Source organism: Ceratotherium simum, chromosome 20, assembly GCF_057802395.1.
Source record: "Ceratotherium simum simum isolate JZ-2026a chromosome 20, ASM5780239v1, whole genome shotgun sequence".
Classification (NCBI taxonomy): Eukaryota; Metazoa; Chordata; class Mammalia; order Perissodactyla; family Rhinocerotidae; genus Ceratotherium; species Ceratotherium simum.
Window position 1 is genome coordinate 16385042 of NC_141919.1, and position 288358 is coordinate 16673399.

The window sequence follows — 288358 nt, forward strand, 5'->3', positions numbered from 1 at the left end:
GTATCTTTGCTTTAAAGATGTGTTCTGTACTTTTTTCATCTTCATTATTTTTTTCTGGGGTTCTGCACTGTATCATTTTAGTGTTCAATGTTGTAATAATAAGTAAAGTAATTATTTAGATTCATCAATTAACTTTTGTGATTATGTTTAAAGATTTATTAAAGACATTATAGTATAAGGGCTAATTTGGAGCCAAAATGCTGGGGTTCAAATCCTGGTACCTCCTCTTATTGCCTGTATGATTTCGAGCAGTAAAGTGAACCTCTCTCTGTCTCATCTTCCTCACTGTAAATGGGGGAAAATAGTAGCTATTTCGTTGGTTTGCATAAAAAGATTTAAATGAATTACTATAAGCACCCACGAGAGTGCCTAGCATATAGCAAACACTATTAACTATTATTATTTTCTCTTTTCTTTGTGTTTGGCTCATCTGTCAGTGTTTTGGTAAATGTCTTTGAAAAATTATTTTCTTTATCCGGGAAAGGTACGCAGTTACTATTCTTTTGCAACCTTGCATATTTGATTTGATTTTTTTGCATCTTCACATGGGAACAAGAAATTGGTGGAATGTAGGATTCTTGGATAATAAATTTTTGTTTTTTTCCCTGAAAGCTGATAAATAGCATTTTATTATCTTCTAGCATTTATTGTTGCAAAAGTCAATGCAATTTTTGTCCCTTGAGGGTGAACTGTTTTATCTTCTTGGATTAATTAATCAACTCAATAAATATTTATTGTGCTGATTCTATGTATAGGATACAGTTCTATGCTCTAGTATATGGCAGTGAACTGTACCTTGTGAAGCTGACAACCTAATTGTGTTGGGGGTGGGGAGAAGACAATAACCCAATTACCCAGAGTTAGCTAAACTATAACTGAGGGGACAATTCCCACAAGACTGCCCTCCCTTCTGACACCACTTGCAAGTTTGGGGTATTCCCAAAACTACCCTCAGATTTGATAATTTGCTAGAAGGACTTGTAGAACTTGCTAAAGGCTATTATACTCATGGATGTGGTTTACTACAGGCAAAGGATACAAATTAGAACCAGCCGAAGGAAGAGATGCATGGGGTAGAGTCCTAGAGAGGTCTAAATGCAATCCGGTTGTCCTCTTCCCATGAAATCATGGTGGTATTACCTCCTCCTGACCATGATGTATGACAATAAGCACGAAGTATTGCCAACCGGGGATGCTCACCTGAACTTTGTTGTCCGGGGTTTTTAGTGGGCTCAATCGCATACTGCCTACCTAGTTGTCTTTTAGTGTCTAGCCCCTCCTGGAGGTTGGGCTAATACCTTTAGTCTCCAGTCCCTCTGGAAGTCAGAACTGATACAGCTGGCCCAAAGCCCCCATTGTAAATCACGTTGTTAGACTGTCCAGTGACCAAAGCTTTCAGACAAAGACACTCCCGTTAGGCAGGATATTCCAGGGCCCTGGACATCATATCCCAGTAGCCAAGGGCGAAATCCAGACCTCTCTTTGGGTAAGGTTAATTCTTCACTACATACCAATAAATATACAACAAAATGCAATGAAGAATAATAAAGCAGGGTAAGGAGGATAGAGAGGGAAGTGGAGGTGGTTCCTCTTGTAGATAGGGTGACAGGGGAGGCCTTTCTTGAAGCCCGAAGGAAGAGAGGGAGTCATCCCTGTGGACATTTGGGGAAGAGCATCCCAGCAGAGGGAACTACAAGATCAATGGAACTGAAGTGGCGCACAGTTGGGAAGGAAAGCAAGGAGGTCATTTTAGTTAAAGACGGGTGAACCTGGTGTAGGCGTTGGGGGAGGTGGTGAGTGGGAGGAGAGAAGGTCAAAAGAGGTTGAGATGAGGGGAAGGCAGATCCTATAGGGCGTTGTATATTTTGGATTTTACTCTCCGAGAGATGGGAATCCACTTAGAAGGGTTTGAGCAGAGGAAAGACATGCTGTGACTTGAGTTGTAGAAGGTTTGCTCTGGGTCCTGGATGTTGAATAGTCTTTAGGGAGCAGGAGCAGAAGCAGGGAGCTCACTTAGGAGATTATAGCAATAGGGAAGGGCAGAGGTGATTTGCCTGTGCTGGGATGGTGGCAACACATGGGGAGAAGTGAGTGGATACTGGATAAGCCATATTTTAAAGAAATAGCAATCAGGATCTGCTGATGGGTTAGATGCCCGAAGATTCTTTATTTTAAAATGTAAACATTTACTGCATTTATTTAGGCATGGATCTCCTTTGGTAAATTGCCCAGAGCAGGCTGACTGCTCACAGTCTGAAACATCTTTTTTGATTTATCCTTGATTATTCCTCTTATTTCATTGTTCCGTTTTCTTTCTTCATTTATCGGATCTTTCTAACTTGTTCTTTGTATCCAGTTATTTTTTTGGTCTCAAGAGTGATGCTCAGGGCTAGATAGTCAGGTAGGTGGTCCATTCTAAGTCAGGGTGGACCACAATCTTGCAGTTGGGGGCAGGAGGGAGATGGGCAGAGCAAAATAGGGCCCCAACCTTTTGGTAGATGGACAGTCAGGCCTAGGGATCCTGGCAGCAGGAACAGAGGATCAGGGCTGGCCTAGTGGCTAGGGGAGTTGATGCTCACCTGTCAAAGGTAATGATGGTCCTATGGATGCTCTGTTTTGAGTCAGCAAATAAGGTTTAAGCAGCCTCAGGGTGAAAAGTCTACAGAGATAGAGAAATAGGTGGGAACTAATGTATTCTGGAATTTCCTGTACTGAAAGACAGAGACGAATCATTAAAAAAAGTTATGCTATTTAGATGTCTGAGAGGAAGAAATTGACAATTTTCATTTTTTTTTAAAGATTTTATTTATTTACTTTTTCCCCCCAAAGCCCCAGTAGATAGTTGTATGTCATAGCTGCACATCCTTCTAGTTGCTAGAAATTGACAATTGACAGCACAGATATATATGTAGTTAAATTCTCCTGCTAATTGTTCATCCCTGTTTGTAGTTCTCCCTACCCAATCACCTCCAAGAATCTAACCTGTCAGAAGTTCTTCTGTTTTACAGCTTTTTTCAGAGTCAACGTTTTATTTTATTGATCAGCTCTACTTAATTTTGATTAATTTCTGCTTTTGTCTACATTATTTCTTTCTTTCAATTTTATTTGTGTTTATTTTATTTTAATTTCTTGACCTGAAAACTTAGTTTTGTTTTCTAAGGCATATGTATATATTGCATCCTATAAATAATAGTATTTAAAGCTTAGATTATTTTTATTTCTAAATCATTTGTAATTTAAACTTTGATTTTCTCTTTAATCCAGGAATTACTTAGAAGTTTAGTTTTCAATTTCTAGGGGCTTTCATTATTTTGGTGGTGGTAGGGAATCTTTAATTTGTTGTTTAACTTCTAATTTTTCCATTGTAGTGAGTAATTTCTTCTTTTTGGAATTTATTGAGAGTTTCTTTGTGACTCAATATACAGTCAATTTTTATGAATGTTCCATGTCTTTGAAAATAATGTGCATTTTTTATTGGGTACAGAGTTAAATATTTATCTCTTAGATCAACTTTATTAACTGTGTTATTAAAATCTTCCCTAAATTTTCTTGAAAAAAAATGTATTTGATCTTCTAGGATCTGAGATCTGTGTGATTTTTGTCCACTGTGGTTTTTTTAGTTTCTCCTTGGAACTCTAAGATTTTGCTTTATATATTTCAAAACTACATTGTTAGGCACTTAAAAAAGGGGATGACTATTGAATATTCTGGATGAATTTGTAACTTTAAAAAATACTAAATACTTGCTTGAATTTTATTTTGTCTGGTTACTATTTCTACATCCTTAAAACAACCTCTTTTTGTTAGCATTTATCTAGGGCATCTTTTTTCATTTCTTTATTTTCGACTTTCCTGTGTCAATTTGTTTTAAGGCTCTCTTTGAAAACATTGTATATTTAAATTTTTACAAAAACTTGATTTGTGCCTCTACTTTTAAAAAGGGGAATTAATACATCTGTTATAAATTATTAATATGCATAAACTTATTTTGGAATTATTTAATTATGTTTTCTATATATTATACTTTCTATTCTTTCTTTTCTCTTTTTTCCTCTAGGAAAGCAGTGTGTTCCTCCATGTACTTGAGTCTTTTTTTCTGCCTTATAATAAGAGTTTATAATTTTGTTCATATAGGTTCTGTACTTTTATTGTTAAATTTGTTTGCTAGAACTTTATAGTATGTATTATTGTAGTGAAGAAAATTGTTTTCATTTCATTTCTTACTAATATAGTATTTTAAATGTAGATTTTTGCATATTTAACATCTATGCAGCCATCTAATGAAATTATCTTTTTAATTTGAATAGATTTTTGAAAAGTAGTGTTTTGGATTTTGGATATACAATTATATTGTTTAAAATATAAAAATAATTTTGTTTCTTTTTTTCTAACATTTTCATTGATTATCTAGTTCTATTTATCAGGTATACATAGTTTCCTTCTATTAATATATTAATTAGGGTTTTTAATAGCAGCTATTAATACAACTATCAACTCTTCTCTTTTAATCTATTCTTTTACAACATTTATTTGAACCCAAACTTGTTAGGTGGGAAGCTTAGTTTATAGCTTTTAAGAAGCATTTTTCTTGGCACTTCAGATGCAGGTAAAAAAAGGGTAATATTACTATGTGACATATAATTTATTTTAGTGGTAGAATTTATTTTGATAACTTTACAAATGTCTTTAATCTTGAATCTCTAGTAATATTAAGATCTGAAGGGCTTCCTTCTACTTCTCAGTTATATTCTACTTCATTTTAGGGTGGGAAATTGTATTCCATAGCTGAATTTTGGAACCACTGCTTACAAATATTGACGATTTTCTGTAATACCTGTTTTTCCCATAACGGGCTGTTGTGCTCCTCAAATGAAGAATGTATATGAAAGACACGGTAAGATGTAAAGAACTCTACAATGGTTACTCACTATTATTAGAGTGGATGCTCAATCAGTGTGTGTTAATTTGATTTGATACCTACCTTGGCCACCTTCACCGCTTATATCCTTTTTCAATTATCTATGCCCTTTTCAAAAGGGATATGAGATCCTGTGCCCAGGGACACAGGGGATATGTGGGAATTATTTACTTAGAAATGAATTACAACATACAGCTTCCTTTTAAAGGCAGACGTTAGGGTCTTTTTTTTTTACTGCTGATTCTGACAACACATCTGTGGCATACATGCTTCCCAGTGGTCATTTTGGTCAAACACGAAGCTGAGCAGATGCTTGCTTGAGCCCCAACCACCTGGCAGGCCTTTGTTTTCTTGGCAAAAGTCTACAGACTGGGAAATCCGAGGGACACATTTTATTCCCGCTGAAGGCAGGATTATGAGTTGATGATTTACTGTGAGACCCAAGCTTTACTATAGGCAGCATTCAGATTGGGAAGCTTGGGGATTTGTATCCATTAGGCACAAGGACCAGGAGCCAGGAGGTGAATTATAGACCAAAGCTGTTTCACCAGCTGGTGAAACTTTGCAATTCAATTCCAATGCAGGTAAAGCTGAGCTCATTAACAATCAGGCAAGCTGGCACAGCCCTTGCTAGGATCTTAGCCTACAAGGGCACTGTCTTCCCATGAGGTAAGTGGAGGGTTGGAGAAAATACCCTCTGTTTTCTCCCAGGTTGAGTTCCATGAATCTCTTCCCAAGTAGAGAACTGGAGAGCCTCAGAGGGTTTTCTCCTGCTTCATACTATCAGGTGTGTTCAGGTGTCAGAGCTCCTGGCACTCACGTTGCTCTTTACAGAAAAAAAATTATTAAATATTAGTATTAGTCATAATATAATTTAATAAATAATTTTGTTTTATTTATAAATTATAATAATAATATTATAAATAAATAATATTTATTATTTATAAATATTATTTCATCAGTGCTTAAATTCTAGTGTAAACTTAATATTGGCCAGGGCTTTCCTGTTCTGTGAGATCTAGCTTAAGCACACAATTCCACGCCCCATGGAAGTCTAAACCTCTTCTAAAGATTTCTGTGAATTTCTGGGTATTTAAATTCTCAAAGTCACGTACATCATTTTGTGAGGATTCTGTGACAATTATCTATATTATGCATTGAACAGCAAACAACCTAAAACCATACATTTGCATCCCTGTTCTTTTGGGACATGCTGCCACTGAGTTTCTCATTGATCCTTTGGCCCATCAGTGCTCAAGTTTCATGATCTCGCTGGCTCCTTTCTTGGTATCTTGTCCTTCTCTTTCCTCATGTCCTTCCTTCCTCTTGGAGAGCCTTGGAAACTCTGATTTCTTCCCCTCCAACACTTGTAAGTCCAAAACTACTAAGTCTCATAGCACTGAGGCTTTCTATTTAATAGAAACTGGCTTCCTGAGCAGGTAGTTGTGATTATAAATAACAGATATTTTTTCCTACTACACCAATATAGATAAGTGGCAATCAGCCCCAATGTTTTAAAAAAGATTTACAAGGAAAAACAAATCAACTATTTGATTCAGCTTATGGATGACCAGTTCTGTGAGGGTATAGTCATAGAAATACTGAGCTAAAAATAAGCTTCTCAGGTAGGCAATCCAGAGCCTTCATAACCGGCCTACTGTTGACCTTTCTTCTCTCCACTCATCCTCCATCATTGCTCACCATGCACTCAGTTGTCTAAGGAATCAGGCTGGTAGGAAATGAGTAAAGAATAAAACTAGAGAAAACATGTCCTATCTAAAAGGGGCAGACTTGACTGGGCACTAATCAGGTTTTCCATAAGGGAATGCGGCAACAATGTTGCCATATCTTCTATTTTTTATAAAAGACTCTGGAGATTCCAATTTTATATGGAATTTTCCTAATTAAATGTAAGCCAAACAAAACATGTCTGGGAGTAATATTTGGAATGCAGCTGCCAGTTGCTCCATGTTCTAGACTTCTCTCACTCTCTTTTTGCACACGCTTCTTCCACTACTAGCGATACTCTTTCTTCTGATAAACATCTTTCATCCTTCAGGGCTCAGTTCAAATGGTGCTGTTTCTCTACATTTCCCTATTCTCTTCTACAGCTATTTCCAAATAGATTTAATCACTTCTTGTTCACAGTTCTGAGTCCTCTCACTAAATACCTCTTTCAAAACGTGTCACAGCACTGTTTGCTGGTCTGCCTGCCTTGTTACCCTATGAATAGCTCAAGGGCAGGGACTGTGTTAACCATCTTTTTATCCTTGGGACCAGGTAGAATGCTTAGCACATAGTAAGCACTCAATTAATATTTGTTGAGTGGATAAGGGGAATAGACATGACTCGGGTATCTGAGGTCTGAGCTCAGCTCTCCTTTCCGCTTTACTTCTTAGATTTTTCTTTTATACGTGACCACAATGCCTTGCTTTTTGAAAATTATTATCCCTGACCTTTGGCGACAAGCAGAAAAATAGCTGATACAGTCTATGTGAAAAACTAGTGTAACAAAATTTGCTGGTTGTTTTCAGCAAACGTCTGGGTTCTTTCTTTGAAAAGTCTATTTTTAAAGAGTATTTTACTGCACAATCCATTGAGGGCAACTGGGCAGGCATTTGTTCTTGCCGAGGTGAAGGGGAATGTGTGAGGGAGGTAAAAGCTGGAAGTTGGGCATAGCATCTGGGACTCCTCTCTGGAATGTGAATTAGAAAGAGCAATCTGACTGTTACCTTGAACCTGTTTGGATGAGAGATTTAAGTTCTGCTAAGAAATAAATAAGTATTTCCCATAGAAATGTGCCATTTAACCATCTGAGAGTTGAGTCTCCACAAGTTTAGATAAAACTACTGTTAGGAATTTACTTCCTAATTTCAGGGAGGAATGATGTTTTGGAATGGAAAATTTAGAGAGAGAAAACTTAGACTCTTTCCCTCTTACTAACATAAAATAATTATTTTTAATTAAAAAAGTCAATAAAGATGAGAATTTTCTTTTAGTTGGACAATGTAGAATTAAGATGTGTGCCAAGGTATTATTATTTGGGGGGGATGATTATTTTAATAGCTAATATTTTTATGACTTTTCCTTCCAAGACTAGAAACATCTTGGGGTTCAATGGCTTTAAGCACAAGACAAAAAATAATCAACAGTTTCCATGCCTGTCATGTTTTTATCTTGTCTAGTATGTGCACAGGGAATTTCACTGTGTAATGAACAAGAATTTCCTGACAAATGATGTGGATGTGAGGTTGAGGAGAGGAAGTTTCTGCAGACTGAGGGTCATGAGAGTTACTATTTATTTGGAGAAAGTCTTTCCTGACTTTGTTTTCCCCACTTACCTACTCCCAACCGTCAGTCATCTCATCCCACCTTAAAAATGATGTTTTATCTTTCCAAAGGGGAAAATTCAAGTAGCATTTTCTTGAGCATGCTAGAGAACTGCAGGGCTTTATGTTTGTAATGTGTGATGAGGATGGAAAGTACGGAGGAGGAAGTTGTTAACAAATTCTAGATGACACTAAGTGGTAGCTCAGTATGGATCATAGCTCTGATAAAACTTCCCTGCCATTTGGCGGATGTCTTCTGCTGCCACTTGGAGCTATAAAGAAATTGTCAATTCACTTCTCCATCCTCCTGGTTAAATACTTTTAGCTGGCTGTGAGAAAGTGTCATTAATTCTCTTAGTTCATGTTTGAATACATAATGGGGGCACTTGAGCCCTGAAAAAAGTACATGGAAGGATGAGGGGATGTTTGGGATGGACTAGCCCATACTTGAATCTCAGAATTCCCACTTAACCCACTTACCTCTCAACTTCCTCTTATAGCTTTCTTCAAATGACTTTATCTCCTCCCTCTGCCCGCTACTTTCTGATGCTGCTTTGACCTCTTTCCTTTGCATTAGGAACAAGCTGTGTGATTTGTGGATTGTCAGTTCATAAATACAGATATTCAAGGAATACTTTTATTTTTTTGAAATCAATTTACAGTGTCATTATTTCATTGAATGGGTGGGAAATTACAAAACATCACTGGAATGCACACTGTGTGAGAGGAGGAAACTTGTCTGTTTGTTCATTACTTTCTCTCTAATTTTTGTGAATTATGTGTCCTCAAAAAGATATGTTGGAATCTTAACCACTAGTGCCTCAGAATGCGATCTTCTTTAGAGGTAGGGTCTCTACAGTGATAAAGTTAAAATGAGGTCATTAGGATGGGCCCTAATCCAGTGTGACTGGTGTCCCTATAAAAAGGGGAAATTTGGACACCACATGCACACAAGGAGAACACCATGTGAAGATGAAGGCAGAGATCAAGGTGATGCTTCTTGCCAAGGAATGCTAAAGATTGCCAGAAAACCACCAGAAGCTAGGGGAAAGGCCTGGAACAGATTCTTCCTCACAGCCCTTGGAAGGAACCAACCCTGCCAACACCCTGATTGGATTCTAGGCTTCAGAAATGTGAGGCAATAAATTTCTGTTGTTAAGCCACCCAGTTAGTGGCACTTTATTTACAGCAGCGATAGCAAACTAATATACTAGTGATCGGCACGCTGTCTGGCCATAGTGCTTAATAAATAAGAACTGAATGAATTAATAAACTGATTCACCCTCCCATGGGAGGCCTTTGTGGTGCCTAGAAATTGGGATTAAGTAACTGTGTTCTAGTCATCATAATCACTGCATATTTCTTTGTGATCCAAACCTTGAAGATAGAAAATTCTCTTCTTTGGTGCCCTGTGTGAGACAGAGTAATCTGTGCTGGGGCAGGGACCTCAGAAGTCTGGGACTCAGCTTTTTACCTTGTAAAAATCCTTGAAATACGAAATTATGAAGAGCCTAAGGTGTGAGTTTGAACCCAGAGGAGGGAAAACAGAAATGAAAAAACACAGATGAATATTTCAAAAAATGTCTTTCCACGATGGACAGAAATTGCTCTATTTTTCACACATAAGGTTTGGGAGCAGATATTTTCCCTCTGTGGGTCAATACACACAAATCGATTTGTATTCAGCATGTCTTTTTATTCTGATGCTTTGACATCTGGGGCCTTGCTGACCTGGGAAGACTGAAGATTGCCCTTCCCAGGGATAGCCAGTTCTTAAGGATAGTAAATGACTTACCTGTGAGCACTCCTTTCAAACACAGACCCACCAATCCAGAGGCCAAGCCCCAACCACCTCCTTTACTGGGCTCTTGTGCTCTGCATCACTGTCCCCCCACTCTAATCACCCCAGGGCCAGGTGCCACATGACTAGAGACAGCTCCTAGACCCCAGAGCCTGCTGAAATTATCCAATCCTAAGCCTCCTTACCCTGCCTCATCCATTTTTCCCAACGGTTTCCCGCTCACTCCTTCTGCCTTCTGACTGACCCTCGTGCTTCCCCATTGTGGCCCTGTATGGCATGGCATGGCATGCCCCTCCTCTTGGGAATTGTCAGTAACAAACTGTCTTTTCAATGGTAAACATCTCCTGATCTGTTGGTCTCATCGTACCTGAATAATGGATGATAAATAAATAAATAATAAAATAATAAAATCTACATTTTAAAACCCAAGTGTCTGTAAAAGCCAAGTTCTAAATGCACGTATAACTAACATCATTGATATAGATCCAATTAGGAACCCTGATTGGGCCTCATGTCATTGATCTGTGTTACTGATGAGGTTATGATGAGGTTCTTCAAATGAACAGCGCTTGTCTTTATGAGCAGATTACATGGTGAGAAATGTTTGACTGAGAATTTTTAGTGTATGACAAAGAAGGCTGAGAGTGAGGAGTTAAACATGTATCTATTTTTTATTTAAGGTATCTCTATGACAAAGATAGGTTTGGACACATGCTTGCTCTGCTTAGTCTCAATGAGCAGAACTAGCTATAATCGGGGGTAAAAGATATGAGAAGGAAGATTTTGTCTCACTATTCAGAAATTAGTTAAACAATTAACTTTGTTTAAAAAAACAGGACGGGCTATGACGGGTGATTATGAGTTCAAGAGTAGAGTTAAATAGAGAACAGGTGACCATCTGCAGAACATCCTGTAAATTTTTTTGTAGGTAGTGTAACAGTTGTAGTAGAGTTTATCTTTTATAGTTATTTGTATGATGTGCCTGTCCTCTTGTATATCCATCTTTCTCTGACCTAGACTACAGAATCCATATGGGCAGAGTCTGTATCTGCCATATTTCACTCTTGTATTCTCAGTGAACAGTGCCTGGCATATAGTATCAGAAATAAATATTTATTGGATAAATGTTTGTTGCAGTAACTGATGGGTAATCAAATTAGAGACTTGCTTGGATTCCTTTCACATTTGTGTCAGGACTGCTAAGTGTTTCCCAAACCCATTTCCTTTTCCCTGGGCACACAAGTAGACTACATTTCCCATAACCTTTGCTGTTATGTGGTGCCATAGAATTAATTCTGATTGGTGGAATGTGGTAGGCCTCGCTCATGCAAACCTACTCTGCAATTCTGCATGCTCTCTCTTGCTTCCCTCATCTTCTGGCCACATGCAAAGTATCCAGTGACTAAGATAACATGTAATAAGACATTTGGCCCAGTGTTTTGACTGTTGCACTGGGAACACATGATCACAGCTGTAATGGTTTCCATCTCTTAAAAAGTAGGAACTTCTCTAAAATTTCTTGCTTGTGCAGTGATATAGCTCAAGAGGTAATCAGTTCTCCAGGTTCTCTTCTTTTTGACTGAGACTTTATGATTTGATCAAACTAGACTGGGGGATTTGAGAGGGACATGCCAAGACCAGGCTTATATGTCCAATTTGTTTTACAAATTAGGCTCCCTGGTCTCTATGTTTTTCATTTCTGCCCAGCTGAGTCTTCTGTGAGAACCTGGGAAGAAATGTGTAACCTCTAAGAGCCACTCAGATTCCCTCTCATATTGCTTTTGGTTAAATCTTTAGAGAAAGGAAGAGAAAGAGCATTCTTCTACTGCCCTTTGCCAATTGGCTGCCATTTCCCCTCTCATTGCTTATGGTAAAAAAGCATGTCTGTATCTGGTGCCTCTGCTGGAGGGTGATTTGCTCAAGGGCAAAACCAATAAAATGACAGCAAATAGATAGTTGGGCAGCTCAAATTACAAAAGGAGAATGGACCCCAGTACATGTGGCTGACACATTTATTGAATGCTTACACTATGCCATGCCCTGCTCCAGGAACTTGGGAAATTTAAAGGTCTCTGAGACACAGTTGTCAAGAATGTTACAGTCTCTTAGAATAATATTTATTCAACCAGTTAAGCTTAGCAAGTTGGATTTCAGAAAACAGTGAGAGAAATCTTTTATAGCATGGTGGCCTGGTAATCTGAGATACCCCCTACCAAGATGGCATTAGACGGTTTGCTTCACTTCTGCTTCTTCTCTAATTGGGTCTAGGAGCTGCTGCCACTTAGAGTATGGGGCCAAACCCTGGCTACTCCTTTGATAACTGAAATGCCCCCTGTACACTAGCTTGGTGTAAGTATGGGAACATGTTACCGGTTCTTATTCTCAAAGGAGAGACTCTATGAACGGAACAAAGCTTTGTGCACAAAAAGGGCTTAATTCATAATTTTTGGTAATGTTATCAAAGGTTAATAATTATTATCTTATCTGGTCCAATCTGAATTTTACAGTGGTAAGTTTCATCTTGTGTTTCAGTGCTGCTTAGGTCTATGTTTCCGAAAAAACTTTAGATGATTTTACCATAAAGAGTTCTGTGATCAATTGTTGGTGACAATTGATGTGAGCCCGGGATAGGTTCTGATAATATATTTGCTGTCTCTAACTAGTCACTTGAAGACCTGATTAGAAACCGAGGGACATAAATGGTGCTCTCACAGAAACATCAGTGCAGTTCTCTGTGTCTGTCTCCTGAACAGGGTGACATTTCTGTCCCCTGAACAGGGATCTGGAAGTCTTGGGTAGAGCCGTTGCTTGAAACATACTGCAAGGGTTTCCACTGGTTCCAAAGACTGACGTTGGGAGAAACTTTCCAGAAGACTTTCTAAGGCTCGTCCTGTGGTACGGGCCAATGCTGCTAGTTTTAAAATCTGTTAGATCTTGCTTTAAACTACCATTTGTGGAGCATTTCGGCTCTAGGGACCCCAACCTGCCACAATGTCCAACCACCTGAAAAATTGCCAGCCTCTCTTAGAACTGCCTTTTTCAACATCGTTGTGATTCTGTGATTACCCACAGTTGCTTCCTACTGTAGCTTCAAATAAGACTGAGAGCATTCATATGTTAGTGAACATTGATTGGTGATGCTGTGTTAAGAAAAAAATCAGATGTAGAGACTTGAATTATTATCTAAGAGCTTTCATCAGATGCAAGGATTGTCACATCTATTTCAAACCTGCTGTAACTTATCTCAACAAAGTGTTTGCAGAGGAGTTGCTTATGGCTCTGCTAGCTGGGGCTTCCTTTTATGAAAGTTCTAGAAAGGGAGAGCTATTATCGTTGAAAGATGCTGCTCTCATTTTAATTGCAACATGGTAAGCTATTTGGCTAGAATCAAGTCTGAGTCTTTTCTCAATGAGAATTTCTAACCCAGGCCAAGTCCATGAGGACACAAGAATTTCCAAAAAAACCTACCCATTATTTACTGGAAAAAGGGCAACTCTGTAGGTAATAACCTATTAGATAATGTTTTCAAAGTCAAATCTGTCTTTTTCATCCCATCCTTGTTCCCTGTAGTGGGGGAAAGAAATGATTAGGCAAGACTTTTTTCTTTTTCTTCTTTTAATTTTGTTCAGCATTAAAGGAGGGAACTTCATAAACATTGATTGTCATTTACAGAAAACATTCAGAAATCATGTGTGCATTATCAGGGAATGCTAACAGTATTCAACTAATAATTTACAGGACATAAAATAAGGACAAAAACCTATTACATTCTAAAGTAATATAAAACTCTTTTTTTAATTGTTAGGGATCGCTGTTTTATTCTAGTATATTTATAATAAAAAAACTCAATGCTTACTTCCTAAATGACTCAGGCTGCAGTTTTACTCATGTACACAGAAATTAGGGCTTATATGTTAAACAAGGGGAGAGAGATCAGAAAATTGTAGATTTTCAAACTATGTATGTCACTGGGTTTATTTGTAGTTTGCCTTTTGCGTCTATAGGCCAATAATAATAATACATGGCAATAATGTAATTAAGCTCCAGGAAAATCAATGGTGATTATAGGAGGCATTGTTTTTTTAAAAAAGTATAATTATTATGCTTTTTAGAGTGAATATTTTTATTTTACATACGTTTGGCAATGCAACTTTGGTGTATTGCCAACGATGGTGTGCATGCTAATAAGAGATGCCGACTGCACCCTCACCTGCTGCTCCAAGGTGCAGTGGTGGTTGGTATACAGCCAAGCCCCACCTGGTTTCAATGCTGGAGGACTTAGCATCGCTCTTCACTCTACCTGTGTAGGCTGGAGCTAAGGTAAAAACATTAAATCTCTGAACGCTGGAAGTATACGAAAATCATTTATCTCAATCCTAAAAGCAAGGAAGCATTGTCAGGGATTTAAAAAATATTGGAAAGTCTCATTTAAATCTAAATATCTTTTTTTTATTATAAATTGATCATCATAAAATACTAGCCTTTTAAAGTCATATTTGGGATGCAGGAAAAGCATCAGGTTCATTGGACTTGCTCCTGCCTGTGGTGTTACAGCTCGAGACACCTTGGATTTTCTTTCCTTTAGTCTCTCCCCAACCCTCCCCCAGGTTCTTTACAACATTTATTTGGTGAAGGTCAGTTATGGCTTCAGCGAGTGAGAGGTCTGACCTCAGGTTACTAATAAGAAATAAACATGTACAAAAATATTTTGTTCATCAGAAAGCAGAGTTTGTTTTCCTTAAGCTATTCCACGCAGAAAGGATTTGGACAAAGCCATTTGCTATAAGGAAAGATGACTTAGCCAACATTTTTTTTTTTTTTAATTTTCCCTTTTCATATTGTCTAGTTCAGATAAAATTTGCAGGTCTTAGGCCAATCTTCAATACAAATTCTTTGGAGCAGATTTAATTGACAGCCCTGTCCCTTTCTCAGCTGTGTTACGAAAAGAAGCGTATACTGAACACCAATGACCCGTCAAGATGCTTCAGCTGTTAGAACCAGTTTCTGAGAAGCACATGACACGCAGAAAGGAAGCAAGTACGTATTTGTCCTTTGTTGGTTTTCCCCCTCTAAAAAAATTGTTACAAAGTCTTACGCTTAAACAGAGACATAGAAAAATCAGTGTATTCACTGTCTCCAGTTATTTACAGCAAAAATTACAGAGACAGCATACATCGTATTAGACCTTCCACCAGCATATATTAAAAGTACATTTGAAAAAATATTTTTATTTTTCCTCTACATTTCTACAATACATACTCAGTTTTCTGTGGGTGTAGTTTTCATTCTTGTATGTGTGTTAATCAGATGAAGCAGGCGGTGCTGTGCTTGGATGTGGGCTCTGTAGCTTTTCAGACATACCTAACGTGTGTCTGCGTGTGGTGATGAGGGAGGCATGCAAACGCTCTCCCTCAGCCGCCGCCAGGAGAGTACGGTTTAATATAAGGATCACGCCGCCCAGCTGGGGTGCACGTACCCTGCGCTTGCCTCCACTGAGTTTATTCAATTCCAGTCACCTTGTGCTTTATTTTTGGCCATAAGAACAATCACTGAGCTGCTTTTTCTGATCCACTGGAGGTCGTGCTTACAGTCATTCAGGAGGCAAAGATTTCTATGGCCAATTCACATCGGAGGAATTTCAGCAGCTTACGGAAAAAGTGCACACACAGACCAGCCCCATCTGCTGCATAGGAATTCACGGTCCCGCACTTCAGAACAATGGGGGACTACCTTACCATGACTCTAGAATTAATTCTTCAGATACAACTGAGGGAAAAGAAACACTTGTCACAGATATTGAAGCCACATATTGAAAGAAACACAATGAGACTCAAAAGCATAAAGATTGTGCATTTGACTTTCAGAAAAAAAGTGGCAAGAAATCAAGCCACCTGGCTCTAGGAAGCTAGCAGTTTGGGCAAGACAAATAGAAGGGTCTTTTGTAAGCCATCATCACATCGAATCGTTTGCATCTTTAGACTGTTTGCTATTTTTTCAACTGAATTCTTACTATAGTCTCTAGTAGCGACAGTCAGATATGGAAACCAAATTGACTATCAGAGGGGGAAGATTTCTCCCTTCTCCCCCTTCCACTCGAACACACCCAGAGTTGTGTCTGGACAGACTTGCTCCAGCACAACCGGCCCCTAGATTCAATTTTGCTTTAAGCCAGAGGTTGCAAACTGTGGGCCCTCTTCTGCTCAGAGGTGTATTTGTTTGTTCTGCACTAAGCTCTGAATCAACTGACATCACTTACAACTCGAGAGATTTTATAAGATTCAGAAGTTTTAGCAACACATCAGCTTTAGCTGACTAGCGGATGTCCCTCAGATGGGGCATCTCTTTGCCAGCTTGCCACTGGATTGCTTCACTCACTTGCATCCACTCCCTGGCCCTTTCAGGCTTTTGAATTTTTAACCTCTGCTTTAAGTGAACATGTACCTCTGGTCCTGCGACACCCCACCCCCCTGCAATGGTTGTCAACTCCTGTCTAAAGACTCGCATGGTTTCCCATATTAGGTTGCTGCTTGCACTAGCAGTTGGAAACAGAAAATCAAATACCACTTCGTCTAAAGCAGATGGTGGGCTTTTTCCTCTTCTTTATACAGCGGACTGTGTGCAAAGGTTCACTACACATGAACATTTTAAAGTTATTGCTGTTCTATTGAATGGTGCTTCTGTCAGGGCACAGATGCCTTGCCTGAATTTCCTGCCAATCATAGTAACTTCATTGGAAAAGTTAATAGAGAAAAAAGAGTCAGGAAAAAGTTACTTCTTATAATTTTCAATAGCAGTAGAATTTTTCCTTGCTTCTATAATAAATGGAAACAAAGAACATGAAACAAAACCCATATCATTTGCATCTGATTGACGTTTTTGAAAAAAGCTGGTTAAGTTTTAGGTTATGCTTGGGACACAAGAATTGCTTTTGCATTCAAGCCTGATACACATGGGACTGCAGAGAGTGAGCGTGAGTTGACTATCCATGTGCACGGTGTTCTACAAAGAGTTTAGCTTGACTGTTGTGAAGTTACATGTTCAACAAGGCAGCTGAGATAGGAAGTGTACTGATGTCTCCCTGGATCCTCTTGTTAATATCCAGAGTTCACTATGATTTAGGGTGTCTCAGATTCTGTCAAAGAAGTCTAATTACCAAAGAGACCACTATATTCTCTGTTTTTACCTACTTAGTGGTCCTTTAGTGCAGAGCCCTGAATACAATATTAAAATAAGTGAAATCCAGAAAGCTATGTTTGTAGAGTACATCTCCACCCTCAGCTTTCAGTCTTTGGGGATAAAAGAACCTCAGAAAAAGTGACACAAAGGTGACCGAGTCATGGACAGTAGGGGTATAGGTGGGATATTAAGCCAGATTTGGAATCCCTTATCCTCCTATATTCCCTCCAAAATTTGCCTTTCCTTTTACAGACCGCAAATCCATTGGAGTTTGAATTCATACAGCTTTACCTCCCTTGTCAGGTTCATCTAGTAGTGCCACTTAGATTTCTGTATTTTCCTTGCTCAGCACTTGAACAGGAAGCTTGGGTTTGCTGGGAGATACATAGCCCTATAAACCGGGTAGCTGGATTATTTGGCTCCTAGCAGATTTTAGAAAATGAGACTAAAGTTGTCCTTACTCATGTGCAACTTTTCAGCAAGTCCAAACAGTTCACAACATGAAGTTACAGCTCGTTGGTCTGAAAGCCTTGTCAGAGAGGTTCTTTCAGCGGCATATTTAATTTATGCCATTTACATTTTGTCGTCATTTTCCTGTTTTTTCTCCCTCCTTCTTGATGTACCTTTTTTTTTTTTAATGCAACATCCCTGAGTGGATCCAGTGCAACATCTGCATCAAGCAGTGATTGTCATTTACGAAGCGTGACTTGAAAAGTACAGATCGTGGGTGCTTTCTTCCAGTGCACGCTTTACCATGAATGTGTTGTGAATATCTGTGAGTCTTCATGGGGAGGGGACAAGATTACACGTGATAAAGAAAGTTCTTACCAAAATTTCAAAATACCTCGAGATGTAGTCACAGGAGATGTTCAAAGGGCAGCTTTTAAAGGTGCTTTGTTGCCATTGAAAATATGACTCGGTTCTCTTTTAATGGACAGATTTGGCAGCTCTGGCGACAAATTGGAAATCTCTTTTCTCAATTGAAGTGGGCTGTGTGCTGGTTTTCACTGTTTTGTTCTGTTCAGTTGCTAGCTGTTTCCTGTCCCCTAGCTTCAAAAGGTTCATGCGGTCCCAATGAAATGTTTGCACTAGTGGAAATGACACAAATTCAAATCCAGTACCGCCTGGGGCAAATGTGGGGGACAATCTTTTTCCTACATCACCCATGGGACAAGGGAGGAAAAAATTCTCAGCCACTTCATCAATTGAGCCAATTTAAATCCTCTAAGGTAAATTGGAGGAAACAAATGATTCCCTTTGCAACTGAGCAGGAATTAGAGGCTGACAATGGAAAACACTAGGCCAACAGAACAATGAAAACAAAGTTTGACATAAGTTCAAAGCTCAAAGGGAAACACCAAGTAGACACATTAAGCATCGCCTATCACAAGCCAATCATAAAACATACATTGCATTTGGAAACGGCTTGGTTTAATTGAGTGCCTTCCATTACCCTGTTTTCCTAGCAATCAGTAAAGTAATCTTTCCATTAGAAGGAAATATGACTCTTGGAATTAATTCTTTATACAAAGAGCTAGCAGGAGTGACATTTACACCAAAAAGAATTGAGTCCCTGTAGCAGCATAATAAGCAGTCTACAGCTGTCTTCTTAGACACTGAAGGTAATTTGGTTCAATGTAGTTAAATTAATTGAATATAACAGTAGTTGAGAAAGAGATTCATTATTTTAAAGCCTTTTTGTTTTTCCCCATCGGTTTGGAATGCATCAATCATGAGGTGGGAAAAGCGTCTGTTTTCTAAAAGAAAAGACTAACACTACCGTTTGATCATCAATGAGGAGTTCTGTGGCATCGTGAGGATGGCTCTCAACCATGCGACTTTAGGAGAGCACAAGAGATTAAAAAGAAATCAAAGTTTCCACTGATGGAAACTTTACAAAGCAGGTGTGTGCACGTGCGTGTTTGTGTGTTTGACAAGGAGACAAGGGCAGGTCTTCATGAGTTGGTGGCTGGGCTACACTTACAGGAGATCATAATTTTCATTGTCTTATGCACAAAACTATCCTCTAAGCTTCCTTTTTAAAAATCTCATTTGGGATCAGACAAGACCCAAGGCAGAAGCCCTCCAGAATGCAGAATAAACTCCTTGGAACTGATGCTTTCCTGGTGATCAATTTGATGGGAGAGCAGGTGGGGACATGAGAACTTGTACTAAGAAGTCTAAATTCTCTAATCCTGATTTCACATCTTGCATTCTGTACTTGTAAAAGTTGCTAAAAAAAATAACCTCAGGCTAGATGGATGATGCAATTTCAAATTGCATAGGAAATAGTTTTGGCTTTGGGGTGTATTCATTCCATAGAGTAACTCAAATCTTTTTTTCTAATCTGTCACGTTTTTGCTATATTTTTATAATACAGCATTTTGGAGTTCAAAATAATTAGAGGCCCCAGACTAGAAGGACATATAAAGTTCTGCCTCCCCCTTTATTGCTGCTGTTTCTAACAAACTTATTAAAGAAAAGGAATATAAAGAACTACTTCTTTACTTTGTGTATTCTCTTTCTACCTTTTCTTTGCCAAAAAAAAAAATGGTTAGAGAAAATGTTTACATGAGATGACATTGGGACCCTGGGTTCTGATTTACTCTTTTATTCTAATTTTATTAGAAAAAATTGCTGGTGGTCATAATCTACAGACTGTATTTCTCTGTTGAAGACACAATAAGCACCAAAATCAAGTTTCTTTCACAACTTGAAATCCAAAGAAAAATAGTGTTTTATGTGTCCTGGTGAAAAGTAAGAAATATCTGTTGTTCGGTCAAAAAAGTCCTGAACTCCATAATGTTATCTGTGGCCTAATTCTTAAAACAGGAAAATGGCTTCAAGTACTTATTTTTTCCCCCAATATGTACCACCTTGACAAGGCTTTGATGTCATTGATAGAAATAGAGTTTTTATGTAGAGGCCATGCATTATATTTATTCCTTTGTTGACTTATTTCTGAATTGGTACCATCCTGCCATTGACTCTAGGTGAAAACTCTGGCTGGGAAAAGAAAATCCTGATTGTCTAACATAAAGGTAACATTTAACACAGAAGGTAAATAACATAAGAGAGCCTGACTCAACCTCCTTTGCTAGTAGGTATGGTATTTTAAGCCACAGTGCATGTGCATGAATAAGTAATAGTCATATATAATATTCTCAGATATTATATACTTATTACATACATGCACAGTGCTTTCCAAGACAGCTACAAATTTACACATGCATCAACTATCTAAAAACATAGAAATAGGTAAGCCTATTAAGTGGAATTTTCTTAAATTATATTTGAACAATCAACAGGAAAAGTAATCATGTAAGGTACCGCTCTGTTCTCGTATATATCTACAATAAAATTCTATAAACAGCTGTCTCCCAAACATACCTGAATAAAATTAAAAAAAAAAAAGATAACACCCAGTGTCCTATATTTGTATATTTATGGTCATTTCAAAAACAAACAAACAAATAAAAGAGCCCCACTCAGGTGCATATTTACATTCTTCAAACTGTAGCGGTGAAAAATAATTCTATTAAGTGCAGGACATTCCTAATGTTGCAGTAGTGACATTTTTCTTAAGTCTTCATGAACACATTGCTTTTGTCTTAATGGTGATGCATTCCATGACTATGAGACAGTTCTCTCGTCGCCTTCATTTGCAGACGGTGGCACAGTCAGGATTAAAGAGCTCCTTGTATAACGGAGGAAAGAGTGTATTCACTATGTCTGGATGCGATTGCTTAAATACCTGCAGCTTCTCCCCGTGCAAGTTGCAAACTGCCGTGATGGTTGGTATCTTGGCTATTAACTGCAGAATGGAAAGACAGGGAAGGAAACAAAGGGGGAAGCTCATTAGTGCTCTGTCTTCTGAATCAGTGTCCTTCCTGGCCCCAGATGAAGGGAAATGGCTTTGGAAAAAGATGTTCAGAAAGAAAGAGGGCTCACTTTCAGTTTCTCCGTTAGAACAAAACAAAACAAAATGCACTCCCCACCCCCCCGTGCCATCTTCTAAGGGAAAAAGAAAGAAAGCAGGACGAAGCTTCCTGATTCGTTGTTCTTAAATAAAGTATGCAGGGGAGGTAGTCCAGTTTAACTGTGAGGAGTGGTGCTCTGCAGGCAGGCTGACTGAGCCGGAATCCTGGTTCCAAAATAGCTAAATGGCTGTGTGGCTGTGACATACCTTATGTCTCAGTTTTCTCATTTGTAAAATGGGCTTAGTGATAGTACCTAGTTCATTGGGTTGGTGTGTTTTTGTATAAAAGTGTTAAGAACACCATAGGCATGAAACACAATTGTTAGCTAGTATTATTATTATCTTTCATTTCCCATGTGAATTTTAACAACGTGGATATTAGATTTTTAGTTTTGGAAGTGACAGTATCAGGAAGTTGTAACCTAAACTGTGAGGTGTGATCCACAACTACCTGGACTGCTTTCCTGTCAAGCTCCCTAGCCCGCCTGTACGTCTCTCTGATCCTTTTCCACTGCAATGCCTAAAATGAAACCTGTATTTAATCAAGAGAGAATTTGGGAGGTCACTGGCACTTAGCTTCCTTAGGGAGGTGTTTTAAAAACTAGTGGAAGAATATCCACTTATAATTGCTACGTTTTCGTATATATGTATCATGTGGAATGTAATTTTTGAGTTCAAATACCCAAAAGACAGTGTTTCACAATAATTTAAAATGTCCACAGTTTGCTAAATGCTACATAGGTCTTAGGAGGTGAACAATTCTAACTTTTAACATACATATAATTTAGGAACACTTAGAATCTATCATTTAGTGTCAAAATCAGCTTAAAAACAATTGCCACTGTAATCAAATTACTGTGGGAATAAGCTATGTTCTTGTATAGAGAGTACTTTTATGAAAGATAAGCTTGATAGTTCCTATAGCTGACCAAAGAAACACTTGAAAGAGATGATAAAATAAAATTAAATAAAACCCATCTGATCACCAGTTAGGCTCACCATGCTCCCTGACCTATTCAATAATAAGAATCCATTTCAGCCTTTGAAGTAAAAGAGGAAATAGATAATTAGTTACTTTGTGGCTTTTCAAGATCAGAAATTTCCACTTTCATTAACTTTCCTTTTAACAACTAATAACTCTATAACCATACTATGAACAATCTAAAAATAGCATCAGGATTAGAGTTGTTGACATATTCATTAAAAGATCTAGAACACATAAAGAAGTTTGGGGTTCAGACTTTCCAATTTAACCATTTCCATTGCTATTTGACGATAGGGATAGAAATGAGAAATGTGGAAATCTTTGTCTATAGAATGGATGTTAAATTTTAGAAGAGAATCAAAACTTTCTCTCCAACATTATGAGGTACTCAAACTTGTAGCAGGCACTCCGCTAGACACCAGCATGCACAAAACAGTATGGTTCTTGCTTATAATCCACTTGCGAAGAGAGATGTGAATGAGGTTACCACACAGTCAAAAGCAGACTGAGACACTGTGGTGAGGGCTATGGAGGAACGGTGCTAGGAGAAGTGGTAGATAATAGAACATTCTGATTTCTTCTGGCAGGCCAGGGAAGGCTTCCCTAAGAAAGTGCCATTTCAGCTGAGCTCAGAAGGAAGAGAGAGAGCCAGCTAGATGCTGGGGCAGGGGGTACATAATATGCCCCAGGATGATATGGGAAAATGCTGTGGAGCTTGGGGCACTGGAAGAACAGAGGGAAGTTCACTGTCTCTGGAGCAGTGGGTGAGCATGTTCGAGGGTTAAACTGGAGAGGTGGGCATTGCCAGATTATGCAAGGTCTCATAGTCTACATTAAGGTCTTTGGAAGGGTTTTAAGCAAAAAGAAAGATGATGAGAATCCCATTCTGAAAGATTCTCTTTGGGTCCAGGGTGGAAAACTGTGCCTTTTCTATGTTTTCATAGGTAAAGAGTGTACAAGTGTCCACTTAACTAGAGTCCCTTGGGAAATAATTCAAGCTCTTTTACCAGCTGGTTCATACAGAAGGAGACTACAACAATTTTGGAACACTCCTCGCACGTTACAATTCTCCCTGAAATAGCTATTGAATGCAGAGAGGCTTTGAAAGCTTTCAATAATCATCTGCAGTTGAATTCATGATGTGCGGAGCTCCTGAAACTTCCAGAGGCAACTCTGTAATGACTGTCAATCTTTACTATGCATAGGTATCACTGGGGTGCTTCCTAAAAATGCAGATTACTGGGATTTACCCCTAGGGATTCTGTTTCAGTAAATCTGGGTGGAGCTCAGACTCCATGTTTCAAATAAATATCCCCTGTGGATACTGATGTAGTGGGTCCATGGAATAGACTTTGAGAAACAGTGTTTCAGGGGCTCACATCTTATGAATTTATAACTGGTTTTCAAAATTGAAAAGCAAATTCTGTATTGTATTTGAAATAGTTCTAGGAGCTGAGTGGAAAGTTAGCTCCTTTTCAGGAGTCAGAGAAGGAAGTTATCATATCTAAAGAGGGAAGGTTCCTTTTGGTTAGATCTATTAGTTTGGTGAGGGACAAGCAATGAACTTCCTGAGTTCGCTATGACACACAAATATGAAATAGAGAGGATTAGTCTATAAAAATAAAATAAAATTTTATTGTATTTTATATTTAAATTTTTAAACCCAAGATAAAAATTTGGGTTTTAAAGCCTGACTGCCTGGGTTTGAATCCTGGACCTGCTATGTACAGCCAGGTCATCTTGGGTAAGTCACTTAACCTTTCAGCTTCCTTATCTGTCAGATGGCAATTATAACAATCCCTACCTTTGGAGGGTTAAATGTATCTACACAAACTGTCTATAGCTACGCCTGGCACACAGTGGTGATACACGTGTTAGGTGTCATGCTTCTGTTCCCACAAAATGCTTACTTCAAGGAGAGAAATAGTCGAGGCCATGCTTCTTCAGCCAAATGACATGGAGGGCAAGAACCCAGCTTAGCCCTTAACCAAGCACCGAAAACCAAGTCTCTGTATATCACGTGTTAACGTGTGGGGAAATCAGCCATTTACTTTTATTGGAATGAGAAAGCAACGTCGTATTGATTTTCACTTTCTTGTAGCAACTTTCTTAAAGTAAGTTGCTCATTTAATAAACTGTGATTCATAAAGTAGAAACCTATGTACTACAATTCTTAAAGCATTTTTCTGCTCTTTTAGTGAAGGTGTGGTGTGAAAAATTAATTGTATAAGAGGATGACCCTTCTTTGTTGCTTATTTGCATTGGAAATATTTAACCATGTGTTTGGTTTTGGAAAGTGAATATGGACTCTTGCTTCTTTCCTGCCCTAAACTGGGGTTTAAGAAATGTCTGGTTCAGGACCTAGTTCTTCCCTCTTTTATGGAACTTGGATCCCGTTCCTGCTGCTCATCTGTAGAATGGGCTGAATGGTGACAATTCCTTTTTGTTAAAGAGCACTGGGACCATTTGAGCAAAGAACACCGAGAAAGGCAAAGAGCTTCTGTGCTCTCAGAAAGGGCTGATTTAAAGGCGTCCAATCAGCTGTGGAAATAGATGTGCTGATGGGGGCATCCATCACTCTGGAGGCATGATGGGCCAGGAGGCCACAGAGAGGCAGCGGTAGCACTTGTCAGAACCCAGAAGGGCCTGGTGGAGGAAGCAGCAGGCAGTCACTTATTGCTCGTTTATATCATGTACTGCAGCTGGGGGACCCCCATGTCAAAGCGAGCTCAGAGCAGCCTCAGCAGCAGTTAATGGCTCAACAACTTTTAAAACAGCTGGGGAGGTGATCCAGAAGCACTTGGAGATGGAGGGGGTAGTCAATTTTAAATCATCGTGAAATTTCTTCATGTTTAAATAATCCCCATAGCAGGAGTAGACAGAGGGTCTATAAAAAGGCATTTTCACACTCATCTCTCTCTTAAGACAAGCATTTCTTATAAGAAGGAAGTTTTAGCTTATACCTACAGGGGTCTACAAGAAGAAAAAGCTGCTGTGTGAGAAGAGATAATAATCCCATGCTTCTTTCCAGAGGGTGGTTTTATGAGAAAATCCACAATTTTATAACTAGTACGTTTGATGTTGGAAAAATGGAACACGCAGAGGGTAACGCTAGTGATCTTGTTCGTATGGGCTTCCAGGCCATCAAGATGCCCTCCCACCTAAAGCAGGAAGCCAGTAGTGGTTTGCTCAAAGTGGAAGAAACGTTAAAAGCACTGATAAAAACAGGGCATATCAAGTGAGGCTAAATACATCCATTTCACTTCTCTGCTCACTTTTCTTTTTTGGATTTTTGTTTAGCTAAACCTAGACACTTGGATTAGAAATATAATGTCAGATTTGAGGTATCTGCCAGGTCATAAGCTCTCCCCGCCCTATCCTTATTCCATCCTTGGCTGTGGTTCTTTCTACCCTGGGCATGGCTGACTAAAGTGGAAGTGGACACTTGATTCAGCTGGGGTTGGAATTTGGAATCAGACTGAGAGACAGAAAGTTATTTTCTAAAAGTAGCAGAAACTACAAGGAACCTAAGAAGCTAAGAGCTAGCCATATTTCACCATGTGGACCAGGGAAGCAGAGTCAATTGGTATTCAGAGAGGGAGAAGAATGAAATAGATACCTAAAGAGAGATAAAAATGTGAGGTGGAGAATTCTGAAGGCTTCCCAATTCCTTGTTCCAGTGCCTTCCTGAATGGCGGCTGAATTTTTGACCTTAGACTCCAAGAGATCTCTCTCCATTATTTTATGCTATTTTTTTCTTTTTGCTTAAGCTAGTGTGAGTTGGTTCCTGTTACTTGTAACCAAAGAGTCCTAACTAATACATTGACTTCCAACTTGATGAGTGAGGAGTACATCAAAACCATTCTTCTTATTTATAGACCATTAGTCTGATGGACAACCCCTGGAATTTCTGGGTGTTGGACCTATAATGTATGCCAGCAAACTATAAACAGCTGAAATGTACTGAAATAACCTGATTTCTCACAGAAATTCCACACGAAAACCACTCGAGGGCCAAGGCCATGTGTTATTCACCATTCTCTCCCTTGCAACTGGCACATAGTACATACTCACAATAAATGTAGGTTGAAGCAGAAAACTATCCGAGGAGAAAGCTATGTTTCTTGAGTATGGATTTGGAATTTAAAAACTTGAGTGATCTTTTGAATTGTATTCTATAATTTCGCCTATTCCTGAATTATTTTAAAGCATATGTACCATTGTGAGGAAGCCTGAGTGGGGCTTTTGGGGTGCCTGGTTTTACTGGGCAGTGATTACACAGGTGTGTTAACTTTGTGATCATTCACTGAGTTACACACTTATGATTTAAGAACTTTTCAGCATGTATGTTATACTTAAAAAAGTATAGAAATTTTAAAGTATGAAACAAATTCCTAACCAAATAGAAAGGGGAATGGGGAGGCTCAGACCACAAGGCCACATCATCTTGGTGGGGGCTCCTCTGCTGACCGGACAGACTGCTGTTCAAGATTAAATTGAGCCCAAATCTCTAGTTCCACCTACTAAGAACTCTAATATAACACCTAGTGTCGTGCAAGAATGATAAGCAGGCTTTAGACATCAACATTCATAGTCTATTTCGATCTCATTGAAAAAGCAATGAAAATCAATGTCAATGACCCTTTGCAGTTTTCATTGATCTCTCAATCAACATTTGCTCCATAGACTCTGTCTATGAATCAACGTGGTTATTTTTTTCTAAATCTGTATCATAATAGCACTATTAATGTGTGACTGACCAGGAATGATTTCTTTCAGGTAAAATTTCAATTATTAGCAAGTAAAATAGGGCTGTCTAAGCCTTCCATCTTTTAAGCTTTTAGTTAGTAACTTGGTGCTGTTATAACTGAAAGATAAATTTCCCTCCCTATACTGATGATATAATTTTGCTATTGTTATGCTGGAAACAGCCTTAGGAATTAAGAAGTTAGTGAACCTGTTGGCTTGTACCTCTCCCAGCTCAACCTATCACAGTTCTCCCTGGGAAGGCTGGAATCTTCTAGATCTGAGAGGAAGGTGAACCTCAAAGGAACAGATTTGTCCCCATATGGTACAGCCATTCTTTTTGTCCAGGACATTCTCTTTCCATAGCTAACCTGAGATCTCCATTTTATTCTCATTAACGTGACAAACCTTATACTTCATGGATGAAGGGGTGTGGTGGGACATCTTCATGGGCAGCAAGGACTTAGAAAGACTGACTAGAAAAGAGAGAGCCCAGAGGGGGAGAGAGAATAACTTTCTGGCCAGCCAGGCATCAGAGGGAAGAGGGAGAGAGAGAGGTTCCGAGCTTTGGCAAAATAACTAGACTCCTCCACATCCTATAAGAATTAGAAAGGGTTTATTAGCATAGAACTATGGGTCTAAAAATACCCAGAAGAGTGGTGTGGCCCATGATTCCTGGAAAGGTAGCACCTATAGCACATGGCAAGGCACAAGCATTTGAACACTGTCTTGAGAAGTGAATTAAAGGCATGGTACTCACTGAAGTGTTCTAGTTGTGGTAAAATAAAAAACGACATTCCCTCTAGTCTCTGTATATGCTTTGTGGTCTGAGTTACACGGGAGTTCTCCATGCCTTCTCATTGGATATATGTGTTGTTACGGGGTTTGCTACTTTTAAATTTCTCAGTACAGCTTTGGGCAAGTACATATATCCAGGAGTGTTGCATATATTTGCAGGAGTGCTGGGAAAAATAAATATGCTACCTAACAATATTCCAAGACTTTAATTACCTGGGCACAACAGGAGGGGCTGGACTGAAGAAGACTACATCAGGTGAGTCTCCAGCAATGGCCGTGACCCAAAGGCTCATTTAGGAAAGGGCTGGGAATGTGCACCTGAGAGCAGGATGTGGGCAAGACATGCAGATCCAAGTTTTCCCTTGGCTATGAGGACACGGCCTCAACCTGGCCTAGCTGGATTGGCCCTCTTTTCTTCTTCACTCTCTGCCTCTCTGGTCAGGGCAACAAGAACAGCAGATTTAGTGACCTATAATAATGGAAGTCCACAGGCCAGAGAACAGAATAGTCAACAGTCTCTGCAGTTCAAATATTCACTGCTCTGCCTCCCACCCCTTCTCCTCCCCTGCAGTGGTTACGCTCTTCTCAAATGAGCGGAGAAAGAGCACCACAGCTTCCCAATCTCCATAGCGGTCCTCATCCCGGAAGGAAATGTCTCAAAGTGAGTCATCGCAGCACCCAAAGCAAAGGTGACAGAGACCCTCTTGAAAGCCTGACGGGAATGCAGGCTTTATAAACACTGTGCTCAGCAGCTTTGGGGCTGGAATACCATCCTAAACTAAATTACCATAGTGCACAGAGTACTAATTTAAATCTGCAAGACTTGGCAAAATCTGTCTGTTTCTTCACTTATTGGAATGGTAGAACATGTAAAGAATCCTTAAAACTACCACACTGGACTGAGCATTGGAGGACAAAAGAAGATGTGACAAGGGACCTTTGTTTTTCTCTTTTAGAGTCAAAGAATATTCCTCAAAGGGACCTTAATGACCATCCAGTCCAACCTACTCATTTCCCAGACAAGAAAAGTGAAGCCCAGAGAACAGATGGGCTGCCTCCCCTAGTCATATGGGGCTTAAAAATATATATGTACATTATATATATATACAAAATATACATATATATGCATATATGTGTGTATATATATGTACATATTTTTTTTCCACGAGCTTTAGTGAAAGTGACCAGTGTTATCTCATTTCCTGGCTTCTCAAATCTAGGATCCAGCCAAATCTAACTATTATTCATAGACTTACACTTTCTTACCTCTATATTATTGCCCCCAACACTTGGAATGCTATACTCCACCTCCCCAACCACCCAACTTCCATTTTTTGAAATAGTTTTCATCCGTCAGTGATTAGCTCAAATATACTGTTTCTTGGATAAAAATTTCTCTGCTGACATAAAATTTCTTCTGTCTACAGCAACTACAACAACAGTACCTACATACTGCCTATTATGGACTGTGCAGCTTGCTTATATTTGATCTCAGTCCTCAGAATAACCACATGACGTTGATATTATCTTCAGTCACATATTACAGATGAGGAAACTGAGGCACAGAGAGGTTAAGTCAGTCGTCCAGGGTCATTCAGCTGGGAAGTGGTTCTGACAGTTTATTATAAATATGCCACATATCATCATTATGCTGATGAGGAGAGGAAGCTAGATTCTTTAATAGGATCCCCCCAACCAATAAGTAAATAAACAAACAAATACACAGATTAATTGATAGGAATTGAAACCTTCTAGTTAATGGACACAGAATTCCTGAATTTTCAAACCTTGCTTAGGTTCAAGTGTGGACAAGAGTATATGGCACTGCTACTTGAACTTCAGTCTCAGGAAGTGGGCATGTAGAAAGTGTGTTGGAGACTGTGCACTCAGGACAACGTTCAATGACTGAGTCTGAGCCGTGCACCTCTCACCTGATGTCTGCTACAGCTGTTCAGCGTCAAACTAGTGGGCAGTATAAATAGTCTTTGCCCATTACACAGAAGGTAGATCCACCCCACCTGCTGGAGATTTCACCTGAGCCCCGGGACTCGAATACAACAGTTGGGTATGTACACATTTTTCTAGAGAGAGGTTTCATAATATTTGCCAGATTCCCCAGGGAGGTGTCTATAAATAACAAATTTAGAGGCATTGTGGAGGCAGAAGAGCTCCATGACTATGAAGGCAGAAGGAGCATTTCTGGAAAGATGAGAAGAATCTGGTGGGGTAGAGCAGTTTTTCTTGTATTTAAATAAAATATTTATTCCTTCTGGATGATGTGGGTTTTATGAGAGGGTGTCCCTATACACTGATGATGCCACTGTCCTTAAAGTGTTAAGGCAGTCAGGAATTCGAGAGATTAGCCATCCGCACCCCAGCATTTGACAGTTGATGAATCTGAGACTTAGACAAATGGAGCGACTTATCCGAAGCCACACAATCAGAGCTGGGATAAACGAGAGTCCAGTTCCCACTCTATTTCATGGTCCCTCCACGTTAGTTCAAATAACATCCTATGAAAACGATGACTGTCACAAGGAAGGGTCCACATGAAACCCAATATCCACACATGACCTGTGGAAGCAATGCTTTGTCATCTGGCTCCCGAGAATTTTATATAAGAAATAATCCTCTTCTAATGCTTTCTCTGGTCCCCAGCTTTGCAACATTCTCCCTCTATAAGAAAAGAACTGAATGGATGTTAACTAGACTAATTGTGGTGATCATTTCACAATATATACAAATATTGAATCACTACTTTGTTCACCTGAAACTAATGTTATATGTCAATTATATCTCACCAAAAAAAAAAACAACCCTAAAAAAAAAAAAAAAAGAACCGAATTGTATACTTTTCCCACTAAAGATGGAGAATGGAGAGTTAAGCTGACCTATAGTCATTGGTTTAACTTTTTTCATTGCCCTTAAATAGCTTTCATTCTTCAATTTCTCTGTTTCCTTTCTACCTCAAATACCTCAGCTCACCAGCACCAGGACACCAGGAAGTAGAAAATGGTTTAAGCATGAGAATTTTACTCTCCTAGGGAAGTAATAATCACAATTTCACAGTGTGTTAGAATTTATGCAGTGTATATCTCACTTGAACCTTAAAACATATCTGTACAGGAGCAAGAAATTATAATCCTCATTTTACGATGATGAGACCAGGGTTTTCTGATAAGCAGACAATACTCCCAAGCAGAATAGCAATAACTTTTGTCTAGCTCTGGATTTTATCAAGATCTTAATTTTAGAGTAGTAAATATGGGGACCAAAGTCTTTGGGAGATCCCAAATGCAGGTGCTCCCCCCCCATTAATTAACCAGATGTATTTATGCATATATGCTACAGAGCAATTTCAGAGACAGACGCATATATTGACATTATGGTCTTTTCTGCCCAGTGTTATCTGAAAGCATGGAGAAGTTTTGCTCTCAACTGGGAGAAAACAGGTGCAGAGAGCAGGTGATTTGTCCTTGCTCACATCATAAGTGAAAAGTTACACCAAAGAGAACTATCACTCTACAGTGTGGAAATGTTCTTCCTAGTGATATGTTAATTTGAACAAAATGTTACCATAATGAAGCAGCATACTTAATTCATGGAGGTTTTCTATAGCAGTACTCTGTATGTGCAAAGTAAAATCTGATAGCATCTCCAATAGAGTCTTCCCTCTTTTTTAAAAATAAAGAACTTCGAGAGCAGAGTGGGAGGGCTTTAATAATAAAAATGTAAAGAGTAGGATTCCTATTACCTTTAAGCAAGAATATGCTCCATTTCCTACTTTCTTACCCTCTAAAAATGTTCAATTCTTAAGAAATCAAAGATACTTTAAAATCTAAAATAATTCTGGCCCTCTAAAAAATTCCAGTTCTTAAGAAATCAAAGATACTTTAACATCAAAAATAATGCTGAATATCAATCATTAGAAAATTACTTATTTCTTTCATGAGCATTTTACTTTGGGAAACATCTTTTCTCAGTACTCTTCTTAAAGATCTCTATTCTTAATTAAGCTGAATCAAGAAATTGATGGCATCTTGCATGCATTTTGCCCCTGGGATATTTCACCATTTTGAAAGAACCCGAGGACAAATCTTGCATCAAGAGATGAGTAGAGCTGAAGGGAAATTTAGAAGTAATCAGTCTAATCTTTTACCCTGGGTAGGACTGTCATTTACAATACACCTGAGAGGAAACCAAGCAGTATCTACTAGAATATGACAAATGACAGGGAGCTCACTACTTCATACAGTGGTCTACCCCTCTGTTTAGCAATTCTTATCATTTTATAGTTCTTTCCTATTTTGAATAAACATCTACCTACTCTTAACTTTCACCCGGACCTGACTCCTAAAGGGGCACAAAGTCTCTTCTTTCTTCATATATGAATTTTAAAGGCTCATTTCCTTATTTCTATGCTTCACGCTTTTGTTCTTCAGATGAAACACCCTCAGTTCCTTTGATTTGTCCTCCTATACCTGGGGTTCAGATCTGTCAATATCATCTTTCCCTAAGAAGGTCATTCTCCTTTAAGTCTACTATAATTTACTAGTCTCCCTTTTTAAAATCGGCACCTCAAAATGTATGCAGCCTTTGATAACTTTCAGAAATTGTTGCTGCTGAGAAATGTCCTTGGTTTCACACAACTAGCCGTCTTTGCTCACTGTGCTCTCTTTTGGGGATAGTGGGTCTGTGATCTGAGGACCTACCTTTGCCAAGGTCTCATCATCCAGGTGATTCTTCTGAATCACATGTTGAAGTGCAAAATAAATTTTTTCCTGAAGCTTCTGGACCTTCCTTGGTTCTATCAGCCAGGCTCGGTCTGACAAAGGAAAAGAATGGGTAAGAAGGCGAGGGAACATAAGTTTGTTTTTTTTTAATTAATTAATTAATTAATTTTTGGTGAGGGAGATCGGCCCTGAGCTAACATCCCTTGTCAATCTTCCTCTTTTTTGCTGAGGAAGATTAGCCCTGAGCTAACATCTGTGCCCATCTTCCTCCATATTGAATATGGGATGCCACCAGAGCATGGCTTGATGAGCAACTTGTAAGTCTGTGCCTGGGATTCGAGCCTGCGAACCCCAGGCCAGTGAAGCAGAGCACACGAACTTAACCACTATGCCACCAGGCCGCCCCCAAGGGAACAAAAGTTTTGTTTTCTTTCACTTACAAGATATAACTGCTGAGTTTCAGACCCATTTCAAAGTAGTTCTAAATTGCTTCTGAAGATGTAATTATTTATATAAAACATAAATATTGCATAAGCAATGCCATGATGACAGTAATGCACAATACATCGACAAAGGAAATGAAGATGGCGGTAAGGACACAATGGTTCAAATTAACTCCTTCGTGTTTCTTCTTGTCTGTGACAATTTATATCTCTTACTCTTTTTCTGGATATACGCTGAGATTTTCTTTCAAAGTAGAAGTTAGTGATTTGTGAAGAAAATGAATTATAGCAGTGAAAAAATCTCTTGTACTGGAATATTTTTGGTATTCAGGATACTTCTTCCCCTTTATAAGCCATGTTACAATTTATATAGCATAAACATGAATCAATTTCAAAAATTTAATCTTGAGTCCTCTTACTCTACACTGAATTTTTTTTTTTTCTGGTGAGGAAGATTAGCCCTGAGCTAACACCTGTTGCCAATCCTCCTCTTTTTGCTGAGGAAGATTGGCCCTGGGCTAACATCCATGCCCATCTTCCTCTACTTCCTTTACTTTATATGTGGGATGCCTGCCATGGCATGGCTTGATAAGTAGTTGGTAGGTCCGTGCCTGGGATCCGAACCTGTGAACCCTGGGCCGCCAAAGCGGATTGTGCAAACTTAACCACTATGCCACTAGGCTGGCCCCTCTATATTGAATTTTTAAATGGTGGATAGGATAATCCCTCCTTTCTTTTCTTTTTTCTTTCTTCCCTTGCTCTCTTCATTCCCTCTTTCCCTCCCTCCTTCCTTCCTTTCCTCTTAGAAGCTTTATACACCATGGTGGCAAAATTCAGCCCAGCATCAATGGCTTGGGTTGGAGCTTCAATGAAGAGACACCTAGAGTCTCCAAATGCGGAACAAATACTCATGGAAAAGAACTTGGACATGATCCTTCTGAACACAGTTCAGGTCAGGTGAGAAACTGGAGTCTGTAATCCTAGACAAGGCAAGGACAAGTCTAGCCAACAGTTAAGCAAAACCTTACGTAAGTGAGCACAAAAGCCTTCAGTGACAATTGTCAATCAGAATAAATTAAGTTTCCCTCCCTCTCCCTTCCCTAAACCATCTGGAGCTAAATAGACAGTGGCTATTATGGCAACAACCTGGGGGAAGGGTGGGGGTCTGGCATAAGATGGAGCCTACATAGTCTGGAAATCTCTCTTCCTCTCTTTTTGAATATGGCACTAGGTCAGGTTGGCACACAAGGTATTTGGAGTTGCTGAAGCCTCTGAGTGTGGGTCTGCCACCAGGGCTGGAAGATTCCCCACTAGGTAGAGTAAGCCAAATGTCATGCTTCCAAACTCAGCAGAATTTGATAACTATAGGATGTTCCTTCAGAAAAACGCTCATAATTCAGCTGATTTCTAACTCATAAGGAACAGGCTTGCCTTCCTTCTGGGGCAGTTATCTTCATAGCTTGTTTAGGTTTACCTTTTAAATAGTTGCTGCTAGGAATTTACTGACTTGACACAAATATACCTAAAGAAGACAGTGAATTTTGCAATGCTTCTTGTGAGTAAGCAGGAACCAGAGTGAAGTCACCTCCCTCCTCATAGACCCACAGGCTTAGAACTAGTCTTCCACTGAACTATACTCAATGAGAACAATGAAATGCAATGAGAAAATGGTAGGAGGAAAATTATCTGGCATGTGGTTGCTACCAGAAATAAATATTTCTTGTCACTTCTTCCACTTATCTTGGCACTTCCAGGCCTGGGAAACTCTCTAGAGTTAAAAGAAAAAAAAAAAGCCTAGAAGAACAGCTTGATTTTAGACAGAGCCACTAAAGAAACTGTTAGTAATAACATGTCAAGTGATAACTAATTTCCATTTTTGATAAAGTAGTTAAACAAAAAAACAGAAGCAAATAAAAAAATCTTCATGAAATTTAAACATAAATAAATAAAGCCTAGGGCCGGCCCTGTGGCTTAGCGGTTAAGTGCGCGCGCTCCGCTGCTGGCGGCCCGCGTTCGGATCCCAGGCGCGCACCGACGCACCGCTTCTCCCGCCATGCTGAGGCCGCGTCCCACATACAGCAACTAGAAGGATGTGCAGCTATGACATACAACTATCTACTGGGGCTTTGGGGGGAAAAATAAATAAAATTATAAAAATAAATAAATAAATGAATAAATAAAGCCTAATTGATAAAAAGTGTAGAGGTTGGTATTATCGGTAGATATAGCTAGAATGACATGTCAACGTGTACTGTCACAGATAACATTAATTTCTTCCATCCTCATTGAAAAATATGTTAGGGTATAAGAAGAGATATAACCTCTAGAGATAAATGGGTTATAGAAGGAATGAGTCTTTCGATCATAAAAATTATTGGGAATGCGTCTTTCTTTCAATAGGGAACTGTCAACGACACTGCTACGTCTTGACCCCAAATCTAACCAGACAGACAGCTGAGTGAGTGACTCTGAATTCACATTCTGGTTGAAGAAGGAGCCATGTATTTATTAGGATTCTATACATTTTTAAGCTTGCATATACTTTTAAAAAGAATTTCAATTGCTACAGTTCTATTTGATTTACAAATATCACATCTTACCTTCTTTGAGCACTTTTTGCTATTTTATTGCATTTTAGAGCTAGATGAGGTCTTTATTATTATGAAGTCTAATGCTCTTACTTTATGGATGAGGAAACTAAGGCTCTGAGGGGTCAAGTGTTAAAGGTCACACAGATAAATGGTGACAGACCCCGTGCTAGAACGTCTACCACTACATCAGAGATCCTTCCCTGTCCACCCTTTAGTAGGAGCCATTTTTCCCTTTGCTGTTCTCACTCCTTTTTGTTTCTGTGAGGCAGATTAGCTCTGAGCTAACACCCGTTGCCAATCCTCCTCTTTTTACTAAGGAAGATTGCCCTGGGCTAACATCTGTGCCCGTCTTCCTCTACTGTATACGTGGGACGCCTCCACAGCATGGCTTGATAGGTGGTGCATAGGTCCGCGCCTGGGATACAAACCTGTGAACCCCAGGCCACTGAAGCAGAGTGTGCGAACCCAACCACTACGCCACCAGGCCGGCCCCCTCATTCCTTTTAAAGCTACCAATATTGCTAAAAACAAGAGGCACCAGAGTTTGCCTAAAGTAAAACACCAACATTAATTTGGGTGGAAAAGCTAATGAAAGAGGTATTTAAAGAGGAGAAAGTGTATGTTTTTCTTATTTCAGTCCCTATGCTAGATCTTTCATTCAGGTATATTTCTACTACTATATTTCTACTACTACTTTACTGGACATTTTTTTTTTCTATGTCCTTTGTTCTTAAAATCAAAATAGAACTTAGTTATAGCTCAGCTCACTATCTGTTTTCATTTATCTGTTAAGGAATAATTTGGCTTATCTGAATCTGATGTGACCCTTACCACATGCTCTACTCTTGATTTGGGGGACAAAATTGGTCATTTTAATTAACCGGAGGCTACTTTCCTTTGAATTGTCCAAAATTGTCAAAAGCATGCAAAAGAAAATACAGTTTTAAAGTTTCTCTTGAGCACGTTGGCTTAGGTAGGTGTAATCCATGTTAAAGATAGCGAAACAGGTTAAAAAAATAAAAAAGGCAAAGACCTCAGGCCTCCCTACCTGGAGAGATCAGCACAGCAGATGAGAACAAAGCAATCTCCTCCTCAGTCAGCTGCAAGGAACACAAATTCTTTGCAAAGTCAAATGCTTCATTCACTAGGTCATCAGAACCTATAAAAGAAGGCAAATTAAATGAAAATACTTGAACAGAATGGGGCAAGAGGAAGAAAGGTCCCATAATCAAGAAGTTATTCAAGGACTTGCATACTAGGCACATAGAAAAAATATTTCCAAGTTCCTATCCATAAAAAGTGATTATAGAACGAGAAAATTGGGCAACATCTTGACTAGGTAATGAAAGATAACATTACCAATGAGGGGCAGATGGAAATGGTGTGTGCCCATTGTAATATCCCGCTGGGAATATATAACTCAAATCTAATCTTATAAGTTTGAAATTAGTTCCAACTAAAAAATTTTAAATAAGTGATTGGGGATCCTGTAGCATAGAGATAGTATTCCTAGAAAACCTAAAACATTATGTATAAGAGGCTGAGGGCTGTCGGTCTTAGGGGCACTTGAACCTGGCAATGTAGGGTGTCTAGGGGCCTCAAACTGAGATGTTAAAAACTTCTTATAGAATGGAGATGAGGAAACTTTCAATATGGTAACTTCTCTGGAAACTGGATCAAGGAGCTAGCATTCATATATTTTTCCCTTCTAGTGAATGACTCGCAGTCAGTTGCTCAGCCATTGTGAATTTTGGCAAAGTAACGTTTCATCCCTATGCTGATACTTGGTAAATGTTTATTTTATGAGGTTGGAAATATACCCACGTTGCTTGCCAAGGCTTTTCCTCCTTTCTTGAAAATCTAGCCTTGGAGATGCCATGGGTGTGTATCAAGTGCAGAGGGGAAACATTGCCAGCCCCATCAGTCTTGCTGTTGGCTTCTGTATCAACTAACGGTACAAGAGGTTAAAGGGCAGTGGCCTCCTTTGATATCCGTGGGCAGGAAATGGAACAAATGGCACTAGCAATCGTTAAAACCTTTCCTGGCATCAGCCCATCTTCGCTAATGTTCTTATCCACACTGTGCACTGATGGCTGGATGTGAATGATACACAGCACTTCCAAACAGAGACCGACAATGTCCGTGCCCTTCCACAAGAACGGTCTGGGGATCATTGGCAGGTCAGCACCCACTCTATCTGTGCTCCCAGAACTTCATGAATTAACAGGGAGAAAGTCACTGCTCTGAGTGAGAAACAAGCAAAGGAGCTCCTCTTTTAATTAGGTGTCTTAACTAATGATTATGAATTTACATAAAAAACTTAAGACGTCACTGCTATGGACAACTAGTGGTCTACATAATATACTGTGCGAAGCAGTAAGCTAGAAGGTAACAGAAAAGCTGGTCCTACAAAGAATGACCTATAACACATCTCAGCTCTTTTAGAATCAATCTCCATTGATTTCCGAATGAGGCATGGTCAGTCTCATGGTTCTCTCCTTCCTTTCATATTTGGATGCAGAATTGTAGGATCCAAAGATTTAGATGAAACATTGGAGGCTCACCTAGTCCAACCCTGATCGAATAATGAGATACTAGTTCACATTAAAGAATCAAGGCATTTCATTTACCAATTTCAATCTGAGTGGAGAAATTGATGGTAGCTAATAAAATTGTGTCATCATCAAAGGTAAACTTACCTAAGGCCTTGAACATCTGTATTCCTCCATATTTTCCTTCAAACAGAACAGTGTTGTTTAATGGGTTGAAGGCACGGCACATTCTCACTAAAACCACTTCCAAGCAACCTACGAGTAAAAAATAAAAAAATATTGAATATAATATATTCAATAATAAAGAGGTTATTACTGCATATAGGCCAAGAGACTTTCAGAAACTTTAAAACACACACACAGACACATATAGACACACACATACAGAAATCCTTCAAGATTCCTTCCCAGGTGAAAAATAACTATTTTAGAAATAAAGCTCTAGTAAAGATAAAATATACTTTAAAGGTGGCTAAAATGGAAGGCAGCAATAACATTTTTTTAAAGCATAAATTCCTTTCTATTTCTGTGGCTAATATTAAAGACAGTTTCAACTCTTGAATTCACAAGTGATGATAAGTGGCCCAGAAAGGAGCTTTGTGGCAGGCAAGTCCAGTCTGGTAACTTCTGTAGAAGTTCTGCTATTGGGAACACTTGATCTCTGCCTCAGTGTTTCACATAGTCCATGTATATTTCAGCATATGATGACTTTAAATAGAGACTCCCTCAGTGTGTTTCTTGGAGGCACCATTTATATCTGATGTTCTTTGAAACGAGGGTTTCTTGGTCAAATGAGTTTTGGCAAAATGCTAAATATTATCTCATTCCAGAGAGTTATAATCAATATTTACAGATCAAAGGCTTGGAGAAGTCCTGATGTGAAGGAGCTTGTTCAGCCTTGATGGACCTAGCATTTCTCTGAGCTCACTGTTAGCCCAATGAGGGCAGGAACCCTGTCTGCAGCCATAGGCAATTGTGGTTATTTTATTCACTCTCACACCTCCAGGACCTAGAAAAGGCCCTGGCACATAGTCGGTGCTTAATAAATATTTATTGAATGAATTAGTTTACTACCTTTGTTTTTCCCTCTAAACACTTATTGACATCCTGAGGAACTATAGCTGCACAGTTTCTCTCTATTTTGGAGAAATAGTGTTTGCCCCATAGAGTTGGAAAGTGACAGCCAAAGCCAGAAGCCACAAATTTGGATGAGGGCATCATTTGGGTGATTTGTCTATACCCAGGGTGCCTTTTTTATGCTGCCACTTTATATTTATGACTGTGTGTTATCTCCGTTGTTCTGCTGATTTCTCTTTGCTTTCCCTCATATGTCACCTTACATAGGGTCTTACACCTAGGAGGTGACTTGCAAATATTAATCGAAGCAGTGCTTTTCTGACAAAAGCAGTAATAGGTACCATTTATTGAGTATCTACAATGTGGAAAGCACTTTCCTTGGCCCCTTATAGTCATTGTTTTATTTGCTTCTTGCAATACCATTTCAGATGAGTTTCATTAGCCCTTTTTTATGGATGAGCCCTTTTTTATGCCTCATACAGGAGGCATGAAGAGGTTAAGTACCCCGCCTTTTATACTAGAGTCAACATTTTCACGGTAGGCAGAGATGTTGAAGATTATATGGTCCAGTGGTTCCTAAACGTCAGTCCATGGAGTGGTTACACCTGAGACTTAGAAATACATGAACTGGGTTCGCCTTTTGGAGATTCTGATTCCACAGGCCTTGGATGACGCCTATGACTCAGAACAGTCAGTAAGCTCCTCCGATACTGCTGACGCAATTCCAAGTTTGGAATTCATTATTTGTAGTCCATCTCTTTATTTTACAAACGAGGACACTGCCGTCTAGAGAGGTTAGCTCAAGGTTACATATCAAGTGTGGCAGATTTTATTTTTCAAAGAGAGTCACAAAAATATCTTCCATACCACAAGCTTTTCTAGAACCTTACCACTCTCCCATCAAGAAGGAGAATCCATGTCTCCTACCCTTGAGCCCACGTGGGCCTTCACTGATGCCTCAACTAGTAGAGTGTGGTGGAAGTAACACTATGTAACTTCTGAAGCTAAGTCAGAAAAATGCTCTGCACTTCCGCTTGTTCTTTTGGAATGCTGGCTTGGAAACCTAGCAACTGTGCGTAGAAAGCCCAAGCAGTCTGTGGAAAGGCTCACATGAATAGGTACTGGGGGCCCCAGCCCACAGCCTTGGCTGTACGTAGGCTGTCGACCAGCATAAATTGCCAGCCATGTGAGCGAGCCAATTTGAAAGCGAATCCTCCTGCTCCTAGTCAAGTTGTCTCTGTGAGCACCACATGAGGCAGAGACAAGCGATCCCTGCTGAGCCCTGTAGCTCACATTGTAGCTTTGGGAGCAAAATGAGTGATTATTGTTGTTTGAACTAAGCTTTGGAGGTGTTTTAACCCAGCAATAGAAAACTGACACATCAAGTTAATGTTTGAATCAAGATTTGCATCAACCTGTATCATTTGGGAAAGAAGCAGCAGTGACTCAGAACAACTAGAATTGCATGTGGCCCAAGTTCAAGTGCCAGCTCTGCCATATACTGGCTTTGTTATATGGAACATAGCCCTTCCCTTCTCTGAATCTTCACCTCTTCTTCTATAAAATGGAAATAATACCATCTCACAAGATTAAATGAGATGTCATAGGTAAACATAAACATATATATGTATGTTATTATAGATATAAAAGTATGTTATTAATATTACTATGGCCCAGAACCATGAGTGTTAACATGAACACCATGGTGGTTCTTATTTTCTATTTTCAAATGGGGCCACGATAGACAAATAATTTTTTCTCTGTTTGGGTAATAGCATCTGCAAAGTCAATCACGTGCAGAGTTTCTTGATCTACTTCCTAAGAGAATGTGTGAGTGTCTGAGAGAATGTGTGAGGGAAGGGGGAGGGAAAGATGAGTGCACAGGAGAGCTTCTCCTGGTATATTCTGGCTGCAGGCTATCCCCAGTAAAATGATTGCAAATGACCACAGAGGCAGAGCTCAGCTAGCCTGGATTTTTTCTCCTCCAACAGAAGGCAAGTAGCACGTTTTAGAGCCAGCTCAGCAATTCAGCCACCGAGACACGCTAATTACTTGGTCTGCTTGTCAAGCTGGGTATCTCAACCTCTGCAATTAATAGCTCCACTTTCAATAAGCAAAATCGTATTTGACTTCAAAGGGGAACTGAATGAGTATCAGGGCATTTTTATTACTGAGAGTTCCTTTGGGACTTGCCTGACAATGTGGGTGGTAAAAGTGAGATACGTATCGGAAGGAGGATTTTCTAGAACCAACGCTGAGCTAACGGTTGACCACGTCCTGGTCTAAAATAGGCCCCCCATGAATCTTCTCCTTGTTTACCTGACTTCAGAAGTAGAATTTGATCATTTTGACAGAGCTCCATGAAGCCCGTTATCCGCTTTGCAAACTCTACGACATATTGGATGGCGTGAGTGATCTGGATGGCACACTGCTGCCATAGTGCTTCCCTGGACTTCAAGAAAGAAAACACAGAATGTACATGGAGCAAAGAACAACTTGGAGGGTCGGTGAAATACTCAGGGTTGCCCTACTGCTGCTTACCTCTCACCTGCGGCCCAAGGTGGGAATTTACCCAATTCTTTTAAAAGAGGCAGACAATATTTTCTAAGATATTGTTTTGACCTTTTGAACCTTGATACACCACAATTATCAAAGTACTAAGGCTCAAATAATGGAAACACGACGATAGTATGTAAAGATAGTTATTTATAGTTTCTTTACTCTTTTTCCTCCTTTTTCCAGAACTTACAGAGATTGTTTTTTGGTATAAAAAGAATTTCAAGGGAAAAAGTATCAAATCAAATCACTCTCTTAAGTAGTATAGAATCCCAGAAATGGATTTTGACCCTTGGGTTATTTTCTTTGGAATGGGAAACATAAATCCAAGTGTGTTAATTCTGGTTTTTGTTGACCATAACAACACCTATGCTTTTGTCTCCTTATTTGTATAAAAGTGGTAATATTTAATTGCTCCAGTGGCGAAATCAGTGTATCGTAATCATATATTTAGATACAGACACATTTATATATTTTATCAAAATTCCATTTACTGGTAGATCTTGTAACTGAAGATCTCAATCTCAACGTAAAATAATGTGAATACAGAACAACAACAACAAATTCTTTCTCTCAAAAACTTCTCTAATGGACACAATAATCAAAATAATAATAATAACAATAATTATACGGGATGAGTTGTCCTTTTTCCTTTTGGTCCTTGTTTTAACATGTAGGGCAAGGAAAAATATTCGGTTTTATTGCATGTCTTTGCAGTGTAAGTTTGCGACTATTATTACTGCTGTGATTTCTCAATTGCTTCTGCTCCTTGCCTGGCCCCAAAAAGCCACCATGAGATGTCTTAAATCATCTGATGTAGGCACAGTCACTCTGGTCACTCAAATAGGGCAGTGATTTTCAATTGGAGGTGTTTTGTCTCCCAGGGAACATCTGGCAATATCTGGAGACACTTTGATTGTCATAACTATGTGTGAGGGGAGTGCTACTGGCATCTGGTGGGTGGAGACCAGGGATGCTGCTAAACACCCTACAATGCACAGGACAGTCCCTACAGCAAAGAACTGTCTAGCCCAAAATGTCAATAGTGCTAAGGTTGAGAAAGCCAGAAACAGAGAAATCACAAAAAACTTTCCTGCAGTTTCCCAGAGTACCTTGCTTTGATACGCTTTAATTTCCTCATAGGTATGGGTCTGCCATGCCAGCTGGTGTAGCTCCTCCATGGTGTACTGACATGTCTCCAAATGGGATTTAATGATGTTCTGTGCAATTCGATCTATGAGAAAGAATATCAAGTCAAGAGTTTATGAATAAAATCCCACTCTGCTCAAAGAAACTTTTTTTAATGTGTTTACTATAGCAATGCCTTTTGGAGATACTTCAATTCTATAAGAGTGTCTTTAAAGCTTCTATCTATTTAAAAATATCCAGCGGCCAGCCCGGTGGCGCAGGCAGTTAAGTGTGTGCGCTCCTCTGTGGTGGCCCGGGGTTCGCCGGTTCGGATCCCGGGCGTGCACCAAAGCACCACTTGTCAAGCCATGCTGTGGTGGCATCCCATATAAAGTGGAGGAAGATGGGCATGGATGTTAGCCCAGGGCCAGTCTTCCTCAGCAAAAAGAGGAGGATTGGCAGATGTTAGCTCAGGGCCGATCTTCCTCACAAAAAAAAAAATATCCAGACAAACTCTTTATTGCCTTTTTTCAATTTTCAGTCTTTCAATCAAAATTTACTGCCTTTTGGGACCGCCCTGGTGGCGTAGTGGTTAAGTTCGTGTGCTCCACTTCGGTGGTCTGGGGTTCGCAGGTTTGGATCCCAGGCGTGGACCCAGGCACTGCTTATCAAGCCATGCTGTGGCAGGTGTCCTACATATAAAGTAGAGGAAAATGGGCACAGATGTTAGCTTAGGGCTAATCTTCCTCACCAAAAAAAAAAAAAAATTTACTTGCTTTTCCTTCTCTTTTTGGTCACAAACCTGGGATCTTACAAGTTGTAAAGTGTTGAAATAATTATTTACTTTAAAAATAAATATAAATTACCATATTTCTTGCTTTTTGGCCTAAAAGTCCACTAACAGTCTTGATATTTACTCCAAATACTTTAAAATATTTTGAAAATCACTAGACCCCCATTGTTTATCTCAGAAAGGGAGAATTTAAATACAAATACATTTGCTTATATTTAAGAAAAAGGATGATTAAACAATAATCTAAAATGATAGTTATCTATAGAGGAAAGAGGATAGAGTGAAGAGACGAGGATAGAAGCTAGACTTCTATGATGATATTGTTTTTATAGATTTGACTTTGGGACCATGAAGATATCTTACATAATAAATAATGGGAGAGGGAGTATAGATGAAATAATATTGACTCATGAGGAAATAATTATTGAAATTTGGTCATGGGGCCCATTATATTCTCCTTCTAATTTTTTATATGATGAAATTTTTCTTTAAAAAAGAGAAAATGATTATATTCATAAATAAATAGTCACAAACACAATCAGTCTTTTGGGGCCATTTTTATCCCAAATGAGTTGCATTTGGTATTGTATCTTAAACACTGATCATTTTGGGTTTGGAGGTGTGAAAGTTGAGCAATAGAACCAGACATAAGAGCTCTCCTTAAAAATCTGCTCTGAGTCCCCTGAAGTTGGATAGAGCTGGTAGGAGGTCCCCTACACAATCTCATCTGCTATTTGAACACATGAAGACGGTGACATCTTGGGAAACCAAAGCACACAGGAATTCTGTTTGTGGAGTGTGAGTAGAATGAAGATGACCAAAGTTTTTGCCTGATAACTGTTCTTGGCTCTTACAGAAATGGAATTTTTCTTGTGTTTCAAGTTGTGCCATTTCAAATACAATTTCTGTTCTTTCTAAATAGCCATATTTCGCTTCTCTAGGATAAAGCAGTACTCAGGGAACTTCTTTTTCCCTTGCTAAGCTTCTGGTGTATATGGCATGAAATAAATTGAGTTTTAGTGATGTAGAGAATAAAAAAATGTAAGCTTAAGCTTCTAATAAACTTTCCAAATAAAAAATCTCATATAGCCCATTTCCTGGCACATTGTAAACACTGAGTAAATAGTAGCCACAACTATCATTATTATGACACTCTGTATAGTTTCTTGTCAGGGAAGCAATGTGATGACTCCAATGGAGACAAAACAGAGATATTTAATTTTGGAATTAGTGCTACTGCAGAAAGATATTTCAATATCTACTAGAGTTTTTCAATCAGAACCATAAGGTGATAGATGTAGAAGATGCTACAAGGTGCTAACTTATGATTATAGTTACGCTGTACTGGATTCAGCATTGAGCATTTCTAGACTTCCATTGCTTATCATATTATAAAATCCTTTCTTTAAAAAAACCCTATACTCAAAATGTTACTGAATATCTTCCTATGTTATAAAAAAGGGGAGGAATTACTCTATACAATGTATTAAAATAGATTGGCATGTCATGGTTCATCATTTTTCAATTTCACTTGGGCAGTCTAATTACTTAGAATCTAAAAAAAACATGTCTATTCCTCAGTAGGTACATAATGAAAACATAAGATTTTTATAAGCTCTATAGTTTTCAAGCCTTTATCTTGGTGTAGTTTGTTTTCATCTTCAAAGATATGCTGATTTGTCAGTAATTTACAGGCTCCAGGGTTTATGAGCAAAACCATAATTGCCGCTCAAAATTGCATTATGAAAAACTCTTTTTATCTATTCCTTTATGACATCTCCTGGGAACAGTTGGGCAAGGTTTAAGAATTCTCTGGCTTTCTGCCACAAAAGCTTAGGGTTCTATTGGGTATGAGGGGGAGTGGGCATAATAAACACGTGGGCAGGTTAAGCAAAATTGGAAGTTAAGTCCACATGCGTGCTTTAGGACTCAGCTCAGATATCCACTCCTGGCAAAGACTCCTCTGCTTCTCTCCGTCCTCAGGTAGAAGGGCCGGCTGCCATTACACTTTGATTCTACCTACAACTGAGCCATTATTCCAGTCAAACTCACATTGTGGTTATTTGTGTGGATCTGTCTGTTCCATACCCTTCAAGACTGTGAACTCTTCAAGAACTGGACTGCAGAGCCCAGCATAGTGCCTTCATATATTCATTCAACAAAAATTTTTTAGAAGCTATTATATACCAGGTTAAGGTACAGATGAAAAAAGATACTTTCTTTTTTTAAAACATCTTACAATAATATCATATCATACCATGATGTAATAAGTTCCCTGAGTTATTGTGGGAGCCCAAAGAAGAAAGTGTGTAACTCACTCTGGGAGAGGCAGAAAAATAACCATAGAGAAGATGACTGTCGACCTGGGTCTGAGCAGGAGTTTGTCACATGGAGAAAAGAAAGATGGACCTGATAGAGGGAATATTACAAAGGCACAGATAGAAAACGAGCTATGAGCTAGATAATTTCTGACGTTATATTTTACATCTTTACAATTCTTACCTTTTATAATCAAAATCCCTTTTTCTGAGGAAAAAAGTGAGGTTCAGAAAAAGTAAGTGACTGTAGACTCGCTTTTTACAGAGCTAGCAAATGGTGTTTTCAAATCGAGTCTGTCTTTTCTGGCAAGAAGTCTGTAGTGTTTGCAACATAGAGTGCATGGAAGAGATGGGGAGATATGAGACTAGGGATGGAAATTGTGACTAGAGACAACACAGCTGAGCAAGCCAGGCTAAGGAATATGGATTTTATCCTGTAGGCGACCGGGAGCTAGTGGAAGCCGTGATGCAGGAGAGTGACACGGTCAGTGTTTTGTTTTAGAAAGGTGATCCTGCCCATGGCAAAAAATATGACATGGCATTAAAGAGTACGTGAGATTCATCAGTTGTGAAAATTGTTGTGAAAATTCAGACAAGATACGAGGAGGGTCTGGACTCGGTGAGAATGACAGAGATGGAGTGGAGGGCTAGATTTAAGACAATTCTAAAGGAGAATGCACAGGACGAGCAGTTGTGTGTGTGTGTGCGTGTGTGCGTGTGTGCGCACACATGTGAGAGAGACAGAGAGACAGAGAGAGAGAATACTATATATAGTAGGTGCTCAACCAACGTTGAATTAGTAAAGATAATGAAAATGTCCATCCATCGATCGATCCATCCATCTATCCTTCCATTTTCTGCTTTATTTCACAAAGGATTTTAGAAAGCTTAGATTGACCCTTTGTTTGATAATCTTAAAGCCTAAACATTCACAATGGCTTTGAAGTCAAACATTAAACATGCACAATTATTTTCCATACACTTGTGGTGAGAAAGAAAAGGCAAATCTCTTTTTGACCTAAGACTTCTCAATATCAACGAAGGCTAAGACACAGTAGCAGCAGTTGCCGAAGCAGTCTCTTCTGCTTCCTTCCACGGGTCTGCAGTGCTAAGGTGAGCCACGTGTAAAACCCCACTTGACCTTCTCAAGGCTCAGGTCGATAACCACGCGGTAAAGCTAGACTTGGTCCCATGGGAGCAAGGCCCAAGGGTTCATTCTGTCAATTAGAAAGATGCATGAACATCAGAGGAGATGGTTTGCTTGGACTGAGAGTCTCCAGTCGTGAAAAGGGGAGAAGGATTTAAAAAGAAAGGACAAAGGAGAGATAACGAATACAGCATACAAAGTTCCTGCTGGGAGCCAAAGGAACTTTCAAGAGTCCTTGCCTGGAAAAATAGAACAGGTAACAGTAAACGCAGGCCTCTCCAGGGACCAACCACATGAGAAAGTCCAGACAAAGAGACTGAGGTAAAAGAGCAGAGGATATGGAATCTTTCTGGGCAATCACACACCCTTCATCCGTTTCCCTGACTTAGGTTGCAGCGGCTTCTTGGAGCCCAGTTTTTGTCGGATTCTTTAACTAACTTGGGCTGCAGATGGCACATGCTGAAGCAGTCAGCAAGCTCTGTGCTGGGTTAATGAGTCCAATAGGCATATGGCCCAGATGACTGACTCATGGGAGATGGTAGCACCTTCAGAGGTGATGTTCATGGACTCTACACTCTGCTCTTCCTGACGCCAGATGAGGCTGGGATTTCTTAAGTGGACATGAAAATGCACCTTCATATTCTCATGGTTATAAGTTCAGTCACACAGACGTTTGTCCAATTCACTAAGTACGTGGGCTGCTGTGATAGCTAATAAAATGATGTCAAGGAACGAGAAAAACAATTTTATATGCTCAGTCCAGTCATTGCTTTTCCATCATGATGAGGTAAAATGTAAACATTGATGCCGACAAGGGAAAATGGGTTGTGTAATTATGGCTTAATATTAAGTTCATGATCCTAATATTCTATTTGTTAATTTCATGAACAATAGCTTGCTTGCTCTCACTTGACTGATTAACGGGAAATTCTACTACCATGATATCTATCATTTATATCTCTCTTTTTCTCTCCTTTCTATTTTCTCATATGTACCTATATATAAAACTTTTTTTCATAAAATTTCTGTTTTGTTTTTAGACTTTGACCCTGATACTTTTCTTGAAGGAGGGCTTATCGGAACCCAAGACTTATAACCAATTAATAGAATATGTAACTTCGTGTATTATGTAACTTTCTTTATGAGATAGAAATGACAATGTGTGATTCAAATGAAAGAATAATCCCAGAAATCTTTAAAATAATTGATATACGGATATGTTTATGGCATAGAGTGTGGTGATGGTTTCATGAGTGTATACTTATCTCCAAACTCATTAAGTGGTATATATTAATTATATATAGCTTTTTGTATCAATAAAGAGGTTTAAGTAATAATTGATATAGGCAAATATACTTTATCATTTTTGATAAAAAATATAAAAAATTATTGTTAAATTGTCACACTTCCCTAGAATCCTGAGAAGTAAGCTTAAATCCACTTACAACGTGGGAAATAAGAAGAGAGAAATTAAATTTTTGAAGGGAAAACTGGGATAAAATTGATGGTAATTCTCAATAGTGTATGCAAAAATTATAGAACCCTGGGGCTGGAACTAACCTCCTCCCTCCATTTCCAAATGGACTGTATCTAAATAATCCTAGAAGTTAGTTGGGTTACTTGTCTTTCTCTGAGACTGTAAAGAACTTCCACATCTCCTCCCCCATCCTAATCAATCTTCATTGTGATCTGTTGAATAAGTCAAAGAAGTAGGGAGTCTCTCCTTAAGGCATTTATAGATGATTGAGATGTATATGATATGGTTCCCACAAGTAAATGGAGTTTTAAAGGTCAATCATACCAGACAATGTAAAAAGAATATTTTAAAGTAATGTTTAAAGAAGTATATGAAAAGTAACTTTTCTTGCATATTGATCCACTCAGTAAAGCAAAGTTTAACAAGTCATCCAAATTACTTAATTCTATGTGGAAAAAAGGCTACATCTGCTTATTTCAGTGAGAAATAAGTAAACTGACAAGCAAGGTGACAACTTCTTGTTTATAACTGTAATGTTATAAAATGAGGACCAGCTTGCAGCTACTAAAATAACAAGTGACCTTCTGCAGCTCTGATTTCAACCACTCAGCGGGTTTTTTCCACCAAAGGGGCTTATTTTAGCTTTGACTAGACATTTCAGCAAATGGCGCTCTCCAAAGGCTACAGTGTCTCAGACACGGATTGCAGGGGTGGTTTCATTAGAATCCCACATCCTGGGAGCGAGGAAAGTTGAGAATATCTTTAAACACTGCTGCTTTCAGTGTTATTACCAAAAGCACCCGTGGCCCAACTGTACCAAGGTGTGAGAAAGCAGAGACTCAAAGCTATATATAGCACGAGAGGGGGGTGCATCCGAACTTCCCTCGTCCTCTTCCCCCTCCTTTGTTTTCTCGTGAGAAAAGATGGTTTCTTCTTGACGGACTATACCCCTATTCATTTTACTCCACAAGGAATTTTTTCAAACTGGGAAGTATTATTCCTAAAATACTACATTTCAGCCTCAATCAAAATGATTAATGAATTTTTAATTTATTGCTTGCCTTAAGGATCTAGAGAACCGCTCAACTCTCTGTTTAGTCTATACGACTAGTGTGAAAGTGGAATTCTTAGGGGATTCACTTTGAATTAATGCCGGGATATCCCTACGGACTTGCTCAAGGCAAGTTTTAAGTGCCTGAATTAGGCTCTCAAAATATCAAGATTCCTCAGAATCCATGTGCTGAGGCAGTAACTATAATATATTAGAACAACTGGTTGAAAGGTGAAACATTTAACCAAGTGTGCATTTTGTCTTTTTGACAATAGACCACTAGTTTTATAAGTTTTCTGTCATTAAATAGAACAAATCTACCGGTTAGGGTATAATGTCAGAGAGGACGATGTCAATTTCAAGATCTTTTCTGATTTTTCTAATCTGTATTTAGAGATCATTATTTTTTAGCATAAATAGAATTATGCTATCAGCATAAAACATCAATAACATTTAAGCTTAAAACAGCCATCTATTAGTGTTCCATAGTCTCACTAAGAAAGTAGCATTTAAGTTCCTCAAATTCTTTTCAGAAGGAGTTGGGGGCATAAATAACCTATAACTCAGTTTCACAGTCCAATCACTCATTACTCTCTTACCAACGAATTAGGATAGATTCTGCTCTCCTTTTCATACAAATTCTATTGCCAATTATTATATCAGAGAATGGCATAACTGACTTTTACCACATGTAGACCTGAACCAAAATGTTAAGAGTTTTTAAAAAAAATAGATTAACAAAATATGATTATGTTATTAACTATAAAAAATGATAAAAACGTAAAACACTATTCAATGAAATATTAACATTGAGAAAAACAATGAAAAAAATCAGATTAATACAAGTAGTAATAATATCTGGGCAAAGACTGAATGAACAGATTAATAAAATGGTTAATGTTTTCTCAAATTTCAAGGAGCTCAGGTAAGAGCATTTTGATGGAAGATAAGAAAGCAGCAAGAAAAGCAGAAGGAAAAATGGAAAGAATCTATATAGCGTTTGTGTTTAGGCAGAGCATATCCAAAGGAAAAAACATCACAAGCAGCAAAACAAATGAACTAAGAAGGTGACTTAATAATGAAAAACTTGTTTTGGATCATAAGTGCTTTGTTTTATTGTAATAGCACATGTCTAATTTTTCGGAAATTACAGTTCTCTTTCTTCAAACTAGCTAAGAAAATTGAGAAAGAATCTATTATGAAAACATTACATTTCAAAGCTATAGTAAAAGACCTCCTTCATAGAACAATCACAAAAGATCAACTTACTTCAACGTCCTAGAATTGGTGAGTTCTAAGGGGCTGTCTTGTAAGACGGAGGAAGCTAATATTGACCCCTTCAGACTTTTATTTCATGCCCTTCGGGAAGTCACTTAACATCTTAAAGTCTTAATTTCTTTGGGTTTGATTTTCCATCTACAGAAGGATTTGGCAGCAGTGACATTTTCCAAGGTCTGTGTCAAGCATGGCGACTTGAATCTGAGGGGCTACATGGGAATTTCTTTGTTTTGACTCATGAAGGAGAAGCCTTGCAGAAGTACAGAGGGTAAGAGAACGGCTCACAGTCTTAAAAGCGCTTGAAGAATCTTAGATAGAACAAGCAAAAAACCCCAAAAACAATAAAATTCAGAGCCCATTAAAATCTTTGCCTACTCTCTTTTAAAAACTGCACCTCGACACACCACCCAAAGGACAATTAGCAGGGCACAGATGATGAAAATCTAATTATGCTCAGGGCCATCATCAGGATTGACTTTTACTATTTGGATTTTGTTGACATACGGATCGACCATTAATTTAAACAGAAGCAATCCTTCCCCCACCCTACCCCCGTTATAGAAGTTTAATCAATGTATTTCTGACATTTAGGAAGAACTAATTCAGAGGAAATCTTTGGAGACAATTTTTACATTTCCAAAAATTTAATCTAAATTTTAATTTAGATTAAACATTTAATCTAAACATTTTAATCCAAACATTTAATCTAAACTTAATCTAAATTTCAAACATTTAGTCTAATTTGATTACTACTTAAATAATACATTTAACGGACTAACGTTTTAAAATAAGTGTTTTCTAAATAGTCTAGCACCAAATTGTCCTAGAACAAACCTGTCTGAAAAACAAATAGCAGTTCCACAATAGTCTTCATTTATAAATAGGATTCGGATTTAAATAGTAATTTTTTTCTCTTCAGTATTGAGGGTATATTCTCAAATATATCTTTACATATAGCTTACATCCTAAAATAAAATAAAATAAACAAAAAAAGTCTTTCCAGCTAGGAACATTTCTAACAGGTTTCCCCACATTTGTAAACATCAAAGTAATAAATCCTGTACTGGCTGGGAGAGAGAGCCTGTTAAGTTGGTTGTATACTATGGTAATGAAACTGAAGTGTATTCTTCTCCACCAACCTGGCCATCAGTTGGTATTTCTGTGTTCCATAGCTCATGTGATATTTTAACCCTAACTAGCTCTTCCAAAAATAGGTGCTTAAAAAGGTGGCTAAAGCAGTTCATATTCATCCCAATCAGTGGAAAAGTGATTCAGAGCTCTTTCTGAGAGCTAGTGTCAAAGCTTGCAATGCCTTGAAATGCTATTCAACAGCGGGGGCTGTTTCCGAGGTTATCTTATAAGCATAAACATTCCCTCCTTCGACAAGTCGCAGGCAGAACCTCGTGAAATCTCTTTTCCTCTTCCTTACTGAAGAATATTTCATATCTAGTAAGGCTTTTGAAATTGAGTGTATAAAATGGAATTGGTTTTCCAATAGCTTCTCAATAGCATTTTTTTTTTTTTTGGTTGGTGGATTTTAGAATCTTCTTATGAAGTTTTGAACTCTGTGTCAAAAATTAATCCCAAACTAGTATCTCTAGGGGAAGTCCACTGAGGAAGATCAATTTTGCACAATTTCAACTCAAAATAGAAAATGCAATTTAGAAGATTTACCTAATCTAGTGAATGCTAGCACATTAGGAAAGCTGTATTAACAGAGGTAACACATGTAGTGACTAATATGCATACATGTACTAAAATAGATATGTAGGTTTATAAGTACTTGAATATAAGTACTTGAGCATATATGTGTGTATTACTTTATAATGTAAATCATCTATTTGTTTAGAGCCTTGCTGGTCACAAAGGTTTTTGTATACATGAGGCCATTTACTCCAGTTGTGAGGAATTCCTACACTGAGCATGAAAGGTGAATGATTATAACATATTACTAGGTGATTGTAGACCATCTTTGTGAAGTTATTAAAGGATATCTAGAAAGATATGGATTTGAATGACGCTAGGGAAGAACTGTAGTATCCTTTGTCCCACAATGCTCTAGAATAATTCATGGCCATGGACTGGTTAATACTATAGTTGCGACCACGGTAGAGATCCTAGCAATGTGACAAATTGAGTTAATAAGTCCAGCCCCCACACTATGGGAATTCCTTTTTTGAGACAGAAGACAGGATTCTGGAAATAAGCAGCCCCTTGAGAGATATTTTGTAGGTGGCAAAGAAGAAAGTGGTGTTAAAATTTCAGAGGAGTCAAGCAGGTCCCTCTCAAGTGACCAAGGTGACCTGGGTAGGCCTGGGGCTAAGTCAAGAACATATCTTTATTCTATAGTCCCCCTTTTTCTTTCAAGAGTGGCTCAGGGAGGTGATCAGGTTGGAGTGGGCTGGGGAGGGTGGGTAGATTTGCCCTGAAGCTATATAAGCTTTGATTGTACACGAATTTGGGGTGGTTTGAGATTAGCTGCCACCCTCTCCTTGAGCTGTCCCTGGTTGTCCTTGGCATTCATTTTTTTTTTTTTTAGGAGGATGGATGGAGAGAAGAGGCTGGGGCACAGTTCTGATTTAACAGTGATTCTTTACTGTGTAATCAATGGTATCATTCCACCCCATGGAAAGTCCCAAGTGTGATCCTGCCCCTTGGGAGGATGGTGTGGCTGGCTACTGCCTCGGGAATTGGCCTTCAGCCATCATTCAGGATTGCCTAGTTGCCTCCAAGTCCCCTCCTCTCCACTACCCTATCCTTCTCCTTGGAAAGTGGCTGTAACAAAGGGGATATTTGTGCATATGGCCAAAGCTCCCTCCAGGAGGTAATCCTTCGATGTCACTGAGTCCAATTGCCTTATTTTTAGATGAAGAGACTGAGCTTCAGAAAGCTGAACTAATTTTGAACAAGTTTACATGGCTAGTATGTGGAGTCAGGCTCCCAATTTCAGTGTACTTTCCCTAAACTGCCTGCAAAAGGCCTGTGCTTGGGACGAGGGTGAGAAAGGTGTTAGATCGATGGAAGTTCACTTTGTCTTCCCTCAAGGCAAGAAAGGAAGAACTAAAGAACGAATTTGATGAGCTTGAAAGAGTTTTCTCACTAGTTTATTCTAAATCTTTTATTCATTTTAATGACTTAGTAGGCAGTTGCTCCTAAATCGAATGCCTACCTGTGTTTGATACAGGTGCCATCAGAGGACATGGGAAATACATAGCTAGAGTTAAATTCTAGTCTCTGTACCACTTCTGAATGAGTAGTTAAATATGTGTAAACAGATAAATGTGCATTTATCTATATATACGTTAAACATGCATAGATAGATTTAAGCAGTTATATTTATCTGTGGAAGCATATGTCATTAAAAGGGCTGTCTTAAGACTATAGCACCTGCTTGAAGTTCTTAATAAATAACAATTGAAATGCCACCAACTTTTATAGAATTCCCCAAAATAAAATAGCACTAGTAATATCTTCTATGTTTTTATGTAGACTTGATAGAATAAACTAGTTTGCTACAGGGACTAGATCACTTTTAGACTAATCTCTTTTTGTAATCTCCTCTAACTATTAATAGTAATAGGTGCATTTTTTTAAAAAAGAGGTTTATTTCTTGTGTGTGTGTGTGTGTGTGTGTGTGTGTGTGGAAGATCAGCCCTGAGCTAACATCCGTTGCCAATCCTCCCCATTTTTCGTTGAGGAAGATTGGCCCTGGGCTAACATCCGTGCCCATCTTCCTCTACTTTATATGGCACGTGGCCACAGCATGGCTTGATAAGCGGTGCATCGGGTGCACGCCCGGGATCCGAACCTGCAAACCCTGGCTGCCGAAGTAGAGCATGCGAACTTAACTGCTATGCCACGGGCCGGCCCCCCATGTTTCTATTTTTGATGCTTAAAATTCCAGGCTCCATAAATAGAACACAAAAGGAATATGAAAGTAAATCTCTGTTTACCATCATATAGATCAATGAATTCACATTTCATTGTCTTTATCTGGAGAGGAAATTACTGAATAGAACAGCAAACTCAGATGGTGTGTGTAAAAGGCAATTTATCCCCTTAGCATCATAGCTAATTTGATGGATTTTTTTTCTTTCTGTTTTTAAAAGGATATTGCTTGGCTGTTTGAATTGCCTTGTCTGGTACCTCATAGATACACTGTTAATCATCTTTGAGGTTAAACGAGCTTTCATTAAGTGTCTTAGTCCTGCAGAATCCCCCAACCCATCCGAGGACGACAGTGGAGGAGCAAAAACATGAGCTTCCACTTTCCTTCTCCTCTTGCTTGCCAGGTATCCGTCAGCCAGCTTCCTCTCCCTGCCACCAACCGCTGCAAAATTTTATTTCCAAAGATAAAACACATCCACCGTGCCAGCTTGAAGTAAAACGCCAGCTAAACGCAGTTACTACTGCTGCCTAAATATTAATTTGCAGCTTACTTTGCCCTCCTCTCATTTCATGGCTTTTTTGCCTATGAGATTTTGAGAAACCCAAGGATATAATTCTTGAAATGTTTCATCTTTTTCTGTTTACTTACCCACATTTTGCTTCCTGTTCCCAAAACTATGGGAATAAAGCATTCCAGATAAGAGATGTGGCTCAGGGTAAGCAATACCCCTTATCTCCCTCATCTGCACGAGAGTTTGTGGTACCATCATGCTCAGGACTTATAATATATGGCACTGAACTGCAATTATTTATTTTCATGTCTGGCTCCTAGATGGTGAGGACAGGAGCCATGTTCTGCTTGCCTTGCGTGCCTGGCACATTTCAAAAATATGTTTTTGAAAGAATGCCTGGCAGTCTAGGATAGTAAAATGATCTACGTTAGAATTTAAGCTTCACCACTTTAACTCTGTGCCCTAGGAAAATCACTCACTGTGTCTGACCCGTAATTTCTTCTTCTGCACTAGGGGATGATTTCTTCACTGTCCTCCTGAAGGCATTGGTGTGAGGCTTAAATTGGCTAATATGCATGAAAAGACTTTCTGCATTTTTCTCCGCACATCAAGTATTATTATTAGGGTGCTTAACCTAAGAAGTTTGTGTTTCGTTTGGTGCACTTTTAGAAAGACACGTTTGATTTTTCTGGGGGGATATTCCTGACTCTAATAACATTCATATAACTGACTTTTTAGGATCTGCATGCTGTTGCTAATATAGTTGTTTTATGGATCTTAAACATATGTTTTTATTCAAAATCCAAAACTGTAAGACTGTATTCTACATGGACTAATTAAAAAAATTTTTTTTAAAAAATGTGCTTTTAGGATAACCCAGTCAGAATAATGATCTGGTTGTACACATTTCATTGTTCTCTCAGAAACCAGAGGAAGCAGATCAGGACTTCTAGTAGTCAAGAGGGATGTTACAAAATAATTTAGTGTGATATAGCCCTGAATTCAACCAGCCAGAATGTGGCTATAATCAGATTTTCTATATTGTCTGCACAGAGTTCTTTCTATGACAACTTGCTAAGCAAGTCAAGTCAAAATGTCAGCCTGCATATGCTCTGTAAGCTCGTTTGTAGGATGGACATCCGGGATGAAGCAAACAGCAAACACGTTTTGCTGTGGGAATGCCGATTAGCTTGTGAGTGGCTCCTTTTATTTGATAGGAGGAAATATAGTATAATGGTTAAAAGAGTGTGTTTTGATGCTACTTAGACCTAGGCTCACATGCTTCCTTTGCTTTTTACAAGTTTTGTAACTTCTGAGCCTCGAGTTTTTCACCTGTAAAATGGATAACCAAATATCTATATAACAGGTATAACAGGATTGTTAGGAGAATTAAATATAGGACATTGCTCAGCACCACGTAGGTGCTCAATAAAAGGTCATTATATTACCTGTAGTAATCAGTAATGTTACTAAGTAATAATGAGATTAATAACATTATAATATCAATTATATAATAATAATAATAATGATGATGAGGCTTATGCTTGACAGATGCTGTCCTAAGAATTGACGAATATTAACTCATTTAATCCACACGCACGGGTAGGGACTATTATTGTCTCAGGTTTACAACTGAGACTCAGAGAGGTTAGGTAAATTGCCTGAGGAAAAAGGCACAACTAGGTTTTGATCTCAGACAGTCCAAGCCCAGAACCACAGTTCTTAACCACCATGCTCTCCCCCTGATGCCTTCCTGCCCGATCATACTGTTATGGACTTAGTGTTTTAGTGACATGAGTGGCAGTTGTTTGGATGGTGCAGGAAATAGTGATCACATTATTGTGGCTTGTCATGGGCACCTACATTCGACACCCATAGAAGGAGTCTGTGTCCACTAGATGGCATTGCTGTTTTAACAAAATCTGAACCAAGTCAATATTTAGGTTTAGGAGCCTGCTAAAATTGAGAGCACTAGCAGGACAATCTAACTGCATCCCTAAAAGTCTGATGGAAGAAACCTCCAAAATTTACAGCATCTCTAGAGATCTCTAAAGACTACTGGTATCTTGAAATAATTAAGAAAAATATATGCTAGTTCATTTGGGGTGTCAATGTCTGTGTAGAAAATCTGGATGAATTTTGAGATTATCTAGTCCAAATGCATCAGTGCATACATAAACAGACTGAGCGGCAGAAAGGAAAAGTGACTTGCCTAGGGTTACTCAGACCTGATGGTCTTGGCCATAATTCTCTTTCCTTAATACTTCATACTAACTCTAAATCACAAAGAAACTGTGATTTCTGAATTCTTAGAAGACTTTCCTTTTGGGCATGGGGCAGAAGATTGCCCAACAATTGTGAGTTTTTGTTTCACTAGGTTTTAAACATGTGTTCCAAATCAATAGCAGACTCAGGCACTTAGATATTCAGTAGGATAAATGCAAAAAATGGTGCCTCTTTCTTTTTCTTTTTAACACGTCCTCTTGGAAAGACCGAGTGACTCCACTTAAAAAGACTGTCCCTACTGGTTGACAATGCCGTTTGTAGATATTAAATCCATAGCCAGTAGCAGGGTAATGAATAAGCAAATGGACCACGGAATCAGACTGCCTGGGGGGACCCTGGCTCCATCAAGTAACTAAAGGACCCTGGGAGGGTCATGAGATACCTCTAAGCCTCTGTTTCCCCATCTGTACAATGGGAATAATATTTTTACTTATTTACTTTTATATAACATTTTACTTGAAGATGCTTGTGAAAATGAAATGTGTGTGAAGTGCCTGTGATGTAGTTAGAAAACAAGGTTAAGGGTAGTAATAATAATGAATATTTTTGTTATTATAGCTGATGTTTACTTTTCTATTTCTCTCAGTTGTGAATGTCATTACAGGTGCTTTGTCAACAACGCTTTCCCTCACTGTCACATGCTGAATTGCTAAAAGAGAGAACTAATGTTTAAGGTTGTATAACTGTGTGACATCCCTTCTTCCTCAACCAGATGGTAGAAGTAGCCAAGATGCATATGGCATGTTCTTCATTATGTGTTCACATCAACTTTATTTAAAACACTCGTAGGCTTTAGGCTCCTACTCACAGTGTAGACAGGGAAGATGACTGAGCACATAGTATACAAGTAATAACAGCTAAGAGGTATTGAGTACTTGCTGGTGCCAAACATCACTCTGTTTCACAAGTATTAACTCATTTAATTCTTACAACAACCATGTGATCTACAAACTAATACTTTTCCCTTTTTAAAGATGAGCAATCAAAAAAAAAAAAAAAAAAAAGATGAGTGAACTGGGATTGAGAAACTTGCTCCAGCTCAAATAATAAGCCAAGATTTGAACTCAGCTGGCCTGGTTCTGACTTCTGTGCTCTGCCATCTCTCGGGGCACGATGTGAGGAGGCCTTACAGGTTCCTGAGCTCCACACTGCTTCCCCCTGCCCACTGAATACTGCGATGAAGCCTGATACAGTCACCTTTGGTTAGCTCCTCTAGGCTACTGTTAACATGCAACTCCGTTATTCAGGAGGGCAATGTGTTAAATAAACCTACATCAGTATTTTTAGGGCAATTAGTTAATGAGATTACTGGTTAAACATTTAATAGACTCCTGAGCTTGACAGGGTAAAACAAAGCTGTGAGGGTCAGAAGAGAGCCTGCCTAGGATAGGGCACTCCTGAAGACCACTTCTTAGGAACCAAACGGCATCACAGCAGAGAGAGGATTGGGTTGCTGATGCAATTGTGCCTGTGACTAGCCCTACTCATCGGAGCTTATTTGTTGTTCTTATGTTCTGGAACATTCTAGACTCCACTCTTTTCATCGCCAGTAATTCAGACTCTATTCCTATGTAGAATTCTTGAATTCAGATTTACAAGAGCCTTAGAGGTCTTCTGGTCTACCCCTCTGCTTTCACAAAGAGGGAAACTGAGGTACCATGTGCTTATAGTTTGTCCCCCAGTTATCTTAGATGAAGAGTTCAAGCCCTGTTCATTCAGTTATTACATACTGTTTCCATCTCCCTTAGCTAGTTTGGTTTAAATAACATCACTTTGAGTACTTGCTGACGTTTTCCTGTTTATACCAATAACACTTTTCCTTCAGTGATGAACCCAGATTCAACAGATAGCATCCGTTCTTTATAGATAGCATCTTTCTATCTATAATTTCTTCTTTCTTCCTTTGCTTGAAATAAAATTTTATGGGGCAGGGGCACAATGACTGTCATTAGAACATATCTTAAAATCCGTTAGTTTTTTCACTAGAAGCTTTGAACGCAAGTAATTCAACTTAGACTTAAGAAAACGACCATACTAAATAGGACCAAGGCAACTTCAAAGCAGAATTTCCAAAAATGAGCTGGAAGGAGACTTCCACTTACCGACTTCAGTCATTGTTATCCCTGGTGCTAACTGCCCGTTGTTGAAAGAGCTATAGGTAAACAAGTTGGGTACGGATGTGAGGTCATAGATAGGTTCTTGCTTTATCTGTTTGATTCCAGTCATGTCAAGTCCTGACTGATCAGGGGAAGGCTGGCCGGAATCCACGTTGTAATAACCCTCGGACTTGGGCAGGTCAATGACGTGTCCGTTGGCATAAGTGCCGCTGGCCTCGTTGTTCAGGCTGCTGAGGCCGTTGCTGATGCTGCTGCTATACACCCTGGCAAGAGCTTCCGCCTCCCCGCTCTGCTGCTGCCGCTGCTCCTGCAGCCGCTGCTGATGCTTCTGCACCTCAGCATACAGGCTGTCCCTTTGCTTCTTGGACATCCTTCCGAACTTCACAGCTGGGTTGGAGAGAAAAGCAGAAAATAGCACTTGTGGTTATCATTCTCATTAACCACCTCAGGTCCAAGGGGTCGTGGATGGTGGTCCCAACATCAAATGCACAAGGCAATAGCACCATAGGCCGAGTCCATTCACTTGCCCTCCACACTTGGTGAAAGGTTACGTTCAGGGGTGTCTGTACTGGTTTACACGCATACTGAGAACTAAATCTAAGCTAGGAAGAAATGTAAAAACTTACATATTTCTCATGGCCATGAAATTAGAAGGCATGTTTCCTTGTTCTTTCTTACTTGTCGGAAAGAAAAAAAACCCCACAAAAACCAAAAACTACCAAATACTTGATATTAAAATGTCAACCAACACTCATTATTTGCTTTTCCCTCTAAGCATTAGGATTACTAGATTGTCAGATAGGACCCTATTATTTCACTATTTTCTAAATAGCATGTTGGGTAAGACCAAGGATGTGGGGCAGGGTGGTAAACACACTTTTAAGTAAACCACATTATTTGCTTTCAGTTGGCTTTTGAGACCAAATGAAAAGGATCTTCGGAAAATAGAAATTTGGTGCATCCAATGCCCAGCAAATGAGCTAACAATAACCCCTCCTTTCTCGTTCTACCACCCACAAGTTTTGTGTTGCCCATCTCCTCTGACAAAATCCTCAGCTATTCTGAGGGAAAAAGAAAAAGAGGCCCTGGAAGTGGTCACAGAGTGATATGAAGATGCTTTGATCTGAATGCATTTATTCTTAGCTTACAGAGCTTCACCTCCTGAACTGTTATGGACATTGACATTTTTCCTCACAAGCTGTCAACTCCCAGTTTAAGCTGTGAACATCCTGAGTCAAGGCGCCACCTTGTCTGAATCATCAAGCACTGTGTCGTTCAGCTCATGTTAATGGTGGGGATTATGACAAGCTTGGAGTTTCCTCTCTGAGTTTCTGTTTTCTTTTGTGACAGTGTTCCTATCACCTGTTGGTGTTGGGAGCTCAGAGAATGTAGAAAGAAGAAAGTAGAGGGTAGAAATATGTTCAATTCCTGGATTCAGTCACTAGGGTTGGTGAGAATAACTTCTAAGGATAACTAAACGGTGAAGTGCTTAAGAACTCTCCAGCACAAAGGGCCCACAGAAGAAATTCTTGCTGGGAAAGAGCTACCATTTCACCCTCCAATTTTCCTCTAATATTCATTCTCTTCTTGCAGTGGTTACAGAGCTACCAAATTTTGTCTGAGCATTGGCTGTTCAGAATGGAGACCACATTTCCCAGCCTCCCTCACTGCCAGGTGTCACCATGTGATTAAGTTCTGAATAACAGGAAGTAAATGGAAGTGCTGCATACACTTCCGGGTGTTGAGGCATAATGTTTTCCTCCTTCCTCCTTTCCTAGCTTGCTGGAGGATAAAATATGTGAAGCAGAGCTGAGCCACGTCAGTTATCCCAGACAGGGCCATCTACGATCAGCAGAGCCACAGACTGACCTGTAGCTGATGGCAGATGCATGAATGAGCCCAGTCAAGGGCCCCCATTTAACAATTTTAGGTTCAGAATTCTGCTGTTAACCATAGATCTCATAATCAAAGCTAACAATGTCAAATAAGTATGCTGTCAAGACCTCTGCCTAGGTAACCATCTGAAACTCAATGGTCTATAGTTATGCCTTTTCCAAGAAAGCAACTTATCAGGTTACTGAGCAACTGAAGTATTTTCAAAGAAACGACTTAAAGCTCCACTACACTTTAGAATGATCAGGCTTCATCCTAAACCAAGGACTTCGCTGACAATTACCATTATATTATTTTAGAATGAATTTTGCATTCATTTTAGAAACATGCATGAGCCACTGTTTGTTTTATGCCCCCTCCTATAATAAAAGTGATGACATATTTGGGAAAAAATTACAGTACAGGGCAAAAATAAACCTACTCAGCTTTCCTGACATATAAATAGCTCCTTGTCAGTATTTGTAAATACCTTTGTTGTATTCATAGGCCTATTTTAACAAAGGCTCTATTACTATTATATTTTCGAGTAGTAGCATTCGTCTTCCCACTACCCATTAATCAGAATGGCACATATTTTAAGTGTTTGCCCCTCTCAGACTTGAATTATTCTGTTAATGAGATTCACTTGAGTATAGAGTCAGCCTCTTGTTAAACTGCTAGCTCTCAAAGAAACTAGCACAATTCTGTACACATTGTGAGTGCTTTATAAATATTCAGGGATGGCGGTATTTGCTCATGATGTGCTCTTAACCCTCATTTTGATACCACACTAGCAAAGAACAATTTTATGCAAAAAGTATTGGAAATCTTCTCGTATTTATTTGGATTGAGATTCTGAATGGAATGGAAGTGTTTGGAGTAACTATAAAACAAAGTCATTGCTTCTTCAAGGATGTCTACTTACTACCACGTGACACTTAGACACATGTTTTTGGTTTTAAGAGAAACTAATTGTAGAACTACTCTCTTGGTTTTTCATAGTCATTTTGGAAATTATTTCATTTTACTATCTTTGGTTGTAAAGTTCTCTAAGTTGATATCTCCTTGCTTATCAAGGAAACTGGTGTTAATTTAACTCAAATTTCAAGGATGTGCCTTTTTTTTAGTGCTCTAAACTTTGTAGAAAAAAGTCTACCCAAACCTGTTCATTAATTTTAAAATATTCTCTCTCATCCTTTTTCACTTTTTCTCCAACAGAACTTCCTGTGATGATGGAATGTTCTCTATGCTTTCCAATGTGATAGCCGCAAGTCACTTGTGGCTATTGAGCACTTGAAACACAGCTAGTGTGCCTGAAGGACTGAAGAATGGAATTTTAAATTTTATTTAATTGTAATCAATTTAAATTCAAATTTAAATAGCGACACGTGGATACCATATCGGACAATGAAGTTCTGGGTAAGAAGAAGCCTAATTGTGAAACCTGTCCTTGTAGGGCAGCTTTCATTTTTCCACACAGGCATGTTTTAGGAGGACACATACTTGATCATTGCAAGATATCATGTTTTCTCTTTGTGGCTCAATATCTTTCTGATGCCGAGAGACAGAGTATGCCAATTATCTATATTTCTTTAAAACCTGTTAAGTATTTTTTTCTGTGTTTTTTTGGCCCACACCACCTTGAATTTCACTAGAGGGAGTGTGACCAGAGGCACGTGATTCACATAAAAAGAATAATTATCAGGGGCATTGTCTGTGTCTCTGGCTCTAGGTAGAAGAGAATTCCATGGTTCATTCAACAAACATTTAGGTACCTGCTTTTAACCAGACAGTGAGAATACAGTGGGAACAAGACAGAAATGGCCCCAAGACTCAGGGCTGCTCACAATTTAGTACAACAGTACTGTGGCCAATGTCGGTGGGGAAAGAATTAGTTTCGACAAATGCTTAAAAATGGAGGCACAGCTAGATGAAATTCTTTGTTTGACTTTATTTGCCCTCTTTCATTAACCTAAGAAGTTCAGTTGGGGAGCCAAGGCACCCAATTGGGTTGGGCATGAGGGTGGAGTGCACATGTGTTATATTCTGAGGATACCACTTATGTAGCCCTTCTAAGACTTGGACTTCTGCAATAGCCTTTGCAGTCTTCATCATGGCTCAGAATAGCCCAAATCCTTATCTGGGGAGCTGTGACCAGCCAGTGGTTCTTCTGGGCTTCCTATAGGAGCATGTTCTTTTCCTCAGCATCTCCACATACTAAGCAATTTGTGCACCAGTCAGACTTACACAGTGACCAAATGGTCCCAGTTTGCCTGAGACTTTCTAGTTTTAGCTCTGAAAATCTCATGTCTCAGGAAACCTGTCATTTTTGGGCAAACCTGGACAGCTGGTCACCTTTCAATCTAAGGCTATGTGGCATTCACTTACCTAGTTAACACAGGTTGTTCCATGAGTTACAGTAAAGTCTTTCCTTTCTTCTTATTTCATAGGGAGTACTAATTTTTATGCGTTCTTTCTTTTCCTCTTATGCACTAGCAGCACGTGGTTTTCTTTGCTTCTTATCCCCAATTCCCTTTGTCTAGAATTCTTCCAGCAGCTTAAACAGATGCCAGCAAAGCATCCATTTGAAAGCCTTTAAGTAAGAAATAAGAAAGCAATGCCTTACCATCTCTGGACATTCCTAGGGCAAGACACTTCTGCAGTCGGCAGTGTTGGCAACGGTTTCTGTTGGTTCTGTCAATTAAACAGTTTCTCTGCCTTGGGCAGGAGTAAGAGGCATTGTTCTGCTGGCTCCTCCTAAAGAATCCCTAGAGGGAAAGGAGAAGGGGAGGGAGACACATTTATAAGAAGGGAAACAGAGACCATTAACATAGGTTTGCTATATTTTCTACAGTGAATATAACAGTTTAATTTTTAAAATTCTTTGGGTACTTCTCCTTGGATAGCTTACAGATGTTACTACTGGAGGAAATATGTACTATCTGCAGAGGTGTGAGGGTGTTATTCATTCATTCACTCACGCATTTAATCAATGTTTACTGAGGACATTAGTGAGCTGTGCTGTTCTATGCAAAGAAAAGCAGAAGGAAGTTCCTGCCCTCACAGAGCAGTGGGGAAGGAGATGCAGAGAAGAAGATCACTGCTAAGCCAGATATGACAATGATGGATGGGGACATGGATGACTACAGGCTTATGTCAACCACTGTGGGGTGAGGAACTTGACTGGCAATAGTTCTACTAAGGCCTGTGGGTTCGGCAGGTGCTACTATCTTCCTAGATTCTAAGATGCATGTTTCCCCATTTGAAAATTTTTGAATTTGGCCAGATTGCCTCTGGAAGGTCGTTTTTCAAACCAATGATGTACCTTATAGTCAACCACATCTTTGAATAAAGGAAATATGGTATATAAATTGTTCAATAAAAAATAAGCAATAATTAAAAGCTGAACTAATGCCCTCTGCTTGACCTCAGGTTATAGCAATGTAAGAGGTCTTCATGCAAGGAAGTCTGGGTCCTTCCGGTACAAAATGAACTGCCATGGACCGTACACTACCCTTCTAAATAAATCCACAGCTGAGTTTATTATTTTTTAAATTCTTTGGATACCACTTGCTTTAGTTATCTTACAGAAAACCCTATTGGGGAAAATAAACATTTTCTCCAGAGAAATGAAAGCATCATTCACCCATTCTTTCACCTATTTAATCAGTTTCCCTCATCGCTCTTTACTCTTGAACTGCAATGCAGCAAAAGTGTAAAGTGCCACGAGCAAAGTGATGGTCTCTAATGGATTTACCGAGAGCAATTTTAGGAAAAGATAACCCACAGGATCATCTTTTGGAAGGAGGTAGCCTGGAAACGGTCCAGGACGGTAAGCCCAATGCCTATGTTGCTGTGAGGCCTGGAAGACATCACCCGACTTCTGACCACTGCTTCTGTGTTTCCTCAACTGTCAACTATTGAGCAGGGCTGGGACTAGGGTGTAGATAGTGAGGCAATCACACTGGCCACAAATTTAAGGGTCGTCAAAAGACTGGGCAATCCGGACAAATAATATTTTAACAGAACATATTAAATATCAACATTAATGAAAAAATACTGAAAGTTTAGATAAAGAGAGGATCAAGATTATTGATTCTCCTTTGGTCTTGGGTTCCAATGTGGCTCAGCGTGGCACTGTAAAGGGAGCTTGTCTAACCTTGTGAAGACCCTCAGAAGTGAACGTGTGGCCAAGTATCTCCTCAGAGAGAAAGAGTGCCCATTGGTTTTGCAGTTGTAAACCCAAGGCCATTTAACAACAAGAACTAGTTTTGTCCCCAGAGATCCATGTGTATTATTTATTTAATGGACCAGTGGTGGCAGAATGAGATATCCAGTTGTCCAGTTCGAATGAATTCACGGAGCCGCTTAAAACAGAGATCACATCCAAGCCCCCAGGGATTGAAATGATGTACTCATAGACCATGAAAGCTGTCAGAAAGCATAATCTTAGCCCATTGATCTTGATTAAAGGTGACTTGAAATTTACATTTTAAGAAAGAAGCCTGTGGTTTTCATCTTTGGGTACTCCAGTGCCACTTAGCAAAAGAGTTGACAGAAAAGACTTTAGTGAAATCACAGCTACAGCCCTAATTTAAGGCCAATTTGACATTAATTATGAGGCATTTTTTGCTTATCTGTTGCTCATTACTGCAAATGAGGTTTTTGGCATGAAAAAAGAGATTCTGTTTCAAATTTTGTTGAATGAATGGGAATTTGAATAAGTGCACAAGCTGAATTGATGTTACTTAAAATGGGTTGTTTATGTTGACTTGAAAACAGTATTATGAAAATTCAGAGGTTGATACTGAACATGCTGACATTGACATCTTATTCTGAACAGAATTTCTTGAATTTTCTATTTGGAGAAAAGTGTAGCATATTTACAAATGTGGGTTTTTCCATGAAATAAAATAGTGTGGTGTACAAGGTCATTTTGACTAAAACCTCAGGGTATGCTTCATAATAACAGCATAATTTCTCTGATTGTGGATGCCTCCTTTAAATAGAAAAGATGACAGGAACAGGACTTGTTCCTGGCTATTGACCTGTTGAAATATATTTGTTCAGTAGCTAAATCTTTGGGAAATTACTGTTTAAAATGTTTTACTCCTTAACAGGAACATATCCTCATATTTTGAAATCAGACATTTTCCAAATAGAGCTTGTATAATGAAACACAAAATATCTCCACCTTGACATTGACTTAAAATACATTTTTGGTGGACACTGTGTAAACTAGATCAGAGCTCTTAATATCGCATAATAAACCAACATAGTCGTGGAACTGCTTTCACTAGAGAGGGTTCTGATTCCAAAATTATTAGTATTTACAAAGAAAACTATCTGTCTACCTGCCCAGGGGAAGCAATAACTTACTCCAGGGGGTTAAAAAATTGCTGATTTGTAATTTTGCTTTATTGTTTTTTCTGATGAGTTGAAAAAATTGCATTAGGGTAGATAACATTCAATTCTTAATTGTAGGTCTGCAGAGGAACAGAATGCAAGGCACATCTTATGACATTCAAATATGGATTATCGCTAATCACCTCCGAGGCAGGTCAGCATGTTGATGGGTTAGTACATTAATGTTTTTCTCCCCTCTCTACAACCCTTGCCCACTTTATTCTCATTTGTTTCTTTTTCTTTTGTTTCCTTCAGTTTCAATTCCAGGAATAATACTTTTTGAGACTATTATGAAGACTGCCAATTTTTCACATAGCACCACTATTTGACAGTTACGGTGTGTTTTGTTTCATTTATATTTGAAAGTCCCTTAAGATGAAGGCTGGTTCTTAGAATCCACGATCATGCTATCTATTCTTCAGTTTACTGACCTTAAATTAAGGATGCACTCTGCTTGCATCTTTGATCAAAAATATAATTGTTTTCTCCAATAACTTTGCCAGCATATCACTTTTTCCTCCCAGACTGTAAATGCATTTTATTTGCTCTGGTTACATATTGCCCTTTAAAATTCGTTGTAGAACTGTTTTTATTTCCTCTTGGATATTTAATCTCTTACTCTTTCTTTCCTTTTAAGGATGAAAGTTAAAAACTTACTGTTAAATTTCAAATTCCTCTTATTTCAGATTAGGTCTATGCTAACTGCTCTTCCCTCAGCTTTGAATTTTAAAAGCAACCTGCCCAGAGGAATGAGTTTGCCTTTGGAAGGATTGGTTGATCCGGTTCATCCGGACTGAGAATGAAAAATCAAGTGTTTTCAACTCTCACGCTAACTAGATCAGTGACGTTGGCCAAATGACAAAATCTTGTTTATACCTCAGAAACTCCTTGAAAAATGAGGAGGTTGGGGTGGATGATTTTTAATTAACTTAGAGATTATCTGGTTTACTTCTAACATTCCATGCTTCCCGTTCTATTTTTCTGGAATGTGAGGACAAAGGATGGCCATATGCATATCACAACTGTTACTTTGACTTCTTTCTCAAGCAGATAAATAAATGTAGGCTTGTTAGTTATAATCTTTATTTTAACCTTTAGTTCTTTCATATAGTATAAATGCCCTGGAGTTTACTGGAGACGATACTGTTAAAACCTAGAGAATCAGTATTTATATTTCTGTAAATGTGACTAGCTCAAGCTTTTAAATAAGAATCCATTTTTAAGCAGCTGCTGACCAGTTAGACAAAAACAAAAAGGTGAAAGGTCAAAGAACGAAAATCAGCCCACCCACCCACCAAGCAAGGATCCCTGAGTGTCGGCAGCAGGCACAGAACCCTTGGCAGCCCTTGTTTAAAAAGGCGTCCCCCACGCGGGTGAGGTACGCGGATGCCCGAGGCGAGCACAGATGCTGTCGGCAGCGCTGTGTTAAACCCCGTACCTTGCAACCTTCACACGTGATGACTCCGTAGTGGATCCCGGAGGACTTATCGCCACAAATTTTGCATGGTATCACTTCAATTTGTGCTGAAAGGGGAAAACAGACATTTTGAGCTTACAGGGTTGTCTTCTTCCTTTCACCCTCCTATCTCCCTCCCCACCTCTCCCTGCCGTGACCTTAGAGTTTGAGGACTCTGGGGTGGGGTTGGGGGTCATCCACTGCTATTTGCGTGACCTCCCTAAGCTGCTTCCACAGGAAAAAGCATCCTTCTATCATTGTTTGCTTTGTTTTCCTCAAACTAAAAAATATAACCAAGGACCAGAAGTTTTCTCAACTCTTGCCTTCACTGTGTTCTTTTTAAACTTGACCTTGAAATAGTGACTCAGAAATCTCTTAAACTCGTGGCTTTGGTTTTCTCATTTTGCACTTCAAACATTGAGTTACTGAGAGCTATCAAATTGCCTTATTTCAATAATATTTTAAATAAGTAAATAAAGCAAAACTGGAGGGGGTGGTGGTGGCTTTATACATTATGGGGCGGGATGTTTACTTGTGAAAATGCCAATAAGGATTCAGTCCAATGTTTATTGAACATGATTATCAAATCATCTCTGAACATGCTCTGTATGTCCACTAAAAGAATAAAAGTTGTTGACACAAGATATACTAATGACACCAATAACCTAATTAAGAAAACAAAATTAAAACATGGAAAAATCAGAGAAAAAATGATAAAGTATATGGGGACTAACGAGGAACTGATAGAGTTTCATTGGAGATGAAGACAGTTTGGTTGATTTTGAAGATTGTGTAGGATTTGGTTAAGTCAAAGTGAAGGGCAGAGGGCATTTCTGCAAGTAGAATGGAATGAGGGAGGTCCAGAATGATTGTGGCTTGTGATCATCAAGACAACAACTTGGTTATATTGGAAACTTGGGTCATATGGTTGAATAGAGGGGATGATATCGGATTATGGAGCTCCTGGGAATTAGGCAGAGGAATTTTCATGTGATATCACCATAAGGAATCAAGGAAGTGAACGGGTGAAGAAATGATGAAAGTGGTGGTTTGGGTACCTTAGAAAGGTGAGTCTGGCAGGCTAACTGGAAACAAGCAGAAGACTAACTAAAAGGCTTTTCCTGACTTGGGTGTTAGGAGATGAAAGCATGGATTACATTCGTGGCAGAATAAATGGAGAGGAAGAAGCAAACAGACAGACAGTTCAAAGATAGAAGTGAGAAGATAAATGGCAGGAAGGATACAGAGGTGGAAATTGATAACGAAGAAGGTGACTTCTAGCTTCCTAGCTTTCAGTGTGAGATTAAATAGTAGGTTTGACAAAAGGGGGGACGTTGGTAAGGCAACTACTTTGTGGAATATGGTGGGGCGTGGGATTTCTGTTTTGTGTGTGTGTGATTTGGTGTGATGTCTTGTAGGCAACTGTATATAGAACCTTTTGGAAAGATGATTTTAAGTCATCACCATTGAGGTTATGGGTGAATCCATGAGAAAAACTTTATGTAGAATGTAGTAATTCCTATGTCTCTGATAGTATTCTAAGAGTTGTTAAAATTATACACACTAGGAAGAGCTGCTATTCCCACTCCCAATTTAAAATACTTATGCAAAATATGCTTTAAAATACTTTGTATATCATCTGCCACTTGGATGTTTTTCTATACTTTCTCACCCTCGAATATACAAAACAAATAAGTGCAAGATATAATCCTCTTTGTCTTATTGTTTTACATTTAAAAAAAAGATAACACTCAGCTTTAGGGTAGCCCATTAAATTTTTTGAAATTAAATATTTCACAGGAACTTCAAATCATCTTTATAAGCAAAAAATCTGTGCATGTCCCTATTTTTCATATGAGAAAACTGAGGATTGAAGTTGTTAATGATGCCCTTGAGTTGACTTGGGAGATGGCAATCAGAAATTAGCTAGTTTCCTGATACTTCATTCAGTAACCTCCAGCAAAGATAAAATACAAATACAACTTTGAATTCCTATGTTATTCCAATAGCACCAGCTAAAGAAATAATGATAAAAACATTGGGAGAAGAGACAACTAAAATCAATGAAAATACTTATTACACTATGTATTTCTATTTGCTTCTGTTCTTTTGGCTTTCAGATAACATTAACTGTCCTGTTTCTTTTAGCTTTCAGATTACTTGAACTAGTATTTGTTTTCAAGATTTTGTGATACGGGAAAAATGTAAGATTTGATGTCATTCTATTCTGTCCTGTTCCCTGGGATTCCAGTCCCTAATCTGTTAGTGATTGGGGCCATGGCCAAGATAAAACCTCTGATCATGTTTTCTGGTTTACAAAGTTTAGCTGACAAACTTCATAGATTTGTGAGGATTAAATGAGATATTTTATGTAGAAGTGGCTTGTAAATAGTAAAGAGCTACAAAATGTCACTCTTCATCATCATCATCAACAGCATCATTGTTAACTAATATTTCTCATACTTTTGGACAAAAAAATATGACAAGCCACATTATTATTCCTTTATTAAAAATCTTATTAAAAAAAACCAGATGAATGATACTATAAGTTATTTGCACTGTTTTTTTGTTTTTTTCAGTGATAACCTTTCAAACAGTGGATTGTTTACAATGATTACAAAGTTGACTAAAAATCCCAGGTATCCATTGTACAGTTGTTAGGCTTATATGATATTAAGTCAGAGGCACTCTTTGCATAAATTACTCCCCAGGGAGTAACTTACACGTGGGGAGAATCTGCTTCAATAAGTTCTTAATTATAAAATGATCTGACTCTAAAGGAAATGAAAATAGAGGTAATTTGCCCCCTGGGATGTGAGAAGATGTTTTTGAAAGCCACAAAGGTTATCTTACACAACTTCGGAAATACAAACGGGATAAGGAATGATTCGATAGAACATCTGCATATTTATACATATTTATAATCCTAGCTCAACATGTAATGCTGAAGAACCATAAACATTTTAACAGTATTTTTAAAGAGAAAGAAGTTACTTAAAAGGGTACGTGTGGTGCTGTGTGTAAGACGGGATATCAGTTTGGAAAACCTATGGCCATTTTTACCTATTATGGTAGAATAGATCGGCTGAGGTTTATTATAGGGGAAGATAAATTTAAATAATTTAAAGTGCTAATCCTTTTCCTTTTCTCGCATTTAAAATAAACTGCTTCTGAACTGCAACTTCCTAGTTCATTCTGTCTATTTTATAAAGCACATCTTCAAGGCAGAGTATTTCAGACACTGGTGAGAACAACAGATCACATTATTGCTCCAGTGTTCGCCATGTCTAAATGTTTTGCATCACACCAGCCATAGCCTCCTGTGCAATTGTCTTGCAGCGAATACAGATCTGGAGACATGCTGTTTATCATGGTTTCAAACTGAACATCCGGGGAGGATTTGGTGTGACATTGAAGGCGCCATAAGGAAACTGAGGGGGGAGTTCGCCTTTCGTACTTTTGCTTGAGTCATGGATTAATTCAACAGCAGCATTCTCTGAGAGAAACACAGAGGAGCTGAAATGCCCTGAGAGATGGCTTGAGATACACTCAGTTCTCAGTTTTTCCATTTTTTATATCTTTCTCTCACTTATATTTCTCTATTGGTAATCCTTTGTGGAGACTGTAGTTAAAATTTTACTTACCGATTAAATTTTTTGGTTTATAAAAGCAATCATACATAGTTTTTCTTTTTTGAAATGATATTCTTACGATGTCAAAGAATGTCATGAAATATTTAAAATAATTTGATGTTTTACCTTATATTAGAATAATTTATGAAGTAAAATGAATCGAATATCCCATGATTTGGAAGGCAGGTCCTATTCAACAATTATAGAGTCGTCAAAATTTGTTTCTTCTTTGAAGATGGTAGTTCTCTCCTCCTAGTACCTCCTGCAGGGCTTTCCTTGCTTAGAGCCCCTCACCACAACATCTCACAATGCCGCCATGTGTTCAGTTCTTCCTGCTCATCAAACGGACATATCTTTTGTTCTGCTCCCTCAGAACTTGTTGCTGGTGAAGGCAGGTGTTAAGTTAGGGTAACTAATCCAGGCTAATGAGTTAACTAGAAAATGTATCACTTTGATCCATCAAAATACCTTAACTCTTAAAAGCATCCATCAGGAATGGGAGTAATAATGGATTGTTCAGGAGACATTTTTACTGTGTGTGCTCTTCTGCGCTCAATTCCTAGCATTCCATCTCTTACAACTCACCCGGGCCACTTTTATATTCTGGGCATTTTAAGTCCATTGAGGACAAAGTCCAGGTCATACTTCTTTTTTATATTTTCTATGGAGCCCAAAAGAGGATTTTTATAACTCCTTAAAGCAGTGGTCCTAATTTTGTTTTTCTTTCAAAGGTACAATTAAGAAATTTGACATCCTCCCTTTTATAAAACAAGCTTTACGCAATTCTGATTTTCCAGATTTGGGGTGAAGAGAAGAAATCGGGATCTTGAGATTGGGGTGGATATATATTTTGGAATAGGCCCCCAGGTGATTCTGATATGATATGATAAAGCTCCCATTGAGGATTACATGAATCAATTTATTAACTAGGAGTTCTCTGTGGCATGTAAGCTGCCTGCATAGGAAATAAAATCCAAGGAGAAGGCTAGAATCTGGAAATTCTAGGGAGTGACCAGTAATTCTCCCTGTTCCCAGGCCTTTGGTTTGGAGCTATACTTGCAGCATCTTTTGTTTTCTGCCTTTTTTTTTCCTTAAGGGAAATAAGAAGCATCTACCCAGTCTACAATAATTCCTATTCCTGGACACTGGGTTTGCCTCTCAGTTTCTGTTTCTCAGAATTTTATGGTTCTGCTAAAAGTGGGCAGTGCAGGAAAAACTCTTAATGTCTGAGTGAATCACAATTTGCACATATAACAACTTCCAATAAAGATGACTATTTTGGTTAAAAATCCTTTTGCAGATGGTCTCAGTAGCCCAAGTTGTATCGCATCTACCCAAATTGTATCTCAGCTATCATTTGTGGCAAATCCAAGTTAAAATCCCTGTTTTTACTCGTTTCTTTTCTCACCGGCAGACTGATAAATATCTACCTCTATTAGGTATAAAATCTTCAGAGTCACATAACAACAAACCCAAAGGATGAAACAAGTATTCCTAAGATCTGGTTCCACTGTAACTTTGATTTATCAGAAAATAGCCCCCAAGATAGGATGGGATGGAAATGTGGAAAAGGAGACCCTCAGGAAAAAAGTAAAAGTCTTTGAGCTTTTGCTGTTATATCATGCTATGCGGTGATTCTAAGATTCCTGATGGTGGATCAGGTTTGTGTTCATGTGTATCTCATCAGGGCACACAGCATCTTAATCCCAGCTTTCTGCTTAAATACCAAATATAGCGCATGAAATTCGGTGCACTCTAATTCCTACTAGAATGCCCTCACATATGTCAGCATTCGGAGTCTCCCTTTCTTCTCAAACTCTACCCTGTAATATTTCGTGTGATGGTCTGTGTGAGCATTCTATTCCATTTAGTTGATAGATAACTTCTAAATGACCTAAATATAACATTTATTTTTTATTTTTATTTATTTATTTCTTTTTTGTGAGGAAGATCATCTCTGAGCTAATATCCATGCCAATCCTCCACTTTTTGCTGAGGAAGACTGGCTCTGAGCTAACATCTATTGCCAATCCTCCTTCTTTTTTTCCCTAAAGCCCCGGTAGATAGTTGTATGTCATAGTTGCATATCCTTCTAGTTGCTGTATGTGGGATGCTGCCTCAGCATGGCCGGAGAAGTGGTGTGTTGGTGCGCGCCTGGGATCCGAACCTGGGTTGCCAGTAGCAGAGCACACACACTTAACCACTAAGCCACAGGGCCGGCTCCAACATTTATTTTTATATTATTATAATTCCCTATATATCATTGGAAGCTAGAGTAATAAAAAACTTATCATATGATAATGGCAAAAAATGATTTTTTTCAAAGGCATAATTTGTAGGATTATCATGAAAGCAGTTGATTTATCTTTTACATAGGGACATTTACCCTTGAAGAGTTCCTTGCCTCCTCTAACTCCTCAGAAGACTGAAACAACAGAGAACGATGACAGCAATTGTTATTATCATTAATAGCAATTACCGATAATAAGTTAAATATCTCCCTTGGAAGCAAAGCAAATCACTTTTACAAGTTGTAGTGGTTTTAAACTCATAATTTATGAATTAATTCCCATTAAACACATCTTGTCCTGTCAAAGTTTTAATTATAATGCGATAATGTATGTGTAGGACCTGACAGCATTCAGGTTGAAAGCAGTTAATGTGTTCCATGACCACTCACAGTGCTATCCGTAGACCGGTGACATTGGCATGACATGGGAGAATGTTAGAGAAGCAGACTATCAAGACTTAACCAAAACCAATTGAATCAGAATTTGCTTTTTAACAAGCTCCCAGGACAGCATTCAAGTTTGAGAAGAACTATTCTATAATTGCAGTTGTTGCTACTCTGAGAACTGATGGAATTTTTAATTTCTCTGGCATTAAGGGAAATTAAAAACTTCACAGGATTCTGGAAAAGTAGTTTCTGCTATTGTCTTTTAGTCATTTCTCTTTTGTTCAAAAGGCAGTAGGACAACTGAAGGGTTAATTACCAAAGACTTGGGTCATTAATTGACAAGGCAGAAAAAAGAGAAACCAGTGTGTTTCCAGATACATCTTGCGTTACTGTAATTAACACCCAGTGTACTGGGTTTCTTTTGCAGATTTAACGATTGTCAACTGCGCCAACATCTTCTTCACGTTATAACACTGCGTGGTAGTGTGTCCTCCCTCTGCTGTGGACTCACTCTTGGGGTTGTGGCCGCTAGCTCACTCTTTGGATACCCAGTGTGAAAAAGCCTCTTTTGAGAAGATTAAAAAAAAAATTTCTATTTTAAAAATTGAATTGCACAAAGTTCACTTTTTTGGTGGAAGAAAGAAAGTCAAACAATGTTTGAAACAGAAAGGCACTCATTTCAGCTCTCCATGATAATTCTGGAAATGAAACATTTGGAAAGCTGCCCCGTCTCGTGGAGGCAGATTAGTTAACATGGAGTTCAGTAGTCATGATGGATACTCATCGTATTCCTCTTGTCTATCATAATGCTGTCCTGAGATGTGCTCCTCAAAGTGTGGTCCCTGACTAGCAGCGTTGGCATTACCTGGGTGCTTGATAGAAATACAGATGCTTAGGTCCTACCCTAGACCAACATAATCGGAATCGGCATTGTAACAATATCTGTGATTCATATGCACAGTCAAGTTTGAGAAGTTCTGGAAGAGAGAAAAGGAAGACATTCTACAATTCAACTCTTGGGGTGTCTGCCCCCAAACCCCAACCCTCTGTGAAGAGAACCTTATATAAAAAAAGAAGACATGTACTCCACTTGATAGCTAATTTTTCCAGTTATAAAAAGAAAAAAATGACAATTGTTTTTGCTTTAGTGAAAAAAACTTGTCTCTCTTAGTTCCTTAATTTGTTTCTAAGTCCATTTCTCTAGTCTCCACTTAGCTGAAACCTTCAACAGGAAGCTTGTGTTTATCCAGCACCACCTTCACTGAGGGAGAGCAGATGTGGTGGAACTCCACACACCAGGTCACACAGATGATTCCCAGTGATCGGGCAGAGTTCATTCCCCTGAGAAAAACTCAAAAAGAGCAAAAAAGCCTCTTTTCAGAAGATAAACAAAATATAGCTTTTCTATGTTAAACACTGAATTTCTTTAAGAGAATGAAGAGGCAAGTCACAAACTGAGAGAAAATATTGTAAAACACATATCTGATAAAGGACTTGTATCCAAAATATTCAAAGAGCTCTGAAAATTCAAAAAATGGGCAAAAGATCAGCACAGACACCTCACCAAAGAAGATATGCTGATGACAAATAAGCAAATGAAAAGATGCTTAACATCATATGTCCTTAGGGAATTACAAAATAAAACAACAATGCTATGCCACTACCCACTTATTAGAATGACTAAAATATAAAAAACTGACAATACCAAATGCTGGCAAGGATGCAAAGCAAAAACAATGCTTACACGTTGCTGGTGGAAATGCTAAATGGTACAGCCACTTTGGAAGGCAGTTTGGCAGTTTCTTACAAAGCTAAATGATCTTCCCATATAACCCAGCAATTGTGCTCCTAGGTATTTACCAACTTAGTTGAAAACTTATGTCTACACAAAAACCTGCACATGAATGTTTATGGCAACTTTATTCATAATTGTCCCAAACTGGAAACAAACAAGATATCCCTCAATAGGTGAGTGGATAAACCAACTATGGTACATCCAGACAACGGACTATTATTCAGTGATAAAAAGAAATGAGGCGGCTGGCCTGGTGACGTAGCAGTTAAGTTCACACGCTCTGCTTCGGCGGCCCGTGGTTCATCGGTTCGGATCCTGGACACGGACATACCCACAGCTCATCAAGCCATGCTGAAGTGGTGTCCCACATAGAGCAACTAGACGGATGTACAACTATGACATACAACTGTCTACTGGGGCTTTGGGGAGAAAAAAGGAAAAAAGGAGGAAGATTGGCAACAGACGTAGCTCAGGGCCAATCTTCCTCAAAAAAGAAAAAAAAAAGTGTTTCCATTAAAAAAAAAAATAGAAATGAGCTATCAAGCCATGAAACGACATGGAGGAACCTTATATGCATATTGCTAAGTGAAAGAAGCCAGTCTGAACAGGCTATATACTGTATGATTCCAACTACATGACATTTTGGAAAAGGCAAAACTATAGAGACAGTAAAAAAACCAATGGTGGCCACAGGTTCGGGGGAAGGAGGAGAGGATAAATAGGTGAAACACAGAGAATTGTTAGGGTGGTGAAACTATTCTGGGTGATACTGTAATGATGGATACATGTCTATGCATTTGTCCAAACCCGTAGAATGGTACAACACAAAGAGTGAACCTTAATGTAAACTGTGGACTATAGTTAATAATAATGTATCAGTATTGGTTCATTGATTGTAACAATTATATCACCCTAATGCAAGATATTAATAATAGAGGAAATTGTATGTGTATGGGCGGGTGGATATTGGAACTCTGCTCAATTATTCTGTAAATCTAAAACTGTACTAAACAAATTCTATTAATTATTAAAAATAATTGAATTATACAAAAGTGCTTCTTTTGATGGAGGTAGTGAGGATCATCTGAGACAGCCCAGCAAAGACAAGTAAGGAGTACTTTAAAAACAATCAATTCAGCAAACATTTGTTTGTTTTAGGGCACATATATGCAAAACCAAGTTTTTGTCTTCAAAATGAATGCAATGATTGTACAGCCCCACAGAGGTTTAAATAGCCTGAGTACAGGGCAGACTGAGATGAGTGCTAAATGAACCTGGAAGAGGAAGACATTGATTTCAACTGGGGGAAGCTGGGAAGGTTTGCTGGATGAGGTGGCTTTTGAGCCGGGTCTTAGAAAATGAACAGGGCTTCCAGCAGTAAACATGTAGGGAGAGGGCAAACTTCAAATTGGTAACTAAAGACTGAAAGAGGAAAATCCAATTATAAGAGTAAAATTCTAGATTAAGTATTTAAACTTATTTTGGGGACCTAGTTAATGCAGTTAAATGAAAGTAAATAGGAGCAGAATGCTTTTAGAATTATCAAACAACTATGCTTTTATCTGTACTCACACGTCAGGTTGTATCACATGAAATTGCCACCTTTTGTGCAATAAAATAGTCAACATTGGCGATTTCATATGGTTCAGCCTAGTATTACTATGCACTGTGCTCTAAGATGTGGTTCCTATACCACATTCTTTTCAAGAATACTTGAAAAGACTAATTCACAGGGACATGATTGATAAATATAAAAATAAATCCATTAAATTATAAATTTGAAGGTAGATAATTCAAAGGTTGAAACAGGAACACTAATTAAACACACACACGCACACACCAAGGAAACCCCAACTAACTAACGTTTGGAGTGGAATGCACACAATACTATTTCTCATTCCCTTCATTGATAGAAGTGATAGAGACCATTTCTGAAGTTCTCAGCACTTGTTCAGAGAGTTTGAAAATAAGAAAAACATGTCTCTTTTTGCTTCGTGGCAAAGAAGACTAAATTTCTTGAAGTGTGTTGAAAAAGAGTACCACATAACCATATAGTACCATATAACCATATAGTACCATATTGACATTTTTTTCTTCCTAATGTAATAATAACTTTATTTAACTGGCTCACAATATCCTACGATTTGCTAGGATGGCCAAAAACTAAACAGTACTATTATTTGTCACTCTTTCATATTTACAAACTTCTGTTTTTTAATATGCCCTTAGTCATTGATGCAGCAAATAATTACATAAACTTTAGAACATAGGTGTGATATTTACATCTGTTTGTGTGTGTCAGAGAGAGAAAGAGAGAGAATGAAATGGAAAAAGACAATCACTACCAAAGACTTCCTTTGCCGTCAGAGAGTTGATTTAGGGGAAAAGTTGTACAAATAGGCATTCCAACATGACATTACAGAGTTTTCACTTATGGGAGAACATCTTGGACATATAAAGACAACAGTGACCATTCTATGAGAACTCAGATTTTAAGAACTCATTTTTTGGATTATCTGCAGGAACTCTGATTTTGTTTTTAACATAGATAATGCTACAATAGCAAAATACATTGCAAGTTTCTGCATTGAGAATTACATCGTTATATCATTTATGTTCCAGCAAACTTCAGTTCAGCCTCCATTACTTCAGCATTGAATCTTGAAATGAAAAGAAATTATAGAATTGAAGAGACAATCTTAATTTTTATTGCATCTCTAGAGATAAGAACAAGTTCAGAGGTTGGAGAAAGGCATGTTTGGGTTCAGTTCACCCTTACATAGATAGCCTTTTTCAAAAAGAAGACATGAAGAATTTAAAGGAAGGTGTTCTCACCCACACACATCCCCAGAAAGTATTTTAGGGCTCAAATGATAATTTAGGATATCACTCTAGAAGCTCTCTCTTATAATTTCAGCCTCTACTAAATGTCACAAAGGCCCTATATCAACATAAGCAAAGGCTTAACTGTGCAACCAATGTAGAATTATTAGTGCATAGTTCCCTCCAAGACTGAAGTGCCTGTTCTGCTGATACTGCACACTTTCCCTAAAGAGATTACCAGCATAATCCTAAATATTATAGGACCCGAGCTATCTTATTTTTGAGCTCATCAGATCCAGCATGCTGCACGTAATCCCTAACAGCTTTATTCAGTGTTTATGTAAGCTGGTGAAGGAGTTGTATGAACAACGGTGACCAAGTACTAAGAACAGATACTGTGATTTGCAAATCCCATTTTAACAAGTTTCTTTTGAACTGTTTTTTCCTACAAGCAGAAAATTCATCATCATTGTTTGACCGTTTATAATGACATTTGCATGGGGCTGTTTGTGGTTGTCTCATTTGTTAGTTGTGTTTCTTATACATTAATTTCTGCCAAAGGCATTTTGATGCTACTAGGTGGACTGAATTGGGAGGAAAAAGCGGGTTTTTTTTTTGGTCATTATATCAGAGGTTTGAAATACTTCAAACTAGCAGAGATATTTATTTCGGGGGAAAATAACAGAAGAAAAAGACTGGTGCAAAGCAGAAATTGCTAAGCACAGCCTCAAATATTCTACCATAGTAACTTAAAAAAAAATCTGCGGCTTTAATTCAGGATATTCCTTTTAACTCCACCAAAATTTAAGAGGAAAAAGAAAAATATCTGGTTCTCTTTGCAAAATGTAAAGAGACTTTTGTTCATACAGTTCATTTTAAAAAAAGAGTTGTGTGTGTGCCCTCGAACACATATAAGCTTGTAAAATCAAACACTGTGTTTTGTGCAATTTTACAATAGAAGGAAAATTCATAAATTTTCTTCTTTTTTAACACATATCAGAGGAGAAAGGAACATTTCTGCTCACCTGTGAGCCTCTGCTTAATTGTAGTTCAGACCCAAAGAGGATTAAGTACATAGACGTTAATACGTCCAGTGTTATTAATTTCTAAACAACAATAGCAACAACATCCTAAGTAAATCTGTCAGTAGTAAGGATAAATAGTTGTTTAAAGACTCCATTGATGTCAGAACTGCAATCTGCTGCTAATGGCTTATATCACCAATAAAGTCTTTGCATATGTTTTGAAATCGGCGAATAATTGCATTGAAACAATATCTATCCTTTTGTAAAAATACAAGCACCAGGAAGCTCTAAGCATTGTAGAAAGATGTAATTCTGAGTTCATATAATATTTGAATGAGTTTTAGTTTGATTAGTAACTTTTCTTGAACAATTGAATAATATTTTTGAAAATGAGTAACTTTTTTTGGAACAATTAAGGTTTATATTATTTGAAACAATTATATCAATTTACATTTTAATATCTCCAACTGTTCTTCATTGTTATCTAGTACTAGCAAAAAGATGGCAACAAATCATGTGTCATTTTGCTCTGAAATATTTTTAAGACAAATGCTGGAATCTGCCTATGTTATGAGATAATGTGTGTTTGGGGAACTAAGCACTAATTTACTTGTAAAGAATTTAGGAGAAAAACTCAAACATAATTCACCTCCTTTTTAATAATCATTCAACCAAATAGACTTTTTTAAAAATAGATTTTTTACATATGAAAAAGCGTCTGGTATATTATTTTTATAAACTAAATTTTTAAAAAGTCGGAAAAATGAAATGATCATAACGATAGCAACGCCAATGACTACAGTCAAAGCTACAAAACTGTGACAAGAGTGTTCACACTGTCAACCTCATGTTAGTGTAATGTGGCAGATGACTTACTTGAATTCAGTCTCAAAACTTATGCATTTGGTAATTTACTTCAGGATATGATAATATTTATATATAAATATATTTTCTGGTGTAAAATAAAGCCTGAGTGACTTACATATGTTCTCAACTCAGAAAATATTTTATCGTCCCCACACCTAGCCATCAATTTATTTTGCTGAAAGCTTAGAAATGCTTACTTTCTAGCCTGGAGGAGAGTTCATACAGCTAAGCATCAGAAGAGAGAAGAAAATGTAAAACTCACCAGTGGCATCAGCTTTAGTTTTGAGCTCGTTCTCACACATTTTGAAGTAGCGATTAAAAATCTAACTGAGAAATATTGCGCTTTTCACTAGAGGCCTAATGACTGGCCCTGTGTTACCCCACCACTAGAATCCTAACAGACTGCATTAATGAGATTAAATGAGAGAGGAGTTAAAGGCATCAACCGTTCCATTTCATTAAGTAAGGGTGAAGGGCTGCTCGGGCCAGGAAGGCAGGAGGGAGAATATTGGGGTTTCTTTCTGATACTAGTTATTCACAGAAGAATGCAGCATTTGCTAAATCACAATCAGCAGTTTAAAAACATCATTTCCCCCCCAGAATTGTATAGATACATATAATTTCTGTACTTCAATTCTCCTTTGCTTTCATCCAGTTGGAAGCAGATCCAACAGGCATATGCCATGTAACAAGAGTCATCTCTGTGATTATAAATATTATAAATAAGTATAACAAATTTCCTTCAGAATTAATTTGCTCCAATTATTTTGGACCCTCTAGTGAGGACCAGGGATGAAGGATTGCATAAAGGTATTACCATGTTCCTGTTCTCCCAAATATTGAATCACTATGCACACGAACATTTTGCAGGTGAAGAAAACACGCATAATTTACAGCAGCAGTGGCAACAAAGCCGGGGAACCAGTCTGGAGACTTAATACCAGGTGGGTCACTGGGCCCCAACCCTGAGCTCTTAAGTGACTTCATTCTCTCAGCATGCCTCAGGGCTCCCACTTGTAAAATAAGAATGATGGTGACAAACAGACAGAAATTTCTGATCCTCAACCCTTGTCACTAGGAGGGATAAATATATGAATATGTAAAAATTGCTTTGACTTCCATAAAAAAAGAGCATGATCTTTATGTGAGAGCAAAATGCTCACAAGAGTGTCAGCTTTATTTAACTCTTGCTTAGGGTGGCTAAATTGTTTCAATGATGAATCTTACATCTTTCTTTTCACCCCTCACCTCCCCCTACCACAGCTCTCATTTTCTTTTCACTCATCACTTGTCACAAATGATTTCTTGATCTCCTTTCCTTCTGTTTCTCTCTTCTCTTAAACATCTCCACTTTTTCCTGGCCCACATTGTAGTTGAACTGCTTTTTGGTGGGAAGAAAGGCAAGAGGTGGAAAGGTGGTTAGAGGAGGCTGGGTAAACCCGGTAAATATATCGTCAGCCTGGTAGAGCTGAGTCCACCGGAATAATCTGGAGAACTTAAAAATATTGATTCCCCGGGAATTCTCTCTCACCTCTTATTGATTTGTTTGGTGTGGGACCACGGCATCTGGAACTTTTAAACCTTTCTAATGGGCAGCCAGGACTGAAGACCCCTGGAAAGTTTCTCAGAATCACCAGAGATGTACGTTAAATGCGTAGATTCTTGACCCCCACCAACTACTGAATCAGAGTCTTTTGAGGAGGAGCCTGGGAAGCTATAGTAATAAGCACTGAGGTATTTGCTATGACTAGATAAATTTAGGAAAAACTCGAGGAAAGAACTTAGACTTTGAATTAGAACATTTGGTTTTGGATTCTTGGGTAAATTACTTCACTTTTTCTGTGTCTCAGGTGGCATATCTCTAAAATAAGATCATAACACCCACCCACTAGAGTTGTGTGAAGAGTAAATGTGAGAGTCTTCAGCACAGTGGCTGGTACATATTGGAAATTCAGTAAATATACTTGAAAATGATTCTGCTTGCCTGTATCATGTATCTCTGAGACGCGCATTTTGGCTGCTGACTCTGGTTATCATTTGTTCATTCAGTCAATACATATTAATTAATTAACAATTAATACTATTTGTACTAGGCACTGGGAAATAAATATTATGGAGCTCACAATCTAGTGTGTATTTAAAACCTATGGATTTAATCCTATTTAAATTCTTCCATTGTAATTGTCATTTTTCTGTGTAATACTAGAAATAACATTTTTAGAAGACCTGTTGGTAATGAGGATAAGAAAGAAAGCCACTTAAAAATTTTTCTTTGGTCAGAAAGTAAACAGATTTGGGGGATATCAAATGTTTCACGTGTTATAGTTTAAATGAGGAGACAGAATTGTTCTCTGTGAATTATTTAAAGGTTATTAAATACTGACTTGTGTGAAACAAAATTTAGAGGCACCATTCATAGGACCCTGAGAGCCAGATCTCAGGGTTAGAAACTTACACCTCCTCATGCCTCCTGAGCCTTGAAAACAATCTAGCTCTTGCTCTGGCTAACCAGGAAATGGGTACCGAAGAGCATCAAGATAGACTCAGTGGCATCTTGATGCACAGAGCATGCTCATGCGCATCCCCCTAGAAACAAAGGGCAGAGCTGAAGACAGGAGCACATGCATGAGGGGGGAATCCAGCCTGTATAAGGGGGGTACGATCAGGAAAGAAGGAAGAAATGGTTGGGATTTCTCTAGAGTTATAGTTTTATCACATCACTTTCCTTATCAAAAATTTTTCAGCCCTCCAGGGGCCACAAGATAAACCTAATCTCCTCCTTGGTCTGTCTTTCCACAGCCTGGGTCAGTAATGTTTTCAGGCACTCACCCTGTGATCCAGGGCCAAAGTCATCCATTCACCTTCAAATTCTGCCCCAAATTCCTCACTTCCCTCCCTTTTTCATGCCACTTCTCTCTTCTCTTTGGTTTTCCCAAAAGCTTCTCTCCACTGTACTCCAACTACCCACATTCAACCTATTCTTGAAGACCCAGCTCAACTCCCACCACCTCTGCACAGCATCCCCTGACCACTCCATCCACAATGATTACCCTGGACTCCTGTCTTTACCACTCTTTTGGTCCTGGTGTTCTTCATTAATCCTGTTTACATGCTTACCTTTCACCTTGACTGTAAGCTCCTTAGCTATAAAACCCTCTCTTTGTGTGTCTCCCAATATCTAGCATAGAGAATCAATAAAATGTATGGGGTCCATCAGTGGGTGAGTGTGCACCTGCTGATTGCAGCACTGGGGGACCAAGATAAGTCTCACCGCCTACTCTCATCATTTCCTTTAACTCGTGTTTCACTTTGATAGCTCATCGTTGGGGCATGTTGGCTTATTTGCTTGCTGCTACTTAGTGGAGATGAGAAAAGGTTAAGAAAAAAAGCTCTTACCTCTTTTTGTTTTTTATTTAATTATAGTTGATTCTTAGTGTAGGAACAAGGATGTTGGAACAAAAAACGTCTCTTGATTTTCTGTTTCCCTTAATCTGCTACCTTTCTCTTCACCCTCTTTGTCTGGCATTTAATTGCCACTTTAGACTGCTGTCCCATTGGTTGAGGTCTTTCCTCTGTCCTATTGGTAGACTTCTTTTTCCCTGGTTAGGAGTATTTTCATTAGAGGCGAGAGGAAGTTGATCTCTCCCCCTGGATGGCTCTCCTTTGATCCCACTTCACTGTAGGCAGCAGCTATGATACACTTGTCACACCAACGTGGTACTTAGACTGTCCCTGGTATCATAAGACATTAAGCTAGTGGGACAGAGAAGTTCTAAAACAAGCAAACAAACAAACAACAAACTCCCAAGATTTGGGGAAATGAGAAATGAAGTTTCTTAGACAAAAGAAATGTCATAAAAGAGAGAGAGCTTGATTTTATAGGAACTGTCTCTCTGTAGCACTGTGGTTCTCAAAGTGTGGTTCCCCAGACCAGCAGGGTCAGCAGCATCTTCTGGGAAATTGTTGGAAATGCAAATTCTCGGGCCCTGCCCCAGACCTACTGAATTAGAAACTCTGGATGTGTGTGTGTGTGGTAGGAGGGATGAGGGTGTCCAGAAATCTGTGTTTTCACAAGCTCTCCAGGTGGTTCTGATGCATGCTCTTGTTACAGAGCCACTGGTTTACAAGATGGGTTTTCCAACCAGGAGGAGCTAGAGTTCATTCGCAGCTCTGTCATATTTTGGTTGTGTGGTCTGGACAAGCGATTTAATCTTCTGACTCCTCGGTTTCATCATTTGCAAAATGGCCATAAGAACACTTTGATAGAGGTGTTGAAGAATTTAAAGTGAGATTATTCCTGTAAAGTATTCAGCACAGTCCTAGGCAGAAATAAGCACTCTGTAACTGGGGGCCATTACTATGATATTACTTTAGTGGAGAATAGAAAGTGTTTTATACGGTGAAAATCCCCACTATTTTTCTTTAGGAGTTTCTCAAAACTTGGCTGCACATTAAAATCACTTGGGGGAACTTTTTAAAAATACTTAATTCCTGAGACTTACTGTAGACCAATACAGTGAGAATTTTTCAAAGTGAGAGCAGGCACTTTTATTTTACAGAATATACTAAGATAGTTATGATATACAGCATAATACACTGTTGTTATATATTAACTATAATATTGCCATGAAGAAGAGGTGTAAGATTAAATGCAGGTAAGAATTAATCATCAGTAATGGCAGATGTTGTATTCATTATTTCCATGATTTTGTCCCAATTTGACGGTCAAAAATTACAGAGAAATGCTAAAATGCAGGTTCTAGAGCAGGGTTTCCCCACCTTGCCGTTATTAACATTTTGGGCTGGATAATTCTTTTTTCTGTGGAGCTGTTCTGTGCATTATAAACGTCCTTGTCCTCTATCCACTTGATGTCAGTGTCACCCTCCAGCTGTGACAACCATAAAGGTTTCCAAATATCCCCTGGGGGACGAAATAGCCCTCAATTGACAACTCTAGTTGTTTTAGAGTTTCAGTTTCAGTGTATCCAGAGTTTCTGGATACAAATCCAGACTTTACTATTTAACAGCTATATGATTAGAATAAGGTACCTAATCCCTCTGTGCCTCAGTTTCCACTCCTGTGAAATGGAGGTAATAACAGCATCCACCTCATAGAGCTCTGTTATGCCATTTGAAAAATAAAAGAGAAAATGCATAAATAAAGCACTGAGAACAGTATCTGGAACATGGTAAATTTATGGACTGAAAGTTTATGTCCCCCCAAATTCATATGTTGAGATCCTAACCCCCAATGTGATGGTATTAGGAGGTGGGCCTTTGGGAGGTGATTAGGTCATCAGGGTGGAGCCCCATGAATGGGATTATTGCCCTTTTAAAGGACTCCAGGGAGCTCTCACTCTCTTTCCACCATGTGAGGATACAATGAGAATTCTGCAACCCAGAACCTGACCACGCTGGCACCCTGATCTCAGACTTCCAGCCTCTAGAACTGTGAGAAATAAATTTCTGTTGTTTATAAGTCACTCAGCCAATGGTACTTTGTTAAAGCAACCTGAATGGACTAAGACAGTACATATTCAGTAAATGTCAGCTATCATTTTTGTATATGGCCCTATATATCTATAGACTTATTTTGATTCCAAACCACTGAGAAAACTTTTCTAAAGTATTTATGTAGAAATTGTGTATCGATTCATCAGTTTATCCTCTGAGTAATGAATCAGAATGACTAAATACTCATATACATCTTAGGATCTACAGCTAGTGTAGGAGACAGAGAGAAGGGCAAGGGCATGTCAGGATCAGAACAGGAGTCTGTTTCCACCCTTCTCTAGCTGTGCACTCTTAGGAAGTGACTTAACCTCTCAGAACCTCTGTTTCCTCATTTGTAAGTAGGGAAAATAATTACTATTTCATGTATTTGTTATAAAAATTATATTAGATAATATATGTGAAAGCATATAAGCCAATATCCTGGTATACAGAAGGTACTCAATAAACATTTAATTCCCTTAAAATCATAGTCAATGAAAGCATAGTAGGAAACAAAGTGGGCTTTGTCTTTGTCTTCATGGACGTGGACTTTGAATGGCATCATTTCATCTAAATTGACAAGTAAGGAGTGAAAAGCATTTCTCTAGTCATTATAACATTTTGTTCTGCCAAAATTGCATTTGCAAAATGAGGGTTTCTGCAGGGTAATTAAATCAAATATTTAATTTAATAAAATGTATTTATATATAAAATAAAAAATATTAATTATATATAATATAGATTACATATAAATTGTTACATAAAATAAATTTAATAAATTAAAAAATTTAATTTAATAAAAAAGGGTAGGGAGCCAGCCCGGTGGCATAGTGGTTAATTTCACACGCTCTGCTTTGGCAGCCTGGGGTTTGTGGGTTTGGATCCAAGGCACGAATCTACACACCGCTAATCAAGCCATGCTGCGGCGGCACCCCACATACAAAATAGGGGAAGATTGGCACAGATGTTAGCTCAGTGCCGATATTCCTCACCAAAAGAAAAAAAAGGTAGTAACAGTAAATATATACTTTAATGTAGTCAAAACTACACATTCTCCAGAAGACTAAAGGAATGGGTTAATCTATTGATGGTTTTGTAAATGCATCATTTATGCTATTGCTCAATAGCAAAATTGTAAACGTCCTTGGCCTCTATACACAAGATGCCAGTATCACCCCCTAGTTGTGACATTCAAAAAGTTTTCCGAACATTGTCGAATATCCCCTGGGGAACACTTATCTTGTACAAGCCGTTTAAGAAACTTTAGCAGTGTAATTTGATGCAGTGTAGAGAAGTGATTATTGGGTTAGTCAGTAGCTAAATTATTCTGGAGACTGATCTTGCAAATATCTTAACTTTGGTTCAAATCCATATTATAAAAATCATTTACATTTCCAAGCATTTTCCCTGCAGTGCTCCTCTTATTTTTTGTTCAAGAGAAAGTGATATAGACAACAGGATGAAAAACAAAGAGACTAAAATATTCCTCTTGGATGCCCTTAATAGTAGAAACAAAAATTCAAATGGCAGAAATGTTGAGCCCTGGTTGCTCATTTACTAACACATTCCTAAGCTTCCTTCTAACATATTAGGTTTTAAACTTTAAGAAAATTAATAGGAGCCAGCCCTGATGACCTAGTGGTTCAAGTTCGGTGCTCTCACTGCTTCGGCGGCCTGGGTTCGTTTCCTGGTCACAGAACCACACCACCCGTCTGTCAGTTGCCATGCTGTGGCAGTGGCTCACATAAAAGAACTAGAAGGACTATACAACTAGAATATATAACCATGCACTGGGACTCTGGGGAGGAAAAAAAAAAGAGGAAGATTGGTAACAGATGTCAGCTCAGGGTGAATCTTTCCCTGTAAAAAAAAGGAATGAGCTCCTGTAAATGGAATTTCATCTTAAAAAAAAAAAAAAGAAAATTGACAGGAATAATTTACCAGCATCATGTAAAATAGATTCCTTCCATTTTATGAGTTATTAGATTGATAAAATATGTAAAGTAGATTTTGGGGAGCAAATAATTTTTTATTTGCCTTAAAAATGCTGAATAATTTTTTAAAAGATTTTTTTTTTTAGAGCAGTTTTAAGTTTACAACAAAATTACGAGGAAGATAGAGATTTCTCATATACTGCCTGATCACACACAGGCATAGCCTCTCCCACTATCAACATCACTCACCAGAGTGGTACCTTTTTTTTTCTTTTACCAAGGATGAACCTACATTGACGCATCATAATCATGCAAAGTCTCTAGTTTACATTAGGGTTTACTCTTGGTGTTGTACATTCTACAGGTTTGAACAAACTTATAATGACATATCCATCATTATAATATCATACAGAATATTTTCACTGCCCTAAAAATCCTCTGTGCTCTGTCTATTCATCTCACCCCTTCTGCTTCCCCCAGAAACCACTGATCTTTTTATCATCTCCACTGTTTTGCCTTTAATATTTTTGATATTAAGCAAGTACTACCTAACTCAATAAACATTCAAGCTATTTAAGAGTTGAGATCTGAACATTAGGAAATGGCTGAAAACCATTACTTCTTGAACTTTGACATTTGTTCAGTCAGCAAATTCATGTTTGTTGAGTGCATACAATATGCTAGTAACTGAGTTAAATACCTTCCCTTATGGAACTTCCAGTATGTGAGCTTACTGTGCAGGAAGAGTAAGAGATTTCCCTGGTTCTCATTTAGCATCTGTTTGGTTATGTTCAATGATGGGAAGTTCAGCATTTTCCAAGACAACAAATTTCACTATTGCATTTTCTTGCTGATCAACCAATAATGATTTCCTTTAGCCCACATGTCTGTAGTATGCCCACAAGCCTTGCTGAAATAAAAACACAATGCCTGTGTTGTTCTGTTGGTCTCATCAGTATAGTAAACACTATCAAAAAGCGCTATGGGGTTAGTTTGTCATTATTTAATGTCTAGTGTGCACAAGATGACTGCCAATGATGCTGCTTTACCCTGCTAGTCCTATGACTCTGGTCTGCTGTTGAATATCTATAGTGCATATGTGTATATATGCATACATATGTGTGTGTGTGTGTATATATATACACACACACACACATAGCTATCTCTCTATCTATCTCTCTATCTATGTATATGTAGTAAGAATACTCGTTTATATGTAATTCATCTTTCTTTGCCAGCATTTTAATGTGGGACATTTTACTTATTTCTAATCTTCTGGAAGCTTTTGAGTTTGCCAGGACTCTCAAAGATTATCATTAGAGAAAAAATACACCTGTAATCCCCAATATATCGTTTATCTGGAGACTTGTGCTACTTAAATTTGCAAGCTGCACCCTTGTACCCCCTATTCAGTGGCAAACTTCAGTTCTGACTTAAAGACTCTTGTTCTACTTCCTTCCGGTCTGAAAGTCATTCTCCCTAGTGGAGGAGACACCAGTCTCATACAAACAAACACATAGATATGGGGACCAGATTGGTGGTTACCAAAGGGCAAGGGAGCAGGGGGAGGGCGAAAGGGGTAGAGGGGCACATGTGTACGGTGATGGATGGCAACTAGACTTTTGGTGGTGAACACAGTGTAGCGTATACTGAAGTCGAAATATAATGATGTACATGTACACTTGAAATTTATATAATGTTATAAACTGTGGCCTCAATAAAAAAAATAAATTAAAAAAAGTGTGCTAAGAGATTGATACCATAAGAATGTTTCCCAAGGTATCTTAACTTGGAAGTTGACTTCAGATAAGCTCCTTCATAAGCCTGTATATGATGAAGACTACTATTATCTGGTGCCATGGGAGACAGCAGTAATTTTGCATGTTGCTGAATATGCAACATCACAGGATGAGCTTTGATTGTTTTCCAGGACACATGGCTATAAGCTGCGGCACCTGAGACCTATATTATTATACATTCTTGCATGGACTTCATCCATGCTAGCTCAGAATTTTCTAGCAAAACCATTTCCACCTCTCAAGGGTCTGGGTTTCTTCCATTGTGGTCATCAAGTAAAATGAATAACTTCTTTCTTTTATAAACATCAGTGATTTTTAACCCTAGATCTCTAAGATCTGTCATTTATTACTTAGATTCTATTCTTTTATTTTTCTTTCTGTACAAAGGCACCAACAACATATCCTAATTTACATGAGAACTAGGCAATTCTGTCAGAAAGAATTCAGGTACAGTCCTTAGTGCTAAACCAACTCAGTTTTGCTCCAAAATCAGCAAAAGAGTTGAGTTTCTCTTCCTATATCTTCTAAAGAACATATTCACCAAGAGATAGCTTAACAACCAGATACAGTAAATTTACTTAAAAATGTAGAAAGTCCAAGAATGGTAGTATTAGCTCTGTGTGCAGTCCAAGTTTGCATTAGTAGAAAGAAATTTGTCTCTGAAGTATCTTACAAGGTAGAATTGTGCACAGTTGTTTTCCTTCATTCATCCTGGGACATCTTATCGTAACTTAAAGCCAACCAAAATCATGAATATTTTACTGAACAGAGTGAGAAACAAATGAAGAATGTAAAACCACATAAACAAATCACATGTTGCCAAACTAAATGCAGATTTAGCATCCTTGAAGAACAAAACCTCTCATTTCTAACTCAAAAGTGAAAATAGGAGTTTAGTCTGATCCTAAGTTAAAAGCAGAAAATCCAGAGAAGCGATGAAAGGTAAATATATCAAATCCTTCAGGGTCCACAGACTTAAACAGTAATAACAGCTATGGATTGAGAACTCTGAATGTACCAGGCACTGTGTTAAGAGCTTTAAATGGCTTATCTCATTTATTTATCATGACAACTCTGGGAGGGAGATGTTAGCACTCTCGAGTAACTGGTGAAGAAACTGAGGCACAGCAGAGCTAAAGAATGCAACTTTACAGTGGTGGTCTTAAGATGTGGTCCACAGTTGAGTGGTGTCAGCATCACCTGTCATTCCTCTGTACTTGCTAGATATGCAAATTCTCTAGCCCATCTCAGATCTACTGAGTTGTGGTCCAGACACTCAAGAAGTGAGCTTTATAGCAAACTGTGTTTGAAGAAGCTCTCCAGCTGATTCTAATGACTGCTGAAGGCTGAGAACAGTGGCTTAGATCATGCAATTAATAATGGAGGATCCAGGTCTGTTTGGCCTTTAAGCCCATACTCTAAATCACATACACAGTCAGTATATAGACTTATTCACAAAGGTGAGTGATATTTAGGAGCACTTCAAGAAATACATAGTTTTTACTGTTTAAGTATTAACTTAGTATTGCTTGTTTCTTGTACTTGAAGAAATCTTGAAGGCCTGTGTTTCCAGCTCCCATAGTGTCAGCAGGGCTGGGTGATCTCTGTAGACAAAGATAAACTACTTGTTACACAAGCCTTTCCCTCTTTATTTCTAAAGAGCAGACAGACATGGGTTATCTTCCTGCTGGGGGCAATTTGGCAATTGCCATGGTGGACTGCCCATCCTGTGGAAAATGGAGCATGTCACTCTTGTTGGGGTTAAAATTCCACAGAATGTTTCTCTTGGGGACACTGCTGGCCCATAGAAGGTTACTAAGCAACAGTACCTAAAGTCGATTCTACGAACCTCCTAACCCTCATGAAATTTGGTTGTAAAGTCAATCTACTATCCTCCTAACCCTCATGAAATTTGATTACCTGTCATAAATTGTCTGAATGAGAAAAAAAATTATCACATTTCTTATTCTACCTTTAATCATGACATTAGGCTGGGTTTATCACTACTATTTTTACTTATTATTATTAGTACCTTTGCTATACTTCATGCTGACTGCTACTTCAGGACTCAATGAAAGATTTAAACTCTGTTTCCATGAAGAAAGCAAGGAGGAACAAAGAGAAATACATGTTTATCATGATCTCTCCCTTTGCTTCCTGGGATGAAAGGGTTACTGTGTAAAACATGGAGGCTTACTCTATTTTGTCACAACAAAGAGTAAAATACTAAATGTAGATACAATTTAGTGAATATAGTAGCATCTGTCCTTCCATTTTATTTATATTTTGTTTTTTACCCTTAATACTTATTAGGTGTTTAAGTCGCTGTCTTAAGCACTATTAAGTGGTAAATTGAAGTTATTTTCAAACTGCTTGAAAAGCATTACCAAAATATTGCTGCTTTGGAGGTCAACAAAGCCTGGGGAATTTTCAATGATAAATGTCATATAAAAGACTTAAAAGACTTCTTTTTGTACCCTCTTTAGACAATTATTTTTTTCTTGGGTGAAGATAAAATTGCTGAGTAGACATAATTGCTATGTAATACCACCACACTTACTAACAAATAATATTTGGATGATGTGGAGAAATAAACATTGAATTATTGTCTTATGGTTGAAAATTAAGAACCGTATCCCGTCGGCTAAAGAATTTTTCAGATGAGTAAGGCATGGATACTACAGGAACATTTCAATAAATAAAGGACAATATGTATCTTCACCCCTGTGACAAAACTGCTCATAGAGTGAATAACCCAATTTGCCCATGCCCTTGTAGCTAATGGGTCCAAGAGTTGTTAACGCTCGGAATCTAAAAATTATCTTTTGTTTGCTAAAGGCAGTTGATGGGTGATGTGTTGGAGAAGCAGCTGCCTTAGGTATGTTTCAGAAAAATGCTTATTCTGATTTTCTGAAGAGAGACTAAATGACCTTGCTGAGGAATTTATATTGCTTAGGGTATGAAAAAGACAGAATCGTTAGGATGCCTTAAAACAGGAAAGGATTCAAATAATATTTACTCAAAAAATGAATCAATGTGAGAATTAAGACAGAGCTAATCATCAGCATTGGATGTGTCCTGCCTTATTTGAGATTCTAGATCATTAGTTCAGAAGAAAACAATAGGACATTTTTTTAAAGGATCTTATCCTATGTAAACTATAGGGATATGAGAAAAACAACATTTTGTGCTTAAGCTCCCATTCCATGTATAGGAAAATAATATCAGCACGTTCTGTTCAGTTCACATGTAAGGGAATAAACTCTTTTCAATCGACTGAATGTTTGTGTCTCCCCAAAATTCATATGTTGAAATCCTAACCCTTGATGTGATAGTTTTAGGAGGTGGGGCCTTTAGGAGGTAATTAGGTCATGAGGGTGGAGCTCTCATGAATGAGATTAGCGCCTTGATAAGAAGAAACCAGAGAGCCAGCTAGCTTTTTATTTCTACCATGTGAGGATACAATGAAAAGTTGGCAGTTTGCAGCTCAGAAGAGGGCCCTCACCTAACCATGCTGGCACCCTGATCTGAGACTTCCAGCCTCCAGAACTGTGAGAAATAAATTTCTGTTGTTTATAAGCTACCCAGTCTATTGTACTTTGTTATAGTAGCCAGAATGGCCTAAGACACTCCCCTCTCCCCTTCCATTTTAGCATAATGATTAGGAGAGTCGTACTCAATGTTTTTTATTGTAGCACGCTTTAGCAAGGCCAAGATCTTACAGTTCTCCCTCCCCACCTGTTCCCACTTTCCAGTGGATTTCCATCTATCTGTGTGTTTAGATATTGTGATGGTCAATTTTATGTGTCAACTTGACGGGGCTAAGGGATGCCCAGATAGTTGGTAAAACATTATGTCTGGGTATCTTTGTGAGAGTATTGCTGGAGGAGATTAGCTTTTGATTCAATAGACAGAATAAAGAAGATCTGCCCTCACCAATGTGGGTGGGCATCGTCCAATCCATTGGGGGCTCAAACAGAACAAAGAGGTGAAGGAAGGGCGAATTCCCTCTCTCTCTTCTTGAGCTGGGATGTTCATCTTCTCCTGTCCTCTGATGTCAGAGCTCCTGGTTCTTAGGCCTTTGAACTCCAGGACTTACACCAATCGCCCCCCAGTTTCAGGCCTTCGGCCCTGGAATAGGAGTTATACCATTGGCTCCCCTGGTTCTCAGGAGTTTGGTCTTGGACTGAATTACACCACAGGTTCTCCAGCTTGCAGATGGCATACTGTGGGACTTCTTGGCCTCCATAACTATGTGAGCCAATTCTTATCATAAATATCCTCTGTACATATCCTATTGGTTCTGTTTTTCTGGAGAACCCTGACTAATTCACATAAAAAAAATAGCAAAATTACAATATGATATGTTAGTCTGAAATCTTTAGAGAACAATAAATTAGAGCCATCTGTAAACTACTTAATAACATGTTAATTTTAGTTTCTGAATATCAACATCTTGAGAACTCCTTGCAATCCACTAAGCAAGTTACTAGTGAACTGGTTCTTAGCCTTATGTAAAAATGAAACTCTGTGGAAGTGTCATTTGCCTATTATAAGAACTGACAAAAAGGGCTTGTAATATTTACTTAGAGGATGGCCTGGAGGGATTCATGGCCGTCCCAGTGGATTGAAGAGCACACTTTGAGAACCACTGGTTCGCAGCAGGGGCTTTGGACCTGTGCTCATTTTCTAGTCCACTCAAGAGAAGCATCCTTAGTCAAGGTGATCAACCTCTCTGCATCTAGGTTTCCCCATGTATGAAACTGGTAAAATGATTCCTATCTCATAGGGTTGTCAAAAGAATAAAATGAAATTCTGTTGCAAGCTAATTGGCCTATGCTTGGCACACAGAAAGTGGTCAGCATATGGTGGTCATTACTAAGCATGAAAACTGCCCCCCCCCCCATAGCTGAGCTGTGGCCCCTGTGCCAGAAAAGAGCCACAACCCTAGGCAGGCTGTGTACCTGCATTTTCCTCATTACTGGAGATTGAGAGTCCTCCAAGAGACCCACCACACGTATGTTTTGGGGTCCACTACCTGAAACTCTTATAACTTGGTACATCATATGTTAAGAAGAGCTGTCCCACAGATCATGCCTTCCTACCCCCAGAGGGGACCTCAACTCCCACGCTAGTCCTTACCCCCTATAATTCCATGACGAGGAAAATTACTCCTACCAATTAATTCACAAATAAATTCTTATCAAATGCACAGTAACTGCCTGGGCCAGTACTCATTTATAATCACTAGTTATCTAGCTAACAAGTTGCCTGTTATTTTGGAAGAACATTATAAACATTATTATCTTATACTAATTATAACAGTAATAGTTATCATAAATATTACTTTATATGGCACATTTTTATGTACTTTCTATGCACATTTTTAAATTTGAAAATATTCACCATTTAAAAATAAAACCAATTTACATAGTGAAGAATTTCTTGACAAAACAGAAAGAAAGGTATTAAATAACCAGATATGGGGAAAGGAATTGCCAACTAGACACTGGAGTTCTTCGGGAAAAAAAAAAAGGTGGTATATAATCCAAAGATTATTGTTTTTTTTTTTTTTTCCCTCTGCGTATATGGCTCAGTTCAGACAAAACGGCTTAGGGACATAGCCTGTTAGTAAGGTCAGCCGCAAAGGGTCGTGTCATGTCTCTTGTCATCATTGGTGCTTTAGAACCAAATGCTACATCAAACCTTTCTCAAACACAACTCCACAAGTTCTTTTCTCACCACCAGAACTTCTGCCTGTGCTGTTTTTATTTAATATCATAGGCAGTGCCCATAGGGGTCATGCGTACATCTTTAAAAACTATTCTTTGAAACAACAATACAAAATTCATTCATTTAGGCATCTCTTTGAAAATTGAGTGCTTATTGTGTGCCAGGTCCAGAAATTCAATAAACAGTTTATATAACAAATTTTATAACTTATGATTTTAATCTGAGGAAAAAGCACCAAGTCTCAGCAAAAAAGCCATAGTGGAAGACATTTTACTCCGCCTAGGGAGACAGCAGGTGAGGGTTCCTCTCCGGGGTTGGCAAAGTTTCCCCAAGCTCACTAAGGGCGGTAGTGTTGATGGAGGGCCAGGATGAGCGTTAGATACAGCCTGAGGATATAGCTGGAGCCCTGGCCTCAGCATGATGAAGAGCAGGACTAGTTGGTGCTGGGGTGGCCAGCATACAGTTCTCCTGACCATGAGCTCAGCTAAGTTCAAGGTCTAGTATTGCTTTTAAGGTGAGAATGTGGTTCTTCTTTGTCACTGTAACTTGTGCCAAGATTGGGGAGTTACTTTGCTTGTTCTGAATGTTTATACTAGAAGTATAGTCTTTGAGTGGCTGTAGTCCAGGCTTAGAGAGAGGAAAACTCGTTCACTCCCATTCACCCACCAAACTATAACAGGTTCTTAGGAGTTTGGAGGGAAAGTGCCTACATGACTACAACTCCTTATTCCTTTTGCTCTTAATCAGAAGGTCTCTATAGACAGGTTGGCAAATAGAATTTCTAGCAATGTCACATGATATTAAGTCCTTCCTCCTCAATGAAAATCTTGAAAATCTCATAGGAAGTTTTATAGTAAGAAATAAGATACTTAGAGTTGAATAGTAATCTCTTTTAAAGCTACAAATTTAATATGAGTGTCCTCAAGGGAAAACAAATATTTTATTCACATATGTTAGAACTTGAATACGCAGAAAATATTTCTGACATGATAAACAAAAAACTGGTAATTCTGTTTATCTCTGGGGAGATGATTAGAGGTGGGAGGGGGACATTTAATTGAATACCTTTTGAACCATTAAAATATTATATATATATTATTAAAATATTCCCTATGCAAAATTAAATTAAAATTTAAAATAAAAACAGTTGTTAAAATATTCTCAAAGAAACATTACTTTCAGTGGATAAGTAATACGTCCTCATGTGCCTTGCCTAAATTTATTCAATTTCTTTTTTTTTTTTTAATTTTTTGTTTATTGCAGTAACATTGGTTTATAACATTGTAAAAATTTCAGGTGTACATCACTGTACTTCTATTTCTGCATGGACTACATCATGTTCACCACCAAAATACTAATTACAACCCATCACCACACACATGTACCGAATTATCCCTTTCACCCTCCTCCCTCCCCCCTTCCCCTCTGGTAACCACCAATCCAATCTCTGTCCCTATGTATTTGTTTATTGTTGTTATTATCTACTACTTAATGAAGGAAATCATACGGTATTTGACCTTCTCCCTCTGACTTATTTCACTTTGCATTATACCCTCAATGTCCATCCATGTTGTCACAAATGGCTGGATTTCATCGTTTCTTATGGCTGAGTAGTATTCCATTGTGTATATATACCACAGCTTCTTTATCCATTCGTCCTTTGATGGGCACTTAGGTTGCTTCCAAGTCTTGGCTATCGTGAATAACGCTGCAATGAACACAGGGGTGCATGTACCTTTGCAAATTGGTGTTTTCAAGTTCTTTGGATAAATACCCAACAGTGGAATAGCTGGCATGAGTGGATATTTAAATTGTTACTAAGACTCTTTTCCCTATTATGAAATGTACATCTCTGTCTACTTCTCTTAGATTCCTATAAAAGGAATAGCTAAGGAAAAGGGTATAATTATTTTAAAGGTTTTTTGAAACACTGAGCATGTTATGAGCATGTCTGTCTCGTTATAGTCTTTCTGACACTGATTATTATTATTTTTTCAAAATAGTAATTGCTAATATAATAGGTGAAGAATGGCCTCTTGATATCTTGATGTTATAATGTGATAACATATTTACCCCAGATTGGCTTCTACCTGCTACTTAACATAAATTTTTGGCTCTTACGTATTTCGTATCTGCAGAATGCAAATTACCAAAAGTATTAGCCTAAGAAAATTATAATTTTACAGGGAAATCTGCTCAACTCTAGGTAGAAACAGTCTTTAAGTTTCCCATGATGTTGGTAAAATCTGCACTATTTTAGTTCTTTATTGGATGGACAATAGAGTTATGGTCAATGCAGAAGATATTGTACTGATAAAATAGGAATTGTACTTCAATAAAAAATTTCAGTTTATTAATGTTCTTAGCTCTGAAACTCATCTTTGAAATCTTTTACTATCTTGATATCTGAGTTTATCTCAGTATGAAAACTATACAAAAGCCAGCATGAGACACTCAACTTGGTTCAGCTCATGTTGCACCAAATGACAGGTCTGGAACCAAGCAGTCTCAGAGGATGATCTGAAATGATGACTACAGATGAAAGGCGTGTGGCCTGTTAATGATCCCAGGGACGTGCACTGCCCTCAGAAGGGACTTTGTGAAGGTTTCTACATCCTGACTAACTTTCGACCAGATGGTCAAAGCATCTCAGTGGTCAACAGTGAGGTTTACTTTAATTCACTTTGAATATGACCTTCCCCTATAGATAAATAGACATTTGTTTCCATAATTTGACTAAGGACACCATCGAAAGTCTGAAAATATCTCATTTCTGGTCTACCCTGTGTCTGAAATTTCCCCTTTGATCATTTATTCCTTAGTTTAAGACATTGCTATCTGTTAGGAACTACTTCTAAAAATAAAACCACGTCTAGCAGCCACTGCTATTCTGAATGTGAATTAATTGTTTAGAAGTCAGGAGTTTAGCAAAGCTCTAAGTGAAGGGGACACAGGATGGGTAAGTTTTAATGGAGAAAGGGTGAGGGATATGTCTAGAGCTTCCCTGAGTGCCATTATTGGAAAGTAGTCTTTACGAAGCAGAGGCAAAGTGTTGGCTATCTTAGAAGATGACATAAGACCGGGCAGGATATGGTAGCATAAGAAGGGAAGTTAGAAATCTGCTAAATAAAAATTTCAACCCCTCCACAATTTGGCCAGGTCTGGTCCGTGTCCTTAATTGGTTCAGGACAATTCCATAGCTAGTAGTTTTTAAAATAGTTTGGGTTTCTTGGATGTTTGAAGTTTGCCCCATGGTCTGGCTCAGCCATGATCATGAGGCAGCCATTAGGACCCCACATGAAGGTCAGATATGGTGCAAATAAAAGAGCCAGAGTATGGAGACAGAGTCCTGGCCCTGATACAGCTCAGCTTTATGACACTGGGCATGTTATTGAATCTTAATCCTCAATCTAGTTAGTTATAGGACTTACAACACAATTGGCAATGCATTATTATTTCAAATAATATATTTTAAAGTGTTCTATAAATGCTAAAGTACTCTGCAACTACAGAATAAGTATTAATGTTAGTTTTAGTATTATTATTAACAATTCTTTAGGATTTTGCAAACTTCAGGGACAGCAGAGGGAAAGAGATTGAAGATAGCATTCATAACGTTAGAGAGTGGGTTGCGTTAATTTTTTCTTTTAATTGTGGTAAAATATACATAACATAAAATTTTTTTTTCTATTTTTTTTTGTTGTTGTTGGGAAAGATTCATCCTGAGCTAACATCTGTTGCCAATCTTCCTCTTTTGTTTTCCTTCTCCAAAGCCCCAGTACATTGTTGTATATTCTAGTTGCAAGTCCTTCTAGTTCTTTTATGTGAGCTGCCGCCACAGCATGGCTACTGACAGAGGAGTGGGGTGGTTTTGTGACTGGGAACCAAACTCGGGCTGCCGAAGTGGAGTGCACCGAACCCTAACCACTAGGCCATCAGGGCTGGCTCATAACATACAACTTTTAAGTGTACAGTTCTGTGGCATTAAGTATATTCACATTGTTCTGGAACCATCACCACCATTCATCTCCAGAACTTGTTCATTTTCCCAAACTGAAACTCTGTACCCACTGAACACTTACTCCCCATTCTTCCCTCCCTTAATCTCTGGAAACCACCATTCTTTCTGTCTCTATAAATTTGACTACTCTAGGTACCTCACGTAAGTGGGATCATACTCCATTTGTCCTTTTCTGACTAGCTTATTTCACTTAGCATAATGTCTTCAAGATCCATCCATGTTGCAGCATGTATCAGAATTTCCTTCCTTTTTAAGTCTGAATAGTATTCCATTGTGTATATATACCATATCTTGTTTCTCCATTCATGGACACTTAGGTTACTTCCACCTTTTGGGTATTGTGAATAATGCTGCTATGAAATGGGTATATTGTTTTAACCTTTAAAATTTTATTTGTATGTGGTAAAAGTAAATTCCATATTTTTGACCTTGGAGGCCATTGAATAATAGTTGGCATTTTAATTTATGCTTTTCAGTGTCTGACAGAAAGGACATTTTGAGTTGGGAGCCCAGTGTTTTGCTATACACAGCAAAAACACGGACATTCTTACTTAGTTATGTGGATATATGTTTAAGAAGTGAAGCCCAGTTAGAAAAGTGTGTGTTATTGGTAATGTGGGCCTGACATGTAGTTCTCTGTGGCTTAAGGAGATTCAATCATCTTTTTCCTTGAACCACAGATGGAGGGTGGGCTGTCATGGCCTTCAAAGGAAAATGTTCTGCAAGTTTACACAATGTTTGGAGGAAAAACAGAAAAAAAAGAAAGATTATCTCCTAGCAGATTGTCTTGTAGGAATCACAGACTTTTAGAGCCTTCCAGGGCCTTTGGAGACGACTAATCTACTACTCCTCCCCTCCAACCCAGGACCCCAGTTGATTGATGGGCCATTGATAGTCCAAGAAGGTGAAGTTAAGTTCTAGTTCAGCACAGTTCAACAGAAATATAATGCAAACCACATATGTAATTTAAAATTTTTCTAGTAGCCACATTAAAAAAGAAACAAGAAATAGGTGAAGATAATTTCAATAATATGCTTTATTTAACCTAATATATACTAAATATTATCATTTCAGCATGTAATTAACATAAAATTATTAATGAGGTATTTTACCTTCTTTTTTCATACTAAATCTTTGAAATCTGATTGTATTTTACACTTATATCTGAATTTATATGTTATTTTTAACAGTTCAAGTGAAATATAGTCCTGCCAAAACGATATAGCTGTGATTAACGGAAAAAATTTTACACTGCTTTAATATTTAAATTATAACTAATTAAAATCAAATAGTATTAAAAATTCAGTTCTTTAGGTGTGTATTTCTAGTGCTTCCCTAGCCATGTGTGGCCAGTGGCTACTGTATTGGACAGTGTACCTCTAGATAATACTCCTTTTCAGTTATAGAATCAAGGCTCGATATTTCTAGCCTGTGCTTATCCTGGTATTACTCCTACTTCCTAGAGATCAGTGGTTCTCAAAGTGTAGTCTCATGACTGGCAGCATCTGCATCACCTGGGAACTTGTTGGAAATAAATTCTAACTGAGGGACCCCTAATAGACCTACCGAGTCAGAAACTCTGGGGGTGGCGCTCAGCAATCTGTGTTTTAGCAAGCCCTCCAGTGATTCTGATGCGACTACTATAGGTCTAAAGACTTTTCCTTGAGGTGGGGGATGCCAAGAGAGCAAGAGCTTCTAATTCTACAGTCCTGTCTAAAAGAACTTTCTGCGACAATAGAAATATTCTATATCTGCACTGTCCAATATGGTAGCCACTAGCCACATGCTATTGACCACTTGAAATGCGGCTAGTGCGAATAAAGAACTAAGTTTTAAATTTTGTTTAGCTTACATTTAAATTTAGATAGCTGCATTTGGCCAGTGGTTATCTACTGAAACTTTCTTGCAGATAGGCACAGGGTTCAGTAACTGTGTGAACTGTTGATCCAAAGCTGGAGTGAGTTCAGGGTTAACTTGGAGGCAAAATCTGATAGGTGACAGCCCTGTCTTCTCCAGGGCTACTCTCTCAGAACAAAGACGAGATGGATTCACTGAACTGGTGTGTGTTCCAAGCCTGGGATTAGGGTAGTCAAAACAACCTATAGCCCACTGCCTGATTAAGACCCAGGGACTTACTTTTCCAGGTCAGAAGTAGAACCATGAATTCTGACAAGCAGGCCACGACACACAATAATCACATTTTGTAATTAATGATTGCACAAGCTGTTCTCTTGCTTTGGCCCCTGAGTTATCACAACTGATTGTCTATTAATTTTTTAATGGTACACACTATCTGGCTGTGCTTGTGGTGACCTTTTTTTATTTGTTAATTCTTTTTTCTAAAAAATGCTTTCTGGAGTTGACAAATGTCTCTCCCTTTGTCCTGGACCCTTTCTGCTACCACAGTTCTTGAACAATTACTATGATTTCCTTGCACTTCCAAAGTACAGGCATTTTCCATAATGACACAGAGAAAAAGAAAAGGACTGGGTTTCAAGGTACTAAGTGGAAAAATCTCAGTGCCACAGCTCTTATTACTTAAAATGAGAGTGGATAAGAAGAAAAGTGACTTGCATTTTTTTGTTCAGGTCATTGCATCTTACTTAAACCAACTCTAACCCCATGTTTCCTGGGACATGAGTCATATTTGATCATGCTGTTGAAGTGGGCTCTGTGGAGCTGGGATGTGGTTCCTGATGAAATCTACCTGGCACAACAGAGGGACAGCACAGCTCTGTGGGACCACTGGGCACCATCACAACATGCTTTGTTATTTAGGTGCACCCAAGAGGGTAAGCATGATCTCAGTACAACTCCAGCTCCTAAACCTGATCCTCATCCACCTACTCTTCCCATAGAGGAGAATTAGTTTGTACCTAGTGGTAAATGCTAGAACTTATGTGATGGCTGTGCCATTTTTATTTATAAGTAGAACCAGAAAACAGCATATTATGCACAGAGGGTATCACACAAACTGGTAAACTGACAAAATAATTCTGTCTTTGACAAAACGAAAGTGATACAAAGCTATTGTTTTCAATATGTCTACCTGAAACCTTCCGGAACAGTGATCTCTCTCTACCTCATCCATCTAACGCTTTAATTGGCAGACAGTAAAGGCTGATGGGAAAATAATGGTCTCTTAAATACCTGAGAATGAAAAGCAAATTAAGTTAGCACAGTGTAAAAGGCAAGTAATTACATAATGTCAATCCCATTTTATACTGTTTAGTCTTAAACAGCAAACAAAGAAAGGGCATGTTTAGGAGAGAAAAAATTACCTTTTAGATGACTTATTGCTTGCTTATGTTGGTGAGCACTGAATGGGCTTCAGAAACCTTCCCTGAAGCCCATTTAGTGCTCATGAGAGGCTGCCTGTACCCAAAGTCTTCTCTTTCTCCAGCCTGTCCTAATATGTACCAACTCTTGACAGAGTCACCGTCATTCTGAGCCAAGGATTGTTTTTTGGTTCATAGATGTTTTTCTGAATAGGAAGATAACCAGACTGCATATAGTACAGAAGAAGAGAGTCACAGAAAGCAAGGCTTATGTTGCTGGGAGAGTGACCCAACTGGTGAAGGGTCCCCAGTCTTTGGCTGTACCCAAGGCTGGCTTTGTGGCTTTGGGCTAGTTTTTATCCTTAGTGCCTGGGTTTTATCATCTACCAGAAAGAGACATTCTCAGGGACTGGGTGTGTAGAATAATCAGTGGCAATGACAGGGAAGCCCCATACAATAAAAAGGGCAAGATACCCTGGTATGCAGAAGGATGAAGAGAAGCTGACAGGCTAAGTGGCATTCGGGAGATCAATGTACCAGCTTCCCTCACTCTCCCAGCCCTTTCCCCCTGTCTCCCTCCCTCCTTCTCTTCCTGCCTTCTTTTCTTCATTCCTTTCCCTTACTTCCTCCCCGTTTCGCTCTCTCCTTTCTTTCTTTCTTCATATATATATGTGTGTGTGTGTGTGTGTGTTCTTTGCAAAAACTTGATAGAACGCAGAGATGTAAAGAAGAAAGTAAAGATGCAAGTAATTTTATAAACTTTTCCCTAGCATATTGCCAACTCAGTCTTTCTCTCTCTTTCTCTAGTACATTTGTGTGATAATATAATATAAAAAATACATTTATATTAAATATACTATGTCAAAATACATATTATGTATAGATTGTATATACAATTTCCATGTTACTTTACTCTCAGATATACCTATTTTTGAGTATTCCTTAAGGCAAATAGGGTAATGGTTCTTTTGTTTGGAGCTTCCTGGAGGTTTAACTGAAATAACCCCTGAGAACCTGGAAATAAGAGTTGAAATTTGAGAAGAGTGTGCTGACAGCTCTGAGTTCTCCAGTGTGTCACAGGCAAATGCTGTGCACTGTTCATAAATGCATAGCTGGTACAAAAGCCTCATTCATGCAAAAGGCATATAGTATAAATTAGGGTCCCTCAGAGAGTGTGTCCCTTATTCCAACTTATTGATGCTATGCCAAGTAAATATTATCCTTTTAAAAACATACTAAAGCCTCAGCTATCCAGAATTTTATAGCTTGAACATTTGCAAATTCCCTTGTGGTTGCTCTTTCAAGAGCAATGATTTTTCTACTGGAGCCTCTTCACATGGAGAGCTTCCTAAAGTATTACATAATTTTCATTTTTCTTTAAAATAGTATTCTGAATATGATTCAACTTTTTGTGAAGACTCAGGTCCCTTTTAAGGATCCGTTGCACTGATGTAACATAGCAAGGCCCAGGTCCTGTGAGGTGTATGGAAATGTCGGTATCTACACTAAAGTGGCTCCAGATGGCTGTGCTTTCTGAGCTCTTCTTGAGTCTTCTATTTATAGGTCTCTGTCCCTTTATTTATGGACAATCTATTGTTCTTCTGCTGGATCAGTGCATTTTCCTGTAGCAACCTGTCCCTTCCTCTCCATCCCCTCTAATTCACTCCTTGTGTGGAGGACTTGGAAACCAGATAACTAAGCTCACTGGAATTGTGTGTAAAGTAGAATAAAACTGATGAATAAAAATAGACTCAGAATTAGGCCCATCCTGATTCTACATGGAAGAATGATGAGCTTTAGTAATGAACTTTGTTGTCTATTTTTTTTTTTAATTTTTAAAAATTGAGTCATAGTTATGGTGCCTGATACAGGCAATCAATAAATATTTGTTGAATTGAATTAAACTAAATTTCTGATGCAAATCTGGGGAAATGACATTGCTAGATAGTTGAGTTATGGATGGACGAAGCGCTAGACTTGGTCACTGTAAGAAGCTGGGTGGGACCTTGAAAGTATCAAGGGTAGAAAGCTGCTATGACTGTCGTCAGCTCAAGAAACAATCTACAGACATGAGGGAGAGCTTCCCAGGTTCAGCAAGCTCCTCACAAATTTGTCACCAACAGCACCCCTAGTTTCCCATCTCTCTTCACGTTTTGGAATGTCCTTGACAGGCTCCCCGTGCCTCCTGTCACCCATTGTAGGTTTCGAGATGTGTTACTGACCATTGCTATCCAGCCGGGGTCTGGCTTCTCAGATTACATACAGGTAGCATCTGCTTTCCCCCATGAGGTCCTCCACTTACACACCTTCACCAGCCCTTAAGTCACCTATTCCAAGAAAATTTGTCCAGGCAATGAACGTTGAAAGAGGAACATTTTCTAGACACCTTTGGCTGTTTCTTACTCTCAATTCTATAAATTCTACAGCAATGTCATGGGGATACTCCAAAGAACCTGGGGGTTGGAGGTGGCCAGCTGTGTGGGGAAACCTCCTAGGGCAGTGCTTCCTAAGACTTAATGTACACACAAATCACTTTTTTTTTTTTTTTTTTTTGGTGAGGAACAACATCCTCACAACATCCTGAGCTAACATCCATGCCAATCCTCCTCTTTTTTAGCTGAGGAAGACTGGCCCTGAGCTAACGTCTGTGCCCATCTTCCTCCACTTTATGTGGGATGCCACCACAGCATGGTCTGACAAGTGGTGCTTCAGTGCGCGCCCGGGATCCAAACTTGGGCCACCAGCAGGGGAGCGCGTGCATTTAACTGCTACGCCACGGGGCCGGCCCCACACATCACTTTTTAAAATGCAGATTCTGGTTCAATAGGTCCGGGATGGAGCTTGAGAGTCTGCATTTCTAATAAATTCTTCTACTCCAGGTGCTACACTTTCTCTAGCAAGAAAGTGAACCTTTGTCTTGTCATTCCTGAAGTTTTGCCTCCCCACTGTTTATTTTCCAGGGGTGTGTGACTCCTTCTACTGAAGCAGTAGACTGAGTTTTCCAGGGAAAGTGAATACAGATGGCTATGGTCATTTTCTGAACTATGATAATCTGGGCCATTGTGGATAGTAATCCACTTCCTAGTTTGCAAAGTCAAACATAAAAAATGATACACTGCCAAAACAAAGAAATCAACAATCATCTCACATCACACACACACACACAAACACACATACATACACGCACAAAGACACACACACTCAACCTCTCAGTACCATTCTAAGCATTAGAAATGATGAGAAACATATTTGGTTAAATATAGGAGGTAAGGTCTCTTCTACTTGTTGTACATTAATAAATGAAATGTACTTTATCTACTGGAATCCCTGTGATATAAACAATTTAATGTGAATACATTTGGCTTCCAGCTGTCAGTGAATTTAGGTAAATCCAGCTTTGAGAAAAACATGCTTTATGTGAAAAACAATTTCAAATTCCATGAAAGCACCTATTTATCATCTCAATCATATCACTCTAGGGTGGTAAAATGAATAATCAGACTAGTCACCAGGGCTTTATGATCTATGTCCACTTAGTATCAGCTACCCACCTTAAATTAGAATGTTTATGTCTTTGTTCTACTTATGTTATTTGCTATAAATCTAAGGTTTTCTTTTCTTTGTAACTAGAATGTGTGTAATTTTTGTATTCTCCTAAAACATTTTTAAAGCTAAGGGACTTCATCTTAAAGAGATATTTAATGAGAAGACTATGACGTTTTGCCTGTTGAATAAACATTGACTCACACCACGGAAAGCCACACATTTCACATGCATAGAAAATCATGGTCCCAATTCAAGACTGGAGTCACTTTTTAAAGGTAATTTAAAGGTAATATAAAGCTCATTGAATTTTAGAAATTCAGTCAGCATTAAAGTCCATTTTACAAGAACTCAATTAAGCTAGAAATTTCAGTGTTTTCTAGTGTTTGGTAGAAGATGTCTTCATCATTTCCCCTTTTCATTGTCATTGTTGGCTCTGAAATTTCTTTTAAAATAACCAAATTGTTCAAATTAGGAAGCTTTGCAATGTGAAAAGCTTTTGATGTTCAAAATATATACAAACACATATACAAATAACTCATAGAGAGCAATGATGCACTCTCACACAATACCCTTTGGTGCCTTGTGAGACAGAATACAAAGCTGGATGGGCCAGCAGTCTCACTCAATGTGACAGCAAATTACAGAAAAAGCTTACTGTGTGCAAGTCGGTATGCTTAGTATTTTATATGTACTATCTTATTTAATCCTCATGACAATTCCCATTCACAGGTGAGGAAATAGAAGATTCTAGGGGCTAAGTGAATTTTGCAAAGTCACACACCGTGTAGGTGGTAGAATCAGGACTTGAACTAAGGTCAGGCTGAGGTCAGAGTATAGACTCAAACACTACAACACTTAGACTATGACCCAGACTATTAGCAAACACTATTTTACATAACTGGTAAAGAATTTATATTACGTTTTAGAAGGACTCATGATCCAAAAGTAATCAGTCAGTCAATGAACATATTTGAGCGCCTACTATTTGCCAGGCACGAATCTAGATACTGAGGCTAGAGCAGTGAGCAAAAGAGGTGTGCATTCCAGTCCAGCGGGGAGGGCTGCTCCTCCCAGGCCTCTCAGTACTAGTATTAACAGTGCTAATTCTACTTGGAGCCTACTATGCGCCAGGCAGGATTTTGAATGTTCTCTCTCTCTATTACTTCCTTGAGGCAGGTAATATTGTTATCCTCATGTTACTGATGAGGAAACTGAGGCACAGAACTATGAAGTAACTTATCCCAGGTCATACAGGTAGTAAGTGGATGAGATGGAATTTGAATCCAGGCAGTCTGACACCAAAGTCCATGCTCTTAGCCACCACAGAAAGCCAATCATTATAATGAATGAATTAATAGCAAGTGTGCAAATTGCAGCAAAGAACAGGGAGTGCATAGCTGGAGCCCAACCTAGTCTCTGGGCTTGAAAATACTTCTCTGAGGGAGACCTGAGGCTTGCGGCGTGGGGTGGAGTGCAGAGAGGGCCAGCTCAGCAGGTCCTTGAGGAGGAGTGAGAAGGATATGTAGGGGGGCCTGAGAGAAGCCCCTGTGATGCCCTCGTCCTACGGTTTTTCCTGTTCCTTTTAAATTTGGTTTCATGGATGTGGAGATGAGGAAGGAAAGCATGAAAAATAAAACTAGTATTTATTGAATTAGGGTGCTTTGCTAGATGCATTCCATCAATAAGTGATTTTTAATTCTCACACATGTCCTGCGAGATACGTCTTGACACCATTTAAAGAATGAGAAAATTGAGGCTTACAAAATGACTTGCCCAAAGTCCCATAGCAAGTAGGTGACAAAGTCAGGTTCTGAATCTAGTCCAGGTCTGGGCTCTCATCACAGAACCATGGGGATCCTGTTTTGAAGAGAAAACTCTAAGTCATGGGTTGGGGAGAAGACCTATGTAGTCATGTTCCAGTAATGGAAGAAAGAGAAAGACACAGAGACCCAGTTAAAATTCCTTTAGGGTCACAAATTCTTTCACTTGACCACTGAAATCCCCCACTTCCTTAATTCTACTTCCTGCCCTTCCTGTCTATTTGCAAAATTATTAGATCCTTAGCTTGGATCTAACTGTAGACAAATGATTGCAAGGTATATTCTGATCTCAAATACAGATAATTTATCAAAGGGAATGCTTTTAAGATTGGATGCCCAACCTGTACTGAGTCCTGTATGTACTGCTCAGCAAAGGTTAACACTGTGTTTCATTTTAAAGAAAAATTATGGTTAGAAACATTCTTTTGCCAAGCATGCATGTAAAACCTTCACTTCTTTCTAGGTTCCTTGTTTTAAAAAAAAAAATCTTATCTAACGGTCAGAGCCAAATCCAAAGGAAAACAAGAAGAAATAAGAAACGTTAACAGTGAAAGCAGGCCAGAGAAATATACAACTGTTTTCCTCAGAGGATTAAAAGATATCTTGCTTTGAATCACTTTGTACCCATGCAACAAGGTAATACATGTACTTTAGCTGACTAAACAAGATTCCATTGATAGCTTAAAAGCTCCGAGTGTTCTTATGTAATGATATACTATTTCATGTACTAATGGCCCAAAAAGAATGAGAAAGGTTTTTTATCTTTCCTTCAGAAGAAAAGTTAACTGGATGATGAATTAAGAGTATAATACCCTTGTTCTAAATCAAAGAATATCCAACCATAATGAATGATGATCTATAATACTATTACACTGTATATAATGCATTTATTAGGATGAGAAGTAAACTCATTTCCATCCCTAGCTTTGGCTCTTAAAAGCATTATTTTATGTTTAGATAAAAAAGTGGGTATTGATTTCTTTTGAGGACAACATCAAAATTTATTGACCTATTGGCCAAGGTCAATATTTCCCTCATAGAGCAATATATCCATATATTTATTGGAGCACAGAATCAATTTTTATACTGTTATACATTTTCTGGACATATTATAGTTGTAGAATATAAGTCAGAATGAGGCTTAGCCCAAATCCCTCATTTTCCAGGTGAGGAAATTGATTCTCACCGAAAGGGAGGGACCTGTCTTAATTAACCCACTCTCTCCACATCATGTTGGTGGAAAAGCACGCCTGCTTAGATGTAGTCTAACGTTCTTGCCACTATATTCCCCTGCCTTCATTGACTGTTTTGAAAGTTGTTTTCTAAATCCAAAGAAACTTTATTTTAAATAAAATTGCTATGATCAACATAGAATCCCGTAACCCATGAGCCCTTATGAAAGGGGACAAATGACCAGAATCTAGCGACAAATTATACGGCATTATTTGGAATGACTTTTCAGTGAAATACCAAAAAAGAAGGCCTAGTGATTGAACAGAATTCTCATGCTAGCTTGGTCTGATAGCTTGTTGCAGTAATGGCCACCAATGTTTTACATCTCTCTGTATCCACACTTTTGGGTAGTGTCTCCCACATTGACTCTAGTCTTGGTCATGTGACGTGCTTTGACCAATAGGACAAGAGCAAATCTGACAGAAACAGAGGCTTGACATGTGTGTGCACCTTGGGGCTTGCCTTCTCTCGTTGACCTTTGGAACCCTAAGACCACGTGTGAAGGAGCCCAGGCTAGCCTACTGGAGGATAAGTCATGCCAGCTGAGGCCCCCTTGACCACCCATCCTGCCAACCACCAGACAGATGAGGAAGGCCATCTGGATCATCCATCCCCAGCTGAGTCTTCTGCTGACTTCAGAGATCAGCGAAACAGGCTCAGACAAGAAGAACCACCTAGCTGACCCACAGAATCACGATTAATAATACATGTTCGTTTTTGTAAGCATCTAAGTTTTGGGGTAGTTTGTTAGGCAGTAAGGCTACTTGGCCATACATTATGATGGAATTCAAGTATTTGACTGAACAACGTAGAGAACAACACAGAAAATAGGCAAGTGGTGATTCCAGGTTTATCCATGTAGTCTGGCAATTCTTGAATCATTTCTAAATTAAAAACTATTCAAATTCTCTCATATTTATAGATGATAAAGTGCTCATATAACAGTAACTTAATTTTTTAATTTTTTGTTTATTGTAGTAACATTGGTTTATAACATTGTATAAATTTCAGGTGTACATCATTATACTTCTATTTCTGCATAGATTTAATATAGAATTTGGTCTATTCCACCGAGGGGTGGTCTGTAAAGAGTTGATATGAGTGGAAGCTGACTTGGGCACTGAAGCTCTAGCCAATGCAAACCCAAATCCTGAAACCACACCTACAGAGCACTGTGAATCAACCCAGGCTGAACTTTAATTATCTGATCTTTATTCAAGTATTCCTATCATTTATCACACCATTCATATCATTTAACTGAAGTTGTTGTTAATTTTATTCATGGAGAAAGTGAAACCCAAAGTTCAACAATCTGCTCTGCAAAGAATTACCAGCTAATGCTGATGCCAAGAAAATGGACACATTGGTTAGAAGCCCACTGGATATCAGGCATGACTTTTAATATGGAGCTTTAAAGAACAAAGAAATTGAACAATCCATCTATGTTGGCACAGGCAGGAGAGGGCTCTGCTGTTGATGGTATGATTAAACCAAAGTTAAAAATTTTGTTCTAGCTGACCAATCTCCTGAGTGTTACTAGCACACATTACTAGAGTTTCTCTCACAATCTCTTCTTTACTCTAAATTCAAGTACATGGCAAAATACAAATAAAAACATTTGCCAGATTCAGAGAAAAGATTCCAACTTTGTCTACGTGGAGTGGTATAACACGGAAGCAATAAATATTCCAAAAATAAAATACTCTGAAAACACACACATAACAAACACATACACACACACTCACTTTCATACATGTACAATTTTATTTTTCTTGAATCAATAATACAAATAAAAATAGCGAAACACATTTCTGTACAATATAAGCTATCTGTTAGTTCTAGAATTTCATATGCCATTGCCATCTGTGGATCATTAACACTTTGATAAATTATGGACATCTTCTGTGCTAATATCTTCTGTGAAAAAGAGTGCTGTGTATTTAGGGTGGGAGGAGATGAATAGGCAGAGCACAGAGGATTTTTTAGGGCAATGAAAATACTTTGTATACTATTATAATGATGGATATATATCATTATACATTTATCCAAACCTATAGAATGTATAACACCAAGAGTGAACCCTAAGGTAAACTACGGACTTTGGGTGATTATGATGTATCAATGTAGGTTCATCCTTATTAAAAAACGTACCACCCTGGTGAGTGTTATTGATAATGGGAGAGGCTATGCATGTAAGTTGGAAATCTCTGTACCCTCCTCTCAGTTTAACTGTGAACCTAAAACTGCTCTGTATAAATTCTAAAAATAAATTCTTTAAAAAAAGAGATTGCTGTGTGGATTTTAAAAAATATATCCAAATACTCATAAACTTACATAGGGTGAGAATTGAGTGATAATATGCAAAAACCCAGAAGTATTTATTGAAAGCTAAATGTGAATAGCTCCTTATGGGGGAAAAACAAGAAAGGAATAATTGACAATACAGTACCAATGATGGTATTTTTCTTCATAATCTAATGGTTAGGACAAACAAACGGTAGACTATGGCTGTCAGCTGCATTCCCTCTAACATTTAGAATTCAGAAAGAGGAAGAGGATTTACCAAGATTACTGAAAGGCAACAGATCTTCAGTTTGACAAACCTCAAATAATTTATGATCTGTTTGCAAAATCTGATAGCAGACACTTGCTTATATTCTTTATAAAAGCTCCATATAGAATATGGTTATTTGACCTTTGGAGAACTGCACAAACTTTTGTATTTTCATATGTTCCTCTTTTGTTCCCTGATATTTTTTGAAATCAGGCTAGGGAGAGTGGTTTCTAAAATTTGGAACAAAAAAACTTGCTTAGGGTAGGCAGATTTTCAAATCCATCCTAAGTTATACTTTTGGAATCTATTGATGGGGACGATTCACAGTTATAAAATGCTACCAGTGCCCTCAGTAAAGCATCTACATTTGAAGAATGGTCACATTTATTTGTACAAGATAACATTTGTTGAGCCTTCAGGCAACACTATGTGTGCATATAAGGTTGGATGATCTCCCATTACCCTGAGGATCTCTTGTTGGAACGCTGCATTAGTGCTGAGATTGAAAGGGAGAATGGAGACCTAGTACACCAGAGCCCTGGGTGTGTCATCCCTGTCATCGCTCCATAGCATTACTCTACGTATAGTTTTGCATGAAACAACCCAATCTCACATTGTTTGAGAGTCAGTCCTAGTGCCAGAAGCCATCCGGCATTTAACTAGTGATCTCACTTTGAAGGCAGCCCCTAGACTCATTCTTTCTGCCTCCCTTTTGCTTACAGCTCCATTAGTATGAGGGTCTGCAACAATAGTCACTGAAGAGAGAATTGAGCGTGTGTCTCCATTACCAATGAACATTGACTTTAAATAGAATAAACTAATGTCTAGCTAAGTGTGTTCTTAATGGCGTCTGTCTTCTGTGATACTGAGCTGACGTGAAGAACAGTAGACTCCTGAATTTTTTCCAATAACCTTTCCAATGAAATGAATGGCACTGTGAAAATTCCAGGCTGCTCTTTAGAGCATAGCACACTATACTTCCCGGAGAAATAATAAGAAATCAACATTTAAATAAGTGCTTACTACATGCCGTCATTGTAGTAAGTCTTGTTTCATACATTATCTCATTTAATCCTCACAACAACCCTATAAGTGGTCATCATCATACTCATTATATTATCATAATATCCATTTTGCATGAGGAAACTGAGGCATAGAGAGGATAAATATTTTGCCCAAGGTCACGCAGTCAGTATAACCCCAGACAGAATGGCTCCAAAGAAACTCTCCATCACTCCATCATACTGTTTACAGTGTGGCTGAAATAACACAGTAGTATTAAAAAAAAAAATAAGGCAAAACTCACACAATTGGTAAGATTGCGGAGGGGATGGGAATAATTTGCTACAATGAGCCCACCAGGAATAGCCCATTTAATGATATTAGTGGTGTTTAATTCTCAGCCTGTCCAGCCAAGGGTCTCAAAGTTGGAGACAGTGTTTATGGCCATCCAGACTGGCGCACAGAGGGACAGCACAAGCTAAGTCCTCTGAAATGTTTTCTCACCGTCATGAGTCCTTGCAGAAAAGTGTCAATTTGTACCAGCTTTCTGCAGAGTCAACATCTGCATAAACTTGAGCAACGCCAGGAAAATTCTGAGCCTGTTTCCTCGTGAGTTTACTTTCTGGCTAGGCAAATGCTGAATTCTGCCTTATGGAGGGAAGAGACAGCTTTAACTTGTACACTGCCCACCAGAACTAACATGGAGCATATTTGGATTCAGCCATCAGATTCTCAAAAAGTTGAGAGGTTTAGAGCTAAATATTATTTACTCCTTAGATGTTATACCTCAGCCAGAGGCCAATGCCCTCACATCCAGGAGGATGAAGCTGTCTGTGGTCTGAATGGCTTGTCTTCTGTAACAAACAAATCATCAACCTGGGGGCAACTTCTGGAAGTCTATTTGACGACAAAACAATTATTTGGCAAATGAATAATTATCTGTAGAATAAATATTTGGAAATACAAACAGTCCTGAAAAGGGAAGAAAAGGGGTGTCTGTTTTGCAGAATTACCAGGACTGTGTACAGGAAACGGATCAATGGATCTATAGGAACTGTCTGGGTGTTTGGGAAAGACGCCTGGGGCACGTGTAACTTGGGGAACTGCCGGCATGATGCCAGTTCTTCTTTAATCCATAAGTTGCTTTATAAGCCATCTACTGAGGCAACGGTAAATTTCTAGAGAGAAACACTTACATGAGTCCTAGATTCACATCTATGGATTGGAAAGTAGGTTTGTGTCAGTTCTTGAAGTGGTAAGCCTTGCAGACTTTGGGGGAAAGAGGATGGGTAGAGGGAGCTAGAAATGCATTCCCTACCCTTCCATTTGTACACACTAGGGCCCAGTCCATGTGCCACACAGCTGCCTTATGCAGGAATAGACCCCACTGGACATACAATCCTGTGCAGAGGTCTGAGCAAGAGAGCCACAGCGGTACAAGCTCTTGAGTCTTCTCTTGAATATATAGCAGCTCTCACTTTTCCATCCTTTCAAAGCAAATTTTGACATCTACCAAATGAGTGGATCTTTTTTTCCCAAAAGATACACTACTCAGATCCTACAACTGTTTATCTTGTGCATATAAGATCCTTAGGAGGTTGCAAGCTCAAGTACTCTCTGAGGCTTGGGTAGGTAACATACATGGTTAAAGGGAGATGAGCACAAGACAATAGAGTGTGGTGGGGACTGTGGTGAACTAGTAAGCACGTGCTCTGTCCAAAGGAGCAGCTGCTGCTCAGATCCAGCTGACTGTTGCTAAGCATGAATGTAGACACAAGGGGCACCAGAGAATTTGGTGTAATATCTTCCAATTTTTTAATGTTGGTAACCGATTCAGGTGTTTTTAAAACACTGTAGGAGCCAAACCAAACAATATTGTTGAGGGTATCTGACAAGCAGCCTGCCAATTTGTGACCTTTATAGGGTACTCTTCAATTTAGTAATTTGCTTACATTTTTAAGTGACACTGGCATTCCTTACTTGCCATTCATTCCTAGGGCATGGGCTCTGAGCCATTTTTCTAATATTGGTGACAACTTTCACTGGTCCATTTATTCTCTTGGCTAAGTTCTTTTTTGTACACATAGCAAAAGCCAGCTGGAAATTGATATAAGAGACAAATACAGAGTCAATTACCCCAGAATGGCTAATAGGCTCGTAATTTCAACCCTAAACCTTGGTCTTATTGACATCGTGGCCTAACAAACTAAGCAAACCAACCAGTTGTGAACTTTTCCCATTCCACTTAAAATGTAATGCTATTTTGGGTGTTATTTCTTCTGATGGAATGCAATATTTCATCCATGCTGAGAAGTTCAAGAAGAGATATAAATAGACATTGAATAGATGATAGAATATTTATATTGTCACCACAAATCCAAGGAATCTGATTTTTCTTTGAACTGATTGATACGGGTAAGAATTCTTTATTTCACTTCGTGAGTACAGGCTTTAAGAACTAAAATAACAACGCTATATTTTAAAATGTAAAATAACAATCTACACACGTATAAAGTGTATACCAGGTGTCTTTGAGTTTCTAAAGCTCTAGAGAAAGAGCGGCATAAAATATATAATCAAATAATCCATCAGAGGAATGCCCCGTGTTCTAGGGCCCACTGGTGGTCATGAATTCAATAACAAATGAAGCTTGGTTCTCGGGCGGGTCACTTCATTAAGAGACAATTTCATTGTGGGTTACACAGACTGGGGCCTTTGAATAGATTGGTGCAGTTACACTTGTAGGAAGAATGGAATATTGGAAGAGGAGGATGTAGGCTCACATTTATCATTAATGCCTCTTGCTCCTTTGCATTTTGGCTTGAGGCCTACAAACAATTCTCTCTCAAGCAGATGGAGATATTTCCTGTCATTTTGGTGAGGTGGTGAAGGCAATGAATTCATTGCTGGCAAACTCCGCTTGCTAATAGAAGACTTCCTTTGGTCTTAAGTTCCTGGGATAAGAGATAAAAAACCAAAACAAGTCTGGTTTCCTTAGTAAATGATCTCTTCCCATCTCTAGCCTGGAACTAGTCTTAATTTTACTAATCAGCTGATGTAGGAGTGGAGCACATAGAAAATGTCTGTTTACAGCTCAAGAAAAAGTAGGCCTTCTGGATTCTATTTCATGCCCCTACCTTTGGCCATGATCAGTTTTATGTGGCAAGGTAACATTTTTCGTGCCTGAGACTGCATGAGCCTTTTCTCTGGGGTTTTGGATCTTTGAGAAGATTTGGGCTGAGGTTCTCATGATGCCGGTGAATTTTTGTGAGGAAAGAGAGAAGCTGGTAAATACATGCTTTTTTCCACTTAGGGACCCAGAGGAGTTATGTAGGGTCTCTGGGGTTCTGTGCTACCAAGATCAGGGACTTGAGCTTTTAGGGTAGAGGGAAAGGAGTCAGGCTGTTTCCCCATCTGAACTTCTGCTCTTCTCCACAGCCTGATGGGGCAAAACCTCATTCACATCTGGAAATTCAATAGAGTATTTGATTCTAAAAGAGCCATCACTTTCCATTACTTATTTGTGGACTTACTAGAGAAATTTTCCTCTCTACTACTTTTGCAGTTATAGAAATTTCTATTATACAGTCAAAGTAACTGAGGCATGGTTTATTTCAGTGACTCCCCCAAAATAAGGTGATATCATTATAAGTCATTGGTACCTAGAGTATTCTTGCCACTTGACTGGGCTGATTTCTGTGAATGGTTTGGGACCAGCAGCTTCCTTGGGTCCCTAGAAGAAGATAACAATTAGCTGCTTGATCTACTATCCCTGAAGAATAAATTTTGGTGGCTTTAATTCATTTCCTGGAAAAATAGTACATTTCTTAAAAATCATTACAGAATTCTTTTGGAGGAGCTCATTACAGGTAAGAGAAGTGATGTTCTCTCTCTAAGCTTCCCATAGTCACCATGAATTAGTACACCAAAAAGACTTCAGTGTTGGTCTTACACTGGTTGCTAGGCAATAATTCTTGGAAAAATGATTCTGGTTCCAAATCAAGGGGCAAGATCTGTGAAATAAGTCAGAGAAAGACAAATACTATATGATCTCACTTATACATGGAAGCTAAAAACATTGAACTCATAGAAGAAGAGAGTAGCATGGTGGTTGCCAGGTATGGAGACGTGGGGAAATGGGAAGATGTTGGTCAAAGGGTACAAACTTCCAGTTATAAGATGAATAAACTCTGGGGATCTAATGTACACACGGTGACTATAGCTAAAAATACTGTGTTATGTACTTGAAAGTTGCTAAGAGAGTAGATCTTAAATGTTCTCACCATAACAACAACAACAAAATGGTAATTATCTGAGGTGAAGGATGTGTTAACTAACCTTATTGTGATAATCGTTTCACAATATATATGTATATGAAATCATCACACGGTACACATTAAACTTGGACAATGTTATATATTACTTCTATCTCAATAACATTGGGGGAAAAAGGGGCAAGACCACCAGAATAATTTCACTTTTCTGAATATTCATGCAAATCTTGGCAAGAGGTAACAGTGGCTTAGCAAATTAGCATATAAAAACATTCAAGTGTATTTCATGCATATTTTGGAGACTCCTTCACGAGGAAGTTTACCTTAAACTGTCTGATGATTTCCTAATCCCTCCGGTTACAATCTTGTTGAGGCTTACTACATCTGTGCCATTTCCAAACTTTACCTCGTCTTAAATAAAAGCCTTTCAAGGCTATTCTGAAATGCCTTCCAATGTTCTCTGGACAAATAAGTCTACCCAAAGGGAAGACACACTGTCCACTGACAGAAGGGAGCCACTGGCACAAATTGAAATCAAAATCTAGTATTTTCAAACTCTTACAGTTGGTGTTTTGTAAGAGACGCCCTTCCATTGCAGTGAACGTGACATGATAGGAAAAGTGCTTCTCAAGTTCAGGACTGTAATTTACATTCTGAGGCAAATAAACCTTACCATCTCCCATTTATTTACCATCAACATTTTATTTGTGGGTCAATCCAACTCTTTTGCAACACTGTAGCTCTCAATAAGAAAAGGAATACCTTCCTCCCTCCTAGTTCAGTTAGCCCTGCTATGATTCAGGGAGGAAAGCCTTTGGGAATTCAGGCCTTTAACATTGCTGAAAGATGTAGCCAGCAACTTAAAACAAACAAAAGAAAGAAAGAAACTTAAAAAGAAATAAATGAAAGTACACTCTGCAATGTGTAAATCATTATTAATATATAAATAAACAGTAGTTTTGCTATTGCCCAGCATTTAATATCCACCTAGTTTTAAGTTCCATGTCCACATGTTTGACTTGCTGAAAGTCAAAATTGAAAATTTCTTGTAAGGCTAAAATATTATGTACTAAATGTAAATTATTATTTATTAATCTAGATGAGGAAACAATGGAATCAGCATTAGAAAATTACAAAAGGATAAGAAAATGATCAGCTAAAAATATTCGTATATGTATAATATGTATATATTCAGGTATATGAATGCAATGTATAAGCTGGCTTGTTGGGAAGAGGTATTTATCTATTCGTATAAATAAAATCAAGGCCAGTGAGTGCTCTCTTTTCACGTGCAGACAACTGCTGATGGCTGACCTAAAGTAGGGCCAGACAGGCAGAAGGAAAGGGATAAAGACACACGGAAACACAGCATCAACTGGCAGAGGACAACCTGATTGGCAATCAGAACTTGTGCAAATGAGCTAGGCGGCCTTTGGAGGAAAGATAGAACCCCAGTGGTGATTTTAACCATAACAGACTTCACATGCAAACAGTGTGGAACAGACTAAGGGCTTGTACTATTTTGGCTAAGTCAATGGTATAAGGTATTGATAAGTTATCTTTAGAAGAATCTACTACTTTAAGTAAGCTTTTAATTTTCAAAATAAAATCTTTTTTACTGCATTTTATGGCACAAACAATTTTGAGAATCCATTCGCAAGACACCTGTATCAGTGGTTGCCATAACTGACTTCCCAGAGTCCTGCATGCCCTGGACCTGAACACACTTCACTGAACCAAATAATGTGGCAAAGGGAACGTCCCCAAAGAATACGCTCAATTTGGATCTTAATCGTTCTTTCTGTAAACTGTTACTATTCTCTTTCTCACGTGAGCATTCGATGGCCTAATATAACCTATACTTTCCCCGCCCTTCCTAGAACCCCTTTTTTTATCTTATAATCTTGGTGGTCATTGGAAACTAGGCTAAAAATTTAGAACTAGGATTGCCCTTGGCTGACCCCTACTGGCCTAAGACTTTCAGTAGAGAAAAAAAGCAGCAAGAGTGATGAAAAATGCCCCAGAAGGAGGCAGCATATTTAGATCTAATTTTGTCTTCATTACTTGCATGATCTACAACCTTGACAAGCCACTTACCCCCTCAGGTCCTTAGTTTCCTTATCTGTATAATGGGAGGATGGGCAGGGATTAATACTTATCTGGCCAGGCCAGATAATATTTTGGGATTTCCAAGACTCTTTGAGCCTGGGGAGCTGTGAAGCCATCCCCAAGGAGGGTCACAAAGTTCCTTTTAGTCCAGGGACCAAATTGAAGAGAAACAATTATTGTTTGGCACTGTAATTAATTAATCAGCTACTATGTGCCAGGTACTTTACCCAGGTTCTCATGCAGTTCTCACAGCAAACCTATAGTCATTGCCCCCATTTTACCAGTTGGAAACTGAGGATCAGCGAGGCTAAAACACCAGAAAGTAGGACAGCTGGGACTTAAACTCAGGTTTGTTTGGTTTCTGGGTCTGCTCAATTTCACATTGCATCCAATGGGTGTCATCTTCTACTAACTTCTTCTGAGGAAGTGTTTGCTCTTGATTTTGAAGGTGATCTACCACTCACTCATAGTCCATAGCACCTGTTTCTCTCAAATAGAAATATACAAACTATCTTGCCTACTGACTAGCATGTTCCATGTGAAGATTCGTGTCCTGTGATGCCTGCTATTACTTTCTAGGGCAAATGTAGGATGTGATGAAAGAAACCAGGTAGATTCTTAAGAGTAGACTGATTGTCACCCTGCATTTAAGCTCCTGACTCTAACTTAAGGCGGAAATAATTTAGAAGGCAAAGGAAAAGCCACTAAGCCCATTCTTAAAAGGAAGCTGGGACTCTTCTGCAAAATCATTTTGATGTTAGTGAAGAAAATAAATCCAATTTATAGAGCCAATTGTACAGAAAGAAATTGAAGAACATAGAGAGAAAGAAACCAGCAAAATCCAATTGCTTCAGTGCATAAGGTACACAGACCACGTAGACACATGTACACACAGCCTTTCTCATAACCTGTATACACCTGAGACCTCTGTGGTACTAGGCTGGGAGGTAGTAAAGTGTGGTGGGTAAGAGCATGGGTCTGCATCCACCTGGACACAGAAACTGACTCCTCCCATTACAGGCTGTGTGATTGGAGACAAGTTAACTAGCATTAGTGTGCCTCAGTTTCCCCATGGGCTCATTATGAGTACTGAGTTAACATATATAAAGCACTTGCCAGTACATGGCATGTGGTAAGCACTAGTCAAATGTTAACTATTATTACTATATAAGAATGTTCTTAATAAAAGGCTTTTGGAACCCTACCAGAATGAAACTAAAAAAAAAGGCTTTCAAAATAGCATTTTCTTAGCCCATCAATTGCTTCCACAGGCAGTTTCAAAAAATAGATGCTGATTAAAAAACTTCAATTTAAAATGAAGCTATACAGACTGATGGATAGTTTCCCCAAATGAAATCCAGAGGTTTCCTTGATAGTCTTTAAAAAAAATATGTTTGCATTATAATCATGGTGACACGTACAAGGACAATTCCATTATCTCCCTCCTACTGAACTTTCTTTTGTCCACTATGAAATCTTGAATTCCCTTTAAGTCCCTTTCTCCCTAAGCCTAGCTAATGCTCTGGTCTGCCACTGTCGCCCTTATCGCCACTTCTGTGATGTTTCCTTACTTCAAGGCGGGCCACAGAATGGCTGGCATGCAGCTGGGAATTCCTGCAAGGCTCGCCAAGTTAATGGTGATTAGCTGCTACACACAGGAGCCAGCACCGCTGTAGATGGTCCCCAACAATGGAGCCTAGCATTCACCCACAAAGGCTTTCAGCCCGAGAACATCTACCTCTTGTGAGATACAACCGGAAGTCTCAAGGTGATTGCATTTTACTGGAATCAAACCTAACAAGTATTTTATAATTAAAGATCATGCTGGTTTCCTTTACCATCAGCTGCTACTTAATCATGTACTTGAAAGCTTCCCACAAATAGCGAGGCTGTTTAATATTTATTGAACAGCCACAATTACCTTTACATTGCGTTTCTCTGGAAACACACTCCTTTAGTTTGCCTTCTGGGGACCTTGAAGAAGACCATTATTTCATCAAGAAGGGAGGCAGAGAAGCCTTGTGTGATAATGTTAATAACGCATGCTTACATTTCACAGTGCCTTTTCATGTACAAAGCGCTTTCACACACATTATCTCATTAGATCCTCACAAAATTCTGTCTCCGATTTGTCCTTCCCACTCTGTGGAATGTAATATTCCCTGTCCCATTCTGTAGGGAGACTGCTCTTTTTCCCTCCCCTTCCGACTTACAATGTGTGCAAAACTTCAGGAGGCAAATCCCTAACTTGTAGACAGAAGACTGTGTAACTTTTTTTGGTGTCAACTGCCTTGTGAGCTGGGACAGTCAGATCTTTAAAAATTGGGCCTTTTGGAATAGTTAGCCCATTCCTGGGTGAATGTCCAGACATGGACGGTGGTTTCGGAAGCCTGTCGTAGTGAATAACTTGACCACTGATGGAACATTTTGCAAGCAATCAATGAGAGCTCAGGCTTTGATGTCAGGCAGATGGATTCAAATCACCCTGGGTCTACCACTACCCGGTGGACTTTTTGCAGCAGTCCAGATATCTGAGGTGTCCAGACTCATTTTCCACATGGCTCAACCCACTTGTAAAGGGATCAGGACACACTTAGAGTATTTGGATTTCTTACAGTTCTTTACTTCTGTATTCCTCCTGAACAAATACTCCTTTGCTCCCAACCAGTGACAGGCTTCCATCTCAGATATGAGGGGGTCTCTTCTTAATGTGAATGCTCCTTTCTGAGCATCACCCTCTTTTTCTCTTTGTCCATAATCTCAGAAGTCACTAGAATTGAAAGACTTCTTCCTTTCTTGCTAATGTCAAAATCACCTCAGTGTAGGTTTGGATTCTCAATTGTATGGCTTGTTTGGGGTATTTTTGTGGTGTTTCCAAGGTCCAGTTTTACATGATAAATTTACCTATCAGTTACAGAAGATCCTGGAAGGGTGAAATTTTTGCCCGGGTCCGGTTTTGTAAGGCTTTGTTTTTTTACAATCATCTGGCTGCACTATAACGTGGACGATGCTATGTGCCTAAAGACTAAACAAATACGCTTGCTCTCACCAGGTACCACACTTTATTTTATTGCCTTTTTGAAGCTCTTTAATGCTACTTCTTCATGAAATTGTTATTAACAGTATATTTAAATGAATAGAAAAAAGATATTAAGGGAAAATGTCTCTGAGGTGAAAGGGAGAAGATAATTTGAGGATAAACATTCAAGGAAACCAGTTTGATGTTAAAATGACATAATATGGCATAACATTGGCTTTTCTCTCATAAACACTTTCTGTAATTAAGATCATACTTTATTCAATATTGTGCTTAACAGAGGACTCGTGAAACTCACTCAGTGCTGGGACTGTTTGTTGACAGCATAGTGGGAGGCGTATATGTGAATCCCAGCTGTCCTTGCCCCTTTTGGGGGTTGGCATGGGTATGATAATGAGAGTGCCAGACAATCAGGGAAGGAACAATGGGGAGGCAGTCCATCAAAGCTGTGGCTATCTGGAGTGGACATCGTCTTCATCTTGCTGGGGTGGTGCGGGTATCATAATGGCTTCTCTGTTCTTTTAAAACGCTGCTCAGATAATGGCTTGGCCTCCCACTCATTCCGAGAGGGTGCCTCTAGCTTTACTGAAACCCTATCCTGACCACAGACCTTATTTCCCCTCGCAGCTTTGATACCCTGTCCAGCCAAGCGATCCTCTAGGGACGCATTGCTGTTTCTCTCGATGCCTCTACAGTGGTTTTCAAAATTGCTTCGAGAGCACCTGAGGACAGAAGTCCCCCTGCCCTCCCTACCCTCTCCTTCTCATCACACACAGATATTGTCAAGAGTTTCATTAGCGAAGTTCTTTAACATTCATCTAGGGAGACAAGCTGGCAGTTAGCTGTCGCTGAAAAGCAACCAAAAGGAGTTGGAAACCAGTCTATAACTGGGAGATTTTTTTGCCAACTGCTTTGTCCTTGCTACGTTTTGAAGCGCTGTAAGTCATTAGCAAGCCCATGCTAATTGAATTTGATCTAACGTCAACACTGTCACAGTCACATAGAGTACACCAGTAAAATCCCAACCCTGTTTGCTGCAATCATTAGGCCCCGTTTTTCTCACAACAAAAGCTCAGCCTTTGGTTGGAAGGCTGTCGCTCGGAGCTCAGAGAACACAGTGCTTTCCTGGCCTTGTGTGGAATACATTCGAGCGCTGAAGTCACCCTTTAGAGTGGAACCAAGAGTGAGTGGGAAAATTCACTGGTACAAATGACACTCACAAGTGGCTGATTGGCCCCTTGTTGGCGTCTGATGTGTAACACTTTCCAAACAGTTACAGATCACGCTTGAATTCTTTACAAGATGTACCAGCTAATTAAATGTCCAAAATGGCACCACAGACTGTGTTCAAAAAAGTAAGACAAATAGAGTTAAGATGTGGGAAAAGCACATTTAAAAAGTTGCCAATCTTTTCAGTAATCGAAACACAAGTGAAACTTTTCTTACTTTTACCTCACGATATATATTTTATAGGTTGGAAAAGTGAAGCTTCTGACTGAATTACCAAAATAATTTAACACAAAGGAGGTGAGATCTTAGTAATCTACAATCAAAAGATTTGAAGGATGAAAATTACCTTTTTGAATTTAGTTACAATTTGCTAATTTTGGAATACTCATTTGATAAGCAATTTCCTCACATTCTAGAAGTTCTTATCCTTTGTGCCACATACATGAGGGGAAAATTGGGCATATATTTTAGAAAGTGGCATTGTGACTTGTTTGAGCTTAACATTGTTGTGTTACACCTGGATGAGGAAACATATGAAGTAATTAAGTGAAACCTACTGAGGAAAAAGGGGATTTCAGCTGAATTTAGCTAATTAGTCCCAAGCCTGGCCCCAAGTGTAGGAGGAAAAATATTCTAAGGGGTTTTTTCTTACTGGTTTTAATTTAGCTGTGGGCAATGGCAGTGTGATTCCACCAGTTTTGTATCTCGTTGCCCTCAAGATCACCCTTTTTTCCTCCTGTGACTTGCACTTAAAAGATGATACCATCGCCTCATCAATTGCCAATGCCACCAGTTCAATAACCGGCTATCACTGTGGGGCATCTTTCTCGATGAGAAGCATCACAGGTCTTGGCTCTCTCCAAAAATAGCCCGCACTGCACTCCCAAGCACATCCCAGATTTCCTCAGTCATCGAGCGCAGGAAAAAGACTTTTCATACCTGTGCTTTCTTAAGGCACTTTCTTAGTCAACTAAAGATTGTATTTCCTGTGACTTTGGTCTTGAGACATAACTGACAATAATATTTTCTTTAATACCATTCCCATTTTCCTTTAAAACCAGTGACAATTGCCTATATAGATAAATGTTATCTGTGCTTCCCCATCCCGTTGAATTTAGCGGCTTGAATTTTAAAAGGAGAGAGAGAAAAAGAGAGCTTTTCATTCCGTATCACATGGCATAGTGAGTTCCTCTAGGGAGGCTGCTTTCACTAAACCCTGGCAAAAGTCTCCAATTGATATCTCAGATGGAGACATGGTAGAATGTAGAAGTCCCGCTCCAGGTAGGGAAAGAAGGGTCCCTAGAGGACTCTGTATTGTGCAACATAATGTAAGGTGGGGACCAGGTAAGAGCCACGGGGGGAGGGAGAGGTGCAGAGATGGGGACGACCCCGGGATCGTCGACTGAAGGAATCATTGCCTCTTAGCTCTGCTGCGAGGAGGATGGCTCAGCAGGATTTTACTCCACCTGTGCGGCCACCCTGCGCTTTAGCCTTGCTTTCCCTCCAGGAGGACAGAGGGCTACATGGAGTTCTACGACTTTCCATTTCATCAAACTACAGGAGCATGGCATTGTAGAGGTGAAAGTTACATTAGAGATCAGCACTCTCATTTAAGGAATTTTTAAGTTCAAAGTTTTAAAAAAATTCAGTTTTTTTTCTATTAGGAACTGAAAAGGGAATTATGACAAAACACTTCTAAACTTTGAGTGATAAGTGCGCCCCAGAAATGATAATATTTGATTAAAATGACATAGGTAATCTAAGTAAAAAAAATAGGATAAAAATTTAGTTTCTAAAATGCTTTTAATAATGATAACATTTTTCAAGTGAAAATGTGAGATAGTGAATAGAGAATTCTACCTTCTTTCGAGGAGAACAACTACTCCCCAATCTAGTAATTCAAAATGTTAGGTTTTTTTTTTAATGGAAAGGAGAAAATGTGGTAGTAAAAAATACTGCCTCTGTGTACTCTGGATGTAGTATGATAACTCATCAATTCTCACAAGCATCTGCACACCACATGACTCTAAAAGAAGTGTATAATTTGAAGGGGCAATTATCAATCATGATATAGGTGAAGTACTTTGTTTCAAATTTAATTTAGACAATGTATATATTTAAAGCATTTTGTTTTGCAGAACAGTAATTTTTTTCCAGCTTTACTGAGGTACAATTGACAAATAAAATTGTAGGATATTTAAAGTGTACAACATGATGATTTGATATACATTGTGAAAGGATTCCTCTCACTGAGTTAATTAACACAGCCATCACCTCACATATTTACCTTTTTTTTTTGGTGAGAACATTTAAGCTAAATCATAGAAACAGAAAGTAGAAAAGTGGTTGCCAGGGGCTGGGGGGTGGGGAAAATAGGGAGAGGTCGGTAAAAGGGTACAAGTGTTCAGTTATAAGATGAGTAAGATCTGAGAATGTATAACATGGGGACTATAGTTGATAACGCTGTATTGTATAACCGAAATTTGCTAAGAGAGTAATTTAACTGTTTTTAGGAAACTGACTTTGCTGTCGATACCAACATCAACCACACGATGTCACCAATAACTACAGTACTGACTTAGAGCCTTGGGGAAGAACGTCAATGCGTGCATTTCCCCATAGGTTAAATTATTTTCTATATTGTTCACGAATTTTCTTTCCATCAAGCTAAAAACATTTAATCTTAATTTATTAATATATTATTTATTATTAGTTTACAACTGTAGTGTAGTTTCCAGAATTTACTCATTTCTAAGTTTATTTTTTAAAAATATTAATAATAAAATTTTAAAACACCCTTTCAAAAGATCCATTTGCTTATTAACCTTCACATATGTTATGGTGATATGATTTGGAGGGAGAGTAAGAATTAATCAAAGAATATGTATTGAACACTATTTATCATGTCCTACGGTGAGTTGCAGAAATAGACATATTTATAGAGCACACACACACACTCGCAAATACGTTGGCTGTAGTACACTCTAGTCCCAATCAATACTGCCTTCTAGAAATCTTTTCTTATGCGAAAGTTAGAAAGAATAGGATACTCTTGCCACTCAAAATTGTTCCAGTCATGTTTAATATTTATTACATAATTGTTCTTTTTGGCATAATACAAGATTAATTAAAATAAAATTTCACCTCTTGTCAGGAAGAAAAGCCAATCTTTCCCGTCTCCAATTCTTTTCAAGATGTATTCTGAATATACAAGGTTAAAAAAAATAAACATATTGTGATGGTAAGACCAACTTTTTTCCTTGAAATGGTTTATCATAATATTATGCTTAATTATGCAAATATACCGGAGGCTTTTTTATGGGTGCATCAGCCAAACTCAAATACATTAAAGATGACAAATACATATTCATTTACACATTCAGCACATATATGCCTGTATGCAGAATTCTATTAATTTAACAAATAATGGCATGTAATGATACATTAGAAAATGAAAAAGTGTGGAACAAAGCTATTTGACAAAAGCCTATGTAGAAATTCGCTTTATTAAAAACAACTCTAACTTCTAAGGAATTATATTTATTTTGTTGATTATTCTCTATATCATTCCCAAAAAGATTTCAAGGAAAGAAAGGATTTTAGTGTTATAAGACTGACATAGCTTTATTAGCCCCAAAATATCAACTGAAGTTTTCCATTATTGGAATGTCTATGCTGTTCCTTTTTTAGATATATAGGTAAAGGAGGGAGAACAAAAAACATGATCTTCATCAAACACTTTAATGAGATCAGATAAAAAATGGAACAAAAATTTCAAATGTTTTCAAATATTTGGCAGAGAAAACATATAGTTGAATTTTTTATTGAATATGCTGGATGTTTGGCTTTATTTATATACAACCAAAGAAAGAGAAATTTGCATTTGCATTATAGTTGTCAAAGAGTCATATTTGTGAAAAATGTAGTATATAGTTTTTTCTTCATAAGTTTCCTGAGGTATTTTAAAATTATTTTTAAACAAAAATGTCAAAATTTCTTCATTTTGTAGATCATTTTTGTGGTCTCCAGGTTGTTTCAAGGATGAATAGGGGCTCACAAAAACAGCACACACTTTACCTTTGAGGTAAGGTATCTGTGACTGGTCTTTATGATATTTCAATGCAGCACATCAAATTTATGAACTATCTTATCTCCAGAGACACCAGAAAGTACAACGTAAATAGCTATTACCTTTTTTTGTATGTAATAAACACTCTTGAATTGGCCTCACTTTTAAAATTGTCATCATAGTGAACTTTAGCAAAAAATAGCATTGACATTTCTCATAAACCTTGACTATGGCTAGACTATATACTTTAATAGGTACACTTTCCTAATGCCTTTGAATACAGTCCTTTTAACAACAACAACAACAATGAAAAAAAAATATATAAATCTCATATTTTTAAAAACTAAGTAAAATAAATATAAACTTTATAAGCTAAAGCTTGAAATGATGGCAAATATGTCATTGCATTCATTAATAAAATTAAGAAAAAATGGACCATAATAATAATAATTTCATCTTATTGTGGTACATTAAAAATTTTTTCCACTTGTGTGTGGAGACTGAAGTAGATTGATATATGCTTCATTCATATAATAACATCTCAATAGTTTATATCCATTCTAGGAACAACATCTTCAGCTAACAAAAACCTTAACATTGGTACATTCACTGTAATTCTCTAGCTGGGGGTATGTATCTCACGTGTTATTAGAAGAATATTTCTTGTAATGGGGACTTCTTTGAGGTTTATGGTTTTTAATATCTGATAAAAGATGAAGAATTTTTATAGCTGTAGAAATGTGACACTATAAGTATCCTAAGGAAACTGTAAATTATTTTAATTTAGATTTAAAAATATGATTTTAGATTTAGATTTTAAATGTTCATTCACTCTAAGTGAAAATGCTAATTCAAATCATTCTAACATTTTAAAGACTACTTTCCAGTTTATTTGTTTGGGAAAGAAGTGATTGCCACTCTCGTAGTCATATTTATTTTGCTAATTTTCATCATTATCAGGTGATGTCTGATAGATATCTCTATCCCCAATGTAATGACCTAAAAAAACTTACGATAATTTTGTTGGGTTTCTGTTTTCAGAAAATTTACATAAATACATGCTGCAGCCCAATATGGAAACAATACTTTTCACCTGAATCAAGTAGCTTTGGGGAGTGCTGTCCAGTGCTGAATTTTATTTTATTTTGTTTTGTTCAGCAAAACTGCACACTTTTAAAATGTGAAAGGTGGTATAAGAGTGGAATATTTGGACTCTATTTGGAGTATTGAGAGCAGGAAGAAATGGAAAACATTTAATGGAAATGATATGTTAGATTATTAAATAGGGGAATTTGTATGTTTAAATGACAGATTTACGGTTAATGAACACATAGAAAGCCTTCTGAGTTGTTAAAACCCTGGGTTGTGAAAATAAAATGACGCTAGGCTTAAAACTTCCACGACAAGTCATTTGACAGTTCTTGATGTTTGCTCTGTAATTGGTCAAGATGTGTTTTCTTTCATGGTGCTCCATTCCAAAGGAAGCACAGATATTTGCAATACATTTGAATAAAAGCACCCACTCACTCATTTCAGAGTATTGAAAATAGGGCTGTTTAGTCTTTACATTTCATGAGAGCTATGTTTTCCTTAAGACTGGCAGCAAAGTTTTAGGATAAGGGGAGGTTATGGCACTGAATTAAATTTGATATGTGTCATTGCTTTAGAAAAGATGGTACACGTCAAAACTATGTTTTCTGTGGAGACCCTTACCATCATTTCCCCCTACATTTATCATATTCCTGTTCCTGAGAGCCTAGACGTTGGAGAAATCTACTTTTCATTCCTTGCCATTGCCTGCTCTGACTTCTTCCCCTTTTTCCTGTCTTGGTTATGTGAGCTCAGTTATCAAGAGGAAATGTGAAGGGCCCATTCAATTTTGTTTCAGACTAATGTCTGCTTCATGTCCTTTAGAACCCCCCTAGGGACTTGAGTGTCTTCTCAAAGAGAGGGCACTCCTTGTCCCAAATGAGGCAGGTAAGCAACAGCTTTTGGAAAACCAAAATAACCCACAGACCATACTCGTTTAAGCAGAAGCTTCTGGGTTATTTTAGGTTCCCACCTAGGAAGATGATTCATATCAAGTGACAATATCAATACGGCTGCATTGCTGAAATACTAATGACTTCTCTGATTTAACTGGTGCTATTAGCCTTACATCTTACCCCACTTCCTCCAGTTAACTTAGGAAGGGGTCTTCAGAAGTGGTAAAGACATATAAAAGATGAAGATTTGGGGGAGGGGCAGATATAAAGAACCACTGTAGAAATATAAAACCATTGATAATAGTATAGACAAGATAATAAAACTAATACCAGTAATCAAACAATGGAAAATAACATAAACAATATGTTCTTAAAATATGACAAGAAATGCACAGGCAGTATCTCATAACCTCCCAACAGCTGTATGAAGCAGGATTATTTTGAGATTCTAACTTAAAAAGTTTAGATTTCATAAAGCCAGGAAAAGTTGAAGCAAAAGCATTTGATGAAAGGCATTAATGGAGAGAATATTTTGGCTAATGCATTTCCCTGGTCTTCAATTTTATCATTTCCTCACGCCCCCTTTCAACGTTTGAGGTGACAGGCGTTGGTGAAGGACAGAAGAGAAAGGGAGTAGATTTACCCCAGGTTGGGCACAATTTCACCCCCCTCAATAGATAACGAATACATAGATGACTACGGTCTTTTTCACTAATACTTTATCAGTGTCTGAGAGCAAGATTACGATGCATGAAGTATTTTTACAGAATCTTTTTAACAGAAAATTTTAGGATTGGAGATCATCAGAACATCTTATTCAAAGAGCACTTGTCACTAATCAAGGCAGTTTCATTTGAATTAGGCAATTCTGTTATTCGTGTAAGAGAATGTCATGAAGGAGACTGTGACTTATGCCTAAGTATAAAGTTTAAAACTGGGAGATCTCACTGACAGAATGTCTATTGGTCAATAACATACAGTCTGAGACATATTTTACCAACACACAAGCAGAAAATCTTAAATTAAAATGTACGAAAAGGAAGACGCTTTTTAAGGAAAGGTATGTTTTAAGATATTAAGACAAGTTTTTACATTCCACTTTTGGAAGAAACGTAAAGACAAATAATCTTCCTCTTGACTTCACATTCTCTAAATTTAACTGCTTAGAGGTTATGCGAGTGCCCACAAAGTAGAGTATCTTTAAAAATAAAAAATCATTGATCTCTAAGATACAGATTGCTTATGATAAAGTCTGATGCTGATGTTAGCCAGTTAAAATGAAAGCTAGGCAATAAACAGTGACCAAATTAATCATTTGTATGATTTTAATCAACATTCTGATTTTGATGTGGATATGTCTAAAAAATTCATTCTTCTCCTATCCAAGGTAGCTAAAGGCTAAACCAAAGAAAAAATAGTTAAGAGCAACCCATTGGTTCTCTCTGGCAATTCTCAAGCAGTAATGTTATTTGTACAAATTTGTGAATAAGTGGATTTTGCACAGGCAGCTCTCTTCTGAGTGCGTATATCGTGGTGCGTCTTTGCAAAGGGTGGGTGCTTTCAGCTGAGAGTTATCCTAATATCTGGTATTTATGTCATTAGGTCCTGAATACCAGATTCAAGTAACACAAAATAGGAACCAGCACTGAAAGAGATTTAACAATAAAACAGGAAATTTTAAAGAGATGCCTTACTTTCTTTTCATGTATATAAGTGCCCATTACATTGAAGATATATTCTTTGTGAGAGTCACCACTGCTTGAAGATGCCAATGAACCAATATTTACTCAACCCACGTGGAGAAGATGTAAGTAGAAAGATGTTCTGAATGTTTGCTGCCAATGAAAGAGCCACACTTTCTGTATGCCACCAATTCAAGTCTAAGCTCCTGGTATCTTTACACCCTTCAGAAAAAAATAAAATAAATAAAAGGCACTAGACCTGAGATTGAGATCCTTTAAATCTCCACCTTTAAGTGCTTTGTCTCATCCCATTTTTTTAATCTTCTTTTCATTTTTAAGTCCTCTTTTTGAATCCAAGTGGATGTGATTTTTTTTTAAAATGATATTTACATAAAAACTGTGTTCACATTCATTCTATCTATCGTCCACCAACTGGGGATATTTACTGACTACTAAAAGAATCATAGTCAACAATACAAAGTAATGACTACAGAAATGCAAAAGGGCAAGAAAACAGAGAAAACAAGATAGAGCAGTCAAAACAAGTTCAATTCTTTTCAGCAATATCCCCAAATGGGAGAAAATGGTGCTCTTGCAAGTTACAGCTATTTACGATTTGTGCAACACACAGAGAAGTAGTAATGTGGTAGATGCAAGAAAGGCGCATTGCAGGAGAAAATGGTTTTCTTGGAAAACAATTCTAATAAAGAGGCGCAGACATTCTCACTCTGAACATGAGGCATAAACACAAATTATTATGCTTCATTTGCTTTTGCTCTAAGTTAACGAATTGTGGCTAACTTCATAGCCCTACACCTATTATATAGCACAATAATAATCTTTGCAAAGACACTATGAAGGAGAGGGATAGATGTTAGGATGCTGACTTTACAGAGACTCAGAGGGGCTAACACTCTGGCCTAAGGTAACATGGCCAGAGGCAGGTGATGCTAGCAATTGAGCCCAGGTTTTCTGATTTGTAGTTTAGAATCCTTTGTATTTTATTGTATAGTACATTACGTATTGCAGCTTGATGGTCTGTGTTGATTAGAAGAGGAGAAATGAGAAATCGGAATCTTAAAGTCTGCAGTGGCTATTCTCTATTTGCCTACTAGATCCACTCTCTGCTTTTCTTTGCCTTGCTTTGGGCCTGAGGAGGCTGGCATTTATGAACTATATCACCAGTCTTTCTTGCTTTCTGGCTTCTCATAGTATTCAGCCATTGGGAGGCACTCACTTCCACTCCCGCTGTACTTTGGCACAGCTCTGACAGTGTCTACCTATTCCTTCTAAGACTGTCCCTCTAATACTATTACTTTTCTCAAATATGTCCCCTTCCCATACCCACAAGGATCTAGCTCTAGCTCACAGCAGACTCCCCCAGGGGCACCACCACTTTCTCTTTCGCCAGTTCTAAGTGCCTCTGCATCCCTGGCTGGTTTCCTTAACCTTGCCCATACCTGTGTATGTACACTGTCCCTTCAATATGAGTCTCTTCAAGACACATCACTGTCAAAAATGAACAACTTAAATCTAATCATGAGGAAATATCAGACAAAACCAAACTGAGGAAACTTCTACGAAATAACTGGCCTTTGCACTTTAAAATGTCAATGCCATGAAAGAACAAAGCAGACTGAGGAAATATTCCAGATTAAAGGAGACTAAAGAGACACGATAACTAAATGCAATGTGTGATCTTGGATAGGACTCCAGACAAGATTTTTATTTTTTGCTCTAAAGAACATTATTGGGAAAATAAGTGAAATATAAATAAGGTCTATGCAATAGGTAATGATAATATATCATTGCTAATTTCTTGATTTTGATTATTACATTGTGGTTATAGGAGATAATGTCCTTATGGTTAGGAAATGCACATTGAAATACTTAGGGATGTAAAGGAACATCATGTTTTCACCTGAATTTCAAATGAAACCGAAAAAATTAATAATATTTATATATTATATATATATGTAGAGAGATAGAAAGAAAGAGAGAGAAGAAGAATGAGAAAGCAATAGTAATAAAGTGTTAACAATTGGGAAATTTGGGTGAAATGTACATAAGAGTATTTTGTACTATTTTTGCAACTTTTCTGTAAATTGGAAATTTTTCCAAAACAAAAAAAATTTTAAAAGATTTTTCAAAAATTTTGAATGTGCTGTCTCATTCCTGCCAGGACCCTCACTGACAAAGATTCTAATCTCCATGCTAACTGCTGTCTACTAAACAATGGTGATCCCACCATTCAACCCTTTCACTGCTTTGGAGCCACATAAGCCATCGTGGTGAAGGACTGGGGAGAAGAAAAGATGGCCACCTAGCCCATCAGGTCTCAGAGGGGGTAAACCAGGGAAGAGCCTGAGGTGCCTGCCAAAGCCTTCAGAGCCTTAGCTCTGCTCCTAGATGGGATTCACAAACAAATGCAAATTTATAAATTTCTTGATATTTTTGTATAAAATGTACATGTATGCCATGTATTACATACATAAAATGTGTTCATACATGCACACACAGGCACACACAAACATACTGAGGAGTTTGCGGGGGTCACTGTATGTGATGTATATGATGAAGTCTTTGACTTAAATTCCTGCTCCATTGGATCTAACTTTGAGATCCCAAGAGTAATATTTTAGCATATCCTTATAGATAAGATAGGGAGTCACACCTAACATAATTGGGTGTACAACAGGGTAGCAGATTCGAAAATGTAGCACATTTGGATATTGAATATTTCACTGGCTCAAGGATAGAACAGTCAAGATTACTAGTGATTTGGAAGATACCACCTTAACCAAATGATCCAGGTAAATACCATCAGTAATACGACACATGGGCATCATGCACCAGCCTCTGATATAATTAATGTGTTAAAAAGGACACAACATCACTTTTATAGTATTCTGGCCAAAAATGCATTATCATCAATCTCTTCAAGAGAAAACATCAGACAAACCCAAATCAAGTTGAGTGACATCCCACATAATACCCGACCAGCAGTCATCAAAAGTGTTAAGGTCACGAAAGACAAGAAAGACTGAGACTCTCATATATTAGAGAGGAAGGAACATCTACGAAATGAAATGCAGAATTCTGGCATGGATCCTGGAAGAGAAAAAGGACATTAGAGGACAAACTGGTGAAATCTGAATAAGGTCTATAATGTAGTTAATAGTATTGTTAATTTCCTAGTTTTGATCATAGTACTGTGGTTACATAAATTGTAAGCATTAGAGGCAGTTGGGTAAAGGTTGTCTGTGAACTCTCTGTATGATTTTTGAACCCTTCTCTAAGTCTAAAATTATTTCAAAACAGAAAATAAAATATTACCAGGAATTCATTCTTCCTAATAAAACTATTGCAATTATATCATGAATGTTTCCAATTTTGTGCATAAACGTGGCACATTAAGTCCTGGTTGTTTTATACCAGACACAAAAGGTTTCAAATTTTAAACTTGTATTCATTTATCTGTTACTTATAGACAGATGTCAAAGCATGATTCTATAGTCTCATAGTATTTACGCAAAAATAATTTACTTTGAGTATCTTTGAAGGGAATGTGCTACTTTATTCACTATTTCCTCTGATATTTCAATCCTCTTTTTGATTGCCATTTGGGACAAGAACTAGAGAAACATACAATTGTGGGAGGGGTAACTTGAACAAAAATAGTCCGTTCCTCACATTTCTAGAAAAGAGTCAATGAAGGCATTCCAGGATGCTGGAGATTTCCACTGCTGCCATTTGATTCTCATATTTCTTCTTCTGGTTCCATCCCATTGGGAATATGTAGAAGAGCATGGCTTATTCTCTCTCATAAGATTGAAAAGGAAGTTGCACGTATTGGAAGCAATATCATCTCTAATTTGAATCAGGGGCTAGGAAATAACAGCTTCTTATCTACCCCACAGATTGAAAGCTAAGACCACTGCCTATAGACTATATTTCAGACCTAATCCTGAGAACAGATGTATTTTCAGATAGCATCTTGGCAAACAGTGTATATTTCCATGGCTCTGAGAGGATCACGTAAGGAAACTGAAGCCCATATGAATGTAGGAAAGAACCATTTACGTGTCTTACTTTTGACTTTTAGTGGGGCAAGTAATTTTGGAATTATAGGTGAGTTGTGGTAATCATTGATACCATCTTATCAATACTGAAAGACGTTTAGGTTAAATTCACATATTATTGATAAATTTCAAAAGGATGACCAAGATCTTTTGAATCTGCTTTAAGATTTAACCCAACAACCTTAAACCTCTCTTTGGAAAGATCTCAAATGTTTTTACCAAAGCTAAAAACTTATGAGAATATATCTATTTTCTTAGATCTATGAATAAGAACCCTAATCATACTTTTTCCCTGATATTTTCAGTTCAATAAGCTGCTTTAGAGTTGGAGGTGATCAGGGCATAGCAATTGTTAATACAGAGAGCCACAGTGCTCTTTGACATGCTTTGTGTAGAATAACATTCTTACATTGCTAGAGAATTGAAGAGATTGTGCCACAATGTGCCTTACACCCTACCTGGATTCTGAGTGCTTTCATTACACCACACTCACAAGCACACAATAGATTAAAAATATCTTGCACTTGAATTTGTGACCTGCAATTTGAACTTTGTAGACTAGCCTGTAAGGGAAATAGCCAAAGGATGCTTCTAGAGATAGATTCTTACTCTTAAATGACACGTTGTATGAGAACCATGAGGTTCTCACATGTCACTGAAGAATAATGAATAGAAGTGGATGAACTATACATGAAACAAATGCTCCAATTCTCTTAACATTTTCCAGATACCTTTGCTATAGTTTTTTGAGACACATGAATGTCAAGCAAGAGTCACTCCATATGACTAGTCAATATTAATACATTCCAATTAGATTTTGTGAATGGTTTGCAGGGTGGTTGTATGACATTCACATGGAATTCATAAAATCTTTCCTTAGTGTCCCTGCTTTAAAGATCCTGAGAGTCCAACTCAGCCACTTTCTGTACGACCTTGAACAATGCCTTTAAAAGAAGCAGACCTTGGTTTCCTATGAACAAGATAGGGTAACAATATCACATCTACTTTATGGAAATGTTATGAATATTTCAATATTGCTATCAAGGTGAATTCCTCTCTTCGGTGAGAAGATGTCATAGAAAACCAGAATATTACTATTATTATCCCATCTAGCCTGAGTGAACTTTAAAGCCCAAAGGTCCTGTCTCTATGTATAAACCTCCAGTCTGAAAGATCTAAATTTGTTTTTAAATTTCATCAACTTTCTAGCTCTGTCAATAATGTGCAAAGTCAAAGGTGAAACTCTGGCTATGTTAAAAAGAAAAAGTCACTCATAACGAGAAAAACAGGCAAGGAAAGATGGGGGCCGAGGATACTGGGAATGGGTTTCACGGGCCATAAACAGGGGGCTTGCCATCTAGTAACTCCGTATAATGCCAGCCTCATTTTCACATCTGGCAGGAGCAGCTCTGATGTGTCTGCCTTCCCATTAATTTCTGCACCTTGGAGCTGGGGAGCCAATGTCTGAAGACTTAGTCTACCTCTTTCAGGGTTTTAGAAGCCACTGCTTGGCATTCTGGTATAGAATGTAAATAAAATGACTTGTTCACAAGATGCAAAGATACAAGGAAATATGATTTAGAGAGATCCTGTGCCTTGGATTTTTCAACATAGTAGTAATTTCATATATTCTGCCTCACTAGCTCGTGGTGGTTATCAAATCCTATGCACTGAGTTTAGAAAATACAGCTACCAAATATGGCATTTTAAAGTTGATAATCATGCTTCAAATACAAGAGACTGAAGTCTTAATTAAACGGTCAGTCACACTCTTCCTAGAATTTTCTTTTCATAATTGTTGCTAACAATGACCACGTACATGTGTCTGCTTTTAATAAAGCCTCTCCAAGGGGCATTTTTATTGTAGCAGACAAGTGCTCAGATCCTTTCTACAGCTCAAGTCCCAGGAGAACCTGCAAGTAACCTGTCTTGGGGCTTATGTAGAACTACATTACAACACAAACTTGAACGGCTGCTGAAGAGAAGTGGGGCTTCCAGAGTCTAGTTATTTCCCCTTCTATTTCTTCTCAGCACTATGTTCTTACCTTTCTCACACTGTATTGCCATAATATTTACAGTTTATCTCCCCCAGTAGACTGGGAACCCTGAAAGTCAGGTCCTCTGCTCCATTCGCTCCATAATAGGGTGTGCTGAGTGAATATATGAATGCAGTTTTCCAAAAAAAAGTGGATCTTCTGGGGGCCGGCCCAGTGGCATAGTGGTTAAGTTCACACGCTCTGCTTTGGTGGCCCAGGGTTCAGAGTTCAGATCCTGGGCACGGACTTACGCACCCTTTGTCAAGCCATGCTGTGGCAGGCGTCCCACGTACAAAGTGGAGGAAGATGGGCATGGATGTTAGCCCAGGGCCAATCTTCCTCAGCAAAAAAAAAAAAGTGGATCTTCTGTTCATTAGAGTTCTATTTTTTTTTTAAGTCAACATATGTATCTGTTTAAACATAGTCTTAAAGTGGGAATGAGAGTAAAAGTAAAAAGGTGGAGAAAGAGGGAAAGCTGACAGAGGTGATGGACATATCTCAAAGAGGTGCCAATCCAAGGACAGCAGAGTCTCCGTGCTGAATAATAGCACTCCCCAGCTCTGACAGCCACCCCCTCCTGTGTAGGATCAATTGAATATCCTTTCAATCCACAGGCACACAAGCTGGATGCAGCTCCCTGAGGAGCAGCTGCAAAAGGAAAGGTAGCTTTGTGGGATGTTATAACTTCAATGGAATATAACACTAATCAAGATGTCCACATTATATGGAAAATAATGTTTAGTTTTAAAAAATAGTATTTATGTAAATATTAATGAAAATCTATGCTCCTCAATAAGACAATAGAAGCATATGTGACCATCTGCCAACAATGGTTTGCTCTGGAGGGTGGAATTATTATAGCTCATTTTTATTTTCTTCTTGTTTTAATATTTTTAAATTAACTTTAAAGTTAATTTTAAGTTCTACAAACTTAAAGTTTATAGAAAAATACAACAGGAACCAATAAATGTTCCTAACATGAGCAACGTGAAGGAAATCAAATATGGTGTTTTCTCTTTAAGAAATCAAAACAAAAACTAAAAAAAAGGAAGAAGGCAGAATTCCGGTCTTTTTGTATACCGAGGAGGCTACTTGAGTTGTGAGGGATGTCACAGAAAGTTCTCTGCCATTCCCATAATTAAGAACAAAGTTCTGGAAGGCTGTCTTAACAATGGTAGTGGGATTTTTTTGGTCAAGGCACAATCCTATCCTTAGTTCAAATCACATAGATAGGTGTAGTCACATATCTGAACACATTAGTGTGTATTAGGTGGGATGTTTACAACTGCAAGTCACAGAAACCGTGACTCAAATTGGCTGACAAGATTTAAAAAAAATATTGGCACTTAAAACATCCAGAGGCAAGACAAGTTCAAGGCACAATTCCATTAGCGTTCTGGCTGTTCTCCTGCCCTCCTCTGCCTGTAAAGCTTCGTCCTCAAGTTGGCTTCTGCATCGTGTCAAGATGGCTGTCAGCAGCAGCTGGGGCCACCTGCCTCCTTATACAGGTCTCGGGAAGGGCAAGAGAACGTCTCCCTAAAGTATAGGCTAAAAGTCCTTCGTCAGTTTATTTGGGCCAATAATGACGTTAGAGAATGCCCTGCGATGATTGGCTTAAGCCTGGTTTCCAGGACCAATCCCAGGCAAGGGGGAGGGGGTACCTTGATTGATTTAGACTCCGCATGGGAACAGGATCAACTGTGCCTGAGTCTTACACTATATGGGGAATGAGTGTGTTCCTGGAAAAAAACGGTAGGGGTTTGGGTGGGGTGGAGTTCTAATAAATAGAAGAAAAGGGGCAATAAATACTGGGTAGGCAAGGAACAGTATCTACTACATGGTAGTATAGTCATAGTGGGAAAAAAATCATCAAGATGAGTCAGGACACCCAGAATCTATTCCAGGGGTTGGCATTAACAAACCCTTTGACTGTGAAGAAAGTTGCACAATTTCTGGGTTTCAGCTATTGTAGCAATAGCAAGCTGATGTAAAGAAAATTCCATGGCTCCGTTCAGCTCCCTTATCAGATTGTTACTCATTTCCTCCCTCCCCGATCCTGGCCGCCTGCTCCCCAGCACACAAAGAGCCCACTACAGCATATAGGTAAATACTTTTAAAGGAATGACTTTCCTGGTCATTTTTTTTCCCATTTATCTCATGGCAGATCAGCCAATTGCTATGACCCAGCAAAGCAAAACAGAGTGTGGTGCAATTATCTAGGAAATATAAGACCATCTATGCCATCAGATAATGCAAGGAAGGGTGGGCTTTGTTTCCTGAACAACCTGCCTCGTCGCTGTGGATGGTCCCCAAATCCTCAGATAAATGGATAGGCCTCCACTTCTCTTTGGCTGCCTAACTCCAGCTCTTTGTAAATTAGGATCAAACTCTTCGCTATAGAGATAAGATCATTTATGCAACATTTTAAAAGCAAAGGTTCCTTTTGAAAGGCTCATTTTACTCTTTTAGTGTCATATGACACTTTTTCACTATCCCAGAGGGTCCTAAGACCTACAGCAGAGGCCCTTGTGTTTCTACAATAGCATATATCAATAAGTAAAGATATAAATAAACTGAATTCATATAATGCTTCTGTTTTCCCACAAATAGTTTCAGAAACTTACAAAAATCATTTCAATGAAAAGCCTTCACTATGATGGCTAGACATATACATTTAAATTCCTGATAATAATTATTTTATATCTGTATAAAAATTACAACGGCAGAAAGTAACAAGACCACCAATTTGTAATGGAAAACTTAATCTCAGTGAAAGTGAACTAAAAACTTGCAAATACATGCAAATAAAGAGCCGTTGAAATTTTATGACTCAACTAATAAAAAAAAATCACTAAATACATTTTAAAAAAAGGAAACTACTTAAATTGTGGAATCAGCTGTAAGAGCTTGAGAGGTGACTTCTCTGAGAAATTTCTGCTGGGCTTACAGATGCTAATACCTTCTTATTTTCCCACGCTGACATCATATGCAAACTACCATGTCAAGAACGCATTTGCAGAATACATAAGTAGTGGAATGAAACATTATTAGTTCTTATTTGCAGCTGCTGCCAACCCCAGAGCCCAAGCTCTAATTGGAATAACAGTGAATTTAAAAGCAGTGGACACTCCAGGATCTGAATAACATACACGGAGCTGCCATCCAAGACCTACATGCTTTCAAAATGCATACTTCTGAAAACTCAAAAGTTAAATAAACCCCCATGTTTTATGACTTGACAAATGCAGAGTTTTAAAGATACTTTCACAGTTGTGAGTCCAAGTCTTTGCTAAATTATGTGTGGATCGGTTTGAGCAATAATAGATTTAAAATGGAAACGTACCACATACTTATATTTATCAAGGTTTTATTTCTCTTCGATCAAAAGTAATTTTTAAAAAGCTGTTGGTTTCTGGATTCTTCTCCATCGCAATGAGCAAGCTCCCACTTTGAATGTCTCCTGATTACTCGCTGCTTCTCAGGCTAATAAAAGCCGCTAAATCACTGCTAGGACAAAGGTCCCCACTGTGGTGCATGAAAAAGAAGATTTACAGTCATATGCTATGCTGAACAGCCTTGTCAGGGCAACACAGCGCCCTACATCTGTGACAGGCTAAAACGAACCGCACGCCAGATCTGATTTCAAACTTACATAACAGGCCAGCCGGGCTGTAGCCTCCGTGCTTGGGAGAATAAACTGGATTGGGAAGGGGCCATGAGAGAGGACAAGTGGGGGCCACGCTCTACAATTCTCGCGTGCCTAGTTTTAATGACTGATTTCCTCAGATAGCTAATTCCCAATGTTGATTTTGCTTCTTTGCCCATTTTTCTCTCTCACTCCTTCTTTGCTCACCTTTTGTGCACACAGATGCACTTGCAATCACACTGGCCAGACACACCACCCAACCGTTGGGGTAACTGTATCGGATTTGGCTATATTAACAGCTATGGAAAGGAGATGCCAGCTGAAGTTCTAGGATGACAAGATCTCTTTTTAGTGGGGACTGAATTCGTAATACCATCTTACTAGCAAAGAAAGCAGGGGATACACTGCGATGGCCTGGTGCTACCAAATAGTCACCGGTCATTTGAATTTTCAGGCTAGTATTTCAACCATCTTTCCACTTCCACCAGGACCTTTGTATTAATTCATTCCTCAACAAACAAACAAACAGAAAGCTTGTATTGAAGCTATAATCAGATAAACGCTTGTGAAAATAGATAGTGGACCTCTATTTTTTTTTTAAGTTATTCAAATTGCATCTGGAAGAGGCTGGACTTTGGGTAGCTCTACGCTCCCTTCTAAGGTTTAGCTGTGCCTAAACAGGCTGGCTCTGCCTGCTTATTATTTATGCAGCTTCCAAACAACAAACTCCTGCAACTGTCCAAAAAGAAATGAAAGATCCCGGGTGTTTCCGTGAAGCATACCTTTCCCTGATGGAGGATAGCAGGACGCAGACAAAAAGCCATGGAGATTGGGCCTAACCTGGGCTTCTTGGGTTGCAATTGCAGAGAAAGGAAGGAAGTCCAGTTCAAGATGCAAATACACTGCACCAGGCGTCAGGAGGTCCAGGTTCTAGTCCCGGTTTAGATGCTAACAAGCTGGGTCATCTCGAGCAAATCGCTTTATTCCTCTGGTCCTCAGCTGCCTCATCTGTGCAATAGAGTTTGAACTAGATCAGCGGTTCTCAAACTTAAGCGTAGGTCAAGATCGACTCCCTACAGGTTTGTTAAAGCACAAATTGTTGGGTCTCCTTGCCAAGGTTTCTGATTCAGTAGGTCTGGGGTGGGGCCTGGGAATTCGAATTTCTAACAAGTTCCCAGATGATGCTGATGCTGTGGGTCAGAGAACCACTCACTGAAAACTATTGAACTAGATGATTTCCAAAGGATCTGTGAGTTCTAAAGTGCTATACATCATTTCGTGTTAACTCTAGACTGTTGTATATTGTTTATGTCTGGGCCGAGAGAACTGAGGAGTGGCCATAACTCAGCCTCCTGTAGCTTTAGTAGAAAATCACAAGATTCCAGTTTTCTTTGAAGTCATTTGCTTGATAATTAAAGCAGAGGTGATGATAACAAGTGTCTACTTGAAAGAACAAAATGATTTTTTCTTTTAAATTGGCAATCTATCAATAAATAGCTGTACAAATTGACCTACAGAAACATAGTTGGAAATTCATGATAATAGACTGTGCTCTCTCTATAGATCTGTTTATTTCTTGGATTTAAAATCGTGTTTGTTACAGACATTTCAGCATAGTGATTATAGTAAATAATACTGTATTATACACTTGAAAGTTGCTAAGGGATTAGATCTTAAATGTTCTCACCATAAAAATGAAATAGTATTTATGTGATGTGATGCAGGTATTAGCTAATGCTATGGTGGTCATCATTTTGCAATATATAAGTGTATCAAATCAACACATTGTACACCTTAAACTTGCACAATGTTTATAAATGATATAAATCAATTATATCAATAAAGCTGGAAAAAATAGTAAAATAATAAACTAAAGGATGTTTTTTACACAAATTCATCTCACTGTTGAATGCAACTCTAGTTCTTGGCAAATAAGTGCTGGTCTGTGTAGTCCCTGGCAAATCATGTGATGTTATTTCTGGTTCTAGTTCTGTTATTGACAAAATGTGACCATAGAGAAGTCTTTTCACTACTCTGGGTCTCAAAATTCTTATCTGTAAAATGAGACCATTCTTGTCTAGAATTAATATTTGTTTATGATTCTGGATTTCCAAATATGTAAGTACATGAAATGTAGATCTGTTTCAGAACCAAAATATAAATGAAGAAAGAGACAAACTACGTAAGTCCCATCTGGTAGCTCTAGATTCAGGGAAAAAAAATAATTGTTTAAACCACTTTGTCTCACCAGGACTACCCAAAATTGGTCTTCCTGCTTCTGCTTCTGCTCCCGATCCCTCTGTGTAAAATTCTCCAATGGCTTCTTGTTGCTCTCAGAATAAAATCCAAATTTTGTATTAAGATTCCTACCCTTCTCCAATCCCATCTGCTCTGGATAGTCTTCCCATGGCTTCCTAAACTCTACAGTCACCTTCTTTTTGATCCTTGCACATGCCATGCTGGTTTCCTCCTTAGAGCCTTTGCACCAACAGCACCTTCTGTCTGAAATGCTCTCTGGGCTGAGTCCTTCCTTTGATTCAGATCTTCAGAGAGATCTTCCATGACTGCCCAATCACTTTGTATTCCTTCATCCTATGTCAACTGTATAGAACTTGTTATTGGCTATTTTTCTTGTTCGATATTTATATCTTCATTATCTGTGTCTGCACCCATATCCTCTTGAAAATGTCAGTTCTGTGATGGCAGGAATCTTCTCTGTATTGATCACTTTATCCTTAAAGCCTAGCAGAGTGCATGGTGCATGATATATGCTCAGTATACTCATTTGTTGAATGAATGATTGAATAAATAATACAGTCATGTGCCACATAATGACATTTTGGTCAATTACAGACTGCATATACGATGGTAGTCCCATAAGATTAGTACCATATAGCCTAGGTGTGTAGTAGGCTATATCATCTAGGTTTATGTACGTACGCTCTGTGATGTTCGAACAATGACAAAATCGCCTGATGACACATTTCTCAGAACGTATCCCTGTCCTTAAGCAATGCTTGACTGTGTTATAAACATGGCATGGGAGAAATCCTTTTGCTCCACATAGAAACACGAACCTACATCAAACTAGCTAAATACTTATATTGTGCATGCTGCATGGTAGGCACTTTTCTAAGTGCTTTTTTATTAATATAGTAACATTTACTTCTCATAACAAACTTAAGATGTAGTACCATCGTCATATTTCACATTTTACAAATGAGGAAATTGAAGCTCAGAGAAGTTAATTGACTTGCTCAAAGTCAGAAAGCCATTAGGTACATGGTCAGGATTCAAACTGAGGTTGGCTGTTTTCAGAATATGTACTCTTAACCATTATGTTCCGGATGGTAAGATGAGGCTCTTAAGATAAGTCGCTCCCACCCAAAAAAATCTATGCTAAATGACTACCCCATTTATGTTTAATCACTTCCATTGATGAGATTCTCACTATTTCAGAATCAGCCCATTTCATATACTGAAAGTGCTGATAAGAAGTTCTCCCTTATTCTGTGACTCCAAATTTCTCCCAGTGTTTCCTCCATCCCTTGGTCCTGGTTCTACTCCTTGAGGCCTATAGAACAAGTTAATTCCTCTTCCATGTGACAACCCTTCAAAGTTTGGAAGCTACTTAGCATTGCCTCCCGAATCTTTTCTTCTTGAATCTAACCATCTGTTCCTTCAGTGGCCTCTTGCATTGTAAAACTTAAGCCTCTTACTATGCTGGTTGCTCTCCTAGTCTGTATCTTCTAAAATTTTGGTCCCAACATTGAATACAGTATTTCCCTTATGGTCTGATCAACACAAAAGAGCAGACAAATTTTTTCCATCATTATTGATAATACAATTCTATTAACGAATGTTATTAATAGAAATTATAAATGGAGATTAACAGAAAAAATAACTTCATTGATAGTCAAACCACTTACTGATTCCAACTTTTATTTGAAAAATTTAAGTCACTTGAAATTTCTGTTTTGTAATGTGGCAAAATTGTCTTTTCTTTAATTGTATAACTTTGTGTTAAGATTATACTTCTATTTTTAAATAAAATTAATTTCTCAAGCAAGTTAATCGGTTGAAAAATGGCAGCTCTGACAAGATTTCCTCCTCTAAAATAGTGTTACCTCAAACTGTGGGTCACTATCTATCAATGGGTTGTAAAATCTTTTTAACGGATCACATGTTTCTTCGTCTTAAATTAAAAAAAAAAATATTTATTATGGAGAATGTCAAACACATAGAAAAGTGGACAAAAATAGCATAATGAACCAGCACGTGTACCTCACCCGGCTTCCACAATGATCAAGTTATGGCCAATCTTATCTCATCTATACCTCACCTACTCCCTCTCCTCCTGAAATACTGTGAAACGAATTCCATGCAACATATCATTTCATCTAAAAATAAGAAAATATAAGCAGTCTTTATTTATATAACTACAACATTATTATCACATCTAAAAATAAATTCCTTAGTGTTATCACATGTTTACTCATTATTCAAATTTCCAATGTTCTTATAGATATCTAATTTGTTTATACAACCAACATTTTAAAAAATTGAAAATAAGTAGAGTACAGCACACAGAGTAAGGGTAAGCACTATTTTATGACACTTTAGTTAAATTTATGTCCATAGTTTGTGTGTATGTGTATGTGTATATGTGTACCAGGTCATGAGGAAAATTTTTCAACAGTGAGTCCTAGTCGAAAAAGTTTAAAAAACCAGCTCTAGGTGTATAGCAACACTATGTACCAATATACTAAAATCTCTTACTGAGTGTAGTTCTGACACATGCTTACCTTCCTCCTGGTGGAGTTGACATAATGAGCTCTGCCATTCACTCACTTTGTGGACAAATCGCTCCACATCTCCAAGCCTCAGTTACCTCATATGGAAAATGAGTGGGTGGAACTAGCTCAAGTTTTCCGGATTGTGATGCTCAGAACACTGGATCCACTGGGTGTGGTATAAAGGTTTGGAAAATGCCTTATACCATATCCTCAACTTGAAGATTCATAATGCATATGAGCATTTAAGAAGACTCACAAAGAATAGAATTCCTTTTAACATTTTTTTATCCAGGACTTTTTTTGTTTCATAACATTAATCAACATCCCTGATTGATCTCAGTAAAGCCCCTTCCAGTTCTAATGTTCTATATAATTCTGTGGTCTAACATTACGTGAAACTGAAGAGTTAATGTTCTTATATTAGAATGGCATTGCTTTCACTGGAGAAAGATATCTTGTGAAGAAAATCAAATGCATAGCCCTGAACCTGGTGGTGAGATTTATACCTCAAAGAGACAATTGCTTTCTTCCAGAGTGGCACCATGGATTATCCTGTGGATTGAGACAGTAATCAGGGCTTGAGGACATCCCACTGATGGTGATGGTCGCTGTGTGCCCTGGAGCATCCAGCCAGACAGGCTGCTCACATTGCATGCTCTCGCTGCTTGATGAGTTTGCTGCTAACCCCGATTGTCCTGCTTCCTCCAGAGTTTGTTTTGTAACCACTCTATCTGGTTTATTGCATCCAGGCTGGCGTGTTTGCCTGCTCTGGCTTCCCAGAGATTCCATTTTGGAAACAGTTTTTTAATATGACCTTAACAGAATTTTATCCTCCTGGGCTACAACTGGGCCATCCCTTGGCCACTCTCTGCAGGACAAGGAACAGAAAAAGAGAGAAAGTTTTATTTTAAACGTATTTTGAATAACAACTAGCTCTGTGCTTGAAAAGTCTTTGGTAGTTCTATCAAATCAATTAAAAATATTCCTGTTGTGAAAAGTACTCCACAATAAACTTTTGAAAATCAAACAAATGGTAACCACTATCATTTTTTTTCAGGACAAACTTTTTGTGCTGCAATTACACTGAGAGATTTTTATATACACTATGAATATGCCTCAGATTAAATCAAACTAAATTATCTACTCTAAGTCTCTAATTATATTGCATAATTTTAGATGCTTAAATTTTCAATAATATGAAAATAAATTTAATTTTCTCAGTGGACATGCTTTATCTCTAGATCAGTGCTGTCTAATAGAATATAATGTAAGCCTTGCACGTAATTTAAAATTTTCTAGTAGCCTCATTAAAAAAAAAAGTAAAAAGAAACACGAAATGTTAATAACACATTTTAGTTAACCCAATACATCCAAAATATTATCATTTTAATATACAAGCAATATGAAAATTATCAATAAGATATATTACATTTTTTTGTAGTTAGTCTTCAAAATCCATTGTGCATTTTATGCTTGTGGAACTTGTCAACTTGGACTAGCCACATTCAACTGCTCAACGGCCACATGCTTAGTGGCTGTGATGTGGGACAATGAAGCCCTAAATGTTCATAGAAGAGATAATGTCCAACAGATATTTGTCATGTGGGCTGCCCTTTAGATTTTCCTGTTTTTGACCAGCATATGGGACTGACCTGACAATTGCTTTCTTCCAGAGCAGCTATATAAGAAGAGCAGAGAAAACTTTTTGTAAGTGACATCCTTTTCTGTCGACTGGACTGTCAAGTGGTAATTGAAAGGTAGACGGGACCAAAGCTAGCACTGTCCAACTACGAAGAAGTTGCAGAGAGCTGGAAATAAAAACTGCTTCTCTTCCCTCGGAAACTAACAGGAAAGTAGTTCTCAACTCTGGCTAGGCTACACGACCACTCGTGGAGCTTTCAACTTACGGCTACCCACGCCCCACGCCTGATCTGATGAATGAGAATTTCTGGAGATAGAGTTCAGGTGATCCTGATCTGTAGTCAAAGTTAATAACTGCTTATCATAGTCAGGGCTGGAAAAGGGTATATTTCTCAAAGAGTGCGTTCTGTTCCTGACTATCATCTAGACGGATATTTGGAAGTGACTTTTCTTTCATTGTATTTTAAAAGCAGAGATTGGCTTTTTTCTACTTGAATTGAAAAAATATCCTAGATTAAAAACGAATTCCACTTTTAAAACATAAAATGAATTAACAGTGGGAAGATATAAAACATTTCAAAATATTTAAGGAAATATTGATAACCGTGCTTTTTGAATTGATGTTTAGACAATAAATTGATGAAATTACTCAGCATGGGCAGAAAAAAGGAATTAGAAATAACACACAATCCTCAAAGTGGTATGATGAGACAAGTAGCCTCAAAGGATGTGGATGAGAATGTGAACAGGCACAACTTTCACAGAAAATAATTTAACAGTAGATTTCAAAAGTCTTTAAATATTGTTACCATTTGGTCTAGTAGTCCCATTTTGATGTGGTCAAAGATTTAAATAAAGGGTTTGAAATTTAAATAAAGGACTAGAATAATGTTATTTATAATAGATTTTATTTGAAAGAATAGAAATATCCAATAATGCAATTATTAAACAAATATGATATATCCATAATCCATATTATGGAGGATGATGCAAGTTTATGAAAAATAGCTAAGATCATGGAAAAATCCTTAGCAAATTTTAAACGGAAAAGTAGGATAGTAAGTAGGATACTAAATTTGTTCACAGTATGATCTCATATATGAAAAACAAAAGTATATATTTATATATATGCAGAAAAAAGAAGGCTGGCAGAAAATTCACCGATGTATTTCAAAGTGTTCAGTAATTTTTGTTATTTTTTTCTGTACATGTTTCTGCATTGTCCACATTCTCTGGAAAGAGTAGTTATTATTTTTGAAGCTCACATTGCTTTCAGGATATCTGCCTTGTGCCATCCAGGGAGCAGGAGACCACAATGCAGTGGTGGCCCCTGGAGTTGTGCAGTGTGCCGTTTGTGTAGCTGTAAGCGGCAGCTCAGATTATGTCGTAAATCCACTTATTCTAAAAAAGTAAATTGCAGAATAAGAAGCACTAAAAAGAATTAATCTGGACAAAAAGTACTGAATTCCATGGGATAAAGAAAATCTTCTCTAACCAGAAAACTCATTTCCAGTATATGGTTTGTCCCTGTGTTGTCTTGGAATTACATATTTTTTACACTTCTCAGCCAACAGAAACTGCTGTTTCAGAGAAGCTGACGTTGTGAAAATACTTTCTAAGTATAAACAACAAAACTAATTTGTTATTACAATAAAGTTAATACTATTTAATGCAAAAAGTAATGTCTTGGAGTAGAGAAGGTGATCATAAGAAAAGTCACAACAATGACAGCTAACTCACACATATTAGCTGATCTGCCCCCTTCCCTCACCCTCTCCACCATGGTCATCCCATTATTGGTAATGCTATTGCCCTGGGTGCTCATGCTAAAAAAATAGGAAGCCGTCCTTGCCTCATCCCTCACACCCTACATTCAATCCATCAGCAACTCTCTTGGTGCTTTCTTTCAAAAGTGTATTGAAAACTCAACATTAAAAAAAAAATTCAACCATTTTCAGAGCTACATTTTTGGTCCAAGTCACTCTACTCTGTAGCCAGGATTATTGCAGTAGCCTGATAGCTGGTCCCTCTGCTTCCTTACTTGCCTCCTTTCAGTCTTTTCTCATCAGCCAGAGGGAGCCTTTTAAAATATGAGTCAGATCATGTCACCTCTCTTCTCCACCCTTGAATGGATTCCCATTGTACACAAAACTAAATTCTTTACAATATTGTACATGGTCCTATATAATCACGGATCATAGGAACCCCTACCAACCCTCCCCCTGTTAATTTTCTGAACTTATATCCTTGCTCACTGCTGTTCACTTGACACATCAGGTGCTCTCCCTCCTCAGGGCCTTTGCACTTGCTGTTCCCTCTGCTTGGGATACTCTTCAGCAGATATCCACATCCCTCACTCCCTCACCAACCTGAGATCTTGGAACAAATGTCAGCATTTCAGTGAGGCCTCCCTGACATCTTATTTAAAGTCACTAGCCCTTTGGCTCTACTCTTAGAATTTCCCAAATCAGCTGTGACAAACTTGCTCCAATCTTGGTTCCCCAATCCTAATCCTATCATCTTCACTGTCAGCAGATCATTTGTCCTTTGTTAACTGACAGGTTTGCGTAAAAAAAAGGATTAAAGAAGACAATTTAGGTGATACAAACTTTATTTAACACTTCATGAAGTGTACAGTCTCCATTTGGAGAACTGCAATATGGGGCAGAAGGCAGGAAGCTTTTATAGGATAAAGAATAAAGAACAAGAAAGAGGAAAATAAAAAATATCTGATTGCCTGCAGCCACAAAGTTAACCTTGTTTAGGGTGAGAAGGAACAAGGAAATAAGTATAGGGCCCAGAGCTGGCTTGACGTTTGGGGATTGGCTGACTGGAAATAGAGTAGTCCTCCCTTATCCATGGTTTCAGTTACCCGTGGTCAGCTGTGGTCTGAAAATATTAAATGGAAAATTCCAGAAAGAAATGATTCATAAGTTTTAAATTGCGTGTAGTTCTGAGTAGCATGGTGAAATCTCATACTTTCCCTCTCCAGCCAGCCTGGGACGTGAATCATCCCTTTTTTGTATTCCCAACCATCAACATCGTCTGTTCTTGACCTCCAACAATTGACATCGTCATGGGTTGATGATCCTCCTCCTGACATATTGTCACAAGGTCAATAGTAGCCTAACGCTACGTCACAAAGCTTACATCATTCCCTTCACTTCATCTCATCACGTAGTTACCGTATCATCTCGCATTATCATAAGAAGGGTAAGTACAGTACAATAAGATATTTTGAGAGAGAGATCACATTCAGATAACTTTTATTATAGTATGTTGTTATAATTGTTCTATTTTATTATTAGTTAGTACTGTTAATCTCCTACTATGTCTAATTTATAAATTAAACTTTATCATAGGTATGTATGTATAGGAAAAAACATAATATATATAGGGTTTGGTACAATCCTCAGTTTCAGGCATCCACTGGGGGTGCTGGAACATATTCCCTGTGGATAAGGGGGACTACTGTACCGCACTTCTGGTCAAGTGGAGCATTTATAGGAACAAGAAAGTTATCTATGTTTTGGTTTGTTGACTTGGTACCCCGCGCAGGAGTGGTTCCATCTTGTGCCTAGAAATTTATCTCGACATTTGAAATCCTGAAAGCTGAGTTCACCTATTTTCCCTCCTCCCTACCTTTAAATCTTAATATGCTTCACCTTCCCTTCTTCCTTCTATTCTTTTTCCCTCCAGGGAAGATCAAAACTTATTTAAAGCCATGCTCTATAATCATGCTCACATTCCATCCTTTCCTCCCTTCCTCTGGGCCATGTTTCATCAATGATCTCCTCTCATACACATTTTCCTATGGGTTTCATCTTCTCTACCAACCTACACACATCTCTCCACCACGAGTTCACTCACAAGAGATTTAGGCCTCATCCTCAACCAACTGATTCTGAATCTCTAGGTGTGGGTTCTGATTACATGCATTAAACAAAAACAGCCACCACCACCAAATCCACAGGTAGTTCAAATGTACAGCTGGGCTGAGAACCATTGCCTCAGCTCTTAGTGGTCTGTCTGCTGTCTCAAAGTTTTTCCCTCTTAGTTTGTCAGTGATTAACCTTCTAATCATTAAAGGCATTGGCTTTTTCTTAGCTCTCTTCTTCCTAAAACTGTCATCAGTTTATGATGCCATTGATTATGTCCTTCTAAACCTCTTTATTGCTTTTCACTTGCTCTATGACAGTGTCCTACACTGGTTCTTCTCTTTTTTTGCTGCATCCTTTGTTAGCACCTCTTCTTCCTGCCTCCTAAATGCAGACAATCTCCCAGGGTTCTTATCTCAGCCCTCATCTCTTATCTCATTACTTCCTTTACCAGAAATAGCAGCTGCTTCAGCAATTTCAACAATGACCTTTCTGAAGATGATTCCTCAAACTCCAGCATATCTCCCCTTTCTAGACGTAAATCCAAATTTCTACCATTTTCCCACTGTAAGCTTAAATCTACCATGTCTACAATCAAACCCATCATTGTTTCCCATAACCCAGTTTGAAACCTCCAAGTCACTTTTAGACTACCTTATCTAGATCATCCCCAATAATCAGAGGACAAGGCCCACATTTTCTCCTTCTGCCATGTCTTTATGTCTGTCCCTTTTTCCTATAACTAGGAAAATCCTCAGTACTACCACTTACCTGGACTAATACAACAGCCTGTAAATATCTTTCTATTGCTAGCTCCTCTCTTTTTATTCTATGTCTTTGCATTCTGTTAGACAAATATGTCTGAAACAAAATGTTGACTTTGCCATTACCCTGATTTAAAAGCTCTACCAATGACCTATCTATCATTGATTCATGTCAATGATAATAGACCTATATCCCCTGAAAAAAATGATTTTCAGGTAAAATAAGAGTACTTACCTCTAATTTGCATATTGCACGTTATTAGTCTCATGTTCATTGTTAAGTCTCCAAAAAAGATATATGAAATGTTTCTAAACTTAATTGACATGGTAACTTCTTTTCCTTCAGAGGAACTGTTCCACTTAACCAGACTATTTTTCTACAACTTCTTTCTAACTTTCTCATGTCTCTGCCTTTACTCTTGCTTGTTCCTCTTCCTGAGGATTCACTACTTCTTTCTCCGATTTTCAAAGGCTTTTCTCAGACATTACCTATTTCACAAAACCTCTCCTGATCACCTAAATTGGAGTCTTGGATTCTTCCATCTACTAGAACAGATGATGACTTGGCTATGACAATGTTAGATATATTTATTGGATTATTTCAAAGAGTCCAGTGGGCTAGTTTTCTTTTTCATATAAAATAATGGAGAGATCTGATGGATACAAAAAGGCACTACAGTATTACTCCCAGTAGAACTACCAATGTGACAGAAATCCCTATGATTGAAATAACTTTTTGGGTTATAACAGGGTATCCAGAAGGCCTCCTCTGAAGCACCAAATTGGAGGGGAGAGAGAAGCTTTAAGTAAATTAAACCATGAGGTCCATCCAACCTAATACTGGTTAGCTATCACTTGGAAAAGCAGAAGGAAGGACTCCCAAAATTAGTGCTGTGAGAAATCCTTGAGCAATGGATGTAGAAGAAGAGAACTGTTCACATTTGTGTCTTACATCACAGTTTCCAAAGAACTTTCAATACGTTTCCACATTTAAGTGCCACAATATTCTGTATTGTTAATGCCAATTTTAAAATGAGGTGAATGAGCTTCTGAAAGAGTTAATGCCCCCTTCTTCCCCCATTGCACACAACTACTCAGTGGCCAGGTTGAATGCAAATTCTAAAGATCTGCTTTCAAAGTTTATGTTTATTCCTCTGGATAACAGGGACCTGGCCGTGACATCTGTCATCCTTCTGCAGGCAGGGGTTGACTCAGCTGATCCAGCTCACTGGATTGGGGAAGACTTCCTCCTTCAGGATCCCTGTGCACGTTGAGGAGAGAGGAATCTCTGTACCTGTTTCTGCCAGGATGTGTGTTGTAAAAAATCCCAGAGGAGAGCCGGTGGTGATGGGTCCCAGAATCAAGGACTTCCATGAGCTACAGCACTGCCTGCCAGCCTGGTGAGGGAGGGGTTAGAGGGAGCAAAATAAGCATGAAGAGAGGTGGGAGAAGAAATTTGGGCTTTGAAGATGAATGGTAATTTAGCACAGAACTAGTCCTCTAAAGCAGGACTGCATCCCTTAGTGTATGTATATATTTATTTAGACACACTGCATGCAAATTAGAAAATTATAAAGCAACCAATGGAGCACATCTTTTCCCCTATCTTTGGTTTTAACAATTTATGGTATGAAATTGTGCATGTGCATAGACATTCTGTGGTTGCCAGAAACTAAAGAACAGTCTTTACGTGTGTGTGTGTATGTGTGTGTGTGTGTGAAGAAAAGAGGGCTTGCTGTACTGGTGTGGGCCTTTTCAGCCTCTGTCATGTGACCAGATAGCAATCAACATCAATAGCTGTGTCCTCAAATCAGAAGGATAATGATAGAGAATGGAGCAAACAGAGGCACCAAGGCAAACGGCAAGCCTGAGAGTGTTTGGAGGAGGTGGGGGGCGGAGGCCCAGTAATGAAGGCAAAATAAGAAAGTGAAAAGGTATTGTGTCTGCTGACAGTACATTTCACTGGCTCTTCTCCACCAAAGAGAGTCACTGGCACAATATCCTGAAAGATTCCATCCAATTTAAGCCCCAGGTCAAGGGACTGGAAACAAAACCCTCTAGCAGCTTGAGTCCAGCTTCAAGGTGTTCTGTAGAATTGCAAGCCCACATCATATCCTAGTTTATACACATAGATGAAACCAGGCTTCACTTCATATGCATTTAGCTGAGACTGTGTTTCTTAGTAATTTCCTTTCATGCTCTGATGAAATGATATTCATTTCCTTTGCATTACTACAAAGGAAAACATCTCCCAACTCTCTTTTAAAGATCACTGATAGATGATTATATTAGCTTTTGATACAAGTGATTAGGGAGATAATATTTACTGACTCAATTTGTTTTTATTCGAACATATATGCATCATTTCAACAGTTCCAACTCCTTTGCTTCCTCCTTCATCAAGCTAAGGTTTTTATTTTTAAACCAAAATTCCTTGGACTTTTTTTTTTTTCCAGTTAACCAAGAAGACTTTATTTTTAACAGCATGGGGCCAGGTGGGAGTTGCCAAGTTTGCCAAAAATAAATGAATCAATCAATAAATAAAGCAAATGTGTCCAGTTGGGTGTTAGATGGATGCCAGGGATGGAGGCAGCCACAGGCAACAGGCCTGAGGACAAAACTTCCACCAGGGACAACTGAATTCTCAGCCCCTTCCTAAAGCCTTACTTTAGAAAATGCATTGTCAGAATCCAGAAATCAGATAATGAGAAAAACTCTGCAAGTACCCAGGTTCTTTCAGTATCCCGTGGGCTGTTTCTTGAGCTGTCCAGTATTTCTTTTGCATCTGTAGCTAAGGAAGTGGCTGCTAAATTGAAAGTAATGCCAGATTGAACCTGGGGAGGTGGTGTGTGTCTCTCCATAAAAACCTAGATGGAAGTACAACTGAAACTAAGACCATATTTTTTTTTTTTCAAATTCCTTGGACTTTTGAATCAATATATTTTTCATTTCTATAAGTTTTTTGCTTTTTTTTTTCAGATATGCTCAGTCTTCTATATTGTCTCATTTATTACTCATATATTATGTATCACTTTTTATTTCCTGAAACATAGTTAACATATTAATTTTATATTTTGGATCTTATAAATTCCAATATCTGAAGTCTTTGTGAATCTAGTTTTTCTGTCTAGAGTTTCTGTCAGAGTATCTTATTTCCTTTAGTGTTGTGGTCATTTTTGATTGTTAACTTATGGGCCTTAGAACTTTATCTGTGTGAATTCTTCGAGGTCTAGATTAAAGTTTCATTTTTCCAGAGAGGATTGCAATTGCTTCTATTAGGTAGTTGAGGGTACTACTAGTTATTTAAAATACATTTTTGGATGAGATTGGGCTTCCCCCCACCCCCCGCCGGCACAGATAGGATAAATTTGGACTACAAATCCACAAGAGGACTGCTTTGTGGTTATTAATTCTTGAGACAGATATTTTTTCCACTAATGTCAAGGTTGAGGTATAAGCTGTCCTTCCCAATTTTATGTGGGGATCCCTCATTAGAATTCCCTTTGGGGAAGGTCCTAAGACCACTATCCTGTCTCCTGAACCCCCTCACCCCTTGATGGTCAAAATGGAAGTTCCTGAGCGTCGGCAGATAGCTCAGGGATGAAAGACAGTTTAAATGCTTCCCTCCTTCTCTCGTTTGTTCTGGATTAGGTATGTTCATAAGTTTACTGAAAAGAAAGCATATTTTTCTACGCAAAACTTTATATTTAAACTTTGAAAATCTCTCACAATTTAAAATCAAGTCAAAATTATAAATAACCCTTTCCTAGAACATCATTATGAAAACTCCAAAATGTAGTTTAGGAAAAGAAAAAAAATCAAAGGTTGAATAGATTCAGTTTAAGAACATATAAGGTGGGTTGAAGGAGAAGACGGCTTTTTAAAGAGGAGATTGTCCTCTTTACTATGTACACCACTCTAAGTTTTTATTATAGAATTATTTTATCATTTTAAACTGCCTTCTAAAATATAATAGTGTAATAATAGACTCCACTTTTTTTTAGTATCACTTTCTTTTTTTTTTGCCTCTCAGAAATCTTTACTTTTTTAACTCAACAATGTATTTTAAAAAGATGTTTTCTCAGGCACTCTCATAGATTGCTGGCGAGGGTACAACATGGTACAACCACTACAGAGAGAAGTGTGAGAATATTTATAAAATAACAAATGCATTTATCCTTTGATCCAACAATATCTCTTCTGGAAGTTTGTCCTACAGAGTTATCTACACACCTATAAAATTCTATATTTATGAGGTTGTTTGCTGAAGCATTGTTTGTAAAAGTAAAAGACTGGAAGCATCCCAAATGAGCATCAGTGGAGGAATAGTTAAACCAGGAATGGTATATCTATTCAAAGGAATCCTACACAGCTATAAACAAAGAATGAGAACGTTCTCTGTACTAATAATTAAATATTTTAAGATATATTAAGTGAAAAAACCCAAATTATAAAACAGAGTACAGTAATCCCCCCTTATCTGTGGTTTTGCTTTCTGAAGTTTCAGTTACCCATGGTCAACCGTGGTGCTAAAATATTAAATGGAAAATTCCAAAAACAATTCGTAAGGTTTAAATTGCTAGCTGTTCTGAGTAGCGTGATGAAATCTCCTGCCGTCCAACTCGGGATGTGAATTATCCTGTCCAGCGTATCCACATTGTATATGCCATGCACCTCTTAGTCACTTAGTAGCCGTCTGGGGTATCGGATCAACTGTCGCAGTATCACAGTGCTTGTGTTCAGGTAACCCTTATTTTACTTGATAATGGCCCCAGAGCACAAGAGTAGTGATGCTGGCAATTCAGATATGCCAAAGAGAAGCTGTAAAGTGATACCTTTAAGTGAGAAGGTGCAAGTTCTCAACTAAATAAGCAAAGAAAAAAATTGTATGCTGAGGTTGCTAAGATCTGTGGTAACTCTTATTACATTATATTGTTATAATTGTTCTATTCTATTATTGTTGTTAATCTCTTACTGTGCCTAATTTATAAGTTAAACTTTATCATAGGTATGTATGTATAGCAAAAAACATAGTATATATAGGGGTCAGTATTATCTGCAGTTTCAGGTATCTAGTGGGGGTCTCTGAACGTATCCCCTGCAGATAAGGAAGGACTAGCGTATATTATATTCTATCTTTTGTACAATAGAAAAGAAAATTAATAATATATTTTCTTATTTGCTGTTATGATTGATTTATTTACTTAACAAACATGTACCTAATGAGTTTCATTTGTCAAGAACTTTTCTATGCATTTTTATGAATATCAACCCAATTCATTCTCATTTAAGATCCTTTAGGTGGATACCAGTATCCCCACTTTTGCAGATGAAGAAATTGAAGCATAGAGAGCTTAATTAACATGGGAAAGGACACACAGCTAGGAAGTAGAAGGATGCACAAGAAACTAACAAAAATGATAAATTAGAGGAAGCAGGTTGGGGCACAGTGGGAGCCGATGGGGCAGGCAGAGGTGGGAGCAAGAGTTCTCTATGTATGTCCTGTTATGTATTTTTTTGTTTTCAAACTGTGTGGATGAACTACATACTCAAACAAACAAAAGATGTATTTTTTAAAAAGTTTCCAGCATTTTTAGTTGTTTTCAGTGGAAGGTATTTCGTTTGCCATATTGCTGGAAGAGGAGGTTGCCAAGGGTAGTTTGTAAATCCTGTTTCTTCCAGCCTTCCCTTTCTGTCACACAAACGAAGAAAATCTTTTCATTTAAATAAAATACTCTTTCCTTTACTGTTTTAAATTAGAAACCGATGATTGCTTTTGTGTCTGGGAGATGAAGCAAGAAGCAAAGCTACTTTGTTTTTCCTTAGAAACTTTGTTTTTCGAGGAGTTGGGGTGGATAGGTGATCTGGTAATTTAACCACAAAATTTAAAGTTTTCTGAAATTGTGCTTGAAAATGATATTTAATTTTTATCCACACACGGAATTCATAGTAAAAGGTGGTCCCATACTGAAAAGTGGCCCACTGCCCCTGGTTTCCTGCCATCCTTTACTCCTTCACTCTGCTTTATTTCAGTGCATGGTATTTATGAGTAACTGCCATTTGTATCATTTTTATTGTCCTGTTTGTTTGTTCGTGGTCTATCTCTCTCACTGAACTAATGAATATAATGCTTTGGAGGGCAACAACCTTGTCTGGCTTATTGATGCTGCAGCCCAGTACTCTTAGAAACAGTGGCCCCCTTTCAATAAATATTTATTGAAGTTATTAATAGAAAGTCCCAGTTTAATCTCTCTCTATAAATATATACATTCAAAGTGAACAGTTTTTAACATCATTTTCTGTTGCTTTTATTTCTTCTCATCCAAACAGCAACTAACCTTGGAACACGGTGCATTCATTTTCACGGTGTTATAGAATTAGTCTCTCTAAAGGCGTTGCATTTCAAGGAGTGTTACAAAGAGAAACCAGCAACATCTAAATGAACTGTAATGTAAAACACACCTAGAACTTTAAGAATGAATGTATGTTAAAGTTTTCTGCTGTGGTTCTTAGTTGACTGCTTACTCTCACAGGTATTGATGAACATAGGAAACATAGTCACAAATACCATTCTACAGAATTTGTTTTACAATTTAACTTGATCTTTCTAATCTCATAGAAAAATAAACTTTAGTTCAGCATTTGTTTTTATATTTCTATACAATCGTGAGTAGGGGCAGAGGGTATAGCACAGAATTTTGTTTTTGTCGTTCAATTGCAATAGAGTCCATTAGTAAAGACATTTCAGGAATAAAAACAACAGCAGCCACTATTATCTTCATTGAGGTGGTATTTTATTATCTCTGTTTTGCAGATTAAGGAGCTAGGGATCAGGGAGGTTGGGTAAATTTTCCAAGATCACACAGCTATTCATCAGCCAAACTTGGATTCAAACCCAGTTTTATCTGTCTCCAAAGTCCATACTCTTAACCATGGCTGCACTACTTCCCTTTTTTTATTTAACTCTTCCTTTGAACCCTGTTTATTCATTTTTTGCTTGCATTTTTGTCTTTTATTGTAAGTTACTCAAAATTATTTTATGAAGTAGATCACACATAATAAATACATACATAAATAAATGCCTTCCAAAGTTCTATGATTTTATTTGTATACTAATTAAATAATTAATAATTATTAATAAATAATTGAAATAATAATTGAAGTACACCGTATTTATGATAGTATTTCTGAAGCAAAACACTAACAGAGGAAGCACTTTCACAATAAATTGTGCCAAATGGATTTTTCCCTGCTTTTCAAATCCTAGAGTTTTGTTTTCTTTTATTCATCTTTAATTTTTTAATTGTGGGAGTAAGCAGTGGGCAAATGTAGATAAATTTCTCCAGCGATAACATTTCTTTTCACTATTTAAAAATTATCCAAGTGTTCTTCTTGAGAACAAGAATATTGTGTATTTCATCAGTTAACAAAAATCTGTTTATTATTTCTGTGTCTGTATTGCTAAAACTCATCAAATGACATTTAAAATTTCAAATGGCATGAAACTTGTCAGCAATGAAGCTCTTTGAAAATGTTTCATATTGAACTAATAAATAAAATGGTTACTTTTGAAGCAGAAAGAATAAAGTTAAAGTGTCCTTCTTGTTTTTAAGAAAACAAGCACCTGCTTGAAGATTTCTCACATTTAACCAGAGTTGAGGGTTTCATGTGGAGGAAACAAATTAGCCTTTTCAAGTTTCAGAAGACACTATAGGGACTTTCTTTTGAGTAGACGCAAGTAAGAGAAAAAAATAAACCTTTTAACAACTAGAAAGCCATGTGCAGAGAAATGTCTTTGCTTTCAGATGCTTAATACATTAATGCTTCATTCACCTCTGTTTACTACATAAGTAAGAGAATGTACAGTCTTTATTCTTCAAATCCCCCAAGCAAAAACAGACTTTTGTGCCAGGAAGCATGTGGAAGAGGCAACGGTGAAGGAGGCATCGTGATGTTCTAGAAAACATTAGATTAGGAGAATAAAGGTCTGAATTCTACTTCCAGCTCTGTTCCTAAATGGTTCTGTAACTTGACATGAGTCATTTAGCCTCTTGGGGCTCAGTTTCCTTCTTTGTAAAATGGATCTTATACCTGCCTAAAGTACATCACCAAATGGTTATGGAAATCAATTCAAATAAGTGAACTGCACGTGCAAAGGATAAAGTTCAATATCAATAGAAGAGAGAATTCTTCCTTATACGGGCCACAGGAATGTTCACATATTTTAGGAAAGCTTAAAAATTCTTCCTTTTCTATGCAAGTTATAAGCTTTTCGATGGCAGATAATAAACAGCTGCCTTTATTGCTGTCTCCCCAGGTGACCTTGGGCTAGTCAGCTCACGTTTCCTCTTTGTAGTTTATACATCTTCAGAATTTCAGGGTTTCTTTTTTTTTTCTTTTTCATGCTATGGGAACAATTTAATAAATGACTCCAGCTACACAATCCATTTTTGGAACCTTGAAGTTACTGACTTGGTCTTATTACTGCAGGACAGTCAGAGTGAGCAATGGGTTTGAAATAATAGAGTCAATTGGGTTTGCTACAGAAAGTGAGAGAAAAGGAGATTTTGAGTTTTTTATAATCTTAATTGACCAAATATTTGAACAAATGGTACTTTAATGTCCCCAAAAGAGGTGAAGGACTTCAGTTAGCATATTTCCAAGGACTTAGATGAACTCAAAGAACTAGTTTGCTAACAGAGAGTGTCCTCTCTATATATTATGTCAGAGTTAATATAATTTCCCTAATCTCCTCTTCCTCTTCTATCTCCTCTTTTCTATTCCTCCTCCTCCTCTTCTTCTTCATCTTCATCAAATACTGAATTCCTACTCAATTTTAATGTAGAGTCTTCGTTTCTTTTAAGCACAGTAAGTATAATAGCTGACTCTCTCCTTTTTTAGATCTAAAAACAAGATGTAATTTTAACTATCTAAACCAGAATAAACCATGGACTGAATAAGGTCTTATCTTTTCTTAGTGGAAGTAAATTGAATGGAAGAACTTAATACTTCATGTAAGCAGATAAATTTTTTATATTTTATGAAATTTTACAATAAATTTATTTTTTAGATATGATTTTGTGGCTTCCATTTGGGGGATCTCTGCTGAGTCAATGACCTGAGATTGTCTTAACACCATGATTCACTATCTCTTACACCTGGAACTTATAGATAATCAACAGCAACAATCCTAAAATCCTACATTATTTTATTGAGTCATTTGTTCTTAGATTTAGTTGCTTATAAATGACTAATGTTATAACACATTTAACTTGTACACCTCTAACCTATAAATTCTAACATACACACATTATTAACAGATTTATTAGCAAGTTATGCCTTCTTCCAAATTTGGGTAGTTCGTGGGAATGATTCTACCTCATACCTTGAAACATTTCAGAAGCAGCCAGGCATTTTATTTTGTGAATATGCTAACCATAAAAGGACAAAGGAGGTTTCTATAAAATCCATGTAAATACCAAAACCATCTTTTAAAGCTCTTAAATGGAGAGAGAAAAGTGGGAGGTTTTGCTTCCTGAGGGTAAATGCAAGCCTCCTGAGAGTATGTTTCACTGGAAATAGGAGGGGAAAGATTGGAAAATTTATCCCAAGATTTTTTCTTCTGTCATCCTAAACATAGCACTGGAATCCCAGAGACATGAACACATATTCTCATTAGCCAGAGGCTCCTTGATGTAGCCATTCTGAGTAACTTAGCAGGTAGGAAAAGAAATCTGGGTGGTCTTTATCCAGTGGACAATGCAAATCCTTCTTCTGCAGCATAAAGACTTATTTCTTCATCTCCTTTCTCTGTGTATTTTAATAAATGAATAGAACAATTTGTCTCTTTTTGTAGGATGCACACACCCACAGACACATACGTCTATATCGCTCTGAGAAAGACTGTAGTTTTCATGTAAAATAACTACGTTTCACCTTGTTCTCCAGGGCTCCAAAATGCCAATCTTGTGATGTGCTGTCACAACTTGTGCATGACTGACTGGTTACAGAGCCTGCTGATCTATATGGAGAGGTGAGAATTTGTCCCTGTGCATAAGCAGAAAGATCAGTCAGATACAGTGATAGATCTGTTCTTCGCCTGGATTCGTCTGCTGCTATATTAGGGTAGCTCGGCAGATGCCAAATCCAATTGTGAGCCTGGTTTTGTGGTTGAGAAACAGAAAAAGAAGAAACGATGTCCTGACGTAGCCGCTTTGGGGTACAGTAACTGCAGAGTGAAAATATTACTGTAATCATTACATCAAAATATTCTCTGACTCCATATACACCCTAGGAGGTGCAGCAGCTGCTTCAGCGTCTTTTCTCAGACACCACAGAGAGAGTTCATACATAGCAGTTTTGGGGTTCAAGTTAGCATCTGGGGTGTAAGTGGGTAGACAGGGTCACACAGAACTCAATCTGACTTTTTCCAGGCCTGCTAATTAGAATTAGCATTTGTAATTAAAAATTAAGCCATCACTCTGGTGCCAGGCACAAAATATGGTCAAATGACCCTTAAACAAGCTGCAATAGTGTTCTATGAAAATATTACAGATTTTGCAAAACTCATTAGTGATGGCAAAGACAATGTGCTCATTAGATTGGAGCATATAAAATGTGCACAGTAGCTTATCTGCTTTTGTGTTCATTCACTCAGCTGTGTTCATTACTATTCATGTGGATTAAAGAGAGAGAAAAGAAATAAGATCAAAGAAATAATAGGAAGCCATTATCAATCATATTTAACTGGTGCCCTTTGACAATCAACCTCCATTCAGCATTCCAAATCTGAGAGAAACTTCTTTGTTAGAACTCTCTTCACTCCCTAAGGGAGTGCTAAGGGCATTTTGTTTATTCTTTATCCCTATATGAACCTGGCCATTTTAACAATAGGAAGGAAATAGCAAACACAGGAAAGAGATACTTATGAAACAGAAGGAGGAATTTCATTAGAAAAGTCACGTTTGGACTCAGTCTGTTGGAGAATGCCCAGCGGAGAAATGAATTTTGTCAACAGATCAGTTATCCGGGTGCCACAGTGGCCATCCACTATTCAGACAGATTATTGTTTTCTCCACCACATGATTAAATCAATGAGTCAGTGGTAAAGTGTCCATCTTTAATGGGTCCTCTACAAAACTCTTGGGCAAATTTTTTTTTCAAGAATGTCATCAACTTTTAATTTTTCAGTATGAGAACAAAATCAGTATGCTTAAAAGTTTGAAATTTCAGCAGCAAAGCATATATTAAAAAAGAATTAAAAACATTTCTCCAGTTTCCTCCTAATTAGAGAATCATAACCACTGTAGCTCATGGATATAATAACAAAGCCAAACTTGTGAGAACTGGCGCCATTATCTCCCTGGACTGACATTCAGTCCTACAATCAATTTAAATAAGCTTGACAGGCCCATCCAGATGAAATGAATTTTTAAAAAGTTCGGGGGTAGATTAAAAAAAACAACAACAAAATAATAAGCATCGGAGCTCGTTAACCCCTGGAGAACCGCATTGTGATTAAAACAAAGGTGTTGACGCGACTCTGCTTCCGTCTTACTGCCATTAGCGCTATTCCAGGTAGGGATGTTGCTGTCACTGCTACTGTCAATAATTTTTGAGGACATTTTACAGAATGTTTCAAAAATGCAGATCTCATCATATTCCTAGGGTGGGAGCAGCTGAATGAGGACTCCTGTAGAACTATAAAGAAAAGTTCTGCAAAATTTTGCATAAATATGAGGAAAGCCACAGGAACAACATTTTGACACCAACTGGATCCTATCAGAGGAAAGCGTCTATCATTTTGCCTCATGGGGAGATTGCATTTGTGAGGTAATTCTATAAAAGGGATTAGAAAGTCTCTGAACAATGTTTGTGCGGAGCAAAGGTAGCAAACTCAAAGGGCTAGGCAGGTAGTGTAATGAATGAAGCAAGTCCAGTGGGCACAGGGAATGGAGAGTGAGTCCATCCCAGGAGGGAAGACACTTCTGGTTCCGGTTGACGCCCTGTCGGAATTGAGGCTCAAAGCTTCTGACTTTGTAAAAGAGAAACTGGAAATCTGGATTTTTGAGAAGTTTACTGCTTTTAAGATGAGGGCAACTTATTCAAAATGAGCTCAAACTATAAACTAACCCCCCCAAAAAAATGCTGGTGGGCTTCATCACACCAGCTGCCATTTGTAATTTACGGAGTGTGTTATTACTCTATCCATGTTCATTGAGAGTCTCTTGAATATACAGGTCAATATTGATGCTCTGAAAGACACTGTTGTTGAAGACAGGATTTTACTCTTAGAGAGGTATGATGTGCACCTGGGGAGCTGAACCAAGTCAAGAAAGCAGCTCCCCAACAGTGCTGCAAAAGGACAGGATAGCCTTGCCCTCTTCCTTCCAATCAGTAATAATAAGAGTAAATTAGACTGTCTGAGGAATAAAGACTAAGAGGAGTGAATGAGACTGGAGAGGGAAAATAAAAACTAAGCTTAGCGTGTTGATTTGGGGGTGAATATTAGACCTGATCACTGAGACAAAGGGAAAAAGTGGGGTAGGGTAGAGAATCTGTTAGATTTTAAATGATCTTCACAGACATACATTTCTAGGTAATGTGACTGCTGTTGAAATAGGACTGCATTTATATTTGGTCACTTCTCTTATGTGTAGAATAGCACACAAGAGAATTATAGAAATATTCAGGTTTTGATTCTCAGAAACTAATATTGACTGTAGAGGTCATGGATAGCTGATCAAGGATAGGTAAGCTTGAAAGAAAATTTCTGATTGCCAACAATTCCACAGCATTATATGTTCTTTTATTTTTATTCACTGTGACAGTGTGTCAGCTTAGATGAAAAGAAACACTGAAGGTTTTTCATGGGTTTCAAACATCACAGAGCATTAATTCTGATGAAAAATTTCAAGATATGACTTTAAATGGCAATAATTTTGGCACCGTGAATTTCGAGACTAGGAATTCGTCACCCCCTCCATATAAACTGCAGCCTGTCTACAAGAAGATTTAGCAGTCTTTCTAAAAAATTCTCATGTAAGGTTTAGCGTGTACACATCCAAATTTTAGTGAGGAAGGGTGGAGAGAGAAAAGCTATTCTGAGTTGACTTATATTTATTTTTCTTTCAAAAGAAGATATAAAAGATGTAGGGCTTATTTTTTTCTTTTGTATATTAAAGAAGCCAAATAACAATAACACTTGATTGTCATTCTATTTAAAGAAGGCAATTATGCATTGGTTATATATATCTGAAGCTCAGGTGTCTGAACCTAAGATGTCTGAGCCCCATAAACTGATCTCATAATATAATTATATTTTACAAGGGGATATAAAATGGTATAAAACCACAAGCTTGGTATTTCTGAAATAGGAATGCCATTCACTCAGGGAGGGAAATTCAGCTTCCCCAGTACCTTCTGATCTTCACTGTATTCTTGGATGTAATATGTAGACGAATGGGAGTTTGAGGGGCACTTTTAATTCGGCTGTGCACACGGCCCTTGTCTGAAGCTGGAGTCCTGCTCTCACTGGAGCTGGGCAGCTTTGTGGTTATGGCTGCATTTAAAAAAAAAGAAAGCTTGAAACTAGCATTTTACCTTGATCAGTCATTGTCACATTGAATCAATAATCAGTGAAATTCCAGTGTTTAGGTTGTCCATTTACATTTTAACAAGATGTGAACTCACTCATGCTGATTGATAATTCTGTTTCACAGTAAACTGCCTCCCTAGCAAAGTGTTCCCATGGGGGGGTCTCTTCATGAGGTAAATAGTGTCATGAGGCGAGCGCTAGCCTCATGGTGCAGGAGAAACGTTGAGATTAACAGTATAATAGTCTGGTGCCTTATGAAACAAACAAAGAAAAATGAAGGATTATAATAAATTGATTTCTGGGATAAGAATCACATTTATTAAATGGGAATGATAAAAAGGAAGATGCCGTTTAAAAAATGTCTCAAGTATTCATTGGGAAATAAACAATTAGCCTGCATTAGAGACAAAGTCACTTTGAGGCCAGGGTAGAAGGGCTGATGCCCTTAATTTGTATCTACAGAGAGGAGTGAGATAAAGGCCACACACCATGGGTGTTTCTGGCTGATTTGTAGAGTGACTTTTGATGACCAGCATAAATGGCGTGGTTTGACAATTTCTCCTCTGCGTGGTCCAGCATCCCTGGATGACACGACAAGAAAGATCAAATTTCTCCTTCGGGGGGCCATATGGCCAATTTTACTTGCAGAAAGCTCTGCAAAGATTTCACAGCAGCATCCACAACCAGGTTAGTGTCACCTTTAAAGATACCGGCTTCACTTTAATTGTGGAGGTTTTATTTGGCTTCAAATTCAGGGTGTGTCACGTACGATACTTTCGATTTTGCTAATCCTAAAGAAAAGGTGGAGAATTTACAGTCAACTCTCAAAAGGAGTGAATAGAATCATGTTTTCCTCCCCAGTTACTGAAATCTAGCAGGGAATAAAATTTTACTTCATTTTGGAAAATATTTTGGATATGTGTACAACCTTTCATCATACTCGCGCTGGAATTTGGATTATCTCGGAGATTTGCAGAAACAGAAAGGGAAGATCAGTTTTCATAAGAAACATGGAGAGCTCACATGTTTGGAGTGAGAGTCAGAATATTTATACTATAGAACATTGCCATCAGTCTGATAAACTTCCATTTGATACAGCTCTGGAGTGTTGCTAAATTAATTAATACACCAGTTTAATAATAAATCCTCATATTTAGGACAGAAATTAGGGAATTAATTTTCATTCCCCTGGCTATCATGCTCTTTTACATACTGATATGTAATAATAAAATGTAATAATAAAACTTGCAGTATCCAACCTTTATTGAGTGCTTACTATGTACTAAGCACTGTTCAAAGTACTTTTAAAATACTTTTAAATGCATTACTATATTAATTCTCACAACAAGTCATTGAGCCAGGTACTATTATTATGCCCATTTTAAAGATGAGAAGTAGAGGCAACAAAAGCCTCAATTTTCAAAGATTTAAATATTGAAGAAATATGTAGTGATTCTACAAGGAGCAGAGACTATAGAGAGGGTTTTTTTTTTTTTTTTAAAGATTTTATTTATTCATTTTTTTTCCCCCCAAAGCCCCAGTAGATAGTTGTATGTCACAGGTTCACATCCTTCTAGTTGCTGTACGTGGGACTCGGCCTCGCGTTGGACGGAGAAGTGGTGCCTTGGGGCGTGCCCGGGATCCGAACCCGGGCCGCCAGCATCAGAGCGCGCACACTTAACCGCTAAGCCACGGAGCCGGCCCGAGAGGGTTTTTTTTTTAATGGTTAACAACTAAATAGTTAAATTTGATCTTAGTTTTGTGTATTTTTTCTAGCTTTGCGTGAACTATTTTCTAATAGTTCTAATAGTCTAAACTAATATGAAATATTAGTTTCTTATTTATCTTCTTTATTCTTCTGTTGAATCCCTTTGCCACTACAAACTACCCTTCTTTCCTTTCTTCCTCAATTTTCCAATAAGAAATCAACCTTCAGAAGTCTTGAGTTTCAATATTTCTTCTTTTTATGAAAAAAATAAATATTACTGTCTAAAACTCCATGCTTCCAAATTCTCCAAGAGCATGAGGAATTTTTCTTAATTATGAAATATTTGATACGTGCAAAAATACTTCCTCCATTCCTTAATCATCTCTATGGATAGAAAACATGGCACTCTTCCTTGAAAAAATCATCAAATAAAGAGAGTTCAATCAACACTTTGATGAAAGAAGCTTCACGAATGTGAATCCTGCTGGTCCGAAATCCTAGTTCCAACACTCACTAAGAAGTAAACTTGGGAATGTTATTAACCTCCCTTAGCTTCATTTCCTCATCTGAAACACGGCAGTAATAACAGTATCCACTGCATGGGCTTGTCGTGAAGATGAAATGAGATAACAAATGTAAATCTCTTAGCACAGTGCCTGGGGCAGAGCAGGCACACAGTAAATGTTAGTTACTATTCTCACCATTGCAACAAAACCTAAAACAAAGCACGTAGAACCAGCACCTAGCAGCTCTTCAATAAATGCTAGTACAACATTACCAATGGAGAAGAACATAATTTCAGTAATATTGCCAAAGAAGAACACGTTAGGTTCAGAAGAAATAATTTTCGGTCTGTTCCTAAATGGTATTGAAAGCCTAATTAGACCCACAGTGAGAGTGTAAAAACGACTTCAGGTGCATTCACAGTCTATCTCCGTCTGTCTCTCATTTGTTCACAGTTTACAGGTGGAGAGGGTAACAAGACATTGGCCCGGCACACTAAATCCTGGATGGAAACATCTAGGGCTGCTGCCTTTCCCACTGCCAGACACAAGTTTATTCGAGGAGAGATTAAGAGACACTTGAGACATCAATGCCTGAGGCTTGCATTACTAACCATAATAAACATTTTTTTTTTCACTAAAGCAAATATGAAGGGAGCAGCTGCACTAGGAGAATAGTATTTTCACAGTTACTTCTAGCAATAACTGCACTTTAAAAGTGTTTTCAACACTTGGACTGTAAGAATCCCCCGCTCCCTTTATGTAGATTACAGTTTTACTCAGGCAGGGTAATTTCCTGCTCACCTCTTCTTTCAAGGTCTCTCTGGTCCTTGCTCCCACAGGAAAATGATCTCTTGTTTTATGTCACTGAAGTTTAGGGAAAGGAAGTGACAGATTTGGAGCAACTTTTAAAAGCAGATAGTTTAAAAATAAATTATAGCAAACTATATTTATGGTCATCTGTTGATAGACTACATAGATCTCAGTCTTGGAAGAGTAGCTCTGAAACTCCATTTGGAAATCATGCGAAATTACGTCATCACTCACAACATGGTGTTAACAGCCATCTATCTTCAAGTGCATGAATTCGAGAGGCTATCCTATAAACATGTTGCTGGAGAGTCATACACACAGGGAAATATTTTGGAAGAGTGAAAATATTCTTAGTCAAAGTCTGGCCTCATTTGCAGTGACAAAAGTGGATTTGAAGGACAATATCTAAACTCATAAGAAATGCATGTGATACCTTGTGCATTTGCGGGAGTAGACTTGAACTCAGGACTTGGAAATCTTAGACAAAATGTGAACTGCTGTGGGCTCTGTTCTCTTTTCTGTAAAACCAGGAGGTTGGACCAAATGACAGTGAGTCTGTGAATTCTAAAATCATTCCTGGCAATAATAAACGTGGCTATATTTTTATTACGTAGACAGAAAAATAGTAATTCCCTGCAACTTCTTATTGTGCTAGCACCTTTATCTCCTTTCTTTGCTTTCTTTTTCTTTCTAGAAATTACCACCGTCACAAATACTATAGATTTTACTTGGTTTTACAGTGTTGTCTGTCTCTCCCTTCTAGAATGTAGGCTCATTAGGGCAGGGATTTTTGGTCTCTTTGGTTCCTGCTGTATTCCCAGATCTCGGAACAGTGACTAGCACATAATTGGTGCTCAGTAAATACCTATGGAATGAATAAGTCTATAACTGTTTGTAATTTAGCATCCTGTTTTCTGTAGTAGAGTATTGTAATTAAAACCTCTCCTTGCATCCTATTTGAAAAATGCTTGAGAATAAATTTCTTTCTTTTTTTTTTTTTTGTAAGGAAGATCAGCCCTGAGCTAACATCCATGCTAATCCTCCTCTTTTTGCTGAGGAAGACTGGCTCTGAGCTAACATCTATTGCCAATCCTCCTCCTTTTTTTTTTTCTCCCCAAAGCCCCGGTAGATAGTTATATGTCATAGTTGCACATCCGTCTAGTTGCTGTATGGGGGACACGGCCTCAGCATGGCGGGAGGAGCAGTGCGTCGGTGCGCGCCTGGGATCCGAACCTGGGCCGCCAGTAGCGGAGCATGCGCACTTAACCACTAAGCCACGGGGCTGGCCCAAGAATAAATTTCTAATTTAAAATTTGAATAACAGTCAGTCTTTTCGCATTGAAAGATATATTGCTAGTAACAGATAATGGTCGATTGCTCATGCTTATGGTTTCTAGGTCCAAATTCTCATGAATTTTATGGTCAGGTCAATTAATTAGGGTGTCTTTCCCAAATTGTCTTTTGTGAATAGCTGTAAATTTATCAACATAGAATATTAGCACTGGAATGGAATTTAAATCTTCAATCACAATCTTCCATTCAGTGAGGATATGTTGGTAAAATGCCCTGAAAGTCAACCATTTCAAGCTCTGCTTGAGTATGTCAACCATAGAGCACAACACAGCTCTCTTGGACAATTAGTCCTTATTATGAATGGAAATTTACTTTCTAGTAACTTCAACTCATCAGCCCTGGTTCTACCAGAGTGTCACAGAATGTCTCCTCTCTCACATTTAATCTTTATTGCCTTTGGTTTTGTTTTTTATTTGGGGGAGAGGGGAGGTGGTTGGTTGGTATTTGTTGTTGTTGTTTATTTTCTGGTTTGTTTTTTGGGTTTTAAAGCATAAATTTCTGAAAGGTATATTTGCCTGCTTTTTCTTCTGATCAGCCATGAGTCTCACTTTGCCCTAAGTGTCTCTTTTATAGTATTGCAGATGTGTATTCTGAAATTGGTTATAATTACATAATTTAAAAATTATAAATCCTGGCAGCAAGACCACAAATTATGGCTAATACCTTATTGCATATCTAAGAAAATACACCGTCCCCAAATTTCCAGCACAAACTTTAATTTTTGGTAGTTGACAGGAAGTTTATATTGGATGTCTCACATGTGTGCATCCTCTCTAGCAGTTTGAAAAAATCATGAAAAATTCTGAGAAACAAGTGTTTGAAGAAAATAGACCCATGGAATTGTGGCAGCCTTGGTCTGCAGAGGTGAGAAAGAAGCAGCCATCTGATGGAGGAGGCACTAAGCAGAAGAAGGAATTCGAGCTCCAAGCAAGGATCACCATGGCTGACTATCCAGTGGAGTCTAGATAAGTCTTTTAGGCTTTTTCTCTTTCGTTGCTCAAACTGCAAAATTAAATGGAAGGCTTTGTTTTCCTAAGGGGAAAGTATGTGAAGTTAACTAGAGTAACAAATCTCAAGCTCTAGTGTAGACTTATTTGGCAGTCTTTGTTAAAGTGGATATTTGTTAAGTTATTAGACCCCTCATTTAGAGATTCTGATTCAGTAATCTGCATTTTAAATAAATTCTCTGGTAGTTCTGTTGCAAGCCAGGAGTTGATCACAACTTGAGTAATTCCAAATTAGACGAATCTTTGATGGTCCCTTTTGGTTTTCTTATTGTAAAAATGAGCACATGTGAAGAAGCTGTCAATTAGATAAGATCAAATTTTGTATTTTTTAAAAGTTACTGTATCACATCTTGTATTTTCTAACTAGTCTTTTGGCAAATTTTTTCCCTTTACTTTTGAAAATTAGCGATCAACTACAGTTTGTTTGCATTTGTTTTCTGTGTCTCTCAGTTCTAGCTCCACGTTGGAATTACCTGGGATACTTTTACTAAGAGGTTCTAATGTAGTTGCAGATTTCAGGAAGCAAAAGTGTACATTCATCACGGCGTTGCTAGAATGGGGATGGAAAGCCAAAACAGTAGAATTCTATATCTATTATAAAAACTGAAAACAGTTTCCTTTAATTTACTCATCTTCCCATGGGAACATGTGAACTTAAATCAGGTTTTCCGCATACCTGCCAATTTGCTGTGTGGATAGAAGGAAAATTCTAAATTGTGGGTGTAGTATCCTCTTGTGCTTTTTAAGAGGGACCCAGGAAGAAACGCCTAGCTGGTTTAATAATATGTGAAATGTAAGATGGGAAACTGAAGACATTTGACCAATTATAAAGATAAATCTCCAGCTCTCTCTAAGAGAGTAAAAATAAAGTTCCATCTCCCCATTGCCTGACTTTATTAACTAGACTATACAACTGTTTGGTTTCCTACTGATTTCTAAAAAAAGATCTCTGAAACATGACTTCTCCTTGCCTTGATATTAGAATCCATTTTATATGGTATGCAAGCCTTTAGGTAGTAATGAAAAATCAATATAACCTCCAACTCTTTAGAACTTCTACATTTTACTTACAAAGGATTTAATCAGTCACAGTAGGGATTACGGCACAGAAGCACACTCTTCTTTCTCCATTCAGTTGACAAAATGAAATATTGCTTATTTTCTGAAAATCAGGAGTTTAACATCATCATTCTTGATCTAAGGATGATATGGTTTGGGTTAATCTTTTGTGTTTATTTACCAGCATTAGGGATGTAGATCACTAAGTAGACTCAGCTTTAAGTAAAATTACATATAACTCAGTGAGTAATTTTTGAATAGCTTATATACCCCTAGCTTTGTGCTATAGCAAATCCAAGGTGAAAAGTAATAATTTCCCTTTCTAAAAGGCCTCCTCATTATATGTAAATAGAATCAAAGATATATTTTCCAAAAAAAAATTTTAAAAAGATTATTAGGTTTCTAGACATGATCTTTGCAGGATATATAATAATATATTTTTATCCTTTTTCATTGTTTGAATATAAAATAAAGACAAATATTATAATTTTTTGAATTGGGCTTTCATATTTGAGCTATGATGGTTGATCTAAGCTTTGATTACCAGACAAGTGAAGAATCAATAGTGGTTGAAAAAAAGTATTTACATTATGCAAATAGAGAAGAGACCACAGGAGTAGTTTGAGCAAACAATAGAATAAATATTTAAACATTATTTCCTCCTATAAATTAGTTGAACCTTTTCACTCATGTATTGAAGTCACCAGCTCATCTTATGGGAAGGAAATGAAAAGATCAGCAAAAAGAAAGTTAATTAGCTTTTCAGCAGAAGTCAAGACCTTCGGATTTCCTTCAAGATCTCTTAAGACTTAGTATTTAAGAGATGATAATGATATAGTGTGGCATCAATTATTTATAGCAAGTTTTCCCCCAATTTCATTGTCAGTCACAGCTAGTAAAACTGAATCCCTTTTCAGACATTGCTCTTGCTTGGGTTGGTCTTAACTATTCTTCCCTCTAAAGGAATTCCACCTTTCTTTAGGCCTTTCCAGACCTCATGCAGATTAAGTCCCCTCTCCTATGACCTCATAACCCCTAATGTAAACCCCACCCTGGTGTATCGCCACAGTGTACTTTAATTACTGGTCGGTGGGATCTCTGGGTCACTGTATATGATATAATCTTACCTCTTTCCTCCCTCAGAATCTAGCACAGGTCTTGGCACACAATATTTGCTAAAAAATTTGTGGCTGATCCAATGAATGAAGTCATGGCAATAATTTAAAACTCTGGTGTGTAGTACCCCTGAGCTATTCTCAAGTTTTTCATAGCTCAGGAATTAAAGATTGAGTATAAATCTAAACAGCTTCAGCTGCATAATCAAGTCATCAAAATTGTCTGGCCATACTTAATACTGATTGTAGAAGAAAGATTCAACAGGAAACAAAAGATTACTTATTGCTATTAAAAGAATTAAGTTTAAAAAGTGTTTGGTTTAACAGTCTCTTAGAAGAAGAATCCAGCTGGAAAGCTAGTTTGGAAAACATCACAGGTGATTTTTTTCTTTTAACTTTTTATTATGGGACACTAACAATAAGGCCAAGGTTTTATTTCGAAAGCTCTGGCTAGAGTTTTTTAGTTGTGAAATGTTCATATAAGGAAAACAACACAGATGTGAGACAAACATTTTTAAATCAGATCCATGGTCTATATATACAGATTTATGCTTTGCATCTTACCAAGTTTATGAAGGAACAGAAAGAGATGTTAAGATCTTTTCTTCCTTAATCCAATCCACTTTTGATAAACTTTTGCCAAAGGTAGAGGTGTTTAAAGGAAAGAATGAAAATGGGCAGATTAAGGAAATGGGGAGGCGAATACAGGTCAAGCAAACTCTTTCAAAAGAAATGGGAAGAAAATTAAAAGACAATTGAGTTAAAGCGAATGGAAAATAGAAAAAAAAAAAAAAAGAAGAAAAGATAGAAAGGAGAGTAACAAAAGAAGAAAGAAAAAGACTCAATCCCAAGGGGGAGAGCTAGGAGATTATGGAAAATTGAGAGATGACAGGGAACAAAAAGATATGTTTGTAAAAGAGTGTTAAGTGAAAACATAAGACTGTAGCAAATTAAAAGACTATCATAGAGAAGAAAATTTGAGAGAACCAACTGCTAACAATGTGAGTGAAACCTTAAGAAATATCTACCAAATGCCTACTGCTTGTTAAGCACCCAAACTCAAATGGCACCGTCCCTACACTATAAATCAGCATGATGTGCCAGGTTAATAAGGATTAGATAGAGCTGGAAGCTAGAGAAGAGGTGCTCACATGCACCCTACATTCTCCTTTTTTTCAGGTTAACGGTGATTTGCCGTGACGCCACTATTCATCAAAACATTTCCTTCCATTCTTCAGTTTATTATCTGAGTACAGTGGAAAGCAAAACAATGACTTCAGCTTACAGGTTGTTCCTTGTGAAGAATAACCTACACAGATTGTGATTTATGCTGTTCCTCTTTTTGGTCACCAGTTTAAAGAACTGAATATCAACACCATCCTCTAGGGAAACAAGTCACAGACAATGCACTGCATTACATGATTTATCTTAGCAAAATCAAAGAATTAGGCTTTATCTTTATTGGGGTAAACACCCATCCACTGCTGTATTACCAGTTTGTGATCAGCACCTGGGTTAATATTGTGAACTCAATTTCTCCGCCTTTATTTGACCTACATACAGATAACTCAGAAAATATATGCAATAAAATCACTGTATAGCATAATTTTGGTCAGTATTTCCTGGAGAGAAGGTGAAGTCTACCTGCCGTTTTTTCTAACGCTTGTGAAATTTTGATGTCAGTGACTTTGGATCTAAAAATGCTCGATCTCAAATTTTTATATTAATGATGTATCAAGTAATGGGCATTTTCAACATGCTCAGCAGAAATCAATAAGTTCAGCACGATGCAATTCTCCAAAGATGATCAGTTTCTTAGAGAGCTGAAATGTAAAATTGAAACTGAAGGCGTGCTGCTAAAATTCAGCAACTATAAATGTTCTCTGAAAAGAAAGTTATCTGTCTGTCCATCCATCCATCCATCCATCCATCTTCCGCTTTATTGCAAAAATGTCTTAAGTGACTGATCAATAAATTTTATTGAATGTATCAGTGGTGTTAAAACAGAAAACAAAAGCCAGACAGAAACAGAACCAAGGTCTGTCGCAGCCAGGAGCACGAACTGGAAGACATAGGAGGTAATACACAAGGAGCATATTTTTGAAAGATTGGAGTATTGCAGCAATGTTGCTTTACCAGTCCTTATAATTTCATAGTAAACCATCCAAAAGAGGTTAACTGTACTTTCATATGATTACAGATAGGGAAACAAGAGATGGTTCCATTTCCTGGGTGCATTTATTCAACAGATACTCCTTGTGTTAGGTACTGTATTTTGCAATTGGGATAAAATGGTAAAATATCAGCCTTGTGACAATCTGAAATTATGGATAAACTATAGAAATCTGGCTTTCTTGGCTTACCCATGTTACGAACTCAATAATCTTCCCAGATGACGTGAGCATGAGGTTTCAGGAGATTCCTATGGAAAAGCTCTAAAATATATTTTTGAAAGCTGTGATATTTAGTATAGAGATATTGTCCATTGATGAAACTTTTATTTGCTATGAAGATTTTTTTTCTAAGTCTGAAAAGGCTCACTTTTGCGTGGGTTTGGATTTTTTTTGGTAAGATTTTCAAATCTGAAAATCTTTAATTTTGTGCAGCAGACTAAATTAGGGCCCCCTGATTTATCCAACTAAAGGTCATGGGCTAAACCTTTTGGATTATCATGAAGGAAAAGGAACACTTTAGTTAATTATAGAATGAGTTTGCATGATTTATCATCCCTAGATCTGTTATGGAAAACTTTCAAGGGATATACATGTGGTTATTTTTCTGGATGATACTGTTGTTGTTACAGCTGGACTTCACCATCTGAATTATCTTGGGCTTATGATTAGACCCCTAAGTGAAACATTATTTTGAATAAATCATCTTCCCAGAATAAAAACAAGAGTTTTGGCTCAAGTTGGGTGATTAATGCAGTGGTACAATCAAGTTTTAGTTAATGGCAGGATTTAGAAGCTGAGAAGCTGTTATGTTAATTTTTTTCTTTTTAGCTGGTAGGGAATGCCAGTTAGCATCCAGTTGTCCAATAAACTAAATATAGGGCTAGTCACGTGAAGATCATTTCCTCAATTTAACACCTTGACCTGGTGAATTAATCTGTTAAATCACAGAATTTTACCACTTATTCCCTATTCCCATCACACCTAAAATGGTGTGGAGCTATAGATAGTAAAAAGACTAAAGGATGTGAAAGACTCTAAGGTTAGTGATAATGCTTTAGCTTGTTGTTAGACAAAACGCAAGATCAACATAACCATAGGCAGGTTCATAGTATGCAGAAAAGCAAGCCAGTCCTACAAATATGAGTGGCATATTAAATTCAATGTAGCTACTTAAGGCGAACTTTTAAAAGTGCAAACATTATATTGATTGCTCTCTATTAGATAATAATATTATTACTAAGTACCTGCTAGATTTGATATTTATTGCCTCATTTAATTCTTATACCTATCTAGTGAAGTAGGTCTCAGTCTCCTATTGGACAGGCGAGGAAACTGAGCCTCCAAGGGGTGGGAAAACGATCCCAGCTGACTCAGAAAGTACGCAGGGCAGAAAGACTCTTAATTTCGAAGCTCAATGTTTTCAATTTTTATCTTTTTTGTTTTTCTTTTTTAAATCAGTCTGCTTTCCACTACTACACTGGTATAGCCATCCACAAAAGTAATTTGGGCTCTTTGCACTAACAACTATATATTTGTGTGGCAAAATGCTTGTGAACGACAATTTATTAGACTTTGTGGCTGCAACAGACGAGAAGGAATAAGAATGTCTAGGTTCTGGTCTTATCCTCCACTGATTGCCTGGTTAAGCCGCTGATTTTTTTTTTTTTCTACAGCGTTGGAAAAAATGTCTTTCCTCATCTTCTGCGAAATCCTTAAGAGCAGGCTTTTTTCCCCCCTTCTTTCTTTCTCTCCCCCTCTTTCTCTTTACGGGCTACGTATAGCAGTTAGTAAAAAGTGGGCCTTGCCCTGTTGAAGAAGGATAATATATAGAGCGTTATTGTACCTCCCTCTCAGAGGTATTTTAATTGTTATGTAGGTAACAAAGGATGTGGCTACGTTCTTCGAAACTGCTGCGAAATGTGAATAAAAAATGATCAACGGGACCAACAAGCACAGCTTGTCGGATATGTTTTTAATTTGCATTTATGTAACTTTCCTATTTCTGGGCATCCTTGTGAGGACAGATTTAAGAAATTAAAAGGGAAAATTAATTTTTCCAAAATGTTTGCTGACCTTCACAGCATAAAAACCAACGAACCCGAGCTTCCGAGACGACAGACTGTCGGGAATTGTGAAGATGATTCCGGCAGCGCATTGTTCCGCGGGATGAGCGCAGGCGCTCTGCTAATAGAAAAGTCTAAGTCAGCATTTACTTAGAAAATTTCTTTTAAAAGAGTTACAGAGGCAGTCCAGAAGTATCAATATTCCCTGTACAAACTCATATCTTTGTTCTGTTCTCTTGCTCTTGTGCCGTCTCTCTCTTTTTGAATTTCCTGTAAAAGCTAAATTAGGTCTCAAGGGTTCTGCACCACTAAGCAAGGATCTCTTCTAGTCCATTGTGGTGGAAGTAAATGTACTCAAGAGGGAGATGTACTTGAAGGGAAGGCTAAAGTATCTCCCTTCATTGAATTCCCCCGTCTCCCACACAAGCTACCCACCCTGACTTCTCTAAATACTGCCCGCGTGCGCACACGCGCACGCACTCCAACTAGCCCTCAGCAAAATTGTGCAGTAGGTAGGATATTTATCTTAAATCAGCACAACTTTCTCTGCTCGTCCCATCTCAACTCCGTCTAGAGAGGATAGAAGGATCTTTCAAGTTTTCAGGCCCTTGAGGTCTCTCCTTATACCTGATGAAAACATGTTCTTAGGAAAGGGTTTGGTAAACTCATTTACCGAAGTATAAACGATATTGAGGCTACAGGTCTTAGTGGTATATACATTATAATAGAATTCAAGAACAATTAGAGTCTTCTTTTAGTATTTGTGACCCTTACTATAGTTCTAACGAATACTGAATTATTGGTGTATTATAAGATATGGGACTATGTAGAAATTCACTATAATTCTGTTAAGTTGGAGATCAGGCACCTTGTAGGGGACAGAGCTATCCAAATTTAGAATTACAAAGGACATCTCAGTTCAGGAGTTTGGAATCACATGGTGCTGAGGTGGAATCCCAGTGTGTGCGCCTTATACCTGTTGGGTTTTGGACAGGTTACCTAATCTATAAAAGCCTCTGTTTCCTCAATAACTAAAATGACTGAGAACCAATGTGACAGAGTATATTGTTGTAGGCATGAACCCATGGACTTTGAAAGCTGAAGGGACCTTGGAGACAATCTTACTTAGACACGAGGAGGGGGGCCCAAGAAGTGACTTGCCAAGGGTACTCATTCAGTTAGGGGCCGCGAAATCCCTCCTGATTTAAATGCTAGCACTCTTTCCACTGAAACCCCAGAAGATGGTCTGTCTGTTGTGAGACAGCAAATTACCATTGTGTTGGCTACTGCTTGCACTTGGGTGTGAGCCACACGTTCTCAAATTAAGACAGGTTGCCTGAGGGCCAGGTGCAGCGTATGGTCATGGGCGGCAATTTTTCAAGTGCATGTTTACAAGAGAAATGACATGCTTTCAAGTGATTCTGAATGATCATCCTCATTCCAGATGTTCAATTAATGGTGCTGAGGAGGGATATTTTAATATTGTGCATGCCGTAAAGAGGAAGATGAACCAGAGCATTTCCCCAGACCACTGGCCTAGCTTTGGGTTGACTGGAGTCAGGGAGGCCGTGTACCTCAGGAAGGGCCTCTGAGACAGATGAGACAGACCAAGAGTAGGGAATCAGCCTGCAGCATCCTCTGGCCATAATGAGTGACAGGGAGAGGGGAGAACACAGCTGTTAAAGACCTAGATTCAAATCCTAGCTCCTCCAGGTGCCAGTCGTGTGACCTTGGACAAGTTCCTTAACCTCTCTAAGCTTCACTTTCCTCATCTGTGAAATAAGGATAAAAAATACTACTCATTTCAAGGACTTGTTCTGATGATTAACTGAGATAATTCATATAAAGTGCTCACAATAGTGCCTAGCACATAGTAAGTGATTGATAAGAATTAGCTACAGTCATGATGATGAAAAAATATAGAGTAATGCCAGGGGAACATGGACCTTAGAACACACTTAGGTTTTATATAACATATTTCACATGATCAGTTATCTTGCAGTGGCATTTAAAAAATAAATTTCTTTTCTTTTTCTAGAAATTGAACTCTAAAAAGTAAAATAATGGTTTCGGAAAATGCCCACTGTTTCTAAGAGTTTTGGACTAGATTTTTTTTTGTTTTGTTTGTTTTTTCGTGAGGAAGATTAGCCCTGGGCTAGCATCTGTTGCCAGTCCTCCTCTTTTTGCTGAGGAAGATTGACCCTGGGCTAACAGCCATGCGCATCTTCCTCTACTTTATATGTGGGATGCCTGCCACAGCATGGTTTGATAAGTGGTGCACATGTCTGCACCTGGGATCTGGATCTGAACCTGTGACCTCTGGGCTGCCGAAGCAGAGCACGTGAACTTAACCACTATGCCACCACACCGGCCCCATAGTTTTTTTTTTTTTTAATTAAAAATATCCCAGTAGGAAAATTTTTTTTTCTGGATTCAAATGTAAGTTCATCAAATGCCTTTCAAACAGGACAGCTTTTATCTATAAAACTTTGCATTCAGAAATAGGTTCTGCCTGAGAAAGCAGGTTTTGGACTGCTAATAAGGTGCTAATATCTGCACCACAACATTGCACTTTTCTGCCAACTACTCAGGTCACATTTAATTAGACCATAAGATGCTGGGCTGTGTATAGTGCAAGTTACATAAATTTCACAATTTGGATCTCCTGACATCAGTACCTTTTGTCACGGCAGAAAACATCATTGAAATTATGACCTTTCCCAATGAGAATCTTACAATGAAATGATGAATACAACCACTCATTTGTTTTAAGATGAAATAATGGAGAATTTGAGTTTTTTCTTTTTTAAAATCATATATGCATTTTGCAGATGTGCATTTAAATGTAGATTCAGATGAAATTTTTGAGGATTTTTTTTAATGGAAAGCATAATTGTTAGTGGGAAGAAGAGGAAAGATTCAACTATTTCAGATTCTTGCTGGGGTCTTTATTTATTTATTTATTTTTTTAATTTTATTTATTTATTTATTTTTTCCCCAACGCCCCAGTAGATAGTTGCATGTCATAGTTGCACATCCTTCTAGTTGCTGTACGTGGGACTCGGCCTCAGCATGGCCGGAGAAGCGGTGCGTCGCTGCGCACCCGGGATCCGAACCCGGGCCGCCAGCAGCCGAGCACACGAACTTAACCACTAAGCCACAGGACCAGCCCTTGGTGGGGTCTTTAAAGGTTGCATGTAAAGCATAATAAAATAAAATATTGGATAGCTCCCATTTAAAAGTGGTGAACTCCTTCATGAAATACTTCCCCAAAAGCACAGATCAACCCTCCACAGCTATGAAAAAAACCACGATAGGGGCTAGCCCGGTGGCGCAAGCGGTAAGTGGTCGCGCTCCGCTGCCGAGGCCGGGGGTTCGCCGGTTCGGATCCTGGGCGTGCACTGACGCACCACTTGTCAAGCCATGCTGTGGCGTCGTCCCACATAAAGTAGAGGAAGATGGGCACGGATGTTAGCCCAGGGCCAGTCTTCCTCAGCAAAAAGAGGAGGATTGCCATCAGATGTTAGCTCAGGGCTGGTCTTCCTCACAAAAAACAAAAACAAACAAAAAAAACTACGATAGGTATAATAATATTCAGTGAGATGGTATGTGGGGAAACATTGCAATTTATATCTGGTAAATGTTGTGAATATAAGCTTTTTCAACCAGACCTTGCTAAACAAATGAAAATAAATACCAGGAAAAAACACCAAACTATCATAACAATCTTGAGTTTCTTCTCTGTTATTGGATCAATGCTATATTCAGTCAATGTGTTGAAATCAAGTTCACCAGGTATGTCAGGACCTGTTAGGGGAGAGTGAGGACACCTCTTATGAGACAGGTTTTAGGGGTCAACTGAGACGTCAGCCAAGCCTGCTGACACTGGCACATGCCAGACCACGTCTCCAGACTCTCTGCTTTTTGCTTGACTCCTCTTTTTATGCAGTGACCCCTAAATCATTAAGAGGCAAGTTTTAAACACAGGAACAGTCGTATATTTCATTTTTTTTAAAGTTCTAACCCTAGGCCCCCAACATTCTCAATTCATCATAGTACAATAAAACTCCTAATTTGGCATTTCAGCAACTCTTAATTCTTTATTTAACCAAATCTCTACTTCCCAATGAGAACGCCCTGGGAAGCCTGTTGGACTTGGAAAAGTATACAGATATTATAGGTGTTGGTCTGAGACTCTCTGAGCCTCACTTTCTCATTTGTAACACAGAGATAACAACACTTCACGTTTTCATGTGACAATAAACATTCAAGAACAACAGTAAACCACTCGTTGAGGACTATACACAAAGGCACTGTACTAAGCACTTTATAATGTTATCTCATGTAATTTAACCCTTATGATGACCTCATGGTGCAGGTATTATTTTTCTTCATTTTACAGAAAATTTGAGGCTCAGAGAAGTTACATAAGTTGTCCAAGGCCACACAGTAAGTAATAGAGGCTGGTTTGGAAACTTATTGTCTCACTTTAACGCCTGGGATTGTCACTAGCCCCCTTTGAGGTCAGTACCTGACACAGAGTAAGGGCAGAGTAAATGTTAGTTTCTTCTCTTACACTTTGATTCATTTGAAGTGGTATACACATACAATTTCTGCCTTATAACTCTGCCCCTAAGCTTTTGTCAACTCTTTCCTTCTCCCTGAAAAGTTTCTCTCTGATTCCTTGCTAATGAAATTCTACACAATTTGAAGGTTTAGTTCAAGGGACTTCCCATAAAGTTCATCCTAATCGCTGTAACATTGACCTTCTCACTTCTAACTCATCTAGCTTTTACCTGTTATGGGGGTCATTTGGAAAGGCCATATTGTGTTGGACTCTTAGTTAACAATTCACATCTGTCCTTTTGAAACCTCAGGGGTTCACTTCTCAAGAAAAGTGACAGAGTTTTGCATTGGCTAAGAACACAGACTCAGGAGGTAGCCTGCTTGGGTCTGAATCCCAGTTTTGCCGTTTACTAGATGTGTGACTTTGGATGAGTGACTTAAGCTTTCTGTACCTCACCTATCAAATGGACCTAATAATAAACACTATTTTATCACAAGTTGGCTGTGAGGATTAATTGAGTTAATATGTGTTAGGAATTAGACCTGAATATGACACATAATAAGTACTATATAGTAGTTATTTTTTATTTTATTTTTTTTGGTGAGGGAGATCAGCCCTGAGCTAATATCTGTCGCCAATCTTCCTCTTTTTGCTGAGGAAGATGAGCCTTGAGCTAACATCTGTGCCCATCTTCCTCTATTTTGCATATGGAATGCCATCCCAGCATGGCTTGATGAGCGGTGGGTAGGTACGCATCTGGGATCCAAACCTTCGAACCCTGGGCCACTGAAGTGGAGCACGTGAACTTAACCACTACGCCACTGGGCCAGACCCAATATAGTAGTTATTTTTTAAATAAATTTTTTACATAAATAAATTTTCTTCATTGGATCTCTTCCAACAACTACATAATGCTTAAAACATACTAGATATGCCAAATCCTTGCTGATCAGTTAATTAATTGGCCATTTTTTGAGTTACCTTTCCTCATCCATAATTAATTTGAAGTTTCAATTACTTATTATGTATGGATAAGGTATAGAGTTTGAAGTTGTGAATTCAAAGATGTCTGACCTCAAGTTGTTCAAAATATAGAGAAGATAAATATATAAGAAGTTATATTTGAATATTAATTGATCATTTAGTGTGGGAATGTGTAAAAATAATGTACTGCAGACTCGTTCTAGTACTGACGGCCAAGCTGCCTGGTACTTCTTAGAAAAAGGTCTACTTGGCTAATATCTAAGCCCTATGAGGTTTATAATTCTTTTCTTATTCACCTCTATATTGGAGTATTTCAGCATATTTTTAATATACTATTATTCTCTTAGTGCTTGAATTTCACTCATTTATTCAACATTAATTAGATGTCAGGTTTTGTGCTGGGTGATGGGCATACTAAGTTCAATAAGACATGGATCCTGTCCTCAGGGACTTGGCAGTCCAGTGTTGGGATTTGCAAACTACTGCCCACCCAGATCTAGCCTGCTACCTCTTTTTGTAAATAAAGTTTTATTGGAACACAGCTGTGATCATTCATTTACATAGAGATTATGGCTGTTTTTGTGCTACAGTGTCAGAATTGAGCAGTTGCAACAGAAACTGCATGGGCCATAAAGTCTAAAATATTTACTACCTGGGGCTTTACAAAAAATGTTTGCAGACTCCTGGTCTAGGGGAATGTAATAAAGTGCCTCTTTTTTGAGGAGGATATTGTTTCCATATCATGGTTGCTGATACTGAGGTTGGTGGTCATTCAGAACTTCTGCAGAGAACTGGTACTTTAGAAACCTGGGTGAAATGAACAGTTGGTTATTGTCCAAAGCCTCTCAGAAATGATTGTGCCTAGTCATCTGTAAAAAGTTAATAGAGAACAGGATATCACTCTTGGTTCTTAGAATTGAAATAGTTGTTGCCTAGGTACTCAGGATTAAAATGGACCTGAAAAAACATGGTGACCACCATGGAAAAGGAATTATGGGTCCCAAAGCATTCCCCTTCAACCTAGAACTATTGTAAAAGCAGACTATATAGTATATACTATATCACTGCAAAGGATGTAATTTCTGAGGCATCTTAGGTTTTATATTTTAAAATAAAACTTATGAATTGTTCTTTAAATATATTAATGGAATCTAAATCTCAGAATGTTTTGATATCCATATCATACATTTGAAAAGAAAAGGCATAAATAAGCTCTTTTTTAATGAAATTTTATAATATACACTTTTCTTCTTAAACTCATACTTCCCTCCACAGAATTTTATTTTAATGTCAAAATTTTCATGTTTGAAAGTCTTCTATAATCACCTGGTTATACTTCTCTGCAACAAAAATATGTATATATATTTAAATATAATGTTTTTTCCCCCTGTGAACTTGGGTTCTGAGTATTAATGTTTCTTCTGGATTGATTTATTTTTATCATTATCACTAACACACAATGATAAAAATTGCACAAATATGTGACAAATTTTATATTTACTAAACATAAAAGTAAATATTTAAAGGAAATTCGTCTCTTAATAAGCCAGATGGGGCTTTTTTTTCCTTCCAATTACTTCTGGTACCTATGCTTGTCTATTATTTACTACTAGAATATAATGAGGTTTAGCATCACTTCTATTCCTATTTTTGTTTTTAGAAATGTAAGTGGTGAAAAACGTATTCACATAAATATGTAGAGGGAAGTGGAAGTAATTGTGTGACAGCAATTGAACTCATTTCTTCAAACTCCTTCTGAAACTTAGGCCTCAAATCACAGCATTCTATCGTCAAAAACTATTTTTAATGATCTATAACTGACAATTGGATTAGATCTTCTTTCAATCTTGTTGAAAGTAAAGAAATGAAAACTACCTGACTTGCAAAAGGATGTTTTGCCCATTCATTAGAATCATTCATTTTCTCAGCATCAAAACCAATATTTCAAATTGTCCCTTTGTTTTAATGCAATAGAAGTTTTTCCATCTTGGGAACCACCTACATAATAAGATTTGAAATGAGTGAGAGTTCGGTCTTTCTTTTGTGGAGTGGAAGTGGGGTTACTGTGTAAGCAGAGGTGGAAAAGAGGATCCAGCTTTCTCAGAGAATATGTGAGAAAACTGAGGATCTGTAAAATGATTCCATTTAGAAAGCCTTCACATACTCCTAGGGCAGTGTTTCTCAATCTCCGCACTATGGATATTTTGGATAGAATAATTCTTTGCTTAGGGGGCTGTCTTGTACATTGTAGCGTGTTTAGTGCCATTGCTGACCTTTACTACTGGATGCCAGTGGCACCTCCCATTCAAGTATGATGTTCGCAGCTAAGGCAGTCTTCATTCTTGGGTACTTAGACCCCTAGGGCAGTGGTTCTGAACAAGTGTCTAGAGGTGTTTTTGGTTGTCACAGCCAAAAACACCTCTAGACATTGCCAAATATCTCCTGGGGGGCAAAACCACCCCCTGTTTTGAACCACTGCCCTGGGGGTATGAGTACCCAGGAATGAAGACTGCCTTAGCCATGAGCATCATACTTGAATTCTGCTCTACTAAGTACAAATGAGTTTCCAACAGTCTTAAGAGCAAATTGTGATTCCTCATCTACCTCAGAGCACAGAAATATTTAAAATATTTCCACAACCCCGCCAATAGGAATCAATTCATCCTCCAGACTCTTAAATTTTGAGACCTGAGTATTTCTGTGTTGGCGTTCTTTAACATCTCTAGGGATTGCAAGGCCCCACGGTGTTGTCAGGGGATGGATATGGGATAGTTTAATGGAGGTAAAATGCAAGCAAGTTGATTAATTGTTCTATATGAGTATCCTGATCTTTCCTCCAACATTTGAAGTAATATATCTCTCAAATAAATATGAGAGAAAATGGACAATATTAACCCACTCTTAAAAAGAACTTAATAAGGCAGAACTCTTCTTTTCACAATGATGGAGAACTTTTTTTTTAACTGCATATTATTATTATTTATATTATTGCTATTTCCAGTACCTATTGTGAATTATAGCATATGGCTTCCGAGAAATCTAGACTCTAAGCTCTTTAGAGGATGGGACTGAATCCTATTCACCCTCAAATCTTCAACACTTAGGATTGTGCCTGGCGCACAGTTGGTCAATGATAAATGTTTGATGATGAACAAGTGAATAGTTGTGCAAATATCAAAGACGTTAATTTTCTTAATGAGCCATTAAACTTCCACCTTAACCCTATTATCATATTGGCTGACCTCAGGCAAATGGATGAGCTAAAATACAATAAATCATAGATAAAGTACAGCCTTACTACTATGCCAAAGTAATTGAGCAATCACTTTGACACTTAGGACTAATCTACAAAAAATGTGTGGGAAATTTTGAAAGTACAGGAAAGCCAATGAAGAAGAAAATAGTTACCCGATGTGTTAATATCCAGAGGGGACTTCTAACTTTTTTATGTGTTTTCTTCAATTTCTTTTTTATGCATTTTATATAATTTAGATCATATAGTATATACAATTTTGCATTCCAACTTTTTTTTTTTTAGGAGTCTTTAGGTTTTGTGAGGTCAGGGATGATCACTTTCTTGCTTACCATTTTATCCCTAGAACCTAAAACACATTACCAGATATATATAAACACTTAGTACTAGTGAAGTATATGGAATACACGGTGAATACATGCTAGTATAACAGTGAATACATACTAAATAAAAGTGTACCGTAAACAGCATTACAACTAAGCTTCCCAATATTATTGAGAATATAATGAGGCTACAGTAAGTCCTTATGCACAAGTCTTTAGGTATAAAGTCTTGTTGATACTTTAGTTTATTTCCTTTGGAAAGATTCCCAGAAAGTGAATTACTTGGCCAAAGATTATGATCATTTTTAAGAGTTTAGGTTTAGTGATTGTACCAATATAAATGCCTACTACAGAATACGAGTGTGGCCAATTCATCACGTCCTGCTATAATGTGACAGGGGAAGATGCCACTTATATTGTTTAGTGCTTTAATAAGAGAGGTTGAGCTCTTTCTTTCTAAATGTTTATTAGCCATTTATATTTTCTCTTTTTATAAAACAATTATTTATGTTTTTGATTGGGGGCTATTTTTTAAGGTGTTTAAACTGCATTTTTAAAGTGTTAAAAAGTACTCTGTTTATATTTGGGGGTTTCCTTTGGCTGAGCTACCCAGGGCACATTCCTATTCATGTCTATCCTGCATATCTCACTAAATTGCTGTGTGGATGACCCAGACAGCGTCTACAGAAGCTCACTGAAAACTATAGAGTGCTAAACACAGGCAAGAAATTATTATAAATTTTACCTGCTATTACATTTGTAAAGAGATGAGACTGCATCTCAGGTTTACATAGTTCCTTTTTAAAATGTTTTCAGAATTTTCCTTAGGAGCAGCTACAGTACAAAGAATGACAGAATTAATGAGTGTGAAGAAATATACCACTATTTCTAAAACATAGAGCAGGCAACGAGAGTATTCTACATGAGGTAAAACAGAGAATCGACGGAGATAAGCTTACAATTTTGGCGAATGTGATATTATTAAACACACTAGGCACTAAATATAAAATGAAGACAACCCAATGCAGATTCTGATGGAGTCCTTTTTCTTTCTAATAGTATCTGTGGTCTAACTTAGTTGAGTTGTGGGAATCAGGACCATTATATAATAAGATCAATTTGAGTCGTGGAGAATAATCGACAGAGTAGGGTCAGTGTTTCAAGCCATTTCTACAGCACAGCTTACACTGAAGAGGGCTGAAAAGTCAGTGACAGTGGACTAATAAATGTGCTTTTAAAGAAATATGAATGGACTTAATTTGAAAGCATAAAAATTAACCATATAAATGATAGCTTGATGTAATGAACATTATATTTCAACCAAAACGCAAAACACATGAAATTGCAATATTGTTAAGGAGGAGCAGAATTCTGCATTTATTTAGAATTAATGTCAAATTTAATTGGTTTTTTCTTGATATTGCTAGGTACAATTAGACATGGCACCTTCTTAATGTTGTCAAGGTTCTTTCTCCAAGAAAATATTTTATGCTTGTACCAAACATAGAATTGGAGGGAATGATAATAGGCCTTTGATGCAAATGCTGTACTAACGAGACTTTGAATCCCAATCAGACAAAATTAATTAAACTCAGGTAGGTACGTGGTGGTAAGCTAGGCTATTCACCCCATTCCTTTGCTTGAAATGCTTATGGCCAAAGACAGATAACCCTGCTCTTCACAAACATAAAAACCAGAGGAGAGAATTGACAAACTAAGGGACAAATGAGTGGATTAACACTATGAACTATTTGGCAAGTGTATGTTGTAAATGAACATTTTTTACTGAATGAAGAGGTTACTGAATGAAGAGGAATTTCATATTTAGACGTCAACAGCTACTTCCCATAAAATTGTTTCCTTCCTTAAAGTAGATGCAGAGAGGTTAGGATCTTAGTTAGTGGAAGAAAAATCTGTAAATATGCAATTTTACTAAAAATTTGAAATCTCTGTCACAGGAGACATATTTGAGTTTAAATATTTAAATTAAATTTTAGAATCTTTGAGGGAATAATCACGGTAAGAAAAAATTTTACTGTATATACTTTGACTGTTATTATTTTTACTGGACAGTTTCTATTTGGAATCTGTAGATTTTTTAATACTACTAATTTTAATTTTTATTGTTATCTATTCTTTATATGGTCAAAATACTCATGAAAGTTTTGGTAAGATGTTTTATCTTAAGGGCCAATACTGGTCAAATGGTAGTGGAAGTTGCATCTGGACTTAGTAAGTATTGATACCATGATTGATTAGTGATGTCTGCTGTGGGTGCAGGGGTGGCAAAAAATAGTACAGTCTAAGAGAGGAAGCATAAAGTAATGAAAATAGAAGTGGACTCCGAGTCAGAGGCCCTTGACTGAAGTCAAATTCTGTCTCAATCTCTTTTAACAAATAATTATGGACAAGTCATCTATTTTTCTCATTTAGGAAAAAGGGATATAAACAACACTGGACATTAGAGAAATGAAAATCAAATAAAAATTATCTAAGGCACTCTTTAGGAATTTTATAAGAAAACCACTTTTGTTGTGCTTGAGACTGTTATCTTAGAGGGCATTACTTCTTATACGTTGTAAGTACTCAACAATCGAGATTTGTTGAATCACATTTAAACCTGATCCACCATTCGGGGTGTCACCTGCAATTTTTTCATATATTTTCTTTTACTTTTTGGTCATTGTATTATGATAAAAGTTTATCTCTGACTCTAAATCAACACTCATGTAAACCATATTGGATAATCTTTCAAAAATCATTAATGAAATTTCAGTGGAAAGAAATTCAGAATCAATTTATTTCATTACAAAAGAACACTTTCTAAAACCAATAAAATAAATTTTAATTTATTCCGACATGGGTAGCAGCCAGAACTGACTTTTAATAATATTAGTAAACAAACAAAATAAAACAAAAACACAACTGGAAGGATATTAATGCTACCTTGTTAACCTTATTATTGATATTTCTGAGCTGTCCTTGGAAAGATACTCCAAAAGCCCTGTTCCTTCAGTACTTAACTTTTTCTTAATCACAAGAATGAAAATATATATGCAAGGGTGAAAGTGCTTAGAATCAAGCCTTTTAAAAGGTAGTCAGCATTTAAAAGAAAAAAAAATAATATTGGACTGTTTGTTTTAAATTTAATTTCAGAGCAAACTGATGAATAGGTTAGGAGCCTAAAAATTTCGAAATGAATTTATCTAAAATATTTTGTTTTTGTAAAAAACAAATTATTGCCAAGAAGCACTGTACCTTAATGATATGATGTGTTTTTCCTGAACAAATGTTCCTCTACTCAACCAGACTGTGTGGCATTTGCTCATATTCAACAACTGTGGAAATTTGGAACAAGGTTTCTTCTCCTTTTTTAAGAAAAAGTGTTTAATTCCTTTGCTATGTGCCAGGCACAACGTATGTACAAGTTAATAGAAAATGTTCTGTGTAATAATTTTATTATTTGACCTGACAATGATAATGATAGCCAATTATTCATTAGAAACTCAGCACGTCTAAGTTCTTTAAACTTGTGTGTTATTGTTTGATTTTGGAATCTAGAAGCTAGCAGCTGCTGGATGGTAAAATATGACTCAAGTGTTCATTCCGGCTCAAGCTATGTAATGGAACTTTTACTTGGGAAACTTAGAATATGGGTTTTCGTGCTAATCCAGTGTTATGGAACCCGTATGTAGCACTTTTGCAATCCATGCCTTGGACAGGTGAATTAAACACATTTTAAATGTAGTTTGATAAATAACTAGTTTCAGTTATTTTAATTACACTATTTAGGCAAATAAAAATAGTACTACTGTCTGAATTTCATATTCTCAGAATTAATTACAGGCAACAACACATTCTGATCCTATTTAAGAAGACTGTCTTTAAATAGTCTTTTTAATGGAAAGATCAAAATAGTAGTTTAATGTTTACTAAGTACCAGGCGTATTTCCACAAAAGCTAGAGTGAAAATCTAGACTCATATTACATATAGCACTTCAGGTAAAACCACCATTCTCCCAAGATTCAGTCTACCACCCAGAATAGCACACTGGCCCAGGCATAACATGAAGTGGGTGTATGTATTCATTGTCATATAACATATGAGCAACAGAGAAATTGCAATAAGAGGTCAGGGAGTGGTGTCTGGAAAACCAGTTGCCTTATTAAATAACTGTTCAATCAAAGCTTTTAAAAGTTAGAGGGGCCTTTGGGTGCCCTCTCTTCCAACCTTTCACGTTTTTAGAAAAGCCCCAAGAAATGGGGTCATTCAGCCACTTCTTGAATTCTTCCGGTTCCAAGAAACAACAGATCAAGTACCACAGCCATTATATTATCAGGATGTGTTACAACAGAGGAGCACCACTCCTTAATCTAAAAAATTCCAATTAATGATCAGTATTTTTAAAAAACGTATCTGTTTTTCAAGATTGAAAACGTTATCACCCTGTGGTCTTGCTCATCATGTAGAAATTTGAAGATGGGCTTCGCGTTAATGCAGAGGGTTATGACAAAGAGTGTCAGTTTGGCTGCCTGGAAGACTCAAATGGTGACATTTACTTTGTGAATTCTTCCCAGCCCAGGGTCTGGTTTTCAGCTTTGTGGGCTCAGAAACTTGATCTCACCAGTGTTTCAGTGGATTAGACCTTAGTGTGAGGATTCAAGTTAACTAAGCTCACAAGAGCTAACGTATAAGACCACAACGCCAAATTATCACTTCAAAATGAAGAGCCTAATTGTGAATCATAGGGGATATTTTTCCAGCCTGGTCAGTGATTTAGCCGTAGATAGTGCTGGGCTGGACACGGCCAATAGTTGCTTCTCACACACACATTTTTATTACTATCTAGTTGTCCAGGAATTTTCTTTCTTTAAATATGCTTAAGAGAAAGAATAGCTCAAAAGTCAGCAAGATCATTATGTATTGGTTTTATAGTTTGATTTTCAGAGTTCAATCTTATATCTAAGTTCTTGGAATGGAAGAGTTTGAAGAATATTACTACGGCCCTCAGATACTGCCGACATACCCTACTACTTCAATGGATTTTGTTCTACCTAATATCTAGTAATCTAAAATACTCTCTAGGGCAGATATCACTATTTTTAGGTAATACCCGAAATGTAAAGAAAGTGAAACTCAATATATATTAGTCATTTCCTTATTTTACAAAGATAAGAATTTATCTTATAAAAACAAATGTATAAGGACATTGTAAAATATTTTCCCATATTTTTTTATTGGTAATATTTTTTTATTTTATATTCTTCCTCACACCGCTATTTCTCATTCAGCATATTTTCTTTTTGTAATTTTCAAGAATTACTTTAGAGTTGTTTTTTTTAATTGTCACTTGAAAATCATTTTACTAGTAAAAGCCTTATTTGAGGACAATATTACTACCACTTGTTCTTCATCAGGATATGCTCTTTTCAGCATGATTCTACTTCCATAAACTGAATTTCACATAGTACCAACTATAAAAGGCAACTGGGGAATATAAAAAACAATAATTTAATAAACCTCATTTAAGATGAACAAATTAACCAAAAGATGGACTTCTACTCATCCTTAGAGGCCCATCTCAAATACCACTTCTCCTGTGAGAGCTGTTTTGATATCTGAGAGCGTCCCCGATATATTCTGCTCTGCTCTCACTTTGCTGTAGCTTTGACCTCACCAGTTGACTATGCTTTATCAACCTGAGCATCTTTAGGGCTCAGTTCTGTGCCTTGCTTTGAGTAGATGCTCAATAAATCATGAATAAATAAGTGTGAGTCACATACATTTCTATTTGTGTATGTATGTATATATATGTACATATATATAAATATATAGCTGCAAAAGATGAAATCTTTCAGTCTGTCCCTTTTTAAATTAAAACTGAAAATTGAAATATTTGTGAAGATGATCTTATTCTCATGTTCAAGAGTATATCTTAATTTGGACTCTTAGAAATGAGTTAATGAATTTGACAAAGTCTTCAGAACAGGGGAGACTCAAGCTTAGCTGATTCCAAATAAGGAGAGAAATTTGTATTTGAAAGTATTTTTTAAAAACTAGTCAGAAAATTAAAATAAAATAATATTCTACATTTTTTTCACAGCTTGTAATACTCATTTATTTCATGCCAAGTAATGCTTATAAATGCCAAGGCCTTTTAAAAAAGCTTTGCTGTTTCTTTTTATAAGGATAATTTTGTGCCCAAATTCGGAGTATCTTTTGTACTTCTAATTCAAAATTAAAATATTGTATATCTGCTGATGTCACATGATAATGCTAATGAAATTCAGGTAATGGTGTAACAGTCTTTAAAAGGAGGATGCTTTATTGGACAGTCATATAAAATTTAAAGTAATATAATTTAAAATTGACTTATTGCAATATTCATTGCAAAAAAGCTTTACTATGAGACAAAATCTATGTAAGTTTTCCTTAAGCATCTCAAGTCTTTCATATGCCCCGTAGTGCCATATTGGACTCACATGAGTACAAAGTAATAAGTAGGTTAGTAACCAAAAACATAATTCCGTAAACAACCAGATTAATATGTTCTTTCTCTGCTGATGTCTGTGATTCCTTTGAATTAGAGAAATATAATCCAGGACCACAAGATATGATAACTAACCACACAAAAAATGACATCAACAAATATCCTGTCAAGTAAAGTAATTTACAGAGTCAGCATATCCAGACAGTTAATAAAATATTCACCACGCAGAGGTAAACACATTTAAGTCAAAGCAAATTACTTTTCCTCTTTTATAAGAGTACGTTTTTGAACAAGTTTTTAGCCTCATGGTTTGGCAAAAGGTGACGTGTTCATTTGGCCTCTGCAATAACATGCCTAAACCAAGAACATCCCAATTTAACTTTAAAACAAAATTTATCATATAATTATAATAACTATTATAAAGTTAACATTCTATTTCCAATATTTGTAAAATAACCACTAACCAAGAAAAATGCATGCTACATTAAGTATAAAATACTATAACATCTAAGTTTTATTTTTAAATGTTTTAAATGCTTACGATGCAAGGCATTAAGCAGTGTAGGTAAAATATGTGTTGAATAACATTTTTAACTCCTCAGATGAGCATTAATAAAATTGCATTTATTATGGAGACAACAAGTCTAGGATTTGAAATATTGATGGCTACATAGATACATCTTAAAGGTGAACAGAGCAAGCCAAAATGCTAAGTGGTTCGCAGTGCATAATAATTTTGTGACACTATGATCACAATATTTCCTTTCATAAGAATCCACCCCCCAATGCCATTAGTTAACCACATGGTTATTATATTTAGCTTGATTCACTATAAATGCCGTTATAACACCTGTGGTTTCCCTCATTAAGAAGTGAATGGATGGGGTCAGGGGTTGAAAGGGCAGCATATGCGCTATGAAAGAACTAGTTAACATAGCCTATTATATTGGTGCACTGGTAAATCTCATTTCTATTCATCAGATGATTAGTTCAATCAATATTTATTCCTCTATGCTCCCTTTGTCTTGTGCTACAAAGGAGACATCCTTCAAATTCATGGCATAAGCCTTGTTATCTATGAATTTTTTGCTTAATTTGAGAGGGAATATTTTATTTATTTGGCAGTCCTGAATTCTTGGATTCCCTTTGCCTCTAATTATCATTAGGTAGCATAACGGAGTTTTGTGTAGATCATTTACAAATAGATGCTATTAACAGTTTCTTTTTTATGCGATTCAAGTACCACATGTATTCATGTCTTCTTTTTGAATGCCCTGGAAAGTTGCTTCTGTTTCTCTAAATATGTTTGAATTTGAAAGTCTGGATTGTGAAAGCAAAGATAAGAATGATTTTCTCTTTCAAATATTCATTCTTCTTGTCTGAGTGGGTGGTTACAGGCACATACATATACATATTGTGTATCAGTGTGTATCAACAGACGCCTCCAAAGACTGCTATTATCTGCTAGGGATTCTGTGAAGTCAGAGATTCTATTCAAAGTAAGACAAATATTTGCAAGAAACTGTAATTGGAAGATGATTACAAAATTGCAGGAATAATATTTTATGTGTAGAGTGCTCATTTTATCAAAGGGCATCATTCATTACATTACAAAAGACTTATTTCATTTGTCTACTTAATTTCTATCCTTTAGATAAGAATGGATGGAATAGTAAAACTACATCTAGAATTAAAAAACCTATATTAATTATTAAGCACAATGTCCATTCCTATTATTTACTTTTCTGTATATTTTAACATCACAATAAAATGTTTTGTTAATGTCAATTACATTAAATTCATGACAATAACATTTAAAGCCTTTATGGTTTTTTGTCTTTAAGGGATAAATACAGGAATGATTTAGTCTTAAGAATTTCTCTTCATAATACCAAAATGATAAAAAATATATATATTTTAAATCACTTCACTCACTAATAACTTTTGCACTAATAACATACGCACTTATAACTTTTGATTTGTTTCAATCTGGCCAGAATTTGATGGTCTTAACTTTGGCATTAATTCTCCCATTTCCTCATATAATTATCTGCAAGGCTTAGATTTCACCAATGCACAGTGGCACTGATGTTATTGTTCACAATTTTAAACCTCACTTTATTTACAAATTTGCAGAACACCAGCAGACCCACATATATAGAATTTTTAAACTTAATAATTTACTAAAATAATATTGAACTCTAATCTGTATTAATTGAATGATATAATACGTACTTTAAGTTAGAAGTATATTACTCATTGCAGTGAAAAAACCTAGTTAATGTGTTGTGATTCATATGTTTATTTCTTAGGACTACTGTAGCGAAAAGTATAAAAACTATATAAGCCACATGACATTACTAAAAGGTGGATACAAGTTTATAAAATGTGAAGTAACAGCTGAAAAAAAGTTTTACTTGTCTTTTTATCTAGAAAAACTTCCTGTATTGAATCATTTAAAAATACTGGTGACAATTCGGTATATGCTACTTTTTGAAAAAAGGTAACTTCATATTTTCTTTGTACTGTAAAATCTTTGCTGCTGTAAAATTAGGTTTCATGACTCTGAAACACTTAAATTGAAAATACAATGTATGCAAATACACATATGAATAATTGCTTTTAAGGCTGTTAACAAATTGTTACCAAAATAAGTAAATGTTAATATTCATATTTGATGAAGAGTATAAAATAAACCTCTTATTTATGTTAAAGTAAAACCTCACATAAACCACTTTAATAATGATGCAAAAAACCATCCTTTAGGATTTTCTAATGAGCAAAACTTCTACTGCTGTTGATGGAAAATCTAGGACTTCTAAATTTTAAATGAGTGCTAAAACAGGAGTTTTAATCTTTATCCCTCATGTTTATGAGGTCTGCTGCTCAAAATATCTTCCTTTATATTTCCATCCTGGTTTCCCAATTCCTGGTTTTCTGACAATACAGAAATTAAAAAGTCTTGGTGGCGTTAATATGTATCCCAGAAGCTCAGGATGTCAAGCACCTCTGTGTCATAATACTACTTATAAATCCACCTAGGATGTTGGGGAGGGAGGAGGAGAGAGTACCAAGATGCAACACCGAAGAAAATATTTTATTTTTCTGGCTATGTATTTTTTTCAGCAATACTTGAAATATAGCTTTAGGATTTTTCTTTAAACTGCTTGAATGTTTACTTTTCTTGGAATAAAGACAACTTACTGATGATTACTTAATGAACAATTATTAATGGACAATTGACAGAGATATCTTTCCTACTATGTTTTTTAATTGTGGGAGGTTGAATGTTGGTTAGAAATATTTAATTGAAATTTGTGAAAGAAACTAAGATCAAGAACTTGTTTAGGAAATCTAAAGGCCTGGCCAGCTGGACATTCTGAGCTCCAGACTTCCGAAGGGCTGCCATACCTCTAAGAGTAAACTGCTTCTTTTCTAAAGTTAGCAGTTAATAAAAATTAACTACCTGAAAATAATAGATGAAAACTGGGCTTTAGAAAAGCCAAGCCCCATCCTTGTTTACAGCAAGCATAAAACCAGATTTCTAATCCGCCCGAGCCACAATCACCTATTGATTGCGACGACATCTGTGCCCCTGTTTTTGGAAGCAGGGTTTTCTGAGGAGGCAGGGCTGAAAAATCCGACCATTTCAGTGCCCTTGTGTAATGAACAGCTGACAGGCCTCTCAGGAAGGAGTCTTGAAACCCACACCTCGGCTCACTCCTTTCTCACCTAGGGACAGACCCAATTAAAAGTCCTCCCTTCCGCCTTCAGAAGTTATTCTTTTCAATAATGCAATCTACGAAGAAGATCTCTAGAACTCATGTAGTACCCTCTAGCAGACAAAGGGTGAAATACTTTGTGCGCCACCAAATACAACCTCCTCTGCCCCGGGCCTGCCCAGACTCAGTTCAGCTGTGGGGCAGGACAATGACCTCAAAGATCAGAGACTCTTAACCCCTTTCTTACCCCAGAGCTTCCTTCGGGATAAAGTCTCTTACCTATCCTAGACCTGGAGGGGGCGGGGTGGGGGGTGGGAAGTGGGTTTGCTAGGTTGGCCCCCAGGGCGACCACCCAATCCTGGACCAAGTTTGCGTCGCGCAAAGCGCTCTGACTCAGGATAGTTGCCCAAGGCAAACCGTGGAGCCAGGCCAAGGCGCTGACTGGGACCGCCTGGGGATGGGGTATGTGTGTGTGTGTGTGTGTGTGTGTGTGTGTGTGTGTGTGTGTGTGTGTGTGTGTGTGTGTGTGTGTGTGTTGTGTGGTGTATAGGGTAAATGGAGTGGACACACTGTAAAGCCAAGTTCAAAAACCGCCCCCTCCCCCAAATATAGGCTGCTTTGTAGCGCAGGCACAAGAGAAGGCAGATTCGTTTCCGGTCTCACTTCTCAAGTTCACACTCAAGTTCAACCCCCGACTTCCACAAGAAGTCTGAGTAACCTGGATCTTTTCTCAACCCATCTTTAAAGAACAACCGTGATGTCGCGGGAGGGCATGGTCTGTGGGACATGCGCAGGGACCGAAGAGGAAAGACAACAAGGGGTTAAAAAAGGAGACCCCAGGAGGACAAGAGAAGAAATCGGCCACCTTTTAAGCTTTACTCCAGCGCGTCCCACCTGGCCGCCTGAGAGCCGCCTTGAGTTAGAATTTGTAAGTTCTCCTGAGCAGCCTGGAAAGGGTGGCGCCCTGTGGAACAGGGTTGTGGGCTTAGACTGGTTTCTCAAGGTGAGCATGAGGCAGGCGCTTGGCTTTCAACCCTTCAAGCTGCTGGAGTCCCCGAAGCAAGCGCTGTAGCGAACCCGAACTGTTGCCGGCAAACGGCTCCTTCAGGAGCAGCGCGATCAAGCTACAGTCCACTCCTGCCCCGCACTGATGTTTTCTACAATTTAAGGGGAGAGTGAGCGGCTTTTACTCCCCAGATCCTAGTGCCAGGACCGGCTCTTCAGAACGTAAGAACCCAGTCATTGGAGGAATGTTGGAAGGGGTGATGGAGGGGAAAGATGAACTGGCAGCCCCACACTGGAGCAGGGGAAACCGAAAGGAGAGCGGATAGTGGTGAGATGGGACAGAAAAAGAAAAACTAAGACCAGGACGTCTCGCAGTTAAAGGCTCTCTACTCAATTTTCAAGTGCAGTTTCCTGAAAGGATTTGGAGAGTGGAGCATGTGACCAACCCCCAACTGGCTCTCTAAACTTACGGGAGTCCCCACTCCCAACGCGCGGGTCAATCAAGACCATCCCACCAGGACGTCTCTGTCCCTTACCTTCAGCCACCTCCTTCCCATCCACCTCCCTGGACAGCCTTTCCGTTCCTCCTCCTCCTTCCCTTTCCTTCCGCACCCCAGCCCCCAGCCGGCTGACCTAGTCTCTGCCCTGGCGTCCAGGCTCGGTGCTCACCGCGCGGAGCAGAGGGAACCTGCCCGTTGGCCCCTCGGGGCGCTCCTAGAGAGGTGTTGGGGGAGTGGATGGGAGACGAACACAGCCGGTGGAAGGTGATGAGTGTTTGCGGCCCAACTCTCCCAAGTTCTTCCTGCCTAGTCCACCTGTCGCGGGGTCAGGGTTGTAGGAAGGTCCGTAGCTCGCCGTTTCCAACTTTGCCAGGACCCGGAGGGACGTGCGAAGGGGAGAGGAGAGCCCTCCAAAGAACCGCAGGGTGGCCAGGGAAGAAAAACTGCGGGGCTGGGGGTGCGTGCCCAGAGGCTTGCACATATTTCCACGGCACGCGGGAACCGGGCTCACTCTCCAAGAAAAGAGAAGTTGTGGCCAAGCAGAAAGTGGGCGAGAGCGGGTCCGAGCATAGCGCGCAGGAAACCTGGAGGTCCCGGCACCGCGGGGGAGGAGACAGCAAAGTGACTGACTCCCGAAAGCCGGCCTGGCCAGCCGCTCGGGCAGCCCCAAGTGCAGACATCTCGCCCCTGTCCCTCGCGAGCCATCCCTGCAGCCGCCACTTCGCCCCTGGGTCCTGCCGCCGCTGTCGCCGCCGGGGGTCCCTGCCCGAGGGCTCACCCAGCACCGCCTCCCGCAGCGGCCCTTTGACAAAAGACCCTTCCACGCCGCGGGTAGCGCGGGCTCTCCTATCCTTTGGAACTTTCTCTGCACAACTTTTTCGGGGTGGCGCTTGTCCCCGGGCCGCGTGGGCTCAGGCACACTGGCCAGGGCGCAGCGCCGGTACAAGGGACGCGCTCAGGGGACGATACCCGAATCCGCGTCCAGCTCCGCGACACTGCCCCTCTGCCTACCACTCCCACGAAGGGACGTGTCCACTGGCCCGGACTCTGGTAGGCCTCGTAACCTGGAGAGTGTGTGTATCTGCCCCGCCGCCTGCCTCTGCGCCGCGCGCGCCCAACGCCGGCCGGAGACGACTGCGCGCCGGGTGCTTTCGGCTGCTTCTGCCGAGAGGCATCCCTCTCCCGGCTCCCCCTTCATCCGGCGTCCGCTTCCGCACCCGATAGTGACACTAAAAATGGTTCAATGCAACTCAAGGACTGGGAGGAAGCAACTAGCGTCGCTCCCTTCTCTAAAAAGCGCCCTCCCGCGTCCCTCCAGAACTCCCAAGAGGCATCAACACCTTCCCACAACTTTCTACGCCCAGGCCATTTGCAGCCCACCTGCGAACGCGAACTCAGCAGCTGCGCCCGCCGACCTCTTTCCCCTCCGGCTGGGTGCGCTCCCCTCCCCCATCTCCCCGTCTGGCTGGAGTTGGCCGGACCCGGGGAGACTCGGTGCCCGCAGGCTCGCTTACCTCGCATGGTGTGGCCGCTCTCCCGCTCCGCGTAGTCATGAAGCTGCTCCCAGCCGGAACCCCGGAGAGCCCAAAAATCCCGCTCAGCACGAGTGAAGAAGGTGGTCGGCGAAGAGCTGCTCCGCCGAGAAAATCATCCCTTTAGGCGGACGCTGTGGCCGGAGGGTGACGTTTGCGCCGCTGCCGCTGCTATGTTAACAGTTTTGATGATGGTGGTGGTGACTGTTTTGATGGTTGTTTGGTTGTTTGTTTGTTTTCAGGAAGGATGGAAAAAAATGTGCTGGCTGGCTGGTGCCTGGGTTTTGTTTTGCTTTTGTTTTTCTTTTTTCTTTCTCTCCAATGTGCTTGCTTTTTAAAAATGCCACCGCCTCCGGCTCAGAAGATTTCTTTTGTGATCACTTGGACTGAGGAGGAGGAGGAAGGGCAGCAGAGGAGGAGTTGGTGCTGGTTTTGTTAGTTACAAAGAAGAGGGAGAAGAAGCAAGGGAAAAAAAAGGAAACAGAAAGAAAAGGAAGAAAGGCGGTGTGGATGGCAGAGCATGTGCGTTTTCACATGACATCTGTGCCTGTTAGCGGATCCACAATGTGAATTTTCACTGTTCAGTTACAGGGAGGAAGGGAGCTAGAGAGAAAGAGAGAGGAGAGAGATGGAGAGAGAGAGCCGAGAAGAGGCTTATACGCGAGGGCGGGTTTGGCCGGGACTTCCAGGCCCCGCCTCCTGTCAGCGCCACCGCCAATCAGCGCCCGGCAGCGCTTGGAGGGGCTGGGACCACGGGGGAGGGGACCCGATTGGAGGCGAGGGGCGGGGGTTAGGGACACTGGAGCCGAGGGCGGCCGGGGCTGGAACTGGGCATCAGAGACTGTCCGAATTGGGCCGAGGAGAGGGACTAACAGAAAGTCGGGCAGATTTGCAGGTGACATCCACTTCCGACTCCAGGAGGAGAGAGAGGCCACTGACAAGTCCTTCGGAGGCGAGAGACGCGTGGATCCCCGGGTCTCACGTTGCGTCCCTCTCTCGCAAAGCCTGTGGGCCCGGGACAGTTACGTTTGAATTTATGGCAGCGCTCCGCAGAGTCCTGTTCAGTAAACTTTGCATGTCTGGCGGGGGTTTCCCTGGGCAAGACACTTCGATTTTGGTGGCAGAATAATGCAAATCAACTTCCATCACTTTGAGCACAACTAAAATGCAGTCCCATGCAAGTAGCTGTCCGCTTCCTTTAAAACCATCTTTCAGATACTTCCTGCCCCCAAACCCCAAAACAAAAACTCCAACACTGAGATCTCTTCTGTTTTTTTTAAAATTATTTTTAAACTTTTAATGCTTTATTTTGTCAAGGAAATTGATTCATATTAGAATTTGGAGAATCTCCTGGCGGTGGGCTACACGACTCAAGGAAAACAGCCCCAATGGCAGCGTGGCTACCTTAGTGATGCAAGGCAAAGGGCTGAGGCCAGAAGGTATGATCGGGTGGTGTGTTGATTTGATAAAGGTGCAGGGCTTTCGGAGGGAGGAACTGTTAATTCTATCCGCAACGAGAAGACATTTACCTATTTAGAGGAAATTGACAATTAAACGTAGCTAAAGTTATTTGTACTCCTTAGGTGAAAATTGTCCTCTATGACTATTTATTTGTATTTTGCTAAAAATCCAAAGTGTATATCAAACTGTTCCTTTGCAAGTTTTCCCTCTCGGTGGACAAAATAAACATATATAGATGATCACATCCACTTCTCTCCTTATAGCAAGGAACTTTGTAAATCTTTTGGGTAATTGGTCACCCTAAAAGATGGAGGTGAAAAAATTTGCCTCATCTACTCAGTCTTAAGATATTGAGGCTTCTACTCATTAGCACACCTGTTAGGGGAGCAGGCCTCATCATAGTGTAGGTACCTGAATAATTTGATTTTTGCTGGTATTTATTCATATTATGTCATGTAACACAAAATGCAATGTAGAATTAGCGATTATTTAGTTAATTAGATCACTCTACTCTGCCAAGTAGTTTTTTCCCCCCCGATTAAATAAGAAATGGATTACTTGCTGAATCTTCACTAGAGTTAAATTGACTTAGCCCTGCTGTATGCCCTTCCATTTGCAAGCCAATGTGTAATTTAGGAGATTTTTAGTATTAAGAGTGAAAGTTGATTGAGTCTTTAATTAAATGAAATGAACAAAAGGAAGTTACTGTTCAGAATAGTTATTCCCTTATAAATACCTTTCCCCTAGATTTGTAATTGACACAGTAGTTAATCTTTTAAGATAATATTTAAGGCTCCCTGGTTTTATCATTTTTAATCAAGTAAAATATATTCCTCATAACTACATTAAAGCTGCACTAAGTTATGCCTAATTTAGTTGCTTCATTAAAAATTACTGAATATAAAACAGTCAAGAAACAAATTGTGACTACATCATTTAAATTTTATGTGCTTCAAGCAGAGACACAGGAATATTGAGAATTCCAAAGCCTTTTTTAAACTCTATAATTATTATTGTTGTTGTCATCATTTTAGATTTCTATTTCTCATTAAAGAGGAATTTCAAAATTCAAGAATTTTAACTCTTTCATCTAGTCTTAAATTTCTAAAAATTGATTGAATTCTGAATTTTCTTTTTACTGCTATAATATCTGTAATTCTTAAAAAAGATAGTCAACACATATACGAAAAATACTTTTTCCTCTTCCTACACATTTTTATATATCCTTTGCTTGTAGGTTCAACAATGCACAATTTTGCTTACAACTATTTCACATATTTCTTAATCCCCTGTGAACACTTTTGAAAAAAATTGTTAATTAGAAATAAAGACTTAATTATGTTACATCATTTTTTCAAACCTGTATATATAATACATTTTATATATGGAGGTGCAAAAAAATTTATTTTCTCTTTTAGAGTGGAATAAATTTTGATCATTGGTTATAATGTGGTGATCTGGGATATTTTGGATCTTAAAAATTTAAAAACTGAGTTCTTGAGTGCTTCTAATAACTTCCAAATTGTTTCAACTGAATGGAAGCTATTTATGTAAAACAAATATTCATGATTTAAATTAAAGAGATCAGCATTTTCCAAGAAGTCATGAAATACTTATATGTAATCTGATGTTTTTGTAACCTATCTGCCAGCAAATATCCATATTTCAAGTGGCATAGTAATAATATATTAATATAGTGTCCTTGTTCACATGAAGTACAATGTCAGTAATTTCATTTGAATGCTTATGGAACTGTCTGGTTTGCTATAAGCTCGAAACTCTGCTTTTGGCTCTGGGCCTGAAGGATGTTCTAAGTTGTTGGGTAAATTTTGATACATTTAAATGATAATCAGTAAGTCACATAGCACTGTACTCAACCTCAAGAGTTGATATAATTTCACTTAGGCTTGCCTGCTTTCCCCACATATCACCACCCCTCAGGTTTAGCTGTAAGGCCATGGAATAATAATGAAAAGAAATATCCTGACAGACAGAAAGGTTTAATATGAGCCAACCAGTGAGGATGACAATGGCATTTAGGATTATTTCAATCCTAAAATGCTTGAACCAAAATAGAAAGAAATGGTTCACTATATTCTGAACTGGTCAGTCTGCACAGAGAGAGTGTTTTAAATAATTATGAATCTTGGAGGGACATTGGCAATATTGATAACAATATTAGTTGTAGAATGACTAAAAGATTGGGTATCTTTAGCCCAGTTTAGGGGGGCTGTGTGGCTGTGAAAGTTGAGAAAGATATATAAAGCTGCCTTTAAATATTGGGAAAGCAAGGAAAATGTGAGAACTTTTAACATTTGAACCTATTAAAAATGGAAAAGATGAAGTACTGAGCTTCCTGTTACTGGAGGCATCCAAGAAAAGTTTGAACGAAAGACTCTGGTAAAAATGCTCAAGTATATATATTTCTCTACTAGGCTGGAAATAGTCACTTCTGTATCTCTAAGTGTATCTTCTGTAACTCAAAGTGTATCCACATGTAGGCAGCTACCACTACCCCAGTAGCTATAGCAGACCTATGCTTCCTACCTGAGAATACAAGCTCCATGAGAGCAGGAGCCAGGATTTCTCCAGAGTTTGAAAGATCTCCTGGTACTGTATGGGTGCTAGATAATTAGTGGGTGATGAGTGCTTAAATATCCTTTTGTCCACTGGATGTGAATCAGAAATGTAGCAAAGACCTGAGTAAGAGCTGTTCTTTCTTAGTTTGTAATAAATAGGAGAGAGAGAGAGAGAAGGAGAAAGAAAGAGTGAGAGAGAGATTTTTTGCATTTTAAACTCTCCTAATTTGGGGGAAAAATGATGTTTGAGTCTGTTTACATAATGATAAAAGAAAGCAAAATGTAGTTACTTTCTTATTCATTACTACTCTCAATTCTATTCCCAGATGAAGAGTCTTTATAGTCTTTTAGAACTTTAAATTCTGCTTCATTTTGAAGCACGGATGCAAAGTCAACAAGTTTTCAGAATGAAAAAAGAGGGCAAATACTAAAAGTGTGTGGCTTGTGCTTTATCTAACAAATTGGAAAAAGTGTTATGGGCCAAAACATGAAATGGACCCTAATATGTGGGATAAGAGGTGAATAAGACAAGCATTAGGAAAAGGAGAAAATATACATGTCAGGAAAACAAGAGCGAACATTTATGGCATGAATCACATGAACTATCAACCTAATTTCTATTTCTTTTTTTTTTTTTTTTTGTGAGGAAGATCAGCCCTGAGCTAACATCCATGCCAATCCTCCCCTTTTTGCTGAGGAAGACCGGCCCTGAGCTAACATCTATTGCCAATCCTCCTCCTTTTTTTTTTTCCCCCTTTTTCTCCCCAAAGCCCCAGTAGATAATTATACGTGATAGTTGTACATCCTTCTAGCTGTTGTATGTGGGATGCCGCCTCAGCGTGGCTGGACAAGCGGTGCATCAGTGCGCGCCTGGGACCGAACCCTGGCCACCAGTAGCGGAGCGCATACACTTAACCGCTAAGCCACCGGGCCGGCCCCCTAATTTCTATTTCTTACAAGAGCCTACAAGGTACGTATTATATCTCACCCCCTCATTGCCCCACCTTTTTTTTCTCTTTTTTTTAACAGATAAAGGAACAGAGGCTTAGAAAGGTTAAGTAACTTGTCTAAGATCACAAATCTAAAAACGCTGGATCCACGATTTGAACCCAGATATAGCCACTTAAATGTAAATTCCATGAGTGCAGGAACTTTCTTGATTTTATTCTTTTCAGTGCTGAATCCCCGGAGTCTAGAATCTGGCCTGGTGAATAGTAGATGCTTCAAATCCACTTGTGAACGAACAAGTGGACTTTGAACTCTTGCCCACTGCATCGTACCCCATGCCCACACACTCTATAACTGAAGCTAGTTATTCACTAGATGCTATGAAAGAAGGAGCAGTGAATTTTGACTTTGAAAATAAAAGGATACTGTGAAAAATTTATGTAATAATTATCTAATGCCTGATGGAGGTCCACCATGGGGCCTAGGAAATACTTTTGTAATAAATATTTCAGTCATAGATAATGTGGGCCTGAATTAAATCGGCACCAGTAAAAAGGAAAAAAAAAAAAATGGAAAGGTTGGATGCAAGATATATTTTGCAGGCAGAAGCTACAAAGTCTAATGCATGATTATATGGTGGTGCTGGTGGGCAGTGCTGATTAAGGTGAGGGAGAAGTCAAACAAAACCTTCATGAGCAGGAGGCTGGTGGAATGAATATACCATTAATAGAAATAAGTAAGTAAGGAGGAGTAGGTTCTTGATGAAACAGGGGAAAATGCTGAGATTAATTTTCAGTTTTGGTGTATATCAGCCACAGTGTCTAACAGATAGTTGGGTATGTAAAACTGGAGATTTGGAAACTGGTAAAAGGTGAAAGCAAAGATTTATAAGACACTCAAAAACACTAAGAAGAAGAGAAATAATATGAGAAGAAAACAAACGCCTCTTTTTATGGGCTAGGAGATAGAGGATAAGTCAGTGAAAGAGAGGATGGATGGAAGAGGGAAGGGTGAACTATGATGGTATTGTAGCAGAAAGTCAAGGTAGAGAAGAGTTTCCAGAAAGAAAGAATGATCAGTAATGTCAGATAGACAGAGAAGTCAAGGGCCATTGGGTTTGTTGATTAGGAAGTTATTAGTGATCCTCAGGAAACCTTTAGGACCGAGGAGTGAAGAGCTCTTAAGACATAGATGCAGGGAAGTATTTGGATTACCATTTGCAGCTGTTCAGTGGATGGAAGAAGACAGATTGACCATTAGTTTGAAAAGATGGTAGATCGAGTTGTCTCTCTCTCTCTCTCAAAACTAACACACACACACACACACACACACACACACACACACGCACACACCCCACACTTCTTTCCTTCTACATATATTTGGGACTGAAGAGAACGGTAATTTTGAATGTAAAAAGAGAGCGTACAAAGAAATGAGATCGGGGTCATAGGTTAGCTTTGATAAGAAGGGGACCTTTTCTTCTGAGACTAAGATCAAGAAAGAGAATGGATAAATAGGGCAGAGCAATTTTGTAGAGTTAATGGGGTTTGAAGGCGCGTATAGAGGAGAAATATTGGGAAATATTGCTAACTAGGTCCCAGTTAGCAATTAGTTTACCTGTGTGACACTGTGCAAGTTACATTATTTCTGTATCCCAGTTTCCCCATTCCACAGCAAGCATCTCAAGGATAGTAACTCCATCATTTCCATTTTGGTATCCAGCACCTGGCTTTCTAAACTGCTTGTGAAATGATTTAGTTCAACTTGAGAGTTGGATCATTAGTGAAACTTTGTCTCAGTTTACTGCTTGTCCTATTATTATATTTTGGTGAACTCCCTTCCAGTTTTTATCATGACCTTTGAAGACTTATACATAACAAATCCTCATTTACATGAATTAGATTGAGTAGATCTCTTTTCCTTGCAACCATACAACCTCTATCAAAACAGGTTGATTTAAAAAACTTCTAAGGATCTAACGCCAGTGTGTTTTAGACACTGAATAGTAAAAGACAAGTTATGCTTCATTCTATGGAACTAGACTAAAATATTTTAAAGTTTCTTTAGAACAATAAATGCCTATGAATAGCTAGTGAAATTATAAAAAAATAAGATTAGTCCATAATGAATTTAAACGTATAAAAATGCTTAGCTAAAAACCTGGAAGAAAATATACTCACATTTTAACACGTAACTGGAGGAATTAGAGAGACAATGAGGATTATAACATTTTGCACCATATATTTTGTACTTTTTGATTTATTTACAAGAAGTAGATGTTACTCTGTGTGTGTGTGTGTGTGTGTGTGTGTGTGAGCATAATGAAAAAGGTTTTTCAAGATGACCAGAAGGGAAAAAAAGGAGATTAGCATAGGGGACTTCCCTTACCAAAACTTACTCTAAAGTCATTCAATAAAAATAGAATATATTGGCACAAAAGTAGAAAAATATCAGAGCATACAGAAACTGATTTAAGACTATGAAAACTTTATTTAAAAATCAAAGTGGAATTTCAGTTCAGATTGGAAATATGATGCATTTTAATATGATGGATAATGCTAGATTTCTATTTCAGATTATATACAAAAATACATTTCAAGTGGATTACAGATTTAAATGAAATAGATAAGTAAATACATAAAATAATAAGATTGCATTTTTGTGTATATTTATATAATATTTTGGATGGGGCAAACTTTTCTAAATTAGGAAACAAACCTAGTTTCTACAAAGAAAAAGTTAGATGTGTTTTCCTATATACCAATTAAATAGTGAATATTTTGAATGGCAATGGACCCCAAAATAAAGTGAAAATAATAGAATAGGCTGGAAAAAATATTACTGCAAAAAGCATTAATAGTCTTTATAAACAAATGTATAGAAACTTATAAATGGATAAGAATTAGACAAAAAATTCAAAACGAGGGTTGGTAGAGAAGAAAGGAGAGCTGCTTAATGAATAACTTTTTTTTACTTGATAGTTTTTGCTACAGGTGAACAATTTCTCCTTCGTGTTTATATCTCCGTTAAGGCTGTTGGAAAGCCTCTTTCTAGATTGCTTGACAATGTTTAAGATAATTTCTTGTGTGTTTATTAAAATATGAATTAAAATGCAAATGCAATATTTTACGTTACATCACCTTAGTTGCTGATACACTGCAAAATTTATCTTGAATTGGCTACTTTTCTCTATATTCCTGCCTCCAAGCTACTGTCCCTCTCCCATCTAGGTGGGACCATTTCTCAGAATTTGTCTCTCTACCTCCATTTTTGCCCCTTATCCATCAATTTTTCAATTGGAAGCTAGAGAGGACTTTTAAAAACGTAAATCAGACAATAAATATTCCCTTGCTAAAACATTTTAGTGTCTCCTTACTGTATTTGAAAAATAACCCATACTCCTTACCTTGGCTTAGAAGGAGGTTGAATACATATTCTGCTTTGCCCTGACACTCTGCATAATTGTTAGAAGTGCCCCCTTTCATTCTGAAAGTGTTCCAGTCTGAGCAATACATAATATAGTTACCCTAATTATAAAGCTCTGCTGGCTTAAAGATTGTTTCAGAGAAACTGACCCTCATCATACCACCTAAAAGAGCACTCATTTATAATTCTTTATCAGAGCATCTCTTTGTGGTCTTTATAACACATATCAGAATTTACGATTATTTGTCTGTCTTTTCTTGTTAGTATCTAATGAAGGAAATACATTAAATTATTGTTATTATTATTATTAGCCCCATAAGGCAGGGACCATGTCTCTGCTGTATTGTATTATATCAATTGTATTATATCATCAGGGCCTAGTAAGATGCCTGACACTTAGCACATGCTTAATAAAATTTGTTCAATGAATCGATAACTTGGACTAATTGCTAGGATTTGAGCAATGTAAATAATACTTTTATTTTCTTTTTGAAAACTTGTTCCACACATTTGCTAAGATGTCTCCAGGTCTCATTATGGCCGCATTCAAAAAATGCATGGAATATTAAGTTTCTCTTTTCAAGACAATTGGCATATATAATGATAATTAAGCATGCCAGTTATGGAGTAAAATGAAACAAGACAACAACAGAAACAAACAAAATTTGTTTTCTGTTCCCCGATCTCCTATTTTCAATGTGAGCTGGTACTTAACCTGCCTGAAACTCACTTGAAAAAAAAAATGTATATATATGTAAAATAGGGCTAATAAACAAACCCAAAAGGATAAAATGTGATATACTAACGTAAGGATTAGCCTTCATAATCATGCAAAAATCATAAACTTTGACAGTTTTTATTATTTCCTTGTGGAATTCTGTTTCTTGAATTAGCAACAGCAAAGTTTTCAATTCAGGTCAGTTAGACTTTGCCAGTCCATCACACTTCCCAGCTACTTCTAAACAATCAACAAATGCAAAGAATATAAATTAATTTAATATTTATGACATTTTTAGTTATTTTCAATATGATTTTTCCCAATTACTTTATGAATCCTTTTTTTTTCTCATTTCTTATTTTGAATTAATCAATTTGGATTATTCTATTTATTTTTCTTCTATTGCCATGCTGGTTACACATTCTTTCACTATTTTTTTAGTAATTCCCCTAGAGATTAAACATGTGTCCTTGGATTATTAGAATGAATACAAATTAGTACTCTTGCCACATTTCAGTCAATGCTAAGTCTTTAGAACATTTAACTTCATCAACCTTCCCCAACCCCAAGGGTGCCCTTAGTGTTATCATTGTCATACATTTTAATTCTACATATATTTTAAACCCCTAAAAATATTATTGTCATTATTATCTTATATAGACAGCATTCTTTCAGATTGGCCCCAAATTTTTCCTATACAATTTTTTCCTGCATTTTTTGGTCTCCCTTTCGGGTCATTTTCCTTCTGCCTGGAGAACTTTCGTGTAGGCCACTGCTGATGAATGTACCTAGTCCTTGATGGTCTAGGAATGTCTATGTTGCTTCACATTTGAAAGATATTTTCAGTGGTTGCCAGATTTTTTTTTCACACCCTGTTCATGTCATTCCATGGTCTTCTCTCTTATGTCTTTTCTGTTGAAGAGTCAGTTCTCAGTCTTATGGTTGTTCCTTTGAAAATATTGTATCCTCCTTTTTGCGTCCTTTTGTGATTTTCTCTTTGTCTTTGGTTTTCAGCTGTTTTACTGTGATGTGTGTAGGTATGATTTTCTTTTCAATTGCCCTGTCTGGAGTTTGAAGCACCTCTTGAATCTACACACTTGATATCTTTCATCAATTGGAAAGTTCTTGACATTTACTCTTAAATATTGCCCTTGCCCCATTCTCTGTCTCTTCTTCTGGAGGGAGATGGTGTTATATGTATGTTAGAACTTTTTGTGTGTCCCATATGCCCCTTTCACTCTTATATGTTGGGTCTATCCCTTTTGCTCTCCAGGCTTCCATCAGAGTATCTTATACTTACCTAACTTTTGGTTCACTAATCCTTTCCTCAGCTATATCCAGTCTTCCAGTTTGTTATTAAACCTATCTATTGAGGTCTTTGTTTCAATTATTGTATTTTTCAGTCCTAGAATTTCTATTTGGTTCTTTTTATAGGTTCCTGTTATCTGGTAAAATCTTCCGTCTTGTCATCGATTTTCTTGAACATATGAATACATAGTTAAAAAGTCCATGTCTGATAATTGCAATATCTGGGTCATCTGTTAGTTTTATATGTTGTTTATTTATTCTCCAGAATTTTTCAGTTGAAATTCTGGAAGCATTCTGTAATTAGACAGTCTCTGAATGGTCCAAATGCTACTTTTTATGGTGGTGTTTATTTTTCTCTGTTTCAGAGAAGACTGGAATGGACAGAGAAAACAGAGGTGAAGACAATTTTAAAGATTTGAGTTTGAAAAAAAATTTTTGAAAGGCATGTATGTAGACCAATCTTGACTCAGGGCATTTTTCCATTAAGATTAAAGAACTTCCTGTGTGTTTCCACTTCCCACATATCAAAACTGTTACGGGTATATTGCTGCATGTTTACCATATCACTAAAAACACTACTCTCTTTTCAATTCACTCACCAACATCAGACCATTTCTCAATGCAAAACATTGTTTTCATCTTTCCTGTTGATCAAATGAGTAGATGGGAATCTGCATTTTGCTTTTTAAGATGTGAGATCTCATCCTTGGAACTCACTACCACATTTCTTTCCTTGAAATAAAGAATACACAGCTAACTGCAGGTACTTTAGGGACCAAGATCACAATCACCACGCCCATCCCTTAGAATGAATTCACAGACGCGCCTTGGGATTGCCCAGCTTGGAGGCTTGGCAGATCTGGGGACTGACGGCATTTTGATAAATGATGCATATACATAATTTGAAAATCTAAAATGTACTGGCAGAGATCAGATGTTTGTGTTAATGAAAGCATGATTTTCTGGATCAAAGCAGATAAGGGAGGCCTAATTCTCTCAGATGAGGAGGGCTGCAGAATCTGTTTAGTGAATGAAAAGAGAGGTTGATGCAAGATGAGCTCTTTAAATAAGGGCAAAGAACTTTATCAATCCAAACCAATTTTTGAATAGTCCATCCTCCTCTCTGGAGGGACACTGAGAGTAAAGGGATGCAATCAGCATGCTTTTTAAAAACTCTGAACAAGTATATATGAACTCCCTATCAGGACTCTGACAATCTCAGTCAGCTGGTATGGAAATCCAGAGAAAAAGTTTTATGTTTTATTTGAACGTAAATTTTGTTCAACTCAACAGCCAGGACTTAGAAGAGGGAGAAAGAAAAAAATATGAGAGTGAGGTAGAAGGTGAGAACAAAGCGTGAGAAAAGGAATGAGAATTCAGGGATTAAAAAAGTTTCGAGAGAAGTGGGGAAGGTATACGTATGTCTTTAATAGAGTGATAACTAATGTGAATTGTATGTATAGTGGACAGATTTCAGATTAGTCAGTGTATGACGGATGAGGACAAGTTGGCCTGGGGCATAAAGATGGAGAGCAGAAAAGGAAAAGGAGGGATCGAGAAACAAGGGAAGAGGGCAAGGGGCAGCGGGAACTTTGGTTGTGCTTATTGGCTTCTGCGAAGGGCAGTTGACGACGTAGGACTGGAGATGATTGCCTGGTTTCCTGAGGAGTAGTATCTGGTTTTTGTTTGTTGGTATTTTGGCAAGTTAGTCCCAAGAGTGTTCTCACAATGGCACCCCTCAGATGCCAGTCCCTATCTTTGAGCACAGTGGTCTACCATGGGTAAAGGCAGTGATGGGCTTTTTGGTTTAAGCTTATGTACAACATGTGACTATGAAACCCATAACATAGGGCGGTGTTCACAGTCGCCGAATAAAGGTTTCAAAGAGAACTTTGTTTTCCTTTACTGCAAAGTAACACATAGCCATTAACTCTGTTGTTTTGAGTTTTGTTTCTTTTTAAGTTTTGGTAGTTATGTTCATTTGGGAATTACTTAAACTTAATAAAATTAGTGTTATGAGACAGCTCCTATCTTAAAAAGGGAGAAAAAATTCCTTCCAAACACCAATGAATTAACAAAAGATATGATACATTTGAGTGAATCTTTTTTTTTTTTTTTGTGAGGAAGATTAGCCCTGAGCTAACATCTGTCGCCAATGCTCCTCTTTTTGCTGAGGAAGATTGGCTCTGGGCTAACATCGGTGCTCCTCTTCCTCTACTTTACATGTGGGACTTTACATGTGGGAAGCCATAGCATGGCTTGATAAGCAGTGCATAGGTCTGTGCCTGGGATCCAGGCCTCTGAACCCAGGGCTGCCCGCCTGAAGTGGGTGCTCAAATTTAACCGCTATGCCACCGGGCCACTGGACCAGCAGGAATCTTATTTATTTATTTTTTTTCATTTGACAAGTTTGTTACACTCAAAGTGTAGTACAAATAGGAACAAAAGTATTTTCTAAAATAATTTTTGCTGGTCACAAGTCTCATTGGGTTATGTAATCAAAGTTAAAGCAGAAAAGTATGGCTTTGAAAATAATTGGTCACGTCGTATGTTAACACACGTGCAAGCATGTCCCCAGAGAAGACGAGTATTGTTTCATGTATTTAAACTCAAGGTAAGTTGATAAGCAGTTGTGGAGATCTGCTTAGATCTCTTTTATCCGCTATCTTTGCTTCTGGAGATACTGGTGGGATATAAATGAAAGGAGTAAGTGGAGGTGTTCAGGACAACAAACAAGCAAGTGTTCTCTGCCCCACTCCAAGCAGTGCCTGACATTCATGTCCTGTTCCAACAGATTTGGAAATGAAGGAACAGTGTCCAGCAGAGGGCGCAGTGCTGGAGTCAGGGGCGCTGGACCTGGTTTAGCAATCACCTTTTTTTTCTTTTTTAAATAAATCCCACTTGATCATGGTGTACAATCCTTTTATTTTTTTTAGTTTTATTTTTAAATTATTTTATTGCGGTCATATTGGCCTATAACATTGTATATAGAAACCATCTTAAATCTACTGGTTAGAAGGAGCCAGAGAACCTGACCACACTAACGCAATGGTAATAAAAGGGGCCAGCACCTTCTCATACTTAGGGAGCTAATTGCAGACTACCAAATCGGTACTTTGACTTCAAGAGCATGGAGCTCAAAATTAAGTATACAAAACCAACCATACTCAATTGCCTTCACAGTTGTTGTTTAATTTAATTTTTTAATTAAAGTAGAGTACTTATGAATGAGAAGCTATCAGGGAAATAGCAATAAGCTGTTAATTTTTCATAGTTGCCTTCAACCAGGAGCAGTTTATTACAGTAGGTCTTACATTTCTCATTTGTTATCTGTCCATAGAGCCAATTTTTTTTTTTTTCTGGCTCATTCTATGTTTGTTCCATTTAAATGTTGAAATAGCTAGGTCTTTAGCAACCTGGCTGCACATTGATCTTTACCTTGGGAGTCTGCCTTTTCTGGGCAATAATAGATCCTTACATTAGCTCTCAGAAAGATCTACAGTCTCCAAAGCCGAATTTTTTTTCCTAAAGGACCAAAGAACTTGGCAATAACAAAAGGACATTACATGGAAACATTAAAATGCCAAAGGAAGAGGCACAGGCTTTGATCCTGTGGCTGTAATGAGTGGGCAACCTCAGTGCCTGCAAGGATCCTGGACTTGATAGAAACATGTGGATGATAAAGTTACAAATGAATGAGATGAAACTCAAAGGAGGAAAAAAGGAATTATTTTACAAAAGCAGACTTGATGAAGCCATGACTATATTTACATGGAGGTTTTCAATCACTTAAAAATACAATGAATATAGATTTATGTAAAATCTGCCATTTTAATCACCAGTATATTTCAACAGAGATTAAACTTTGAGTAAATTCTGTTACAAGGACAATAAAAATGGTTAAAAATCAAATATTTACTTAACTAGGATTGATTCTATAAGATATTCTAAGACATACATAAGCCTGAAAAATCATTGGCCTAATTAATTTTGTTTAAAAATGTATGTAGATGGACCTGCCCCATGGCGTAGCAGTTAAGTGTGCGCGCTCCGCTGCTGGTGGCCTGGGTTCGGATCTGGGCGCGCACTGACGCACTGCTTGTCAGGCCATGCTATGGCGGTGTCCCACATAAAATGGAGGAAGATGGGCACAGATGTTAGCCCAGGGCCAGTATTCCTCAGCAAAAAAAAAGAGGAGGATTGGCATGGATGTTAGCTCAGGGCTGATCTTCCTCACACACACAGAAAAAAATGTATGTAGAAAATTTGTAAGAATTTTACAAATGAAAAGAAATACTTCAAAACCAATAAAAATTAAGCAAACTAAATAAAAACAAAACCAGAATTTACTGACAGATGATTTTGTGAACCATATTAAAATTATTATTTTTAATAGACTTTATTTTTCAGAGCAGTTTTAGGTTTACAGACACATTAGCAGAAAGTACAGAGTTCCTATATGCCCCCACCCTCCACTCCCACAATAGTTTCCCCTTTTAGTAACATCTTGTATTAATGTTAAATTAAGCAATTTTTTATTTACAATTAATGAACCAATACTAATACATTATTATTATCTAAAGTCCATAGTTTACATTAGGGTCCACTCCTGTTTTTCCCACCCTGAATCTCTGGAAACCACCGATCTTTTTACTGTCTCTATAGTTTTGTCTTTTCCAGAATGTCATAGAGTTGAAATCATACAGTATGTAGCCTTTTCAGATTGTCTTCTTTTGTTTAGTGATATACTTTTAAGTTTCCTCCATGTCTTTTCATAGCTTGATAACTGATTTTTTTTTTTTTTAGCACTGAATAGTGTTTCATTGTCTGGTTGTACCACAGTTTATTTATCCGTTCACTTATGGAAGGACATCTTGGTTGCTTCCACGTTTTGGCAAGTATGACTAAAACTGCTATAAACATCTATATGCAAGGTTTTGTGTGGACATAAGTTTTCAATTAATTGGGGTAAATACCAAGGAGCACAATTGCTGGATTGCATGGTAAAAGCATGTTTAATTTTTTAAGAAACTGCCAAACTGTCTTCCAAAGTGTCTGTACCATTTGGCATTCTCACCAGCAATGAATGAGAGAGCCTGTTGTTCCGCAACCTCACCAACATTTCGTGTTGTCAATGTTTTGGATTCTGACCTTGCTAGTTAGGTGTGTAATGGTATTTCATTATTATTTTAATTTGCAATTCCCTGACGATGCGTGATGTTCAGCATGTTTTCATATGCTTCTAGGCCGTCTGTTTATCTTGTTCGTGAGGTGTCTATTCAGTTCTTTTGCCCCAAAATGATCATTGTTAATTTATAAAACACATATAACAATGAACAGAAAAAGCATGGAAAAAAGAAAAATGTTTCTTATAATCATATTTAACTATACAGCTATTGTCATTTTTGTATTATCTTCCTTCCAAGGTTCTCTTTTTTTCCCAAATGCATAAGGATTTTACATAATTATCATTGTGTACATACAATTTTATATTCTGGTTTTGTTTAATGTTATAACATATTTTATAGTTATTAATGTAATTTATTATAAATAAGTAGATGTATTACCATTTACTTAATCACTTCACTGTATTGGATATTTAGATTACTTCCATTTGTCGTGCCATGTTTTTTTTTTTTTTCAGTGAGGAAGTTTGGCCCTGAGCTAACATCTGTTGCCAATCTTCCTCTTTTTGCTTGCGGAAGATTGCTGCTGAGCTAACATCTGTGCCCATCTTCTTCTATTTTGTATATGGGATGCCGCCACAGCATGGCTTAATGAGCAGTGTGTAGGTCCATGCCCAGGATCCGAACCCACAAACCCCAGGCCGCTGAAATGGAGCACACGAACTTAACCACTATGCCACCAGTCTGGCCCCTGTCATGCTATGTTTTTAAAAGTTTTTTAACAAAATAAATTTATAGATTTATTTTTGAGTTGAAAACACAAATATTGCTAAATGTTATGAGTTTTTCTGGTAGATTAAAATTACCTATGTTTGAAATGCATAACTACTTTGTAGAAATGTATATATAGAAGACATTTTCTAATGAAGCTGCTGCCTACAAAACCAGGGCCATGAGATCTCTTGATATCAATAAGAGATTATAGATAGATAAATATAGATCATTTTAACATGTAATAAAATGCTGACAAGGTTTTCCTGTCTGGTGGAACCTGCAACATGTGGTACTTAACGTAGTGGGTGCACAAAACCCAGAAGGTAGGAAAAAGTCTCCCAAGGTACAATTCTGCCTATCATCGGGCACCAATGCCAGTCACACCCTTGAAAAACTTCTCAGAGGTGACACAGTTTTGAACTTTGGAGATTTTTAATATGTTCTCTGTGATCCTGTTGTTTCTAATTAGAATCTTAACACTTCTATCGACTTATCAAAAATCCTGTGTTGGTGGAGAGCTCTGTAACCACTTTACTATGCTAGAAGATCCAGCTCAGGATCGAGGAAGGAAGGATTAGGCCAGGAAAAGAGCAAGGATTCAGAGTCAAGGATCAGTGATTAATTTCTTCTCTTCCTTGTTCCTCATCTGTCGTACTAATCAAACAGGACTTTTTGAGAATTAAATGAGATCATATATGAAAGCACTCAGCATTCAATTATTCTTATCTGAGTCTTAATCTGTTTCTTGGCACAACTCCTCCTACCCATTCCTCCCTGTTCACAGTTTACTGAAATTCTATTGGTTAAGGAAAGGCCATTCTGTGGTATATTTGTGCGATTAGGATACTGTGGGTTGTAAGTGATAGAAATAGCACTCAAACAAATGGTACTGGTTTGAGAAAAACAGGGAATGTTTTGGCTTATGGCTAGAAGTGGCACAACTGGATTTAGGACCTCACATAATATTGTCAGGCTTGTCAATTTCCATCTTTCAAATCTGCCTTATTCTGTGTTGACTTCCTTCTCAGGTACCCAGGAGGTGATAAAGATAGTTACCAGATCTTCTAGCTTACATTCTACCATCTGAGTGAACTCAATGCAAATAGAGTATCTCTTCTAACAGTTTCAGCAAAAGTCCCAGATCTGACATCAACTGGCTTGGCTAGCATCATGTTCCCAACCTTGAACCAATGATGTGGGTCTGATTGGCAGGTCTGGAGGGGGGCCTTGGAGACCTTGGAGGGGGCCAGCCCTACTGGAATTACGTGGGAGGAGAATTTCCCCAAGAGAAAACTGAGTTTGGCAGGCAAAATAGGACATGTCTATTACACATTCCTGTAGGGACTCCTTTTGTAGCCAGGTCTAAGGAACACCGCAGGACAGAAGGAGAATAAAACAATCACATCCATTTCCACTTGTTCTCCCCTGAGGGCAGTAAGAACTCCTGAACCAACTTCTGGCACCACATGAGTTATAAGAGATCCAACCTTGAGGAAAAGGAGGAGCTGTACAGCCTCCCCTCCCCACCTCACTATCTGGTCCAATTCTACCCCATTTCCCTGAATTTCCACTTGGAGCTCTATATAAGTAAGGACGGTGTTTGTGAATCACAGAAAGACCAGCTTAATTATGGAGGAATGAAATAGGCAGTTCTTCTTTTACATTACAAGAATGCCAGAGGTAAGTGGGTCAGTACGGTGTCTTCACGATTCCATCGAGGACACGGGTGTCTTCTATCTGTTCCTCAGACACTTATAGAATATGGCTTTTGTCCTCACGCTTGTTCTCTGGAGATCTCAAGATATTTTCTCCACTTCCTGCATTACATCAGAAACAAGTGGAAGGCCGAGGGCAAAAGGTGCATGCCAGCTAACAGTCCTCCCTGAGAGAGAGAAAAGGGGCCCTTGGCAGCGAGGAGCTGGCCTGGCGTGATCAATGGGCCTTGGCATTGCTAGGAGCTGGCCTGGCACTCACAGCTAGGCCTTGGCAACCGAAAGGACAGCACTAGAGATACTAGAATTATAGAGAGGGTTGCAGAGAAAAGAGGTGAACAAACCTTTGACTATTCACAAGTTCGGCTAGCTTTGACCTTCCTCCACAGTGTACTACCCAAATGGACCTCTATAAATATGGCCAAAAAAGTTAAATTAACTTTCTGTCTAGATTATGTAAATAGTTTCAAAGAAAAGCATACTGAGAGAGCAAATGGCAAACTGTGAAATATAATTATATTTGCAAACAGGAGAACCTAATTTTGACATTTCTTAAACAAAAAATATTTATTCTTTAAGAAATTAAATAACACAAGTGATACATAAACACATATGCATTATGAAAAATTCAAATAATATAAAAATGTATAGGGTGAAAATTACAATTCTCTTTACGTTTCTCCACAATCTTCTCCTTTCATTAACGGGAATCACTGCTAAAATATTAGTGCATTTATTAGAAAACATTTCACGTTACATTCAGACTCATAATTTGTTTTTCTTTTGTATATATATGTATATATAAATATGTGTGTGTGTAGTATTTATATATACACACATACATATATATTATATATAATATACTGCAAATTATTTTTTTACCTTAGCAAATAGAACTGCTAGGTCTAAGGTTTAAGATTTAACGTTTTGGTGGATATGGTCAAACTCCAAAATGTCCTTTTCCAATTTCGATTGCTACAAATGATATACAAAAGCACTCATTTCCCCTAACTCTCACCGACCCAGAGTCATTCTTCAGTTCAGCACTTGGTATCCACTCTTGTTTTAATCTGCACTTCCTTGATGACTACTGATGTTGAGGAGTTTTCCATATGTTTATGGGCCTTTAGGAATTCTGGTTCTATGCATTGTTTATCTTTATCATTTCCTTGCTGATTTGTTGGGAGTGTCTATGTGGTAAGGATATTAATCTTTTGTTGCAAACATTCTCTCTCTTTTAACTTAATATGGTGTCTTTTTTTCTTGTAAGAGATTTTGTTTTTATGTCATGACTTTAAAAAATATTTTCCTTTTAGCTTCTAGGTTTTGTGTTATTAAATGAAGATTTCCCTTACCCCCATGATTATAAGAATATTCTCCCCTATTTTATTCAATTGCTTTATAGTTTGGCTTTAGGTTTAGCACTGAATCTGAACTCTATGGTGTAGGTAGGAATCTAACCTATCTTTCCCTACATGGTGTAATGGAGTCAGAATGCTTAGGTCCATTCTCCAGTCTGCTATTTGCTTGTATTTCTCAATTATTAGACACTGTGCTTCAGTTTTGTTTTGTTTTGTTTTGTTTTTGAGGAAGACTGGCCCTGAACTAACATCTCTGCCCATCTTCCTTCACTTTGTATGTGGGATGCTGTCACAGCATGGCTTGATGACCGGTGCATTCGTCCACGACTGGGATTTGAACCCATGAACCCCAGGCTGCCAAGGCTGAGCGTGAAAACTTAACCACTACGCCACTGGGCCAGCCTCTGTGCTTCAGTTTTATCATCACAAAATGTGGGTAACACTTTTACCTACCTCTTAGGATTATGCAACAGATGAAATGAATTATTACATGAAAAACACTTAGAATATTGCCTGGAATATTGTGGTAGGCTCCTTCTCCCTCAAAAAAAAATTCCCCAAACAAACCCAAAAAACAAAATAAAAACAGCAACAAAACAAATCCAGTCTCTCCTCTAGAGAACTGATACACCATATTTACTATAATTTATACACATAAATGGATCTGGTTTGGATTCTATTCTCTTTGATTGATCTTCTATGTCACTTCCCTTTGTTTTAGTTACTATAACTTTGAGGTGTGTTTGCTATCTGGAAGGGCATATACCTCTCTTTGTTTTTTTTTTTTTAATTGACATTCTTGCACGTGCTTTTTGCAGAGATGAGTTTTAGAATTATCTTGTTAAGTTCCATGAGAAACATCTTGTTGAGTTCAATAAGAAATCTTGATTAGAGTGACGTCAGCATCATGGCGGAGTGAGCTCCCTGCCTTGAACTATCTCCCTCTAAGACACAACAAAAAGGACACTGATATTCCAACAGAAGCTATTCACACAACACAGGGGATGTCTGAGGCACTCAGGCAGCCATACACCTGAGGACTGAGGTGCTGGAATCCCCAGAGTAAGTGGAAGGAGTTCCAGCTTCTTCAGCCCAGCGGTGCTCCAGCTCCTCCTTCTTTGGCCCAGCGCACTCCAGTTCCAGCTTCTTCGGCCCAGCGGCACTCCAGCTCTTCCTTCTTCGGCCCAGCTCGCTCCAGTTCCAGCTTCTTTGGCCCAGTGCACTCCAGTTCCAGCTTCTTTGGCCCAGTGCACTCCAGTTCCAGCTTCTTCGGCCCAGCAGTGCTCCAGCTCCAGCTTCTTTGGCCCAGCGGTGCTCCAGCTCCCCCTTCTTCGGTCCGGCACACTCCAGTTCCAACTTCTTTGGCCCAGTGGAACTATAGCTCCTGCTTCTTTGGCCCAGCGGCATTCAGCTGCAGCTGCTTCAACCCACCCACACCCAAGCCCCAGCTGCTTCAGCCTAGCTGAGCTCCAGTCCCAGCTGTTCCCACGCTCCAGCTCCAGCTGTTCCCATGCTTCCCCCCCAGGAGCCTCCACTCAGCCATGCCTCAGATCAGCCAGGGGCCAACAAAGGGGACCTCGGATTGACTTGGGCCAGAATACACAGCCTTTGAACCCCACCCAGTGGCAGCAAGAGGAAACTGCGACCATATATTTTCACTACAAGGGAAAGTAAGCCAACACCGACAGGCACTATTCAAAAATATATTAAATCTCCAGACCAAAAGGAAAATGACAAGCACCCAGAAGTCAATCTGGAAAGCACAGAAATGTATAACCTTAATGACAGATAATTCAAAATAGCCATCATAAAAAAGCTTAATGAAATACAAGAAAACACAGACAGACAATTCAATGAAATCAGGAGTTTCGTCACAAAAGAGATTGAAACTATAAAAAAAAACCAATCAGAAATCTTAGAGATGAAAAACACAATAGAGGAGATAAAGACAAATCTGGAAGCCTTAAGCATCAGAGCTGACAATATGGAGGAAAGATTTAGCAATATTGAGGACAGCCATGCAGAAATGCTCCAGATGGAAGAGGAAAGAGAACTAAGACTAAAAAGAAAAGAAGAAACTCTCTGAGAAATATCTGACTCAATTAGGAAATCCAACATAAGGATTATAGGTATTCCAGAGGAAGAAGAGAGGGAAAAAGGAGCAGAGAACTTGTTCAAAGAAATAATAGCTGAGAATTTCCAAAACCTGGGGAATGAGCTGGAAATACCAGTGAATGAAATAAATAGATCTCCTAAATATATCAACATGAAAAGACCCTCTCCAAGGCATGTAGTAGTAAAGCTGGCAAAAGTCAACGACAAAGAAAAAATATTAAGCGCAGCTAGACAAAAAAAAAATAACATGCAAAGGATTTCCTATCAGGCTCTTAGCTGATTTCTCGACAGAAACTTTACAGGTTAGGAGAGAGTGGAGCGATACATTCAAAATTCTGAAGGACAAAAACTTTCAGCCAAGAATACTCTATCCAGCAAAAATATCCTTCAGATATGATGGAGAAATAAACTATCCCAGATAAACAAAAGCTAAGGGAGTTCATTGCCACAAGACCCCCACTACAAGAAATGCTCAAGAGGCCCTCATCACTGAGAAAAAAAAGAGAAAGTGGATTCAAAGTTTTGAACAAGGAGCAAATTAGGCCGACAAAACCAGAAAAATTGAAGTTCTCCATCAAAATAGATTAGGCAAACACTTAATTATAAAACCAAAGATCAAGGGAAGGTAAGAACAAATAATAAATATAACTTCATCATGTTAAACATGAACTCACAACACAAGAAGGAATAAGATGTGACAACAATAACTTAGAAGGGGAAGAGGAAAGGGATCGAATCAACTTAGTCTAAACAAATAAGAGGCCATCAAAAAATGGACTATCACATCCATGAGATTTTTTATACAAACCTCATGGTGACAGCTAACCAAATAATCAGAACAGAATCACACACAATAAGGAAAGAGAAAACTAAGAGAACCCCAATACAGAACTACCAAACTGAATTGGTAGTCTGAAACACACAGGACGAGAAACAAAAGAAATGCAAAAGAACCGGAAAAAGAGTGATAAAATAACAACAACAAGCCCCTATATATCAATAATTACTCTAAATGCAAATGGACTGAATTCTGCAATCAAAAGACATAGAGTGGTGGGATGGATTTAAAAACAAGACCCAACGATATGCTGCTTCCAGGAAACACATCTCAGCTCTAAAGACAAACACAGGCTCAGAGTGAAAGGATAGAAGACAACACTCCAAGCTAATGGCAAACAAAAGAAAGCAGGTGTTGCCATACTTATATCAGACAAAGTTGACTTCAAGATAAAACAGATAATGAGAGACAAAGAGGGGCACTATATAATGATAAAAGGGACACCCCACCAAGAAGACATATCACTTTTAAATATATATGCACCCAATACAGGAGCACCAAGGTACATAAAGCAACTATTAACAAACCTAAAAGGAGATATTAACAACAACACAATAATAGTAGGGGATTGTAACACCCCACTATCATCAACAGACAGATCACCCAGACAGAAAATCAATAAGGAAATAATGGACTTAAATGAAAAACTTGATGAGATGGACTTAGCAGATATATATAGAGCACTCCATCCAAACACAGCAGATTACACATTCTTCTCAAGCGTGCATGGAACATTCTCAAGAATAGACCACATGTTGGGAAACAAGGCATGATTATATAAATTTAAGAAGATTGAAATCATAACGAGCATCTTTTCTGACCATAATGCCATGAAGCTAGATATCAACTACAAGAAAAAAACCAGGAAAGTGACAAAGCTGTGGAGACTCAACAACATGCTACTAAACAACAAATGGATCATTGATGAAACTAAAGGAGAAATCAAATCATATCTGGAGACAAATGAAAATGAAAATACACCGTACCAACTTGTATGGGATGCAGCAAAAGCGGTCTTGAGATGGAAATTCATAGCAATAAAGGCCCACCTTAACAAACAAGAAAAAGCCCAAATAAGCAACCTCAAACTACACCTAACAGAATTAGAAAAAGAAGAACAAACAAAGCCTAAAGTCAGCAGAAGGAGGGAAATAATAAAAATCAGAGCAGAAATAAATGAAATTGAAATTAAAAAAACAATAGAAAGGATCAATGAAACAAAGAACTGGGTCTTTGAGAAGATAAACAAAATTGACAAACTCTTAGCCAGACTCACTAAGAAAAAAAGAGAGAAGGCTCAAATAAACAAAATTAGAAATGAAAGAGGAGAAATTACAATGGATACTGCAGAAATACAAAGGATTATAAGAGGATACCATGAAAAACTATATGCCCACAAATTGGATAACCTAGAAGAAATTGATAAATTCTTAGACTCATACACCCTTCCCAAACTGAATCAAGAAGAAATAGAGAACCCAAATAGACTGACCACAAGTAAAGAGATTGAAACAGTAATCAAAAACCTCCCCCCAAATAAAAGTCCAGGACCAGATGGCTTTTCTGGAGAATTTTACCAAACATTCAAAGAAGACTTAATACTTCTCCTTCTCAAACTATTCCAAAAACTAGAGAAAGGTGGAACACTTCCCAACACATTCTATGAGGCCAACATCACCCTGATACCAAAGCCAGACAAAGACAATACTAAGAAGGAAAACTACAGACCAACATCCCTGATGAACATAGATGCAAAGATCCTCAACAAAATATTGGCAAACCAAATACAGCAATACATTAAAAAGATCCTACACCATGATCAAGTGGGATTTATACCAGGGACACAGGGATGGTTCAACATCTGCAAATCAATCAATGTGATACACCACATTAACAAAACAAGGAATAAAAACCATATGATCATCTCAGTAGACGCAGAGAAGGCTTTTGACAAGATCCAACATCCATTTATGATAAAAACTCTCAACAAAATGGGTGTAGAAGGAACGTACTTTAACATAATAAAGGCCATATATGACAAACCCACAGCCAACATCATACTCAATGGGGAAAAACTGAAAGCCATTCCTCTGAAAACAGGAACAAGACAATGGTGCCCACACTCACTACTCTTATTCAACACAGCACTGGAGGTTCTGGCCAGAGCAATTAGGCAAGAAAAACAAATAAAAGGAATCCAAATAGGCAACGAAGAAGTGAAACTCTCACTGTTTGCAGATGGCATGATCTTATATATAGAAAACCTTAAAGAATCCATTGGAAAACTATTAGAAATAATCAACAACTACAGCCAAGTGGCAGGGTACAAAATCAACTTACAGAAATCAGTTGCATTTCTATATACCAACAATAAACTACCAAAAAGAGAAGTCAAGAAGACAATTCCATTTACAATTGCAACAAAAAGAATAAAATATCTAGGAATAAATTTAACCAAGGAGGTGAAAGACCTATACAATGAAAACTATAAGAGTGAAATCATTGAGTGAAATCAATGATGACGTAAAGAAATGGAAAAATATTCCCTGGACTTGGATTGGGAGCATAAACATAGTTAAAATGTCCATACTACCTAAAGCAATCTACAGATTCAATGCAATCTTAATCAGAATCCCAAGGACATTCTTCTCAGAAATAGAATAAAGAATACTAACATTCATATGAGGCAACAAAAGACCCCGAATAGCTAAAGCAATCTTGAGAAAGAAGAACAAAGCTGGAGGCATCACAATCCCTGACTTCAAAACATACTACAAAGTGATAGTAATTAAAACAGTGTGGTACTGGTACAAAAACAGACACACAGATCAATGGAACAGAATTGAAAGTCCAGAAATAAAACCTCACATCTACAGGCAGCTAATCTTTGACAAAGGAGCTAAGGATGTACAGTGGAGAAAGGAAAGTCTCTTCAATAAATGGTGCTGCGAAAACTGGACAGCCACATGCAAAAGAATGAAAGTAGACCATCTTCTTTCACAATACACAAAAATTAACTCAAAATGGATCAAATACCTGAAGGTGAGACCTGAAACTATAAAACTGCTGGAGGAAAATCTAGGTAGTACACTGCTCGTCATCAGCCATAAAGGGATCTTTTTGAATTCCATGTCTACTCAGACAAGGGAGGGAAAAAAAAAAAAAAAACAAGTGGGACTTCACCAGATTAAAGAGCTTCTACAAGGCAAATGAAACCAGGATCAAAATGAATAAGGAACCCACCATCTGGGAAAAAATATTTGCAAACCATATATTGGACAAGGGATTAATCTCCATAACATATAAAGAACTCACACAACTGAACAACAAAAAAACAAACAGCCTGATCAAAAAATGGGCAGAGGAAATGAACAGACACTTCTCCAAAGAAGATATACAGATGGCCAATAGGCACATGAAGAGATGCTCAACATCACTAATCATCAGGGAAACGCAAATCAAAACCACACTAAGATATCATCTTACATTCGTTAGAATGGCTATAAACACCAAGACAAAAAACAACAAATGCTGGAGAGGCTGTGGAGAAACGAGAACCTTAATCCACTGCTGGTGGGAATGCAAACTGGTGCAGCCTCTATGGAAAACAGTATGGAGATTCCTCAAAAAATTAAAAATAGAAATACCTTATGATCCAGCTATCCCACTTCTGGGTATCTACCCAACGAACCTGCAGTCAATAATCCAAAGAGGCTTATGCAACCCTGTGTTCATCGCAGCATTATTCACTATAGCCAAGACATGGAACCAACCCAAGTGTCCCTCAACTGATGATTGGATAAAGAAAATGTGGTATATATATACAATGGAATACTACTCAGCCATAAAAAAAGACAAAATCCTCCCATTTGCAACAACATAGATGGACCTGCAGCGTATTATGTTAAGCGAAATAAGCCAGAAAGAGAAAGACAGACAGTGCATTTCACTCACATGTGGAAGATAAACCAACACACGGACAGATAGAACTATTTGGTGGTTACCCGGGGCTGGGGGGTGGCAGGGGGCACAAGGAGTGGAGGGATGCACTTATATGGTGACTGACAAACAAAAATGTACAACAAAAATTTCACAATAAAAAAATAAGAATAAAAAAAGAGAGAGAAAAAAAAGAAATCTTAAGTTCCACAGAAATTTGGTTTAGGATTACATTATATTTATAAATTACTTTAGGGAGAATTGATATCTTTACAATACTGAGTTTTCCTGTGAACGTGGAAATGTGGCATGTTGCTCTAAAAATTTGTCTTCTTTTATGCACTTCAGTAAAATGTTATCATTTTCTTCAGATCTTGCCTGTCTGATTAAAAACTGGCTGCAGTACTCCAGGTATTGTTACTGTTAGGAGTCAAGTCCTCCAGGGGACAATGTGAGAGTCTCATTGTGTCTTAATAATTTTGACTTGGTTAAGTTCCCATCTCTGAACTCATCACTATAACTAGAAAAATGCGATACACAATGGCCTTAAACTTTAGTTCATGTGCCCCACTTGGAACTCCTAGGTGACAGAGAAATTACCCAAGAGGGTAGATATATACAATGTCAATTATTCCAATTTGGGGATCTATTTTCTCCTGTATTAATATTTGGACTGATTTAATTAATTGATTTTTTTAAATCAGTTTCCCAAGTATTTTCCTCAGGCAGGACTTCTAGATTGTGTACTTTCTGAGTCCTTGCATGTCTGAAAGTGCCTCTTGTTTTCTTTTTCATATGAATTATAAAATGTTTAAAATGTTTGTTTCACTTATCTTTATTTTCACTTAATCTGTATCTATATTTATATAATATACATCTATTCTATATCATCATCGAGATGTAAATATATTTGTATCTCCATCTACAGTAGAAGGGTGAGTTCAGTCTAAACTAGAATTCAGAGTCTAATGAATCTAATAAACAGCTGAGTTAGGTGTTATCATAAGCATACATTTGGATGACTTAATTTTCATTAGAAAGAAGAGAGACATTTTGGAATGAACACTTTAAGAGAGAGATGGAGAAAATATATTGTTCATTCTCAAGCCCAGGTATAATGCACTAAGTGTGAGCCCTATAGGCATTCTCCTCATTCCCATGGAACATATTTTGGTTTTGGCGCCTTGATGATTGAAAGGAATATGCCCCTGTTTTGACAATGTGAGGTTCCTGCACTAGGAGGCTCTGATTTAATGGAGGGCGTCAACAGAGTGGCAATAGAAAGGCATAATCCTAAAGTGGAGTTATTGGTGATGAAGGAGAGGAGAGAGAACGAACTTGGGAAGATTGTGAGTTGAGTGTACCACAGAGAGTGATAAAAATAACTGTGGGGGACTTGGTTGGGAGAGGTAGATAGACAGTAAAATCAGAGTTTTAATATTTATGTGAACTTATTGGTTCCCATTGGCTGGTGTATTGTGAAGCTTTTAGATCACTGTAATAACCAATCATTTACTAGCAATATTCCTTTTATTTTTCTTTTAACTGTATGGTAGAAGTTAAATATGAAAAAAAGAAAAACAGACTGTTGGGGGAAGACATTAATAAAAATGATTCACCTAATGCCAAATGATAACAGATATTTAGAAGTGAAGAAAATCTGAAGCCAAAGTATACAAACAGAGGCAAAAATCATCAGCAAGTAAAACGTACTTAGCTGTCACAAATGATATAGAGAATGAATTAGTGGTGGGAGAAGAATATCCTATTACCTGGAAGTGTTGTGTTTTTTAAAAGTTATACTACATATGCCATGATTTAATTTAGTTTCTCTTGAAAAATTTTAATTCATCATTGCGGTACTATTTATGACTACTGAAAATGAAACATACCTTATGGAGTCTGATAGTTTCTGTTGAACTTTCCATACTGAAAAAAAAAAAACTGCCTCAGAACATAATAATTATTATGTTCAGGAAAAATGTTAAAGACGTTATTTATGGAAGAGAAATTTACCTCAAGGACATCAAGTTCTAAGTAAAATAAAACTTGCCAAAGATGAAGGAAAACTGCATCATTTGAATAGAGCTCTCTCATCATTTGGCTGCACCAAATTCCTTTGGTTTTCCTCCTACTTCATTAACTTCTCCTTTTTGGTGCTCTTCTGCCCCTCAGCCATGAATATAAATGCTCTTCAAGGGTCTATCCTTACCTCTCTTCTTTTCTCTCTTATTATTTTCTCTATGATAAATCTCATCTAATGTAACGGCTTAACAGTGCAAATGACTCCCACTTCTTTGCCTCCAGTTTTATCCTTCCTCTGAGTGCTTCCATTTCCAGCTTTATTGGCACCTCACCTCTCATACCCTAGCGGCATCTCAAACACTATGCATCCAATCTTATTTAAATTAATTCACCTTCATCTCTCTTCTTTTTCCTTAACTTATCTATTTTGACAACATTGAATGCTGGTTATCAATTACATTCAAAGCCACAGACTTGGACTTCTCCATTTTTTGTACACCAAAACCAAATGGTTGCTAAGTTCTCAGGCATCTATGGTCTGTGACTATCTTGCTACTGTTCTTTCCTTTCTATTTCTTCTGCAACTACCCTAGTTTAAACAGTTATTTATTTATTTATTTATTTATTTATTTATTTATTTATTTATTTATTTGTGAGGAAGATCAGCCCTGAGCTAACATCCATGCTAATCCTCCTCTTTTTGCTGAGGAAGACCGGCTCTGAGCTAACATCTATTGCCAATCCTCCTCCTTTCCCCCCGCCGCCCAAAGCCCCAGTAGATAGTTGTATGTCATAGTTGCACATCCTTCTAGTTGCTGTATGTGGGATGCGGCCTCAGCATGGCTGGAGAAGCGGTGCGTCGGTGCGCGCCCAGGATCCGAACCCGGGCTGCCAGTAGCGGAGCGTGTGCCATTAACCGCTAAGCCATGGGCCGGCCCCTGCAACTACCCTAGTTTATATGTCATTACCTCTTACTTGCACCACTGTGCTAGTTATCTCACTTGGTACCATTTTTATTCATTTCCATTTTCAAATTCATTTGTCCTCCAGTTAATTTCATTACAATACGTCCTTGTTTAAAACCTCAAATTGTGTCCCGTTGGTCTTGAGTAAAGTCCAAACACATTATCGGTCATTCAAACCCTTTCATCAAGACCTACCATTCCAAACCTATTTCTAATTGACTTTCTTTGGGTGTCATAAGATCTAGTCAAACTCTTCTACACATCCTTCCCTGCGCATGACAATGATTTCTTGCCCCATTCCCTTTTTCTTTGTATTTTTTTGTAGTACAGGGTATTTTTTCTTCCCATATAAAAATATCCAAATTAAACTTATCCATACAAGTCCAGTTATAATACAATGTCTACTGAATTTAGCTAAAATATATTGAGCATTTATACTAGATTCTATGCCAAGTACCTTATCTCATTTAATTTCATAACAAGATATTACTGTTCTTACTACACATTCTTCTAACTATGTCTTTTACAAAACCGAAGTGTAAGTCATATATAATTCACGTTGGTATCTCTCATAGTTCTTTGAGAAAGGTAGATGCCAATCAATATGGATACACAGATGAAATGTATTAGTAATGTATTCAGTGGTTCTGTTCCATTTATGCCTATCCTGCATTATCAAGAAGGATTTAAGTGAGCTTACAATTTTTTCAATAAAATTTTAAAAAGAAAATAACAGTAAAGAAAGGAAAAATAAACTGAATTCTATGTAAGATTGGTTCACAGTAACCATGAAGTGTGATCTAGTATAGTTTGTCAGAGGTGGGCCATGAATTTGGTAGTGAGCCAAGACAAAGAGAGAAATACAGTCATTTATTTACAATATAATTAATGTTTGTGAGATGACGATAAGTAGGTTATTGATGAGAAGGCCAATTCTTACTGGCACAGTAAAACATTGAAAGGCATTTTTCTAAGATCTCTTCACAAGGAAGGTTCTGTTTGATGTAGCACATAACATCTTCAACAGCATACTTAGAGTACAAGAGATGTGAGTTACCTTAAAAACCAACTTATCCTTGGTGATACTCTCTCAAGAATTGTAGGTTAGAAACAACTGTACAAGAAATGGACTTATTTTAAGAGTGGTAGAGAGGGTCATACATCATTCAGGTGACAACTGTATTGAGCTGTTTTATGTAAATTGTAGAAGGCATGATGATAGACATCATGTACCTTTTCTTCTTTTTCTCTCTTTTTAAACAGAAAATGAAAGAGCAATTCAGTGTTGTGATGGGTTTCTTAAGATACTTGGAAGTTATTAGCTACACAGGGGGTCCTTGTTACACCCCTTCCACACAATGGAAGGAATGACAAATACTATCACAGTGTGATAACACATGTCTGTGATATCAAAACCATAATCACAGATATTGTGGCCACCAATGATGGCAGATAGTAGCAATAACACACACACACACATATACACACACACATACAAATATATTTCAAGATACATTGTGTTACTTCACAAAATAGTCTCACAGCTATTTAAAACTCAGCTTTTTTCTCTCTCAAGGCCTAATCCTTTTTGTCAGATAATTGTCACTTATAATGATTATTCTGCTTTTGAGATGATTAGACATATTTCGTTACTACAAATAAAGAAACTTCTTAACAAAATACTCTTTAAGAGTAAATAAGAAATTGTGTGTGCTGACATAAAAAACTCTTCAATTTCCTGCCTGGTTTTTACTGTCAAAAAGCAAATGGGCTTTCAAACAGGTTCTCATAAAGAAAAATTCTGTTTGTTTTGTCACACTTTTTCCATTAATTTAAAAACCAGTGAAAGCCTGAAAACACTGGGGTGTGTGAAAATAACCCCCAATTTTGAGTTTTCAAAATGCTCTTGGGAAGCACATTTTGTGGATAATTGCAAATGCTTTGTGGAGTAGCTTCAGAACTGCATGAGCTTCTGGATTAAGCATATACCATTTTAGAGAACAAACAATTTTTCTTATGCTGTCTCACACCCTTTGTGTAACGAGACTCATCAATTTATGCCAGTGACAAAACCGATTGGTTCAGTTGAACAGCTCTGTCATGCTTGTTAGTTAAATATCTCCTAAAAATCATGGAAATTAATCAAACATCTCTTAAAGTCCTGAAAATTAATTAAACATCACCAAAAGACTGAACATTAGCCAGACCAAAAAAAAAAAAAAATGATAATAGTTTATGTAAGCATGGTTTTTGTGAAACTTGTATACTTATACATTGCTAGTGGCATTGTGGATTGGCACAACCCATTTGGAAAGGATTGTGATATTATGTAACATCAATTGCCATCTAGTATACGGGACACTTGAGCCACAAAAATGTTCATTCTCTTCAACGCAATTTCTTCCTTGATGGCCAGCACCTAGCCTTGGTCAGATGACAAATCTAAACCTCTGCTTCTATTTCTCATATGACTAAGTGCTAACTTCTCTCCTGAGACTTTCGGCTACCTGAGTGTATGTGTGTGTGTGTGTGTGTATGAATCTGTTTGTCTTTTGGATAACAGCTGCCATCATTCAGTAATTATTTTTTACCAAACACTGCGATATATACTTTACGTATATTATCTCTTTTAACTTTTATAATAATCCTGTTTGGTAGATATTATTATACTAATCTTAGAGACGATAAAACTCGACCTAAAAAAGATTAGTTAACCTAGCCACATCACAGCTAGAAAAAGGCTCAGCTGACAAAATGCTGAGGTTACAACATATGTAACTCTGACTCTAAGGCATACAACCTTAACTGCTGAACGCTCAATTATTATTTTTTTGGAACAGGCTAACTGGTATTTGACTTACTTGTGCACAAATCTTACTTCCCCAGATGTGGATCAAAGAACATTTAGAGTTGTCACTCACAGTCTGAATCAAATTTAAAGAAGCCATTGACAGCTCATAGACACCTTCTGTGTGTGGAAGGTCTCTCCTTTTCTAGCTGTCTGTACATTTCCGAAAGCTTGTCTGTGCCTCCCTTTCCAAGACCTCAGAATAGGAACGCATGTTGTGTGTGCATTGTATATTCCCCACTCAGGGCTCTCTCTGGCACCTATGCACAGTACCCTATATCCTTTGGCTATTCAGTGGAATGGATCATTCTCTTGCTGATAAGTCTGCAGTTCCCAAGAAACTTCCTCTGCCCTTTGATTGGTCTTTGACTGAAAATCCTAACTCAGGGCGGCCCCATAGTCAATGTTCATGGGGTCCCTTGTCCCTTCCTGAGACCATCTTTGTTTAAGGCCAACAGATTAGAAGGGCATCAGACAGATGCAAAGTAATGACACAAGACTGGGCATCAAAGAGGACTATGTCTCTAAAGAAGTAAAAGAAATGTAACCAAGATACTCTTGTACAGTGAAGTGCACTTGGTACATTGACACTTAGAGTCTAAATAACAGACACTTCATAGGGAGAATGTTTGCCATGTTGTGGTGTGTTGACTTGTTTGTTCCTTTCCTTTGCTATATAGTATTCCATTAAATGAATATTCAATCATTTATTTGACAATTCCACTGTTGATGGACGTTAGGTTTGTTTTCCATTTGAGGCTATTACAAATTATGCAGTACTGAAATTCTTGTACATATCTGCTGCTGCACATGTGCACGCATTTACACAGGCATATATTTAGGAATGGAATTGCTGGGTCATTGGATATGCTTACATTTAACCTTAGCATATACTGCCAAATGATTTTCCAAATGGTCGTATCAATTTATCCTCCATCAGCCTTTTATGATAGTTCCCAGTGCTTCTCCTCAACAACACTTGGCATTGTCATTTTTCTTAATTTTAGCTATTCTTGTGGGGGTATGCTATCATCTTTTTGTGGATTTAATTTGCATTTCCATAATGACTACTGAAGTTAATTTTTCAAATGTTTACAGGCCATTTTTGTTTTTTTTGGTGAGGAAGATCAGCCTTGAGCTAACATCTATGCCAATCCTCCTCTTTTTGCTGAGGAAGACTGGCTCTGAGCTAACGTCCATGTCGATCTTCCTTCACTTTATGTGGGATGCCACCACAGTATGGCCTGATAAGCGGTGCATCAGTGTGCACCTGGGATCTGAACCCGGGACGCCAGCAGAGGAGCACGCACTTAACCACCATGCCATGGGGCCGGCCCCTACAGGCCATTTTTATATCTTCTTTTGTGAAGTGCCTCTTCAAGTCTTTCCCTCATTTTTTCTTTTTGGTTGTTTGTCTTTTACTGAAGGATTTGTAGTTCTTTATATATTGTGGATACAAGCCTTTCCTTGGGGCTGCAAACATCTCCTACTCTGTGGCTGGCCTATTCACTTTTTTGTGACTTTTGGTAACCAGAAGTTCATAATCTTAATGTGGCCCAATTTTTCAATGTATTTCTTTAGATATAGCGATTATTGTGTCAAATTAGAAGAATCATTGCTTATCCTAAGATCATGAAGCTATTTTAATATTCCAGATGCTTTTCTGTTTACCTTTTACTTTTAATTCTACAATTCATCTGAAATTGATTTTTATACATGGTGTGTAGTAGAGCTCCAGTTTCTTTCCTCCCCCATATGTCTACCTATTGACCCATGACCGTTTATTGAAAAGACTGTCCTTCTCTATTGCTCTCCAGTGCCACTTTTATTATAAGTCAAGTGTTCAGATAAGTGTGCCTCTATTTCTGAATTCTGCTTTCTATTCTGTTATGGATAGAATCACACTCTTAATTACTGTAGCTTTTTTTTTTTTGAGGAAGATTGGCCCTGCGCTAACATCTGTTGCCCATCTTCCTCTTTTTCCTTTTTTCTCCCCAAAGCCCCAGTACATAGTTGTATATGATAGTTGTAGAGTTGTAGCTCTTCTATGTGGAATGCTGCCTCAGCATGGCTCGATGAGCAGTGAGTAGGTCTGCGCCCAGGATCCGAACTGGCGAACTCTGGGCCACCAAAGTGGAATGCGTGAACTTAACTGCTATGCCACGGGGCCTACCCCTATTTACTGTAGCTTTAAAAATAAGTCTTAATGTGTGGTGCAGCAATACTTACCTCTTTTTAATTCTTTTTCAATTTTCACTTACCTATTCTTGGCTTTTTGCATTTACATACAAATTTTAGGATTCATTTGTTAATTTCCATACAGACACACACAAAATTCCTGCTGAGATTTTGTTAGTGATTGAATTGAATTTATAGATCAATTTAGTGAGAACTGATATCTTTATGCTATTGTTTTGTGATCCACAAACATGATATATTTCTCCATTTGTTCAGTTCTTCTTTGGCCATTTTAAATAAAATTTTGTAGTGTTGCTCGAGGTATTCACATGTCTGTTAGATTTATTCCCAGATATTTAGCATTTTTGATGCCATTGTAAATGGCATAATCAAAAAGTTTAATTTTCAAATTCTTTGTTTGGTATATAGAAATAAAACGATTTTTGATATTGGCCTTGGATGCTGGAGGTTTATTAAACTCTTGCAATAATTCTGATAATTTTCTGTAGATTCCTTTAGATATTCTGCAAAGACCATCAAACAGTTTGCAAATATTGCAAATCTTCATTTCCAATCTATTTACTATTTATTTATTTATTTGTTTGTTTGTCTTATTTCACTGGCTGGGACCTTTAATACAATTTTAAATAGAAGTGGTGATAGTGGGCGTCTTTGTGTTATACCCAGAGAGGAAGCTTTCACCATTTCACCATTCAGTGTTTGCTATGCTTAAAAAAAAAGTCACTCTTTATTAAATTAAGCAAGTCTCCTTCCTTTCTTATTTTTCTAAGAGTTTTTACCATGAAGTGATATTAAAATTTATAAAATCCTCGAACATTCTTTTCTGTTTATTCTGTTAATATGATGAAAATATAGTTTTTGCTTTTTTCTGTTAATCTGGTGAATTACACTAATTTTCTAATGTCAAATCAGTCTTATATTTTTGCATTCCTGGAATAAATTAGACTTTGTTTCTCTGAATTATGACATACATACATACACACACATACAACTACACATACATATTCAGTATTAACACATTGAGTTGAGTGACATCAGCAACATGGTGGAGTGAGCTGTTCCCTTTATCTCTCCCTCTTTCAACTACAACTAAATGGATATTCATTGACCAATGAAGGATACCCATACAGGACAACAGGATGCCTAGAGACCCATGCAACTATACATCTGAAGGTGGATGGACTGGACCTCTGGGAAGTAGTGGAGATAGGTGAGCACTCCCCGACCCTTCCTCAGCAGCCCTATGCAGCACATGAATGCTTTTCTGGTTGGCAGGAGAGCCCACTGTGCCGCTGTGGTCCCAACCAGTGGCCCAGGCTTGGACTCTGTGAAGAAGCCTCACCCACCGAGCACAGCAGCTGGTACGACCATGAGAAGAGGTGGTGGCAGATCTACGTGCATGTGCCAATGCTTTCTCAGCTGGCAGGAGCGCCCATAGTACCTCTGTGGCCCTACAAGTGGGAATGTGCTTTGGTGTGATTGTAAGAACAGGCAGTGGCAGCCCTAAGCCCACCCACGAATGCTATCCTAGCTGGTGGGAGTGCCCACTGTACCCCTACAACTTCCAGCAGATGGGGTGGGATCAGAAACACAGCTCCTGTTTCCCCCCTGGGGTAGCAGGTGGAATCTGCAACCTGATAATACCACAAATGTGCCAGAAAAGGATTAGTTCATTAAACGCCATGAGAAACTACAGCAACAATTCACAGCAGAAGGAAAATGACAAGTCTCCAGAATCCAACACTGAAGTGACAGAAATTTACAATCTAAATGACAGAGAATTCAAAATAGCTGTCATAAAGAAAGTCAGTAAGTTACAAGAAAACTCAGAAAGACAGTTCAATGAGCTCAGGAATAAAATTAATGAGAAGAAGGAATACTTCACCAAAGAGATTGAAACTATAAAAAAAAACCAAGCAGAATTTCTGGATATGAAGAACACAATGAGATAAAAAATAATCTAGAATCCTTAAAAAATAGAGATGATGATGTGGAGGAAAGAATTAGTGACTTAGAGGATAGAAATATAGAAATGCTTCAGGTGGAGGAGGAGAGAGAACTAAGATTTAAAAAAAATGAACGAATTCTTCAAGAAATATCTGACTCAATTAGGAAAAGCAACATAGGGATTATAGGTATTCCAGAGGGAGAAGAGAAGGAGAAAGGAGCAGAGAGCTAGTTCAAAGAAATAATAGCTGAGAACTTCCCAAACCTGGGGAAGGAACCAGATTTACAAAATACATGAAGCTGACAGAACTCCTAATTTACATCAATGCTAAAAGACCTTCTCCAAGGCATATAATAGTAACACTGGCAAAAGTCAATGACGAAGAAAAAATATTAATGGCAGCAAGGCAGAAGAAAATAAGCTACAAAGGAACTCCTATCAGGCTTTCAGTGAATTTCTCAGCAGAAACCTTACAGGCTAGGAAAGAATGGAATGATATATTAAAATATTGAAAGACAAAAACTTTCAGCCAAGAATACTCTATCCAGTGGAACTATCTTTCAGATACAATGGAGAAATAAAAACTTTCCCAGATAAGCAAAAGCTGAGGGAGTTCACCACTATTAGACCACCCCTACAAGAAATGATCAAGGATGCCCTCATACCTACAACAAAAAGGCAAAGACCTATAAAGCTTTGAGCAAGGAGATAAATAGACAAAATAAGAAAACTGTAGCTCTCTTTCAGAATAGGGTCACAAATACTTATTTACAACTTAAAACACTTCAACTTAGTCACAAACACAACACAAAACAGAATAATTTGTGACAATAATAACTCAGAAGGGAAGAGGCTAATGGAGATAAGAGGCTATCAGAAAATGGACTATTTCATCTACAAGATCTTTTATACAAACCTCACAGTAACCAGTAAACAAAAAGTAAGAGCAGAGCCACAATTCATAAAAAAGAGAAAACTGAGAAAACTACCAAAATTAAATAGCAGTCAGAGATACAAAGGAAGAGAAATAATAAAAATATAGAACAACCAGAGAATAAAAGATAAAATGGCAGTATTAAGTCCTCATATATCAATAATCACTCTAAATGTAAATGGATTGAATTCTCCAATCAAAAGACACAGAGTAGCTGGATGGATTAAAAAACAAGACCCAACACTATACTGCCTCCAGGAAACACATCTCAGCTCTAAAGACAAATATATGCTCAGAGTGAAGGGATGGAAGATGATACTCCAAGCAAATGGCAAACAAAAGAAAGCAGGTATTGCCATACTTATACCAGACAAAACAGACTTCAAGATAAAAAATACAATGAGAGACAAGGAGGGGCAGTATATAATGATAAAAGGGACTTTCCACCAAAAGGACATAACACTTATTAATATGTATGCACCTAACACAGGAGCACCAAAGTATATAAAACAACTATTAACAGACCTAAAGGGAGAAATTAACAGCAACACAATAATAGCAGGAGACCTCAACACCCCACTTATGTCAATGGGTAGATCATCCAGACAGAAAGTCAACAAGGAAATAGTGGATTTATATGAAACACCTGATAGATGGGCTTAATAGGTATATAGAGAGCATTCTGTCCAAAAAGAGCAGGATACACATTTTTCTTAAGTGCAAATGGAACATTCTCAAAGATAGACCATATGTTGGAAAACAAGGCAAGCCTCAATAAATTTAAGAAAATTTAAATAAGATCAAGCATCTTTTCCAACCACAATGCTATGAATCTAGAAATCAACTACAAGAAAAAAGCCGGGAAAGTCACAAATATGTGGAGACTAAACAACATGATACTGAACAATCATTGGATCAATGAAGAAATCAAAGGAGAAATTAAAAAATACCTGGAGACAAATGAAAATGAAAATGCAACATATCAATTCATATGGGTTGCAGAAAAAGTGGTTATAAGAGGGCCCTTCATACCAATACAGGCCCACTTCAACAAACAAGAAAAATCACAAATAAATAATCTTAAACTACACCTGACAGAACTAGAAAAAGAAGAATAAACGAAGCCCAAAGTCAGCAGAAGGAGGGGAATAATAAAAATTAGAGCAGAAATAAATGAAATAGAGACTAAAAAAACAGTAGAAAGGATCAATGAAACTAAGAGCTGGTTTTTTGAGAAGATAAAACGAAATTGACAAACCCTTAGCCAGACTCACTAAGAAATAAAGAGAAAAGTCTCAAATAAACAAAATTAGAAATGAAAGAGGACAAATTACAATGGATACTGCAGAAATACAAAGGATTATAAGAGGATACTATGAAAAAACTATATGCCCATGAATTGGATAACCTAGAAGAAATCGATAAATTCTTAGACTCATACAACCTTCCCAAACTGAATCAAGAGTAAATAGAGAATCTGAATAGACCAACCACAAGTAAGGAGATCTAAACAGTAATCAAAAAATTCCCAAAAAATAAAAGTCCAGGACCAGATGGCTTCTCTGGAGACTTCTACTAAAAGTTCAAAGATTTAATACCTATCCCTCTCAAACTACTCCAAAAAATTGAAGAAGACAGAATACTTCCTAACTCATTCTATGAGGCAAACATTACTGATACCAAAACCAGGCAAGGACAGCACAAAGAAAGAAAATTGCAGGCCAATATTACTGATGAACATATATGCAAAAATCCTCAACAAAATATTGGCAAACCAAATACAGCAATACATTAAAAGGATCATACACCATGATTGAGTGGGATTTATACCAGGGATGCAGGGATGGTTCAACATCCACAAATCAATCAATATGATACACCACATGAACAAAATGAGGAAGAAAAATCACATGATCATCTAAATAGATGCAGAGAGGGCCAGCCCTGTGGCTTAGCAGTTAGGTGCACGCGCTCTGCTGCTGGCGGCCCGGGGTTCGGATCCCGGGCGTGCACCGACGCACCGCTTGTCCGGCCATGCTGAGGCCTCATCCCACATACAGCAACTAGAAGGATGTGCAAATATGACCTACAACTATCTATTGGGGCTTTGGGGGAAAAAATAAATAAATAAAATTATAAATAGATGCAGAGAAAGCATTTGATAAGATCCAGGATCCATTTATGATAAGAACTATGAATAAAATAGGTATAGAAGGAAAGCACCTCAACATAATAAAGGCCATATATGACAAACCCACAGCCAACATCACAGTTATCAGTGAAAAACTAAAAGTCATCCCTCTGAGAACAGGACCAAGGCAAGGGTGCCCACTCTCACCAGTCCTATTCGACACAGTACTGGAGGTTTTGGTCAGAGAAATTAGGCAAGAAAAAGAAATAAAAGGAATCCAAATTGGAAAGGAAGAAGTGAAACTCTCGCTGTTTGCAGATGATATGATTTTATATATAGAAAACTCTAAAGAATCCATTAGAAAACTATTAGAAATAGTAAACAACTACAGCAAAGTTGCCATGTACAACATCAACTTGCAAAAATCAGTTGCATTTCTATACACTAATAACTAACTAGCAGCAAGAGAACTCAAGAATATGATCCCATTGATAATCACAACAAAAAGAATAAAATATCTAGAAACAAATTTAATCAAAGAGGTGAAAAACCTGTACACTGAAATCTATAAAACATTGTTGAAAGAAATTGAAAAAGACATAAAGAAATGGAAAGATAGTCCATGTTCATGGATTGGAAGAATAAACATAGTTAAAATGTCCATATTACCTAAAGCAATCTACAGATTCATTGCAATCCCAATCAGAATCCCAGTGACATTCTTCATGGAAATAGAACAAAGAATCCTAAAATTCATATGGAACAACAAAAGACCTCGAATAGCCAAAGCAATCCTGAGAAAAAAGAACAAAGCTGGAGGTATCACAATCCCTGACTTCAAAATATACTACAAAGCTATAGTAATCAAAATGGCATGGTACCAGCACGAAAGCAGACACACAATCAATGGAACAGAATTGAAAGCCCAGAAATAAAACCACACATCCATGAACAGTTAATCTTTGACACAGGAGCCAAGAACAAACAATAGAGAAAGGAAAGTCTCTTCAATAAATGGTGTTAGGAAAACTAGACAGCCACTTGCAGAAGAATAAAAGTAGATCATTATCAGGCACCATACACAAAACTTAACTCAAAATAGATAAAAGACTTGAATGTAAGACCTGAAACAAAAACAGTCCTAGAAGAAAATATAGGCAGTACACTCTTTGACATCGATCTTAGCAGCATCTTTTTGAATACCATGTCTGCTCAGTCAAGGGAAACAAAAGAAAAAATAAACAAATGGGACTACATTAGACTAAAAAGCTTCTGAAAAGCAAAGGAAACCATGAACAAAATGAAAAGACAACCCACCAACTGGGAGAAAATATTTGCAAATCATATATCCAACAAGGGGGTAATTTCCAAAATATATAAAAAACTCACACAACACAACAACTCAAAAACAAACAACATGATCAAAAAATGGACAGAGCATATGAACAGACATTTTTCCAAAGAAGATACACAGAGGGCCAACAGACACATGAAAAGATGTTCAACATCGCTAATTATTAGGGAAATCCAAATCAAAACTACAATAAGATATCACCTTATACCTGTCAGAATAGCTATAATTACCAAGACAAAATATAACAAATGTTGGAGAGGATGTGGAGAAAAGGGAACCCTCATACACTGCTGGTGGGAAAGCAAAGTGGTGCAGCCACTATGGAAAACAGTGTGAAGATTTCTCAAAAAATTAAAAATAGAAATACCACGTGATCCAGCCATCTCATTGCTGGGTATTTATCCAAAGAACTTGAAATCAACAATCCAAAGAGATTTATGCACCCCTATGTTCATTGCAGCATTATTCACAACAGCCAAGACATGGATGCAACCCAAGTGCCCTTCTATGAACGAATGGATAAAGAGGATGTGATATTTATATACACAATAAAATACTACTCAGCCATAAAAAAGACAAAATCATCCCATTTGCAACAACACGGATGGACCTTGAGGGTATGATGTTAAGCAAAATAAGACAGACAGAGAAAGACAAATACTGCATGATTTCACTCATTTATGGAAGATAAACACATGGATAAAGAGAACAGATTAGTGGTTACCAGAGGGGAAGGGCGCTGGGGAGTGAGCGAAAGGGGTAAAGGGGCATATATGTATGGTGACAGATAAAAATTAGACTAGTGGTTGTGAGCACAATACAGTCTATACAGAAACTGATAAATAATAATGTACTCCTGAAATTACACAATGTTAGAAACCATTATGATTTCAATAAAATAACTGAAAAACTACATTGAGTCGTGTGAGATTTGTATGTTAATTCAGCATGCTGAACTTTTGTTTAGTATTTTTTAATCTATATTCACGAATGAGGTTAACCTGTAATTTTTCTTTCTCAAAAAGTTCTTGTTGGGTTCTATGTCAAGCTTATTATGGCCTTGTAAAATTTGTTGGGAACTATTCTTGATTTTTAAAATTCTCTGGAAGTGTTTTATTGATTGGTATTATTTTTTTCTTATATATTTGATATGTCCAATATCACTGGTGAAGCCATTTGGACCTGAAGGTTTTTGTGTATTTGTGTGAGTGTGGGGATGTTTATGAAAATAGATTCAAGAACCTTAGTAGACATAGGACTAATCAGATTTTCTGTTTTGGGGGGGTCAATTTTGTTATGTTGTGTTTTTCTAGGAATTTGTCTTTATCATCTAAATTTTCAAATATACTGGCATAAAGACTTACAATATTATCTTATCATCTTTGTAATGCTTTTAAGAGCTGTAGCTTTGCACTCTGTTCATTTTTCATCTTGGTTATTTGTGCCTCCTCTCTTTTCTCGATAAGTCTCTTCAGAAATTTATTTCATATTCTTTTCAGTGAACCAGCTTTTATTTTGTTGATCTCTCTCTTATGTTTGTTTTTTTTTTCTTTACTGTATGCTGTTTATTTTTCCTTTCCTTCTACTTATTTTGGGTATAATTTACTGATTTTTAAAATCTTCTTGAGATGGATGCTTAGGTCATTGATTTTTAGCCTTTCTTCTTGAGCTAACACACAGTGAAAGGAGCATAAGACATTTAAACTACATTTATCTCCCCCCGACTTCATATATGCTATTGTTGTGTTTTATATATATATATATATATTTATTTATATATAGTTGTATATGTATATATAGTTGTGTAATATACAGTTTTATATATATACATATATATGTGTGTGTATATGTATATACACACACACACACACGGAGGGAATTACAGGAACAAAAATCATAGTATTTACTATCATATATCTGTTATGTATATATATCTCCCTCCTGACTTCTTACACACAATAGCATATAAGAAGTCAAGAGGAAGATATATATGATAGTAAATACTATGCTTTTGTAGATACACACACATATATGTATATATATAAAATACACAACAATAGCATATAAGTCAGGAGATACATATATATATAATAGTAAATACTATGCTTTTTATTTCTGTAATTCCTTTTAATCTGGGCTATGCCTATGATTTGCTTTGACTATAAAATATGACAGAGTGACAGTGTGTAACATCCAAGGCTAGACTTAAGAAATTTGCTATCACGCTATGAGCCCAAGCTGCATGGAGAGGCTAAGTGGAGGAGAATGGAGGCACTTCAGTCAATAGCCTCATCTGGTCTTCCAGTCCATAACCAGCACTTCCTGCTAGCCATGTGAATGGGCCATCTTGAGCATGTGCAGTTGAGCATAATGACTACACTCCCAGCTGATACCATGTGGGACAGAAGAACCACCCAACTTAGCTCAGCTTATATTGCAGAATTGTGAGAGATAATAAAAGGCTGCTTTTGGTTTAGACGACAAAGTTTTGATGTGGTTTAAACCATGTCAAATATTATAACATCAAAGTTATAATATTGTATAGTTTACCAAAACAGCAGCTGGCATTCAAGAATTGAGTGAATTAATAAATACATGACCTTCCCTTTTTTTCTTTTTAAGTAGTAATGATGAGAAGTAATGGTGATTACCTGGATAATTTTCTAGAATTCTTCACTATATTAAGAAGAAAAAAGTCAAATGTAGATTAATGAAAGAAGCAGTAGATAAAAACTAGCTGGAGTGCTGCAAAAGAACTGAAAACGCGGGGCCACCCAGTGGCGCAGAAGTTAAGTGCCGTGCTCCACTGCGGCGGCCCGGGGTTCACTGGTTTAGATCCTCGGCGCACACCACCACACGGCTTGTCAAGCCATGCTGTGGCGGTGTCCTATATAAAGTAGAGGAAGATGGACACAGATGTTAGACCAGGGCCAATCTTCCTCAGCAAAAACGAGGAGGATTGGCATCGGATGTTAGCTCAGGGCTGATCTTCCTCACACACACACACAAAAAAAACTGAAAACGCTTGTAAACATTTTGAGCTCTCTAATGCAACTACATACTTCTCTGGATATGGGCTATCATATAAATGTGGACTGGAAACAAACATCTTCGTTATTTCCTATAAGAAGGTAAGGTAAGTACTATTAGAGAATTAGGCTATGTATCTGGCACATAACGCAAAATCAGAAGTGAACATGGGTAGACATTATGTTTTATGGAGTTTAGCTACAGTTTTGAGTCCCTGTTTTTATTAAACTTCTTAGAAACAAAACACTTCTACACCTTCAAGAATCATGTCAGTATCTTAATACCTATCAATTATCATATCTTCATAGATTTTCAAAGCAAAGTAGGAAACTATTTGGTTAAAATCCTCTGCTCCACCTTTCATAAATACATACTCAAACTATCTATAGGAGACGGTCATTATTTTTTTTTTCAAGAAGTAAGTGAGATTTCTTGGATTTTGCAGTGAATCTGACAGCTAGTTCTTCTTTAAACATAGTCTAAATATCTCCCTCGAAGTCCTTTTCCTCTTGGTCATTTTCTTACAGAAATAGAAAAGATTTATTATAAATCACAAAGAAGATGTTCAGTAACTATTGCTTAAAGAGAAACCAAAAAATTTTTGTATTTTAGGGGAGAGGGAAAGAACCAAAATATAAGGAAAGGAGATAAGCAGGAAAAAAAATGCTGGATCTTTAGCATTTAAAAAATCCCAGATATATTTTTGTGGTATGCCCCAATTTCCTTCACTCCCACAGTTGCCTTTTGCATAAAGAAATATGACTTTTGTTGAGATTACAAACAGGTTCTTCCAATTTTCATTTTCTCTATGGGGTGAAAGCAGTATACTTTTTAACAGCGACAGACCCTTCACACTTTATACACTTTTCATCTTAAAGAAGAAGAAAAATTCAAGGAACCAAAGGAATATCAATAGTTATTTGACATCATAAAAGACTGAAACTTTCCAGAAAATAAACATCAAAGCCTTTATTATTATTATTTTTGTGAGGAAGATCAGCCCTGTGCTAACATCCGTGCCCATCTTCCTCCACTTTATATGGGACGCCGCCACAGCATGGCCCACCAAGCGGTGTGTCGGTGTGCGCCTGGGATCCGAACTGGCGAACCCCGGGCCGCCACAGCGGAGCCCGCGCACTTAACAGCTTGCGCGACCGGGCTGGCCCCAAAGCCTTTATTATTTTTGATAGAATAGCATCTATCTCACTTTCTAGGAGTAAGTCAACACTAGGACACATGAGGTTTTTAGCATTTAAATATACACCGATATATTTCAGCATGTATCGCCTAAGAATAAGGACGTTGTCTTCTATAAACAAAATACAATATTACACCACGTAAATTTAACATCGACAATTCTATTATCTTTCATATAGTTCATATGTAAATTTCCCCAATTGTCCCAATGGTAACTTTTATAACTTTTTGTTGTTATTTTATTTGATTCAAGATCCAACCAAGAATCATATGTAACATTTCACTTGTCATGTCTCTCTAAGTCTCTTTAATCTAGTATAGTTTCCCAGTCTTTTTGTGTCTTTCATGATATTGACATTTTTTGAAAACATCCAGCTAATTGTGTTGAGAATGCCCTCATTTTGGATTCTTTCCATGATTAGATCTAAGTTAAACATTTTTTGGCAGAAATACTATATAGGTGATATTATGATCTGTGCCTCGCAGATTGCTAAATTTGATCATTTTGGTTCAGGTTGTATGTACCAGGCTTTTCCCTTGTAATTAATAAATAGTCTATAAAGTGATACTTTGACAAAATGAATGTCTTTTCCCCTAATGTTTCTACACTCATTGGTTTTCTTGCCTGAGCCAATAATTATTATGGTGGATGCAATATAGTGATTGTCTATTTCTATTGCCTGAGGGCTTTTGCCACTTTTTATGTTGAGTTAATGTAGTACACGTGTTTTGTTTGGGGTTGTCTGATATCCCTGCCCCTTCCTAAGAGTAACCCAAATTTCCTTTGGGAAACCACCACTCTCCTATTCTCCTCTGTGTGATTTGGAGCTCCTCCTCAGCTCTAAGGTTGGGCCCAGATGACAGTCTAATCTCACTTCACTGTCCATAATGGATGCTTCAAGAATGCCCATCATCCCAAACCATCAATGAGATCAGTGATTACATGTTTGCTGAGACTTCTGCAAAAGTGATGCTTTCTTTTTTTTTGTCAGGAAGATCATCCCTGAGCTAACATCCATGCCAATCCTTCTCTTTTTGCTGAGGAAGACCGGCTCTGAGCTAACATCTATTGTTAATCCTCTTCCATTTTTTCCCTTTTTCTCCCCAAAGCCCCAGTAGATAGTTGTATGTCATAGCCAAACATCCTTCTAGTTGCTGTATGTGGGACGCGGCCTCAGCATGGCCAGACAAGTGGTGCATCAGTGCGTGCCCGGGATCTGAACCCGGGCCGCCAGTAGTAGAGCGCACGCACTTAACCGCTAAGCCACGGGGACGGCCTGTGAAGCTCTTTCTTTCACAGGAATACTGGAGGTAACCACCACTCTTTCCCAGGAACTTCATATTATGTGTCTAAGTTGCACATTTGACCACCCATCAAGTACCATTGTTATGGGCTGAACTGTGTCCCCTCAAAATTCATATGTTGCAGTCCTAACCCCTAGTAGTAACTCAGGATGTGACTGTATTTGGGGATAGGGCCTTTAAAGAGGTAATTAATGTAAAGTGAGGTCAGGTGGGTAGGCCCTAATCCAATGTGACTGGTGTCCTTATAAAAAGAGATTAGGACACAGACACACACAGAAGAACAACCATGTGAAGACAAAGGGAGAAGATGGCCATCTCCAGGCCACTTCAGGATGAAACGAACCATGCTGACACCTTGATTGCAGACTTATAGCTTCCAGAACTGTGAGGTAATAAATTTCATTCTTTAAGTGTCCAGTCTGTGGTACTCTGTTATGGCAGCCCTAGCAAACTAATAGAGACATCTTGATGTGACGTGTGGAAGTGATGGTGAGTCTCCCAAGCTATCAGATCAGCCTATGGAATCTGAGGGGGAAGGCAAAGCCACAGAAGGCAGAGCAGAGATACAGAGAAATAGCTCTCGAACTATATTAACCGAAGCCAACCCTCCTGCAAAATATGGAGTTAAGTGAGCCAAAAAATTCTCTTAATTGTTTAAACCAATTTAAATTGGATTTTTTTCCTGAAAATGAGGATTCCCACAGATACATGTAGTATAGCCCCAGCAGTCTAGCCCCTTCCTGCCTAACCTGGAGTTGCTGACAGCTTCAGATTATCTAGGTTACACAGGGTAGAGGCAAGCTCTCAGGAGGAGTCAGATGGAATAGCTCAAGAGTTTCCAAGGGAAAGGATGAGCTAGTCTGGTGACTGGTGGGAGTAGGCGGTGATGAGTTTGCGAGCCTTCATGTAATGGGTGTGGTCTTCCTCAGAGACAGGGCAGAGGTGAGGTTCTAGTTCTAAGAGTGATACTTCATATTAGTGTTACCAAAGTTCAGTGAATAGAAATTGAAGAGGAAAATGTGTAGGGAGGAAATCAAGATGGTGACGTAGGCAGACTCTGAACTCACCTCCTTCCACAGACACAACAGACTTACAACTATTCTTGGAACAATTACCCCTGAGAGAGAACTGAAAACTGGATATATCTGATAAGGGGTTAATATCCAAAATATATAAAGAACTCATATATCTCAACAACAAAAAATTAACAACCCAATTAAAAAATGGGCAAAAGACCTGAACAGACATTTCTCCAAAGAAGATATACAGATGGCCAACAGGCACATGAAAAGTGTTCAACGTCATTAACTATCAAGGTAATGCAAATCAGAACTACATTGAGATATCACCTCACGCCCATCAGAGTGGCTATAATTAACAAGAAAGGGAAAAACAAGTGTTGGAGAGGATGTGGAGAAAAGGGAACTCTCATACACTGATGGTGGGAGTGCAAACAAGTGCAGCCACTATGGAAAACAGTATGGAGATTCCTCAAAAAATTAAGAATAGAATGACCATTTGATCCAGCTATTCCACTGCTGGGTATTTATCCAAAGAACTTGAAAACACCAATGCGTAAAGATACACGCACCCCTGTGTTCATTGCAACATTATTCACAATAGCCAAGACTTGGAAGCAACCTAAGTGCCCATCAAGGGTTGAACGGATAAAGAAGATGTGGTATATATACATGACGGAATACTACTCAGCCATAAGAAATGATGAAATCCAGCCATTTGTGACAACATGGATGGACATTGAGGGTATTATGCCAAGAGAAATAAGTCAGAGGGAGAAGGTCAAAAACCATATGATCTCACTCATAAGTAGAAGATAAAAACAACAATAAACACATAGAGACAGAGATTGGATTGGTGCTTACCAGAGGGGAGGAGGGGAGGGAGGAGGGCAAAAGGGATGATTAGGCACATGTGTGTGATGATGGATTGTAATTAGTCTTTGGGTGGTGAACATGATGTAATCTATGCAGAAATAGAAGTATAATGATGTACACCTGAAATTTATACAATGTTATAAACCAATGTTACCACAATAAAAAAAAAAAAAGAGGAAATTGTATAGAATTGGGCTTTGCCCTTCATTCAATGATGGCTCTGTATTCTGTTCCAAATTTCTCTATCATATTGTGCCTTCTGTCCTCACCATCAAAGTTATCATACCTATTTCTGTCTCAATGGCAAGGTGTGAGGATGAATTGAACAATTTATAGGCCATTTCATATTTCGTACAGAAAAAGCCTTGGGCTCTAGATACAGGTTTTGAGCTGCATTTTTCTTATTTAATGCATCTGTGATGGTACTTGAAAGGTAAGTAATTGGGCAAATTAAAGACACAATGTAATGATTCACTGAAAATTTGTGTTTGTTTTAGCTCCCCATGTTAATTAACAATAAGTGTATGAGTCTTAGAGACTCATATACAAAATTAATTTTCTGTCAATTATGCTAATATTTTGTATTTTCATGAGAATTGTACAAAGTCCACTAAAATTCTTAGGTTCAACTTTTGAGAACATAGAGAACTTCTATTTACTTATGATTTAAGCATTAATTTTGACTTCAAAAAGGGGTATAGTTTCTTTGGTTTTATAAATCAAACTTACCACTCAAAAAATTGACTTTTACTGCAGACAAACAAAACACCTTATTAAATCTAATAAAAATCAAAGAAAGGAACTATCAATCCAGTACACATTTTGAGTTGAAGGAGCTTCATCTAGAGCCAGTACCTGGTGGAATACATAGAAAATTTAAAGGATGTCAGGGTCACTTCAATTCCTAGCAGTCCCATGGCAACTTCATTTTGAGGTCCCTTCAGTATCCTTAAGGAAAAGCAGCATATGTACTAGGTAGGTTCTAGGAGGTTCTTTGGTTGACAGCATAATTGCTTGGATAGTTCAGGCTATTCATTTTTGCTTCAGTAAGGGGCGAAATCCTAACTATCAGAATGCTCTTGGGATCTAGATTACCTATATAACACTGCACCTAGGTAAAGTTGTTGCAGGGTATTAAATTCCAAGAGATTAGCTTGTTAATTAATAAGTGTTTCTTATTTTAAGCAAATTCAAAATGTGAAAACAGATTTCTCTTCAAAATATTTAAATGGATAAGACTAAGAAAATAATTACAATGAAATGTCACCACCTCTATGGGTACAACTTAGGTATCCATGGATAAATGTCATCTGGATAATTCAACAGCCCTCTAACTTTCTCCCACAAGTCATTCTGCCTCTTTCATCTCCCTAGGCCCCACCACAATGCATTTTCCTCACTATAGTCAAGATATCTTTGTAAAATATTTGTAATCTCAAACTAGACCGGTTATCATGGAAGAAAAAGCTGACACACAAAGAAGTCTTACCTCTAGGTGGTGAAACAAACAGGAGCGCTAGAGAAGGTTTCAGTCAGCCCTTCACTTGAAATTCAAGTGATGCAGTCAAACTCAAATAGAGTCACAGAAACTTAAGAGAGGCCTTCATTATTGTCCTTGACTTTCTCTTAAGATGAATGCCTGGGCTTGTGACCTTTATTCTCTGAGGACATCCTGTGGAGGTTTGCTGAGAACATCCTTCCTGTGGCTTCTTCCTGCTCCTTTCTCTTTCCTTAGCTCCTTGGCTCCAATCAACCACTCATTAGCATCCCCTTCTCCCATGACCCTTCCAGGAGCTTTGGCACGGTGGTTCTTCTTACTTTAGGTTTCATTGAAGGATGAGGTGGGAACAGGGGTGAGACCTTTGGATCCTGAGAAAGGAGGAGGGGAGTGTGCATGGGCCGTCACTTATTTGAGGTCTCGAGTAGGATTCACTAAGTCAAACCTTTATCTTTTGACGATCTTTACCTTTCCTATTCTTTATTACGCTAAAAGATTGTTTTGTTTCTTTCCTTAGCCTTGAATTACATTACACTATTTGTCATGCCATTCCCAGAATTACAGTTCTTATGACTTGGTTTATGAGACCCTATGTAATCAGCTCCCTGCCTCCCCTTCCATTTTCCTCTCAGCCTATTTCCCTGCCACTCAGTGCTCTAGCCATATTAGACTTCTCTGGTTTTGAACACTCAACTACCTCAAGGCCTTCATAAATGTTTGTGCCTAGAATGATGTCCTAACATCTCATACTTCTTACTTCACCCTGAACTCCTCTTTCTCTTTCAGGAATCATCTTAAGTGCTGCTCGCTGAGGCAACCCCCCCTTAAAGACTAGGCTATATTCCCCTGCACATGTTCCACAGCATCTGTGCAACTCTTTTGCAGAAAATATCTTTTAAAAAACTTTTTTATTATGTTTATAATTTGAAACTTATAGAGAGGTTGCAAGAATAGTAAAAGGAACATTTTTTACCCAGATTCACATATTGTTAATATTTTGTCCCATTAGCTTTATCATTTGCATCCCTTCTCTCTCTCTTACACACACACATACACACACAACACAAACACACAGTACTGTTTTTCTGAACCACTTGAGTATAGATTGCATACATTATAGTTTTTTATCCCTAAATACTTCAGAGTGTATTTCCTAAGAATAGGGATAGTCTCTTTTATAACCACAGTAAGGTTATCGGCTTCAGTAAACTCAACATTGGCACATTACTTCTATCTAACTACCATCTGTGAGATAATAGAAAATATATGTTGGTCTCTGCCCCCAGTTCCTGGCACAGAGCTCCTAAAACCCTTGTAACTTCCTAAGTGATAAAAACACTAGGAGCATCTCTTGTTCTAATATTGGTCTTTGACCTCTGTTGCTGACTCAGAGCTCCTGAAACCCTTGTTATTTCCTGGGTTTTAGGAGAGTCTTTTGTTCTATTGAGGTGACTCTGGGTGGGCTCCTGCATGGCTCCTGGACGAGGGCTGGTCGCCAGAAAGACCAAGCCATGATTAGAAGCTTGGAATTTTTAGTCCCGTATGTCATTCTCTTGAGAAGGGAGAAAGGCTGAAAATGGAGTTAATGATTGATCATGCCTATGTGATGAAGCCTCCATAAAATCCACCAAGTATGAGGTTTGCAGAACTTCTGGGTTGGTGAACACATGGAGGTGCTGGGAGAGTGGCTCGCCTGGACAGGGCAAGGAAGCTCCATGCCCCTTCCCACATGCCTTGCCCTACACATCTCTTCCATGTGGTGTTCATCTGTATCTTTATCATATCCTTTAATAAACTGGTAAATGTCAGTGTTTCCCTGAGTTCTGTGAGCCCCTGTAGCAAATTAATTGAACCCATGGAGGGGGTTGTTGGAACCCTCAATCTATAGCTAGTTGGTCAGAAGCACAGGTGATAACCTGGGCTTGCTTGCAACTGGTGTCTGAAGTCGGGGGGCAGTCTTGTAGGGCTGAACCTTTAACCTATGGAATGTGATGCTATCTCTGGGTGCAGTGTCAGAATTTGGTTGAATTCTTGGATACTCTGCTGGTGTCCAAGAATTGCTTGGTGGTGTGGGGAAAAACCTCCACACATTTGGTGACCAGAAGTGAAGTGCTTTGTGTAAGTAATAAAGGAGACTCACAAGAAAGAAAGACATAGTAGGGAAGAGCTGGGTTTTTCCCCTATACCGAAGCTGGAAGACTGAGGTTTTTCCATCATACCATCTATATACCATTTTTGTTAATTCATCTACTAGATAGGATGCAGTCTAGTCTCATTTAGTTATCTTTTTAGTCTTCTTTAATTCAGAAAATTTCCATAGCTTTTCGTTTGTCTACCAAGAAATCGATACTTTTGAAGAATGCAGTCCCTTTTTTTCTTTTAAATAGAACCGATGTCATTTTGGTTTTGCCTGATGTTTCATCATAGATTTATTTTCTGTACTTCAGGCTGGAATAATGCATAAGTGATATTGTGTTGTGTCAGGGATATCATCGATCTTTTATTTATTTCTTTATGTCTCTTCTCCTTGATGGATAGTAATCATCAAGAGGGCAGTGACAAGCTTCATTCTATTTAGATTTTTAGCTCCAGAACTGACTACAGGGCCTGGCACATTATAGGTGCTAAACAAATATTGGATGACTGACTGAAGTGACAAAGTAGATTGTTACACAACTTTTCAGAGCCCTGTCTGAAAGTAAGGTGCAACTTTGCACGGCGATACAGGATTACCTTGTTGCTACTAAATTAAAATGGTCCAGGATGAGGACTCCAGTCTCCTTGTATTGAACAAGAAGTAGAGGGGCTGGCCTGGTAGCATAGTGGTTAAGTTCGCGTGGTCTTCTCTGGCAGCCCAGTTCGAATCCTGGGCATGGACCGACACATCACTTATCAAGCCATGTTGTGGCAGCATTCCACAAACAAAATAGAGGAAGATGGGCACAGATGTTAGCTCAGGGCCAATCTTCCTCACCAAAAAAAATATAAATAAATAAAATAAAATAAAAAAAAGAAGTAGAGCTAAGCTAGGTTTGCCTCCTTTTAAAGCTCCTTCCTTTTACTGTTGCAAGATGCACAATCCTCTGTGATCCGTGAGCATGCCCCATTCTGGGTGGCCACAGTGTGAGAGAATGCATATTACTCTTCATTTTGCCAAAAAGGCTGAAGGCATTTTTTTCCTCAGATAGCAATGAATGCATATTAAGCCAACTGTAATTGTCTGCTAAATGTATTTCATAAACAAGCAAACCAGAGCTAGATTTTTTTGAGCCTTTAAAATACTTGTGATGCTAAAAATATCCTGTCAACCTTGAGCACAAAGCTGTCAAGCCAGAAACATTAAGCATTTCTGAAAAAGAATTCGGAGGAGGTTGGTGGAGAAACATTGAAATTCATTGTGAATCTCATTTTTTAAGAATGAGGAGGCAGCTATAACATTGATGTGTATTTATCCCAAATGAAAAGAATGAATGAATTCCACTCACATTGTAGGACACACAATTCAGTGAGATTTTGCACATTACTGAATTTTCGCCTTCTGCTTTTCAGGAGTGTTATCTGTGGTTGGTTTAGTCAAACAGATATATGTCATTAGAATGATGAAATTAAAGCTAAAAAATTTAAAAATAAGAAGATATCTATACATTTATATACATTGAAGAAACATTCCTAAATATGAAAATGCCTCAAAATGTTTTGCAGAGTTTGACAATTTTTTTAAACATTCCCACTTGAAAAGTATCTACAGTAATGAACTGCTAGTCAGAACTAAAACTGAGAAAGAAAAAAAAAGAAAGAAAGAAGAGACAGGAATGATCCTTACTGAAGAGTATTTTCCGCTGGGGAGTCCATTGGCATTCAGTTGTCTCATTTAATTATCCCTTGTGTGATTCAACCATTATTTATGAGCTGCTTCTTGTTCTTAAAGAGCTCTGGGCTCTGCTTGCCAATGTTATGGCATATGATGAGGCAGGGGTGTGCGTGTGATAATGCATCGGTCCACACTGCTGGCATGTTTTCTATCTGAACTCATCAGCTGCCAAAAGGACGCAAAGCTCTCTCTTTAAAGATAAAACACTAACTGGGGCTTCAACATTGTGTGGGATTTGGCAGGCATCACATGCTCCTGCATTATTCAGGTACAATACAGTCCCTAAAATGTGCTCAGTACATGTTCAATAAAAATCATTTGCATAGGATTTACACCAGTTTCTGTCTAGTAATCTCTCTGCCACTTGCAATGAGGAAATGAATTCCTAGAAATAGGCTGATTTTAATTAATGGAGATGTTAAACATACAAGCAATTGAAGAATTTTCACATTTTTATTTTCAATCCAAACTCTCCTCCCACCTCCATCCCCAGTTTGAATTAAATACTCTGTTGTGGATCAGCCTTGCTTTCCGCTGAGTTAGAATGTTGAAATGAAATGCCAAAGCAATAGAGACATACCGTTAGTTTCTAGATAGAAAAAAAAAAGAGAGAGCAATAATTAATAGTGAAAAACACTGAAAAAATTTGGTTGATGAAGGTGCCAGCAGCATCACAGATGTTTAAAACAAAACAAAACAAACCAGTAGCATTGATTTAGAATACAACATGGAGGCAAATGGTCTTTAATGAAGTTAACAGTGATTTTTATTATTAGTAGCTGAACTTGGCTTCATTTCAAGGTAAGTAAGAACTCATTCCTTAATATAGATTTTTTTTCTGAAACTTATTGCTTCAGTTAGAAAGAATTGGTACTTAATATCTTTTAATTAAAATGCCATGTCTAATGAGATTTTTTTTCTTTTCCGTGGGAAAAGTAGATCCCTAACACTGGAAAACCTCTAATTGACCAGGTTTTGAGGATGCCAGTAAACATATTGTTTAATAGAAATGACTAAGCACATTGTGGTGAACCACTGATTCCGCCAGCCTAGAACAGTTCACTAAATTGTATTCTCAAACTAGATTGGCATAACGCAATAGATATAGCTATGATTGAGAAAATTAATAAGGTCTTATTCATATTTTAAAAGGACTATGAATAACGGAACATGCATTTTAGTTTCACAGCAATGAATCACAGCCATTATTAGGTTGATCTAGATTAGTTTCCTAAGAAACAGACTATATAGTCAGAAAGAGTTTGCACATCTAACCTCTTCTAAAGAAATATTAAGGGCTCAGTATCAGTAGTAAAACCGGCAATTTACCCTTCTCTTCAGAGGTTGGATCCCCTTCCCTGTCACCATCCACAACATTAAGGTAAGAATATAACAAAGCTTTTAAAATAAAAAAATCCTATTTGCCATCAACACACCTAGTACCTACAGCATGCAGGTTTTCCTCCAATTACTGAACAAAACGTGTATGTTTCAAGTATATGTCAGTGACTCCAAGTTTGACTTATCTGCTGTCAGAGTTTCCATTCAGTCAATTGGCCATTTAAATGAATAATTTAAGGAACACACACACAACTCCATATTTAAAAAAACTCTTTATGCTTATCTCTGTACTAATAATGTAATCTGAAATTTATGCATTCCACCTGTAATACTTGCTGCCTTTCTCCTTTATCTCCATGGAATTGCTTCAAAAAAATAACTAGTTATAATCAATATTATTAATATTAATAATGGTAATATCACCATTATTTTCAATTACTTAAATATGGTTGTAAAAATTTCAATAATAAAGAAACTGTCAATTAGGGATGTTTTATTGATTTTACCTTCAGAATAGATAAGACTCCACATGATCTGTAATTATTTGTTTTATAAAATATAATAATCTTTGCTACTAATATATCAAATATAAGTTTTTATGTATCTGCTTCCTTAAATCCCATTTGAGCAAGATAGAGTATAAGTACATGAATCAGTAAATAAATAGTGAATAAAATTTGTTTTCTTTCAAAAAACAATTTATGTATTTTAAATTATTGTTAATGACACATTTCAAATGTGGAGAAACCCATAGAGAAGGAATGTAACAAACTCCTTTGTATCCAGTGTTAGCTCGTTATATTAACCTTTGTATACCAGCTTTAGATATTTTTCAACTCGTCTCCAAACCAATACTCCTTTGTCCTTCAGATATCACTGTCATGAAGTTGGCATGTGTCCTCTTGACTGTGTTTTATAATTTACTGCATATTTGTGTCCCCATAGTACTATTTCGTTTGTAAACTTTATATAATTGGTGTTAGACCATATGCATCATTCTGCAAATTGCTTAATTGTTTTTAAGATTTATTCATAATGCTACAGAAGGATCTAGTTTTTTCAATTCAATTGCCATGTAACAGTGGTTCTCAAAATGTGGGCCCTGAACCAGCACCATCAGCATCACTGGGAGCTTGTTAGGAATGCAGATTCTCAGGTTCCATCCCAGACCCACTGAATCAGGAACTCCAGGGGGTGGGGTGCAGCCATCTGTGTTTTGATAAACTCTCTAGGTGACTCTGATGTTAAAGTTTGAGAACCATATTTATTCACTCTCATATTCATGAATACTTAGATTACTTCCATTTTCTCATTTTTTCAATATTACAAGCAATGTTTTAATGAACACTTTTGGGCATACATTTTCTCTAGAAGGAGAATTGCTGGGTGTAAGAAACACAGATGTAAGAGGATGTTAAAATGGGACTTTTGCTATCTGACCATGGGCAGAAGTCCTAAGACAACAGATTTGCTGATGAGAAATACCATCATGAGGGTCTCTGATGAACTCACAAAAGCACCCATGAAAGAAAGAATTAGCTTTAATTGCTGGTCCAGACTAGAGAGCACGGTTTCCAATTCATGATAGTAGAAGTCAAGTAAGACTGGCCCCTTCTGCAGAGCTGTGGTGGAGCTCTGCTCGGATCTCTTTTCCAGAGAGAACTAGCTGTGAGAACTGCAGTTAGATGACAGCCTTGAGCTGCACCATCTTCAGGATACCCCACAGCATCTGACTGAGCCAAAGCCTTGCTTTGGCCTGACTATTTCTGCCCAATGAGAAACTCATCAATGGCCAGTGTTTTTGCCAGAGCAGTCCATTGGGCTTGCCAAGATATTTTCAGATCTACACCACACTTTGAGTTTCTTCCTTCTCAATCTTCTTTTCTTCCCTGTCTCTTTTTACAGGTCTGCATCAAAGTCTGAACTCTTTCTCTGCCTACCTCTTCTCTCTCTCTTCTTTATTTTTCACAAGTGTTATCTCCAATAAATCTTTTGCACTTCTAACTCTACCTTGAGTCTGTTTTCCGTGGGGCCCAAACCGATACCCACTCTTTCCCCCAACCCGAAGCCCACAAAATTATCTCTCAGTAATCAAAAACTGTCATTTGCATGCTGGGGAAGGAAGTATAGAAGCAAAATAACAAAGGAAAAGAAGATAAGGGTCATGTTCTTCCATTGCAGGCTCCTCGCCTACAGTAGGCTGGAGCTGGGGGACAGACAGACGAAACTTTAACTTTGTAGAAGGGGTGCAGTATTCAAGTATTAAACACTGAAATGTAACTATCTTTGTGTCTGAAAGTAACCAGTGGACTTTAGATTTACCAAGAACGTGTGGTTGAGCTATGGAACTTGTCACAGGAGGAAAAACATAGTTATTTTATGATTGCATTCTGTTTGTTAAAAATTTGAATAATATACATTTCAACCTTTACTAGACATTGCCAAGTTGCTCTCCAATGTAAGGGTTCCAGTATACACCTCTGCTTGCAGGAATGGAGAGTTCCTGTTTTCCCACATCCTTGCCAATATTTCTTTTATTTAATGAAAAGCCATATAATGCTTACAGTGGGCAGTCTCTATTCTAAGAACCTTGAAAATAATAACTCATTTAACTGTCATAACAATTCTCTGACATAGGTAATGTTCCCATTTTACTGATGAGAAAACTGATATAGAGAGGTTAAACAACTTGCTATAGTTATTAGTTACAACTAATAAGTGGTAAAGTTAGGATTTGAAACTGGACAATACTCGTTATTTGCAAATTTTTTTAATAAAAATTTTTTTTGCCTATCTGATAGATATCTTGCATTTTTCTAACTATTAGTGAGACTGAACATCTTTTCATAGTTACTAGCAATTCAAGTTCCTTCCCTATAAATTGTTTCTTAAGATCATATGCCCATTTTTCTATCAAATTACTTGTTTTTCTCTTGTTTATTTGTAGGAGTTCTTTATATACTTTGAATGCTAATCATCCCTTGTTGATCATATGTAATGAAAGTGTCTTTTCCGAGTCTGTAGCTAGTCTTTTTAATTTGTTTTTCATAGACATTTTTTCATGCAGATATGGACAATGTCATCAATATTTCTTCTATGGTTAATACTTTTTGTGTTTGTATAAGACAATTCCTAACTTGAGGTCAAATAGACATTCCATACATTCTTCTAAAGTTTTGATTTTTTATTTATGTTTTCAATATTTCTAAAAAATTTTGATGTAGCATTGAGAAATAATCCAGCTTTATTTTCCATTTGGAAAATAAACTGTTACAATGAGTTTTTTGAATAACTCATCTGTTGACTTCCGACTTGTAACACCACCTCTGTCAAACGTCAAACTTCCACAAAAGGGTACATTTCTTTGTCAATTCTACTCCATTTCCCTATGTGTCTATTTCTGCAACAATTTCACCACATTTAAAAAAACCATAGCCTTTCAATGTTTTGGATATTTGGTAGACTGAGTCTTCCCTTCTTTTCTTTCCTATTTCCTTTTCATCCAGATACGTTATACTTTTCTTTGTAATTTTCTTTTGACCCTACATGCTAATTTGGAATAATTTTCTTAGTTTAAAAACTTAGTCTCCTTTTTACTTTCATTTGGTTTTCTATATTTTTATTGATTAATATTTCTATGATTGCCAGATTTAGAAAATAAAAACAGGATTTCCAGTGAAATTTGAATTTCAGATAAGCAGCAAATAATTTTTTAGTATAAGCATATCTCAAATATCATATGGAACAGGCTTATACTAAAAATTATTTGTTTATCTGAAATTCAGATTTCACTGGGCATCCTATACTTTATCTGGCAACTCTAACTATTTAAATTGTTTTGAAATTGAAATTAAGAGAATGTGATCTTATGATAGTGATTCTTTGCACTTGTTAAGACCTCTTTTATATTCATGTTTTGTAATTGTTCATATATGTTTGAAAACAACAAATACATTCTTTATTTGTAGGCTACAAGGTGCTATATACATGTATTAGATGAAATCCATTATTGGGTTCTTCCAATCTTCTATATGTTTATGTACTTATTTTTTTGCTTTATCTATCAATTCTTGGAGAGAAGTCCAGATGGCAGCGTAAGCAGACTCTGAACTCACCTCCTCCCACGGACACAGCCAATTTACAACTACTCATGGAAAAATTAACCCTGAGAGAGAACTGAAAACTGGATAAGAGGAACTCCTGCAACAAAGGACAATCCTAATCGAGGTGGAAGAGGCAGAAACTCCCTTCTGGAGAGACAAACGCTGCCTTCACAAGCCACAGCACCTCACGGCCACCTGGAAGCAGCGCACAGGTACACAGCCCTCCCTGCAGGAGCGGGGCCCTGACCTGGGGAGTGCACCCGCTGTAGGCATTTTGTGGACCCAGCACAATCGAGACGAGTGGCATAATATCTGACTTTGCCTGTTACTAAAACACTAAGGAGTACCCCCAGAAAAGCTGGTTCACAAAGAAATTAAAACCGGCTCTTAAAGGGCCCATGCGCAAACTCACCTGTTTCAGAAAGCAACCTAAAATCACCAGAAAGAAAGGTGCACAGTGCTTTGGTGACAAGAGACTCACCCGATAGGCTCTGAGTGCATTGCAGTGAGAGGTGAGACCTCTCCAGGGACTGGGACATTGGCGGCGGCCATTGTTGTGGCCTGGTGTGGGTGTGCTGACAAAGATGCCATTCGAGTTCTCCCTGGGGCCTGCTAGCCCAGGGCTGCACCACCCACTAGAATACCGATTTAATCCAGCTCAGCCAGGGTAGGCAGCCCACCCTAGAGACTGGCCCCACCCAACAACAAGCCCTCAGGCAACTTGTGGGCCTGCATAGATTGGTGACTGGATTCTCTGCAGCCTGGCAACTGAGCCTACTTCAGTGGGGCAGGGCGTGCACAAGGAGTGGGTGGAGAGTGTGGGGCGGTGGTGGAGTGTGTGGGGCTCCTGCCTTGGAGAGACTGTGTCCACTTCAGGAGGTCGGGGAGCGCACATGGGGCAGGACTGTGTTGACTGTGTGTGTGGACCTGTGGGCTGCAGGGCTTGTAAGCTGCAGAAGACTTGTGCTTCTCAAAGACCCACATAGGGGGTTTGCCCCACCTTCCAAAGCCTGAAACAATTGGGTGATCCCGTGCCTGAGGCCAGCCCCACCCAGCTGCCATCCTCAGAGAGCTGACAAGAGAACTAAAGCCTGGAGGCTTATAGCATATGTAAGCCCCTGAGCCTAACAACCTGCCACACTGGGGGCCTACTCACTTAAAAGAAATACTGAAACACAAATGTGCTGTTAGAACTTGCAGCCAACTGTGCTGGGGCTCCCCACACCTGATAAAGAGACTGAAGGGCCCACAACAACTACAAGCAGCTGAGCATTACAACAGCTGGCCAGGAGCATAACTCAGCCTCCCTGGGCGCCTACAGGGAGAGCAAACAGGCCACAACAGAAGGACACATGTAGCCCACATAGGGGTCACCCCTGGAATATTGAGAACTGAGGGAAGCACTCATAAGGCATCACTTAGATAAGGTCACCTATCCAGGAGCAGGAGACGTAGCTGACCTACCTAATACATAGACACAAGCACAGGGAAAGAGGCAAAATGAGGAGGCAAAGGAATACATTCCAAGTAAGGGAACAGGACAAAACCCCAGAAAAGGAACTAAGTGAAACAGAAATGAGCAACCTACCCGACAGAGAGTTCAAACAAAGAGTGTTAAGGATGCTCACTGATCTGGGGAGAAGAATAGATGAACTCAGTGAGAATGTCAACAAAGAAATGGAAGATATAAAAAAGAACCAATCAGAAATGAAGAATACAATACTGGAAATGAAAAATTCACTAGAGGGACTCAAAAGCAGAGTAGAGGATACAGAAGAACGGATCTGCGAGCTGGATGAAAGACTAGAAGAAATTATCCAAGCTGAACAGGTAAAAGAAAAAAGAATTGAAAAGAGTGAGGACAGTCTAAGGGACCTCTGGGACAACATCAAGCACACTAACATCCGTGTTATAGGTGTCCCGGAAGGAGAAGACTGAGACAAGGGGGCAGAGAATCTATTTCAAGAAATAATAGATGAAAACTTCCCTAACCTAAGGAAGGAAACAGACATCCAGGTTCAGGAAGCACAGAGAGCCCCAAACAAGATAAACCCAATGAGGCCCACACCAAGACACATCATAATCAAAATGTCCAGAATTAAAGATAAAGAGAGAATCCTAAAAGCCACAAAAGAAAGACAAGTTACATACAAAGGAAACCCCATAAGGCTATCAGCTGACTTCTCAGCGGAAACCTTACAGGCTAGAAGAGAGTGGCACTATATATTTAAAGTGCTAAAAGGAAAAACCTTACAGCCAAGAATACTCTACCCGGCAAGGTTATCATTCAAAATGGAAGGAGACACCAAAAGTTTCCCAGACAAGCAAAAATTAAAGGAGTTTGTCACCAAGAAACCAGTGCTACAAGAAATGTTAAAGGGACTGATTTAAGGGGAAAAGAGAAGACCACAAATAGGAAAAATTATTTATTTCTATCTATCAATTCTTGGTAGAGGTAGAATATTATTGCATATTTGTCTATATTTTCTTAACATTATGAAATTATATTTCAAACCAATTTGTTAGGCACAAATTCATAATAGTTATGTCTTTTTGGTAGATTTTTCTCTTTATCATTAAGAACTGTCACTCTTTATCCTTACTGCTTTTTTTCTTAAATTTTATTTTGTCTGAATTTCTTTTTCTTTAACAATTACTCCTTTATTGTGGAATAACACTGTCTATTTTTTTTTTATTGAGGTAACTGATTCATAATATTGTATAAATTTTGGGTGTGCATCTGAAATTCTTATTGCTAGATAAAACTTCTTTTGGTTGATATTTGCCTTCTATAACTTATTCTATCCCTTTATTAACTTTTAGTATTGTTCTGTTTTATGTAAGATTCCTATAAAAAATTTAACCAGATTAAAAAAAAAAATGACTCTAATAGCCTTTATCATTTTTAATTAGTGAATTTATTGCATTTAAGTATGATGAGTTACTGATGCATATTTGAGTTTATTTCTACCATTAAATTAATTATTTTTATAATAATTATATTATTTCATTATATATTATATATATTTTATATATATTATATAATTTATTATTATAAAATAATATAATATAATTATATAATTTATTATTATAAAATAATATAATATAATTATATATTATAGTATATATGTTTATAATATATTAAATTAAATTTATATATAAATAAAATTATATATTATGTATATATTTATAATATATTAAATTAAATTTAAAAATGACATATTAAATTAAATAATAAATAATATAATTATCATTATAAAATAATATAATTATTTATTTTATAACATAAATTATAATATATTATAAAATTATATTTATATTATGAAATATACATTATAATAATATATAATATTTTATCAAAATGAAATTATTTATTTTATAATATAATATATTATATTATTTTATAATAATTCTTTTCTTTCTTCACAAGTTGGATTGATGATCTTTTTTCTTTTTCATTCTGCTACTTTGGAAATCGATATTTTATTTATATTCTTTTAATGTTTACTCTAATTTTTTAACATACACAATTAGCTATTAAATTTTTTAACAAGGTCCAAAATTATTCAGTGTCTCCATCCTTCTGAATAATATAAGTAATGTTTCATGTTTTAACTATCACTGAACAACACACCCCCTCTTGTTTAGACTTTTTTCTACATCTTTCACAAGAACAAATCTTTTCATTATAGATATATTTGTTCCTTATAGCAAATGTTTGATTAAATTTACCAACAGATTTTTAACAGGTTCTGTGCTTATACATTGTTCTTTTGTTAACTCCTTTGTGTTCATTTTTCATTTTGCTGATGAAAATCCTTTATTGATTCTTTCAGAAATTGTCTATGGATGACAAGATCTTAATCTTTATATCTCTGTAAAGATGAGCATTTATTTTAATTCTTCTTAAACAAAAGTCCACATTAATCTCCATTTTATCTGTTATCTTCTATGTTATTCATGCCACATGTCTAAGGGAATTAACCTAATAACTTTCACAATATTCACGTGGGGCTTCTAGGTCACTGCATACTTATAAAATGAAACTGAAATGAAGTAAACAGAACTTCACATTACTTCCATTTTATTCAGAGGCATAAAAATAGGAGTTATAAATGATAATATTATATTAATATTATTTTGTTTCATTGCATTTGGTTCTAGTTAATCATAACTTCTGAAAATGATCACTCTTTCATCTTTGAAGTGGTCTATTAACCATCTGTAAAAAATTTCCATAAAGATGATAAAAACAAGTGAAATGAAGTTGTTAAATATACAAAAAAAAAATATATATATATAGGCAGTTTTATTTACTACGAGTATATTTGCAGTAAATAAATGTATCCAGAGATGGCGCTGGAGCCGTCTTGTTCTTCTTACCCTTTTATCAAATCAAAGCTCCTTGAACATGCATTTTTGCAGAGCTTGCTTTCAGCTCTAGATTTTTCCCTTTGTATTCTCTAAAGAGGGTTCTGGAAAGGTACATCAGTATTTGGCATATTATTTAAATGTCCAAAATTTGTTCTTAAAAGGATTCATTTTGCTAAATTCATATGTTTTTGTGAAGAAAAAGGAAATCAAAAAGACATGTCAAGGTCCATCACACTAGACAATATCTACTAGCAACTTAAAAAAAAGTATATTGGGGCCAGCCCAGTGGCATACTGGTTAAGTTCACATGCTCCACTTTGGTGGCCTGAGGTTCACAGGTTCAGATCCCAGGTCCGGAACTATGCAGCGCGTATCAAACCATGCTGTAGTGGTGTCCCACATAAAGTAGAGGAAAATGGGCTCAGATGTTAGCCCAGGGCCAATCTTCTCAGCAACAAGAGGAAGATTGGCAACAGATGTTCACTCACGGCTAATCTTCCTCACACACAAAAAAAAAAAAAAAAAAAAAGTATATATACTGGACTTTGTCAACATACATTATTATTTGCAATGTTGCCTTAAATTATATAAAGGGGGGATCTGGATTTCCCCTACACTGAGTATTCCCTCTTGTGGTGATAGTTCACTATATACAAAAATCTGCCTATATTAAGAAACAAACTCTACTATGATAATAATAATAATAATAAAGATTACTCTTTGTAAATCCTTTTGAAATGGTTTTGCTTAAAATAACTTTTTATAAAGATGATGTGACTTTTATGAAAAACTTCATAAGTTTACTACCTTTACATTACATTAAACATCCCATCATGCTTTGTGAAATGTATCATTAAAATTGTGTCTTGAGTCCATGTTCTCATAGCAATTGATTTTTTCGGGGAGGAATATATCAATACTGAAATATAATGTCATCAGAAAAATATGAAAGGAATCTGAACTGACAGGTTATTCACCATACTGTATGTAATTTCTCTAAGTCATTCTAAGACAAGTCTCACAGAAATAAAACATGTAAAGTACTGAGAATTCCCTAAATAGGCTATGTGTGCACAGCTTATTCTTAGAGGTATATAAGAATGCTATCACTATGATTTAATACTCTGGTGGATTTTTGTACTGAAGAGGGGAAGATCCATAATTATTCTGGATTTAATAAATAAAACAAAGGCACTTAAGTCTTGGAAAAATGAAAAAGTAGAATTCGACACCAAATAGTGTTTCTTAAATCTAAAGCACAAAGATGTTTTCTAGGGTATACGTTACACTAAAACCGATGATAGATTGGAACTGGCAAACTCTCAGCTTGGACCTGGTTGGGTTGGCAATGTCAGGCATGCTCATTAAACATACTAGAAGTCATGACAGCCACCTGGAAGGAGTCAAAATGGTAAAGTAGTGCTCCTTCTTCCCTCCCAGTCACCTCGCTCTCAACACTCCTGCAGGGAAGAGCTGTCCATCTCTGCAGCTCCTCAACCCCATTTGTTAAGTTCCTCAAAAATTTATTGAGCATCTATAATATCCAATGCATTATGCTTGGTGATATTGTGCAGAGGATGTAAAGAGAAGCAACAGGAGAGCAGGTCTTTTGTTTTCAGTTGTTCACTGCCCATCCCCATGGTTTAGCACAGTGCCTGGCACACATTAAGGAGGGCTCAGTAAATATGTATTCAATAAATAAACATAAGGGAGGTTCAATAAATGAAAGAAAGTCCCTAAAGTAGACTAAAAAAAGCCATAAATACTTCAGTTTTCGACCCTTTGAGAGGTAGAATCTGATTTCCTTCCCCTTGAACCTGAGTGACTTGCTTGGACAATATAAGATGGAACTGATGGTCTGAGATTTCTGAGGCTAGGTCATAAGAAGTCATGCAGTTTCTCCTTGTGCCTGTTTGAACAATTACTCTGGAAGCCCTGAGACACCCTCGAAGAAGTCCTGCTGCCCTGAGGCCACCAGGCAGAGAGGCCATTTGTAGGCACTCCAGAGGATGGCATCAGCTGAGCCAAACCTTCCAGCCATCCCCTCCAAGACATCAGACAAAAGGAGGCCAGTTTGGATTCTCCAGACTAGCCCATCCTCTGGCAGATACGAGCAAGGCTTCAGCTGATGGCACATAGAGCAAGAAAATTGCCCAGATGAGCAATGTCCAAATTCCTGACACATGACATTGTGAGACCATAAAATGGTTGTTATACTAAGTTGTTAATTTTTGGAGTGGTTTATTATACAACAATAGATAACTGGAACAGTGCCCCAAAGATTACAGTTTAGGGTGGAAGTGAGAAAAGGTAGACAGTCTCAGAGATTCAGATGAATAAACAGATATTTTACAATCCAAAGTATTGTTTTCTAAATTGGGTTTTGCATAGAGGGCTGTACAAACCCCTAGGAGAGACAATGAACCCAACTTAGGAGTCTGAGTGTTTACTCCTTGAAAGAAGTGAAGTCTTAGCTTATGCACCTCTTCTGACAGAGAAATGACTAAAAATGTGACATGCCCCATGACTGTTTCTCCCTTTTGATTTAGATTAAGTTTCTGTCAATGAATGCAGTAAATGATAATTGCCTTTTTTAAATTAAAAAAAGTGTATTCCTCAGAGCTTCTCTGGGGGATATTGGAGACTAACTGTGTAACACAAGGATGCAAGGAATGCAATATAGTAGTTGATTATCTAGAATTGACCAAGCTGCTGGGAATGAGAAAAATCATTCAGTGTTTGGTATCATAGAAGCTCCAGGGAGAGGAATGGTATTTTTTTACAGTGTTTGGGGAACAGTATTTTGGAGCAATCTCTGGAGCACTGCTTAGCCCTTTTACAAGCTTGTTTTCTATTGTACTCGTAAGTAAAAAGTTCATGGATTACCTTTAGACAAGATATTCAGAGTTTGTGAATGTAGAGGTACCATTAGTATGTGGGCAAGAACTAAAGATTTTTGAACTAGTGTTGCTGAAAAAGTATAGACATATTGCAAATTAAATTTGGAGGTGGTTGATTTGCTTCTTCTACTGTAAATAGAGTGATCTAGAATTTTAAACCATGATCCATGAGGTATCTCCCACTTCTAAATTTTCGAGAGTCTTACTTGGGCTGCTGTGGTACTGTAAGTGCTCAGGCCACATCTATTTAACAACCCTGGGGATCCTCATACTCAACTTCCAGTGGAGAATGAATGCTGTTGCCTCTGGAAAGCAGTGGACTCCTCCTTAAACTGGAAATCCCTGGTGGGCTCCGTTAGGTTTCAGTGTGAATTTCCCCCCTGGAACCGGCACAATTGTATTTCTAATGACAGTATACAGAGCAGTTCTCACGTGTCTTCCTAGGGCTACAACTGAATACACTAGATCTCTGATGATGAGGAGTGACTGGGGACTAGCGACTCAGTCCTTCTCAAAGTTCAGACAGAATGACTGGGTTTCCTGCTTCTGTATCATTTAATTTTTATATTTTAGTTTTAGTCAGGCTTAAACTGGAGGTAAGTGGGGAGAATTTTTCAAATAGATAAGCAAAGTGAATATCATTAGTATGTGATTATGACTGGAAATTTAATTACTAAAGAAAGACTATTCTGGAGTCTACAGCAATTGGAGGAGTTTTTAGTCTAGAAGTACAAGAAGTACTAAGTCTAGAAGTAGTATGTTAGTTGTATGATGTGCCTGAAATGGGAAGTGGGGAAAAAAAAAAGTTTTCTTCTTCTGAGGATAAAAAAAGATTGGGCTTTCACAGGTTGAGGCTGTTGAACACAGGCGATATCAAGAACTCTACCGTGGCTGTAGCTGAAGGCCAGTGTAGGAGGATAGATGAGGTTTACCCTAACTGAATGGGAAAGCAGGGAATGTTTGGTGGAGGGCCTAGAATGGCAGGGTAGGAAGTCTGGAGGCTATTTCAAGGTATTTGGGAATAATGACATATATCTGAGCAAGGAAGTAATAAAATTAATGCAGTATTTTAAGATAAACTACAAAAGATATTTAACATATATTGAGCACTGACTATACCCCAAATAGTTTTTATATGCTATTTAATTTAACAACACTATAAGAAAATATTAGTCCCATTTTATATAGGAGGAAATTTGACTTTGGATTGATGAATAAACTTGTCCAACATCACACACCTAGCAAGTAGAAGAGTTGGGATTTGACCCCAATTTACTTAATTCAAAAGACAGTGCTCTTTCATGAAGCTAGGCAGTATCTAGGAATGAGTTAGTTAATTAAACCTGAGTAGATTCGGTGGGAATGGCAAAGCAATGACAAAAGTAAGAGATATTGAGAAGTCAAATTCAAAGATTGAGACCCAGCAACTGATAGGGAAGGTAAGATAGAAAGAAGAATAAAAACTATAGTTTCTTTCCTAGGTGACTGGAAAAATGTCATTGCTAGGAAAGTTTTGAGCAGCAGTTAGATTGAGGGGGGAAGGTCATCCTTAAACTCTCTTCCAGTCTTCAAATCTTGCCTCTCTTTGTGTGAGTTTGGATTTACACAGTCTGATTTTACTAGAATGGTATGCTCAGTTTGAAGTGGCAAGTAATTAGCTGTTATACACTGGGAAGAAAATTGCGAGAGAGGTTAATTCACTATAGTACTTGGTATGTAAGATGGTGGGCTGGTGCAGGCTAGGGCTGGATCAGGAATTCAGCTAATAGAAGTTCCAATGAAGACCATCAATGGCACCAGGCATGCTCAGAAAGAACAAGTGCTTCAATGAAGAAACAAAGTAGACACAGACTTTTGTCTTGTGATCCACTCAGCAAAGCTCATCCATCCTTTACTTCTCTGCCTCCCCATTCCTGAGCTTGGTGCCCTGCGTACTGGTATTTACACAGCTATCTACTCTAGCATTCCATCTGAACATGCCTTTCCTCAACAGATTTTCAAGCTACAGCACCCCCTTCTTTCATCAACATTTATGTGGAGAGAGCCCTGCTTTGACCTAGACATTATGTTGAAAATAAATTTTGTGGTTCTTTGCTATTGCCTTTATGTTCCTGGAATTTTTGAATTTTAATTGATGTGATGTAACGCCCCTTTCAAGCTACAGCTCTAGTCTAATGAAATAAGCACACTCTCATGTAATTGGAATGCTGTGATGCATGGTGTCACCAGAAGAATCTGAACCTGGTTCTCAACCAACCTCTCCCTCACTAGGGAATGTTGCCTACGGTTTTGGTTCAGCCAAGGGCTGGCCTTCCTTAGCACCGCAGTAGAGCCCCAATCAGAGAGTGGCTACTTTCAAGGTTACTTTCTAACATAGCTCCACAGGCTTCATCCATTTTTCTCAATCCTAAGAAAAATAAAGAAACTTGAGATAAGATTCAAGTGGGAATATATAAGGGGAATATAGAAAATAGTTACTGACTTTAATTTACAACTCATGGGCAAGTAGCTTAGAAGTAACAAAGAATATTTGGCTTGCAAAAGTGAGGCAAGAGAAGAGAAAAATAAAAGAAATCAATAGCAATACTTCAAGCTCTGGGCATGAACAGATCTCCCTTGCTGCTAACTCAGAGGTTGCCCACTCTTCTGGCTGATGTGCTCCTGCCAAGTGCTGCTTTCTATGGTAGAGGGAATCATGTGACCTAACTAGTCTTTTCAGGGTATATTAAAAACGCGTAGAACTGGTATGAATTGTAAAAGGTAGGTAAATGGAAATATATTAAAACATAAATTATTTTTGTGCATTGTTCTATTTTTTCTCATGACTTACCCAAAATGGATTTCCACTGTATTCCAATTGCAACTAGTACCTGAGACAATGTGCTTTCCTTTTTCAGGCAGAAATCTTCCATTAGTGAAAGCAAATTGAAATACATAACTCCTTTATCCTCTTTGCTTCAGTTCCTTTATAAAAGCAGACATTCACATTTATCTCCACATGGTTACTTCCTAGTCTCTTAGTTTATGGCTTGAGAGAGAGAGAGAAACAGAGAGAGAGAGAGAGAGAAGGAGAGAATGTGTGTGCGTGTGTGTGTGTTGAGAATTAGGGCCTTTCATAAGGGAGAAAATCCCTAAACACTGGAAAATTCTAGAAACAACATTCTACTGAAATTAGTATTAACAGGCTCATTATTTATTATTTGAATGACTGGGTTTTCTTAAGAATTGATTATATCAAAGTACCCATATGAATTAAATTTAGAAACTTCTAAGTTAAGAACTTCCTGTTAAAAAACATGCATAAAGACAATAGGAAATGGAAACAAAATAAATGGAAACACCAGTTCACTAGGCTTTAAACAAAAATCATAAGTTGTGCATGAAAAAATAGGAGGAGGAGAAGTGTGGTATGTGGGGATCCCAGCATTTTTGGGCAGCTTCTGATTCTGTTTAGGAACTTGACATTGTGTTCTTTCCTTGTCTGATCATGCTCCAAGAAAAACTCTAGCACTAATTCACACCATAAGAAAATGGCTGCCTCTATACAGCTTTTCTTCTGTTAAGTATCTTTACATCATAATAGGGTTTACTCTTTTAAGCCAAGTGGGTGAACCTTCCACAGAGGCATTTTCAAGCATCAGTCAGCAGATGGAAGAGATTTTTTGGGTAGGTAGCAAGGAGACTCGGGGATGTCACATTCCTGTGGAAGGATTCCTGTGTCCCTCAGTGTGGCACAGTAAAGAGCTCCTGGATTGGGGTGATGATTATGTTACTGGAAATGCACGGTCAGATTACTTAGGGACACAATCTGTCCCCTTCTCCCATTGTCCTGGCACTGAATAAATCCCCCAGATCCCTGACACAATCCCGGGGACAAGAATGACATTAAAATTTCCTGCCAGCTTATTTGGAAGAGGCCTTGGAATACAATAGAAACTGAGTTAAATTATAAGTAAAAGAAAATAATTTTTTTGCAGATTATACTCTTTGGTCTGAGATTCACATTCCCTATATAAGATGCATTGCCTTCATTCAAGGATCTTATGTTCTAGTGTGGTTCAGTATAAAGACTTTTAGAAAAAATAAATGTATTTATATCATCATTAGGAATCTGAAGATAAGAAAACATACTTAATACATTCCTTACCGATAACTTTCAGTATAAAAATTTCCATGGAATGTATTTGTAAAAGCAGACATTTACCATTTGACTATTCACTTGGCATACACTTGACTTCAGTGGAAGGGAGCTCTGGTTTCAGACACACTCAAATGTGTACTTTTTGATCTTTTGATGGTATAAATACATACAGGGCACTTGGGAGCTAATTAACCTAAAATCTGGTTATGCTATCCATCAGCAGATGGGCCTTCAGTTTAACTTCACTGTAGAAAAAAAATATGGTGATATCTCAATTATCAAATCACCTAAGAAGTAAATTGCTTTGAGTATACACCTATCTCTTGTTTAATGACTTTAACTCTTTTCTGAAAAATCTGCCAATAAGTAAAAAGCTGTTAAATGAAAAAAATTCTATTAATTCTAATAGGACAATTTATGAGGATTTCCATCCCAAACCACAAATAGAAACAAACATTATTGAACAATGAAAACAATTTTATATAAGTAGAAAATAATCACTTAAAAGCAAATAAATATAGTTTGTATCTTAAATGCAATGTAATAACTCACCAAAGAAATGAGACTTCCAAATTGTTGGTGGTAGGTGAGAAGAAAGAGTCATCCTTTGAAAGGGCATTTTTCTTTTTGCACCATTTTCTTCTCCTGTTCTTCAATCTGTTTGGGGGCTAGCTGATGGTTATCTTGCACTCAGCGTGCACTTAAAAATAATATTAGTAAACAGGAAAACATTTTTTGTCTAAAATATCACTTCTTAGAGTGTATTTATTTAGTGTGTTTTGGGTTGAAAAGTCATGGTACCAAAAAAAAAGAGTGGGATGTAAGAAGTTTGCTAGGGGCTTTGAGAAAGTTCTTCGTCATTCTTCTGGGAGAGCTTTCGGAAGTGATCCTCTCTCTCTTCCTATGGGAATTATTGATCATGGCCATGAGGCCTAAGGCCACAATAGGCATTTCAGACACCAGTGTGGGGGTGAAACCCACCTTGGAAGAAGACAAGACAAAAGCTCACGCAAGGATGAGGAGCCATTGAATTAGGGCCATTCTGTGCCAAGTTACTTAGAGCTGATGGCATTCAAATTTATACAAGAGAGATTCGAGACAAGCATATTGTAGAGTATCATATCAGGGGCAAATTTGAGGGACAAACAGTCTCACAGAAACATAGATACTAGCAAGAGAAGATGCTCATTGCACTGTATCCTGTGTGTCCAGATAAGATGGCTAGGCAAACAGAGGAAGGGGAATGCTGGGAGCCAGATGCAGGTAAATATTTGCCCTCCAAATGGTCATGGCCGTTGTTTGTGGTTTACCTACTTAGGAGGGCTTATATCCTACACTGTGTGAGAGCTTTAACTGTTATTGCTCAGTCTCTTTCTAAAGAAAAGAAGCATTGATAAATTACAGTGGGATTATAAAAAAAGTGTCAATAATTTGAAATTCAATTGGGGTGAGTAGAATTAGCCCTGGGAGTTGTAGGACTATGGATAAACCAGTAAGAATGTGATAGAATCTGACCAGGGTTTTTTCACCATTCCATGGATTAGGAAGCTGGTGAGTGGTGAGATCAGAGTCACCAAAAGAATCACTCTCTCCAAATATCTGTCCTAGTTGAGTCTACCATATTGTGTGAAATTGGCACCAACAGTCAATTCATAAACAATGAGCATCTCTGTTGAAATGCAGAGTTGTTAATAGAGGTAACACATTAAGCCCATAGTTCTCAAATTGAGCAATGAGGTCACCTGGGGCCCCTCTGCAAATTCAAAGAGGCACTGCAGGATACTTTAAAATTTAGGAAAAACACAGTAACATCTGTTGGACATCACGTGAACTGCCAGTTCAAGGTAGTTAACATTTTTAACATTGATTGCTACATTTCTTTCAATGAGAGTGGTGCAGTCCAATCTGATTCCACAATTTGGGAAGTTTGTGTAGTGTTCAATAGGTGCTAAGATTTTAGGACATAAATGTTTATTAAGGTGCTTGGACCTAAGTATTTAATAAGTAAGACAGTAAGCTATTTCTTTTGGTCTAAGGATGCCATGAAATAATTACTGAGACAATTAAGGATACCAAGAACTAAGATAATATGGGATGCCCTGCATTCAGCTATTACCACTTATTAATCATTTGACCATATTTTAACCACTTAGATCCAATGAACGCAGCTCAGGTTTTTATGAGGAAGAGGGAAGCAGAACAGCTCCTTAGCAAGTGGATGTGGGATTTCAAAGAAGGCTTCCTTGGAAAGCTGTGAAAATTTTGGGTTCCAAAAGAGAAGAGAGAAGCAAAAAAGCAGAATGTGGTTAGTCACAACCAAAAAGGTCATGGACTTTGTGATTTTGTCTAGGGCCATGCTTGCTACTGCCCTAGGACTCCAGGTCTGGTGTGATCTGGAACTGTATATCTGAAGCCTGGATTGAACTGGAATGTCTTTAAACACAGAGTGAGGCAAATGGCCATTCTGCTTATTATATTCTACTCTTTCGTTGGCATTGATTTCCCAAAAGTCTCAAAATTAGAAGTGCCCTTAATAGAAAGCATTCAAGCGTGATACACTTTTATGAAATAGTCATTTTTCTTATAAGAGGAAGTCCAAGCCACTAAAATATTACCACAGAAAGCAAAATATACCACTGATATTCAAATATCTATAGACCATAAGATATCCTCTTTTCTCCACGTAAGTGATATCAGAGGACCATGATCGTAACTCTCCAATATGCTTTAAGTTTCCCATCTGGCAAGATCCTGTCTGGGTCACCTATTATGATATAACTCCACTTTTCCTAGCCTCATAGTATAGATGAATACCACTTTTCATGTACCAAATTTTTGGGTGTAAGCATTCCCTGTGTTCAGGTTGAAAACCGGAGTAATTTCCACACAGGGCTTTGCTTAAACTGTACTACTTCATCCAGAATTGTTGTATAGTTTAATGTTAAACAGTAGAAGAACACTAGGGATTTCTTATTAACTTATTCAGACATTGATGGAAAGCATTCATAAACTGGATTTTTTTTTTTTCTGGATGGATTGAAGAAATTCTAGTGTGTCAAAAACTTTCCTTTAGCTTATTCTCTTTTAAGTTATATCATCATTACTGGTTCATCTGCACTTTTTCTCACCATATCTGTCAAACAACTGAAATGATTTTGTGAGATTTTTTTCTCTGTGTTAAATATAGCCTTTTTTTTTTTTTAATTCTTTGCAATTGAGCATGTCATTTATCCTTCTGCCCATTTTTCTTATATTAAAAGGTCTCCTGCTGGAATTTAATTTCAAGTTAAATCTTTACCCCACCCTCAGGCTGTGAGACTGAATTAAATAAATCCCACTAAAAGTAATAAACCACTCTTAGCTGTGGTCTTGTGATATCAGTTGTCAGCCTGTCAGAGCAAATCTGAGTGTTAAATTCACTGCCTCTGCTAGGGAGGAAAGAATCAGAACACCAAAAAGCCCAGGATGGCAGAACTGCTGTAGTCATTCCAGTTTCATCTCAGCGGCAGTACTTAAGCATGCAAGAAAATATCTTTGAAGATGATTTTCTTGATGACGCTCTTTTAAAATTCATATTGATGGTAAAACATGAAGGCTCAAGCTATGGTTATTATACTTTATTTAGTAATGTTGTGAGCCTGTGAGATCTAGCAGCAAGAAGGGAGAATTCCTTTTTGGGAGGAGGGACAAAACAGGAGTATTGTATTGATGGGGACTGACGAATTTTAGATTTAAAGCATTAGTCAGGACTAGTATCTAAACATATGATTGAAGTCAGACAATTTGAGAGAGGGGAAGAAAAATAATATATGTCATCAATTTTCCCTTATGAAAATTTGCAAGATCAATCCACAGAACACAGCCGATTCCTCAGACTTCCAAATAAAAATGCTCTAAAAAGGGAGAAATGACACCCTCTCTCAATGGGCTCCCTTCAATACCCTGTCTGTGATGCAGGGACACTGGGAACAATCCCAGTACCAGGCTGGATTTATGGGTGTGACTAATAAAAGGTGACAGCTGGCTTCAAATCTGTTGGCTTGTCATTCAGTGGACCAATTTACAAAATACTTGTTTACCCTTAAAGCGCTGAGGTTGTCCGAAAAGAAAGGTCTTTTTTTTTCAACATTAGTTTCTCCATATTAAATTCTGAAGAGTTAAAGTTTTATAAAGAGGCAAAAATCAATACTGTCAGTGATTTGGTATTTTTAAAGAACAGGACAACAGCTCAGCAGATTAACTTCCTCCTCTCCATGGGTAAGCACAATATTGCCTTCTGCAGAAACAGAGCTGTAGGAATTCCCGGGGGTGGGGGAGTTGAACACAGACAATTCTCTGAACAGGATTTTAATAGAGAATTCTGGGGTGTAGAAGATGATGGACGTCTCCCAATAATTATTATAGTCGCAACTCTCATCTTTCCACAGATGTAGCATCTTCATCCAGTCAAACGCTGGGCGTATAGTTCACACTAATGCCTAGAATTCCTCAAGCCCGTCCTCCCAACCTTTTTAAAACTCTTTTTACTTCCTGATTTGGAAATGAAAATGGTTCTAGGAAAAGCATGTCCTATGAAGTTGCTTTCTTTCATTATTTTGAAGTAAATATTGGCAGTCAAAAATTATGATATTTGATTTGTTACCCCTGAAAACACTGTACAAGGTCATATCCTTTTCTAGCCTTATAAAGAGATTACTTTCAAAGTACAAATATGGGGAAAATAATCCTCAGGTTCCTATAGCAAAAAACCAATGCATCATACTGATCCCTATTACAGAATTGGACTTTTCAGATGGTGGAAAAATACTTTCACATCTGCAATGAGGTTATTTAGCAGTAATAATTTGAATCAAAGCCAATGGATTTTGTACTCTAAGGTTGGGCCTTAATTTTAAATCATTAGATTATATGTTTGTTAGAATTTCCATTTTTTTTGTATTTATGAACCTACATTAATATATTTTCACTTGAATTTTATTTGTTTATTTAGCAAGTTATCATGAAGAAAGGATCGACTTCGGAACTGGAGAGATCTGGTTTGAAGTCCAGCCATTCCACATATCACCTGTTTAACCTCAGGCTAACTTTACCACTCTGAGCCTTGGTTTACTCGTATGCACAATGGGATCACAGTGCTTTCCTTATAGGATTGCTGCTTCATGTATATGTAAGTTACACATGAAGCAGCTGGCTTAGTGCCTTGCATGTGTCAGATGTTCCCTTCTGACTCTGAATCTACAGTAGGTTTTATTGCCTATGATAATCCAAATTAATATGTTTAGCTGAAATTCTTATAACAAGTATCTTCCAAAAAGTTAGAATGTAGAGACTTTTACAAGAGTCAGCATACATAAATGATGACTTGAGTAAATGGAGAGATCTCAAAAATACCCAGGATTTCCTTGTTGGATAATGAACTTGAGGTCATGAAACTTGATCTCGATCTTGATGAATTTTCACAAGATCAGTCAGTTTCACAGTTAAAGAGTGAATACACCATTTGCAATTTCTTTCCTCTATTTACTCATCAATGATGTACTACTAGCCCATTATGTGCTAGGATCTCTGCAAGGCCTGGGAGCCTAACAGTGAGCAAAATTACAGCCAAGTTGCTCACAGTACAGTGGGGAAGGCAGATGACGAACTTGGAAAACAATGATAGTGATAATATATGGAAGTGCATGGGGCTGTGGGAGTAATCAACAAACATCGACCACAGTCACAGGGAAGTTCAATTTCTAAACTCCTGCTCCTCCCCACTCCACATTTGTAATCACTTTCCATCTTTATACCTGGTCCCCAATTTATTTAAGACTGAAATATTCCCCTTTGGGGACTATATGAAGACATTAACACTTTCTGATGTTTTTGTGAGATATCTGCTAATTTTACACCTACGAAGTTTAAACTGAGCACTATAATATGTAAAGATATAGGGTGGCTGTGTAGTTGAGTTGTCCAGAGATAAGTTAAATGGGTAGGGTGCTGTGCTGTAAGTAATGCAAACCATCTTCTTAGCCAGTATACACTTCTTTTGACATGTCTATACTGCTCAGTATTTTTTTCCCCCTGTGAACTTGGAGATTTCCCAAGTATTTATTTTAACTGTGACGTCAAATCATATTGGAAAATATCAGTTACCAACCCTAGGAGACTTCAATGAAGAGGTAGGCTCTTACAATTAGAGCCAAAATAATGATGATGATTATGATAATAAAAATTATAAACTTCTAATATTTATTCAGCACTTACTGTGTGATGGTCATTGTTCTAGAAGTTTACATCAACTCATTAGATAGCAGTTATCAGGCACATTAATAAAAGAGTACAGGCCCTGGTCACAAGCTTCACCATTGTACAGGATAGACATATTTTGCGTGATATCATCAAAATTAGAAGAGTACTATGTTTGGAATCTAGAGGAAAATCTGACTTTCTGGGCAAGAATTCTTACAATGGAGAGAAGAAGATGGAGAATGAGACAGCTAATGATTACACGCTCACCTATCTGAGCCTCTGGGGCACCCACAGTGAATGACTTTATTTCGTAAACTTAAAAACATCCCCTTTCCTCATAAAGCATTATTTTGCTGTTCATTTAATTCAGTATGGCCAAAAGGGACACGATTGGCAATTTTTTGTCTTCCCAAAATATATCTCTTGATTTTATTTATTTATCTCCTTTATTTATTTCACAGGAAACATAATTTTGAGTTAGCATTTTTAAATTTATCTGCCACTTTTCAGGGACCCAGGCACACAGCACATTTAAAGGCTGATGGATTGTTAATTTCTGAACTAGATCAGAAGCTTCCTCTTGGACGATGACAGATGTGTTATTCCTCTATGTATGTTTCTCAGTGTCTAGCTTAGTGCCATGCACATTGCTGATGTGTAACAGACATTCATTGATTGCTTGACATGTGATTACAAGATAAATATTTCACTCCAGTTAAATGCTAAGGAGATGCCACTTTCCCGTTTTCCTTTTCCACAAATAACTGATGTCTTCTGAAGATCAGAAAGTCTCTGCCTTTAAAAAAATTCCCTTTCTTCATATCAAATTGTGAGTTAGAATTTTTTTCTTTAATGTTTTGATGGCTCTGGGTACATATTTCAGTAATTCTAAATCAAATAATCATAGAGTATGAGAGCTGGAAGAAACTTCTGCAGCATTGTGTCCAGGGATTACAAACTCAAATGCCTCCAAGGGTCAGGCAGGTAACATAAATATGTGAATCTGACAAGGCTTAAGATCATGGGGAGGAGGAGAGAAAAGCCTGCAGCAAACTAGAGACTGCACAACTTGTCAAATTCAAACCCAATTCTGACCACAGAAAATAGGTCTGAGGGCTATGTTTGGTCCACCAGCTACCTATTTATAAACACTGAGGTTAATCCTTTAGTTTTAACTATTAGTGCATTTAATCCTGCACTTATCACTTTTTCAGGGAGTTGAAATGCCATCACGGAGTTCAGGGTCAGAAAGGGCCATAAAAGGCACCTACCTAGCCTAACAACCTTAAACTGACTTTAAGTTACATCACATGGCTGGTGTATTTAGACTCTGTGAATTATTACCTAAGTAAATATGTAGGAGCAGGGGATAGAGCCTTAAAAATACTTCCATTTGTGCTTTTTGGTTTTTGAAATAAAGATGTTAAAATACTCTGGTGAATTACTTTATACTTTATGAGTCTTTCACTGGTTTTGAAGCCAAATAAACAAAGGCCTACCTTTTATGAGCTGTGTCACCTTGAACAATATGCTAAGTTCATTGAGCTTCACTTTCTTTAATAGCACACCCGGTTTATTTACCATAAAGTTAGTTTTAGGATTAAATAAGAAAATTTCTATAAAGTGCCAAGTGCAAAGCTTGTTCATATTTGATGATCAGAAAATGCGTTTCCTACCTTCTATACCCGAAGCCTCTTTCTTTCTCTTTCCTCCCTGGATCTGAGCCTATAACTTCTTTAAACCAGTTGGCAATAAATTGGTCTGCATTCTATCCTTCCAGTCCAGCTGTGATCACCAACAGTGTTATGGTTTTTATTTGTAATGCATTGTTAGGTGAGTCATTTCATATAAAAAAATGAATGTAAACATTTTCTTTAAGGAGCTTCCTTGGAGATTTACACCCCCTGGTTAAATAACAATTTGTATTCTCCAGAGCACATTCTTCTTCTTATTTATTTATTTATTTTTTGGTTAATGTGTCTTTCCTCTTTGTACCCTTTCTTTCAAGAAAAATAAGTTGTTACAGAAGGCCTCCAAATGTTATGGGGTCTCCAAATGTTTGCTGTAGGAAATCTGGGTCTCTAAAATTAGCACTGGGGATTCGACAGGGTAAAGAGCCACTCTCTTTATTGTTGGTACATGTTATCAGAACAGCTACAACCCGAAGTCCCGACTGGATTCTCTGGAAATGAAGCCCAACCTGGTGTTCTGTTTCAAGACACTACAACATTTTAGAATTTTTGAAGATATTTAATGAATATGGCCAATAGTTCTGTGCTGTTTCATCACTTACACACACAATAAGTAAAAATGGGCGATAGGTCTGGTAGAGGCTTCATTAATTTAAAGAAGTGCATTGGGTAGGTAGTCTCAGGTGGGCAGACTCCCCCTTCAGATTTACAGAGTAGGTTTTCTTTAGACATGGATTAATAGAAAGAAATATGTTCTTCAGCAAGGAAGGGGAACCCACATGTGTTTTCCCTACAAAACTATACTTCATTGAGAAATCAGCATATCAGCATTTGTTGTATGTATTTGGTATATTTCTCATTACTCTGTAACCAGTAGTTCATGTGTTTAAAAAGTAAAAAGGATAAAAACTCAGGACACATTAGGTGACTTTGCTTACCTTAATGGTATTCATGCCACTTATCTACAATTTAGGCTACTATCAGTTCTAGGTAGTCTCCGTTTTCTTCATAACCCCTGGCTACATATTGATCCATATTTTTTTTCAACAGTCATTCAGATGAAGAGTACAAATAACCTCTAAAATATCTTTTTCCTTGGTGAGTGCTAACTGCTCTTAATTTTTCTTAACTTTTCCAGTGGTTCAAAACTGTCCTTTTCCAATGGCATCTTGTGTTGGTCCTAAATCATTCAGTCACTGTATGTCACTCCTTCTGTTCTTTGTGATTTCTACTGTCTTTGCATTTTGAACAGATTCAGTCAGAGTTTTTTGTTTGTTTGTCTGTGTTTGTTGCCTTACCACTCGTCGTGACTCTTGATAATTTTAATTTTGATACAAGGAATGGTCTCTCAGCTCCTTCACCTCTTCACCTCCACATGCTCTGTGTCGTCATCACCAACAACGGCATCACTACATCATCTCACTCTCCATCAGTTAGCACTGGTGATTTGACAGGGTGAAGAGGTGCTCTGTTATTATTTGTGCATGTTAGCAGAATGCTACAAACTTGCATCACCACTGGATTCTCCGGAAAAGAAACCCAACCAAGTGTCTGTTTCAAGACGCCATAACCCTCACTCTCACTCTGATCACCACTGCTTATCCTTCTGGCTCACTCTCTCTAGTTTTCCACCACCCAAAATTCTGCTACTCTCCCTCCCTTGATGCCACTACCTTTCACTGTTTCTCATCCCCATTCATGTCCTCATTTCCTTGTGTATTAGGTTACACTCCATGGACAATCATCGTGCTCTCTCTCTTGCATATATTCTCAACCACCTTTCCCCTCTGTTTCTTTATTACCTTCCTGGTAGAAACTCAACCCTACAGAAACCCAGCTTTGACTGCCCAGATGCTCTCCCTGTGCAGGTGGACATAGCTGGGGAAAAGAACACACCTAGGCAGACTGGTCTCACTTTAAATTCATGACCTCAAACCACAATTGGACCTTCTATAGCTCAGCAAGCCAACCTCATTTCCATTATCAACTTACTTTCCCCTCTCTGGATGGGGAAAAGAACTGGATGGCCACTCCAGTTCTTTTCTCTTCTCAAACTGCCTGCACTACTCCACCATCCTCACACTCAGCTGATGGCCTTGCTTCCTGCTCCCATCAGAAAAGAACTTCCACAGGACCTCACTGCCTGTTAATAGTTTTTTTTTTTTTTTGCTGAGGAAGATTGGCCCTGGGCTAATATCTGTGCCCATCTTCCTCCACTTTATACGGGACGCCGCCACAGCATGGCTTGATGAGTGGTGTGCAGGTCTGTGCCCGGGATCCGAACCTGTGAGCCCCAGGCTGCCGAAGTGGCATGAGAACTTAACCACTGCACTACTGGGCCAGCCCCTGTTAATAGTTTTTAAAGGAGCTAAAATTCTTTTCTCAGAACATTCCAAAATCATTAAATCCAGTCAAAGAAAGCACTTACTTCTTTATTTGATGTTTTCTAGTTTCAAAAGTAATACATGCTTGTCACTACTAAGAAATTGGGTGCTGGAACTTTCCTGGCTTTATTATTGTAAGTCCTATGCCCCAGGAAACCTCTCAGTCTTAGGCGAATTGGGAACCTTTGTTACCTTACTAGGAGCCAACATACTCTATAGGCAAATATGGTAAAAATGGAAAACTAGTAATCCCACCTGGCTACCTTCCCATCCTTTCACAGCCCTGTGCTTATACCAATATGTACAAGCATACATGCAACAGACATAGTGGTTTGTTGTCTTTTGCTTTTACTGAAATAGAACCATACTGTACACATTTCCATGCAACTAACTTTTCTTTTCCTGATTAAAAAATAGGAAAGAATTTCCCTTTACAGAGCATTGAAATAATAAAACTGAATGTTGTATTTCAGCACAACTGGGTCCAACCAGCTGAAGCTGATAAATAACCATGAATTTCGAGTGATTCTAGGATACCAGTCACTTAGTGGACTTAACTAAAGACTCTTTCTCGACCAAGGCACAATGGGCAATGTTTAACCAAATGTGTACGGTTCTATGGACTCATTTAGTCCTCTCCAGACTTTAGTTTTCAATCCTAATTGGTATAACCACCATTAACTCCACCTTTCTAACACTTAGAAATCCTGACTTTCTCCTTCAGAGAATCACTCAGTAAATTTTATTCACTGTGGAGTGTTCCATTGGCTGACAAAATAACTTTAGCTTTTCTTTTTTAAGCTCTGGTAGTCTTTGTTTTAAAATTTAGTATCTAACAGTATATAATGATTACACATATGCATACGCCCATGCACACATATACATACGATTTTATATACATAGATCGTACCATACATTATTTTTGTTATTGTTGTTTTGGTGAAGTCTCTTTTTTTCTTATCTCTCAGCAATAGGTTGTTACTTAGATTTCCTGTGTTAACCTGTGGAATATCCTTCTCTAATTTTCTCCATGCTCATAATATGTATATAAGACTTGTATAATTGCATATAACAAAAGGTGGATATTGGTCTCATTTGCGTAATAGAAATGGTATCATATTAATGTTGTGGGAGGAAACCTTCAAAAATGGCTCCCCGTGATCCCTCCTTCTGGTATTCATGCCCTTGGCTAATCCCTTGCCCTTGAATGTGGGCTAGTGCTTTGCTTCTAATGAATATGGCAAACATGATGGCATATCAATTCCAAGACTAGATCATAAAAGACTGATTTCTGTCTCACTGGCACTCTCTCTTGCTCGCTCACTTTGAAGAAGCCAGGCGCCATGTTGTGAGTTGCCTTTTGAGGAGATTCAAGTGGCAGGAACTGAAGGTGGCCTTGGGTAACAGTGGGGAATCAAGGTTCTCAGTCCAACACCCTGCAAAGAACTGAATCCTGCCAGTAGCTACTGAGTGGGCTTAGAAGCAGATCCTGCTCCAGTTGAACCTTCAGGTAACTGCAACTGTGGCCAACACCTTGGCTATAACCTTGTGAGAGACCTTGGGCAGAGGACCCTGTTAAGACATGCCTAGATTTCTGGACCCAGAGAAACTCTGAGATAATAACTATTGTTGCTTCAAACCACTAAGTTTTGGGATAATTTGCCATGCATCAATAGATAATTTACCACATTTCTCTAAATATTACTTTTCTCATTTAACAATACACTATGGAAATCTGTTCAAATTAATTGACATAAGTTTGATTCATTCTTTGTAATGGCAGCATAATATTATCTGGTGGGGATTTGTCTAATTCATTCAAATATTTCTTTATGGGTAGTTACTAATTTGCCACTATATTTGTTGGGGGAAAAAAGTTTTAAATTAGATAAATATTTTGAAAATACTATTAGAGGTTTATTATCTTATTTTCCATATTTCGGATGTTCATTTAGAAATTGGGAAAAACACACATACAAGAAAAAATACTAAGAAAGTCACTTTCTCATGTTCTATAAGAAAATCTGGATCAAATTATTATAAAAATACTTTTAGAACAAAATACCATTGTCAGAATTATATTTTGTTTTTTGTTTGTTTTGGAGAAAGCATTTTGATACTTTTTAAAAATGTGAAAACAAAAATAAACACCTTATATTAACTCTATTAACTATGTAGATTCTTTTAAAATTCCCTTCAGAAGTATAAAATTAATAAAATTATTTAACCTTAGGATGGAAATGATGTTGAAAATTACCTAACATATTCAGTCATTTTATATTTTAACTCCCATTAAATCTTTACCATTTAAAGATATTTTAAATGGTAATTTCTAATTTTACAAATAATACAAATATGTGTTTTCTGTGTAAAAATTGTAAATATTATGGATAATACTAAAGTTTCCTGTCATTTCCACCCTCCCTGAGAGAACCATCACTGTTGATTTGTGTGTTGATATGTGGTATTGTGTCTCTTTTGTATACTTTTGAAGGCCTTTAACTCATACAGATATGTGCATATTTATATGTAGAAACTATATATTATATTGTATATATCATCCTGCAAGATGCTTTATCAAGGGGCACTTGAAAATATAATTTTAATACTGCCTTATACAATGCTTTATGATTGATGATTAAACTTAAAGAATGGAGAATGGTGTTTCTTTCCTTTTTTGTTATTTTCATCTTTGAGTTTTTTTTTGTTGTTGTTGCTGTTCTGTTATCATGTGGAATCAATATTATTTTTACTTTCCACAATGCACTGGCTTCCAAGTTAATGAAATGATGTTAGTAGCTGAGCTGGCAAACAGAATTCCTTCCATTTAAAGTACATTTCACCCAAGGAAACATTTTGCAACCATGTGAAGCTGAAACTTTGCCTGCAAACATTTCTACTGACAATTACTTTTCTAGGGTAAGTGAGGGCTAGATATGTTTTTAACACTCAATGTCCTGATGCCTTTAAAACAAATTTTTCAGCCTCAACAGCAAAAACACATTTTTAGAAATGCCTGTTAGTAGAGTAAACATTTCAACCCAAAACGCATTTGAACTGTTAAATTCCCTTGGTGAACCAAATGTTTTGCTTCACAAATGGTTTTTAGATTTGCCTTGGTTCAAATCTATTCCTTCTTAAACATTACTGTGAGGATTTCATAAATTAAGAGCCTTTACTTCTTGGAATATCTGTGCAATTTAGATTCAGTTTGGCAGATATTTATAGAGTACCTTCTTTGTGCTGACTGCCATGACAGGTACTGATTTAATGATAAATACTACACAGTCCCTGCCTTTGAGGAACATGTTATCTAACGGGAGAGACAGAATAAAATCAAGCAATTAATCCAATATAACATAGCAAGTGAGAGTCATTAATTAATTAATCAATTGAGAATTCTTATTTCTGGAAACTCTCCCATGGGCCAGGCATTATCCTAGATGTACTATATCTTTGGCTTGTCAGAATTAAGAAGGGACACAGAAAAGGACACAAAGAGTAGGTGTCCAATCTCCGTAGACAGAAGCGATCAGGACAAGCTTTCTGAGAGATGGCACACGAGCCAGGACTCAAATAAAAGAAAACAATCATTGCACAGGCAAAAAAATTACTATCGGCAAATACGTGGCGTCAAGAAAAGCATTGTGTGTTGGAGAAATACTGAAGCACATTTTGGTGGAGGTCACGGAAGACCAGACGGGAGAAGCTGACAAAGACCAGGTCATGAAGGACTCTACAGCCTATTCTAGGACACGAAGAAGTCAAGAGCTCACATTATATCTTAACATTCATGCTGAAGCTCAGCTGCTTACTAACTCAGTGATAATAAATTTAGGCTTTTTACTACCTTGATAACCCTTGAAAAAGAAAATATGATAAATTTTCAATGGACTGGAAAAAGAATGTTCAGCACATCACACCTAGTAATATACTGGTGTTTAGGCATAACAACACTCACTATGACATAAAAATGTTCTGACTAAAGTGGATCAAGCTCGCGCCCAACAGTCTGGTTTCCTCTATAACATGGTGTTGTGGCAAGGGCCTTACATGGCATTTTAATAGTGTGAGAGTTTTCCACGATGTCTTTGATTTAGACTGACCATCTGACAGTGGTATGTACAAAAGGTTGATGATTCTAAAGTGGTTTATGTTGTGGTTAAAGTGATAATGACTTTTGAAAACATCTATAAAGTTGTCAAGGTTTAATAATACTGTAAGGTGAGTCAAAATAGTGCACTACAGTTTAGGGTTCTTCAATGTGATGCAAACACTCCATATTTTGGTCAGATTTTCACTGTTAAAAAACTAGCAGTAGAAATTTGGAAAATTCATTTAAGCTTTCTGGGCCTTAGTTTCTATAAAACAGGAGATTAGACCAAAATCTCTTTTAGTCTCTTCGAGTTAAAAAAATCATGCAAATCAAAGTCATCCACTGTGTGGTAAACCTGTCCCACTTCCAAGTGACAGAACTATGTAACAGCTCAGTTACTGGCAGAGTTGTCCAGTATCAGAATATATTAATTCATTAATTTGATATTTACTAAGTACCCACAGTGTTGAAGTGCTGCTAAAAGTAATGGGAATATGATGGCTGTGGTCACTTGCACTAGAAATCAAATCTTTCTGCCTCTCTGCACCTCACGGGTCCTTGGAAAGATTGCACTTCCTGGATCCTTAGTAGTTGGATAGGGCCATGTGACTACTTCTGGCCAATGAGTTTTCGGTGAAACTGACATGTCATTTCTGGGCCATAGCAATTGAACGTCAATCTGAGATCTTCAAGTGCTCCTTTTCCACTATCATGAAGATTGCCAATGTTGCAGATAGTAGCTGTTCCACCAGGCTAAATCCTAGAGTGAACCCCCAGCTGAGCTACTATGGACATATAGAATGAGTGAGAAGTAAACTTTAACTGTTTTAAGCTAGTGAGATTTTGGGCTTGTGTATCACTGAAGCCAAACCTAGCCTTTCCTGACTGACGGAATGGAGAGCAAGACAGACAAGGCCCCTGTTTTCATGGTGCTTACATCCTAGTAGGAGATAAGAGATGAGTATGTAGAAACAAATGAACAAGGTGATTTCAGATTATAGAATGGCTGGGTTGATGGGGAGGAAGAATACTGATTGAGGATGGGTGGTCATTGAAGGCTTCATGATAGATATTTGAATTGAGGAAAATTGACAACAAGGAATCAGCCATTTGAAGATCTATGGAAAGAGCATTCTAGACCCAGAAATAGCACGTACAAAGGCCCTCAGGTGGTACAACCTTAGTATGTTTGAAGAATAGAAAAGGCCAATGTGATTGGAGTCCAGAGTTTTTGTGTGAATAATAGAGGAGAAGGCTGGAGAGATAGGCAATGGACTTTCTCAACCCTGGTGGCACATTAGATTCACCTGGAATACTTTACCAAACTACCAATACCAGGCCCTGGCCCCAGAGATTCTGGAGTGTTAACAGTCCTCAGTATTTTTCTTTTTTTAAAAAAAAAAAAAAAACGTTCCCTAGATGATTCCAATGTGTAACGAGAGTAGAGAATCTCTGACGTAGAGTCTTGTAAGTTACAGGTAAGATGGTTAGAATTTTACCCTAAGTTACTGGAAATTTTTTAGCAGAGAGGTGACATGATCTAACTTTTGTTTTGTAAAATCACTTTGACTGCAATGTGGAAGAAATATTATAAGATGAAACAGAAAGACTGTTTCAGAGGAGAAATTCTGATGAGAGATAATGGTAGCTTGGAGCAGGTGTTAACAATAGAGATAGAAAAAATTGTTGGATTCAGTATACATTTTGATACTAGTCCTAAATTAACTTGTGAAGGATTGGATGTATGTAGGGTGAGCAAAGGTAGAAATAAATATGACACCTACATTTTTGGATAGAGCAACTGAGTTAAGAGCGGAACCATTAGCTTAAGTGGATAAGACTGGATCAGGAATTCGTTTGGGAAGTGGAGAGAACCAAGAGTTCTTTTTGGGACTTGTTATATTAAAGTTGCAACTATTAAACATTCAGTAGAGATACAAAGTAAACAGATATCACAGTTTGGAGACCAGAAGAGAGATAAGGAATGAAGATATAAAGTTGGTGGTTATCAGCAAATAGTATATAAAGCCAGGAGCCTGGCGTAGCTACAGAAGAGAGTCAAGAATTGAGTCTGGGCACTGCAATATTTACAGGCTAAACAGATAAGGACATGCCAGAAAAGACTGAAAAGGAACAGCAAGGTAGAAAGAATATCAGGAGCATGTACTGTCATAAAATGCCCAAGAAAAGCGTTTTAAGGAAGCAGTAACCAACTTGCTGACTGCTGCTGTAAGGCAGAGGAAAAGGACAACACTAGTAGCACCCAAATCCAGTTCTCCTTTGTATTTGTTCCTGATTCAATTCAATTCAGTCTGGTATACATTTAAGGAAATGGTGTGGTATAGCACAATGCTCTTCAAATATTTGGCTCAAATACTTCTTAAGTGAATTTTGAAAAATGAGCACCCCTTGCAAATTTTTAAGCTGACACCTAAATATTTTCATAAATTTAAATAATAGTTGCAAATGGTGTAATTTTACACACATTGTAAATACTTATGTCTAAAATAAAATTATTACCTCTCTTTTTAAATGTACTCAGTGGAATATTAACATTACAGTCTGTCTTTCATTTAAAACACATGGAAACAAGGTCTTCTCTACCAGTTGGAATTTTTTTTAATACTCTCTTTGAGCATATGTTTCTATTCCACTTCCTCCATTGAATTTTATCTTAATATAACGTATTTTTATGTGTGAAAGACTTTTAATGATCACCTTATCATACATATATGCAATAACAATAAATAAAAATTTAAGTTTAAATTTCAAAAATCCTGGTGACTTTGTTAAGATTATTCTTTTGGAGTGACACCAGCAAAATGGCAGACTAGGCAGCTCCAAGCACTCTTGGAGTGCTTGCCCCCTCAAACATCAAAAAACAAGCAGAGGGGCCAGCCCTATGGCCTAGTGATTAAGTTCAGCATGCTCTGCTTTGGTGGC

The 288358-nt window shown here is 37.8% G+C and overlaps 1 protein-coding gene across 1 annotated transcript; it reads right to left on the reverse strand.

Annotated features, from left to right (window-relative positions):
• Positions 1 to 20420: 20420 nt before the first annotated feature.
• On the reverse strand, positions 20421 to 201258 carry RORB (RAR related orphan receptor B). The gene is made up of 10 exons (XM_004439637.3): positions 200626 to 201258; positions 68396 to 68481; positions 64178 to 64319; positions 59665 to 60066; positions 42797 to 42918; positions 41448 to 41580; positions 38199 to 38306; positions 36548 to 36658; positions 32445 to 32557; positions 20421 to 21038 (listed from the first exon to the last, which is right to left on the reverse strand). Exons 1-10 carry the CDS (start codon positions 200630 to 200632, stop codon positions 20883 to 20885), a joined length of 1380 nt encoding a protein of 459 aa, XP_004439694.1. The 5' UTR covers positions 200633 to 201258; the 3' UTR covers positions 20421 to 20882.
• Between the last annotated feature and the right edge of the window lie 87100 nt (positions 201259 to 288358).

What these genes read in the sequence shown, in the direction of transcription:
- RORB (XM_004439637.3), bottom strand. An exon ending in TTAAAGCGTATCAAAGCAAG is followed by an intron (nt 41,581 to 42,796) that starts GTACTCTGGGAA and finishes TCTTTCTTGAAG; the next exon opens with TCCAGGGAAGCACTATGGCA. An exon ending in ATGATGAGACCTTGGCAAAG is followed by an intron (nt 21,039 to 32,444) that starts GTAGGTCCTCAG and finishes TCCATTCTGCAG; the next exon opens with TTAATAGCCAAGATACCAAC.